This window comes from Lonchura striata, chromosome 3 (assembly GCF_050655825.1).
Source record: "Lonchura striata isolate lonStrDom1 chromosome 3, ASM5065582v1, whole genome shotgun sequence".
NCBI classification, from domain to species: domain Eukaryota; kingdom Metazoa; phylum Chordata; class Aves; order Passeriformes; family Estrildidae; genus Lonchura; species Lonchura striata.
Genome location: NC_140705.1, coordinates 87,124,032 through 87,365,653, shown reverse-complemented (window position 1 = coordinate 87,365,653; position 241,622 = coordinate 87,124,032). Strand labels below are relative to the sequence as shown.

The window sequence follows — 241,622 nt, the reverse complement described above, 5'->3', positions numbered from 1 at the left end:
ATTCCTGACATCTTATAAATCTACAGTAAATTGCTTTATCCAAAGAGATCCCCCCCAGTAAATACAGCAAAATATTCAGAATACATTTCTATAGGATAAAATGCACCTGTGGTAGTGTGAGCAAACTTGTGCTGGTTGAGTTTTTGGTGAGGGAAGAATTGTTAGTCGCTTCTCCTGAAAATGCAGGAACAATTTTTTACCACCAAATCTTCACCAAATTACTACAACTCCATTACTGGATTTATTCCCTAACTTTCCCCAGGCAGTACCCACATCCTGGTATCTGAACTTAAATCACTGATGTCTTATACTGTCTCTTCTCTGAAGCTGTCAAGATAAACCAACTGCAGTACCTCAGTCTGGAGAGAGAGAGAGATTTCTAGCATGAGAAGAGAGAATTTTTCCTCTCGGAACAGGAAAGGAGATGGAAAAATATCTTGAGCATAGTTTGATAGCCTTGACATCCTTAGTGACCACCTGTCAGACTGCACAGATAATCTCTGACCATCATGGGGAAGCACCAAAGAAAGGCAAAGACATAATGCAGAATTTGGGAGTTTTGGGAGGTATTTTGACTTGCTGAGATTGGGGGTTTCTTGTTGGATTTTTTTGGGGGTTTGGTTTTTAAGCACTCAAGATGCCAGTGATATACTGCTCAGTGATTCCTGCTAGACCATTAAGTGGTGTGATCTCCCATATTTCCATTATCAGATTGGTATATTTGATGTTTATTTTGATATATAAGGAAATTATCAAGTAGGCAAATTAGACTTTTAACCTGTGCTTTTGGGTGGTACCACAGTCTCAGCACTGGTGAATTGCGTTGGTAACAAGTTCATTAATGAATGGCTTTGGGTTTCAATTAAAGAGGCAAAGAGATGAAGTTCCTTATTTCTGGTATATTATGACTGTATTCCTGTTATGTCCAGGTATGTTTCTTGCTCCCTTCTTTCCCAGGCTGCTGGGACTGCTGTTGTGTTGGGTACACTGGATGTGATGATGTCTCCTGTCAGTTTTTCACAGTTAGGCATCCCCAGCATCCCACACCCTGCTCAGTGTCACACTTCTTCCACAGCTTCAGGCTTCCTGGAATCCTGCAGCAGAGTCTCCAGCTCCCTTTTCCTCAGGGCTGTGGAAAACACAATAATCTGGTAAAATACAAAGGGGAAAATAAACCCCTGTGGCAGTAAAAGGGTTTGCTGGCCACTGTCCTGGGAAGATTTTAACTCTAGCCCTGCTGTGAATTATCAGCTGATGTGTTTTGCATCCTCATAGCATCCTGCAGTACCTGAAAGGCAATTTCTGGGGATTTCTAATAAAAGGAGGGGGATTTAACTTCAGCCTGCTCTAGACTTCCTGGGTGCCAGCAGGCAGAGGAATCCCTACTCCAAGGAAGGGGTTCCAGGTGGTTAATCCAAGACAAGGTCATCAGGGCATTGGTGCAGTGGTAGTTACAGCCTCGTTTAATGTCAAAGACAAACTCTGTGGGAGATGTAGAATATTGCTGAGCAGATTTTGCTGCTGCAGATGGAGCTGGACACACACTTCCTTTGGGGAATATGAGATGCCTTAATTTCTGATTGGCTGCTTAGGAAAGCCAGCAATAAACCAAATAAATCTGTTCTAGCAATAAGTGAAGTCATATTACAATAAATCCAGGTAAAAGCCCAGCTGAGTTCACCCTGAAAGTATTCTGTTAAAAGCTTTTTCACTGCTACTCTTATTTATTCTCTCTTGGCTTTTATTTCTAACTTTTTCTTTCTGGGCTAATTTCCCCTTTTATTATTCCAGCTGCTTTCCCCTAGAACTCTTTTGTTAAAATCATAAGATACAAATCTTTGGCTGAGATGAGGACAGATTTCAGCAATTAAATTTCCAGCAAATATCTGCAGAAGAACGCTTGTCAAAAATGCCTCAGGAACATTGTTTCTCCTTATGCAGTAGGAACTCCAAGGTTGAACAATGAGAAGCTTGATCTAGAGAGCACTGGATTTTTAAGTGCTTTTTAAGTAATTTAAGGAATTAAAGTTTAAGGAAAGGCTTGAGCACTGCAAAGAGTAAAAATATACCTTGTACAAGGTGAGTTTTGCTCTTGTGATTCCTACTTTGTAAAACACACTTTCTTCCACTACTTTTCTCCCCCACCCAAACTTTGGTAATTCTTCTAAAAGCTAAAAAGAAGTCCTTTTTAAAAGGACTTGCGAGACACTTTGCTGTGCCACAGGGGCTGGGCAGGGCTTTGTGCTCCTATTGAGATCCTTTTTGCTTCAGCTCATTCCCTTGCTCCCTAAGAAAAATCCCTTCTCATTTTCTGTTGGAATGTTTAAGGCTTGCAGGCTTGAACCAGCTACAATTTCCCCTCCGTTTCAAGCCACAGTTAATAACTGTAGAGGGGTAGAGCAACCAAACCCTACTCTTGCATTAAGGTAGCATTTTGTCACTCTTGTTTAATGCCATGATGAAGCATCCTCTAATGTTTATAAATAAGAAAATTCAAGGAGGGAGATCCAGTTTGTCGATGAAAAAGCAACTCTTATTCATGAGGGCCAAGATTCACCCACAGATTTCAAATTAACTATGACTGGCAAAAATACAAGTAAGGGAAAATAAAGAGAGCCAAGCTGAGAGAGGACATAATTTGAAGCCACAGAAAACCACGTTTTGGTTTTTGAACATTTCTCCTCCTGTACACAACCAGTTTAAAGACCAAATCAAGCCAAAATGTACCTGCTCAAGTTGCAAGGTACTGCTGCAGCCAGCTGCTGGCATTTCCCCCAAGAACAAATCCACCCCCATTACCACTGGGAGTGTGTTTAGCAAGGCAAGGCTCACAGTCCAGGCTGCCATCACAAGCCTGAGAGTTACAAAAACATTGCTCTGGGGTTTAGAAAGGAATTTGTTGAAAAAGAAACAGGCAGGTGGCACTGGGAAGCTTTCAGGTATCAAATTTGCACACTTGTGGCTGTCTGGATGGTTCTACAAAGCACCTTGGGTAAGGTAGTCTATTAGAACAATAGGTTAATGTATATATAATGATTTTAAGACAAGTGTATGCATAAGTCAGAAATACTGGCTCTGCTGTATTTCCATAATGCTTTTGTGCCTTGCCTGGCTGAATTTAGGTCTCTTCCACCTGGATTTCCAGTGTCATGGAGGCCCTTCAGCTGTGTCTGCCTCAGAGAACATGCACTGAGCGTTTCCTCGCCCTCATGTCTCTGTAAGTACTTCAAAACCACCCCTTTAATGCTCAGCTATCCAACACTCTCCATCACTACTGTATCTGTGATAGCAGTTGGCAGTTAACAGATAAAGAAGTGATGCTGATTGTTTTCCCTCCCCATGGGAGCACAAGGTGCTTTTTCTTTGCTTCTGAGCAAATACAAAGGGCACCCTGGGCCCACTGAGCTGGCTTAGGAAAGGGATGCAGAAGGGCAAGCAGGGCAGGAGCAGCACACAGAACTTCAATGTTGATGCTGAACATCCAAGTTGAGGCAGGTGTTTTGCTGGTGCACAGTCAGCACAGGTCCTCTGCTTTGGGTGGACCCTACCTGGAACACTGCATCCAGCTCTGGGTCCCTGGTACAGGAAGGAGCTGTTGGGAGTCCACAGGAGGCACCAAGTTGATCAGAGGGATGAACAGCTCTGCTGCGAGGAAAGGTTGGTGTATTGGGATTGTTCAGCCTGGAAAAGAGAGGTTCCAGGCTGACCTAATTGCAGCTTTCCAGTACCTGAAGGAAACTTACCGGAAAGACAAGACAACACTATTTACAAGGCCATGTGACAGAATAAGGGAGAATGGGTTCAAATTGAAAAACAGCAGGTTCATACGGGATATTAGGAAAAAATTATTCTCTGTGAGGTTGCTGAAACCTGGCACAGATTGTTCAGGGACGCTGTGGCTGCCCCATCCCTGGTAGTGTCCACAGCCAGGCTGGCCAGGGCTTGGAGAAACCTGGGCTAGTGAAAGATGTCCCTGTCCACGGCAGGGAGAAGAACGAGCTGGTCTTGCAGTCCCCTTTCTACCCGAACCGTTCCGTGATTCTCTAGACTACACTCTGCGCTGCTCCACCCGCTCGCATCACCGCTGCTCCCTGAGCCGGAGCGGCGGCGATGCAGCGCCAGCGCGGCTGTCGGGAGCCGGCTCGGTGCCGCCTCCCGGGCCCGCCTGCTCCCGGCGGAGCGGGAGGCTGCGGCACTGCCCCAGCCGCCCGCCCTGGCTCGGCCCCGCCGCGGCGGAGGGAGCGGGGCGGGGAGGGGCCGGGCCGGGCGCCATGGCGGGGCGGGCAGCGCCGAGGCGGCGGTGAGCGAGCGGGAGGGGGCCGGGCGGGAGCCCCGCGGCGGCGATGAGCGGGCGGTGAAGGGGCCGGGCGGCGATGAACGGGTCGGGGCGGCTGCCGGCCGGGCCCGCGGAACAGCTGGGCGCGAACGGCAGCGGCCCCGCGGAGCTGCGGGAGGGCACCCACGCCGCCACGCTGGCCGCCTGCGCCTCCCTGCTGGCCCTCGTCTTCTGCCTCGGCTCCTACGGCAACCTCATCGTGCTGCTCTCCTTCTTCGACCCGGCCCTCCGGAAATTCCGCACCGACTTCGACTTCATGATCCTCAACCTTTCCTTCTGCGACCTCTTCATCTGCGGCGTGGCCGCCCCCATGTTCGCCTTCGTCCTGTTCTTCGGCCCGGCCCGCGGCGTGCCCGGCACGTTCTGCTTCACCTTTCACCTCACCAGCTCCGGCTTCATCATCATGTCGCTCAAGACGGTGGCGGTGATCGCGCTGCGCCGGCTGCGCATGGTGCTGGGCAAGCACCCGCACCGCGCCGCCTCCACGCCCTGCTCGCTGCTGCTCACGCTGCTGCTCTGGGCCACCAGCTTCACCCTGGCCACGCTGGCCACGCTGCGCACCCGCGGCTCCCGCCTCTGCCTGCCCGTGGCCAGCCTGCCCAGCGGACAGGGCAAGCTCATCCTCTACCTCTACGTCACCGACTTCATCTGCTGCGTGGCCGTCGTGTCCGTGTCCTACGCGATGATCGCCCAGGCCCTGTGCAGAAACGCGCGGGCGAGGACGTGCCCTCCCGCCGTGGTCCTGAGCACTCCCCGGCCCCAGCCCTTCGCGGGGCCCGGGGCCGTGCCCGCTCTCTACAGGACTCAGAGCTGCACCAAGCCACCCCACGGCCACGCCGAGCTCGCCGGCCGGCTCCCGCTGGCCTCGGCCGTCAACCTGGCCACGGCCAAGGACTCCAAGGCGGTGGTGACGTGCGTGGTCATCGTGCTCTCCGTCTTGGTGTGCTGCCTGCCCCTGGCCATCTCCTTGGTGCAGGACATGCTGTCTGGCAGTGCCGGCTTTGTGCTCTACCAGTTCGAGTTGTGTGGGTTTACCCTCATTTTTTTCAAATCGGGATTAAATCCCTTTATCTATTCCCGCAACAGCGCCGGGCTGCGGAGACGCACGCTCTGGTGCCTGCAGTACGCGGCCCTGGTCTTTTTCTGCTGCAAGCACAAGACAAGGCTTCGAGCCATGGGCAAAGGCAGCCTGGAGGTCAACAGGAACAAGTCGTCCCACCACGAGACCAACTCAGCCTACGTGTTGTCTCCGAAGCCTCAGAAGAAGGGTTTGGAGCAGGCTTGCGGTGCCAGCCACTCCAAGGACAGCGTGCTGAGTCCCAAGGCGTCCGCGGGGCAGCAGCAGCACTGCGGGCAGAGCAGCTCCACCCCGATGAACACGCGGATCGAGCCCTATTACAGCGTGTACAACAGCAGCCCCTCGGCGGAGGTGAGCACCCCGCACAGCCGGCAGCCCGCGGGCTCCGCCTTCGCCAGGCCCTGCGCCCCCGCGCTCCATCCCCCCGGCGGCGCTGCGCCCGCCAGGCGCATTCCGCTGCCCTCCGTGTAGCCCTTCCAGAGGGAGGAATCGCTCCAAATCCGTGATGCTGCTGCCAAGGATAGAAACGCCGACACCGTTTGCGTGTGAAGCAAACGCGGAGCTGTCGCCTCCTTGACGCGCTCTGAAGTTCCCGTGGAGAGCCGGCAAGGGGGATAGTTTAGATTTGGAATTGTTGCACGAGGGCGGTTTTGTTACCAAGTTTTACTGCTGGGCAAGTGAAAAAAAACCTGGATGCCATGATTGTGTGGTTCCTTACATCATAAGGCCAGGTTGGACAAGGTTCAAAGTAACCTGGGACAGGGGAAGGTGTCTCTGCCTGTGGCAGGGGATGGAACTTGATCATCTTTAAGGTCCCTTCCAACCCAAACCATCCTATGATAATGCCAAGTATTATAAATACCTTGTATTTTCAGGAAGGAAGAATTGGGGAGATGCTTGGTAGTAATCGAGTTTAAACTCTTCCCGTTGCAGAAGGTTGGAAGAATCAATGTTTTTCAGTATTAACAAAAATCCTTTATCCTCACGGGGTGAAACCCTGCTTCTGTTGAGGGAAATGGCAAAATTTCTATGAACTCAGCTGAAGTTCGGGATTTCAGTTTTGGCTTCTTTAAGACGGACAAGCCTTTGTTTGGTCAGTGTTATATTTCCAATGGGGAGGGACATTTGGGAAGTGTGGCACTGGGATAAACCTCTGCAGTATATATATTAATACCTGCTTGGCATTGATTTTAGTGATGGTGGCATTCTGTATCCCAAAACAAATTGGAGAAGTATTTTACATCTGATAGAAATAACCATGCACTACTTATTTACATTACTTGAGGATAAAGATGAATTTTGCAGTATTATGTGACTGATACACCAGGAGGAGCACAGTCAACTCTGGAACTCCCTAACTGGTCAGCTGTCAGGCAGAGTTGTGTTGCTGGTTGCTCTTTTGCCCATGATTTTGTATAAATTGGGATTTGACTATTCCTGACAGTCAGAACTGACAGCTGTTAACATTTCTAGATGTTAACAAACCCGAATGACAAGTTTTTGAGGTTTCGTTAAGTCTAACATCAGTTTGAGTTCATCTGTCTGCTTAGAAATTTTTTGTCTGTTGGTCTACACAGTGAGCAAATAACAGAAGTGAAGTATTTTTTTAGAAATTCATCCCTTTTTGTTGTATCTTATTGTGGGAGTTCCCTGGGAGACAGAATAATTCAGGAGCATTTAAATTCCTGCCACTTCTTGCTGTAAGTGGCCAGATCTATTCCAAACAACACCTTTCAGCTTCTGTGGACTTAAGCAGAGCCTCAGTGTCTCCAAAATAATTGTGCCACAGGCTTTTGATGCCTTGCTATAGGCAAGATGCCACATCTTCACAAAAATGACAGTGATGGGAACGTGATTTGTTACTTTAGAAACAAAAAATGTCCACATCATTCCTGTCTGTGAGTTATTGGTTCAGGCTTTTTGTTAATTAAACTGTTCTCAAGATTCTCCTGGAGCACTGTTCTTTGTTTAACACTGAATATTAATTAATTCTGAATAATTCAAACCAGCTTTCTTGCAATAAAATCAGTGTGAACAACTTTCTAATATAAATGTAAAATGGAAATTATTTCCGTAAGTATTTTCTCTCTGCCCAGATTTTTTTTTTTCATTAAATGAATAATGTGTTTCTTTCTAAACTAGGCATAAAATAAAATGAAAATATCTTGTTTGACCGTTTTATATTTTAATTTCTCTTCAGTACAAATCATACTGGATGGAAAAATACACATAATACACATGAGGCAGATTTGGGGGTTTGCTGTATGTTCAACTTCTTTTGTGCCTTAGATCACATGAACGTCATCACATGTTTGAAAATTAAACCACTCACACCTCATAAAACATTTGCATTGAGTATTCATGTGGGAGTAAAGCACGAAGGGGCCAAGCAGGAGGCTTTATTGCCTTTGTGTGACAAAAGAACTGAAATCCCATCAAAGCTCTTTGTAGTTTGCTCTCTGTTAGCTCCTGGTGCCAGCTGTGCCCTTAACACCACCTGTGTAATTAATATTGGTGTTAATCTGTACAGTATCACAGTGCCAGATAGGAAAGCACAACACTTTTTAATCTGGAGGAAGAAGGAAACCTCATTTAAGTTGCTTTTACAGTTGCATTTACAGTTGCAGCAGTACTAAATAGCTATTTTTTGGGAAGTTCATGGGTGTAGTAAATCCAGATTGGATTTTGAAAGCAGGTACAACTTTGCAGTGAATCATTGACTGAAATAATCAAATTTTTGATAAAGTAATTGGTTTAGACTCTTCAGGAGTATAATTTATCCATTTTTTCCCTTTAGTTTCTTCTATCAGAAACCTGCTGAGCACAGAACAGTAAAGCTCCAGTAAGAGTCACTGCAAGGTAACAAGCAGTAGTGGAACTGAGAGGGAAGCAGCAGAATGTGGAGGTGGGAAATGTGTGGGAAGAGAGGAAGTGAGAAATGTGACCACTGAGTGCTTTAGAAAGAGTAAAGCATAAAGGTTATTAGAAAAACAACTGATTGATTACTTGTGGCTCATTAATCTCATTAACAAGTGACTTCTGTTGCTTAAATGAACAGAAATATTTGTAATATTTGTATAATTCACAGTCTTTTTAAGCCCTAGATATCTGTGGTGAAGAGTTGGCTTTTTCATCTGCTGGCCTGCAGGATTTTGGGTTTTATCCTAATATATAGAACCTCAAAGCTGATTATGCCAAATAATTTTGCTGAGGCAAGGTGGGTTTGCACTGAGTTCCAAGGGATCTCTGTCAGTGGAGATGTCTGTTGCATGTTCCCCCTTTTGGCAGCAAATAGATTGGTATTGTTGTTGTTTTGTCACAGTAGAGCCAATTCCTTTTCAGAGTCTGTGTTCCGAACAGGCTGCATTCCTGGATTTGGGATTTTCTACTGGGAAGCTGTTTGTGTTTGCTCATCATAGGAGCAAGTCCAAGTCATGCTAAACCAAATAATTTGTCCACACCTGCTGTTTATTTCCTGTCACAGTCTGTTGATTTCCCTTCAATGTGAAAGCTGTATCAGCTGAATTTCTTCTGTTTTTTTCCCAAGCACAATAAATAAAATTATCAAGTGGCACTATGTGAGGGCAAGGACCATGCAGAGGTAGTACTGAATCTATTGGAAATGGGTCAGGGTGACTGTGTAAGTTGAAACTTCCCTAAATCTAAACAATAATGTACAGAACTTGCATATTTTCCAGAGATTTGTGATTAAATAAAGCTCACCTCAGTTATTTTAACAGCAGAGACCACCACACAGCTGATCCTTTTTGTATGGTCTGATTGTATATTTTATTCTGAATTTACAAAAGATTTTCAAGTCTCATCTCTTCCAGTAGTTACTGAACCCAAAGTGTATAGCAGAGTGAGTTTGGCCTCTCTCAGAGGGCTAAATTAAGTCAGTCTTTACTCTTCCCTTGCCAAAGCAAAGAAAGGAGCTGCTCCCTGTGTAATAGCATGGTTTGTGGCTCTCTTACCTGCACACAGGGTGTGTTCCTACCTTAAGCTGTCCCCAAACTGGGAATCTGCAATCCAGTCCTAGGACACCGCTTCTCACTGCCACCACCTGAGGAAGGCAGCAAGGACATGCAGTGTGACTTGAGCAGTTCTTCCTTTCAGGTGACATTCACAGCACTTAAAGAAATGCTGGGAACAGCTGGACAAATTCAAGCATCCAGGAGGAAAAGGGTTTTTATCAGTGCTTCTCATCCCTTCAGGATTCTTTATCACAGGGAATAACAAGTGTGCTGCAGAACCCCTAGGAGCTTCTCTGGGGGCTGATCCAGACAAACCTCTGGGCATCACAGCAGCCCTTGCAGGAGGTAAATGCTTTTATCTGACCACAGGCTTTCCAGGCACAGCCCTCAGAGTTCCCTGGGTCTCATTCCAGCTCCTGCATTTCCAGAGCAGATCTGTTCTCCACTCTCACGAGCGGCTCGTTGGTTGTTTTTAGGACAGCTTTTAGCTGATGCCAGAACATTTTCTGCTTGTGTTCTTCAAGACTCCACTTCAAGTAAGTTTTCCTTCTCAGCAGTTTCCTGAGTTTGCTGAATTTCTGCGGGACGCTGTGAGATGGGAGATCTTCCAGCACGATCATGATGAGGGAATCCAGGTTTTCATTCAGGACCCGGTGTTCAGCAAAATACAGCTCGTACTGGCACCAGCAGCTGTTCACAAAGCTGGGAGAGAGAACAAAAAGCACTTTATGGCTGTTCTCTATGCAGTAAAAAATGTTCCCAAGCACAGGATGCCCTGGCTTGAAATCCCTCTCATGGTAACATATCCTGAACCCGTCATTTTCCAGTGTTTTCAGCAGGTTCTCTTTGGTCCAGTCGGCGTCATGCTCGCTGTATGAGATAAAGGCGTCGAAGAGTTTGTTTTCTGGCCGCTTCTCGTACTGCTTCCTCTTGGCCATGCACCAGTACCAGCCCATCCGGATGTACCAGGGCCCGTCCAGCCGCCAGCAGAGCGCGGTGAGGGCCAGCATGGCCAGACTGGCAGCGCCAGCGGTCACGGCCAGCTGGACACCCAGCGAGCAGCGCAGCAGCGTCAGGCGGCTGCTGCCCACCGCGGAGCCCCGGCGCTCCGAGGGGAAGCTGCACCTCATGGCCTCCCTGCCCCTGATCTCCAGCTGGGGCTCGTGGAGGTAGACGTTCACGAACCAGTACAGGTCACAGGTACAGAAAAAATGATCGCCTTGGACAGTCAGAAGCCTGAGGCTCGTCAGATGGCCGAACGTGGCCTCCACAATGGTCGTGATGGCATTGTCACTGATGTCCAGCTCGACCAGAGAGGCTGGAAGGGACCCACGCTGCAGAAAGGAGATCTTATTCCCTGACAAGTTAAAATACTTCAGGCCTGGGAGGGATGCCCCGAAGCCATCGGGCAGTTCTGGGATCAGGTTGTGGCTGCTGTCCAGGCTGGTCAGTGCAGGAAGATGGCCAGCAGGCTCCAGACGTGTGATCAAGTTCCCGGAAATATTGAGATGTTCCAGCTTCTCCAGGGCAGAAGTTAAGGACAACACCTTCACCTTGTTTTTACTAAAATCACATTTTTTTAAGGTTAACGGAAAAAACTCCGTGTGTATACCCATAATTTTGTTATTTTGAATCCTAAATACTTTTAAGTTGGAGAGGGATTTCAGACTGGAGGAGATGACTTTGATGTCATTGCTGCTGATGTCAAGATGCTGCAGGGAGGGGGGGAAATTGGGAAGTACAGAAATGTGGTTGCTGCTGAGGTCCAGAAATAACAGTTCTTCCACTGTGTCAGCAAACCACTCTGGCAGTTCCACAATGGAGCAGTTGGACATTCCCAGGTGTTTCACTTTCTCGGGAAGGCTTTCAATGGGTGTCCCAGCTTTGTTCCTGACCAAGGAGAGGGCGTTGAGGCGTACAGTTCCAGGAGGAGGGACACACGTTGGAAGTGTATTCCCACTTTCTGAGAACGCTGTGTAGATGAAGTGGTTTCCTTGAACATGCATTTTTTCCAAGTTAAACAATTTTTTAGCAAAATCCAGGGGTATTTGGCTGATGTTGGTGAAGGACAAATCAATTTCCTTGATGCTGGAAGGGAGGCATAGCCTGTCTAGGCTGTTGATAGGGTTGTTGCTGATGTTTAGGAACAAAAGCTGGTGGGATGGGAAGTTACAGAAGGATTCTGGATTCAGGACGTTAATGGTTAACTTGTTGGAGCTGGCATCGATGGAGAGTGTGTTTTCCATTGGGAAGAACAGGGAAAACAGTGACAGAAGATCCATTTCCACGTTGTTGTGACTGATGTCAAGTTCCAAAATCCTGCGCAGCTGGGCTTGGCAGAGATCCTCATCCAGTTTTAACACCAGCTCATCCTGGGTGAGGTTGCTGTGGGACAAATTGAGTGTCCCGTTGATGGGAGTTCCACAGAGGGTGGGCTCAGGTGTGGCCGTGGGAAGGGCTGTGGTGTTCCTCTCTCCCCTTCGAAGAAGATTCCCTGTGCTTCTCCTGAGCCTGGGGCTAAGGATTTGCAGGAGAGACAGAACTTCAGAATGTGATGGCTCCTCTGCAGGAGCTGAAGGCTGAAGAGCAGCCCCTGAGGATCTGCCAGAATTCCTGGAAAGCTGCAAAGACCTTGGTGCTTTGCCAGCAGGTGAGAGCTTCAGGTGGGGTGGGAGATCTGACAAAAGCAGCTTCTCATCATTAAATGATAAATCCACAGAAACCAGGCTGAGCAGACTCTGGAACACTCCAGGCTCAACAGCCCTGATCTGATTGTAGGAAAAGTCCAGAACTTCCAGCCAGTCAAATCCTTCCAAGTCTCCCTTGGTGATTTTTTCAATGACATTGTGTGAGAAATTGAGAGCTCTTGCTGTTTTTGGAGCTTGTGCTTCTGAGACAGAGGAGAGATTTGAATAGGAGTAGTTATAAACCAGGAAGGCTGGAGGTGTTTTCCACATTAGGAATCCATGTGCCCCACTGAGTAAGAAAGGAATGAAGCAGAAGTGAAGGCAGGCAGGAAGGATCCTCATCCTGGAGAAAATAAATGTTAAATCCATCATTGTAATATGTTAATGAATACCCTTAAAAATAATTCACATGTACTTGAAGTCCAGAAATTGTTTCATTAGTTGTATCCATGAATCCCTTTTTATCCAGAAAAATAAATGACATTTTACTTCAGAGTAAAAGAGAGAGTGTCAGAGAATGATTTGAAGGAGAGCACTGTTCACTGGAGGTTATGGTAGGTAGAATCTGAATTTTTCTTTCTTTTCTTGCCCAGGCAGCCCCTGCAATACCATCTTCTTCCTGCAAAATTTGTGTTTTAGGTTGGAAATGCAAGGGCCAGGGTGTGTGTTCTATTGCTGTCTGTTAGAGATGGGGCAGTTATCTTCTGTTAATTGGGCCACCTGTTAAAACCAGGTGGGACAATTTTCTTTATCTCTTCCACAACCAATCCTCCCTCTGGAAAATATATTCTGTTACTGGGCCATTGAGTGTCACTGCATGACTGATGAAATTAAATGATCCCATTGTGAGATGCTCCCAGGAGGAGGAGTTAAGCATTCCTAACTGGATATAACCTGAGATTTGGAATACCATGAGATTCCCAGAGGAGCAGCTTTCTTCTCCACTGGATTCCCAGGGGAAGACCAGGCCCATCTACACCACCATGGGATCTTCAGAGGAAAACTCCGCCCTTCTATAGGATCACTGCTTCAATGGAACCACATTTGTCACTCCAGGTCTGCAGCCACCACCCTGACCTGCACGCTATCCGGTTATATTCTGAATCTGTCCGTGTTGTTTTGTATTACTGCATTTTTATTTTTATTTTTTCCAGTAAAGAACTGTTATTCCTGCTCCCATATTTTCACCTTACTTTCAAAATTATAATAATTTGGAGGAAGCAGGTTTACATTTTCCATTTTAAGAGAGGCTCCAGCCTTCCTCAGCAGACGCCTGTCTTTCAAACCAAGGCAATTTGATATGCCCTTCATGGCTCTGTGGGACTCAGATTTTATGTCTCCCATCCCAATGCACAGCAACTAGGTAAGTCTGACCCCCTCCAAAACCCGTTCAGCCACTTCAGTGACACCCCAGGGAGCGCCAGGTAATTATGTAACCACGGATCTTCCCCTGAGCCCAGCCGCCGGAGCTTCGCTGTGCCGAGGGTTTACGGGTGACCATTTGTTCGGCCTTACCTGTCAGAGAAAGGTTTCCTGGAAGCAGGACATGGGGGGCAGCCAGGAGAGGTCCTGCCCCAGAGCCCCCGGCATTCCCAGGGCCGGGAGCGCCGCTGCCCGGCTCCAGTCGCTGCCACGAGCCCCTGACCCCGCTGCTGCAAGCAGGTGCAGAGCTCCGTGCGAGTAACCTGCGTCACCTCAGTCCCCTTTGCTGCCCACAGGCTGAAGGGACGTCAGAGACTCCCCAGCTCCGTCCCCCGCTGCCAGCAGGACCTCCAGCCCGCCCCACATCCCGCAGGAATCGCCAATTTATCGCGCAGCTCTCTCCTCGCTTCCAGCCACCCTCCCCGTCCCTCTGCCCCCGGTACCTGCTCTCCTGGGCGCTCCTGCCTCGCTTTCTGCTGCTTCGGGCGCCTTTTGTGGAGCTGGGAGCGGAGCGGGGCGGGCTGGGGCTCCCCGGACCGCCCAGCCTCGCCCCCTCCCCGGCGGAGAAGGAGGAGGAGGAGGAGGAGGTGCAGGAGGTGATGCTCGCCGCTGAAACCCGCCAAGTTCTGCCTTCGCGCTGCTCTCAGGCGTTGCCCAGCCCGTGGCCGAGGGGGAAATAAAATGTGGAAGTTGCTCGTTTAATGCATCACAGCGTCGTCCTGAGGGTTTGCCTCGGCCTCAGCATCACAGCTGGGGGGAAAAAAACTGAGAAACCGAGTTCAGTGAGGAGGGCATGGGCTGGCCTGGATTCAGCAGGGACAGACTGTAGGAATGCTGAGGGAGCTTGGAGCGCTGCTCCCAGGAGAACACAGAGCAAAGAATGGAGCAACACCCTGGAGCAACACCCAGGGTCATGCTCTGTCAAAAACAACACTGCTAAGGGGAATAGAGCCAAAGGAATGACCCAGACAAAGCTGACTCTGGCTTCATAAACACAGAAATTCAGGTTACTTGTGCTATTAGCCCATGCTGATGACCAAAGTCACTCAAACTCCTTAAAACCATGAAATGACATAAAATCTAACTTCACCTTTGCCTCTCCCTCAAAGAAAATAATGTAAAAACAGCTTGAGTGGGGAGAGACATCAGAAGAGAGGCCATCACACATCCTGGGGTCAGTTGATGCCGCACAGGGACACCTGGGTAAGAATCTTACTCTAAATTATTACCTGGACCTTTCACTGGGGTCAGAGCTTGCCTTTATATTGCTTCAAATTGGGTTTTTCCCACTCTTTTGCAACCACCAGTAACTGGAAACTCTCACAGCAGTGCAGAGGCCCCACTGTCCAGCCCTGGGGGCCGGAAAACCCAAGGTGGTTGGTGCTGTCTGTCTGTCTGGTCTGACTGGGCACTTCTGTGCTGTGGCAGGTTCTGGGGATTGCCCCACGGTCATCTGTTTTTTAGGCAGATCCCAACCTGCTTTGATAAAAGGGACAGGAAATTGCTAAGCTGGAAATGCCAGGGAAATTTTTCACTCCTGCTTTCAGCGTGGTGTGATGCCCTGTAGCTGGACAATTCTCCAGCTGAATAGAGTGGTGCTGCTCATGAACCTTGGGCTGTGCTTTGCTTTGGGAAGATGGGACAGCTGCAGCCTAGCACAGGGGCCAGCAAAATCCCAAAGACAGTCAAGCCTGGTTGGAAGGGACACAGTTAAAAAGGCAGCTTTTTGGTACAAGCACAGTTATTCCACCAACTCCCTGTGCTGGAATTATATTGTCATTTGTTTCATCCAACATCCTCTCTGTGTATTTTTTTTTTTAAGCAACCCGTTATTTGGGGAATTGAGGGAAGGGCAGGACAAGGTCTGAGTGAGTAAGGAAGGTCCACACCATGTGGCCAAGAGCAGGACCAGTGCATTAATTCCCAAAACAGGTCATGTGCCACTTGTTCTGTCTCTCTCTGCAGGGAAAAGTTTTCTGTGCACCAGAAATATTGTTTAATGGAGGAGAGCTGAACCTGCACAGGAGCTGCTCAAATCCTAAGAGAATTAACACCAGCTTTGAGGAGGTCAGACCTCACAGGAGCTTTTCTTATTAAGTTGGGTTTGAATTTAGGTGCTGGATAAAAATATATGGTACTTATGACCTGGAAATGCACTTGTCTGTGTGAAACAACTCTACCTCCTGAAGGTATAGGAGCAAATCTAAGTCAGCTGTTGGTCAGGAGGGGTGGGAGAGGAGGGGGAGAGAAGCATGTTTCTTTTGGAGGTGGATGTGGGTGCTGGGGCAGCCTGGATTCTGGGCAGGAATAGCTGTGAGCGTGGAGCTTCCTGTGCAAGGGGAAGTTGAGGCTGAGCAACATGGCTTTGGCAAGAGCCTGTTTGCTCACATCATGGCAAAAGCTGTTGTTGGGGGTCACCAGGTGCTGTCACTTCTGAGTCAGGGATGTGCTTCCCCCTCCTGCCAGGGAGTTCCCCCCCATGTCGGAAATTCTGACATTCCACAAAATAACTATTCTTGGCTTGCCCTCTGATCTAATCACCACAAGGAGGGATGTGCAGGAAGAGTGACTGTGTTGTGTTCCCTTCCCGGGCACAGCCTGAGGGATACTGAGGCTGCCCAGAGCTGGGTTGCTCCAGCCTTTCATCAGGGCAGCCTTGATCCAAAATAAAACCATCCTGAGGGATTGTGCAGCTCAGAGCCATAACAAGGGGATCCAGCCAGCCCCTTGCACAGGCAGCAGAAGGTGAAATGCTTTCATCTTTTCCTGCTCTGTGTTGGCTGCTGATGTCTGGGTACAAGACTGTTCCATGGGAAACAATCCATGTAAAGGACTGTTCCCCCTTTCCAGCTCCCTCTGCCACCTTGCTGAGCCTCAGAAATTGGGCTATGAGCAAGGACAATGAGAGTCAATTTAATGCCAAATCAGGCTGCTGCTGCTGTTTGGGTTTTCTGCTTGATGAAACACTAGAACTGGCTCTGTTGCAACAGTCCAGCAGCCCAAGGGAGTATTTTGGGCATTATTTGCCCACTCATCTGCCACGTGGCTGGCAGGTTCCTGCCCCACAGCCGTCAGAAATTCCTGTGCCTGGCACAAGGGCTGCGGAAAGGAGGAAGTGTGGTGGACACGGAAGTGACCAACACGCACCAACTGGACACTGTTGAGACAGCCCCAAACCTTCAAGGCTCTACTGGGTGTTGGCCATTAAAACTTTCTCAAAAATATAATGTAAACCTACTTCAGATCCTCCTGCCAGCAGTATTCCAACTTATCTGATCCCTCCCAATTCACTTCTAGGAATGTCTAATGCCAACAGATTAATAAAACTTCCCAAATGTTCTTTGCAAGGTAGATACACTCCAGGGAACTGGACCTGGTGGCAGGAAGGATGTTCAGCAAAATAATTGTATGAAGATGAATCTACAGTGTTAAATATAAATAAATAAGCTGAATGTCCTGGGAAGCAGCCCAGAAATAGCAGCTGAAGAGGGATGAGGTACAGTGACAAGAGAATACAATTCCCAGCAGTTAGAGTGAGGCAACATTGGTGTTGGGAGAAAGCAGGAAAACCATGAGTGGCGCTGTGGTTCCTGAGCAGGAAGTGTTGGCTTCTCCTTCTGTTGGCAGCTGAACTCTCCCTTGAAGCTTCATTTGTTTTTGTGCCTTTTCTGAGTTGAGCTTACACCTTAACAGTGGCATCAACAAAGGAGGAACGTGCCACATACGAGCCAGGCAGGAAGTGCAAGACAAGGTTTTAATCATTAAAAGTTTATCAATAAGCTCTTATATACACATAGTTATACACAAAGTGGTTCACGAGTCCCTCAGCTTGGAGAGCTGTGCTGGTGAGGCCTTTGTCAGCTCACAGACTAACAGTGAACAGTCCCAGGGGAATACCAGGATTTGGCCCTGGGGGCTTTGCTGTCCTCAGCTGGGCACCGAGAGGAGCCCATATTCATCTGCTGTATCCAGGATTTTACAGATGACTGGAGACTCCACCTGGAACAGAGAGACCAAACCATGAACTCAGCCCTGCAGGAATCTTGGGAACAGCCACTGGGAGAAAGGGGCCACGTTAAACATAGACCTGGAGACAGGGTGTGTCTGTACATACCCCAAGGATGTACTGGCAAGAATGAGGCTCCAACATGTAAATGGTCACAGCGTGAGGGGAGTCCGATTCTTTACATCTGAAAATAGAGGAGAAATTGGGGGGTTAGTAGGCAATAAGCACAAAGTAACACACATTCCACTGCTGCCTGCAGCATTTTATTGGGTTAACAGATACTGCCTTCTGAGCTTTGTGACAACAGCAGCAGCTTTCCCCTCTGACCCAGGAAACAGACACAAAACACCACTTTGTAAAAGTCAACTTACTTCAATTTCACAGTCACCTGCCTTGGCTTGTCTGTCAAGTCACAAACATCTCCATTTCCATAGAAATGAGACACCATCCTGCCACAAAAGATCAGAATGGAAGAGTTTGGAAGTATCAAACACAATTTTTAAGCAGTCAGTTCAGTGGCGCAATACAGCACCTCGTCATTGGTCAAGTATTTAATAACCTAACAAATAGCAACAAGTAGACTATCATACTGTACTATATATTACTATACTATATATTATACTACTGTTCTATATAGCTATTATATTATTATATAGCAATAGGCTGTATTGCAGTGTTGAACGATTTTTCTCTGTGTCACAAGTGAAGTGCAGAATTCCTTATTTGTGATGTTGACTGGGGGGTAAATCTGAACACGCTGCTCTTGGCAGTTTATTTTATCTGTTCATAGCCCAGATTTCACAAGGTGCCAGGTGTGAGAGCAGGGCAGAGCCTGGTTGGTACCTGACGGTCTGGGTGCCATCCTCGCGCAGGTAGAAGGTCCTGGCCGCATTTTTCTTTGACCACTCGATGTGCTCCTCCTTGCTCCACGTACCCACCACCACGGAGGTCTTGCCACTTTCCTTATCCTAAAACAGGAAAAGCTGATCACTACACCCTGTCCAGAGGATTGTATTTTATTCACAGGAACTTAAAGGAATTAACAGAACTCTTTGAACACACCTCGTGGTACTGGTGGACATATTTGCCATAGCAGAATTCATATTTCCACCAGCCAACGCCCTGGGGAGAAGAACAACCTCAGTGTTAAAAGAACCAAACAGAACCCCTAAAACAAACAGAATACTCCAAAACAAACCCATCCCTTTTCCCCCAGACCTTAAATCAACTGTTTCAGCTGTAAAACTCTGTATCTGTTAGTTAATGAAAACCCTTCATGGCTAATTCTGTTACCTACTTTCATTTCACTGTTTGCTCAAATAAACTGAATTTCAACAGGAAAGTTAAAGATAAAAACAAAACAAGTACATAAATTATGATGTACTCCACATAGCTTTATTCCACGTGACTTTTCTGCTCACCCCATGGAAGCAGTAGGACCCACTGAGGAATTCCTTGATGAGCTGCTCATCGGTCAGTTTGGAAATGTGGGTTGTCCCCACTGTTACCAGCTGGTGGCTCCCAACAGCCACGGGCTTGTGGATGGAAGAGAATTTCTCTTCCTTTGTTGAAGGCATTTCTTCCTGCAATTACAGGATACAATTAAAGTCCCCTACAAATTCTTACAAGTTATATGAAGTTACTGAACACTGAATCAGGTTGGCTGTTTTGGGCAATTTTAGCCCAAAGAATATTCCAGCCAAAATCTTCACACATTTGTGAACTGTAGACTACAAAGGCTACAAAAATTTAAATCAGTAGCCCACACTTGCTTTGTTTTCCTTACAAATTGGGTGAGTTACAGACGGTTTCAACAAGCTTAAAGACCAATGAAAGACTGACATCATCTTACAAAATGTCTTAAAGATGGAAAGTAAATGAAACAAATCCAACCTCCTTAACCCTCCTAAAAGGCATCTTCAGCATTTCCTGCTGTTTCTCCAGCTGTTCCAGGTTGTGGGGTTTAAGTGGGGATCCTGGCAGGGACTGGCAGAAGATGTCATTCACAGGGGAAGCCCTGAACCTGCCCAGCAAGGTAAGAACATGTCACTGTTACACCTTCAAGTACAGAAATCAGTTCAGTGCTCTGAGCTTCTGGATCTGCTGCTCCTCAGGTGGTACAGGTGCATCCCTGGATGAGTTGCCAGGTGTACAGGAAAAGCCCCAGAGGCTGAGGCACTGCTCAGGGCTGTTTTGGGAACACACAACAGGAAAAAGGGCACTGAACTTGGAATTGGGGTTGTGATCCCTGTGATCACTGGGCAGCATTCCCAGGCTGCCACCTCCACCTTTGCTTTTTTACCAAGGTGACATTAGTGGGGGGAATGATGATCCTGTGTGTTTATTTTCAGTGTTTCCTCCTGGTGGCCAGGAACCCTTTGGAAGGAGAAAGCAGCTCCAGATTTTATCCTTATCAAGCAACAGAACAATTTCCCTCTACACTTTCTATGCTTTTTTTCTACTGCTACAGAGGTTTAAAAGACTCATGCATTAAACAGGTAACAGTGCCATAGGTAAGGGCAGCAGATAACAAAGTATGACCAAACCCATCACATGAGAAAACTTACAGTGGATACCAAACATTAAAAATGCTTTTAGCACTTAGTAACTCCAACTGCCAAGTGTTTACAAAATGCAGGATTTTGCTTTCAGACCTTGTGGGCCTGTTTCAGATCCCTGATTAAATCCCCACTTGTTCCAATATCTGTGTATATCCCCCCTTGTCTGTATAGCACATTCCCTTTACATCCCTTGGAAGGTCCCTCAGATACCTGGTAGAGCTCAGGGAAGGGGAGGAAACAAGAAGCCTACACTTCATTTTTGGAAAATAACACTGAAATTGTGAATTCTGCATATGGAAATGGCTTCTGGAGAGCTCCTCATGTTGGGAGGAGCTAAAGTCAAGGTTAAGGTTATGGCTGAAAAAGATACTTTTTGGTTTTATAGACTTTTTAAAGTATACACACATGGTATCTGCAGTCTTCAAATACCATGAAGATGATCTCTCAAGAAATCACAAACGAAGAGGAGACAGAAGTGCTCTGGACACCATACCTGTATTTGGGGTGGTTGCACAGCAGCGGGGTCAGGATCACCACCTCGTACTCACAGGTGGTGACTTCTGCTACAGAGAGGATCTCATGCTTGGCCTCAGGGTGGCAGATGTACATCACTGTGCTGGACCTGGGCAGGTTCTGCCTCAGGCTGCAGGGAGTGCCATTGCCCAGCTCCACAGGGTAGTAGGGCGTCATCTGCCCTTCGATGTTTTTTGTGGGGATCTAGGTGAGGGAAAGGAACAGGTCATACCCACAGCTCCCAAGACTCCTCTGAAACAAAAAATGTTATTCCTGTGTGCAGAGCCAACATTACCAGGTTTAAATCAGACCCTGTGTGGCTCAGGGTTTCTGCAACATCCAGACCTGTCCTGGTGTTCACCCAGACTGGGTCTGCCAGGCTCGTCACCTGCAGCACCAGGTCCTAAAGAATCCAAAAAAACCCTGCAAAGTCACCCTGGCACCTGCACTACACCTTTCAGTATTCCCAACCCAGGCTGCTCCTTAACCAAAGGATCCCCACATCACCCTTGACTGTGGCTAAAAAAGTTACTGGTATATACAATGTAAATCCCATTTTGTCACACTTTCCAGTCTGCTTCCTTCAGGCTTGTTCCTTTGTGTTTCATCCAGCTCCCTCTTTAAGATATTAATTCCCTAAAATGGTGAACTCTCTATCCTGGAAGCAGCCAGAGCTCCTGGCTTCCCAAAGTGCCCAAACCCACAAACTGACTCTTTTTTTACCCATGTTGCTTGAGCTGCTGAAGGTTTTCAGTGCTGAACAGAGAGGAGTCTGTGCTAAAAGACAGAGGTGTTTTCTGGGGTCAGGACACTCCAGGGATCCAGGACCTTTCTGCCCCTCACCTGCTTTGGCTTTCAAGTCACATCACCCTGTCCCAAGCCACTGACTCCTCCCAGAAACCTCTCCACCACGAGTGAAGACATTAATGAGATAAAAAAATCAACACGCCCTTTCCTGATAAGAGATTCCAGGAAATCCTGACATGGCAAGTGCATCATAAACACTGCCCAAGAAAAACACAATAAAAGACTTAATTTCCTCTGAAGTTAAAGGAAATGAAGCTGCACTCCAAAGCACTTTGTTTTCTTGCCTTTCCAAGAGGCACAGCTGCCACTGCCACCAGAACAGACCATGTTCTGCCCCGACATGACTTTCAAAATGCTCCTCAGGCCTGGGTACTGCTGAGAACACTACACAACCACCACCCTGGGCCATTCCAAAGGTCACAAAGACTTCAACACGAAAATTAAGGGGAACTGGCAACAAGGTCAACCTGCTCTCACTAATTCCAGCGTGCTTCAGGTACTGCCATTGCTCTGCTATAGAATCAGCAACTCAAGAGTTGAGTTTTGGGGCCTAAACAAGTGGAGAAGTCCTCTAAGGGGAAAGGGAAGCACAGAGTATCATGGGATGGGTCAGCAAGTCAGCTCCATATCTTAGGGATTTTGTGCTGCAAGGCTTTGATAACAGTAAGTAAGTAATTTGAGCAGCAAGACTAAATAAATTTTCTGAGCTAGGACTGATAATTAAAAGCAAGAGAAGTGCGTTTCAGGAACAGTTCCATTTATTGATATTCATTTTGGGAGTGGACTAATTACATCATCTTATCATTAGATTGGATATTAGGAAGAAATTCCTCCCTGTGAGGGTGGGGAGGCCCTGGCACAGGATGCCCAGAGAAGCTGTGGCTGCCCCTGGATCCCTGGAAGTGTCCAAGGCCAGGCTGAATGAGGCTTAGAGCAACCTGAGATAGTGGAAGGTATCCTTGCCCATGGCAGGTGGCATTTGATATCTTTGAGGTCCCCTTCAACACAAACCATTCTCAGATTCTATGATCATTTATAAATTGCCTCCACTATTGATGGCAGAAATTAAAATAGATATTTTTCACTTGCCTCTTTTGCACCGTCTTTGGAATTTTCCTTCTCTTCTTGATCTAGGGAATAATTAAGAACGAGGTAAGTTTGTGCACTTGAAAAAAAAAAGGAATTTCACAGAAAAGCTTTTCTTGTTTGTGTATTTGCTGGTGCTTTATACACTGCCAAGAGCCACTTGCAGGTACAAAATAGGAAAGAAAGGAAACAACCAGTGATCTGAGGCCCACAGCAAACAGAGCAAAATACACGTCAGTTCATCACAAAACCACCTGGAGTTGGTAGGACAGGCCAAATCCAGCCCCGACACCAAGGCAGGGCTGGAGAACACGTCACTGCAGCTGTTTGGGAAGGGTGGGAATTGGACAGGAAACAGGCAGGTGCTTTGGAAGGAGAAGGAGCTGCCAGACAGAAGCAGGGAAAGGACACAGGACACAATCTGCCACCTGAGCAGGAAGGGCAGAGGGACAACAGCCTGACAGCCTCGGCTATGGTGATCTGAGGTCCCATCACGCTTCAACATCCAGCCCCACAAAATGGGTGACTCGAATCAAGCATTCTGCGCTCTATGCAGCAGCAGAACGAGGCACCTCTGCACTGGCACTGCACCCACACACCCAGAAAGGCCAAACAAGGCATGTTCTGAAGCCCTGGATCTTTCCAGGACTAAGATCCCTAACTCAGCACTGCAGACAGAGATCCAGAAGTGGGATGAACAGCACTAAATCCCCCCAAAAAACTGCAGCATTCCAGTTCACCACTTCTAGGAAAACAATGGTGTCTGCCTTTTGCACACTAGCCCAGAATGAAACAAACACCCCATCCTAGGGGATGTTTTTCTATTCTATTTCTATTCTTTCCACCAACCCTGAATGAATACTTAGTCTGTAGGTTTGGAAGACTTCTTTGAACTAATTTGCAGGCAAAAAATGCTCCAAAAGTCAGTTATACTAAACGGCTCCTTGAGTTTGGGGCTCAGCGCCCTCATTTCCACCCAAGTCCCACTCTAGACACTTGAATATTTCTGATGATCTGTGGCAGGTTCCCTAACAAAAGGCTCTCAAACTAGACAGACAGGAATAATTAAAACCCAAAAAATTCATTATCAGCAGAATGAAATAATCTAAAACACACCTGGTTCTAACAACGGGTTCTTCATTATCATATTCCCCAGGTAGTACTCTTGGATGTTTATTTTCTACAATCAAAACAAACATCAGTTACCACTTCCCAAGCTTTTTCAGGGAATTCAATGTTGCAAATAGATAAAAAAAGTTATAAAATAAAGGTCTTATGAAATCAGGCCTTGCTCTGCTGAAGTGCCAAAGCTAGTCTGTCACTTCTAAGTGCAGATAGCTTGCAGTTCCCATATGAAAACATTTTGGGAATGAGAGTTCATTAACACAACAATCTGTTCTTAGGGTGAAGAACAAGTGGAATCTGAAATAACAAGAGCTCTGTCTCATAAGAATCAGTAAAAAAGTATGTAAACTAACTAAAAATGCAGAAGTTTAATAGACATGCAAAATACCATGTATCAAACAATGAACTAAGTGTAAGTGTATTGTCAACCAGTAAGATATGACACAGTGCCTTGTGATAATGCTATAAAATATGTCCTGTGCAATAAAGATGCAGCTTTTCTGCATGAAGAAAACAGTCATGGCTAAATTATTACAACAATTCAAGTCTGCTGGAGGAGTTCAGCAGGAACGTGCCAGTGGGGAAAGGGTTTGTGAGCAGCCTACCTGCCCTGTTTCTTTCTCCTCATGGTACTGACGGATGTGCTTCCCGTGGCAGACCTCGTAAGTCCAGTAAGATTCAATCTTAGAAATAAAATAAATTTTAAAAATTATCTTTAGATGTATTTACACACCACAAAACCCACCCAAATGCTGGCTTTTGCAGCAAAATGTTGGAGTACCCTCAAAAACAAGAGCACAGTGAGTGGTCTCAGTGTTGCTCAAAAACCAGAGCAAACTTTCTTGACTTTCACACAAATAAAACAAAGGAAGTAAATTTTTTAAAAATCCATTTTTAACTGCTACCATAGCAACCCATTTATCTGAATTCTGACAACTTTAATCACACAGAATTTTGTCAGCAATACTAAGGCATATAAGTTGTAAAGACCTTGTTTCAGACTGTATCGGTATCTCCTTTACTACCCTAAAACTTGACATGGACTGGCCTGTAACCTTGAAATCAGCATTTAATGAACAAGACAGAAGTAACATACTCTATAGGAACAGCTGCTTTGCTTAAAGAGAGGCTCCAGCAGCTCCCCTGGAGTAGGACCTTTATAGTCTTTTTCTTCTTCCTGCAACAAAAGGATATTTCATGATATTAAAGCTGCTAATGTAAAGACTCAGCTACAGTTTATATTTACAGAATAACTCGACTGAACTCACCTCATTGCCACTGGCTATCAATGGCAGGAGACACTTGTACTTCTCTTTATCCACAGTGGTCATGATGATATAATTGTCCTCCTTGTACAAGACACCAGTGGTCGGCTGAGAAAACAACCAACCCATGGATCAGCCAGGCAGGGCCTTTTTAATGCTACTCATTAGAAATACCCCTGAATTCCTGCGTGGTGCTCCAGAGTATTTCCTGGGATTTAATTATACCACAAGATTGCGGGTTGGTGGTTCGCTTTGGACCTTCTGCTTCCAGCCATATCCCCAATCCTCTCCATACTCCCTGACTCCCGCTCACCCATGTCACCCCTTATTACAGCCCCAGCCACCCTCCCTCCCAGCTCTCTCCAGGCCACTTTGGGCACAGGCTCCCCGGGATTCCCTGCAGCTGCCGGCTCCCTCCGGCGGCGGGCCAGCCCGCCCAGGCCCCCAGTGCGGCCAGGGGCTCAGAGCCACCCTCCGCTCTGACCGGCGGTACCGACCAGGCTGAGCTCGGTGCCAGGCCAGTTCACCCTGAACGGGATGTCGTCGCTGAGCTGCGGCAGCGCTCGGCCGCCCTCGGCCGCGGCGGCCACGGCCGCCAGGAGCCCGCAGAGCAGCGCCGGGGCCGGGCAGGGCGGCCGCAGCCCGCAGCCCCTCATGCCGGCCGGCGGCTCCGCCGAGGCCGCGCCGCGCCGCCGCCACGTCGGCTTCCGGCAGCCGCGATCAACAACCGGGGCAGCGCCGCCGCGGCCGCGGCATCCGGGACAGCGCCGCGCCGCAGGTGAGGGCCGGGCGCGCACCCAGCGGGCGAAGGACCGCGGGGAGCGGTGGGAGCGAGTGAGGGGTCTGAACGAGGAGTGGGAGGGAGAAGTGGGAGTTGGAAGTGTGAGCGAGGGAATGAGTGAGGGAGGGGTAAAATGGGGGCGACTAAGAGGAGGGAATCAACTTTGGTCATCAGTGTGAGCACTAAGGGTTAAGCATAACCGACAGGTATGAGATTGAGTGTACAAGAGCGCTTCGAGGGCTCTCTCTATACACCTGAGTGTGTACATCTATACACATGAGAATCCAAGGGGGCCAGCAGTCTTCACATCAGAGCAGGTTAGGCCAGTCCCATCTGATCCATGGGAAACATGGAGCAGATCATTTAAGGAAAGACAGGAAATTAATTGGCCACGCTACAGAGAATCCCCTTATTACCGAGCCTTGGAGTTATTCTGGTTGGAAAATACCTTGGAGATAATGGACTCCAACCCTTGTGTTTGGATTTCCCTCTCCCTCCTCTCTGCACTATTTTCTGAAAATAGTCATGGATGTGCCCGTGTTTCCCTAAACACTGAGAACAGGTTTAGCAGTGGCTTTGTGTGCATGGTTCTGTAGTGAAGCCTACAGATCTAAAATCTGTATTTTCATCAACAGAGATTGAGTTTAACCAGTCAGAAAAAAAATGAAGCCTAAGTGGCCTAAAATTTTTGAGGCAACAGATCTGGGAGGCTTTTGGTAGAGACCAAAGCTGGGGGCAGAGCAGTGGCTTTAATCCCACACAGCAAGAACAAATGTATCTACTTATATTTTTCATGCTTTAATTAATTCCTAATGTGCCACAGTTTATAGTACCCCTATGTGTGGTTTGTCATTGTCAGCCCCAGCAGCGATTTTACAGCGCGACACAACGGACACACACCTTGATGTCCATCCTCACACAGACACACTTTAAATGTAATATTCCGAGAAATTTCCAACCCCATTAGTCACTGTAATGCATTTTTATTGCACTGAAGTCGTACACAGGGATGTGTACTATTGCAATGGTTTATGCATTTGGGAAGTAAATGAACCAACAAAGCCTTGGAGACAAAGAGAGTGTGGAGCTACACAGAATCACAGTACTTAAATAATTAGCATTTTAAGGGGGGAATCGGCCCTGATGGTATTGGATCCTTACTGAGCACAAGCATCCCCTGCCCTGTTTTAAGGAACAAGGATAAGTGAGGAAAGAATTTTAAATCTAGAAAGAATTTTCAAGAGAGTGCCATTGCACACTTTTACCTTTACAAATATAAACCAGGAAGATGTAAAGAAGAGAAAGGGTCAACATTTTCAGCGGAAAACCACACTTTTTTTGCAATTACTGATGCAAAATCCAGGCTTCCAGGCTGCTACTAAACACACATTCCCTGGATGGGAAAACAGGATGTTGCGTGGTGTTTGAAACAGGACTTTTTATATTAAGATATAAAAATACACTCAGTTTAAAATTAATAAAAATAAAGAGTTTTGAGGAGCAAGACAAGTCCATGTTGAGACGGATTGCATCAGGAAGCCGACCAGCCTAAAGTGGGGGCCTCCCAACTCTTTGGGACGTCTATATGCACCCCTAAGGTTACCAGAGAGAGGGTTCCTTCCTTCATTACCTTTTGTTGGTGAATCCCTGAAACTAAAATCTATCCTTGCAGCTGGGAGTTTCAAAGAGATGGGGGCCACAACAGCAGCTGAAGTAACAAAGATGAGAGTTTCTCTTCTTGCTGTGTTGTGACTTAAAGTCATGCTCTTAGTTAACTGTAATATTTTGGGGTTAATTTTTTATATTAGGATTAAAAATTAAAATGAGGCACTGATAGGTTATGGCTTGTTTGAGTCAAGAGTGCACAGAGCTTTGGTTTTCAGGGCTTGACAATCAGCAGCCAAGGGAAGGAATTACTTCCTTTACAATAAAATGTTTTATCCTCTGGATTTAAGGATAAATTGACATATAAAGGATGAGATTACTAATTTAGTGGTGTAACTTTATTTCAGAGGAGTTGAATGTTGATTTAAATGTTCTACTACAAAATTTAGGCCAACCACTTAAAATTCCTGCACTGTGGTCTGGGATCAGAACAAACGATTACTTAATTCTAGGGAACTTGTCTCTGCATGCTGATTTTGACCTCAAAAATATTCTAAAGATTTATTTTAAACCTGAAATAATAATAGAACATAAAGAGAAGTTTAGGTGGTTGTCTTGAGGTGTCATCTTCGGGTGAAAAGCGGAGATACCAAATTCAAACTTAGAACACTTTCGTTGCTCGCCTTTCTCTGGACTTCTAAAGAATGATTTTGGCAGTTTTGTTTTAAGTAACCAACTCCTATTCTGAATGCAGCATTAATTAAGATACGCAGTATTAGTTAGGATAGCACAATACAGAGAAACATTCCTCCCTGCCACACACCCACACCTGACAAAACCCCTCCTCTGAAGACAGAACCAGGCTGTTAAGAGGTTACTTTATAGACAGTTGAGATTCTGGTGCTTGTTCAAGAGCTCCTTGACCAGTGTCTCTAAGGAGAAGAGGTGCTCATCCACATCCTCTGGCACGAGGTTCCTGATGGAGTTGGCCAGCTCAAACAGGTATTCCGTGTTCCTGCCGCTAGGCCCAGCGGCGCCCAGGATCTGGCGCGCGATGTCCTCGAGCGGCGCGGGGCCCAGGTAGTTGGGGTTGTCGTGGGTGCCGATGTACAGCAGCACGTCGAAGGGCTGCACCGACGTGTCCTTCGGGTAGAAGATGACCGTGGTGGTCCTGTAGCCGCCCTTCTCCCGGAAATCCAGGTAGGCCTTCACTTCTCCTTCCTTCCCAGCTGGTAATCTGTAGGCAACGCCCCACACACACCCCTGGCCGAGGAGAGTTGGTCAGAGGATACTCAGAAAGCACTGCATTTAGGCAAACCTTTCAGTAAACTGACTTTCTGCCTTTCTGCCGCTTTTTGCGGTCTTTGTAAGAATCCCAAAGTAAAAGGGCTGCTTTATTCAGGCAATTATCAGTGAAAACACTGATCACACAGATTGATCATCCTTTTTCTGTTAATGCTGAGGTTTTCCTAACAGAGCAATTCCTTGTTTTGTTAATATTTGGAGTAGTAAATAGCCTTGGTACAGGCCACTAAGGAGCTGGCAAAAAGGACACAGAGTTTTCTCCCTGACCTCATAAAATTTATGCCTGAAAATTACAAATTATGCTGAATTTGATCAGGTCCCTTCTGTTTAGCAACAGTTTGGGCAAGGACCTGAGGGTCACCTACACCTGTTACACATCTGAACTGGTGTGGTGTGCTGAGATAGTTTCACAATCTGGTCAAACCTCGTGAAGCTAAAATGAAAACAATTACATTTATCATTCAATGTTGATATCAAATCATGTATGTTTTATATATCTTTCTGTCAAATTCTACATCTCACAACTGGATAGCCAAAGTGACTATTCCAGAATATACTTTAAAATATCCCTGTGGTAATAACAGACCCAAACTACTTCCAGTTTAAATTGATTATTTGAAACAATCAAGAGCCATTGGTGTAACTCTGGGAAACACTGAGAGAACTTTTCCCTAAAGATAAGACAGTTATCTGCTTGTAAAAAAGCAAAAATTAGTGAGTGGAAATGCAACAGGACATTCTGTACAACAGTACTGTACCTCAGCATCTTCAACCAGGGTCACAACTCTTCCAGGCTAAAATTTAAAAGACAAAATTATCATTCGGTCAAAGGCTTTTGCCCTAAATCATGAGCAAAACCAAATCAAAACGAGAGAAAAAACAAGGAGCAGGAATGAAATGCTCAGAGAACTAATCCAGCACAATTCCAGTAATGTCCAGATCCAGTGTAAGTATTTTCAGAGAGTAGCTTTTGATGTGTATTAGATAAAATAAACAACATGTTAAATTCTGGGTGGACAGTGCCTGTGACACAAAAATTAAAGAAGTCAGAAATTGGAAGGGTTTGAATGTTCTTGCATTACTTGTGCTGTCCAGACTCAATTCTAATGCAATTTAAACAGTGACAATTAATTAACAGCACAATAACAGTTATAATTAAGAGTTTCATTAATGTAAAACTATCCTCAAGGAGCCCTTGGAGCCTCACTGGATGGAGAGAGGATACCTTATACCTTCCAAATGGCTTGTTTTCCCCAGTAAGTTAATTATTGTAGGAAAAAGTAAGAAGCCAGTTTGTAAATACTGAAAATAATATAGTTGAATTTTGTTGTATAAAACTTAAAAACATAAAACCCTATGTTGAACTACATCTGCATTTTAAAACTGCTGCTTTTGGCATTAAATTAGTTCTCTCCCAGCATGAGCAATTTATTCCTGATCTGACTGATAAAATAAGGTAATAAAGCTAAATGAACACTAAATGACTCCTATTTCCTGAGGAGAAATGAGTCTGTTCCCATGATACACCAAAGATAACTTTGATACTCAAAGATAACTTTGGTGTTCCTTTTGGAATGTTTTTTTCCATAATCATTGATAGTTCTGTGACTTGTGCACTTGTAATGGGTCACAAAGATTATTGTGAATTATGGATTAAAGAGACATTTGTGGTGGATGGAAATCAGCTTTCTTGTTCTTGCTAGGAATGTCTGTAACTGTAGCCTAAATTCATTATCTTTCATTTAAATCTAATTCAATTTAATATGAAGGGCAGTACTGAGGAAAACTTCAGGTGGGTTGTGTGATAGAAGAAGGATCTGTTTGCCTAAGGAAGGGCAAGACACTTAGTTAATTGCTTGCAGAGTCCTTGTCTTGCCTGGAACTATCCAAAACAAACATTAAGAAACAAATTACTAAATACTTATTGATCAGAGGCATTAATTACTGTTTGTACTGGTAATAATCCCCTGAAAATATTTTTTAAATGCAGCTAACAAGTAATTTGCTGTATATTTGTAAGAAATGATTTTTCCTCCTTGCTGTTCTTTTATGTATGTCAGTGGTGGCTCAAGCTGTGTTCTTTGAGCTCTGTGCAAGTTATTTTATGGTGTTTGAGGTTCTAGCAAGTGTTGTTTACATCTGGATGGAACTTTCCACGAAGCAAGATGTGTTCTTTAAAATAATCCTGATGCTTTTTCTCTCTCAAAGCCACTTCAGGTTTACAGTGGAGTTATCTGGGTCCAGGTTATAATACCGTGTCCTCACCCCCATGGCTTAAAAACACATGACACTGGGAAGGCTCACTTGAAATTTTAAGTTTCTTTTTCTCGCTGTTTTTTTTTCCCTCCTTTTCCAAACGGCGAAGAATTTTAGAACTTCAACTATTTCCTAATCCATGAATTTTCACCTGAAATTTAAGTAAGTTAAAATACATCCGGGAGTTACTTGGATCAATAATTCTGGCTTTTCCTATTCCCTGTGCACAGCCTGACACCCGCCCCTCAGCGAGGGTATTTAACGCCCTAAATGGCCAGTGTGGGCATTTCTGAGCGCTGCTGTGTCGCTCGTGGGTTTCTCGGCAGCCCCTGCGGGCGGCTCCGGCCGCGGGGCAGGGCCGAGCCCAGCGCGGCGGCCGCGCTCCCCCCGGCCCCGGCTCACCTTGCCCGGCACCCCGCGGTGGTCGGTGCTGCCCTGCCAGAAGCGCCGGCTGTAGCCGCGGACGCGCCCCACCAGCTTCTCCTGGTAGGGGAAATCCACCTTCCAGATGAGGGAGCCGTAGCCGAACACCCACATGGCGGCCCGGCCCGGCGGGGCCTGCGCAGAGCCGCGGGGCGGCCCCGGGCGAAGGCGGCGGCCGCGCCCCGGTCCGGCCAGGGAGCCCGGCAGGGTCCGGCTCCGGGGCGGCTCGCAGGGAGCCGTTCATCGGCCCGCACAGCCTCCCCCAGCCCCGCAATCGACTGCCTCCCCCGAAACCCACCGGCGAACACATCCCAAACCCACAATCTCCCCCAAGCACCTGCCTTGCCCCCCAGTCCTGCAGCCAGCCACACCCTTCCAATCAACTCGCCCCAAAACCCCCAACCACCTCTGCCCTCGAAACCCCCAGAGAACCGCCCCTTAACCCCATAAACAACCATCTCTCCTCCAACTCAACCTCCCCTTAAATCCCCAAACACCTTCCAAACACTACCACCTCATCTCAAACCCCACAACCATCTCCCCTCAAAAGCCACAAACAACCTTCCCCAACCCACCACAACAACTACCTCCCCCCAAGCCACCGTCTCCCTACAAACTAAACCAAATCTTCTGCAAAACAAACAAATCACCCTCATACCTATAATGTACCAAGACATATCTTCTTTTTTTCTCCTCCTCTATCCTTTCCTCCTCCTGCAGAGTTCCACGCCAGGGATGGATTTCACGGAAGCCTATTCCGACCGGTGCTCGGCCGTGGGCCTTGCGGCCAGAGAAGGAAATGTTGAGATACTGAGGGAATTGATTAATCGGGGATACAGCATCGATGTCCCGGATAACAGGAGGTGGTTGCCCATCCACGAAGCGGCAGCACACAATTCCAGTGAGTGCCTGAAGCTGCTCATTGATACAGGTAATGAAAACCTAATGGGAAATAATGTGGTTTTCTGCTAAATTACCCTGTCATAGAAAATACAAGTTACATAGATTTATCCTATTCTTTGGGGATTTTCTGTGTGGCTTCCCATTTACAATAAGGAGAAGTTGACACATTGCAATTCATGGGGTGATAACAGCATGTTCATGGGTGTTCCATTGGCCACATATCTCAAATAACTCCGTTATTTTCTTAAAATTATTATATTTTGTAATTCACTGCCGAATATCCTTTTTTTCCCCCTCATTATCCTCCTCTGCAGCTCCAGCCGAAGACTACATCCACTCGAGGACGTTTGAAGGGATGTGTGCTCTGCACCTCTCGGCCTGTCATGGCTCTGTGGAATGTCTCCGGGTTCTCCTGGAAGCTGGGGCTGACCTCAATGATGTCAACACCGAATCTGCCACCACTCCACTCTTCCTGGGTGACGCGAGCTTTCCTCAAATCCCAGAGTTTGAACTCACCAATTAAAACTCAAGTTTCTCCGACTTTAAACTCACCGGAGTTTCTTACTTGCCTGCCGTGTTGCATCTTTTTGTAGCCCTAAATACCAGGCTTTAGACTGAGAGATGGAGGGGGGTCTGGAAATAACCTTTTGTTTATGGGTAAATCTGCTTCAGAGAGTGTTTTAAAACAAAATTATAAAAGCAAACTGATCAAGCACAGAAAAACTTCAGGAGGTTCAGGATTACATCTGTTTCAAAGCCTTTTTGGTTTTTGTAATACCTCTCTAATTCTTATGTAAAAAGACTTATTTTGGTCATTCCTAGTTTGATAGTTAAGGTCCATTGTTTTAGCATTTTTTCTATGACTTATGTTTGACTAATTCAAGGCTTAAAACTTCTGTTATGGTGAATCCTGAGGGTCTAAATAATCTGATTAAATATGCTTATTGGTTTACTTGCCTCTCTACCCAGACATCATGCGTTGCCATATTAGCTTTGTTACCAAGTCTTTCCAAGTTTGGGGGAATTTTAGCATTATTTCCATTCTCCAACACTGTTTTGGGAATCTAAATATAAAAGGCAAGCAAGTATATAATGGGCAAATCTAAAGGGATTGTGATTATGGTTTCAAGAAGTTGGCAGTGAGACCTTTTGAGCTTTTAAATCCTAATACTTAAATTATTTATTTTTAATATTAATACTAATATGATTTTTTTATTACTGTTCTATGGAAGCTGTTGAAAATAAACATGCAGAGGTTGTCAAGTTCCTGCTCCAACACGGAGCAAATATTGAAGGTTCTCATTCTTGGTCTGGATGGAATTCTTTGCACCAAGCTTCCTTTCAGGTAACCTGTGAACACATAATGTAATTTTGGTGTAGCAGTTGTATTCTGGGGGATAATTATTTATTTAATAATTATTGCATTTTTGTCAGGTAATTTTTCCTAACCTGCTCTAGCAGTCAAAACTTTGTACTTAAAAATATATTGGCTTAATGGTTTTAACACATACAAATGACTTTTTCATGTAAATGAGCAAAAGTGATCAATTTGACCTTGCCTAATTTCTTTTACCATTAATTTTTAAGTGCATCTTCAGAATATTGAATATATTGTGGGTTTTATTATTTCTATCTGGAGCATGTGGGGAAAAACCAGTTGTGTAATTTCCTCATTTTCATGCTGGTTGAGAATAAGAACATTTATTTCAGAGTTCCACTGAGATAATGCAAATGCTCCTGGAGAAAGGGGCCAGCAAGGACTGTCGTGATGACTTTGGAATTACCCCTCTGTTTGTGGCTGCTCAGTATGGCCAGCTGGAGAGTCTGCGGCTGCTTCTGTCCCACGGTAACCACGATCCTTCATTTCCCTGGCCACGCTTCCAACAACTCCCACTTAATGCAGTTGTAGCTCTGCTCTTTCACATTGTCATTTCAAATGTTATTTGTTTTATTTCCTCATTGCTGAGGAAAACTTGCTGAATTTGAAGCTACCCTGATGGATGTGACTTTGGTTTTGTTTTGTGTCAGGTGCAGATGTCAACTGCCAGGCCAAGGACAGGGCTACTCCCCTGCTGATTGCTGCACAGGAGGGACACCTGGATTGTGTGAAGCTGCTGCTGACTGCAGGGGCAGACCCAAACCTCTACTGCAACGAGGATAACTGGCAGTTACCCATTCATGCAGCAGCTGAGATGGGCCATGCAAAGTAGGTGGTTGCAGAGGCATTCAGACAGAAGACCCTGGTCACACAAATCTGATCCCCAGAGGAGGAAGTTCAACCCTAAAAGGGAGGAAAATGGAGTGTTCAAACTGATCTGTAGTTTAGAAGTTCTGATTATTTTTGTATTTTAAATGTCCCTTAGTGGTTTCTTCCACACTGACAAGGAATAGGTTTAGATGAAATATTAAGAAAAAATGCTTCCCTGTGAGGGTGGTGAGGCCCTGGCACAGGTTGCCCAGAGCAGCTGTGGCTGTGCCATCCCTGGAAGTGTTCCAGGCCAGGTTGCATGGAGCTTGGAGGAACCTGAGATAGTGCAAGTGTCCCTGCCCATTGCAGGGGGTAGAACTGCATCACCTTGAAGGTCCCTTCCAACCCCAACCATTCTATGATTATATGATTTTTAATTCAGCATCTGACCTGGATTTGAGCCATAGCCTAAGGAATTCAGAGGGTTTTCCATGGTGCTAAACCAGATAGCAGCTCACTCCATGGCTATTTTACTTCTCCATTTAAAAAAGCAAATAACCATGTTGTACATTATACATTACTTGAACAGCTGCTAATTAGAATCCTGTATTAAGAAGCAGAAGTAATTATATGCAAATATTGAATTGGCTGGACATGCCAGAAAAACCAAAGCCACAAAGACAGTTTCTTTAATCTTTCCAAAGATGCATTTGTAGCTTTGCCCAATTTCAGATATACAAGTCAGTTCCACAGCAGCGAGCCAAGAGTGGAAGGAAGTTTTGGGAGTAGATCACTGGGGAGAAGGATCTCTCAGGAACTCCATGATTCACATGGACAGCACTTAAATATATAAATAATGATACATCACTGGCAACTCATGCAGCACCAGTAAGTTCCAGCAGCAAAGGAACTGGTTTGTCACTAATGTGATGTGGCCTGGCATGTGAGCTGTAAACAGAATGATCTTTCTGTTTCACAGAACTAAGAATTCATTTCATTTGCAACTCACATTTACAGTTTGCTTCCAAACTTCCTTGGAGTTGGGATTTAATGTGCACTGGTGTTCTGTTGCTGTAAAAAGAGTTTCTGCGTAATAGGAAGTAGCTGTCCCTGGTTTGGTTTAAAATATTTCTTTTCAGCCCAAATCCATCCTAAAGCACAACATTTGCCAAGGGTCTGTGTATGGAATTATAAAGCTGCAAATTCAAGAGTGAAAAAACACTATTTTTTTCCAAAGCTGTAATGACCCTGTGAAAAAATGGCTGTGTGTTTAAGGTTAATCATTGCAATAAGATCAGAAAACAGTGATTTTAAACATCTCCAGGATACTGGAGCTGCTGATTCCAGTCACTGACCGGATTTGTGACAAGGGCGAGGGCAAAGTGAGCCCTGTGTATTCCGCGCTCTATGGCGGGGACAGGGAGTGCCTGGAAATGCTGCTCAAGCAGGGCTTCAGCCCAGATGCTCAGGAGTGCCTGGACTTCGGCTGCAGGTCCCCCATGTGCATGATCTTCCAAAAGCAGTAAGGAAACTTCTTCTATTTTGAAATTATTCATAATCGTATTTGCTTTTTAATTAACTTACTTTGAATATGTAGTTTCCCACCTTCTTCCTTCAACTGCTGTCTGTCATCTAATATTTTTCCAGAATTCTAGTGTGTTCCACCTTTGCAGACACTCCTCATTATTCCCGTTTCCTTGGGAATATTAATGTGAAGCCCTGGAATGTGACTCACATGCTACACTAAGGAAAAAATCTTCAAAAATGGCTTTTGAATTTTCTCAGATTTTAACAGATTATTTCTTTGTACATGGGTTGAAATTTATTTATAGCATATTTATAATTTATTTATGGCTGCCATTTAAATTAATGAGGTTTGTTAGTAGTGAATTTAGTTTATAGCCTGCTCCTAGGAAGCTGCCTTTAAAAATCCTTGGACACCATTTTTTCCTTTCTCTCCTGATGTTGCTTTATAATAAATAATGTGCAGAGCAGGCAATTGCTCTGTGACCGAGGCAGGTGACACATGTTGCCACTTCTGTGGAGTAATTTCCCTCTAATCACTGAAAGGCAGCACCAGTCATAGTCTCAGTCCTTACCCTATGACCTTGTTGCAGTGGGTAATGATAAAAGGATTTTAATGAAAACATTTTGGAATGTTTTGTTGATAACCGATGCACAAAGTGGTAGGTGCTTTCTGAGGGAAAGCTCATGGGATGCCCTGTTCCTTCTCCCTCTCACAGGTATTATCAGTTCATTGATGTCCTTCTGAAATATGGCATCACCTTGCGTGGGATCAACTTGGCACACTGCCTGTGCCATAAGAAGTTTGCTCTCTTCCGGCGCTTCCTGAGGTTCGGCTGTTCCCTGCCCTCAGAGGAGGAATTAACAGACTTCATCCTCTACAGCAGCACGGTGCAGAAGGAATACAAGGAATGGCTGCCCTACCTGCTCCTGGCTGGCTTCAACCCCGTGAATTTCATGCGCAGGTTCTGGTAAAGCAGGGAGCCTTGTCTGTATTTACTTAAACATCTCATGCTAATGTGCAAAGCTGCTACAGGATGGCCCTTGATAATCAGTTGCCACCATCAGGAACGGGAGGGGTTGTGGAAAGTCTGAAATAAATCATTCGCACGTCATGTCTGGAGGCAGTGAAACAGTTTTATTTAGGAAGAAAGCCAGACTGGAAATTGCCTTTTTCTAGGGTAGCAATAAAGCATTGCTTCCCAAATTTATATCAAACATCTCTACTTAACTTCCAAATTTAGCCGCAAATTGTGTGTGCAATACTTTAATACAGCCATGGTAAGAAGAAATTTCAATGGGAGAAATAGGTGAGGAGGGATGGGAAACAAATGGGAAGTGAAGTGGGGCCAAGGCTGGGAGGAGAGGAAACGGATGCAGTTTGAGACTGTTTTGTTTAACACAATGTGGCAAAAGTTCCAGTCAAATTTTTTTAGTTGTTATTGTTATTATTGAAGTTTTTCCACATATAAACAGCTTGGTGATGTTTTATATTTAATGGGGCACTACAGGTTTAGAGTTATGAAATGTTTGTATTTTCTGCAGGCTGTAGTAAACACACTACAAGTTCGCAACTCAGTGACTTAATGAATCTCACTATTCTTGTGTATCACATGTGATGCTTTCTGGTCTTTTATTCTGTAATCTACAAATACTTTTAAAAGGTATTTTAGAGGAGTTTTTGTTACGCAGGATTTTCTCCATGAGTGAGGATGTCCTTAATTTCGTCCTGGAGTTCATGAATTGGAGCAGACTTCCTCCAATTGTGGAGCAACACCTTTCCCAATACAAAGAGAAGTTCAGTTGGACTTCCAAGAGCCATTTTGGTAAGGAATACAGGCAGGAAAATTATGTCTGTATGTGCTCAGCTTCCAAGCTGCAGATGGGAAGATTTTTGAGAAGATGATAGTTATATTTTTCTAATGTGATTTGTATTTCCAGTGAAGCATCTGTCCTGTTTTGTAAGCATTGGACAATAATTAAATATAAACCATAAAAATCAAACATAATCAAAATTTGACCAGCCAAAAAAATTCAATTTGTTATGCAGGAATTTTTTATAGTTCAGCCTTCAGAAAAGCAGGTCATGTGTTATGTGACTGAAAAACTGCACTTACGTGTCTTTGTTAATGATTCCTTTCAAAGAAAATTCTTCTCTAAAAGGGTCTGTAATAATTTTTAAGTTGTCCAAGTGATAATGTCTTTTAATAATATTTCCTTTAGAATATTTGAAGCTAATGAGGATGTTTTTGGCGTTTAAAAAGATGGGAGTTATTTGGGGAAATTGAGATTAAGTTCTCTCTTTATTTCTTTTTTTATTAGTAAATATATTGGTGTAGTAAGAGCTGCTGTGTGTTTGACTTAGGATTTCATTTTCCAGCCTTTCTTCCTTCCCTGTCCCATCTGTGCCGCCTGGAGATCCGGTCCCTGTTGGGGAGCGAGCGCCTGCGCTTGGAGCGTGTGATCCGGGAATTGCCATTGCCAGCCTGCCTCCAGGACTACCTGCTCTACGTGGATGTGCTGCGAGCCAACAGTATCCCAGACCTGCAGGATTGCCTGGAGCAGGGAGATGCAATCAGTCATTCCGAGGCTGAGGATATGGAAGAGGGACAGCAGTAACACCAGTGCTCCATGAGAGTGGTGCCAGTGCCTGGACTCCTCAGCTGCAGGTTTTGTAGTGAGAATCAGGAGACACAGGAGGAGAACTGCTGTAAATGTCTGTTCTCCTCCCGTGTAATCATTCTTTTCATGCTGTAGTTTTGTACTGCATCTAGAAATTTCCTATGGGTTCTATGATTTGCTTGTTTAAAATCTGTTGTAGCTTTCCAAATGAACATTTGCTGTTTCTTTTCATACTCTTGGGAAGTAAAATGAGCTTTTTCAGTGAACACAGAGTAGTCAAAATCCATCCATTGACACTTTATTCCAAATACATCATTTACCAAATGAAACCATCTGAAAGTCAAGGAACATTGCATCATTGTTATGAACTTGTGTTGGGGAGGGATGGAGCTGAACTAGAGAAAGGTAAATAACATAAGAAAGGAGATTGTTTGCTGAAGGAACAGTGATTTTTTTGTTTTCCTCTTCCCATGGTTGTCAATATTGGCAGAATGTGGATATTGGAGGCTTGGGGCCTGCGCCCAGTCCCTCCCCTTGCAAGTCCCTCCCCCAGGCAAGGCAGGAAATGTCCCACAGGCAAACCAACGTGTGCCAACAAAGTCCCTCCTGTGATGAAGTGCAAAAGGACTTGCTGTTCCTGAGGCCTGCTGACAGAGCTGAGGCAGACACCTTGGGGCTTGCACACTGGGAAAGCCCTCATCCAGAAAAGGTGAATCTGGTGCTGCCAGGATCACTGGTAGTAGATGCTGAAGGCATGGAGGATGTACAGGAAGGTCGTGAGGAAGGCAAAGAACTGCATGAGAGAAAGAAGAGGAAGGGTCAGCTGGCAGAGTCAAACCCCATCTCCTCCCAGTGCTCTCAGCATGGGGAAGCCTCCCAGCATAGAGCTCCTTTCACCTCAAAGGAGAGGCAAAGCCTAAGTTTTCCCAGCATCCAGCCATGTCAGGCTGTCCGTGAACTGGTGGACCCTGAGAAACCAACGCTAACTGCACCATCCACAGAGCTGTGGAGCTGAAACTCTGCTCAGTTGGCACTGTGGGGCTTGGGGTGACTCTGCTGTGGCTTTAACACATGCTGTTGCCCTTCCAAGGGTAAGTGTGTGTCCTGCAGCCCGGCAGGGTGAACTCACCGATGCAGCGCTGTTGAGTTGGTAGTTGAGTGGTGCATTGTCGCCGAACTCAGAGTTGATGGTCGCATTGGCCTGCAGGACAGCGGCACTCATGTACAGAATGGCTGTGGTGCCATGGTACAAACTGTCCTGCAAAACAAGGCACCTGTGAGTGCCCCAAAGGAGGACAGGTGCCTGGATAGGCCTGGGACTGGACCCTCCCAGGCAGTGGTTTCACAGCAGAGCTCCCCTGGACTTTCCAGTCAAGGTAAAAGGAAGAAAGGGTCAGTGGGTCACCAGCCATGGGGGTCATGCACCCACGTTGCTGCTGCCATCTGCGTGTTCCATCCCCTCCTTACCAGCACTTTCCAGTTCTCGCTGTTCCTGTGGAAGCCGAGGAGGTAGCTTAAGAGGAGCAGCAGGGAGATGAGGCAGGAGGTGAGGGACACGTACATCACCCATCCCTGCAGCAATGGCAAGGAGACTGAGGTAGCAGCGATGAGGATCCACACCCAGGTCCCACAGAGCTGCCAGGGACAATCAAGTGCCTCTGATGAGTGTGGAATGAGGAAAAGCCCTTTTCCTCCCCAGTTCCCTCCTCGCCTCCCTCCTGGGCCAGCTGCAGCAGCCAGCAGAACCCCTGCATCTTTCCCAGAGCATCCCAGTGCTCTGGGAAACAAGCAAGCAAGTTGGCACCGGTTTCCCTGAAAACTCATGGGAAATGAGTGTTCACACAAAAGGGAAGGGTTTGCTGTCGCCTTCCACACAAGGAAATGTCTCACCCCGAGAGATTTGGTGGAGAAGCCAGAAAATGTGCTTTTATCTGGGAAAAGTGAGCAAGTTGCCTCAACCCAGCCCTGCCCGCTCATTAATCTCTGGGGCTTGGAATTGCAGCACAAGGAAGTCTCCTCTTAGCTCCATGCGCCAGCCTGGAGCGATCCACCCAAAATATTTACTCACTACAAAAAGCCTATGGAGTTATCGGGATGAGCCTGTGCCATCCCAACTGTGGTGGGTGAAAGCCCTGGAATTGCAGCAGGGAGCTGAGCCAGCCACCACGGGGAAGGATTGTGCCTGTGGAGCACAGGGTGTGTGGATTGCCAGCACCATGACAAAGTACACCAGCTAAAATCTTGGCTGGTCCCCTGGATGCCCTCTGTACCCAGAAGCAATTGAAAGAATCATGGAATGTCATCACACATTAGCAGACGCCCAATTGCCTTCAACCCCTAGACCGATTTGATACAGAGAGCAAAATTCCCTTGATTTTCAAGCCATTTCTACAAGCTAACAAGAGCTGCTTCATGATAACAAGAGCTGCTAGTCTGCTCTGGATGAACCATCAGCTCTTCAGCCTCTCCCAGCCCCACGGCAGCCAGTGACCCTCACACAGGCTGTGATGGAGCTGAGTGTACCTTGTCCTCAAGCTGTTCCTAAAAACCTCGTCAGGAATACTTTGTGCATTCAGCATAAGCTCCAAGACAAGATGTCACTTTCCAGTAACGATGCCTTCAGGATGGTTTCAGGGGATTTTTAGCCAGGAGTGGGTTCCATGAGGCAGCGGAGCGAGGCATACTCACGATCTCCGGCAGGATGAAGGCGTAGGGGATGGTTTTGAAGACGGCGGGTCCGGAGGGCAGAGCGGGCTGCGTGGGGGCTGCGGAGGGACCCACCGAGGCCATCTCTCCTCCGCTGACACCGCTCCGCTCGGCTCCGCTGGCGCTTGCCTGTCCCGTGCCGCTCCCATGCGGGATTTAAGGGACACGCCCGCGGGACGTAAGCACAGGAACCGGCCGGGGCTGGCACCGCGCCGCTGCCCCAGCCCGACGAGCCCCTGGCACCCCTGCGACTGCGGCGGCTTTGGGCATCCCGCTGCCAACCGGGATGGGACAGAGCGGGACCCCGGCCCCACCACGCACCAATGCGAGGTCATTAACTGGAGGGGGAAGGAAAAAAACTTCCTACACCTTGACGGAACATAAATGTTTCCTGCAAACGATTCTCTTGGCACGCTTCCAATCCTGAAATATTTTTGCTTCCACTGTTGTTGCCTCCTCCCCTTTCTGTTCAGGTTTCTGCTCCGCGGTCACGCCAGACCCCTCCACACCCTCCAGGCACATCCAACCTTCAGAAACTAGCAGGTAAATTTTTACAAACACACCAGAAGGGTTTGGCAATGTGCTCCCGATAGCCCAGTGAGGTTTGAAGGGGAGCGGCAGGAATTTCTGCCTCCTGGCAAATGCAGTTTGGATTCGGGAAGCACTTGCTGTCTCATCCAGTGAACTCTGCCTGGCCCCAGAACTCCCAGAAAAGGGGTGGGATGAAGGGCTGGGGGTGGCACTTCTGCCTGGTGGCCCAGAGAGGACAGAATGAACCCATTAACCCGGGCAACGGGCTACAGCAGGAGGAAGACACTGTCACAGTGAGTTATTCCAGCTCTGCTAGGCAAGACAGGTGATGCCCCAGGAACTCGGCTTCTATGCCAAGCTCTTGCACAACACAGAGCAAAGATCAAATCCATGTCTCTGAGCATTTCCTAGGCTGGGGGAAGTGTTCTGTGGTATTCCTGGAGGCTCCTGTTTACAAATACTCCAGTGGGAGCTGGCTTTGGCTCCACGCAGTGGAGGTTTTCAAAAATCTTGTTTCAAATCTCGCCAGACAAAACTGAGCCTGGCCTGGGCTTAAATCCAGATGTGATTCAGTGGTAAGGTCCCCATCACCCTGCAGGAAGCATCCAGATGCTCCAGCACTAAAGAGAAAGTGGATTGATCACTTCCCCCTGGGAATGGGCAGCACACAGAGCCTGTGGTCACAAGGTGCTCAGGGGTCAGCAGAGGAAATAATCCTGGGGAACACAGCATTCCCAGGATTCCCACCAGCTGCTATTTGTGTTGGGTCAGGTACATTCCTGGGAGTAACCCAGCCTTCTGAGTGGGGGAGAAGAACAGGCAAACAATCTAAAAATGGAGCAACCTACTGGTCACTGGTTGGACAAGAGAGGATTCTTCCCTTAAGCTGGCTGCCCTTCTTGTTCAGCAGCATTCTTAAAGACGATGCTCCTTCCCTTCCCTGCTCTCAGGCTGCTGGGGGACTGGGACAAAAAGCCTTTTGTTCACACTCATTAAAATAACACTGGAAATTAATTGGAAGCTGCAGGAGAGGAGAAAAGGGCTGCCTCAACTTTGGCAGAATATAATACCTGACATGGCTACAACAGGTAGTAACAGGCAACCAGAGCCTTGTTTAATACTGCAAAGTTAAAAAATATAATTTCCAGTAGATAAACAGATAAAATTTAATCTCTCTCAAAATCTTAATTGTGCTAAAATATCCATTACAATTCAGCTCCTACACAATCTCTTTGGTAAGAATTTAATTTTATTGTTATTATGTCCTTAGAAAGCCTGAATTGTTCATTCTCCAGGATTGTTTTCCCTCACCTCTCCTAAGAAATCATAGGCCAGCTCTGAGATGTCAAAAGCTCTGTGGGTGTTTTCTGATGACAGCAGGTACTCCAGCGCGCCATCCTTCTCCCGGCTCCTTTTCAGGAAGTCATGGATCACCTTCCAGCGAGATAATTCCACCTCTTCCTCAGCCCATCTGTAGCTGGGAAGGAACGTGGAGCAGAGCAGAGGGAACACAGAGTTGTGGTACACCAGGACAAACTCAGACTTCAGGAATTCTTGATCTCTCTGCAGAGAAGAGTGTTTGAAAATACCTCAGTGCAAACATGTGGCGTTGCCAAGCACTTTTCCAAAGTGCCCCCAGCATATCCACAAACCTGCACCCTGAACTCTGCCAGCCTTCCCACAAACTACAGGCACTGAGAGCCCTTTGCTGTGAGGTATTTATATTTCTTAAAAGCAGTGCCACATCCTCCCTGCCCTGGAAGCCCAAACTGCTCTCGTTTCCCTGCTGTCCTAGGTGAAGCATGGCTCCAATCCCACTCCTTGGAGCCAGAGATGATGCTGCCTTTGGGCACTGTTGTCCCACTCTTTGTGCATGGTGTGACCTGTGTGCTCCCCTGTAAAGATCAGTCTGGAAAACCCAGAGATAAAGGATCAGCCCGGTCAATTATCAAACACACAGGAAAGATCCAAGTCCAGTGTCCCAGCCCCAGGAGTGCTGTGCCTGGCAGGGAGCGTTTCAAAGCTCAGCCTCATGGAACCATGCGAGGGGTGAGCATTCAGCAGGCAGCAATCCTCCCGTGGGAGTGGCACATGCCACTCAGGTAGAACTGGGTGGTTCTGGGATGCTGGGGAGTTGCCTGTTCCGTGAGCAGATCTGCTCTCCTTTTGGATGAATGGCCCTGAAAAAGCTGCTCTGACTCAGAAGGTGTTCTGCATAAACAGGGAGCTATCCTTGTGCATCAATTCAGGAGCATGCTTCCAGGAAATCCTGGATGGCTTTCTCATTCAGTTCCTGCTGCTGCTCTCTGTCCAGGGGACAGGACGTAAGACAAAGAATGGGTGAGCCTGGGGACAACCGGGTCAATTCTCCAGCTCTCTATGTGCCAAAACGTGGGATTACAACTCTCTGGGGTAGGGAGATATGAGGAATTTAGGGGGCCTTTCCCCAAGCAGATTGTGGAAGGACTGAAGCTCAGAGTTTGGAGGAGGGAAGACGATTTTGTGGGCATACACAGCCCCTTTTTGTATCCATGGAAAGCTTTTACCAGCTGATTCTTGGAAGCACATCTTGACAGGGAGCCACTCTGGGTACCAACCTCTAACAGGTTCCCCCCTAACAACACTGAAATAAAAAGTTACAAATTTTCCTCCTGCTCCTGGATTACTGTTATAAATCTGGGTGAGAAATGTTGAGAACGTCATTTACAGTGAAAGGAAAAGCTAAACACCAATTGCAGTGGCAGGGAGCAGCTAGTTGGAATTACCCTGAATATATGAAAAGAAAAACCTGTAGTTTGTTACCTTCTCAATTCTCTTCAATGTTCTTTCTTTGTCTGCCCAGGCACTCTAAAATGAAATGTACAATCAGAGCAAGGCTGAAGAACATTGTCTTCTCCCAGGACTAAAAAAAACTCCTTAAATTTTGCCTGGAAATCCTGACAAGGTAACATACCCGAAGTGCATCCATCAGGTCTGGCTGATCCAGGAGTTGAGGGAAAGTTGCTAGAACAGGATTACAGATTAAGTCTGAAACAAAACAAACACATTCAAGGCTAAGGAAGAATCAGTTTTCAAAGTATTGGCACATTCAGTTATTCAGCAAGCACAGTACATCCTCTCCTGTCAGATTATTCCAAAGGGAAAATGAGCTGTGACAGTTCTCCAGAGCAGTTAAAGAGAACTCCCTAAAAACTGTTCTGACTGCAGCCAATTCTCAGTGGCTGAGAGACAGTTAAACCAGGAGTGGAGACACAAAAACCCCAGTTCTGTTTATTGGGAATGCCAGCAAACAACGAGCCCTTCCCGATTTACCTGTCACAGATGTTTTCCCTCATTTCTGCGTTTCTCTTTTTTTATACACACCTGCAATTGTGCTGCTTAGTTTGGATGTTATGGATAAACACACTTGGGTTCTACCTCACCCTGGCACGTCTCGTGTGGCATTTTAGGAGAACCAGGAGCCAAGTGCACAGTGAATTTTCCCAATGGAGCACAGGTGTCCTGATGCTTTTTGGGTCACTTCCATGAGAAATCACTCTGCTTCTGTGATTATTTTAATTAATGAGACTGTGGGTAAGATTCTAAGTGATAGAGAGCAGGATTTTGTCTGAAGTGTTTTCTTTGCTGTGTGATTTCAAATATTGAATGTAAACTTGTTCCTTCACCTTAAAGCTGATGGCAAGTTTGGTAAACATAAACCATTTACTAATGCTCAAACATTTCGGGGAAGAGAGCCAGGACTGATGACTTCTGGGAAGTAGAACAGACATTTTCAATTGTCTATTCCTAAAGCTATGGTGGATTTTGAAATAATAGAAATCTTCTTTAGTTGCACAGCTACCAGAACAACTCTTGGCATAAAGCCTTTCAATGACTTCAAATGAAGTCTGAATCCAAAGGGATGCAATTTAACTCCAGGAGAGGTTGTCAGCCTGATGTACTGTCCTAAATTAAGAAGATCAAATCAGGTAAGTGTAGCAGTTCTCACCTATATAAATTCATACATAGTACAGTTAAGAAATCTATTTTTTTTTAATTTCAAGTTGGTTTTTAAATGGAGAAGGCTATAAACTATCATTAGTTCTGTTGAATAATCAGGGCAAGACACTGAGTTCTAAATCCAGAATTCTCCAACTTCTGTCTCTCCCTACTGTCAGTAAGTAAATAATAATTAAAATCTAAAAATAAAGAGGATAACTCAGCCTGAGTGCCAAAAACATCTCTTACCAAAGGGAGACCTGGCAAGAGTCATTCCCTGGACGAACCTGATCTTCCTCCAGTGCTCACCTGTGCTTTGAATGCTTGTCCTGTCCTTTAGGAGGGCATCTCCAAGGATTTGTCGATAAAACACCAGGAGATGGATGTAGCACATGCCCCCAACTAATGTTTCAGGGAGAAAACTGTTGGGAAAATAAGGGACAGCAGTTGAGGTTTTCATCACAAACACTGCAGATTTCTCTAGGCTATGTGGAATACTTATTCATTTTATGGAACCACAAGGACTCACTTCAGGATCTCTTTTGAGTGCACACTTGGTGACTTCACTTTCACCAGAAGCACAGGTTGCTTCCTGAGGCTCATAAACTGCTGAAAAACCCCAGAGCCTGCTGCAGGAAGAGACAGCCCAGATTCAAAAAGTCAGTTTGAAACAACAGTAGTAATTATATTACAAAAATTAGCATTTCAGTGGGTTGAGAACTCTTTCGAGTTTAGTTAGCCTGGTAGCACCCAGCTCCCCACAGCCAAGGCAAAAGCAGATAAATAATGAAATACGTGCAAAAACATGAAATACACAAAAACCCAAACCAGGCTGTGGGGACTATTGTGAAGGAGATGCAGCATTAATCACATTATTATGTTTATATTATATTGAGAAGAAACCACACCTCTCCTTGATATTGATGGGTCAACCTCTATGCCTCTCTCATAGGGAGTTCCACCACTCAGGACCAGCTCATACATCCTGTCAATAAAGATAAATCTGAAGCCCATATGATATTGGGAATTCAACTAGTTTTGGAATTTCATTGTACAAGGAGGTCAATTATTTTAAAAGCTATTAACAACATTCTTTCTTTTCCACAGCCCAAATATTTTTCTTGTATGGATTTAGCAATTGTTTCACTAAAATGGTTTTGAGGAATCACTACTTCAACAATTAAAATCTTCCATATTTAAAATTTGTTAAAGAATAATGTAGCCCCAGTTCTGCCAAGAGTAAGTCACTGCTGAAACAAGCATGAAATTTAATCTGTAATACCATGTTTACTTAATGAAATAGTAGAACAATATTTTTAAAATGAGACTTAGAAGAGATTTAGAGAATTCTAGAACAATAGAGTAGAGGTGTCCTGTGGGTATTTGTTTTTGAGCTGTAACCCAGATAAATTCAGAATACATATACACAATATATATATGTCTACCAATAGTTGAAAAAAAAAACAAGTCTTGAAAGTCTGAGCTACAATGAATTATTTCTGTCAATAAACAGAAAGTTTTCCTACATTTAATAAAATAAAAATATAAACACTTTGTTATTCTTTCAGATGACTGGACCCACTAACCATAAATCAGCTACAAAATATCATTCACATTCCAAGAGCAATTAATTCACAACTCCTACCTGACTCTAGGTCCTGGGAGCCAGTCTCCCAGTTTTCACATGGGAAAGGGAATATGTGGCAAAGAAGAGCCAGAATCATAAAGGACTGGTCTGGATGCCCCCTGCCCCAGAGGTGTCTAAGTATGAAAGATGAGCTTAACTCTCAGTCTAAAACAGATGTATATACATCTATGTGTAAATACAGGGGGAGCAGGAAAAGGTAATGAACTCACTTGGAAGGAACAGGAACCCCACTGGAAGTGAAAAGCTTCAGAAAGGCCCAGCCACAACTCAGCTCTCCTCTTTCACCTGTTGACTAGAAAAAAAGAGAAATGTACATTATTTGAGCAGCTGACCTAGAATGAGTGACTGAACCACAATTAGTAACAGTAACCACTGAGAATTGTTGTAGTTATCCCATTTTCTTCTTTCACCCTTGTGTGTTTAAAAATCACAATCTGCCTTCTCTGAGGGTAGTTTTTCTGGCTTTACCATCTATTGTCTTACTACCTGTTGTGCTTTCCAGCAGCATATCCCAGATGGATAGGTTCTATCTGTATAAACTGGAGCTGGAACCATTGTCCATGCTGCTGAAACAGTTAAAACTTTAGTTTTCCAACTGTACAGGACATTATTCTGAAATAAATCACAGAGATGGAAAACTGCAGGAGTGAAGAGAGAGCTAGTCCATTGTGATCCCATGGCATGGGATCTTTGGCGCAAGTTATTTCAGTGTTGGTACAGGGACACTCATGTCCATGAGTCAGAGGGATTTTTACTCTCTAATTAGGGATATTCACCCATCAGAGAATCCCAGAATGGTTTGGGTTGGAAGGGATTTTTAGGATCATCTCATTCCACCCCCTGCCATGGACAGAGATATCTTCCACTATCCCAGGTTGCTCCAAGCCCATCCAGCCTGGCTTTGGACACTTTCAGGGATCCAGAGGCAGCCACAGCTTCTCTCAGCAATCTGTGCCAGGGCCTCACCAACCTCACAGAGAAGAATTCCTTCCCAATACCCCATCTATCTCTGCCCTCTGATAGTGGGAAGTCATTCCCCCTTGTCCTATCACTACAGGAGCTTGTGAAAAGTCTCTGTCCATCTTTCCTGTAGGCTCCTTCCAGGTAATCCTGTTCTCTAATGAGGGATATTCTCTAGTCCTATTCTCTTAACTAAGAACAGCTGATTCCCTTTATAAATCTGCCCTTGGAGTCATTTCCATTGCACCTCCCCACACTCACATTGCACTTGTACGTGATGCCAAGCTCAAACAATATCCCAATGTCTGAAGACAGAGAGTTGGACCTGACAAAAGAGTCACCATCAAGCAAGCTGGGTAAGATGCCCATCACCTGATACAGAGAGAGGGAGGAAAAAAAAAAGTTAATGTACCTATAAAAACCAAAAAATCTTGATTTTTAAAGGCCATCAAGCACATCCCCCACTCAACACAAGATCTCAGACCCAATCCCACTGCATATAAAAATGAAGAGAGAACAAATTCCAGTCAAAATCTTGCTCCCCTTTTTGTCTTTCCATGGAGCACAGCTGTGCCACCAAGGAAGACTTTAGTGACACTGAAGGAAGAAGCTGTAAACAGCCAGGGGCTGTGACACCTACCCTTGGAGAAAAAGTCCAAGTCTGAGGATTTTTAGGCAGCCACGTGGCTCTCACTGTGTGAATGTTACTCAGCACCTAAAGTGGGGAAAAATGCTAAGGCAAGTTTTTCTAGAATGCCCTGCTGCTTTCAGAAAATCCAGGGTTATCCCAGATGGATCCAACACTGCATACAACAAAGACAACTGGAAGAAAACTGCTGGATAATCAGGGTTATGTTTTTACAAAAAGCTGCTCTGCACACACACAAAGGAACAGAGGATCAAGGGCACATGGAGGAATCTGACTCTGACCCAGCTGCTCCCAGGCCTATCCCAGGAGACAGATCAGCCCAGGAAACACTCATTGCAAAGAACACAAAGGAGCCAGGAGACACAATGGCAGGTGGGGGACCCAAAATTAGGACTCAGATAAATGGAACTCCCGCCCCAGCCCCTCCCAGGGCCACCCAGTACAGCCCTGAGCCCCAGGGGCTGGGTATGACTGTCACCCTGAGTCAGGAGCAGCTCCCTGGCTCACCTCACACTGCTCAGGGACATTTTGGGGCTGCATCTGATTTACCATGAGAAGAAAGCAGAGAGGGAGAAACCAAAGGCAGATAAAGGGAGGGGTCAAGTGCCTTATGGAGTACCAAGGGTGGGAAGCAGGGCTGCATATGCTTGCCTGGCCATGCCCAATGCCCATCAATGCAGTCTGGCCTGTTTCATCATTAAAGTTCCATTATTCTGGGTGAGTGGGCTCAAACCAGACTTATATAAGCATAAATTAAGCAGCCTGAGAGGCAGGTTGTGTGTGTATCTCTAAGTGAGACAGAGAGAACCAGAACCTGAAGAATCCTGGAAGTTCCAAACCTCCTGCAGTCCTTTTTTGGGAAGCAGACACATTCCTTACCCAGCTGCCATCAAAGAGGCAGAGACGGACGTGCCGGCTGAGGACCTGCACGCCAGTCCCAGGGAGAGGGATCATCTTGCAGCTGCATAAAGTGACAATCAGGGACACTCTGGTGGGTCTAGGATGGATCTGAAATACAGCAGAAGGAGGATTAAACCTACAGGGCCCTCTCCACATGGTCTCATTTTGTGTTTATGGACTGAGGTTATTCTCCCAACCACAAACCCAGTGCAATGCAGTGGTAGCAGCAGGATTTCTTCACAAGCCTTTAGCTCTGGCCCAGGGATGTTTTAGTGAGACAGACAGAAGGCCCCAGCAGAAGAAATATTTGCACCAGAAATGGTGCAAATTAAGACATAATCATTAGCCAAAAGGAAAGAAGGCAAATAAAGTTTGTGTCCCACTTAGCAGCAATACTCACAGTATTTCTCTCAGAGTTCCACACCAAGTCTTTGAAAGCCAGCTGGGATGGAGTAAGCTTAGGTTGCAAATAGTAACTTGCTCGAAACTCTTCACCTACAACAACAGTAAATTTAAAAACTCTTCATTTTTCAAATGGTCTTTATTGTGCCAGAAAGAACACCCAAAATGCATGTCCAGTTGACTGTTTGACTAAACAAAACGATGGAATTGCCTGCTATGAGCACTGTCTACTATTTGTGAGCATTCTGAAGTGTTTCATCTCAAAAGCACAATAACTTAATTTAAAAAAAGAGATTAAAGAGCTTTAAACAGAAAGACTAACAGAACATGAAATATCAATATATTTGGTGAAGAGACTAGAAAAGACCTTTGAGAAAAAGGGAAGATTAAAATAAAACAAAACAAAACAAAAAAAATCATCATTTCCTGCAAAGTCAACAGGAATGAAGAAACTCTTTGAAACCATGAGGAAATTTGTCAGGATTTCACATTGATAAATTAAAATTTAAGGGAAAAAATATTTTATACACAAATTGATGAGTCAAGTATAGCCAGTTAGCCAATTAATTAAAATTAAGCAGTATGGATAGGGGTCCAACAGGCTGGTGACCAGTGTGAGAAAGCCACCACAGACACTTGAGAATCTTGCCAGGCAAAATTCCTACCTTCTTCCAAGAGCTGGAAAAGCATGGATGGGCGGAACCCTGCAGGAACTGCTCCTGTGGTGGTCAGTACCTCCAAAATGTCATTCTAGTAAAAACAAAGAATACTGTTCCTGTTGTTTAACAGCAAATTTAATCCTAATTTACAGCTCTGTTTAGAACCAGAAACTTGAGACACCAGTCACCTCTTCTGAAACATTTTTGTGGCATTTCTTGCTACCAAAAACTCCCAAAACACAGATGTTCATTAAGAACAATGGTTTTTGATATGAGACAGTGTTAGGGAAAAGGCACAGCTTGTTTACAAAATAATGAAGACTATGGCAGGCGAAGCTGCGCTCTAAGGGGCGCCTACCTCCATGATGGCTCGGACAGCACTCCAGTAGGAATTGTTTCTGGAAGAAAATAGAGGGATTTATAGTAAATCCTCACAAGAACAAAAATTTAACCACCAAATATTGCTCAGTTTCCAAATAGCAGCAGCTTCACAACCATATCTGAGACAATCCATTTACCTTTTTTGAATTTCAGTTACATCTGCTGTTTCATCCACCACTTCTGTGTGTTCTTGTGACTCCTCCTGGCTTTCTTCCTCTTCCTTAGGAACCTGGAATTCATATTTAAAATGGCAAAAGGCTTGATTTCTTTCTAGTTTTGTTCTTAAAAATGCCTTCTCCAACCACAGCCCATATTAATATAAGTTTAAAATAAATTAAGTAAGTTTATAAGAGGAGATTTTCTCTCTGTGATGCAGAAAATTGTCACACATTTACACAGACTCCCATTTCAGATAAATTATTAAAACCCCAAATCAATCCACAGCACCTTGGAATCTTTGGAGTTGACCTTTAAGTGACAAAGATTCTGACTTTGATATTCAAGAAACTTCTCTGCCACAACTTCACAAGGTATAGAAATGCTGCTTTTGATGGATATCTCCAGTACCATGGACAAAAACACAGAGTTATTTCCAAATAACTGGTTTTATTTCCAAACACAACACTGCACTGCAACCCATTTTGTGCAGATATATGATCATTAGTCTATATAAAAGAGCAGAGGTAAGATTAGGACAGAGATTGCAGCACACCAACCGCAAGGTATGTCCTGGGAACGAGGCCTCTCTCTCCCTTGGAATTTTCAGCTACCCACCAGCCATCTGCCTTCTTGTCGTGTATAAGCAGGATTTCACCTTTCTTTGCCATTGGAGGATGAGACAGAGACAAAAAAAAAAGCAAATATTTAAATTGAAAAAGACATAACTCAAATTTCTCCCCAAATCCCACAGCTGGCTGAATCCCAAAAGTATAGGATTTCATTATAGTTACTGCTTACCTCAGAGTGACCTGCAGTAAAAACCCTTTACAGGGAGATATTTACCACAAATGTGAGATCCCCTTCCTGCTGGGCATCAAAGTTCCCGACAGCAACACATTCTCTAACATTTGGATCATCCAACAACTTCTCCTCATCTTCTTCTTCTTCAGTGTCTTCTTCCTCACTTTCTTCATCTTCACTCACCTCCTCTTCTTCATTTCCCTCTTCTGCATGAGGGCCTTTCTGGTGTTCCTCACCCCTACCCAAAACAAATCAAACTTTTTTAGTATGATTCCCACCAAACTCTTTGAAATGCTGTCAAGCCTCTGCAAGGACATTATTCAGATACAGCATTTCCATTCCTCTGTTTTGCTCTCTGTCCTGAAGAAACTCCTGCAAACCTTATATTGCAGCCATTATCCAGCACCCTGAGAAAATCCTAGCAAGTCATAAATTACTTGTCTCCTGAGCACTTCTTTTTTTACCCTTCTGTTATTTTTCAGCTAATTAAGGGGGTGAGATAATGGTTTTTCAAGGTCTATTCCAGCCATCCTTTAAAAAACCAGTTGCATTTGTATCTTTAAGCTACTCACCCTGGATAATTCTTTGTCACACTATTCTGATCCAAGGCAAGAAGGAGTTTCTGCAGCTGCTGGGAGAGTCTTAGCAACAGCTTTTCTTCCTCTTCCTTCCTCTGGCTGTAATTCCCCACTGGCGCAGGCTCATCAGCCTGACAGAGAACCCAACAAATGCCCCAAAGAATCAAAGTTCCCCAATAAATTGCTCAAATAATCAAAGTTCCTCTATAAAATAAGTTTTCCAGGCATGCCTTACAAGTTTTTCTCTTCCTGGGCTACTGTCACTCCCGCTTTAGTGACAATTTTCCTACCCTTTCACTCTGCCAAGATGCAGTTCTCTATTAAGTTTTCACCTGGGACTCGGACGAAATAAAGCATTAAAATGAGTTTTAAATTATATAAATGGATATAAAAAATATAATTTGGAGAGATGACAAGCAGAGATTGTGCAGTGCTGGGCACTGCTCTTTTCCTGAGGCATCTAAAATGGAACATTGATTTTCTTTAAACACTTTCCATGGTGAATTTTGGAGAAAATCACAGATTAATCTCCATACTTACTTTTTTCAAACCACGGAGAGTGTTTGTATTCTCCTCCACAAATTCCTTGAGCTGTGTACATCTGCATTGAAAGCAAGACAAGCAGATGGTATTTTCTTAAAATTCTGACCCAAACCACACCTGCTGACTGAAAGGTATCCTTTTAGGCACTGTGTGTCCCTTCAGGGTGAGAATTCCAAGCTCAAACAGCAGCATTTGACATAATCCCAGAATAGCTGGGATTGGAATGGACCTCTGGAGCTCATCCACTCCAACCCCACTGCTCAGGCAGGATCACCCTGAGTAGAAGGTCACCAGGATCCTGAGTAGGTGACACAGGAATGCATCCAGGTGGGTTTGGGATGTCTCCAGAGAGGGAGACTGCACACCCTCCCTGGGCAGCTCTTCCAGTTCTCTGCCACCCTCATGCTGAAGTGGATCTTGTGTTTTAATTTATGGCCATTGTTCCTCCATCCTGTTGCTGGGCACCACTAGAAAGAGCCTGGCACCATCCCCTTGGCACCTGCCTTGGAGATATTGATATGGCTTGGTGAGAGCCCCCCTCAGTCTTCCCTTTTCCAGAGGGCTGGGAAAGAGCCAGCCTGGAAAACAGGAGAGGGAAGGGGCAGGGAGAAAGCTGTACAATTAAGAGAGAAAAGGCATAGAGGGAACGAACACTGCTGAGGCGACATGAGGAGAGGGTGAGGGCAGCGCCCGGGCGGCGGGATCGAGGGATGGGGTTCGGGATGGGGGTCGGGATCCCCCTCACCTCAGCCGAAGGGCCTCGCGCTGCCCGGGGGCTGCAGCCGCGCTCTGCGCCCGCAGCGCCTCCACCTGCAAAAGGGGACGGGGCGGTCAGGGCCGGGGTGCGCCGAGACACCGGGACCGGCCCCGGTACATCCCCGGTGCGGCCCCGGTACATCCCCGGTGCGGCCCCGGTGCATCCCCGGGGCGGCGCCGGTATATCCCCGGTACATCCCCGGTGCATCCCCGGGGCGGCGCCGGTACATCCCCGGGGCGGCGCCGGTACATCCCCGGTGCGGCCCCGGTACATCCCCGGAGCGGCCCCGGTACATCCGCGGTGCAGCCCTGGTGCGGCCCCGGTACATCCCCGGGGCGGCGCCGGTACATCCCCGGGGCGGCGCCGGTACATCCCCAGTACATCCCCGGGGTGGCCCCGGTACATCCCCGGTACATCCCCGGGGTGGCCCCGGTACATCCCCGGTACATCCCCGGGGTGGCCCCGGTACCTGCGCCCGCAGCTCCCGGCTCCGGCGCTGCACCCGCTGCAGCGGCCCCCTCGCCCGCCGCTCCGACATCGTCACCGGGCAACGGGACAGCCGCGGCGCCGCCGGATGACGGGCCCGGGGCGGGGCCGGCAGCGCCCCGTGCCCCGCGCCCGGCCCCGGCGGCGCGGAGCTCTGAAACCTCCCTCGCATCCCCAGCAGCCCCAGCGGCGCTTATGTGGGGACAAATGATGTGGTGTTTTGTGATCCCAGCCATGGAATCACAGAATAGGTAGGGTTGGAAGGCACCTCTGGAGACCACCCAGTCTGATGGCAGGATCGCTACGTTTGGGAAAGAGCTCCAAGATCCAAGACCAAGCCTTAAGGGGCTCTCGGCAGTGCTTTTTCTCCCCCACAGATTTGAAAACCGGCAGCCTGCAATGAATCCCCCAGCGCTCCTTCTCCTGGCATTCTCTAACAATGGAAGGCAGGAATTTGCTACAGCTACCTCCACAATTCCTTATCCAAAGCGCCAGGAGGAATTCTTAATCCTTTCTTTCACTTGTTCATTCACCCAGGCAACGCATGAGCTCTTTCACCACTTAACTGTCCCCATGCACACCCATAATGGGACTTGCTACATGTGCCCATAAGGCACATTTTCACATTTATTCCAGAAATAAACACCTAGGAGCACCATGTGATGACTTTTGCTAGTTTATTGTGTTGGCAGCGCTTCCTGGCAAGGTCAGAGCAGCAGGCTTAGAGCTGGACAAGTGCAGACAACCCTCTGGAATATGGAAATCCGAGAATCATGGAATCGCTGAGGTTGGAAAAGATCTCCGAGGTCATCGAGTGCAGCCCATGACCGATCCCCACCTTGTCACCTAGCCCAGAGCACTGAGTGCCACGTCCAGTTGTTCCTTGAACACCTCCAGGGACAGGGACTCCAAACCTTCCTGAGCAGTCCATTCCAAGTTTGGGATCGCTGCTTGCATATCCTCAACTCTTTGTTAGATTAGTCTCACACAGTTTGGGATCTTGCTTTGCGAAGGGCAGAGGTCCTGCCATTCCATGGATGCTGTCCTCTCTGGCAGCACTGCTATTCCACGGATGCTGTCCTTTCCCAGGAGCCCTGCTATTCCACGGATTCTGTCCAGCCGGCAGCCCTGCTGTCCCAGGGACGCTGTCCTTCCCCAGCAGCGCTTCACCCGTTTCCAGCAGCTCAGGCAGCGCCCACCGGAGGTCCGGAGGAGCCCGCTGGCGGGGCAGCCCGGCCGCGGTGCCGGCGCTCAGGCCGCTTCCAGCTTCTCCTGCGCGGCGGCGAGGCGGCGCTGGAGGTACCGCTGCCGCCAGCGCAGGAAGCGGCGGCGCGCCCGGCCCGCCTGCCAGCCCACCACCACCCCGGCGGTGAAGGCGGCCAGCAGCGCCCAGCGCACCACCCGCGGCCGCAGCGCCTCCAGCACCATCCCGGCCCCGCTCCCGAGCCCGGCCCCGCCTCCCGCTTCCGCCGCCGCGGGGGCGGGACCGGCCCCGTTAAAGGCGGCGGGGCCGGGGAGGTGCCGCGTCCGCCCGCGCCATGGCCGAGGCGGCGGCGCAGGTAGCGCCGGGGCGCCGCGTCCCCTTCTCCTTCCCCCTCAGTCACTCCGCGGAGCTTCCCCGAAGCTCCTGACGCGCTGTCTTGTGTTTTCCCCAGGATCTCCTGCTGGCAGCAGCGTTTGTCTCCGATGCACAGTACAACAGGAATATTCCTTTTAAGACCTCTCCGGAGGCTGTCAGGTAAGGAGGCGTGCGCCCCAACCACACCTGTGGAGAGCCAACCACAGCTGTGGTCAAACACCAACAGCCAGAAAAAGTCGGGAATGCTAAGAGGGGTGGATGGGTGGGGTGCCAAAAATTTGGCTTAAGCTGAAATGCTTAAAACGGGGCTCAGTGCATCTGTTTGTTGAGGATGGGAAATGGCATTAAAAAGTTGCGGCTTGCTGGAGGGTAGAAAATAAAACTAACATGAAGTCTTCTAAGCCTCTGTGGGAATGAAGAGTGTGGGAGGCTTGGTCAGCCTTCAGCTATGTGGAAGGTGCTGGAGTGGAAGAACCAAGTTAAATATTTTTTGTTTACTATAATAAATATTCTGTTATTTAATCCTACTCTGAAAGACAGTATAGTATCTATCAGCTCTGAGACTGATTTGGAAACAAATTACCAAATTCCTTGCTGGCAGAAATGTTTGTTTGGGACAGCAAGTGCTGTTCTTCCAGGGCACATTTGGTGGTGCTCTGGGGATGTGCCCTGTAGCCTTTATTTATGGTGCCTGTGCCTTCTTCCTCCAGGCTTTATCACCTCTATAACCACTGGATGATGCGAACAGCCACCTACTTCTTCATCTTCCTCAACCTCTCCCTTGCCCTTTTTGAGGAACCTGCTGTGTATCCGCTCCCCTTTCTGGTGAGTTTGTGGTGTAGGAGCAGCAAATGCAGCTGCTGGAGCCAGCAAGGACCTCTTGCTTCAAAGTGGCTGTCAGAGATGCCAAGAGACAGTGGATGGTGATGTTTTTGCGGGTATCTTTGATCCTCTGCTCTGGTGAGACCCTACCTGGAATCCTGCATCCAGCTCTAGGTCAGGACCAGCACAGGAAGAGCATGGAAAGTTCGAGTGAGTCTAGAAGAGATGACCAAGTTGATCAGAGGGATAGAACAGGTCTGCTGTGAGGAAAAGCTGAAGGAATTGGGGTTGTTCAGCCTGGAGAACCTTCAGAGTGACCTAATTGGCTCTTCCAGTACTTGAAATGGCCAACAAGAAAGATGGAGAAAGGCTATTTCCAAGGGCCTGGAGTGCCAGGACAAGGGGGAATGGCTTCCCACTGCAAGAGGGCAAGATTAGATGGGATATTGGAAAGACATTGTCCCTTGTGAGGGTGGTGAATCCCTGGCACAGGTTTGCCAGAGAGCCTGTGGCTGCCCCTGGATCCTTGGAAGTGTTCCAGACCAGGCTGGACAGGGCTTGGAGCAACTGGGGTTATGGGAAAGTGTCCCTGCCCGTGGCATGGGGTCATCTTTATGGTACCCTTCAACCCAAATGATTCTGTGATCTTATAATTCTGTGATCTGTTTGAAATGGGTACAAAAAAGGCACAGGAGCTGGCAGGGACTGTAGAAGCCATTGTGGCCCCCAGCGATGGCCCATGTGACTGTGGTCAAAGTCATGTTGCTGTTCTCCATCTCAGAGACCAGTTCCAGCCTTCTTTAGGACTCAAGTCCAGTCCTCATGTGTGAAATTAGAAGCCTAGTTTTACTTCAGCCCAACTTTTCTGCAACCTTTTTATTTGTCCTGCACCAGTGTGATTGTGGAAGATGTACTCCCTGAATCCTAGAGCAAACACAGACTTGCTGGCTTTAACCTGCCTGTGGCAGGGAATTCTGTAAAAGAAAGCCTGAAAATATTGCTCTGCCTGTTTTTTATTATGCAAAAAGGAATATTGCTGCTCCTGGTTGTGCTGGCTGAGCCCTGCTCTCTCTGCAGGCCACATCAGTGCTGGAGGTGTTGTGCCTTCTGGTGTTCCTCGGTCGACTGACACACTTTGCCAAAGTCACCCTGCACAACGTGTTCTGGAAGGACACCAAGAACATCTGCATCATGGTGGCAATCCTGGTGAGTTGGGCCCAGGGGAGGTGTTTTTTTTCCCCCCCTCATGTTATTTTCCTGGGATCCCAGACCTGGCATACATGAGCCAAGGCCAAACCAACCAACTTTCACAAACCTGTCGTGTGTGCACCTCTCCTGTATCAACAAACACGTCACTATCTAGGCACATTCCAGCGTTTCTTCTGGGAGCTTTCCTTCTTTCTCCTACAGTTATCCCTGACAGACTTGGCCATATATGGGATCCTCAGGCTGTATGATGTGAGGAGCATCCGATGGTCAAGGATTGTGAGGCCCATCTTCCTCATCAACTTCGCAGAGAGTCGCCAGGTACAGAAAAGGTCCAGTGGGATGTCCAGGGTCCTGTTTTTTCAGACAGCCTGCTGCTTTCCACAATTCCAGGGATGTAGCAGGAAGGTTTTATGGCAGAATTTAGGGTCCTGTGAGAAAGGGTTTGTTTCAGAAGTGGCCTGAAGCAATAATTTGAGGTGAGCAAAAGGGTGGATTCACACAGTACCAGAGAAAAAAACCCCGTGTTTCTCCCTGAGTCAGGGACCAGGTTACTGATTTCTGGAAGTCTCCTGGGTAAACAAGTGTCACGGTGTTCTCAAACCTGTAGTCCAGATTTGGACTCTGATTCCTCTCAGCATGGAGAGATCTTTGTCCTGCTGCCCAAGACTGGTCTGGTCCTGACTTACAAATTAATAAACTGTGATGTGGAGGCCTGGGGGAGGGAGCAGCTCAACATCTGGGCTCAGAGCATGTGCTTTGTGGCCTGGAGTGATGGATTTCTGTCCCTGACTGGTTCCCTGCAGCAAAGAACACCTCAGCAGTGCCCTGGGACCCTCTGTCCCTTGGCTCCTGAGTTCACTGTGATGTGTAGGTAGGGCCTTTCCTTCTAGGATCCCCCTGAAGAACAAGGAGGAGAGGCCTGGGACTCTCGCACCCCAGTTGTAGGGGTTTGATCCAGGTGGGATGGTGAGGGGAAAAAAGGGGTGCCACATTGCCTCTGAACACTTCCCTTGTCCCTGGCAGATCCGGAGGGCTTTCCGCAGCATCCGCAACACGCTGCCAGAGATCACCTACGTCTTCCTGCTCTTCATGTTCAGCCTCCTCATGTTCTCCCTCATGGCCTTGAAGCTGTTTGGAGAGAGGTGTGGATACTTCCTTTGCTCCTGGATACTCTGGGCAGACTCCAAACAATTCCTAGGGAATGCAAGCACTGCTCCTGTTGCAGGAGCTGTGATCCCAGTGCTTAACTTCAGGCTCTCCTCTTCCTCCTAGGAATCTCCAGACAGCAGAAGGCTTGCCCTACTTCAGAAACTACCTGGAGATTGTGTTTGACCTCTACGTGCTGGTGACAACTGCAAACAGCCCAGATGTCATGTATGGCTGTCATGTGTAGATGATCAGATCTCTTCCTCTCACAATGTTCTCAGGGCTCTCTGCGCAGCCTCTAATTTGCACAGCAAAGTTAAAATTCTGTGGATGTTGGGCTTTTCATCCCTATGTCTTCTGGGTTTCCATTGTAGTTTGTGCTGGGAAGGTGCTGTCAGGAGTAGGACAGGGAGGAAAGGCTCGGTCATCTATGTGATGGAAATATCTTGAGTACAACTGTGGTGGTACAGCGACCCTGGGAATTTAAACTGAGAAATAAAATGCAGCTTGTCCTAGAGCAAGTGGAAAAGCAGATTTGAGTGCAGCAAGGCTCTGAGGCCAAAAAATAGCATATGACTGAGGCATTGCCTCATGTCTGCTCTTAAATTTGGCTGCACTGGCAGAGATTTCATCTCTGTGCTGTTTTCTGCACACCCTCAGTCAGGGCCTGACAAGCCAGGATGGAAACCCAGCAGAGGAGAAGTGTTTGCTAACTGAACTAATGCAGTTTTTAGCTTTTATTTGACAAGTTTGATCTGGCAGTCCAAAACAGCGCTTGGAAATCCTTGTGGCAGTCTGTTTTCTCATGGACTCACTTTTGTCAGTCTGGCAGGCAGCAATCCCTCTCCCCTTCTCTAGGATGCCAGCGTTTGACTTCAGCTCCTGGTATGCCCTGTTCTTCATTGCCTTTGTCATTGTCAACACTTACATCTTCATGTCTCTCTTCCTGGCTGTGGTCTACAACAACTACAAGAAACACCTGAAGGTAATGCCTGGAGGGGCTTGTGACCAGTGGCTTCCTGCTGTTCTCTGTCAGGAACCTCTGTCTTTCCCTTGGAAAGCTTTGAGAAGGGGAAACAGCTTCTTGCCTTTGGTGTTCTGCAAACATCAAGCACAGATCCACTTTTCATATCATGGGGTTGTTGGGAGCTCTGCTCTTGGCATTGAATTAAATGTTCTATGGTTCTTATCTTCATGTTCAATGTTCTTATCTTCAGATAAGGAACACATTCTGCATTATCTTGGAGGCTTAGTTGTAGCTCAGGAATGCTGTCTCCATGCAGAGAATTGTTTTTGCACAGCATCTTTGCATGTGCTCTTAGAGCGAGGGAACTCGAAATGGGATGTCTGAGTAAATGAGAATTTTTGTTCTACCCAAACTGGGTAGGGGCAGTTTGGGACTTGTGACCAAAGGAGGAGAGCTGAGAATTCCTGGGTGATCCCATGAGGGGGTAGGATCTTTCTCAGAAAGCAGAGTGCGGATGTCCCTCTACTCACAGTCATGTGCAGAAGAGGATCCCCACCCCTGATCTCAGCAGGATTCACTTGTGGATGGGGAAGCATGTGTGGACACATCCTCTTTGCTTCTGTGGCCATGCAGATCCCATGATCTTTGTCACCTCCTTCCTGTCTGACACTACCCTTTGTCTTTCCTTCCGGTTTTTCAGTGTTGTCCCAGCATCCAGCAATCTGTTGATCCTTCCAGAGCTCGGTGTGGAGAACCCACAGCTGTCTGTTAAACACCATTTCTCACCCCACCCCCCCACTAACTATGCTGTGCTTTGTGCCCAGTGTCATTCCCCTGGGTCTCTTCGTGCATCTGTGTGCTGTGAAAATGAGTTTATTTGTTAAAGAAGGGTAGAAGGGCACCTGGAGCTGCCTGACTCCCAGCGCTCTCTCTAGAACGAGATCCGCAAACTCGCCTACATGAAGCGCCGCAAGATGATCGAGGCCTTCAACCTCCTGAAGGAAGAGGAGGGAGAGCAGTTTGTGGTTCGGGAAGCCCGGTGGAAGCAGCTGGTCAAGCTGGTGGCTCCTGACACCAGCAATTCCCACCGGGAGCTGCTGCTCCGCATCTCAGATGATGAGCAGAAAGGGTTCATAGGTGAGCAGTGGGGACTGGGGAGGGGCCGGGGCCAGGACCCTGATCCTTCAAGGGGCTTGGCATTGGGATTTTTAATCTGTAATGGACCCAGAGGGACTCAGAATCACAGTCATTGAGGTTGGAAAAGACTTCCAAGATAGAGTCCAACCTATGCCTGTTCCCCACCTTTGTCACCCAGCTCAGAGCACCGAGTACCATTACAGTCATTCCTTGAGCACCTTCAGGAATGGGGTCTCTGGGTCCCTCTCCCTGTTTCTCTCCAGATTCCTGAGGTCCCAAAAGGTTGTTCTTGCTGCCTGTGCTATAGCCCATGTCGCACACGCTGTGAGTGGCCCTTCATGGCCATTTGACATCAGGCCAAACTCTCCATGGCACGTGGGACCTTCTGTTGTCAGTAGAGGATGAATTATCAGTCCTTGTTATCAGATGCAATGTGGCTCCCCACACAGTCCTCTGGAGTGGGAGTATTGGGAGAGATAAGTCAGTTTCTGTGTTCTGAATCCTTCTGTGGTGGTTGTTGGCCCCTGGCTTGAGCCAATTCCCCAGGACTGGGGCAGAGAAGCTGCTTGAATTCCAAGTTCAGCCTGTTGTGTTGGATACCACTCTGGGATTGACTTTGCTGGGAGCAGAGACCGAGTCCAGATGGCTGCCACTCCTGTGGGCTTGGATTTGCGTTTAGCAGACACTGTTAGTTTGCCATGAGCTTAAGCTGACACTGACCCTCTGCTGCAGACAAGAAGTCCTTCGTGCAGCTGGCGGACCTGCTCAACATTCAGGTGGTGACGCTGAAGATCCGCCAGCACCCCCTGGCGCGCTGGGCGCCGGCCATGTACGGATCTGCACCCAGCTGGCTCCTGCGCCGCGTTGTGAGGCACAGGTGAGCTCTGCCAGGGCCCAGGGCTCACCTGGATGTGCTGCTGGGGAGGACAGACGGAGCCCTCAGGGGCTCTGCTACTGCTCCTGGCATGCCTTGGTCAGTGTGGAGGAACCAGCTGTGGCTGTGGGTAAGCCCCCGCTGTCTGAGCCGGGTTTTGCTGACATCAGGCTGTGCTTTGTGTCTTGCCATGCAGGACCAAAGTGCTGCACTTAGATCTGCTCCTACCTCAGCAGTCTGTGCTGCAGAGCTGTGTCCTGCTGCCTCATCAGCCCTGGGAGTTCTGGAGTTCCCTAGAGCTCTCTTTCACCTCTGGGCTTTCCCAGAATCCCAAAATAGGTTGCAAGGAACATCTAGGTATGGGCTAGTGGAATCCCCTGCTCCAAGCAAGGTCAGCCACAGTAGGGTACTCAGGGCTATCCTAACTGGTCTAGAGTATCCCCAGAGCATGGAGGCTCCATAACCTCTCTGCAACCCCTCCCAATGCTTGATCACCCCTGGTTAAAAAAACCCAAGCAACTTCTTTAAGTGGAAGTTCCTGTACTTCAACTTGTGCCCCTTGCCTCTTGTGTTTCCACTGCATGTCACTGAGAAGAGTCTGGCTCCATCTTCCCTGCACCTTCCCATCAGGTATTTATGCACAGGTGCTGGTCCTGACCCTTCTCCCTGTCAGGCTGGACTATCCTAGCTCTCCAACGCATCACATTGCACTGTCTGTCATTCTGTCAGTTCTGTGACCCTTTAATGCACCAGCTCTGTGTGTTCAGGCCTCTCTTGTACCAGGAAGCCCAGCTGACCCTGGTTCCTCCCCCAGCACCTCCAAGCGTGGCCTCACCAGTACTGAACAGGTGGGGAAAAATCACTTCCCTGGACCTGTTAACCAAATTCTGTGTTGGACTTCAACAGCAAAACTAAACTCTTCAGTGACTCCCCCAAATTCTCAGGTTTGAAGAGAACTGATGGGTAAAGAATTTTTGAGAGAGGAGGCAAAGAGCTTCCAAAGTAACTGTGTGACTTTGACCTTCTTGGGAGCTGCAGACTGATCTCTCTTGGTTCTTGCAGGGCTTTTGTTTGGACTTACGATGCCATCATCCTGGTAAATGCTGTCTTCATTGCTCTGGATGAAGAAAGCCCCTACATTTCCTATGCAGAGTGGGTGTTCCTTGCTCTGTACATGATCGAGATCCTCCTGAAGGTCTACACTTACGAACCCAGGGAGTTCTTTGGCAAAACCCAGTTCTGGAACTGGTGAGTGGGAGTTCTGGAAGTTTGTGTGGAATGTGGTGAGTGCTGTGCTCGGCTCCTCAAGGACTGAAAGGCTCCAAACTCCTGTGCCAGCCAGGTGTGTTTAAGATGGATCAGGAGTTGTGACAAAGCTCTCCCATGTGCCCATAGTCTGAGCTGACCCAGGGCTGCCTGGGCCTGATGTGAGAGGAGCAGGGGTCACTCCTTGTTTAAACCCCACTCCTGTCCCTGTCCCCCAAAATCTAACAGCAGTGCCTTCCCTCATGCCAGGTTTGATACTCTTATCATCTTTGCTGCCCTGACTGCAACGATTCTCAATGCCACCCTCAAGTCCAGTAAGTGCAGCTTGAGCAGCCTGCATGCCTTGGGAATTTTGGTGTCCTCCCCACCTTCTGCCAGCACCTCAGGCTTGAGAGGCTTTGTGACCAGACAAGGAGTTTCTGGAGGGTTTCTAAGAACTAACCCAGTCATCCTCTTTTTTCCCTTTTAGCTCCCTGTTATAGTGTTTAACAAGAACACAATAATAACAAATGAAAGAATTTTATCTACACACTTCCCTTTATTTTCATAATAAAAATATGTTTGTTCTTTTTTCAGCCATGAAGTACAACAGCCAGCAGATCCTGGACATTGTGTTCATCCTAAGAGTCCTCAGGCTGATCCGGATTGTTGACAGCATTCAGAGGTGAGGAAGAAAATGGGATGGGAGATGGTTTTTGGGCAGGGGTAGTTCTGTGCCAGAGGAGGTGCTCTGTGTGCCCAGCACTGACCATGGCCACCCCACAAAGCATCCCAAGGCCTTGTCCCAGCCTGCCTGGGATGAGCCCAGTGGCTGCCTCTCTGGAGGCTTTCTTTGGGGATGTGGGGAGCATGGGTGGCCAGGGTGTGACAATAACCAGTGTGGGCTCTCTGTAGGTTCCAGGTCATCATGAACACCCTGATAAACATTGTCCCGACCATGCTGACTTTTGGTGGGCTCACTCTGGTAAGAAATCCTGGTGTCTTGGCTCAAAGCACTCCAGTTTCACGGAAGTGTGTCTTAAATCTCATACTCATGCTGTTTCCAAGGGAATAAATGCAATTCCCTGGATGGCAGGCCCTTGGAACTGTAAGTATCCATTTGAATCATGGCTATTCTGCAAGTGAAGGGCTGCATTCCTGCTTTTTCCTGGATCAGGATGTCCTCCTTGGATCCATGGAGTGTTCTGGCAGCCTGGGCTTTGCATCATAAGGAATTAAATCATGGTTTGGGGAAGAGGCTGAATGAGAAACCTGGATTTCAGATGATTTCCTAAAATGAGCTTCTGTTGTGATTTGGGAATATTTCCTATACATGTATTTGTAGTTCTTGGCTAATTATTCCTGCTTGGTGATTGCTGTTGGGTGACTTAGGGCTCTTGGAGTCTGTGCTGCCCTCCAGCCCCTTGCTGTGCCTGTGGAAACTGGAAAACCTGCTGGGATGCTGAGCTTGCCCTGGGGCTTGCAGCTTGCTGGAGAAGCAGGTGATGGGGTTTCTCTTCCCAGGTTGTGTATTGTGTGTTTGCTATCATTGGCATGGAGATATTCCACGGGAAGATCCAGTCCTTCCCAGCCAATTCAAATGCTCCTTACGCCCTGGAATGTGGGAATCCAGCTCTCAAGGATTCCTTGTTTGCCCGTGGGAAGTACTGCAAGAACAACTTCAATGACTTCGCCTCATCCTTCATCGTCCTCATGGAGCTCACTGTGGTCAACCAGTGGCACGATATCCTTTGTGGTGCACATTCCCAGCTGGATTCTTGGGAAATGTTTTGGGTTTCTGGTTCTTTCCTCAGCTCCTCCTTTCCTCTTTTCCCTTAACTCCCACTCTACTCTTTGCCAATGGATTTGCCAGCGTCACAGCTCAGCCTGCCAAGCTCTACTTCATCACCTTCCACATTGTGATGGTGATCATCATTGTCAAGTATGTTTTTTGGGATTATTTCCTCTGCTTTAGATGAAAAGGGGATCTGTCCCTGTCAGGGTACTGTTGGTGGGTCCTGGGGTCACCCACTGGAGACAGGTGGGATGTGGGATCTGCTGCATTCTTGTCCCCACCGGGTGCTGCTCTGACCTGGAGGGGATGGAGCACTGGGAAATAAGCCTGGGCATGCTGATACAGGCAGTGCCAGTGAGGAAATTCTGTCTCAGTTCTGCTTGTTGTTTCTTTCAGTATCTTTGTGTCATTCATCTTGGAAGCTTTCTTTGTGGAGTACTCCCTGGAGAAGAGTGATGTGGAAACTGCCATCGAGCAGAAAATCCAGGAGCTGGGAGTGGGAGTTCAAGAGTAAGATCCCAAATGTACCCAAGCTGGATGTGGCAAATTTGGCACCACTGATGAGGGAAAACCACCCTCTGTGTCGAGGGAAAACCACCCTCTGTGTCGAGGGAAAACCACCCTCTGTGTCGAGGGAAAACCACCCTCTGTGTCGAGGTGTGAGCTGACATTCCCCTTCCTTGTCACAAAGTTCTGGCTCATCTTCCTGAAAAATGGAAATTCCTCTTCCCTGTCTTGAAGTTCTGGCTCCTCTGCTGGCTTAGGTGCCAGTAGAAGCCACTGGTGTTGGCTTTGCTGCCTCCTGTGGCTCTTCCAGTTGGGCATTCCAGCCCAGAGGACAGGAAAGATGCTGGAAAATAACCCTTTGGCTGGTGCTTGTCCTGCCCCACTGAGAACCCATCACTGCCGGGTTCCCAGGGTGGGATGTGACCCCTTCCCAGGGTAATTCCTGGCCCTTGCTGTGCAGGGATGAGCTCCAGCATGAACAGCTCCTTGACAACTTGGAGAGTGCAGAGCATGAGTTTGCTGGGGAAGGTGGAACAAAGCCACAGAGCAAAGGGCTGGTGTTCAAAATTGCCTCCAAACGTAAGTGTGATCCTCCAGGGTGTCCAGGCCCAAGGTTCCTAGATGTTCCTGGGGAAGCTCCAAATCCCTGCTGCTCCCTTGGGGCTATAAAAGCAGCTAAACCCCACCTGGAAAATTTGAGACAGCTGTGGACATTTGATGTTTGTTTTTACTTCTGTGGTATCTTCTCTCCCACCTTAGCTCTTCTGTGTTCGTTGTCTTCAGTAACCTCCCTCTGGAGACACTGCCTTGGTGGCCGAGGTCCTGCTGTGCCAAGACACCTGTTTTCCTTTCTCCTTCCTCTGTGGGCTTTGCATTCCTGCTGCCTTGGATCACGGGATGACTGTATCCTTCTTTCCTCTGGCTCGGTGACTGTTTCCATCCTTCTCCTGGCTTTCTTGCAGTACCTCAGATTTCCATTGTGTGTGAATAGAAGGATTTAAAATCCCAAATAATGGCCTTATCTTCAAGAAGGGGTCAGAGTACTTAAAGTAGATGGGATGGAAAAGCAGGGAGTGCAATTTGGGCGATTTTCTTTCCCATTTTAAACCATGGGCCTTTAAGGTATCCAGAGGAGCACATCTGGTGCTTATAGGGCATTTTTTTGTCCCTTCAGGATACAGGACAGTGGATGCTCTGCTCCAGCGCATGTTCGAGGCAGAGATACCCCTGGAGGATGACGGTCCTTCCTTTGAAGAGATCCTAAACTTGTCCCCCACCTCGGCTGTTCCCAGGAGCCCGAGTTCCGAGAGTGCGGCGTGACGGGCGGATCAGGGAATGGAGCCGATTCCCGGCTGTCCAGGTGCTCCCTGGCTGCTCCCAAGCGTGTGGCCCGGGTTACGTGGTGGGAACAAACAGCTTTGCCCTCTAAAGGAGCTTTATCTCATGTAAAGTCTCATATAAACGTCTAGAATGCAGGGAGGAGTCAGAGGATCCGGCTGTGCCCGGATAGGGACCGTGCCGTGGGCAGTATGTTATGGAATAACTACTTCTTGTAACTGGAATTGTATCGCAGTACTTTTATATGCAGCTATGGACCGCTGTACGCTGAATGAAGCAGCTCTTCAGTACAATAAAATCAGCAGTTTGTAAAAACGATGGATTATCTCCAAGTTAACGATGGGAGAGGGTTGCGGCTGCTCCACGATAACGTGCAGGGCTCGGAGGTGGGACGCGAGGAGGCGGGTGAGGAGTGGGGGCCGCTCTCATCTCCGGGGCCGCGCGCTGCCTTTCCTTTCCAGCCTTTCCCCAATTCCTGCTTTTATCCCGCTTTTGGCCCCGGCCGTGTCCCGGGGCGCCGCCCAGCGCCCGCGGCGGGAACTGCTTCTTGCGTGATTGATGGGGCTAAAGGCCAATGGGGAATGCAGTGCGGGCCGAGGGCTGGCCAATGAGAATGCAGTGCGGGCCGAGGGCTGGCCAATGGGGAGCGGCGTGGGGCCGCGCGCGGCCAGTTTGAAGCGGCGGGAGCGGTTGGGGCGGGCGGCATGGCCGAGTCCCGGTGGTGAGCGGGGAGCGGGACAGCCGGGGCCCGGGCGGCGGGAGCTCGGGACAGCCGGGGCTCGGGCGGCGGGAGCTCGGGACAGCCGGGGCCCGGGCGGCGGGAGCTCGGGCTGCTCCGGCCCCCGGAGAGGCGCGGGTGCCGTGGCCACGCGGGGCCGTGGGGGTGGCAGAGCCTCCACCCCATACCGCGGGCGCTTCCCACTCTGCCGGTCTTTTCCCTGCAGGAATTACGAGGCTCAGATCCGGAATTACCGAGGGCCCGACCCGCTGGAGCCGTGGGACAGGTGAGCGTTGGCCCTGGCCCGGGATGCCCCATCCCCGGTTTGGGTGTCGCCCCTTCCCTGGCGCATCCCTGTCCGGGAGCTGTCCCTTCCGTGGGTGGGAGCTGACTCCGGAACGCCTCCAGGTACCTGCAGTGGGCAGAGGGATGTCTCCCTCTCCAAGAGAAGCAGACCTGCTGGCCTGGGCTCCTGGAGAAGCTGGTGCAGGTGTTCGTGAGCGACAAGAGGTACCATCAGGACCTGCGATTTGTGAGCTACTGTGTTAAGCTGGTGGGTACGGCTACCGTTTTCTGGGAATTAAATTATCCTAATTTATTCTGGAACTGCAAAGAGCTCTGGGAGGTGCGGGAGGCCTCAGGAATTCTGATCCTCTGCAGGACAGGAGGATCAGAAAAAAGCAGAAGTGTGTTTTTTAACCTGTGTAGCTTGGAGAAATTTGCCTTAACCTCTCTTATCCTCAGAAAACTATAATTTTCTATTGTGATGACTAAGAAATTCTAATGTTTTTTGTCTGCAACTCCCTTTGATGTTCTTGGAAGTGCTGATGGCTTTGTGCATTTGTGTTGTGCAGGCAGAGTTCATATCTTCCCCGTGCCAGTACTTTGAGTACCTGCACGGGCAGGGAATTGGAGCCAAGACTTCGGATTTCTACCTGGCCTGGGCTCAGCTGCTGCTGAAGGAGGGCAACGTGCAGGGAGCAGCAGCTGTGCTCCAAAAAGGGCTTCTCAACCAGGCACAGCCCCAGGAGAGCCTGCAACAGCTCCACTGGTAATGCTGAGGCCTCTTCTACTCATTTACTCAGTGCTCATAATTAACCATGGGTAGCATCCGGCAGTTTATTTTTTCAGTGTGCTTATTTTGTTTAAAGGGAGGTTTAAACTTAATAATGTTTCTTTGCTGTTGAATATTTATTAGGTGTTTTGGGATGTATATTAAAAAAAAATATCCCAGAGTGAAGCTGATGATCCTTGAGCTGAATCTTAGAGTTTAACTATTTAAGTCTGGGAAGCTAAATGCAAAAAACCAAAGTAAATTGTAATATAAAACAAATACCCTGTAATATAAAACAAATACCCAGTTCTGTTCTCCTGCTGCCTCTTGAAGGCTTTTTGTTTTGCAGCTGTGGAGATGTCCATATGCAGTAAAAATCATGCTTTCATGGAATGATTGTACAAGGAAATCCAAGACTACTGGGAAGTGGGGAAGGGTGAGGGACAGGTGATTTTGTGGTAATAATAGAGTTTTTTTGCAATTTAGCTCCCTGCAGAGGTATGATCCTTGGAATCCTCCTTCGCAAGGTGAGGATGAAGAGTCGTGTTTGATCTGTAGCTCCTCTAAATGAATTTTTTACCTCAATGAGTGAGTTTCGTCAGTGAAAGAAACAAATTCCCTGTAGAAGTCTCTTTATTTTCCCTCTTTACGTGAAAAATTCTTAAGGATAACGTATTCAAAACAAGTTATTAATTTTTCAGTGCTTCAAGTTAATCAAAATTCACAAAGGAGCAAACAATTTTTACTCAATAAGTAGAAAATACTTACATTATATTTTCTGTCCCAGACACTGCTGTTGTAAAACCACTTCAGACTTCTCATGCTGCAAATCAAATGGCTCCTCCAAAAGGTGGCTTAAGTCCTAATCTCTGCAAAACTCAGGTAAATGACGAATTATTTGGGAAAGATGTTTCATGTAGAGTTTAGGTTGGTAAGCTTGGCTGAATAGGGTAGACTGACTGTATCTGGTGTATCTCAAAACTGATACTGAGGTGATATTGCTCTTGTTTTCCTGCTGCAAGCATCACATCTCCATAGGAATGTCTCATCTGGGAAGCACTGGGTCACACTCAGTGGCCTGACACATTCCCAGAATCACAGGAATAATATTAGCAGTGGACTCTGTGCCAGTTGTACTGCTTGAACTTAATTTAATTTTTTTTTTTTGGTGTTTTATTTCCCTGCTTTAGGGTCTAGATGCTGCTGACTCTCAATCCTGTGCTGCTGGAAAAGAAGTGTAAGTGGTTGGGTGGTCCTTTCCAAGTGCCACTGAGACAACGAGCTCTCTCCTGGGATAAATCCCCCAACCCTGGCCCTTCCCTCTCTTTCCCTCACAGGAACTACGTCACCTACATCTCCAAGTCCGAGGTTGCGCCCAAGCCGTCATCGGGGGCTGCTGGGTGGGAGCAGGTCCCGATGTACGACAAGAACCTGCTCCTGTGCGAGGGCTCCGAGCTCTCCTTTGAGGAGCTGAGGGCCAAGAGATACTTCAGGAAATACGAGCTCCTCAGGAAGCAGCAGGCACTGGGTATCCTCCTTTTTCCAGCTCTCCAGATGGCTGCTTCCTGGTTGAGCTCATCCCCTGGGCTCCTCTTTGCAATGCCACATTAGTGGTATCTCTCCTGACGGTACAGGAGGCACAGCACGTCATAAGACCATGTGTATTCATTTAATCTCATTGTTTTCTCCTTAGAGGAGGAGCAGAAAGACTCCATGAGGAAAAAGGAATCGGCAGTCCTGGAACTCCAAGCCCTGCAGCAGAAACTGGACCAGCTCACCCAGCTCTCCAGAAGCCTGGAGGGAACGAGACTGGAACCAACAGTTGAGCCGTACCAGAGGGTGGTGAGTGGGTTCTGGGATGGACAGAAACACTCTGCATGGGCTTATCCCACAAAATCCAACTGTGCTGTAGGAGGGCAATACCAGTGTGGAAACCTGGCACAACTGGCAACACCCAGATTTTAAAGGTTTTACCCTGAACTGTGGCTTTGCTTCTCCACAGTTTAGTTTGAGATGCAGCTAGAAGTTCTCTTGAGTTCTGGGCGCGTGGAGCTAATGGGAAAAATGGGAATGGTTGTACTTGGGGGAACCTAAAGATTCTGTTGCATTCTGGTCATGTGGAGCTAGTTGAGAAAATGGGAATGGCTGCATCTGGGAGGGAATTTGGGTGTCACAGAACATTCCTCATCCCTAAAGGTGACCCCACCTGTGAGGCCCAGCACATCTGACATCCCAGCGAACTGGATGGCACCTGCTCCAGGGCTGGATGTGCCAAAGGGCCAAGCTCTGGTGCCTGAGCAGCCCCAGTTCCAGGCACCACCAGCAACTGCTCCCACCCTGCAGCCAGCAAAGCCCCTTGGCAACCACATCCCAGCCACCTCCCCCTGGGAAACACCGGAGGAGAAGGACCCGGCTGGAGCTCGGGCAGAGCCTGGGGAGCTCCAGAACAGTTTGCTGCACCCTGCCTTCAGTGCTGCTCCAGCTCAGGAACGGGCTCGTCCTGACCCAGCTCTGCCTCAGAGTGCAGGACAACTGTGAGTGTGCAGGCTCCTCCTCTGCTGTTGTGTCCTCGGGGTCCACACTGAGAATTAGCTAAAAATAAGCCTTTCTTCCCCTTCTGGAAGAAAATACCTGACCTGAAGCCACTGTTTATTAAACTTAGATCAAACTTGGTCCTTATGGCCATGTTTAATTCCGTTTACCCTGTAGTTTAGTTGCAGTAAGAGGAAATTTGGTGTAATGCCTGGAATCAAACCCAGGAAGTGCTTTGCTCCTGTAGATCCCACTCCAGGGTCTCCAGAGAAAGATAAAAAGTGCTGGTATTTTCTCCTCCACTTTTGCTGTGGGACTTGGCCACAAAATCAGGGGTGGGGGTGGAGAGGGAGAAAGCAAGGGTGGCTCATTGGACTTGGCCAAGGTGGGAACAATTATTCACTCATATTCCGGAATTCCTTAGAGGCAAACTGTGTCCAAGGAGAGCTTTCTGAAGGACTCTGCTGCCTCTGCCTCTGCCCAGGTTATTGGCAGCTGTAGCAGAAACTTTCCAGAGTGATCTGTATTAAAGGACCTCTCACTTCATTAAAATAGAAATTAAAATGGTATTTAAATAGCTTTTATTCCAAGGTAATGTTGTGACTCTTTCTTCTGAAGGTCCCCTAACAAGGGATCCACTGGATTAACTCCTGCTGTGAATGTGAAGGAAGGTAAGGAACCTTTGGATGGGGACTGATGCAATTGGTGTGGCTGTTCCCAGCTGGGAATCATTAACTGCGTGTGGACACCAGTTCCAACCCTGGCAAAGCTTCTTGACTTCCCAACCTCCATCCCTGCATGTCTGTGCAGGGTCTCTCTATCCCTTCCATGGAACATGGATCCAGTCCCTGTTCCAATGTTCTGAGCAATTCCTTTTGGAGCATGGTTGGGAATCACTGTTTGTCCTTGCTGGCTTCCTGCTTCACTTTCTTCGTCAGGATAGAGCATTCCTGGGAATTGCAGATAGATTCCTTGGAAGCCACCCAGCTGTCCCAGGTCCCTCTTGCTCTCCAGGGCAGCCTCCCTTGGGAATCTGCCACACAAATCTCTGAACAAGACAAAATCTTTCCCCAAATTCTGCGTCGCTGCTGCTCCTTTCGTTTACTTCCCTCACTAATATTTTGCTGGAATGCTCATAAACAATCCCAGGCTCCTTCAGGAGTGGTCTTGCTGTTGTGTTTTCCAGCCTCCAGAGTTGGGAATTCCTCCTTTGCCTATGCAAATGCTTCCCAAGCCACCCCCAACACCTCACTGGGAGGAGCAATGGGAACAACAACGCCCTTCAAGGTGCAGCCATCACCCACAGTCCACACGAAGGAAGCCTTGGGTAAGGTCTAGAATAAAATTTTCCTTCCCCTGGAGACCATGGGATCTTTCCTGGAAATAGTGAAGCCTTTTCTATCCAAGGGAGCAGTTTGGGGATGGGCACGTGCACCATTCAAAGAGGAAAATAACATTAAATCATTAATTGTCTGTTGGCATTATCTGGGTGACCCAAAACTTCTGACCAGTTATTGATGTTTTAACAACATCCCAGCAGCCACATCCCATCAATTCCTGGATAAATCACTGCCAGGCTTCTTGGGAGTGTGTTGTCTGAGCTGCTTTTTCAGGGAGTCCTGTTTGGAATTTGAAGACCTAAACCACACTAATTTGGAAGTTCACAATCAGTTCTGCTTGATGCTGAGCTGAATAAAAATGAAAAAAAAACAACAACAAAAACCAAACAAACAAACAAAAACCCAAACAAACAAAAACACACACACAAAAAAAAAAAAAAAAAAAAAAAAAAAAAAAAAAAAAAAAGAAAAAGCCTGTGGCATTCATCAGTCCTACAAATATCTAAGTTTTCCAAAAATCTGAGAAATTAAAGGAGAATTTGCTCCCTTACAAAACTTGGAATCTTCCTTGGATAGGGAATAAAAAGATAAAAAGGACCATGACCAAGTGTGTGTTGGCCAAATTGGCCCTTCATGTGTCTGATTGGTTGTTTGAGGTGTTTAAATGTAAGAGGGAGGAATAATTGGTTATTGGCTGCTGATAAATTACAAGAATATTAATTGGCATTTGATTTGGCTGCTACACAATGGAAGAACCTCTGAAAATTTCTTTTCTTGGGAGATTTATTCCTTTATTATTTTTTTCTTTTTTAGGTGTTCTCATGGACATGTTCCAAACACCTTTCTTGCCTGAGCCATCTCCCCTGGAAGACAGTCAAGAACAATTTGAAGCCTTTTGCAGAAAAAGTGGTGTGTGCTCTTTATTTTCCCTGTCCCTGGAATTCCATCCTTTATTTCCCATTGACGCCTCCCACCAGCCCTTGCTGTAAGAGTTGAGCTGGACTGAAACTCAGGATCTTTACAAGAGTGAGCTGAGAGAGATTTTACATCTGGGGTTGGGCTGGAAAAATCTTCTTTCCAAGAGTTGATTGGAGTGGGAATTCTGCAGGTGCAGCTGGATGGAAACCTGAGCATCACGTGCCTTGAGACGGGGGAGAATGTGGCTGTGTAAATAGTCTTTGGGTGAAGATAACAGGGGTTATCTTTTATTTTCAGAGCCTGGTGAATGTTTGAAAACTAGCATTGTTGCCCCCGCCACTCCTGCATTTGCCATTTTTGAGGATGAGGAGGAGAAGGAGAATGGCAGGTAAGGAGGGGAAGAGGAGCAGCTGAGCTCAGCTCCATAAAAATCATGGAAAAAATCAATCCCATTCTATGGGACCTTGCTGTGGCTGTGCCAGGACTGGCTCGGATACAACTGGTGGCAGCTGCCTGGAGTGCCATGAGAAGAGCAGGAGTTGCTGCTCTGGGATTACACAACTTCCTTGTTTGGACAGTGCTTGGGAGGCTTCATTCCCTGCAGAATCTGAGCTGCTGCTGCTTGTCCAGGTTGCTGCAAATGAGGCTCTTAAAATTAAAAATTAAAGTTAAAACAAACCAATCTTTGTTGTGACCAGCGTGCCTGGAAAGCTCCTAAACTGGAAAGTTGTTCTAAACTTTTTGGATCATTTTTCAGGATCCCACAGCACAAGAACAAACCAGAGGAGCCCAGAACTTTTGGAGAACATCCCTTGACTGACTGTGCAGCAAAAGTGAGTGGTGATGCTGCAGGGATTAGCCTTGGAAGTGGGTTATGTACTTAGGAGGGTTACCAGAGTGGGTGGATTCAGCTCTGCTCTATCCCAATCCCATAATATTCATAGGAATGATGCCTGCTGAAGGCTGGATACCTTTTCCCATTCCTTGCCAACAGAATGAGCTTTATTGATTGTTGAGTGACATAAAATTAATGGAGAACTCCACCTCTCAAATGTGTGGAGTTGGCATCAGTTTGAGGGAAGAAGAGGCATTTCATCTTCCTGCAGCCACTTTGCAGCTTCCGTAGCCAAGGAGACGGACAGAACTGGGATAGAAGAGATCCCTTTCCATGGGATTGGCTTTTCCAGGCTCTAACAGCAGTTTCTGGTGGTCTGCATTTTGCTGTGGCTTTGACTATTACCAAAATTCAGACCCAGTCTAAAGCTGTGGAAACATGGGGGTTTGTTTATATTTCGGGGTAATTTTTATGGTTTCATTTTAAATCTTGAAATTTTTTTCCTGCCTAGGAAGAAACAGGGACCATAGAATTCCTGTGGGATGATTACACGGTGTGGAATGGCCCCTGCAGCAACAAAGCCCTGGCTCCTAGTCCAGACAACACCAGGGATTTTGCCCGAGCTGCCCAGCTCATGTCCACACCCTTTAATTACCTGGCAGCTCCTTCCCAGCCCCCTTTGGAGGACAGAGGTAAAATAAGGAATATTTTGTGTGGAAAAAAATTGAATTTGATGCCTCATTACTCCATTTCTGCCCAAATCCAAATCCCACCTATGTGTGGCTCTCACTGCTGCCACTCTATGAAACAGCAGCTCATAAGCTCTCCAAAAATTTTTAACTGGGATAAGAGGAGGTGGTGAGAGACAAGAGAGGCTTTGTGTGTCCAACTGCTGTTGTGAACCATTCCATGGGGTTGGGAATATCCAAACATCGCCTGAATCCCATCTGGAGCACCTTTATGCTGCTCTGCCCCTTTTAAATCTCGGAATATTCTTCCTGGAGAAACCCAGCTGTTATTTAACTTAGATATTTGAAATGAGGCTTTGAGTTCTGGTTTTTGTGGCAGCAGCTTTCAGAGCTGTTGTGTGAGAATACTCCAAATTTTCCTGCTTTTGGTGAAATGAACCTTGATTTGCTCTTGTTCCCTTTGTTCAGCCTGTAAGGAAAATTTGCCCCAAATGAATTTGGAATTCTCTGGAGAACTGCACAGGCAGCCAAAGCCCAAGAAGTCAAGGTATGCTTCTCCAATGTAAGTTTCCCAAGGTTTTCCACTGCATCAGCCTGGCTCTGCCCAGCACTCATCCCAGCACTCTGGGGGTAAACAAACCTGGGTTTGGTGACCATGCCTCAAAAATTTCCCCAATATTTAAGTTCTGCCCCATGGAAATTAAAAATTAACTGGCTGAAAATCCACTGTTTTCTTCTCTTGGTGGATTTGAGAATTACTAGGGAATGGGTAAAATTACTTGACCAAATCTAATTTTCTTAAGAAAATTCAATTTTATTACCTCCATGTTGGCCGTGGTGCCATTTGACACATTTTTGTTCCCTAAAGGTCCCAGACCCCCAGTGCAGAAGGTTAATAATCAAGTACTATTATAACATTATTAACAATTAATAATATTTTGTTTAAATCTGTAGCCCAGTTCTTGAACACATCCCAGAACAGAGAGGGCTTCATGGTAATGTCTTGAAACAAGGGACTGGAATCCAAGGAATTGCTGCAGCTGCTTCCCAACCACTGCACGAGCAGACAGCTCAAAGCAGAACTGGACATTCCTCCTGCCTTGGGGTGGATAGATGTTCCCAGGAGATGCTCTGTGGAGCCGAGCACGACAGGACAGCCAGGAGCGGGAGACCTGCCGGTACACAGCACTCCCTGTTTTTTCTCTCTGGATTCCAAGGGCTGTGCTTTGTGCACTGGAGGGAGCAATTCCATAATTCCTGTGAGGGATGTGAGGAGGGATGAGTATGGGTCGTACCTGGATTGCACATTGCCATGGATACTCCAGAGTGCACTTTGGGAAGCTCTGGATTTCTGGGCAGATGCAAAAGCTGGAGTATCAAAATCAAGGAATACTTCACACATCCTTATCCCTCCTGGAGGTTTTGGTTTATTATTTTCTTTCAATTAGTGATGCTTTCTCAAGCCCAAGTTTGTGTTACCTCCTTGGAATGACACCCAGAGCTTAAACACTTCCCTTTTTTCCATGAAGTCCTTGTTGAGAACCCCTGGGACAAGGAATTGATTGGCAAATTCTTGTCAGAACTTCCAAAGCCACTCCACACCTACACCAACTACTTCGAGTGGAAATCTCCCCTTCCATTCATCAAAGTGAAGACTGAACTCTCACTGGGTAAGAGCTCCTTCAAACTTATCACTGCCAAGCATTTCTTGAAGCTTTTTCTAGGAGAACTTTTCGGAAGTATGTGGGAATTCAGCTTCCTTGTGTGTGTATATCTCCAGATTATCTCAGCCTCAGGCTGGAAATTGGGCCTGGGGTTGGCTTGTTTGCCTTTTTTAGCATGAGCCTTTTGGATGTGGCATTTTTCCCAGTTCTCCCTGTAAACTGGGCCACAGCTCTCCAGCTTTGTGTGGAACAGCAGCGGGCCCATGTCAACAAAAGCTGTAGGACAGGGATTGCAACATCCCTGTGGGACTTAAACATTAGTATTTACTTTTCAGGCCATGCCCTTTGGAATTTGACTGCTTCCAGGGGGTCAGGCAAAAATAGAAACACTGGGGTTGAGTGTGTGGCACGTCCAGCACTCCTGCTCTCTCCTGTTCCTAGCAGGAAGAGATTTGTAGGGAAAGACTTGATCTAAGATTAAATAATTCATATGGGCTGGTGATTTTCTCTTTTTTTTCCTGGTTTTCCTCTGTGGAGTTGGGAAGCAGGATTTAATGTTAATCTTTTAAAGGTTCCACCTCATTCCATGTGGACTGCTTGGTTGGAGAAGGAGCTTTTGCCCAAGTCTATCAAGCTTCCATCCTGGATGCCAGTAACCCTCAGAATAATCAGAAAGTGATATTCAAGGTCAGTGGTGTTGGGCCACAGCAGGTCTCCTGGAATAATTCTGGAGTCTGACCCACCCCCTGGGTGGATTCACACACATCTTTGGCCTTTCCATGTCATATCTACCTCAGGACCTTTTTGTGGATCTTTGATTTCTCTCCATCATTTAGTCCTTCAGGAAAAAATAAAGCCCCTCTTTAACCCCTGAAGTGAAACTTTTTCAGGAGAAAAAGGTGATTTATGCTTTCTTTGGAGCATCAGCGATTCACAAGGAGTGTGTGGAATTGTGGCATGGGATTGAAGTCTTGATTTGAGAGGATTCATCATGGAATTTATCAACTGAGGTTAATTGCTATGAGGGTGGTGAGGCCCTGGCACAGGTTGCCCAGAGAAGGTGTGGCTGCCCCTGGATCCCTGGAAGTGTCCACAACCAGGATGGACAGGGCTTGGAGCAACCTGGGATAGTGGAAAGTGTCCTGTGGCAGGGGATGGAAGATGGGTCTGGATCATTTTTTCAGTTCCCTCCCAAACCAAACCATTCTGGAATAAGTTCAAGAGGGAAGATGCCTGATCTGTCATGAAAAACCAACAACAAAGCCCAACCTGAGAGGAACTCCAGCTTTTACTGCTCCCAGATTTTCCCAGGAAATCCCCTTCTTTCTTCCAGGTCCAGAAACCTGCCAACCCCTGGGAGTTCTACATTGCAACCCAGCTGGTGGAGAGGCTGAGCCCCAGCATGCACCACCTCTACATCCACTTTTATTCCGCCCATTTCTTCTCCAACGGCAGCGTTTTGGTGGGGGAGCTCCACAACTACGGAACGCTGCTCGTGAGTGCCACTAGCTTCTGTTCTGGAGCATCTCTGCTCTTAGGGAAGCGTTTCCTCCGCTTGATTTACCTTCTGTGTTCTTCCTTAAGCCATGCTGTGTGTCTCTGGCTTCCAGAATGCCGTCAACATTTACAAGAAGCTCCCAGAGAAGGTGATGCCCCAAGCCCTTGTCATCTACTTTGCTGTCAAAATCCTTCACATGGTGGAGGAACTGCACAGCTGCAAAATCATCCATGGGGACATCAAACCTGACAATTTCATCCTGGGAGAAAGGCAAGTGTCTCCTGTTGTCACCAGATGTCGCCATATGGGAGCCAGGAGACACTGAGGTGTGGGGTGTTTCTTGTCCTGTTTGAAGGTTCCTGGAAAACAACACGTGTGATATCGATGGGCTCTGCCACGGCCTGACCCTCATTGACCTGGGCCAAAGCATCGACATGAAGCTCTTCCCCGAGGGAACAGCCTTCACTGCCAGGTGTGAAACATCTGGGTTCCAGTGTGTGGAAATGCTGACCAACAAACCATGGAACTACCAGGTAAGGGACGGCCTGGAATCTCAGAGCTTATGGCACACTGAACAACTGGACTCTACCAGAGTTGAAGCCTCTTGCAGAGCCTCTCCCCCTCCATGGGGTGTTTTCAGCTCATTTTTAGTGCTCTGGGTGACAGCTCTTTTTGACACAAAATTGGTGTGGTTTTGGTTTAGACAGACTACTTTGGGATTGCAGCTACCGTGTACTGCCTGCTCTTTGGGACCTACATGCGCCTCAAGAATGACAATGGCGTCTGGAAGCCTGAGGGAACCTTCAAGAGGTGGGTGTCCAGAATATTCCCCAAATCTGTGCCTAGATTTCCTAGAAATCCATGTTGGTACCACATTGCTCAGGTCAGGTTCTGTCGCAGTTTTCCTAACTGGGAGCAGAGTAAAAACAAGTATTTTAACAGCTGAATTTAGTGCTTTTTTTGATGCTTTTTTGTCCCTTTTTGCAGGCTTGCCAATGCTGAGCTGTGGAAAGAGTTCTTTGAGAGCTTGCTGAACATTCCCAGCTGCCACAACCTGCCTTCCCTCAGAATCCTGTGCCAGAAGCTCAAGGATTTATTTTGCAGGTCCTACGCTAAGGAAATAAAGTTCCTTCGTAACAGACTTGTTGTGTTGCTCATCGAGCACAAACGCTCACGGAAATAAGGGATGAGTCTGCACAATTTCCAAGGACTTGGGGTTTTATGGATGTGGAATATTTTTTTAATAATTTGGTTTCAAATAATAAATTGGTTTGAGGTTGACTTCAGCAATGATGGCTTACATCTTTCTGTGCTTTTTGGGGGTAAAAATACGCTAAACTGAGTTGTTAATTGGTTGGGGAGGCAATGGGTGTAAGTTGTTCAGCTAGGAAACCATGGTGAGCCTAGGCACCTGGTACAGCCTGGGATGGTCAGGAAGGGCTAGAATGTGTTGGTTCTCCTAGGGGGCTGCTGTTCTCCCTACAGCTGGGGCTCCTCTCCCTGCCCTGATGGCAGAACCTCTGGGATTCCTCCAGCCTGCTTCCTGTGGCACATGGAAAAGCCTTGGGCTTTGATCTGAAGCAGCTGGTTCCTGACTTGGAGTGAGTCGCACCAGGAGGCAGATCAGCTGGAGCAACCTTGGAGCTGGTGGAAACATAAACATTGGATGCTGGGGTGGCTTTTTTTGTTCCCTTTCTCCCCTTAGTTGTATTTTTTTAATGAGCTGAGCCAGAGCCAGCTGTTCTCTGGCCAGGCCAAAATCTCTGCCAGGCTTAAGTTTTTAGATCTATATTGTAAATTATATATTTTTAGTTCCTCATATAATGCAGAGGGATATATGAAGGACCACTTTTCAGAGCATTATGAGCACGATGGAGCTTTTAGCTGCAGCTTTGCCCTTAAAAATGGTGTTATTTTCCATTAAACATCCTTAAAAACAGCCCCCTGTCCAAGCCACCTGCTCCTGTCCCCATCCCACCATCATCCCATGAGAAGCAGGGAGGAGAAAGGTTAAAACCATCCCACGAGGGGTAAAAATGGATCAGGGGACTGATGAGGTGGGGTGGAGGTTCTGCTGTTGCACTTGATTTAAACCAAGCCGTTAAAAAACCCAAGAGTGAAGCCCAGGGCCCACCTGGCAGGGTGGTATTTCCTCACTGGCACGTGCTGGCTCCATGCCCATAAAGATCTCGAGGCATCCCCAGAGTTGCCCTTTAGAGATAACTCATCTTGGGGCCTCCACCACCCACACGGGAGAGGAGAGATTTCCTGGTGTGTGGGTGGGTGGCTCTGCCTTTTCTTCTACAGAAAACCCAGGTTTACTCATCTTTCACCCTCTCCCATCAAGCTGGGCCCCCCTGCTGGGGTCTGAGGCTCTCTTCCCAGCTCCTCCATCCCTTGTTGGTGGTGGCTCATCACCACTCAGCCCCGGTCAAACCCTTTCTGCTGCCACCTCCCTGCAATTCCTGGCCACAATTCTTAATTTTGGCTTTGAAGGCATTAACAAGGATAAAGTGTGAGGCTGTTGAAAGCTGCAGCCACCTCAGTAATTAGTCAGGCACACACCAATGAAGCAGCAGTCCTGGTCCCCCTCCTTGGGGTCACCTGTGGTGATGTCACTTCCCTTATTAGGAACAATAAATAACTTTAAATATACATTAGCAGGTCCCAAATTCACTGGTGGCAGCAGGGAATCCAAGTGCCACCTCCTGCCCAGCCCAGGGACTACTCTGGTCACAATGGGACCGTTCTTGTTGCTTGATTCACCACCACGTCACTGTCACCACTGTGAATCTGTGGAGATCCCCCAGAGAGGGTTTAGGGGTTTTTTAAACTAAAATATACATTTATCTAACAAAACCCACCTGTTCTTATCTCTATCCAACCTTTGCTGTTCAAGCACCCCCATGCTGATGACAAAGGATTTGATTTTGGGTTGATGTTTGAAATTGGGAGCATTGTAAAGGTCAGGCTCCAAGCCTAGCTGGCTCAGACAGTCTCGTGCTTGAGGCTCAAACTCGTTTTTAATTGGCAGCACGAGTGAAGTAACATTTATCATGATGGTTGGAGGAAAAGGAGAGCAAGGTGTCATTTTTTTCCGTTGGTGCTTTGTTCAGATCAGAAGGGGTTTGATGAGCACCCGCTGGGCGGGGAGGAGGGCTTGGGGGTGGTTTTCCCTGGGGGTTTTCATGGCACTGTGAAGAGTCTGTTCCTGCCAGCCAGGCCCCATCTTCTTTGCCCTAACCTCCTCCCTGCCCACTTCTCAGTGGCAGGGACAACCTGCTGGGGTTGGACTGGGCTCCATGATCTGGGAGGGCATTTCCAACCTAAGTGATTCTGTGATGGCACAGAGGGAAGGCTGGGTGGGAGATGCCACAACTGGAGTGCTGCAACAGCATAGGATCCCCTCCATCCTCCTCTAACCCTCTCCTTTCTCCCTCCTCATTTCCATGTGGGACATGGGAAAGCTCCCTGCAAATGGATGCTGGTGGGTGTATAGGAGGGCTGGGATGAGGCATTCCTAAACAGCATTCCTGGGGAGCTGGGGATGGATGCTGCAGGGCCTGAGGCAGTGTTGAGGGGCAGGTTTCAACTCTCCCTCCTTCAATCTGTTCCCACAGTGCCAAAAATGAAGGACCTTTGGGATCGGCTTTGGTGCAAATTCCTCTGAGACGGCTCATGACAAGAGGAACAAGGATAATGACGAAACAGATTTCTTCCATGAGGCTGGAGCCATGATTCACGGTGGGAAAATGCACTTGGTGCCTTCATGGCTCTCCAGAATCCTGAGGACAGGAGGAGAAGGGCCAGCTCAAGGCTGAGTGTTGGAAAGGCCAGCCTGTTCCCCATCCCCTTTCTGCTCACGTGAGCCACCCACACAAAAACCAAAACGACCCAGGAGGAGAAAATAGACTCAACATCTGCTGGCTGGCCCAATGTCCCGGCAGCCCAGCTGCCCCCGAGTGTCCCCCTCACTCTGCCCCACCACCACAGGATGCTCTGCAGGCCCCAGCGAAGGGGAAAAGCCTCGGATGGCTCCGGGATCCAAGGGAAGTGTGCAGGAAGCGGGGTTTTGTGGAGCCCCACCAGTGCTGTGCTGTGGGTACCGCTGTTGGAGGGCTGGAAAAAGAGGAACAAGCCTGATTTTCAGCGCTGCTTCTCCCTCACTTTTCTGTTGGGGAAAGGCCAGACCTTTTGAGCCCTTCCTTTCTGCTGCTGGTCCCTGTCTTCAAATTTTTCCCTAATGTGTCTTCCTAACAAATTTCCCTAATTATTTTTGCCCACTCGAACACATGCAGAGACTTTTCCTTCCCCTCCCATTGGAGTGAGAACAGAGCTGGAGCAGCCAGGGATGCTCCGGCAGTGTGTGGGACCTGGCTGAGGTGAGGGACACTGGGGTGGTATGGGAGACCTGTGACCACCCCAGAATCTGCTCCAGCAGCAGCACTCAGCCCCTGTGGCAGATGGGCCAAGTCCTTCCTCTCCATAAGGCTTCTTCCACTCCATGGTCCTTCCTACCTCTCCATTGTCCTTCTTCCTCTCCACGGTCTTCCTTCCCTTCCATGGCCCTTCCTCTCCATAGCTGTGTTACTCCACAGGCTGGAGATGCTGCTGCTGCTCCAGGGATGCACCAGGGCTGGGTGTGCGTGCACACACGTGTGCAAGGGGTGCAGCAGGATGGGCTGTGGGGTGCAGGAGATGCCCTGAAGCAGGTGTGTGTGAAGAGCAAGCACCTGGGTGTGAGGTGTGTGCGCACTCGGGGGTGCAACAAGGCATGCCTGGGGTGTGTAAGGGGTGTGCAGGTAAGGGGAGCACCCACAGTACGTGGGGTGTGTGCAGGGGTGAACCCCGTGGGGCGTGTATCGCGTGTGCAAGGTGTGAGTGCGTGGCGCAGGGTGGGAAGGGTAAAGGTATCGGAGCACGGCGCGTTTGTGCGGGCGGTGTGTGTGCGTGTGAGGCTGGCAGCGCACGTGTGCGTGCGCAAGGCGGTGCCATGCCCCGGGCCGCGCTCGCCAGCCCGGGCCGGCTCCCTGCGTGCGCCCGAGCCGGGCGCTCCCCGCGGGCGGGGAGGGGGCCGGGGCCGGGGCGGGCGCGGGGCGGCGCCGAGGCCGGGGCGGCGCCGGGCCGGGAGAGGCCGGGGCGGTGCTCGGGCTGTAAACACGGGCGGAGCGGGGCTGGGGCCGCTCCCGCGCACAGCCGAGCGCAGCCGCGGCCGGGGCCGCTCCAGCGGCGGCAGTACCGTGAGCGGGGTCGGGGACGCGGGGCGGGGGCCCGGGCTGGGGCTGGGGCGCGCTCGGCAGAACAATGGGGCGGGGGGCGGGGGCCGGGCCGGCCTCGGCGCGCTCGGCCGCTCACCGCGCTCCGCTCCCCGCAGGCAGCCCCGATGGCCAAGCAGCCCCCCGAGGTGAAGGCGCGACGCGACGGCGAGGGCGGGCGGCTGCCGGCGGCGGAGGGGCCGGGCCCGGGCGCGCAGCTGCGTCCCGGCGCTCCCGCCGCCCTGCCTGGGGCCGGCCCGGTGTCCGCGGGCGCCGCGGCGCGGGGCCCGCCCGCCAGCCCCGGCCCCTTCGCCACCCGCTCGCCGCTCTTCATCTTCGTGCGGAGGTCGCCGCTTCTGCCGCGCTCCTCCAGCGGGTACTTCTCCTTCGACGCCGAGCGCAGCCCCACGCCCCTGGGCTGCGACAAGGCCACGCAGACCCCCAGCCCGCCCTGCCAGGCGCTCAGCCACTGCCTCAGCGCCATGGGTAAGCTCTGCGGCTCCCCATCCTCCTCCTCGCCTCCCCTCCCCGCCAGGCTCGGCTGCCCTCGCTTCCCCCTCCTCACCTGGCGTGGCTGCCCTCGCTTCCCCCTCCTCACCTGGCGTGGCTTTCCTCAGAAGCGAGTTCCTGTGGGGGTGTGTGAAGGTGTGAAAGTGAGGCGCCGGGGGAGATGTGCAGAGGGTGAACGAACGTGCAGTTGAAGGGCAGGGTGAACGTGCAGGAGTGGTTTTCAGACCATTCACCTGGCTTGGATTTCCTCACCTTCCCCTGCTCACCTGGCTTGGCTTTCCTCAGAACGGTGGAAAACACGGATTCTCGTGGGGGCGTGTAAAGTGCCGGGGTTTGTGTACAGGTGCGAATGTAGAGGAGGGCTGTGTAAAGCTGTGAGCGCACAGTGCCCAGGGGTTTGTTGGTGCATGAGGGGTCCTGCTCTTTGCCTCGGCTCCCGTTGGAATGGTGGAAAACGCAGGTAGCCATGCGAGGCACCTGCATCAGCACCCCCGCATCCCACCCACGGATTTTGGGAGCATCCGAGCCGCGGGCTGGAGACTCCCGGAGCTCTGGGATTTGTGGAAGCTGGCCGGGCCCGCCGAGCAAGCACAGCGCCGGGGAACTCCCGCGCGTCCAGCGCCAGCCTCTTTATTACTATGATGTTTATTCTTTTCCGGGCTCGGTCAGTTGCTGCCAGGGGAGGAGGGGACAGAGTTGTTGAGTCCAGCTTCCTACTCAGGGCTCGCTTGTCCAAGGCTGTTCTGCCAAGCTCAAGTGGCTGCTGGCTCGTGTGTCGCTGCCGGCTCTCTCATCGATCGGTGGCGGAGGTGCTGGGGTCATGCATCCTGAAATCCCGCTGGGAAGCGGCCTGGAGGCGGGCGGGCGCATGTTCATGAATGGCTGTGCCAGGTGAAGCCTCTCCAGCAGGGAAAACCTGCCCTCGGGAGCTGCCTGCGTGTCCAGCATTCCCCTCTCCTGATGAATTTCCTTTAATTGGAGGAAACCTTTAAACTTCCACCTTTTAGCTTCCACCAGGGCACGGTAGGAGCGAGGCATGGGGATAACAAACACCAGCTCCAAGCTTTCTGGGATCTAAACACCATCTTTTTTGGTTGGTAGTGTTTTTGCTCCCTCCTGGTTTTGGGCTGTGGCTCTGGCTGTGGAAGCCCGGCTGTAACATGCCCTTAGGAAAGATTTTGTGACATTATTGCAGTAATTACAGCTTAATTCATGTTTCACAACCTTGCCCTGGCACAGCCAGGCAGGGATGCTCCTGGAATTCCTCGCTGGGAGAGTCGAGGTGTGGGTTTCTTTTATCTGGGAAGAAATTGAAGTTTCTCCGATATATTTTTTTTTTTCCCCTAAATTTTTGTGCTCTCATCAGCTGTTTTATTGGAGCCTTTGCTCTGTTAGTGTTGCTAGGGGCATCATCCTAAACAACTATAAGCAAATGGAAAATCCTCAGTACTGTTTAACTGGGACTCCTGGATACTCCTGAATGGATTAAGTTTGGAACATGGAGCTACACAGCTGTTTTATCCCCATCCAGGCCTGCAGCTCCCAGGCTGTGACTTCCCATGCTGCTCTCCTTGGGAAATATCCATGACTTTGCCCTGCACACCTCCGCCTCTATCCCTGTGCCTTGGCAGTGTTCAGCTGGATGTGTGCCATGAAGTTTTCCACATGGAAGTGGGTCAGTCCCTTGGGAAGGAAGCAAAGGAGATATTTTTGTTGTGCTTTTACCCACTTGATTTTATCTATTGTGAGCAGAAGATGCAAGGTGGAGAGTTTCTCTCGGAAGCATAAGCAATAATAATAATAATTATTTTTATTAAAATAAACTGGCGTTTCCTGCGAGGAGGAGCAACGGATGCTCCCAGCCTCTCCCATGGGCAGTGGGGAACTGCTCCAAGGCTGCTCCAGCATGGCAAACTCATGCTCTGCCTCAAAAGTCCCTCTCTTAAATCTCACAAAACCTTCCCCAAAGGTTTTAATGAGGGCAAATAAAGGTGGTGGCAGCCCTTGGGAATGCCTGGGGTCATGGAAGAAAGAGTGTTGGTGTGGAGGTTTTGGGAAGTGATGGTTAGGGCTGTGCCGCCTTTCTGACAGTTCAGGGGGACACATCCAGCTGCTTCCAAAGCTGTTTCTTTTGGGAAATGAGACAAAAGCAGTGAGGGGGCATTCTGGGATGGAAGGGAACAAGGGTTGCAGTGCCAGCCTGGCATATCCAGGATGATGCTTTTGGGGATGGAAAGCAGAGGAGCAAGGGTGAATTGATTTGGTTGTGCCAGAGGAAGAGGCTTGATCCTGCTTTTGGGGAAAGAGGTTGGCAGGGATGGGGAATTCCCAGCTGGGTGTGTAAGTCACCCGAAACAAACTCAGTCTTTCTGGAGAGGTTGGGTGACTGTGCATGGTATTTTGTGTCTCTCCTTCCTTTCCTTCCATTGGATTTTCGGTCTGAAGGCAACATGTTTGTTTGCATGCGGATTTTGGGAATGTGGCTAGAGCAGGTGCCCTGAAAATGGGTATTCCCCCAGTGGTGGTTTGATCCCGGTTTGTATTCCCATGAGCAGAGAAGCAGTTTAAACCTGTTGCTCTCAAAGAAGATTCTCCACGTGCAAATAGTTGGATTTAAAGGGAAAACCTTGAGCTGGGAATCTGCTGGTGATGTCCTCACGCTCTCGGCTCTCGTTTTGGAATACTTGCTGTTTCCTCCCGGCTCTCCCAGGTTTCCCAATGGGGGGGTTGGATACCTCACCCAGGAGCTGACGTTGCCATTTGGGGTTGGTTTCTTTGCCCTTCCGAGCCGGAACAGCATCAGTTCCATCCTGGAGCATCCCTGGAGCCAGACGTGGCTTCTCGGCGGTGCCGGTGCCCGCGGATTGTCGCCGTGCCCGGGCCAGACGTGTCGCCCTCGGTGGCGGGCGCTGGCTCGCGCTATGACTGTGTCCCCCCGCCCCGAAAGAGCCTGTGACTGGTTTGGGGACCAGTTATGACTGGCCCCTTTCGCCGCCGCCGCTCGGCAGCGCCGCAGAAAGTCCTTTCTGAAAACCTCAGCCCGATTTCGCTCTCAGCCACCGAGCCCAGCCCGAGTCTCTCGGGCGGGGAGCCCCGCGGGCGCGATGCCGGGGCGGGAGGAAGGATGGCACAGGGGGAAAAGGATGGAGCAGGAGCAGCGCTGCTCTCTCGCGTGGTTTTCCTCACGTCCCTGGCGCTCCTCGCCTCTTCCTGCCCCGGCCCGCCGCGTGTTTTTGTTTCCCTGGCTGGTCCGGCCCTGCTGACGGCGGCCGTGGGATTTGGGAAGGTCGCTCCGCCCCGGCCGAATCCCGTCTGGCTCCGGAGGAGCCGGGGCGGAGGGAGGACCGCGAGCGCCGCGCGTGGTTCGTTCTGCGGCGGGAGAAGCGCTGCTCCTGCGCTACTACAGCGTGAAAACAAAACACGTCCTCCGGCCAAGCAGCGCTGCCTTGGCTCGGAAATGCATTTTCCAATCAGCTTGGAGCCAGGCTTTTATTTAATTTCTTTTTTTTTTTTTTTTCTAACTGCTCTACTAATCCTTTGAATCTTTGGAAGATTGGAAGCTATTCCTGTTCCCTTGTGATTCTGTCGAAGCTGTCGTGCCAAAACACTGCTTTGTTTTGTGCAGTTTTTTGATTTTTTTTTTTTTTTGGTTGTTGTTGTATGGAGTTGTTTTATTTAAATTAGTTTGGGGTTTTTTTGGTTTTTTTTTTAATATTCATTAAGCAGTTCCTGCTTGGATCCTGAATTTTAAGGAAGGGGTATGAGGTGGTGCTGGTACCATACATGGTCCTGTTTCTTTTTTTTTTCCTGGCTATTTGGAGCATTTATCACATGTTTAATAACTTTTTAAGGTGGAGACTTAAATAATAAACACATTAACTCTTTCTTTTCTCTTTCAAACCAGCAATTGGATTTGCTGGAAATGTGGTTTCTCCACACATAAATCCAATTGTGGCTTTCTCCTCTCTATGCCAAACCCATATTGGTTTTCCTTTTTGGGCACTTGAGGATGATTTGGGGAAGAAATGTGAAGATTGAATGAAAACATCCAGGCAGAGGATTTTTAAGGTTAGGGAAGGAATTACTGCTGAAGGCAAAAAAGGGGGAAGAGGAGGTTTGGCGAGGGAGGGAAATTGGAGTGTGGCATCTTGACTCTTATCCCTGTTTAAGAGGGACCAAAGCTTGGAGATGCTCCCATGGACAGCCTACAATAAATAAATAAAAGCTTAACAGCAGTAATAGTAATACAGAAATAACAAGGAATACAAGCCTGTTCATTGTATGCAGCGAGTCCCTACATGCACCTCTGGGATTTAAAAGAGATAAAATATAATAGCAATAAAAAGTAGGAATAAGATGGCAAGAGTTGATGGGTTACTACAGAGTTTTATGTAATAAATTCTATACAATTTGTTCTTCTTCCTGTTTTTCCAACTCTCCTGTTTCATCCCACACAGCTTCCCGATGGCAGTCCCACTCTCCGGCTGAAGAGGTGCAGCCGGAAATCTGGATTGCGCAAGAGCTGCGGCGCATTGGGGACGAGTTCAATGCCTCCTATTGTCCACGCAGGGTAACTTTCCCCTCTTCACCTTCCATTTCTCTCAAAGGGAAAGGCTGAATCATTTCTGGAAGCTCTGTGGTGAGCATTTCGTTCACTCAGACGAGAAAAGACTGCGCGGGTGGGGGGTGGCCTGGACCAGGCAAATCAGCGGCTGTGGCCTCAAAGCAATGAAAAATAACCTTTAAATCAATTAAAAATAACCTTGAAATTGGGACTGGAAGCTTTAGGGCACCAGGTTTGCGCAAGGGTTTAGGGGCAGAGGTGTTGGATTGGGCCTGAATCTGCTGGTGATGAGGAAACTTTTTAAAAGGAAGAGGCAGAAAAAGTGTGAGGGTTTTGGGGGATGCACTGCCCGGCACCATTGGTTTTAGGGAAACATTCAGTGGGATTCCCAGCCCAGCTCTCAAATCCTGGCTGCTGCAAAGACACTTGGTCCTAGAACTTACTTCTTTTGCAAAGACTGTTTTGAAAGAGGTTTTTATAAGCCCATGAACTCGCTCACCTTGGTGTGTTGCAACCCAAGTCGATGCAGTAATGCCACAGAGAAGCCCAAACCCAAGGCAGCCCAGCCCAGGGGGTGAAGCAAGATGAGCTTGCCGGTGTCCCGGCTGCTGAGTGTTCCCAACGGCTGCATGTCCCTGCTTGTGGATTCTGCTCCATCCACTCGGCTCGGCTGTGGGAAGAGGGGCCAGGAGCAGTGCTGGGGATGGAATGCTTGCTGCTGGATCTTTATCCATCCTCTTCAGCTCCCAAATAGCTCCTGCAGTGCTTCCTCACTGCTCCTAGGGTTGGCTTTTCCACAAAACGGGTCAAGTTGCTATGATCCTGATTTTTCCATATCATCTCCACCTGCTTCACTTTTCCCAAATGCCCTGGCATTCCTGACCTGCAGCAAAATGGTGATAAGCTGATATCCCAAATCCAGAATCCAAAATGCGCATCTTCAGACCTCCCCCATCCAGGCTGATCCCTTGTGTTGCAAAGTGGCTGTTTTTTGGGATGAAGGGAGAATGAAAGGGAGGAATCAGACTGTCCAGGAAGCTGGAGGCACCTGGTAGCAGCAGGCAGATCCAGAGGAGCTGGAAGAAATGCAGAGTGCCATGGAATCTCCTGAGCTGGAAGGGACCCATAAGGATAATCCAGATCCAAACTCCTTGCCCTGCATAGCCCCAGCAATCCCACCCTGTGCCTGAGAGCATTGTCCACATATTTCTTGAATTCTGGCAGCCTTGAGGCTGTGACCATTCCCTGGGGAGCCCGTTCAGTGCTGGATCACCCTCATCCCATCTCCCATCTCCTCCCTGCCTCCCAGAGCAGTGCCTTAAATTTGGAGTAATTTGTGAGGAGCAGGAATGACCTTCTAGTGTTATCCTGGCTCCTTTGGTGCTGGAAATCTCTGGGCACATGATGCTGCTCCCTATAACCCTGTGGTGGATCAAGGGGTGAATTTAATGGGAATGGGGTGTTTCCCTGGCAGCAGCAGGGTGAGGTGCAGGGAGCATCCCCCAGGTTTGCACGAGGCTGTTCCCAGTGCCACGGCTGCAGTTCCAACCCAAGGCTGGCCTGGGGTGAGGAGTGGAACGCACAGGACACGTCGTGCCTGCTCAGGTGACACGAGCAAGGGATGTCATGCGTGACCCTAAAAACACTTTGTACCTGGTGCAGTCAGCATGTGACAAATTCTCACTCCCTGCACCCAAAACTGGGGAGGTTTCAGAGCATTTAAGCCAGTGTTTAATTAACATCCCCGAGGCACTTCGCGGAAAGATCCCTTTTCCTTCTGGAAGCATTCTGGCTGTCTGGGCTCCGGAGGGCAGAGTGGAAGGGCTCGTGTGCCAGCCCCACCTGGCTCCGGGGTTTGCCCTTTCATCCCGAGGTTAGAAATGGGGAACTGCAGCAGTGCCAGAGCCGCACTCGCCAGGCAGGTCGGGGCTGTTGGATGGGTCCCGCGGCGCGGTCCTGGTGCGTTCCCTGTCACGTTCCCCAGGGGTGTGGCCTCCCCCCAGGACCGTTTCTCGGACAAGACATCAGGAAGTCTGGCAATTCATCATCCAGCCACTCCTTGTCCCAGCACAGCTTGTGGGTGCCAGGCTTTTCCTGGAAGAGGGGACATGCCTTGACTGCTGTCATGAGCCCCAAGCTCTGCTGGCTGCAAATTGTTAAACACTTCACTTGGTGTCTCTGGAATTCCAGGTGTTTATATAGCATAGGGGGATTCATGCTGGGAATTAAACTCACCGCTTTGTTTGGTTTTTCTCTTTTTTTTCCCTCCCTCTCTTTCAGGGCTTCTTGGATCACCAGGTGGGAAATCCCCAGGTCGTGATCTTACGCCTGCTGCGCCTGCTGCATTCCATCATTCGCCTCATCTGGAGGCTCCACTGAGCGCCAGATGCATCCCGAGGCACCAGGACTGAATTCCTCGCTGGGAAAGCCTGGGAAGGATGGACTCATGGATGGATGTGGGGCTCCCACCCTGCCTCTCCCCCAGGACATGTGGCAGGATGAGGGTGGACATCCCATTCCACGTGGCGTTTTATGGCAGAGTGGTGTTTACTCAGTGTTTCTCTCCACTCTTTTTATTCATTTTTTTGCCTTTTTCCCAAAAGCGTCTCAGCGAAAATGTAGAATCATGTTTTGTCATCGTTGCTGGAATTCTGTGGCATGAGCCCTATGGCAGGAACCAGGGAAACCTGAGTCAGCTGATGGGCAGAGCCCTTGGAGTTTGCCTTGCAGAGGCTCGGATTCCTCCCCTCTCCCTTTGCCTCTGGGGCATTTGTCCCCAGAAAGGCTGGAAAAGGGGCAGAGGGATTTAATCAGCACTTCTTTTACCTGTAAATACTTAATGCTACCCCAAATCCAACTTCATTTGCATAATGCAAATCAGCCTATTTCCTGCTGACTTTTTTTTTTTGGGTTTTGATATCTCTATTTTTTTGATCCACTCTGAATTTCAAGACTTCGCTGTTGAGCTCCAGGATCCAAACCATCACAACCAACCAACCAAACCCCAAGCCACCAGGTTGCCTTTTTTTAAAGAAATTCTTTCTATAAAATGTATGAAAACGCTTCTGTAGTGTCTGCTATCAGATGTGGGGGACTGAGTAATCCAGCAATAAACCATTCCGGAGGCAGGGAGCAGCTCTCGGAACACGGCAGCCAGAGGCGATGGCAGCAGGACCTGTTGTGAGTCGTGGCTGTCCAAAAAGGTTTCCAAGATTGTGTTTTCCTGGGATCCTCTCCGTGTTTGGATGGGGATGAGCACCCAGATGCAGATGGAAGGATGCCAGCCCAAAATGGATTTATCCAGGACATTCCAAGGGGATCTGACTGCTCTGTGTCCTCCCAGAGAAGTTCCCAGGTGCTCCGTGTCCCAGGGCCTTTCCCCTTCCCCCCTGGAGCCATGGATCGGCAGGTGTTCCTGTTGTTTCCCAGCAGATGTTTTTGGGGGATTGGCTGCTCCGGCTATCCCATATCTATGCACAAACATCCCCCTTCCCTCAGGCTGGTGCAGGTGCTTCCCAAAAGCTACGGGGTTGTTTCTAGTCTCACCAGCATCATAGGAAGAGAAAAGAAAGAAAACCCCATCCCAAGCCCCCCCTTGGAGCGGTTCTTCCCACTGGGAGAAGCTGCTGAGTGCCATGGATGATGATTAGTGTTAACTAATGATAGACAGATAGCAGTGGGAGCTCTCTGCATGGTGTGCCTGGCAGGTCGGAGCAGGGCCTCCCCTCCTACTCCTGGAGGATCACAGAAGCAGTTTTAACCTCAGTTGCCAATTTTATTCCCTTTTTTTCCTTGGAAGTGCAAGGTGAGCAGCAGTTGCAGGAGCAGGGAGTGTTTTGAGAAGGGCATTTCAGAGCCCTTTGGGGGGGAACCTTTGCACTGGTGGAGAGTGAGCAGTTCAAATAACGAGGGAGCTTGGTCAGGGCAGATCCTGCTCCTCATCCCCTTGGGATTTGCCTCTGGCTTTGGCTCACCATGGCTGTTCTGCCCCAGCCAGCCCTACTGTAGGCTGCCACCAGGGATTTCCCATGGAATTCCACTGGTAAAATAAAATTAAATGGATAACACTTGGCAGTGGAGGGAGGGAGACCCAGTGAGATTTTTTTTTTTCTCCCAGTTGAGCTCCATCGTTGCTGGTGGATGAAATGGTGCTTTGGGATCTCCCAACCTTTGGCGTCCCAGAATGTGTCCTTTGGAGTACACCAAAGAATCAGCAAAGAGCACTTTACCCTGTCCTCCCATGGAGACAAAAAATAGATTTGTTTTAAGGAAAAAAAAAAAAATGCAAGATATTGGCAAAGTCTCCCAGGGCCTTCTCCACAGCAGGAGTTCCCAGCCAAAAATCATAGGAAAAGGAACCCTCAAAAAGTAGGATTCTTGTGGCATTATGAGGTTTAGTGAGAAAAAGCCCCCAAAAAAGGCTCAAAACAGAAAAATGATATTAAATAGGGATTTATGCTCCTTTCAGCCATGTTGGCTGCCTGCTCTGGGTCATGTTTAAGCATAGCTTGTGCTCTGTGTTGCACCAAAAGGATGAAGAGTTTTCCTTGGAAACCAGATTGATCCTGTGCTTGCTTCTCCTCTTTTGCACCAAACTGTAAATACTCAAATATTTATTAGAGTAGAGTACCATATTATTTTCATCATCTGAGCCAAATATCTGTGTGCAATGTACTCCCTCTCCTTTCTCTCCTGTAAGTTTTGTACAGCTTAGAAATACTTTAAAAAAAACCCTAAAAAATATTTTTAAAAAAAGTTCCTGTTTTTTTCCTACACTTTTTTAGAGTGGAATTGGTAAATACTGTAGGTCCTTTTTTTTTTCTTTTTGTTTTTTTTTTTTTTCCCTGTGTAATTAATGCACTCTACTGCTCTACTGTTTAATGCTGTAACTTGTAGAAATGTTGTATATTTATTTCCTGCTTATTTAAGTTCCTGTGAAGATTCGGTTTCCTCCCTGCCAGAAGTGTTGGATCCCCTTCCAAAGCCATCGTGGTGAGGATAACAAGATTTTAATCTTATTTTTCTCCAAGTGCCTAAGTCTCCACTTCCCAGGAGTGATTTAGGCACATCAAAGACTTCAGCATTAGTGAAATTCAGTGGGAATTTGGAATTCAGTTCCTCCACCCCCCGGGATTGCTCCAGCCAGGTTTTCCTGGAGCAGCAATCCCATGGGATTGCGTGAATCACTAAATCGTGTCGCAGGACCCAGCTAATGTAGCATTTTTGACTGCAATTTCCCTGCCTTCCTTGTGTTTTGCACTGATGAATTTTGGACAGGGTAATTGCCACTTTACTTGTGCAATACTGCTGTAAATAATTGCAAGAGGCTTGTTTTTTGGGGGTTGTTTTTTGGTTTTGTTTTTAAGAATCTTTTATGTTCTTAATATGAGTTTTATATGAATAAAAACTTTGAACTATTTGTCCCGAATGATGGTTCTTTGTGGGAACTGAGGTTCTCCTGAGAAGAGGATATTTGTTGCTTTATCACCAGTTTTCCACATTTTTCACCTATTTTCCCTCTAGACCTGGTGTTGCCCTCTCCATTTTGGTGTCCTGGAGCTCCAAGATGCTTCAGGCCACCCAAAATGCTGCTCTTAAATGAATTTGCTTTGTCAGGTGCTGCCTTGAATGTTCCCAACCCCAAAAGCTGCTCCAGCTGGGAGTTATTTGGGGATTCCTTGGAATTTTTTGTTTTTCCTCACATTTCTGTGGTCATGTGCCCAAGCCCAGCTGATGGGCATCTTCCATACACTTCTTTGTCCCCTGCTGGTTTTCACTGGCATTGAAGAAGTTTTGAGGGTTATTTTATTATGCTTTGTGTCTTGTTTTATTTTTATTTTATTGTTTAATGCATTTGTTAACATTGTTTTTTGTTATGGAGCATCACTGTTTTTTCCCTTTTATTATTTCACATGGCAGTTTTTTATTTTACACTTTAAAATCTGTTCCTGAGAATTCCCATTCCACCTTCTGCCTGGACCTTCCATCTCATTTGTCCCTCCAGCCCTTCCTATCCCTCCACTTCCTCAGCAGTCACTATGTGAAAGGGATTTTAAAAAAACCCCACCAAGTCCTACTTGATAAACAACCTAAAAAAAATTCTGGATTGTTTTGTTTTGTTCTTGAGTGTGTTTCAAATTACAGAAGTTCCTGAAAGGGAAGTTTATTGGTTTCAGGTGCTATTTTGGGGGCTTCTTTAACTCACAAAAAAAAAGGTTTAATTGCCCAGCCAAGCCTGTGGAGCTGCTGGCTCTGCTCTCCTGGTGGCTCTGTGGTCCTGTTGGAATTTGGGAGCTCATGGATGTGTCCGGGTGAGTTGTCACACCTGGGACGTGACCCTGCTGTGATTCAGGTTGGGAGGAGCTCGTGCCCTGCCTGAACCCAGTGACCTTGGTGGCACAACGGGAGGGGAAGTGCTGCCCTTCTCTTGGGATTTGCCCTTGGCATGTGCCAGGGCCAGGTTGGCAATGGCCAACTCCAAGGAGCTCATGGCCACTTCGAAGGTGTTCCTGGCCCAGTTAGGCCATGGCCAGGCTCAGGCTGGCCACAGCCCACACACTGGCTGTGGCCAAATCCAAGGTGGTCACAGTTTAGGTTGGGCAAGGCCAAGTCCGAGGTGTTCCTGGCCAGGACAAAGGCGGTCATGGTCTGTTGGTTGTGGCTAAGCCCAAAGTGGTCACGGATCCACCAAACTCAGGTTGGCCTCAGCCCACGTTGGCCATGGGCCAGGCCCACCACAGCCACATCACCAGCCAGGCCCTTTCCATGCTCTTAAATTCTAGGAGCTCATAAAAACCCCCATGCAATTCTGTTTTAAGGATGACAAGTGGCCTTTATTCCTTGAAAAGGAGCAAACTCCCAGATTTTATTAATGGAAAAAGCCACAGCTCCCTGTGTATGTCAGAGCTGGACACTCACGGCTGCCATGTGCTCATGCTGTTGGGGACACACAAAACTGGAACATTCCTGCGCTCCCACACCTCTACCAGCCTCAGGAATGCCAAGCAACCCAAGCTGAGGATGCGATTCCAGTCATCCAGAGCCACGGGACCGACACCAGGTTCTCCCCACACACAGAAATAAATAGATATTTTTTTCCAATGACTCGCCACTGACCTTTCAAACACCTGTGCAGCCTAAACCAGCTAAAAATACCCACCGAGCTTTGCATTTGATTTTCATATTGCAACAAAGCTCACTCTTTCCAGCGGCTTTTCTGCCTTTCTAGTAGCTCCTTGGATGCTCAACCTCTCCTGGGGTCACACTCGGCACAGACAGAGATGGGAAGTGTTGGATATCAGGGAGGTCCTTAAAAGCAGTAAAGGGATGCTAAAGGTGCTCTAGAGGGGTTTTTATAGGGTGGAAGACAAGCTCAGGGATGGCTGGACCAAGGGGACCTTCCTGCTGCCCTTCCTGAGCATCCCAAACCTCTTCTCTGCAGAATTTTGAAAAATTAAATCCTACAACACAAGGAAAAGCAGACAATGAGGTTACCCCCTGATGGAGACACTGCTGTTCCAATAAAAGCTGGTCCTGTGGAGCTCAGGGGACCTCACACAGTCCTTGTGGGGATACAGGGCCTGCTCTTCCCGGATTTGATGGATTTCTCCTCGCTGGGTTTGTGACAGGCTCCTCCATCCCTTTTCCCAGGAGGACACACAGGTAGTTGGTGCTTCCTGGCCTTGCGGGCCATTCATTAATCCACGCCTCATCCCGCTGCAATTATGGGCAAAGTGGGCCGAGCCAACTGTTTTTTGACAATCCCACAGTTCTCCTGGCTGGTAATTAATGAAAATAAAGTTGGAAGATGGCACAGTGACCATTCCCTAAGGATGGAAAGGATGGTGATTGCTGCGGCTCTGCCTGTCCACATCCTCACACCACATGCGACCCCACACTAAAAAAGTCAGGATTTTCAGAAATCCTGGTGATTTTAACACAAATAATCCCCCTGAGGTTTGAGGGAAGAGCCATGGGACGCCCTGGGATGCCCTGAGCCCACATTCCAATGCCTATCCCTCCCAGAGCCACTGGCATCCCCCCCACCATCAGCCAGGTGCAGAGGGCAAAGTCACACGCGCCTGCTATTACAATTCAAATTACTTATTGGCAGAAATGGGTTTAAAAATAGGGGTTTTATGATAAACAAAGTAACCTCATACAGGAAGTGAGCTGCAAATACTAAAACATGGTGTACAAAAGTGGTAGAGAGCAGAGCTGCCCCACAGAACTGAAAAAACAAAACCCAAGCAAGGGGGGAGTTCAACATTTTCTTGGTTTTTTTTTTTAATTTTTTTTGAAGGAGGGAAAAGGGGTGAACTGAGGGGAAAAAAGGGCTGGGAGGTGAGAGAATTTCTCCTCTCCCCATGGCCCTGAAATAAAGGTGATGCCAACGCAGCTCCGCGATGTGAACCCCGAGTCTGAGTGTGCCAGGACTTCAAAAAGTGTCAGGTGCTGCTGCTGCAAAGGTTAAGAAGTTTTCCTCCTGAAACCCCAAGTGTGGGCTGTGAAAGAACATGGTAATGAAGAAAAATTTCCCCAGGGCTGCTCTTTGATTATCACCAAAGCCATCGAGTTTCAGTTTTAGTGATTTGTATTTATTTATAAAAACAAAGACGAAATAAGTAGAACGAAAACAAAAACCTCATCCTAATTTCTGAGCTGGAGCCTGATTTATTCAAGCAGAGATGTTCAGGTAGAGCAGGCTGGGTTGAGAAAATGAGCTGAGTTACTCATGTGCTGCAGGGCACATTTTTTAAGGTTAAAAAAATACCATAAAAACCCCTCAAAAACACATCCAACCACCGTCATCAGTGCCAAAATGCTGATTTACGAGTTGCTGGGCTGGGCAGCAACTCCAGCCATGGGATTCAACCCTGGTTTGGTGCTGGAGCATCTTAATTCGAGCAGGAGAACAAAAGGCATTTCTCTTTTCATGTGTTTTCACTTCCATCGTGAGAGAGCTGGTTAAAAAAACACACAAAAAAGTCCTTCAGTGGTCTCTCAGCCTCTACCGTGTTGTTTTTCTACCTATTTTCTGTTGTTGGCTTTTCTTATCAGTCTCATCTGCAATTTGTGGCCGATTCTGACATGTCTCAGGCAGACGTGTTCCCAAAAACGGCTTGCAACCTTTCAAGAGGGTACAGTGGTGAGGACAGGCACGGCAGAACCACAGCACAACGAGAAAAAGGGCAGATTTAACCCCAAAATCAGCGTTTGCCCAAATCTGTGTCCCCAAGGCAGAGACGAGCCCCAGGGCAGTGCTGGGTGGCACCAAACCAGCCCCTGCCCACCCCCTCAGTTTAACAGGAATTAATTCCATCTCCCCCTCGCAGGAGAAGCCAAACTCAGCCCTGCATGACCCACTGGATTTTTCCTGATCCCAAACAGCATTTCCCAGCATTTTCCCACCACTGGGCACAGCCCTATCCCAAATACCCCCAGATACTCCCAAATACCCCGGGTAAACCCTGCTTTTGGCAGCAGAGAATGGATTAAATCAGTGGGGCCGTGAATTACCACCGAAAGCCAACGCCGCCGACCTCGCAGCCCATCAACATTAATAGTGAAACCAAAAAGCGAATTGCTCCACGGGAGCGAGCGGGAATCGGGCAATTCGGCTGGAATTCCAGCAGCATCCCCGCTGCGCTCGCCACGCTCGGCGCGGGAGGCAGCGCTGGCCAGCGGCGGCGGCGGCTCGGGAGGAGCAGCGGGGCTGAAACGAAGGATGCTCGGGGCTTGGGGCTGCACAGGAGGGCTCGGAGCCGCCACCCCGCCGGGCTGAGCTCGGCGCCACCGGGGCAGCCGAGGCTGTCCCGGAGCACCGGCGAGCGAAGCGTCGCGCCGAGCGGCCCCGGTGCCCCGCGCCGCGGAGACAACCAATTTTGGGGTTTTTCAGGGCAAGAGGCGGCTCGGCTCGGGCTGCCCGGCCGGGGGAGGACTGAGCCATTGTGAAACCCGGGTCCTTTTCCTGAGGCTGCCGCTGCCGGCGGCGCCCGCGCCCGGGGCCGCCCGGGAAGCCGCTCCAACGGTTTCCCGGAGCGGGGGCGGCCCGGGAAGGGCACCCCGCGCCCCCCGGATACCACAATTTCAGGCTCCCCCGGGCTGGGAGCAGCCGCCAGCAGCTCCCTCAGGAAGGGCTGCCTTCACCCCTCAGCCCCCTTCAGCCCCGCGCCTCCTCCCTCAGGGTCGTCAGGGAACGGGGGGGTCCCACTGCCCTGCTCCTCCCATCCCGATCCCCCTCGCGTTCCACCAGGCACCGATCCACGCCATCGGCTTGGCCAGGAGAACACTAAAATACGGAATTGCGAGTCAATGTCTCAGGGCTCTCCCAAAGTTCTCTCCACTTCCTGTGACAAAACAAAATACGCTTCGTTTGAAACTTATTCTTCCTCTATTTAGTGCCGAGAAACGATGACCAAAAGCACCCTCCAAACTCTCCCGGGATGCTGCTCCCTTTCCTGAGCCATCCACAGCCCAAACAGAAGACGCAGCAGGGCTGGAACAGCCTCAGCAAGGCATGAAATCTTTAATTTCAAACGATTTCATTTCAAATCTCGAGCTGGGCTGAATTTCCATGTCGCTATTTTCGTCTCGAGTCAAACGCTCCCCTCCCGCCCCCCCATCCTTCCCCACGGCACCCATGTCAAACCTGAGCCAAAGGTGGCAAAAGGAGGGGTCAGGGATAAAGTTGGGGTTTGGCTCATCCACTTCCCCGTGCTGGAGTCAGATAGACTGGGAATATTTGAACAGAAATAAAACTGAGACAAATCCGTTTGCTTTGACTCATGTGGGGAGAGCGGAACACTGAGAGTCCTCAGAATCCTCGGGCTTTTCTCACTACATTCACCATAGGTGAAGAAACCAGAATTTCGGGAAGTTCGGCACCAGGAACCGGACTTTGATAATGTCCGTTTCAACTCAGGATATCAGTCAAATTTCCAGCAATTCTGGGCTGCCCTCCTGCCAGGACTGCTCTCTGAGCATCCCTTGGGCAGCTGAACAGAAAAATATGGGGGAAAAGGGAATTTGTGGCTGATTGGATTTTGCTCCATCATAATTTTTCAGTGGATGCCTGAGGGGGATCACTCTGACCTGAGGGGGAATGGGTTTTATCCCAGGAAAACAATAACAGTTGGCTTTAAAATGTCCCACCTGGAAAATCAGGATTTCTCCAGGGGTTGGGAATTTGCCTCTGAGATTTAAGCTGAAAAATTCAATATCAAGAAACCCAGCTGGAACATCAGACAGGCCTTTCCCAGAGACTGGGATTTGCCTCTAGGAATTAATCTGGAAAATTCAATACCAAGAAAGCCATCTACCATGAATCTCTCAGCAGTAGCCATTAAATCTGTGGGTGCTTCCATTTATTCCCAATCCTTGCATTTACTCCCAATGCTTCCAATTATTCCCAATCCTTCCCCATTGTAAATATAATCCTTTTTATCACCTTTTTTTTTTTTAAATTAACCCCCACTTGACTTAATTTATACTATTAAGGACATAATCCTATTATATGAATTATATAGTTTTCATTATATGTATCACATTACATTAATTCTATCTATTCTATCACACTCTGTTATTAAACTTAATTTAATAAATATATATTTATATTATTCAACTTTATTAAATAAGCTAATATTTTGATGTATTAATCACCATATTATTCAATAAACATAAAACCAGTTTACATAGGAGAATATATTTAACAATTTTATTTAAACAGAGATAAATGTCTTTGTATACATTATATAAATACATTTACATATAAATAGAAATATATTTACATAAATTACATTTTCATATGAATATAAAAATATAGGATTTATTTAAATATAAAAAGTAGGGAATGTTGGGAGCTGCTGGATATTAATTAATTGCCCTGCTGGATTTTAATTGCCTTTCCTGACTTAAATTCCCCTCCCTGCTTTTAATGCCATGGAAAAATGTAGAAGAGCTCAGAGAGCACGGGAAGGGGCTCTTTCATGCCAGGATTTGGTCCCAAATATTTGGCAAATATTTTCAAAAGAAAATAAATCCCAAACATCTGGAGAGCCCCAAATCCCTAAAACATAGCCTGGGTGCTCTTGGAATCACAACACCATGGGAATGGGCTCCAGAGGGACCTGGGTGCTGGGATGGACATGGCAAAATCCCTGTATGGGATTCCTGGCAGGGGAAAAGAGCAGCTGCTGAAAGGTCCTGGGAATGGGCATGGAGAGAGGGAGAGGAGCAGCTGGGAGACAGCCCCACAAGGCAGCACCAGTAATCCCAGTACCAACACCAGCACCACCAGTACCAGCAGCACAACCAGAACCAGCAGCACCAGCACCACCAGTACCAGCACCAGCACCACCAGAACCAGCAGCACCAGCACCACCAGTACAGCCAGCACCAGTACCAGCACCAGCACCACCAGTACAACCAGCACCAGTACCACCAGTACCAGCACCACCAGTACCAGCACCAGCACCACCAGTACAAGCACCACCAGTACCACCAGCACCAGCACCACCAGTACCAGCACCAGCACCACCAGTACAACCAGAACCAGCAGCACGCACAGAACCAGCAGCAGCCTCAGTAACCTCAGCAGCACCAGTAAAACCAGCCCCAGCAGCCACCCAGTCACTGCTGACTCATTTTTGGCCAGAGTCTCCAGGCACTGCTCTGTGGGGTTTTCCCTTCCTCCTCTGTCACCAAATTACCCAGCCCCCCATGACGTGGGGCTGCAGTTCCAGGAACCGCTCAGCTCCCCAAACCCCAGTTTCCAGCTGAGGAGTCACACTGGTGCTGTTGGAAGCGCTGGTGGCACCCGCAGCCTCGCTCCGGCAGCGGGACACGGATCAGGCACCCAGCTGGTGCCCTCAGCTCAGCACTTTGCACCCCCAGCAACTCATCCTGAAGCCATTCCCTGCCCTTCCCACGAAGATATTTATCCATCCCATGGAGGCACTCACCGGATCCACAGCTCCTTCCCCACATCCTCCAGAGCGTCTGAGACTGGGAGAGGGAACATCCAGGACTGGGTATGTTTTCATGGGAATGGGTGGAAAAATCCCAAAGTGCCGACTGCACTTGTTTCCCACCATAAAGCGGGGACTAAAATAAGTGGGAAGGGGACAAGATCCCCCTTTCCGGTCCTAATCCCAACAGGAAAGCCGTGCTTCTGCTGATTCTCTGGGGAAAAATAAGGAAAAAAGGCTTTTTTTAGTTTATGCTGCTTCAAAAACCGCTTCTGCTTCTTCTGCTCCAGAAACAGGGAATCACCTATGGAGGAAGCAGCACCGGGAATGCTGGAAGCAGAAGAGTGGGATTTCTGCCCCTTTGCTCCCAAGTTTATGCCAGTGGGATTTGGACTGCAGGGTGGGATCCATGGCTTTGTGTCCTTCAGCTCACAGGTAGGATGCTCCACCACAAGAATTCATGCCTGTGCTTCCCACACTTCTTCCAGTCATTTGATGGCAAGGGGTCAGGATCAGCTTCCCCAGCCCCATCCAGCACAGTTTCTGTGGGAATGTCATGAACTCTTTGATACTGAGGATTAATGAGAATGACAGGGGAATGTAGGATGACAGCAGAAACCTTGGCTCCAGCATCTTTTCCTGGGCTGCAGGAATTGTCCAGGCAGAGCAAGGAACAGATAAAAATCCATGAGCCAGGGAAAACTTAGGATTTCCCCTAATTTCAGTCTCACTTTCCCTCTGCTCAGAGTCCCCTACTTCCCAGGCACAGGAGCATCCCCCTGGAGCAAATTCCCCACACACCAATTCCCAAAGCCACCCATGGATCCCCTGCTATGGGATCCCTCCATGGACCCCAGAGCAGACCAAATCCATCCCACATCCTACCTGGCCTCTCGTCACTGCAGCTCCCAGCCCAGGATATGCCGAGGGTTTATATGGCTCCATCCCTCCCGCCAGGATGTGGGGAAGGAGATTTTCCCATGGCCAGGGGCTCTCCCACTTCCCCCATTGGGAAAGGATCAGAGAATTTTTTCTCATCAGAAAGAGCTTTTGCTGGGAAAGGTCTTGTTTCCCAGGACCTGGAGCCAAATCCATGGAGACTGTTGGCTGAGGAGCTTGGGAAGGGGATGAGATATCCCAGAATGGGAGGCTCTTTCATCCAGGGAATGCATCCCTAAGCTCTCAGGCACATGGATATTCTTCCAGCCTGGAAAGCCCCATTTTATCCCCATTCCCATCTAAAAGAAGCCGTGACCTCCCAGCAAATCCCCTAGGAAAGGCTCTGGCTTCATGAGAGGGATGGAAATCATCTCCACTCCCCAGGGAACAGCTCCAGAGATGCTCATCCACCCCAAGTCCTTTTTCTCCCAGCTAAGGGACCTTTTCCCTCTCTCCTGCAGCACAGGGGTGGCTGTCACCCTGCTGGTGTCCCCACTTTGGGTTTTTCCCGCTACATTTCTGTTCCGTGTGCTTTGGAGCTGCTGTATTTTGGGGAAACAATGCACCTCATGGTCAGCTTAGTGCAGGGCCGTGCTCCTGGATCCAGCTGAGCTTGGAGGTGACTCAGGGGCACGAACAGCCCTGGGAGTGGTGACACAGCAGGGAGGGGGAGCCCCGAGAGGGATGACATGGAAGGAAGGGGGAGCTCTGGGAACTTTTAATCGGCCTTTTCCAAATGCACACTAATCAAACTTGGATCTATGACACCAGAGAGGCAGCTTGGATACAGAGAGGTTTGGCACTGAGTCCTCCATGGCCATGCCATGGTCCAGCTAAGCATTCCAACCTCAATCCCTGTCTTCAGAACCTGCTAGTGGCTTTAATCCTTCCAGCACCATCACTGCAGCACAAAGAAAAACCCAGCAGTGCCTGAGGGAGCTGACATGGGATGAGAGATGGCTTGGCTCAGCTGAAGGAGGAAGACCACCTAAAACGATCCCCTTTTGGTTCTCATCTGCAGTTTTCACCCATTTCCCATCCAGCTCCCCTGGCTGAGACTCCAGGGATCACAAACCCTCTAAATGAAACCAGGAATTGTGGAATTCTGGAGGCACTGGAGCATCATACCGGCTACAGTGGCACCAAATGCTTGGCTATTCCCCCAAAAAACTGGAAAGTGGATGCTCCTCTTTGTTGCTTCCCACCCCTGGATCTTCTCCCAGCATAGCACAAGCTGGTGGGAAATGTCCTTCCTGGAAGAAACCACACCATGAGCATCCTATGGGAAGGAGGAACATGAGGATTGGGAGTATTTTCCATTGTGGTGGGAAAACACTCAGCCTGCTCCCCTCCCACCTTCCCCGCCCCCCCCCAATATTGCCACAGAACAGGAAAATGTGCTGGCGGTCATTAGCATCTCTTTGGAAAATGCCAGGTTGTTAGCCCAGCTTCCTGATCCAACTCTCCAGAAACCCCTGGAGTGGCTGTGAGCTTCAGGGAAAGCCAGAATCATTGTCAAAAATTCCATTTTCCTTCTAAAAAGAAAGGGGTGGAAACTGCTCCTGCTGGATATACCCAGTGGGATGGAGCTGCTGCAGGATGCAGATCCTAAAGAATCATGTCACACCACTGCCTGCATCACCTGTGGGGTTCAGCCACATCCACTTGGGCAACGCAACACCCAAAGGGATCCCTTGGGATAGCTGGAATCCCAGGGGATCCAGCTGCTCTGCCGGGCAGGCCAGCACCTGCCTTCCCACAGCGTGAAAAACAAGTTGCTAAGTCACAGCAAAACCATGAAAGCAAAACCACAGAGCCCCAAAGCGCCTCTGAGTCACTCCCTGGCCGTCACCACGGCCCCAGAGCCCTCCCAAAATTTGCCGCCACCTGCAGCTGCTGATCCATGCTCCAAAGGGCTGCTCCAGAGGTGCTGGGAAGCATTTTCTTGCAGAGAAAGCCTCTCTGAGCGCACACGGCCATGGATGGAGGAGCTGAGGTGACGACCAAGCCAACCTGGCAGCCCCCACTCATCCTTTCTTTCCGTAACTTCACCTGGATTTTTATTGTTACTGAGCGATACCAAACACTTATAAGGATGGGGATGGATCCGAAGCCCGGGCAGACAGCGCTCCCGGGATTAGTCAGCGGTGGCAGCAGCATTGCTGACATGAGTCACGGAGGTTTGGCCGCCCAGTAAACCCGGGATTTTCAGGTTCCCGGCTCTGGGGTTGTCCTGGGGACACCTTTCTGTAACTGCTGCCGGGTTCTTTCAGCCGCCTCCCGGCACTGCTGCTTTGCCGTGGGATTCCGCAGCAGCCGGAATGGCGGAATCGGTCCCATGCTTGTGTCCCGTTTGTGCCTGAGGTGGGAATTGCGTTGGAGGCGTGGGATGCAGCCGGGTGACAGCGGGGCCACGCCGGTGGCCCCGGGGACGATGCCGACAGAGGTCACTGTTGCCGAAAAGTTGCCAGCCCCAGCCAAAAAAACAAAGGGAACTCGGTGGGGAAGGCGGCGATGGGGTCAGGCTGGAACAGGCACCGCGTCCCAGCTGCGGGACCTTCCCGGGAATGATGCACCGGGGAAGCGCAGCCAGCACCGCGATCCATGCGATGGGATGAGCTGCCACCGCGGGACGTCCCAGGAGCCGCCCAGCTGGGACTGAAGACGGATCATGAGGATAATTCCCCCTTGGAGAGGGGATTGGCTGCCGCCGGATGATGCCGAGGGGGAAAGCTGAGCCAGAGGAGGAAACGGAGGGAGCCCGGGGCTGCTCAGTCCCTGGCCGAGCCACTCAGCTCCAGGACAGCCCACGGGACACACGAGCAGTCCCCAGGGAACCGCAGTTCGGGATGTATTGGGTGGCAGGCGGTGGGAGGGCGGGAGAAGCAAGAAGGGAACTCGCTACTACCTTCCCCAGCCCAAATCCCAAAGGAAAGTATAGAATGAGCGGGAGAGGGCGGCACAAAACACCCCAAAAAGGTGACTAAGCACTGTGCGGGTAGGCATGACGCCAGCGGAGCCCGGCCTCCGTTCCCAGCTGTGCCATTACCACGGTATCGGGGAATGACTGGGGTGGGAATGTACCATAAGTCCATCCCGTTCCACCCCTTGTCATGGGCAGGGTCACCTTTCCCTCACCGAGGCTGCTCCAAGACCCGTCCAACTGGCCTGGGACACTTCCAGGGCTGGGGAATGGAGTTACCTCGGTGCAGGATCAGGGAGAACCTCCACATCCACCCTCCCCCTTCTCCGTGCCTGAGCAGCGCTGCTTCCCGGAGCATCCCTGAATTCCTCCCAGTTCCATACCGCCTCCAGGGCTCCTCCAGCAGATCCCTCCGGGACGAGGCAAGCGCGAACCCCGAGCAGCAGCCCGCGCGAAATCCCAAACGCTCCCGCTGGTTCTACTGGGGCTTTCCCCCCGCAATTCCTGGCAGCAGCCGAAGGGAGCAGCGCCTTACCGTGGGTGGCGGGGCCGGGCCGCCCCGGGCCGGGGTTCCCGGCGCTCCCACGCGGAGCCGGGACGCGCAGCCCCGGGCGCCCGTAACGGGCGCGGGCGGCCCGGGCGCGCTGTGCTCCGATCATTGGCCCAGCCCAGGGAGCCGCTGCTTTCAAATTCTGCTCGAGCCGCGGAAGGAAACAGGAAGCCCCAGAGCTCCTCGCCTGAGCCTCCCGCGCCCACCGCCGCCCGCGAACTCGCCCCCCTCGCCAAGCGCTGGGAATGGTGCTTTTCCCGCATCCGGCGGAAACGGGGAGCGTGCCGACGCCGAGGTACTGGCAGGGAGTTGCTAGACATGCTTGGTTTCACGTCACTTGTCATTTTTCATCTTATTCGTGCTGAAATGAATCCTCACCTTCCAGCTTGCCCAGCCACAAGGCAGCATCGCCCTCAGAATGCGGCATAGACCCCATGGATCTATCGGGACAGAAAGAGGATTTAGGACACCTCCAGGTTTCTCAGCCCCAAATCCAGCATTTGGATTTTTGGCTCTTTGTCCAACTGAGGCTCATTCTGGGGCTGGGGTAGAGGCTTGAGGAGGCAAAAAAAGTATTTGTCCTTGGAAAAGTCGTGGGGAATTTCATTCCCCATCGCTGGAAGTGTTTGAGGCCAGTGTTGGATGGGGCTTTAAGGAAGGTGTCTCTGGCCATGGTCTTTAAGGTCCTTTCCAATCCAAACCGTTCCAGGATGCCATGAAATCCCAGTGTCATTCCCTCTGGAAAATTAGCACTTCATTCTTCCCATTTCACAGTTTAGAAGGAACTTCCCTGAGCTGCACCCACCTCCTAGGGGAAGGAACATCCAGGATTAACCCATGAGGAGCCCCATCCTAGCTCCTCTGATTTCCCATCTGTTCATGGGTTCATTGAATTCACATAAGGAAGGTGCTTGTGGAATAGGTGTGACAAATTAAACTCATTAAATTGTTTTATTAAATTAGAGAAGTTTCTGAACAGCTTAAAAAGAAAGGGATGAAGGTTGGAATTCGGCACAGGCTCGGCCTCCTTCAGGATACCTCAAGCAATTGGAAAGCCTCAGTTAATACACAATAAACTTGTTTCTTATAAGAATCAGGTTTGTATAATTTTCCTGCTTTTGCTCTCTTTTTCATCACTCCTTGTTGTCCTCCTCCCTCCATTTGACCCTTCGCAAAGTCCTTGAGGATTTGGGAAAAAAACAGGGAGAAATTGGCATAAATCCCACAGAACAGGATTAAATTTGGAACCACAGTAATCAGAATCCAAGCCTTTGGCTCTGGCTGCTTTTTATGGAGTAATTCTATGTGTTTGGTGACAAATTAAGGATCTGCTCTGCCCAGAACCAACAAGGAATGAGCCCTGCTTCACATTCATCCAGGGGGATACACAAGGAGGAACAGAACACAAAGTGTTTGAACCAGGAATTATTTCCATTGTCTGGAAATAAGATCCACCAACAAGCAAAGGAGTTACAAAGCCAAGGAAAGACCCTATTCCCAGCCAAGGGAATATTTCCCAAATTCCCCACAAAAACCACACATTTGCAAACAAACCTTCGTTACAAAAGTAAATTTATTGTGACCTCACTTTTTAATTCCTCATAACAATTTATAAATAACTCCTGGTCGTGGTTGCCACAGCTAGGAGTGAATCTGGTGTTTGGGAAGGTACAAAAAGAAGGAGATTTTGGGAAGTTTGGTGGGACTACAGCACCATGGCCTGGGAATTCCCGAGGAGCAGTGGAGCCAGGCGCAGGAGCGCCCGCACAGGCACATGCAGCCTCCGCAGCTTCAGCAGCAGCTCTGAGAAGTTCCTGCTCCCTAAAAACATCCAAAGCAAAGGAAAAGGGTGTAAAAATGAGCAAAAATTCGCCCAAAATTGGGAGAACCTCCAGAGAGCTCTGGAGGTGTCATCCCATGGATCCGTTTGTTGTATGATGGCTGGAAAGTAAAGTTCTATAAGAGATCTCAAATATCTTTTAAAAGAGATCGCAAATCCAGGAAGAAGGAAAACACAGAGGAAAAGAACACCCAGAAAAGAGTTGTAACAGGTAACTGGAATCTTCCATGCCCAGACATAGGAATTTGTGGCTGGCACAGGATTCCTCGGATAAGCCCCCGACCCCTCATGGATGTGGTGACATTTCTGCCCCAGCCCTAAGCAAGGAACAGAGCTCCCAAAATTAAGGCCCAGCTGCCTTTCTTTTCCCTTAGTAACCTCAGGACTAATGTATTCCCAGGCTGCTGGAGGGCAAGGAAAAGCTGCCCAGATTTCTCTAATCCCAGTTCCAGACTCACCTTCCAAGCCTCCAGCTGCCAGCTGTCCCGGTGTGGGCACAGAATGGTAAATCAGGAAGCATGCCAGCATGCTCAGCTGGGATTCCTCTGGAGCCTGCCCGCTCAGGTAGGAATGCAGGGACACATCCCCTCCAGCTGCAAGGCACAAGGAATAACTTTGTTGACATTTGGGAAGCAGAATTTCAACAGATAAATCCCACTGAAGTGTCCACTCTCCACAGAAGGTGGGCTGGGAGGTTGTTTTCCGACCTCCTTCCTTCTGCCATGGCCACCCTGCTGTGGTCATCGTCTGCTTTTGTCCCGGGAAAATTCTCCCTGTGCAAGATGAGGAAGGAATTTTCTCTGGGAAATATCACCTTCCCTGCTAAAACCTCCCACCACTCCAGGCAAACACAACTCTCCAGGGAATGTTCCACATCAAACTGAAAACACCCTCCCTTCCCTCAGCAATTTTCCATACTTTTAAGGCAAAAATCAACCTGGATCAGCAAGACAAGAATCAGGTGAGCAACAAGGGATGGAAAGAGATGGTCTTTAAGGTCCCTTCCAACCCAAACCATTTCAGGATTCTAAATGGAATTGAAATTCCTCTTTACCTTGAAGCCACTGATCCAAGGTGTTATCTATGGTGCACTTCATCACTGGCAGGAATTCAGAGTTCATGAAGAGCCTTCGGGTTGGATTTCTGCTCATCCTCTCCTGGTGGCTCCGGGAGCTGAAGAATTCCAGCACCAGCTTCATCTGCCACAGCTCAAAGGTCTCAGACATTTCCTGCCTTTCCAGCCTCCTCACAGCCTGAGAGTGGGAATTGGAGCAGGAATGAAACAGGAAGTAAATGACTCCTCAACCCCTGCCCTCCCTCCTCTGTAAAAGCACATGGAATGGCCACTATTTGCCCCCAAAAAGAGGGAAAAAGTGTTGTTTCCAACAGGAAGAGGAGTTTCCTACTTGGTCAATGGCGATGTATGTGGGCAGCATCTCCGGATTCTCCTGGGTCACACACTCATAAAGGATGGAGGAGAAAAGATCCAGGATTTCCTGTTTCTGAGGAAAGTCAGGTGTCAGGCACAATTTATTTCAGGTTCCTACCTCCATTGAAGTTAATCCATGCAGTGGCATCACAGGAATTTGGGATAATTAATGATACCACTTGACTTCTTCCTTGGGATAATTAAACTGGGTTTTGTGCCCTCCCTTTTAAAGAAATTCCATGTAAAACACCTTATGTGACTTCTCCTAAGAGCTTCAGGGCTCTCTGGATTTGTTAAATACATTCCTCAAGGAATGGGACAAAAAATCCCAATATCAAACCAAGAGGAATCAGAGTTGTATTACACAACATCCAGGTCCTGCTGATTGCAGGGCTAAATTCTGCTCTAGAGTTTAAGGCAGGTTTTCCCTACTTTTTGTCCAGGGAATAAGTGTCGGTCCACACCAATGCTTCCTACCTGGCCCATGTTCACAGTTGGTTTGCAAAAATAATCAGCGAAGGAAAAGAGAGCGGGATTGGAAGTGAAAGCGGAAATTGCTTCTGGCTGGAAAAAAAAGGGATTAAAACACATCCTTAAAAGGAACTTTTTGAATTTGTGCACAAAGATAAAACAACTTATTTCCAAAGTGTCCAGATTGCAAGGGACAAAACTGGAACCCACACCAAAGGTTGGAATCCATGTCAAAAGGTTGGACTCAAGGACCTAAAAGTTGGACTCAATTTAAAGGCTAGACTAGATGATCTAAAGGTTGGACTCAGTGATCTAAAATTTGGATTCAATGATTTAAAGGTTGGACTCCATGATCTGAAGGCTGGATTTAATCTAAAAGTTGGATTCCATGATCTCAAGTTTGGACTCCATAACCTAAAGGCTGGACTCCATAACCTAAAGGTCAGACTCCAAGATCTAAAGGTTGGATTCAATGATGTAAAGGTTGGACTCCATGACCCTGGAGGACTTTTCCACTCTAAATGATTGCATGATCAAGCACTTCATGGTCAGGACAAGTCAAACACTCATGAACACCCATGGCAGATGCACCTACACGTGGCTGTCCAGTGAAAACCACCAGAATTCCCTCCCTCAGCAGCATTCCTGGCAGGAACTACCCTAGGAGCAGCACCTTGAATGCCCGCACTTCGGAATTGCGGTGCGTGACGGTCTGTGCCAGGAGGCTGCGCCAGCCCATAGGATCCTCCTTGTAGGAGAGCTGCCCAGCTCGGAGCTTCACGTACAGGATGCCACCCTTGGAAAGGATTGACCTGGAACAGCACAACAGGGCCAATTTACGGAATCAGTTCAAAGAGAGGAAATTCAGGCTGGATATTGGGAAGGAATTCTTCCCTGGAAGGGTGGGGAGGCCCTGGCACAGGACACCCAGAGCAGCTGTGGATGCCCCATCCCTGGCAGTGTCCAAGGACAGGTTGGACAGGGCTTGGAGCAACCTGGGGTAGTGGAAGGTGCCCCTGACATGGCAGAGGTGGCACTGGGTGATCCTTAAATCCCTTCAAACCCAAAGCATACTGTACTAATGGACTGAGCTTAATTTAATCCTTCCAGTTGACAAGAGGACAATCAATGATTTGATTCATTATCTTGGAGGTCTTTTTCAACCTAAATGATTCTGGGATTGATTAATGGCAAGTAAATGACCTAAAAGCAACACATTACTGAGCAAAGACTGAGCTTCTTTCTCCCACCCCTCATGTGGGAGTGCAAAGATGAGAATGATTTCCCCCCCCCCCCCACCCCCAGATCCTGTGTTCCGGTAAAATCTCTGGTTCCCACAGCTGCCCCATGTTTTGCGTGTGTCATGAAGGCGGGTGGTACATTGTGACATGGGGTGACACAAGAAAAAGCATTTCACAGGGCAGTAACAGTCCCCAGCAGTCTGGGAAACATGGTATCACCACCACTCAAAACCAAACCAAAACCATGAGTTGTAGCTGCTCTCTGGTGCCTCCATCCCACTGCCAGTCTCTGTGGGTTTTACTATCAGGTTTTTCCCAACCCTAGTTTTTTGCATGAATTATTCACCTCAATGAGTGAAACCCAACTCTTCAGTTTCTTTCTTTCCCCCTAAAGTGCAGTCAGATGCATAACAATGACTTGATGAAACCCAGGTTTCAACCCAGAGATGTGGGAGGGTTTAAAAAAAACATGCAATACAATTACTACGAGGTCATGATTCAGTTGAGCATTAAAAAACACTTACTGGAGATGAGTTGTTCCCTTGCTTAAATCTATTAATAATTCCCAGTACCGGGGGCCCTTCACTCTGATCTGTCAATAGAAACATTTTATTACTAAATATAGCCAGAATCATTGAATTAAGAGGTTTCTACTGTTTTTTTTTCTGGGCTGTTTCATAGTGTTGCCCAAACAGAAAATTCAGGTTTGTGTCTTCTACAGGGAATTCCCTGCTGCATCAGATCTTGGAAGATCTTGATCAAGACAGAATACAAGAATCATAAGGGGACAATGTCGTCCAGAGTCAGACTAAGGAATCAAAATCCATCAGATCTCAGCTCTTGAGATTTGTGACACATAATCCAGGTGGTTTTCCATTAAACAGAGATTTCCTCTACCTGCTTCAGTAAGTGGAGCTCTGGGAGAAGCGTGGGTGCCATCAGCTCCTCAGTGGCCTCCCCATACCACTGTGTGCCCTGCAAAACATCATGGGAGCCACAGGTTAGAAAAGCTCATTTCCATGGGAAAAGGAAGGAAAAGGGTATCTTGTGGGGAACAACTGCTCTGGCACCAGGCAGGGGGTTCTGTTCCTAAGTAAACACAGGATTCATATCAGGATACATGGACTTCTCGAGCAAATTTTCCATGGATGGATGCATGAACACCTAACTCTGGGCAAGGCTGAAACATGAAGATTTGGGAAGCAAGCTGTAATGGGAACATAGAGAACTCTTTGCCAGAACCACAGAGATGCACCTCTTCCCCCTAAAAATCCCAATAAATAAATTCTGAGCATCTCCCTTCTCCCATATAAAATAAATCCCACAGAAAGCACTTCCCTGAAGGACACCTGATGGAAGCACCAAGGAGAAACACCAAGTTACTAATCTCAGAATTAGGAGAAGGCCTCGAAAACCACAAATGCTTCCAGCCACCTCTGAGCTTTTGGAAATCCCTCTGAAGAGGGAGAAGAACCTGGGTCAGTCAGGACACCCATCCTTGGCTGTCTGAAGACAGGTGACTCTCCCTGTCCTCCCTTCTGCTCTCCAGGTGCCACCAAAGCACACCTGGGGTGTGAGTGGGTTGAGCCCAACCCTTCACTTATTTGTGCAGAATTCACCTTGTCTCCACCACAGCTTGAAACCAAACCCAAGACTGGAGGCCACTCTAATGAAAACTGGCATAAATCCGAGTGTTTGGCTATCCCACAGCTCCTCAGGCCCTTCCCAGCCACATTACCTTGTAGGTGACCTCTATGAGGGCGTAGCAGGGAGTGTTGGTATCCACATCCACGGGCGTGAGGAGCCTGGGCTCGGCTGCCAGCACATACAGGTGACGCAGAGCCTGCAGGTGGTACCTGGGGTGGGAACTGGGAGCTCAGCATGGGCTAGGAAAGATCCCAGACACCCAATTTCAGCCCCATACCCAAATACAGCTCGTGTAGCCATGGTATTGGTTAATTAACAGAACAGGGCTTAATGGAGCAGAACCAAAAGTAATTAAGGGTCATAAATGGACAGATCTTCCACAAAAATCTTTCCAGCTGAGCAAACTGGAGCAGCCACACAGGAGTACAGCAGAGCTGATGTTTCTTCACTGACTAAAGATCCCTACCACTGTCACTTACTTCTCCCATTTCCCACTTTTTTTTTTTTTTGAATGGAGAACTTCCAAAAATTGATTTTTGGTAAAAATCCATCATTTGTCTTTTGTAAGAAGATGGTTCAGCTGAAGAAAATGGAATCCCCACGAAAGCCTTACCGATTGTCCGTGCTGTGAACAGGGAAGTGAGGGTACAGAGCACAGAGAAGAGCAGCAATGGAGGAGTTGGAAGTGCTCAGGGAATATCTGTAGGAAAAAAACAACATTGTCCTTTAGTTTTCTGTCTAAAAAAACACAGGAGGCCAAAATATTTTGGAGGGATGAGGAAAGGAATTTCCAAAAGTGCACAAAGACAACAAGACTTTCTCTTCCAACAGAAGACACCTTTATGCATTGATATATTAAAAAAAGGGAAATGGAGGAAATGGAAATAAGGGCTGAGATCTGCCTTTGGAAAAGGCCCATTACCTTCCTCCTCCCAGGAAGAGGAGTCCCAAAGCCATGTGATGAGCCAGGTGGAAGCCATAGTTCATCTCTCCCCCCGTCTTCTTGTGCATGAAACGGCAAAGCTGGAGCACTTTGAGATTCCCAGAGCCAGCCATCACCATGGCCAGGGCCAGGAGAAGGACACTCAGGCACGTTTCCAGGTTATAGTGACCTGTCTTCAAGCACAACAGAGACGTTTCATCACAATTCCATGACCAACAGCACATTCCAGGTGGGATGATCCACCACTTTCTACCCTGGAGGTTGAAAACCACATTCCCCAGAAGGAGGGAGAGCCAGCAAAGTCCTTAAATGATTTGCAGCTCTGCCATATCCTATATATCATGTGCAATCCAGGAATTAAAAGGGCTGGGTTTGTTCCCATTGAGGTTTGCTAAGGGTCACAAAAAGCCATCTTCTTGCTTGGAAAAACTTACTATGGATGCTGTTGGAGCCGACAAGCACTTCAGGAAATCCGTGGCATATTTGTACTAGAAAGAAAAGGAATGCCCAGTGAATATGGATCCAAAAGATGAGTGACAGCTTCCAGGGAAGTGAATGCAATCAAATAACCCTCCTCTTACCAGGCACTGAAATGCTGCCAGATTTTCCGACCCGGCGAAACGAAATCCCAGGGATAAACATGCTCCAGCGATGATATAGACATGAGCTTGCCTAAGGAACAACATAAACAGGAAATAACTAAATGTTCCTCTTCTCCCTCTTCCCTCCATCTGAATATACAGCACAAACTCCTTCATCCCTTAAAAATAAAAGGGAAGACTCATCCTTTATAGGATATCCCATATAAAAAAACTGTCCTTTACAGGACAGTAAAATTCCCTAGGAGGAGATTTTTGGGATGTTACTCACGCCAGCGTTTCCAAGCTCAGGTCTTCAGATGAAGGCAGCTCTGTTGCATGAAGAGAGATAATGTTCTCTCTTATGATCTGTAAAAAGCCGGAAAGGAAAATAAATCCAAGGGAAAACTGATGGACTAATTGAAACTCTGGCCATCAAGAGTTCATAAGCAATAACAAACAGATCTAAGGGAAGGAAAAGCTGTTTTTTCCCCAACAGAGACCATCAGCATCCTGTAGTTCTCATAGGTATTGAGCTCATTTGGTCTTAAAAATTCCATATAATATCTTGGAATACCACTGATTCCACTGTTGGGAAGTTATTCCTAATGCTCAACTCCATGCAGCAGTTTTGGACCTGACAATGCAGGGAAAAGTTTAATCCTTTCCTTTCCTTGACATCATTTTGTGTCTGAAACAATCCTGTCTCTCCTCAATCATCTCCCTTCCAGTCTCTAGTGCTCCTAAAATCCAGGGACCCCAGGGGACAGTCACCTTGGCCATGTTAATGCTCATTTTCTTGTGCTCCTAACGTGACTATGGAAATACCCGCATGGAAAACAATCCAGGGAGGTGTAAAATTGAGAAGCAAACACACCATACATAAACAAACACCTACCTGAGGCACGTTGCTGTTGACCCACTTGGAATTGGGCAGGATGTCATCCCACAAAATCAGGCATCGAGCCAGGGTCTGGCAAAAAGGAGAAAACAAAATCGCGAGGGAGAAAATTTATCTATGGGATTGGTAAAAGGTATAAAAATACACCTAAAAATTCAATGTAACATTCCCCCTAAACTGTGTCTTTCATCTATTTCTTGCTAAATTCTGCTTCCATGACAATGAAGCTGCCACACTACAAGGAGGAATTATTGGAAGGAGTGAGTTTGGCTGGGAAGCAAAGGATTCTGGATGATGGGCATGTTGGGCTGGAATTCCTAAACATCATTTAAATAGACTGAGGAATGAACCCAAGAAAAATCTTACCCTCAACATAAGGAATTCTGGTTTGACAAAGTCCAGGAGATACATGGTATCTGGTGCTTTGAGCCAGTCAGCAATGGATCTGCAGGGCATGGCAAAAAAAAGGATTTCCAGGTCACTATCCAGCAATTCTAAACCTCAGCAGAGCAATTCCAAACCTCAGCAAAACCAACACTAGGGCAGATTGACCCTGCAGGAATTCTCAAGGAATTCAATACCTGTTGTTGGTCTTCAGGTAGATCATGGCAAGTGCGAGAGTGGCACCTGGACACGTCACATCCACGTTGATGGTGTCTCCTTCCTGGGAAAACACAGGGAACACTTTCCACAGGTTCAGTTGGAAAGGAATGATGTTCCCAAAGTCATGGAGACACCTCCCAGTCTTCCAACTTAAATAAGCCAGCACTGGCGCCACATACCTTGATTTGGTAACTGGGAGATTTGTGCTTCTCTCTGTGCATTCCCGCCTGGAATCTCCTGTGTCCCCCCACCATGTACTGGTATAGCTGCTCGGGAACGTTGAGGTCTGACATCCCAATCAGATTACTGCCATGCTAAGGAATGGAAAGAAGGAAAACATGGAAGTGCCTTCCTCTAGGAGAAAAACCCACAGGCAGCTGGGAGCCGAGGATGGAACAGCTCTTGGAATGCCATACCAATGGATAATGAGTCTCCTAATTGCAGCTGACTTACCCCAAGGCACACCATTCCCAAGGCCAGCCCAGCTGCCAGGGAATAGGACTCTCTGTCCATGCAATACTCCATTTCTGGGCCGGGGGGACGCCCTGGAGAAACCAAACCAGCAAAATTCACTTTTGAAAATTCCAGCTTATTGCTTAATTCCTACTGAAAGGAGAAAAAAAATATCTGCCCTCCTTAGGGAAGTCCTCAGTGGAATGACAAGAAGCTGGCAGTTCATTCATCCACTCCCAAACAGCAACTCCCTCCTAAATGTTATGGTTGAAGTTTAGAGCCACGGTGAAAATCCCAAGTTTAACTGAGGATACTTTAAGATCCTGAACCAATCCAAATGCTGTTGCTAAAAAAGGATTGCACATATCCAATTTCCAGAAACACAACAATTTTACCATTAAAATTTATCCCATTCCCTGTTTAATAAACCACACAGTCTCCAAGTATAGTCCTACGTAAACATGGAGAAAAGCTGTTACAAATTAATTCAGAATGAGAGCACAAGTGAGATCATAAATCTGCTTTCACATCAGCTCTTAGGGCCCAGTGGTTAAAAACTTTAAAATTCCAAACAGGGGAATTTAGGACACCAAATTTCCAGGTGGAAGAAGTAGGAACAGTAATGATGCTGCCACGTTTCTTTTCCTAAATCCAGTGACTTTCCTTTTTATGCTGCATAAGCTCCCAGGAGGGACAATGAGGTTTTAGAAAAATGGGAAGAAAACATTGTGGTAGGATGGTGCCAATGTTACAACTCCCAACTCCCTGGTGCACACTGCAACTATCCCAGCCCTCATCCTGTTTTTCCAGTGTCAACACCCACCTATCTCAGCCAGCAGCACCTCAGCAGTGTGCCTGTGGGCAGTGCCCTGGTAGACCAGGCCTATCCCGACCACGGCAGCCACCTGGACGTTGTGGGGGACATCCAGCTCTGTGGAGGTGGGTGGCAGCAGGGCGGGAACATGGATACTCAGCAGGCGGGTGATGGCCATGTCCATAGTGCCCAGCTTGGCAGCGGAGACGCCAAGCAGGAGCCCGATACTCGTCATCTCGTGGCCCTGGGTAAGGGGACAAAGAGCAGTGAGGCACATCAAGGAATGGGAAAACCCCTGTCCCAGTGTTCCAGTGGCGTATCTCAATGAGCTGTGAGCAGGGTGAAAAGATCTGGTGGTAAAACTGCTGAAAATCTTTGAATGTAAATGGAGGTTCCTGATTCTGTGGCACCCCAGAATATTTAGGATTAGAAGGGACCTCTGGAGATCATATCCCCCTAGACACTCAGAGCAGGTAACACAGGAATGCATCTAGGTGGGTTTGGAACAGAGTTTATTCAGAGGCTCCATGCCCTCCCTGGACAGCCAGTTCTCTACCACTTCCTTGGAAAGAATCCCTTCCTCACACTGATAAAGAATCCTTCCAGCCCAAACCATGCACCACAACCATAATGAAGCAACTCAGACACTCTCCCACACCAGGAAACTTCCAATGCAGCAGTTCAAAGAAACCTTCCTTCCCTGTTTAGCCTAAAGAACCCAATCCCACTGGGATCTGGCTCTTGGATGTGCCAGAAGGCCTCACCTTTGTTAGGTAGTCATGGATGTTGAGGGTGGCCAGCTTGGTGAGGTGCCCGTTGAGGCCCAGGGCCATGAGGAACCCCGCATACTCATTGGCCAGCTCAGCGATTTTGGGCTTGTTGTAGACGATCCAGGCGGAGTCGATCTGGGAAGCAGGAGCAATCTTCAGGCCAGCGGCCACCCCGTTGTGGAAACTGGCCCAGCAGGCCATGTTGGGGGGCACATCGATGTTCCCGCTGTTCAGATCCACAGTGGTGTTCCTCGGAGGAGCACGACCTGCCATGGGAGAGAGGATAACAGTAGTCAGGAAAAGCCAAACTCTTCATCCAGTGCCAATTGAGGGAAAAGTTCCAGTCCAAGAATGTTCAGGAATGTCAGGACAGCCCTTTGCAGGATCTCCATCCTCTATGACCTCAGCACTGTTCAGAACAATTTTTCCACTTTTCTCTCCTTCTGTACCTAATAAAAGGTTTCAGTGTTTGGTAACACTGGCCCTGACCATTCCAGAAGTATCTTCCACCATTCTAGGTAGCAGATTCTAAGTCCAGAGGAGCTGCTTCCTTACAAAACCCATAATTGAGCTGTAATCGGATAACAGCTGAAAGAAAGCCCATCCAGCTCTGGGATGGACTGGGAAGGAACCCCTGACCAGCATACCGGTAAGGTTCAGCTTAGGGATGGGCAGCTGCTCCGTTGGCACAGGATGATAGGAGAATAGGGTGAACATTCCTCGTCCAACTGGGAGCGCCATGGTTCGCTGGCACAGCTGCAGCAACCTGGTGGAGAATTGAATCCAAAACCATATAGAAAATTTTCCGACATATAAACAACCTACAAACAACAGGCACTGGACAGAACCATTTTTCCCTCATTGTGACTCCTTCCTTCCCCTTTTGAACAAAATCTTTGGTCCTCACAAAGTTCATCTCCAAGATACCTTTTAGCTGTTGGAACCTGGCACTATTTTTCCCTTAAACCTGGTTCAATAAATCCATTCCACAGACATGCTGGAAGTGAGGTGAAAGGAGAAAGTCATGGTTGCCCTGTGGGATCCTGCCATGAGTGGTGACAACACTGAGTAATAACCCACATACAGAGGTGAAAAGGTTCTTCCAAGAATGCTGACCACAATTCTCTATGATTTAGTCTGGAAACACTTTCTAAACTCGTTAGATTACTCAGTTCCCTAGGTCAGACTCAGAACATATTGCATGCTAATGGTGTTCTCAGGTTTGCTTTTTAATTTAGTTTTTAAAGAAGAGGTTTTTAACCCGCCCCAGTAGTGAATAAAGCAGGAAAGGGATAGTCGAGGACACTGAACACAGGCTTCAAAGGAATGGGATGGCACAGTGAATGTGCTTTCCGTGGAATTCCAAGGTCCCCTGTCTCAAGACCAGCCTATCACAAAGGGTTCTTCAGCTTTAGGCAGGGCACGGATGGTTTGGTCTCTACAGAGTAGGTCCTGCTTATATTTCACTTTTTTTGGGCAGAAGAAAGTGCTACAAAATCCATTCAACCCCAACTGACTTCAATGTGCTGTTTGTCCTTCCAAAGAACCCCCTACTCCAACACAGCAGAGCTTTGACCCACAGAACTCCAAAGACTTGGATTATGTTGTTTTGTTTTTTTTTTTAATTTGATTCTGAGCTTCCAAAAATTTCCCCACAATCTTTCAGCTGAGCAAATACTGGGAAATAGAAACAGCTGTAAATGGAGAAATTTCCAAGGCCACACTGGATGGGGCTTCGAGCAACCTGGGATAGTGGAATGGCCATGGCAGCAGTTGGAATGAGATGAGCTTAAAGGTCCTTCCAAAACCAACCCAACCCAAGCTATTCCATGCTTCCAGGATTCCTTACCTGTTTTCCTTCTCTTCGATGTACTCGTGGTCACTGGCTTCAGGCATCTGCACCACATTGACTCGGACGGGCCGGGCGCTCTGGAGGAGCCTCCGCACCTCCTGCACCCTCAGGTCCTCGCTCCAGATCAGGGACATCACCTCCTCATTCATGTCATTCATGCCATCCTCATCCTCCTCCGAATTGGCTGCCGACGGAATATCTGAGGACAGCACTGAGCCCACAGACTGCAAGGGAAAGGGAAAAGACAATTCCAGGGGGGAAACTGTCAGGAAGGCACCATAACCTGAACTCACCCAGCACAGTGATGGGTCTGTATACAGAAGGGATGGACATCTGTCTGTACATCGAAGGGACCCTCCCTTCAATGGAGCATTCCTATGCTCCTTACAGGAATTTAAAGGCCTGGAGGATTTCTAAAGATGGAAATCAAGTACTTTTGCACAACCAAATGGGATAAATAACTAAAGACAAGAGGATATGACACCTCAAATGCAGTGAGGAGGTGATGTGTGATGAAGTTCTTGGCCTTTCAAAATACTTACTTGTTTTGGAGTAGTTGTAGGAAAGGGTTTTTCTTTCCCTGCCTACTCCATCAGCCCAGCTCACGATTATCCCAGTTTGTGATCAGCCTGACCAGAACTGCTGTTTTGCAGATTCTGCTCCAACCTCTGTGTTATTTTTCAAAGCATCGATGTTTTCACACATCAATTTGGATTCCTTCCACAACCACCGTGGAAAAGCAAATTACCCATTAAAACAAACAGCCTGCACAGCAGAAAATCCCAAAATTCTTCACTATCAGAAAACTTGGGATTTAGCACAGCACCAGAATGATTTTGGAACTTCCACACATGAACAGAAAAGCACCAAAGCTTAGGAGCACTCCTGGAAAACCCTTTTTCCATGCAAGATTTAAGAAATGCTTTTCTAGAACTCTGCTCTCCTGTTTGCTCACATCACACAAGTGATGAGGGGACCCAAAGGGAACAGATCTTCCTGTGGTTCTCCAGAAACATGTGGCCCCAGGAGGGTGAGTAAATGAAGACCTGATGAATGAAACCAAATTTCTTCTCTTAAATCCACACTCAATCTCAACACACAACTGCACCACCCAGAGCAGCAGCGTCCGTTCTGAAACAGGAAACTCCACCCTGCCCTCTTGAGAAATGACAAACACTTTGGGGTTTGAAGCTCACTTTGGCCTTTTAAGGTCACATCAATTTGAGGCATTGTTATAAAGTCAGTGATAAAATCAAATTTATCATCATTTTTGATGATTCGTGAGGGTTTCGGTTGGGCACAGCTTCCACCAGCAGCAAACAAAAAGGATTTTTTGTGTGATGGCAGGTGGGGTTTGACCTGTAATTAATCAACCTTTGTGTCTAATTAATTACAGTTTTGATAAGCAATTAGTCATAAAGCCTTTGTTGCAGAAAACTGGAATAACTTTAATATCCCTTCCAAAGCTGAGTAAACAAAAAAGGATCTTGACTAAGATGGACTTGAGATTTCAATTCCAATTCCTGACTTTGGAAAAGGCTCCAATCTTCTGCCATGATGGGGTTTTATGTCAGCCTTAAGATGATTTTTGGCTTTCAACAAAGGACATTTCAGTGAGATACAATTCCTGGGAATGCTATCACCAGATAGCCACCATCAGAAGAAAATGTTGAAGAGGAAAACACCACACTGGTTTTTTAATCCTTTTACCTTAGGATACAAATAACTAAAACCTTTTGTGGGGAAAAAAGAGAAATATGGCAAGTCTATTTCCAAATCTAGCTCTTCTAGTGGAAAGAAGTATGTCGGGCATGCCAACACAATGAGCCTCTGACAAATACACACTTCCTTCTCCTTCTGTCATGGTTTGATGGCAGAGCCTCTGGAGAAAGCACCAAAGATTGGGAAGAGGAGAAATCCAACACCTCTGGAGGCAAAACTTTTGTCTAAGTTTTAAAATGTGATTTATTTAATGAGTTAAATGTGAGTTTTCCCAGCTATCCATGATTATCCATCCCTGCTGGATGCTGGTTCTCACACCAAAACCCTTGTACATGTAAAGCCTCCATTTTGTTGTCCTCCATTTGGGAATTAAGCTGGAAATTCCTGGGCCACGTTCTCTGCCCAAACCCTGGGATTGGGAAAGCCCTTTGTGGCCATACTCACAGATTTTCCCTTCTGCAGGCTCCCCTCCCAGGCCTGTTTGGACAAATCCTGGCGGCCGATGAGGAGGCAAATGGCTTCCGGCCAGTCGGAGGCCGGCTGCTCGCGGCACTGGTAAATGGCATCTCGGATGGGAAGGGCCACACCAAAGGGAAGAGATTCCAGATCCCTCAAGGTGAAACCTTAAAATTCAGGGGGGAAAAAACCCCAAATAAGTGATATGAATCCTACACAGAGTGTTTTCTGTTATCCAAGCACATGGTTATTCAGGAATGTTGTTGTTCCTCTCTTACCAACACTGGTCATCCAAAGGACCAATTTTTCAGCCAGGCTGGAAACAGAAGTGCTGGATTTGAAACTGCACCTGGAAAATTAAGAAGCCAATAAAAGCTCATCCAGAAGTCAGCAGGAAGTCACAAACTCAACAAAACAACTCCAAAAAAGTTTCCATACCAATTGTCATCCTGCTCCATCTGCTGCTTCCGTTGGCCTAGGAAAAACAAGGCCATGTTAATTCCATGTTTTCCAAGCTTGAGACACTCCCAAGATGGAGGCAAAGTATCCTTACCTGATGTGATCTTGTACAAATAATGGGAGGTTTCATTCAGCACAGCGCTCTCGTCCCCAAGGATATACAGAGCCACGCTCTGGGGAGGAGAGACATCAAAAAAAGTAATTCTGGGGCTGATATTCCTTTCCTTCCCATAAACACAGGTAGGAAGTAACTGGAATACAACTTCAGAAGTGGGGCAGGTGTTCTGTGGGGAAAAGGAGACTGAAACAACTGAACAACACCAAACTTTTAAGCTTTAAATTTTGCGGGAAAAAATCCAACCTGAAACAATGTACTGAATCTTCCCTCACTGCCCCAGAGATAAAAAATAAATATCTTCCCAACAGAAACACATGTTCCCAGTTATCCTTCTTGTGTTTCTCACATTCCATTTCTCCTTCAGGACACACACATTGTTTTCTACTTGGTCTCCTCCACATCTTGGATATTTTGTGAAGGTTCCAAGTGAAAAACAGTTGGGTCCAGCCAGCAAAATCAGGGATCAGTCACTGTATTTTGACAATTCTGGGAAAAATCACAACCAGGTAAACTAATTTCATGGGCTTTATGAAGATCTTTTAACTCTGAGTTGTGCAAGGGCAGATCAGGCAAAGAGAGGAGGAAAATAGATCCTGGCTTTTTCTCCCTGCTTTTCTCCTTAGACACCTCAGGCTTGACACCTCTGCTCCCAGCTGGAAGGGTTTTCCCATCAATGAGTAAGGAAGTGATGCTGACCAGGAGATAGCATCAGCACTCACAGGATTAATATTGATGCTGGGGCATGCCCAAGGAGAAAACTGGGGAATTCTCATTCCCAAAGTACAGATAATTCCAAGTTCCATCATTACTTTGCACAAACCACAGAAAAACACAGAAGTGGTGAAGGTCCTCAGCTCCAATACATCAGTAAATAAATCCCTCTGTTATTTCACCCTCCTTTAGGGATGTTTCCCTCCCAGGAAATTCAGCAGCAGGGAGCAAACCCTGCCCACAGGGCAGTGCTGACAGAACAAGGCACAATCCCTGTATTCCCCGTCCCCCCCAAGTACTCACCAGTATCACCAGTTTGCTCCTTTCACAGATCCCTGGTAAGTAGGGATAAGGCTGCACTCCTTCTCCCTTCAGGCAGGAACTCATCCACTGGAAGATACTTGGAGGCTCAGCAGAAAAAAAGGAGGGATGAAGCATGAAACCTGTTTGGACTTAAGATGAACAGCAAAGACCATGAGCTCAGGGAAAAGGCACAAGAATTCCTCACCATTCCCAATTCCTCCAGTATTTCCTTCAACAACAGTAATCCAGCATTTCCCCACAAAATGTTACAGATCCGTCCTGTCAGATGGGATTTTATGACAGGAATGAAAAATCAAGGAATCTAGTTAAGGAAGAAAAATTATTTCAAAGGAATAAGCAGGGGATAATCATCCAGAATGAGGGGAATGTTAAAAACAAAGGCAATATCCAAATATCATGGAATAACCAAAGGCTTAAACCCACCCTGGTCAATTATGCAGGTCTGCCTGGAGGTTTTGACAAGGGCTGGGTAGTCCCTGTAGTAATAATCCACGTAAGCTTCCAGTTTCAAATCCCTGGAATAAGAGACAGAGGAGTCACAGACTGGGAAAAAAACATTCCAACCTCCTGGATGCCACCTTTGGCAGTTGCTGCTAGTGGGGAAGTATCTGGAGCCATGGAACAAATAGGAAAGGTTTAAAATATTCCTTTCCTTCAAATACAGGGCAAGTTTGCTCCAACTGGGGCAATCCCATCAAGAGAAACAATTTTCCAGTGGGAATACCTGGCCAGCTGAACCAGGAGAACCACGAGGGAGCGGAGACCTTCTCCCACCAGACTGTTCAGTTTGAGCTCCTCATAGATGAGGTGAAGAACAAAGAAAATGGCAGGAATATGGGAGAAAAGGAGGGTGGAGGAATCCAAACTGAGACTCTGGGAAAAGTCATCCTTGGAAGCCGAAACTTCCAGAGGGTCCAGGCGCAGAGCTTTGGCAATGGGATGAGACTCGAAATTTCTGTGGTAGTCAGAGCTCAGGAGATATTCCCAGTCCTAGAGCAAAGAAACGGGAAAGAAAGACAGAGGATCCATGGTGAACATAATTTCCAGAAAGGTAATTCCAAAGCACTGTTACAGAGGAATTTTTTTTCCCCTAAAACCCAATCCAAATATAACTGAGGGAATCACTTCTTACCTCATCTGACCCAGTTTCTGATGGCCTTGCCTTCTTTGGAGCAATGACTGGAGAGAGTGAGCCTTCAAAATCGAGCTGCAACAAATTAAAGAAAAATAAATAGAAATAAAAGAAATAAATAGAAAAAGGAAAATTAAATAAAAGTAGCTGAGGACTGAAATTCCCAAGGTTTCCTAGGTGAATCACAACATCTGAACTCAAGCCAAGTAGGACATGATGCCGCTTGAGGTACTTCTGGATTTGCTGAACAAACCCCAGAAATGTAAAATCCTCTTTAGGGAACAACAATCTGACTTGTGACCTGTGTTTAAACTCAGAATCAATTTAATATGGATGAGATTAACCAAATTTAATACAGTAGTGTTAGGTGTTGAGCTGGAATCAAATCTTCATCATTTATAACAAGCACCTTGTAAATATATCTCATGATAAAGACAGAGTAAAACAGGCCTGAAACTTTGAAGTGAAGAATGAATTTGCTCACATTCCGTGTCCAGCAGAGTCTCTCAGTGTTGTAACCCATCATGTTCATGAGACAGGTGACAAATAAATTCCACTCCGAGTGGTAGCTGGGCCCTCCTGGGGCGTTGTAGGCGTTGTACCACTTCACCAACATCTGCACAGCTGTTTCCTTGGGCAGGATGGCTTTCACCCCCTGCAGGCATCTTTTCACTATAAGAAAAGAAGGAAATCATCCATCAGCTCTGGTTTCCTGGGATCTCCTTCATCAGTGGTAGAAATCTCCACAGGTTCCTCTTCTTGGACCTGCTTTTAACTGCAAATAAAGCCACAAAACTCCCACGGCTCTTCCTTCAGCTGAGCACAAATCCTCCAATTTGGAACAAAAATAAGGAAAAATATTCCTCTGTTTGCTCATTACTGAAACCAGCAATGTCTGAAGTGGCATCTCAGCCCTTCCCCAAGCAAAGCAAAGGCCACCTAAAGCTTTGGAATCCTACCTAATTCCGAGGTGGCGATTTCAGGAATACTGATCCGAACCATGGTATTATTGCTGAGTTCCTGGAAAATCCAGCAAAAGTAGAAGCAAATCAGGAAATGCATCAAGTGTAGGCAGAGTCATTTTCTATCAACTCAGAACTCCTTAGTGGGCGAAGATATTCCCAAATCCTGACTTTTGCTACATTAAGATGTGGAATTCAGGCACCAGCTCTGTGAAACACTGGAAATCTTGGAATTATCTTGAAATAATCTGTTACCAAAAGTGTTGCCCCAAATGACAGGGAAATACCTACTAGAGTTACTCTGTTGTGCACAGGATCCCTCAGAGCTTGGATGAAAGTCCCAAGCTGCTGGAAAGTGCAGTCCTCAACGTAGGGGGAGTCATGGAGCTTGGAAGAATCCCTCAGTTCTGGAACTGGTGACAAAAGCACGCTCTGGAAAGTGGGAAAAATGAGCCTATTTTAGAGCTCAAATTGAAGTGGAATTCAGAATTAAAGTGGATCTGAGCAAAGAACAGCTATAATTGTTGGGTTTGAAGTGAAGAACTTCAAACCCAACAATCTTAGAAACAAGAATCTTAGAAACTACTATAAATCTTTCCAATCCCTGCCTTGGAAGTTTTCTGGCAAACTGAAATAAATAAACAGGGCAGCACCACAGAAATCTTCTTTAAGCACAGTTTATTCAGAGGATTTACAAAATAAAAAGATTCCACTCCAAAATACACCTTGAAAGATAAAAAACCACCGATCATTACAAGAAAAGGAATTATTTCCTTATTTGTTACCTCTTCCAGGGGCCCCAGATGCTTGTTCAAAGGCTTGGATGGAGTACTGACACTATCCAAGGGAGTGCTTGGCCGAGGCATTGGGTTGGACATTGTCAGGGATGGAGCAGGAAGTCCAGGAATAAAAACCTTTCCCACCTTTTTGGTGGAAAAAGGAAACACAAAGTTAAGTTTTTCTCTAAAAATAACCCCCACAAAAAATATTTAATTGTTCCATTAATGCCATGGATACTTCAGGACTCCCTTTTCAGCACCACACATATATTAGGGATGGAAAAGGTGTTGCTTACCCGAACCACTCCAGAATAAAGCACCAGATTCCCACTGCCTTCCAGAACCAATAGTGTGTCAATTCCCTGGAATAATCAAGCATCACATTCAGCTCCTTGTGTTTAATGAGGCACCAGCTGCATGACAAGGACATTCCACAGGTAACAATACCTCCACTGGAGCCGCATCCTTTGCTGGAATATTGGTGATAGATCCAAAGATCAGCTGAGATTTATCATTGCTCTCTTGGAATTTTACACACCTAGGGATTGGGGAGAACAGGAAACGTAAAAGGTTTGTCCTGGGTATTGTTACAGAAAGAAAACACAGACTTCCAACAGTGCAGTGAATTTTTTGTGGGTTTTGTGGTTCCTTCCTCCATTTCCTTACTTTGCTCAAAATAAATCAACTTTTTTTAAAATTTTCTAATTAATTGAAACCCCTGATGTACTTCCAGCTATGAATTTCTGGAGTGCTTCTCCTGGTTCACATGTCCTCAAGGAATGCTCACCTCAGCTGGAGCTGGGATTCCACTAAAAAGCAGAGGAATTTCTGTCCACAAAGGTCGGTGGAAATGAACACTTTGGATGCCTGGGAATTCTTCTCTCTGGAAAAGAGCCACAAGGACCAGGTTAGAACCTGCTTTGTTTGGAGACTCCATGAAACCATTCAGAAAACCTGGAATAACACACCAGGGAAAACTGGTCCAAGTGTTCAGTTCTCTGCAAGGGAGCCAGGCACTTAGGCAGCATCAGTTCCCAAAAAAATCAGGGAGTGAAAGTCCATGTAAACGCCAAGATGGCTCTGATTGCAGAAAAAACACTCAAATAAGCTGTGATTTCACTTTAATTCCTGCTTCCCAACTCTCATCCCAAGAAAACCACCTGACCTCATGCTTGGGACTGTTTCTGTCCACAGGTGGTCGATGCAGAGCTCAGGAACGATCGGCTCCGTCTCCGGCATGAGGAAGGAGTCAACGGAAATGGAATTTGGGGAATGGGTAATGCTGGGTCTCCTTGGGGACTGGGCACTGCTGGAAAAGTTGAACCGCTGCACTCCAGAGAAGGAATGGACTCCCAGGGCTGGGGAATGGGAGCGGCTGCAGGCAGAGACAGAATATGGATGAGAAGAGGATCTTCAAAATCATGGAAAAAGCAGATACTGATGCAGCCAAAAAGTGGATATTCAAAACTGGGATAGAATTAGAGACATTTGATATTGCTGAAAAGTGGATCCTCAAAATCAGGGAGAATCCCAGGGAGCTCATCCACTGACTTTAGAACCCAACCAAACCCTAAACCAGGAACTAGCTCACTGTTGATTTCCTTTAGGCTTCTAGCACAGGAAAACAATTCTCTATTTTCCTGGCATCTCTGTCCAAATCCAATAGATGAGATTTCAAAAGGATTTCAGATGGTCCATTCCATCAAAAATCCCTCCCAACCTCTTCCCTCTGATTTATTTAGAGAAGTCAGCCCAAAACACTCATGGAACTCAAACATCCTGCAGACATGCCTTGATTCATGACAGAGCAGCCTCCTTGGCTCTGGCACAGGCACTACCCTCCTGTACTATTGGGATAATGGCACAGGAAGGGTATTCCAAGGGAAATTTCAGATGCTGCAACACAAGAGGCACCTGAGCCTTGGATGGAAAGATAGAGAGCAAAATGTGTCCATGCTATTCCATAGCCCCCATCCTTTGGGATTTGCTGGGGATGCCCACCTCAAAGCGGCCATGTTGGAGATGGTGGGAGAGCGGGATTGCAGGTTGGGAGAGGAGCCAGATCTGCTCTGGCTGTGGATGGACGAGTAGTTCTGGAAAGGGGAGCCCCCAGGGGAATCTCCTTTGGAGAGGCTCCGGAGATGAGCAGTCAGGGAGCTGCTGGTGGCCATGTGCTGGGGGGTGCCGCCCTGCTCTGAGAATTTCAGCACCAGGCTCTGCTCCTGGGAGGAAAACCAATGGCATGTGGGCAAAGACAGCCAGGGAGTGGCTTTTCCAACATCTTTTCCCATTAGATATGTGTTACAAATCCATGTTCAGCCTACAGAGTTAATCCCATCAACCCTACTCTTCCACTCCCATAGAAACTGCTCCAACGGTTTTCACAAAATCACAGGATTTAGTTGGAAAAGACCTTAATGCCCAGCCAGTTCCACCCTCTGCCATGGGAACACCCTCCTCTAGCCCAGGCTGGTCCAAGCACTGTCCAATCTGGAACATTTCCAGGAATGCAGCAGCCACTGGGTTTCTGGGAAACTCTGCCAGGGCCTCACAACCCTCACTGCCAAAGTTTTCATGGCACTAAGTTACTTTCCACTTTTCTTAAGACTTCTGGTCCAATGTACAGAGTAATATGTTAATAACATAATCCATGACCATCACCACCCCATGATCCCCCTGCTCCAGGCAAATCCATGGAAAAAACTTCCAAAAAACCAAAAGAACCAGCCCCACCAAACATCTTACTCTTATAAATGAAACAAACCCAAATCCCAGGCATCCCTAACAAACATAAGGGCACGGAAATGCACACAGCTATTTTCCAGAGATCTTTACTCCCCAGGGAATGTTTACCTCTGGCTTAACTCTCCTGAGGGCCCAAACGGTGTGTAAGCTCTGCACAGTGTCGTAGGTCATCACAATGGAAGGGTCAGCGCTGAGGAACACGATCCTCAGCGTGTGGTCAGCCACATACTGCACCCGGGACGATCCAAGCACTCCTGGAAAACAGGGATTCATTCCAAAGGATCAGCTCCACAACAATACTACGAGCATTTCCCACACTCTCTTCCTTCCACAATCTGGGCTTCTCCCCTGAGCAGCTTCTCTGTTCATGCAGCCACTCTAACTGAATCCTTGGAAGTGACTCTTCCCGAATTTTTTGATATCCAGGGACACACTGGGATTTGCTAGAGACCCTGAGGGACTCCAGTGACATCCAATGTACCTCCAGACTTCCAGACGAGAGGGGTGATCTCATCCAAGGGGTGCAGCATGCTGAACATCGTCGGCAAAGGTTCCCTAGGGAAAAGCCAGACAAATCAGAGCCTGGAATGTGACAGCAGGGACACAGATTCCATCTCCAAAAGCTTGTTGGATTGACTGAGTAGGCTCAACTTTCAGGACCTCTATTCATAATCCCAGCTCTTCTGAGGACTAGAGAATCCCAGGGAAAAACCCAAGAGTGGATTAAAGCTGCTCATCAGCACATTGTCCAACTGCTTCCTTTGGGATGCAGAGAGGGCTTCCACAAGAGTTGGAAGCTTCAGCCAACAGGGAATGGGATCCCCACTCTGCAGGGAATGGGATCCTCACCAAAGAGGAAATGGGATCCTGCAGCTGAGAGATAATGTCTCGATGCTAATCCCTCAGTGACTCTCCCAGCTGACCATGACAGCCTGAAATCAATTCCTAGGACAAATTTAATGGAATCAGGCTGGTGCTTCCCAGATCCTATTCCTGGGACCAGCACACCCAAATAGTTTTTAACACTCAGCTTTGAGTGTGCTCACTCAGTCACTGGGATGATATAAAAAGACTGGAAGAAATGCATCAATAAAATCCCAGAATGGTTTGGGTAGGAAGGAATCTTAAAATTATCCTATTCCATCCACTGCCACGGGCAGGGGCACTTCCACCATCCCAGGTTGCTCCAAGCCCCATCCAAGCTTTCCTTGAACACTTCCAGGGAGGGTCAAACATAACTTCCTCCTTTTCCACCCAATTCCACCTTTTTCTATCAGAAACACACGGATATTTCACTACTGCCCTTCAACTTTCCATTCCTTATTAGATTATCCAACAGGAAACCACCCAAATTCCTCAGCTCATACCTGGGTGGACTTGGAGGCACCTCATGGGAAAAACTGCTGCGCTCAAATAACAACCCATATTTGGTTGGCCAGACATTTGCAACCTATAAAAAAAATATGGATTTATGGTGGGATAAAAACATCAACCATGTGCTGTGTTGATGATGTTTGAGGGTCTTATAGGAAAATACGATGTTCAGGCTTTTTGCGCAGAGCAGGGAAACATAAATGTGGACAAAAAGCATGGCAGAAGTTACCTGGAAAGGCAGAGCAGCGATGTAATCCTTCCCCTCCATGCTGTGCACATTTATGCAGGAATTCTGCAAAATGCAGATACATTTCTCCACTATTTCGTCATTGCCTGACACTGGAAAGGAAGGAACAAAACAATTACACAGTGAAGTTTCACTCTGTTTCCGACATCCCTTATACACAAAAAGTAAATTCTGACATTTCAAGTCGTGGTGAATGAGCTCCTAGAGTGTGTCCAGAAAGGGGAATGGAGCTGGGAAGGGGCTGGAAAACAAAGACTGGCAGAGAAAGCTCAGTCTGGTGTAAAGACGGCTCAGGGGAGACCTTCCGGGTCTGCACAACTCTGTGACAAGAGGGTGCAGCCAGGTTGGGGTCAGGCTCTGCTTTCAGGGAACAAGGGACAGGATGAGAGGAAATAGACCCAAGTTGCACCAGGGAGATTCAGGGTGGATATTGGGAAAATTCCTTCCCCAAAAGAGTATCCAGCCCTGACACAGGCACAGGGCTATAAAAGCCACGTGGATGCAGCACTTGGGGATGTGGTTTTGTGGTGGCGTTGGCAACAGCTGGACTTGGTGGCCTCTCAGGGCTTTCCCAAACTAAACAATTCCATGACTCAAAGCCAAGAAAGCTGAACTCAGAGCATTTGCCCAGCAGCACAAGAAGCAGGACACTCACCATCAGCTTTTTCTGATTTTTCCTGGAACACAGTGAAGTCACACCACAAGGCCTGAAACCCAACAGAGCATCATTAATTCTCCAGAACGAGCTGCTCCCACACAATGTCACCTTCCCCTGTTCCCTGCCTAGAAAGGGTCTGTGGATTCCCTCAGTGCCCCTTTCCCACATTTCTGTACCTGCAGGACGGGGCTGTCAACGGTGAATGCCTTGTACACAGTGGACGCTTGGCTTCTGCTGCCCTTGCTCCAGATGACCACATTGCTGGCCACGTACAGCTCCTCGTCATAGTCCACCTCCTCCCCGACATCACTGATGCCTTTCCTCAGCTGCCAGCTTTCCTGGAAAACAGAGGTTTGTCAAAAGAAAAGCCACAAGACCCACGGGTGTGATGAGTTAGGCCAGTTACAAGGTGCTGGCACAGAAAAGTTGTGTCTGCCCCATCCCTGGAAGTGTCCCAGGCCAGGCTGGATGGGGCTTGGAGCACCATGGGATAGTGGAAGGTGTCCCTGATCATGACAGGAGGTGAAATGAGATGATCCGTAAGATCCCTTCCAACCCCAAAAAACCCTGGCATTCCATGGTAAGGACAATCAGGATCCATTTAGATTTATTTTGATGGAAGCCAGGGAGGAATGGGCAAGGGAGACCCTTTGTAGAGTTCTGAGATTTAGAGTGAACCCCCTTCCTCCCTGAACTCCTTCTCAGAGAGGAGCTGGGATATGGATGGATCCAATCTTAGGCTCGAACTCCAGCAGAGCTGGGGCTGTTCACCTGGCGAAGAGAAGCCTCCAAGGAGACCTTAAAACCCCTTCCAGTGCCTAAAGGGGCTCCAAGAGAGCTGGAGCGGCACTTGGACACGAGTCTGGATTGACAGGACAAGGGGAAATGGCTTCCTACTGCCAGAGAGCAGGGTTAGGTGGGATATCGGGAAGGAATTCTTCCCCGGGAGGGTGGTGAGGCCCTGGCGCAGGCTGCCCCATCCCTGGAAGTCAAGGGCAGGCTGGAGGAGGCTTGGAGCAGCCCGGTCTGGTGGAAGGTGTCCCAGCCCACGGCGGCGGGCGGGAGCCGGATGGGCTTCAAGCTCCCTTCCCTCCCGACGCCCAGCTCAGGAAGGCTCGTACCCGTTGCCGGTCGTGGATGGTGACCTCTCGGAGGGAGCCCACGAGTCCTGCGGCGCCGTCGGAGGAGCAGAGCTCCGGCGCGGGCTGCAGACGCCGCAGCTGCAGGCTCAGGGCGCTGGGGTGCCGCCGGCTCTGCTCGCGGCCCCGCGGCGCGAACTCCTGCAGGTCGCCGGCCGCAATCATCGTCGCCCTCTCGTCACAGTGGTCCGACATGGGGCCCCGATATCCTCATTATTTCCGGGACGCGCCGGCGGGTCCCGCGGGCACCTGGACGCGCGGGGAGCGGCACCGGCGGCCCCTCACGCGGGCGCGGCCATCTTGGCGCTCCCGGGCTGCCCCGCGCGCGCCCGCCCCGCCATGGCCGCGCCTGTTCCCGCCGTGTCCTGCGGCATTCCAGTGCCTCCCGGCGTATCCTCGGGGGAGACTTCCCCCAAAATGCCCTTTCGGTGCCACAGTCCCGCCGAGCGCTGGCACGGCGCTGCCGGGCGGCGGTGGTTGGGGACTGCTGTCCTCCCGTGGCGACTTCCGTCATGGATCGCCCAGCTCACGGCCTGGGGTCGTGCTGGACTGTCTTTGAAATGACGGAGGATACGTTTAGACGGATATTGGGAAGTAATTCTTCCCTGTGAGCGTGGTGAAGCACTGGAAGAGTTGTCCAGAGAAGCTGTGGCTGCCCCATCTCTGGAAGTGTTCAGGCCAGGTGGGAGCAACTTGTGATAGTGGAAGGTTTCCCAGCCCATGGCAAGGAATTGGATCATGTTTAAGGTTCCTTCCCACCCAAATCATCCCAGCATCCCAGGATAAAGAATAATCAGAGTCCATGTAGAGTGATTTTGATGGAAGCCAGTGATGTAAAAAGGAAGAAAGGGTAAAGGAGATACAGAATAAACCCTCTTGTTTCCTAAACTGCTTTTCAAAGAGGAGGTGGGATGAAGATGTATCCAATCTTAGGCTCAATCTCCATCAGAATTGGGAGTGTTCACCTGGAAAAGAGAAGCCTCCAGGGAGCTCTTAGAGCCCCTTTCAGCGCCTGAAGGGGCTCCGACATAAAGGAAGAAAGAATTCTGTGCTGATGCTCTTTTTGTTGTTGTTATTGTGTCTCTTGAACTGGAACAAGGATGTTTGTTCCAGAAAAGCCCTGCCCTACTTCTGCATGGCCCCTTCTCCAGTTACATCTTGTTCATTTACCTGGCATTTAGTACCAACAATCCTTGTCCGTTATTCCCAACAATTCAGCTCCATGGCCATCTGTGTTCGAGACATGGACATTGGCCCAGAGAAGCTGCCCCATGCTGAGAGTGTTCCAGACCAAGTTGACAGGGCTTGGAGCACCCTGGGATAGTGAAAGGTGTCCCTGCCCATGCAATGGGTGAGACTGGATCATCTTTGAGATCCCTTACAACACAAAACATTCTGGGATTCTGGAATTCTCTGATACGGTGCTTAAGAAGCTACTTTGTGGGACCAATGAGGCTTCTGCAGCCACCCCGGGCATGGGTACAACTCTCTTGCCACCATTCCATGTGCTTGTGACATGGATTAGCATAAATCTGTGTAAGTCTGGGCTCTGCTGACTTATCCCGGCTAAAATCCTCGCTTCTGTCACATAGGAGGGGCTGTTCTGTCTGGAATGGAGGGAGATTGTGCCATCCCCTCTCCCTCCTGGATAGGAGCAAAGGTTGGGAAAGACCGTTCAGATCATCAAGTCCAACCATCAGCCATCACCACGACCATGTTCACCACTAAACTATGTCTTCAATTGCCACGTCCACATGTTTTGTTTTTTTTTTTAACAGTTCCAGGGATGACGACTGTACCACTCCCTGGGCAGCCTCTTGCAGTGCTTTACAACCCTTTCTGTTCTCATAGGATTTGTACCCCATCCAACCTGGCCTTGGACACTTTCAGCAATGAGACAGCCACAGAATCTCTGGACAACCTGTGCCAGGGCCTCCTCAGCCTCCCAGGAAAAGATTTCTTCCCAATATCCCATCTAACCCTCCTCTAAAACATGTATGGAGTAGCTTGATGGGAACTGAAAGGGCAAATTATTTATTTTCAAGACATGAGTTTCACAATAAGCAAAGAAGGGAGAAGCTGTGGATGAATTGAAAACATACTTGAAACTGGAGTCTGGGTTTCTTTGGTTTAAGCTGAGACAGAAGTGCTTCTCAGAAAGGAGAAGCAGGGTAGGAAAAGCCAATGTCCAACCTTTGCTTTCGCAAAGTGATTTGCAGAGCAGGAGAAATTGTTCTGGGAAGAGCCAGCTAAGCCAAGGGACAGGATGTGCCCGGTAAGAGCTGCAGGGTGTCCCAGTGCCCAGAACAGGCACAGCAAGAAAAAGGCATTTTAGTGGCATCACAAAAAGTTCCGGTTTTCCCTTCAAATTGTTTGGGAGCCGCATCCTGTGTCTGGGGTTTAGCACTGAGCACAAACGGGCCAGCTGCCCTCAGCTAAGGACGTGTTGCCAAAGGAGTTTGGCATTTGAAAGAACAGGAGCCCCTGAAAATCAAAATAAAAATAGGCCCAAAGAGGAAGCAGGAATAAAGGAATGATTTAGCAAAATGAAAATAAAAACACATAAATAGCTGGGAAGAAAATACCCTCAGCAGACAAAAGCCCACACGTCTGATTGCCAAGTGCCATTTCTGCTAAACAATCCGATTTCCCAAAGGAAAAATTGGATCCAAGGTCTCCCAAAAGTCTGGTGAGGAAACAGAGTCAATGCACTGAAGTGAAACTGCAAAGTATGGGTCAGACTCAGACACCTGCATCACTGGGATCCCGCCAAGGAAGAGCTGAGGATCCCTGCAGAGAGGGATCTTTTGGGACCTTCTCACCCAGGCTGTGAAGATAAGGATCTCTCCCTCTGGTGCAGGACACAGCAGGAAAACATGGACTCCTCCTTGCTGGTGATGGATCAGATAACCTTGGGTAGTGACTGGTTTAGCTGATTCAGGGCTGATCCTGCTGCTCAGGAAAGGTTGTCCCTCCTTCTTTTGACACCAGTTGCCTTTTTGCCTCTCCCACTGCCCCAGGAATTATTCTTAGGGCCAAATGCCACCTGATTCCCAACCCAGGCAGTGGGAACAGGGGATGCTGCTTGGCATGATCTGGTGAGTCAGGGCCAAAAACCATGAGTGGTTTGTGGGGATACTCCCCAGCAACTGTTGAGTTTGGGCTCTGAGGATGGAAATCCATCACCTGCTTCAAAAAAGACCATTCCAGTATTCCATATGCTGTGAGGAGCAGGAGGATGGCACTGAGGTATCCTAGAGCCAAAGGGGCCAGATTGGCTCCTGCCAACTGCTTCCAGGCTTTTCCTATCACCTGAGAGTTTCTCCTCTGATTTCTCCTCTCCGATTTTTTCCTCCCTTTCAACCTGTTCCTCACGTCAGGCTGTGCAACAAACCCTCTGGAGCTGGAGCAGAACCCAACCTGCTGCAAAGAAATGACCCAAATCAGGGGATTTTTGGGAGCTGTTGAAATCCTCTTTATGGTCCTGCATGTTCTTGTTTATTTTTTAAATTCCTCTTTTGCACAATCTGCTTCTCTTCCTCACCCTGTGTTAGTGGGGTGACTGTATCCTGATGCAAGGGCCATTCCCAGCCTGCAGCCCACAAAGTCCAAAGGCTTTTCCATTGCTTTGTTTCCAAAAATTGCAAAGCCAGCAGGAGCAGCAAGGAATGCAGCCAGATCAAAGTGCACTCATGTAGCAAAGGCTGACCACAAATGACAGGCATGGGACAAATGTCTGTCCCTGGTCTTGTCCTGCTCCCTGAGGGATGCTGGATCCACAGGGAATATGCCCAACATCTGAAGGAAAAGCAGTGCTGCTGGATCTTCATGGAAGATGCTCCAACTTCTTGCAGCAGTTTTAGTGAGTTTTCCTTCTTCCCTTTCCTCGGGGCCTCCAAGTCCATGAGCCCTTCCTTGGCTGCTGATGGCTTCAAGATATGGGAAGCTGGGATGAAAATTCAATCCCTGTCACCAAAGCCTGGGAATGTGCAGTGAATAAGCAACTTTGCAAGTCAAAGAAGACTGGGAGTGATCTGTTGCAGTTTTTTAGCTGAGCTTAAGGAGGTTTTTCTTCCCAGATGGAAAAGGCTTCAAAGTGGTGTGTTTCTATTCTTTGGGAAGAGTACAGCAGGCAGTGACTTGTGTCACAGGTTCAGGGAGCAGAAAGGTTGGTGCAGAGAAATACCAGTGCCCTTCAGCCACATCATCAGGATGCTGGTTCCCCAAATCCCAGTCCCTTCCCATGAGGCAGCAGGCGAGGGGAACACGCATGACCCCGATACACCTTGGTCCCAAATGTCCCCATGCAAGGCCAGTGTTGGGGCAGGGTCTGAATATCCAGAAACTCCCTTGTTTCCTTCCCATGCCACAAGAGATCTGTTCAGTTTGCCTTGGGTTAATGGCTTATGTTGGTTTCCCCTGGGTCTTCCTCCTTTCCTTGTTTTTGTCCCTGTTCCCTATTATCCTGCTGGTATGGGCCAGGTGAGAAGGAGCAGTGCCTTCAGCACAGCATTCCCATGCTGGGCAGGCCAGAGGGCAATGGGGTGAGTGAGATTCCATAGGGTGAAGTGACCAGTCCTGCGCTTGGGTCACAAAAACCCCATGGAGCGCTGCAGGCTGGGGCTGAGGGGCTGGGAAAGGTCCGAGGTGTGCAGTGGCTGATCACAAGCCCAGGTGTGCCCGGGTGCCCAAGAAGGCCAATGGCAGTGGTGTGGCCACAGGATCATGGCAGTGACCGTCCCCCTGTGTGACCACTGGTGAGGCCTCACCTCAAATCCTGGGGGCAATTTTGGGCCCTGCATGAAAAGAAAGACTTAGAGGTGCTGGAGTGTGTCCAGAGATGGGAATGGAGGTGGGGAAGGGTCTGGAGCACCAGGAGTAGCTGGGGGAGCTAGGGGTGGAGGCTCAACCCGGAGACAAGGAGGTTCAGGGGGGACCTTGTCACTCTCTACAAGTGTTTGGGGGGACCTTGTCACTCTACAAGTGTCTGAATCATGGAATGCTTTGGGTTGGAAGGACTTTAAAACTCATCCCATTCCCTGCCGCGGGCCAGGGGCACCTTCCAATAGCTCAAGCTGCTCCAAGCCACATCCACCTTGGACACTGCCAGGGATGGCACAGAGGAAGTTGTAGCCAGATGAGAGACGGTCTCTGCTCCCAGGTAATGAGTGACAGGACAAGAGGAGTCTGCCTCAAGCTGCGGCACGAGAGGTTTAGGCTGGACATTGGGAAAATTCCTTCACAGAAAGGACTGTCCAGCCCTGGCACAACTGCCCAGGGAAATGGTGAATCCCCACGGCGGAGGGGTGTAAAAGCCATGTGACCCTTGGGCCAGGGCTCAGCGGTGCCCCACAGTCCTGGGGGAGCGCTCTCGGTACGGTAGCGCCGCAGCTGCCCGCTGCCTCCTCCGCCGGGAGGCGGGCCGGGGCGGGGCGGCGGCGCTGGCGGCCCCCGAGCGCGGCGGGGCGGTGGAGCGGAGCGCGTCCCGTTCTGGGGGCCGCTGCCAGTCCTGCGCCTGGTGCCGGCGGCGGAGCGCTGCCGCTGCCAGCCTTCTTCCCGGTGGTGCCAGTGCCGGCGGCGGAGCGCTGCCGCTGCCAGCCTTCTTCCCGGTGGTGCCAGTGCCGGCCTTCTTCCCGGTGGCGGAGCGGTGCTAGCGCCGGTGGTGGAGCGAGGCGGCGGCGCTGGCGGTGCCGACGGGCGATGGGCGGCGGGCGCTGGGCGCTGCTCTGGGCGCTGCTGGCGGCCCTGCGCCCGCCCCGCGGAGGGGCCGGTGAGTCCGCAGGGGGCACGGAGGGAGCTGGGGACCCGGGACCGGGGGCGGCGAGCGGAGCTTGTCCGGAGAGCGCTTTCCCCGCGGGCGCTTCTCCGGGCCGGGCTGTGCCGTGGGCGCGACGGGCACTGAGCGCCCGGTGGGTCCCGAGGAAAAGCTGCGCAGGGATCTCCCGAGGGGTTTCTGGCCGCAGCGGGTCTGGCTGCTCTGGTACACAGGGTTTGGCTGTCCCGGGACGCACAATCTGGCTCTCCTGCGACACAGGGTTTGGCTGTACTGGGACACGCGGTTTGGTTGTGCCGGGACACAGGATCTGGCTGTGCCAGGACACATGGTTTGTCTGTCCTCGGACACGCGATCTGGCTGTCCTGCGACACAGGATTTTCTTGTCCAGCAGCACAGGGTCTGAGTCTTCTGGGACGTGATTTGGATATCCTGGGACACAGTCTGGCTGTCCCAAGACAAAGCTCTGCCTCCGCAGCGTGGTCCTGCCCCAGTACTTCGCTGCCTGATGTACCTCTGCTTGCCTGGGACACCAGGACAGGCAGGAACCACACATTCTGGCAGATCAATCTGGGATTTATCCCGTTAGTCATGAGCCAGCTATGTAGTGATGCTGAGAAAAATCCTCGGGAATCACCATAGTTTGTGGTGCTTTGCAATGCAGGCAGTTTGGTGGCTTTTCAACTCAATTTGTGGAAAGAAATGAGGAGATAAAGTAATTTTTATACTTTCAAAAATCCTGTGATCAGGGCTGTCCGACCTTTGGGAGCTACTGGGAGACCTCAGGAGTGCTGGGGGGGCCTCGGAGTCGCTGTGCAGATGGAATTTAGCAGGGAAGGCAGGAATGTCAGTGTTTGCTTTGAGCAGGGAGGAGTTAAAGTCCTGTCACAGCAGGAGCCTGAAGTGAGCGGAACTCTGTGGATGTAACCAGGAATCCTGTGCTGATTTGTACAAAAGGTGTTTGAATAAGGAAGATTCTTTTGGATTCAGGTGTGGCGCTAAGGAAAATTAATTTCTTACAATCGTGGAATTGTTAGGCTTGGAAAAGATCATTGAGTCCAAAGTTAACCCAACACTTCCAGGTCTACCACAGCTCCCAGGGGATGGGAGGCTGGAAACCCCACAGGCAGGGGCTCCTCATTCCTCCTGCTCAACAGTGCCTGAGGAGAAGCTGTTTTCAGCAGGTGAATTACTCCCAGCAGTGGGAATTCCAGGGCTTGGGATGCAGCCAGTGTTTTGGCAGACCTGGATGCATCATTACTGCAGTAAAGACCTTGTTGTTTCAGTTGTGGGATGTGCTTATTGTTCTTCATTCCTAATGAAGTATTCTGCCGAATTTTCCTGCTAAAATTCCTCTTTCCAAGGAGAAAGGCATACAGGACCTGTGCAGCAAGATCTGCCTCTGTTTTCCCTGGAGTTTTGCTGCAGTTCCAGGTGTTTCAGGAGAGCAGCAGTGCCCTTGCAAGTGGTTTGATTTCAATGCCAGATTTTGCCTCAGGCTTAGGACGGGAGCTGCTCCAGCACTCAGAGAGGCACGCCAGGCTTGCAGCTCCCTGGTTTTAGCCTGGGATTTTAGAGCCAGCCTAGCTGCTCTGGACTCAAGCAAGAGCTGTCCTGCCACAACGGTTGAGTCCCTTCCAAAGTGCCGTGAGGATATCCCCATCCCAAACTTCTGGGGTACCTAAAGGCAGTGTTAGAGATGAGGAATTCCTGTACTCACATGAGTCAGAGAGGAAAGCATTTCATTCCCAGGCCAGCAAACACCTCTTCCGACTTAATTAGTGTGAAAACAAGGTTGAGATCCTCCTTGCTCTTAGCCTTTAAGCTTGAAGCAGCCCAAGGAAGCAGAAATCATCCCAGGACACAGCACAAATCCATGTCCACCGCAGCCAGCGGTCCATGGTGCGGGAGCTGCTCCGGCCAGAACCAGAACCAGAACCCTTCAAACAGAGCAAGAAAACAGCAGCTGGAGCCTGGATTGTGCCAGGCAGGGAGAGGCTCCAGCCTGAATGACCTCCGGGAGGAGCAGGGGAGGGAAGGGAATGTGGGGTCGCTGCTTGTTTGTATTTGGCAGATCCTTTGGGAGCTATGGAGAGGCGACTGCACATCCATGGCTTGTCCCTACAGCTTTGCAGCAGTCACATGGGCTCTGTTTGTGTTGGTTTGGGAGGCTCAGGGACGCAGGTTGGAAAAGCTGCAGCTCGTTTTGTTTTTTTCTGAAAGGGAAATCCGTTGTGCTGTGGAGAGGCAGGGAGAGCCTTCCCCTTCCCTCTGGACTGAAAAACCCTGCTGGCATTTTGTCCTCAAGCAGCATTTCTTGAGGGTTAAAAATAGGAAGAGATTTAGCAAAGGGATATATCCAACCTCAAAATTGGGCTGTGTTTCTTGGCTCTGGGAAAAACACACCAGGCTCATGCCCCATTACTCACAACAGTGATGACGTAGCTTTAAAAACTTGTTGTTTGATGTTTGAGAGCTAAAACCTGCCCCAAAACAAACTCAGCTGAGCTCAGGTTCAATAAAAACTGTGCTTTCTTTATCTTTTAAACAGTGAGTGGTTGTTTGGCTTTTCTTTCTTGGAAAAGGGTAATTTCATTGAAATTCCTGTCTGGCACAATGCCTTTCCTTGCTGAAAGGGAGATTTACCACTCGGCTTAGGATTGCTGGTGGCTGGGAAAGCCTCAGGAAGCTCAGAAATAGTCCAGGAAAACCAGCCTCCACATCATGGATCCCCTAGATCTGGTCTCAAAAATACACATATTTTTGGAAGAGAATTGCTTTAAGTCGACCTGCTCTTCATCTGAGCTCTGGCTGGGTGGGAAGTGCTGGGAGGGAGAGGGAAAATGACATTTGGTAATTTGGAGGTGGGGGTATGAAGTCCTCAAAAACAGATTTCCCTTGGGAAAAAAATGTGAGAGAAGACCCTGAGAGAGCAACATTGAACAGCAGCTGGCTCCTACACACTGTCCAAAGGCACTTCTTCATCTGTCTGCAGCTCTTTTCTGGGAGAGTCAGTGAGTGGAGGCACTTAGCAAAAGTTGACTCAGAGCATGTCCCTCTCTCCCCGTCCTGGGAAGGGACAGGCTCCTGGCAGAGCCTAAAATCAGCAAAATTCCAGCCGGGAGCACTTCCTCTGCCACAGCTGAAAATGCTTCAGATGAGGCCCCGCAAAGGGTTTGCTGGAGTAAAGTCCCAAATTCCTGCTGCCCAGGGATTCTTTTATATTCCAGTCCCGGGGGTGTAATGCAGCAGGAATAGCTCCTGACTCTCCTCTTCCCAAGAAACGTGGCTGAATGTTTTCTTTAGCTTGGGCTGCTCCTGTTTGTTTTAAAAAGGACTTTTTTAGAGGTGCTGCCTGTACAGATTCCTGGGACAACATTTTGGGAAATGGAAATGAGCTGCCTTTAATTTTTCTTGGAAGCAGTGGAGTTGTTTTGCTGAGAGGTCTCCAAGACTTGCTGGTGGTGGTGACAAACCACAGGTGTTCCCTTGCAGAGGATGCTGATGGAGAAGGAGGTGTGAGGGTGTCCCTTTTGGTACATTCCCGGCGTTCCCAGCGGAGCCTGCTCGGCCACTGGCCCCACCAGAGGACCATGGAGGAGCCCCCAGGCAGCTCTGTTGGACAGCTCAGATTCAACCCCACGGTGCGACACGTGGTCATCAACGAGCACAAGGATGTCACCTTCAACTGCTCCATCCAAGTGCCTCGGGAGCTGCTCCGGCCCGATGCTCCAGGAATTTCCCTCTGGAAGGATGGGAGGGAGCTGCACATGCTGGATCGCATTGCCAGCAGCCACTTTGAGATCCTTGATGAGGAGGAGGTGGCCATGACCTCCACCTTCAGGTGAGCGCTGCTGGCCTTCTAGTCTTCTGGAGCAGCTGGGAATGAGGGATGCCCTGAGGGCTGGCTCCCAGGGAAGATGGGAAGCCACAAGCCCTGAGGTGGTGTCCGTTCTGTCCGGCAGCATCCTCGGCGCCCAGCGCTCGGATAATGGCTCCTACGTTTGCAAACTCAACATCTCTGGCGTGGAGGTAGCGTCTGATCCCATCCTGGTGCGGCTGGAAGGTGAGCTGGAGCAGCTGTGGAGTTGTGTCCTGGCTGAGTGACCAGGGAGCCAGAAATGGGGAATCCTTTGCTTCCCTGTGCCCATCCAGGTCTCCCACACTTCATCCGTCAGCCTGAGCAGCTGAATGTCACCAGGAACAGTCCCTTCAACCTGACCTGCCAGGCTGTGGGACCTCCAGAGCCTGTGGAGATCTACTGGTTCCAGAACAACATCCAAGTCAACCAGAAACCCCACATCTCCCTGTCGGTCCTGACTGTGCCAGGTGAGCTGGGAGTGTTCCTGCCGTGGGACACCACATCTGGGAATGTGCCCTTGTGCCATCCCAGAGCTGGTCCCTGCCAGGAGGTGCTGTTCCCATGCCATGCACAGTCCTGGGGCCCCTCTGGGGCAGGAAGCCCCATCCTCCTCCCTCTGGCTGCTGCCAAAAATCCCTTCCCTGGAAGAGGCAGGATACTCAACCAACTCTTTCCTGTGCAAGCAGCAGATTTTTCCACCAGCCTCTGGCTGTGCCAACAGGGGCCTGGCTGCTCTCCTGGCCTGCTGAAATGTTAGTCCTGCATCTGCAAGAGTTTGAGATGCCCCCTGTGCTGTGTATCCATGACAGCTGGTGGGACACAAGGAGAAAAATCCTTGGTATCCCATAAACCCCACTCTGGTTTTGCTGCAGAGGCAAAGGATGGGGTATTTCTTGCTTTGCTTGTGAAGAGGAGGCTGGTGGTTAATTAAGAGATGGGCTATAATTGCCCGGTCTTGGCATGTAATGGCAGGTGGCCTTAAAAAGACAGTGAAAGCCGGAAGAAGTGACTCATTCCTCCTGGATGTCCTTGCATCCGCCTGGCACCCGCTAGGTTGGGTCATTGGAGCAGAGCTTCTCCTGGCCCAGGAGCCCTGGCACCCTGAGGCACTGCTGGGATGATCCAACACTCCCTACATCCATATTGGCATGGGACAGGCATCCCAAACCCGGGGTCACCTCACCCAGGCCAGGAGTATCCGCCCTTGGGTATTTCCAGTGGTCCTTCTTTGCCATTAGCTGGGGGGTTTGAGCAATCGTTGATCAGCACTAAATCATCTGACCAGGCCGTGGCAGGGGCTCTTCTGCTTTCTGCCTTTCCCCTTTTGGAGGGAAAACAACTTCTTCCTTAGGAGTTTGTGCAAGGGCTCCTTAGGGACATCCTGTTCCTGCCATGCCGGGTCCAGCAGGGGTGGTACATGTGTGACCCCAGTGTGGGAGAGGGGCAGCTGGAGCCTGGAGTCACCCCCAGGCACTGGCAGCAGAAGTGTCACAGAGGGAAGTGAAAACGGGCTAAGAAAGGAAACCCTGAGTGTTTGATGGTGGGAAGCTGGTGGGATTGGGATGCTTCTGGCATATCCAGGGAACGGGGCTGTGTTTTCCCGACAGGACTCAACAAGCCGGCGCTGTTCAGCTGCGAGGCCCACAACAGCAAAGGCCTGACTGCATCCAGCCCGGGCCAGGTCAACATCAAAGGTCAGCTCCTATTCCCTGTTAAACCCCTGTGTCCAGCACATCCCAGCACTCGTCCTTCACAAGCTGAGGGAGATCCTGGCTTCAATTCTATAATTAAAATACAGCGGGATCTGGTTATAACGTGGTCATACCATGTTGGTCATCCCAGCATCAGAATGGGAGAGGGAGCACCAAAATCTAAATTTGAAAGCAAAACTGTCAGCTTCAAAGTAGGATTCGGAAGGGCTGCATCGCTCCTTTCCTTCCTTCATAACCAGGGCGGTGCTCCATAGGAATTTTCCATAGGAAACAGTGGAAATTGCTGACATTCCTGATGGGAGCTGCTCCAGCAACGTTAAGGAAGGTGTTTCCCAAAATAAGTCATGGTCTTTAAGCTGCCCAGAATAGTCACAAATATAGAAATGGCCAAAATAGTCCTGAAAGTGACATTTTTGTTCTTCCCTATCCGGAAGGTGGTCTGGCACATCCACAGAATTCAGATGTGGGGTCACACACTGAGTCCTGGGAACTTCAGGGAAAAGCCACCGAGCCAGGTTTGCCTTCCAGCTGATTGCCCTTGGCTTCTCCCTGCAGGAATTCCATTTGCACCCATCAGTGTGCAGGTCCTCAACAGGACAGCCCATGGAATCAGGATATCCTGGGTGCCGGGCTTTGATGCCTTCTCTGCCTTGAACAGCTGCAGTGTCCAGGTAAGCATCCAGAATTCCCATATCCCTGCCATCTCCCTCACATGGATGCTCCGAGGCAGGTGGAAGTTGGTGGTGTTTGGCACAAGGTGCACAGATTTCATGGAATCCTGGAATAGTTTGGGTTGGAAGGACCTTAAAGATAAGCAGTTACACCTCCCTTCCAACACCTTCCACTACCCCAGGTTGCTCCAATCTGGCCTTGGGCACTTCCAGGGATGGGGCAGCCACATCCTCTCTGGGCAGCTTGTGGCATGGCCTCACATGGAACATTTTCTTCCCAATATCCCATCTATCCCTGCCCTCTGGCAGTGGGAAGTCATTCTCCCTTGTCCTGTCACTCCATGCCCTTGTCCCCAGTTCCTCTCCAGCTCTCTTGGAACTCCTTTCCATAGGGCAGCACAGTCAGGTTGTCGTGTTTTATGGACCTGGTCATACCCTTCCCAACCAAGCAGCATTCCCAAAGTCAGGATTTGGAGGGGCAGGTTTCCCTCAGCTCCCCACTCCTGGGAAGGAGCTGAGGGATTGCCTGCGTCCTGGAGAACTCAGGGAACTCCACCTCCATGGGTAGAGCCTGCAGGCATTTTCCACCTGCTGCACATGGCTGGCTTTGCCAGTCCAAGCCCATCTTGCTGTCTCATGGATATGATTTTTAAATCTGGAAAATCTCCACTCCAGCTGGGATAACACGTGGAGGGAGGAGACCTTTGAATCCAGGTAAAAGTGAAAGGAATTTCAGGGAACAAAGGTACCAGGGCTAATATTAGCACCATGTCCTGCTGCTGCCTTCCAGCCAGAGCTTGGGAAGTGGGGTGGAGAGCCAAGGAATTTCCTATGACTTAACATTCATGGTCTGTCTGTAGGAAATAGCCTTTGAAAGTGGAAAACAGGAGAGGGTTTCTGGCAAAAACACAGCTATGACTCAGCCCTTTTGCTGCTGTCCCCTTGGATAATCCCTGGGTCCACCAAGCCAGTGACTCATTCCTGAGGGCTGCAGCTGGCCCACCTGCCAATTCCAACTGTTGCAGTTTGCAAACATCCTGACTTTGTTCCAAAATCCATGGATTTGGTGGGTTATTCTCAGAAGACAATTGAGGATCAGGCTGGATGCTCAAGATGTCTGGTCCCAGAAGCATTGTGTGTGTTTCTCTGGTCACTTCTCACCTCCCTGACAGCATCTTGTGACAACTTGGGGATGGAGATGGCATTCCCTGACTTTTTCAGGAGACAGGCAACCCCTCAGCTCCTTCCCATTATTTGTAAGGAATGGGGAGCTGAGGGAAACCTGCCCCTCCAAATCCTGACTTTGGGAATGCTGCTTGGCTGGGAAGTGTGTGACCAGGACAAGTGTGTGGCTGCACCAACCCCAGGCTTGTAGAGTCTTCCAGAGAACTACTTGGAGCATTTCTGGGAATTTCTTCATGGAAACTTGAGGATGAAGGCTGTTCCTTTGTATTTTGGTTAAACAGATACTGAGACAATCCTGGGATACTGTGGGGGCTCTTTTGATTGAGCACAAGGATAGATGTCCTGCCATCCCAAAATCACAGATGGAGCCTTTTAAGAGGAGTGCACAGCCCTGGGCACATGGGTTGGGTTGTCCTTGTTCTTGCTCTTTCCTCTTTCCCCACTCTGTCCCAATCCAGTAGTGCTTCCCACAAAATGAGATGTTTCCTGGAAAGCTGCAGTGGCTCTGTGGGCAGCTCCATGGGTACTCCACATCCATAAACTTGTTTTTCTGTGAAAGCAGGTCTTGTTTTTGGGATGTTGAATTCATCCATACTGCTAAATGTGACAAGGATTGGAATTAGTCCCATTACATCTCATGGAGATAAATTCTGTTTTCCAAAAAAACAGAATTTCTGCTGCACAAAAAAAGGAGCTTTATTTTGGTTTTTTTGGGATGTGCTGCCTGGTTATTTTATTCGGGGCTCCTTTTGCTCCAAGAAACAGCAAATCATCCCTCCCTCCTTCCCAACATCCCCGGAATGTTCCCAGCTCCACACGTGTTGGAGCCCTCTCCCTGTACCCTGTGAGTGTCCTGCCATGAGCTTTCCCTGCAGGAGCTTTTCTCTGCAGAGTTTAAATGGGAGGCAGGACTCTGGATCCTGTTTTCAAACATCTCTGTCTGCAGGTTGTTCCTGACTAATCCCTGTTTGTGGACTAATTTTCCAATTAAAGGTCAAGGAAGTGGTTCCAAGAGGCAACGTCTCCCTTCAGACCTTCCACACCTTGGTGCCTCCCCATGTGTATCACATCCAGCAGCTGGAGCCCATGGAAGAGTACAACATCCGTGTTTCCTGCGGGAATGAGGTCGGCTGGTCGGCATTCAGCCCCTGGATAACGGCCAGCACCACAGAGGGAGGTAGGAAATGGAGAGTAAGGACTGAGAAGGGTTTCCCTGCCTCAATCCCTCTGGAAGAGAGACAACTCTGGAGTCCTCTTTGCTCCCAGGGTGGGAAAGGAAACTTCCCCCTTTTTTCATGGGCTTTCTGGTTGAGCTCCAGCTCGTTTTCCATCAGATCCCCATATCTCTGCATCCATTCTCCCAGCTTCCCTCAACTCCCTTCCCATCGATTCCCATAGCTCCAACCACACCACCGCTGAACATCACGGTGTCCTTCAATGAACCCAGCTCCTCGTTGGAGATCCACTGGGTGAAGCCATCACTGGAGAGGATCCATGGGGAGCTCCAGGGCTACCACATCTGGTACAGGTGGCACAACTCCGAGGGCATGGTGAGTCACCAGGAAATGGGGAAGAATGGCTAAAATCCTGGAAAAATTCCCAGCAGGGATGTCCAGATGGGTTTTGGTGCTTCCACAAATTCTTTTGGAGCTAATTTCTTTGCTATCTTGGGCTTTCATGTGGGCTTAAAACTACTCCTGGCCTTGCATTCCCTGGATTTTGAGCAGTTCCTTACTCAGATGAGATTTATCCCTTCCTTAACCCATAGCACAGAATTTCAGAGCTCAAGGAACTCTTTGGCCCAAAGGCCTCGCTGTGAGTGCGTGAAATCACCTGGCACATCCTGCTTGCCTTTTCTAGGATTTGGGAAGCAGCTGCAGGAATTTGCTAGCGCAAGGTTGGTCCAGGCTCTGGGCAAAAGATCCCATCCAGAGCCTGTGGATAGCAGCAGGAATGGATCCAGCTGTGGTTTGGGTTCCTCTGTGCCAGGCTGGAGGAGTGACCGCGGCTGGAAACAGTGACTCATCCCCATTTTTTTGTTGGATGCTGCACTTTCTGTTCTCCTTTTGCTTCCCCATATAGATCCAGTCTGAATGAAGCCAGGGAAACAAAATCATGGTCTTGTGACTTGGAGAAAAAGTGCTGACAGGAGCTGTCTCTCTCCAGCAAAAGGCCAAATCTAGGCCTTACCCTTTAAGCCCTGATTTATTGTTGATGTTGTTTGTTAATTTTTGTCAATTTTTCCAGCTTATGGAGTGAAATTTTTTCCAGTTCTCAATTTTTCCATGAGTCTGAAACATAAGACTGGAGTTCTGACTCCTCAAAAATCTCCTTCTAAGGTTGGACTCAATATCTCAGAGGTCTTTTCCAACCTAAACGATTCTGTGCAAATGATTCAATGAAGTAAAGCCCCTGAGTTGTGGCCCTGTACAGGCTAAATTTGGACTGCCCCAAAATAGCACAAGGTTTTGCAGGATAGTCAGGGAGAAGCTGATTTCAGTGTCACAGGGCCACCTGCAGGCCTCTCAACAACCAGGAAATTCCCAAAAGTTGGTTTATTTTCCTCCTTAACCAGCAGTCCTTGTTGGAGCCAAGGCTGTCTGAGTTGGGTTGGGAAGAAATTCCTCAACTACCACAAAACAAAAAATCCCATGAAATTTGGCAGCTCAGCCTTGCTTTGTGCTCATGGTCTGCATCTGTCCCCAGATGATACAGCAGAGCCCTTTAGGACAGGGAAGGATCCCAATTTTAGGCTGGCGGTAGGGAAAGGATCCCGTGTGGATACAAAGAGGAGGAAGGCAGGAGTGTGGGAGCAGAGCTGACAACAGGTCCCAGCTCCTGTTGCTGCCAGTAGGTGCCCACACATTCCCTGGGCCTGGGTGTTTCACATCTGTTTCTGTGGCTTTTTTGGGACAGGGAGCAGAAACTGATTCCCTCTGAGAAGCTCTGATTCCCTCTCCTCATCTCCTTGCCCATTGATCCCCCTCAGCTCCATTCCCTCTCCTCACCCACTGATCCCCCTCAGCTCCATTCCCTCTCCTCACCCACTGATCCCCCTTAGCTCCTCCTTTTTTTTGTGGGATGTTCAGGAAGGAGCCAGGCGCTTCTGGGCACAGCAGCCTGCCAGATGTTTTGGCAGCTGGACAGCTGTTTTGCAGTTGGAAATCGGCAGGGAGCAGCAGCAGCAGCACTTTCTCAGCTGGAAACGACCAGGAAATGATGGAATTTGCAGGGAAAGGCTCCTATGTTTTTACCAGGCCATGCTGCCTCCTGCCATGGTACCAGCCAAGGAAATACGTAAAAAGTGGGACTATAATTAGCTGGACACAAAAGCCACAGAAGGAGTGTTTTTTGAGCTTAGGATCTACTTCCAGAGCACTTGAACAGTCCTACCAGGAGCACATGGATTCATGGATGCTGAGGCTCACAGGGCTCCAGTGGCCAAACGGGCCACAATGAAGGCTGAGGGTCAGAATCTACGTCACCAGAGCCTTTCCCTTCCTTGCCAGATCCTTCTCTGCCTCTTTTCTGGCACTGGCTGCTGCTGTTGTGAAGCAGAGAGGGCCAGGAATGCTTGGATTGAATGGGAAGCACTGCTCAGCTCCGTTCCTGATCCCATCCGGCCCTTGCACACAGGGCCATTCTTCTCTGTAAATAGCTGGGAGCTGCACTTCCTGTGAGCTGGGAAAGCAAAGCGGCTCCAAAGGTTGCCAAGGGGACAATTCTCAGTAAATCCCCAGGTTTCCCTGCCTTCCCCAGCCCAGGAGTTTCTTCCCTTCCTCTCTCCTGCAGATCATCTCTGATGAGGTCCGGCTGAATGGCAGCATGGCCGTGCTGCCCGTGGTGGCCACCAATGCCACCTGCTCCATCCGTGTGGCTGCTGTCACCAACGGGGGAGTGGGACCTTTCAGCATTCCCGTGGAGATCTTCATCCCTGCCAGTGGTAAGGAGGTGCAGGGCTGGTTGCTGGGAATAGCGCAGGGTGTGTTTTCCATGAGGCCATTTGGCATCACTCCATCCTCCTTCGGATGCTTTCCCTGTCAGCCAAGGATCCTGATCTGGGAGCAGGAAAGCCTCACTCCACATTCCCTTTTTTCCTCATTCCCATGTAACCCTTTGGGCTCTGCTGAAAACGCCTGGGAATTCCTGCCCCAAGCCCCAGGTGCTGCAGGCTGACTCTTTCACCAGCTCCATTAACAGGATATTTTCTTAGGATTAATAACCTCAGCCCCCTCTTCGAATCCAGCCTCCGGGAATACCGACTCCTTTGTCATAGCCCTGGGATTTATCTGTGGGACAATTGCCATCGGAGTCATCCTCTGCTTGTCCATAGTCATCCAGAAACGATGCGTGGAGACAAAATACGGGTAAGGGGATGGAAAACAGGGCAGCTTCCAAGGAGTGGGGGGCCAGCAGCCCATACTGGATTTGGGGATTAGACTTGTTATGCCTGTGGTGAGGGACTAAGTGGGTTTTTCCTTCCCCTCCCTTCCTTAGCTCAGCAGTTCACCTTTTGCTCACTATTCCTATTTTTAAAGGGAAGTGAACTTGTGCAACTTGGTGGGGGAGGTGTTTTGGCATGGAAATGAGAGAGCAGAGGGTATCACTGGTCACTAGAGGGTGACCTGAACCCAAAGGAAGAGCTGGAGCTGTATCAGGGAGGTTAGGCTGGAATTTAGGAAAAGATCCTTTCCCCAGAGGGAACTGAATAGGTTCCCCAGAAAAGGGTCACGGCTTCAAGGCTGCCAGAGCTCCAGGAGCATTTGGACAATGCTCTCAGGGATGTGCTGGCTGGGATTGTAGGGGTCTCTGTGCAGGGCTAGGAGCTGGACTGGATGATCCTTGTGGGTTCCTTTCAGCTCCATGATTCTGTGATTCCATAATATCCCATGTCCTGGAGAAACCCTCCTGCCTCATCCCACGCCCGGGTTCAATGGCCCAGCATTGTTTAAAAACATGGACAAAGGGCTGTTTTCTCCTGCAATAACCCAACACTCCTCACTCATCCTCGTGACTTCCCAAGTGGTGTTTAACTGCCCCGTGCTCCCAGTCTGGAAACTGGTACCGAGTAAGGATCTCTTTCCCTGCTTTCCCAGTTCTGGAGCATCCTGCCCTGTTTTTGTTTCCCAAAGCTGGACTCTGCAGGGCTCCAGCAGCATTCCTGCTCCTTGAGTAGGAAATGAGTATCCTATTTCCTCCCCAAAAGCTCCAAGCTCTGTGACTCACTCCTTGATGGTTCAGTGGTGTTTGTGGAGCTGTTGTTTTGCTCAGATGTTGCAGGCAATGGTGCTGATCCAGGAAAAAGGAAATTGATGTGCATTTCCCCTTTTCCTATGCATCCCCTGGGCTTCTGCCCCTGCCGTGCTGATTCCTTCATCCAGCTGAAGCTGCCACAGCAAATGTGTTTGTGTTCCCTTAGGAGTGCTTTCAGTGGGAATGACTCGGAGCTGGCAGTGAGCTACACAGCCAAGAAGTCCTACTGCCAGAGAGCTGTGCAACTGACCTGTAAGGATATGTTTTTATCCCTCTGGAAGGATCTGGAGGGGGAAATGGCAGCAGGTGGGAGGTGCCTATGCTCTTGTCCTTTCCCCTTGCAGTGGGAAGCCTGGGTGTCAGCAGGGAGCTCCAGCAGAAGCTGCAGGATGTTGTCGTGGACAGAAATGCCCTGAGCCTGGGAAAGGTCCTGGGAGAGGGTGAGTAAAACTCATCTCATTCCAACCTCCTGCCATGGGCAGGGAACCTTCCATGAGTCCAGCTTGTCCTCCTTTTGTCACTGATGAGGAACAAGCCTTTTGGTTCCATCTTGGAGCATTCCAGATCTTAGGGATCAGGTGATGTCCTGAAAGGTGGTGCTTTGGGTAAAGGGATTCCTTCTTTCCTGTGGCGCAGGGGAGTTTGGATCTGTGATGGAGGGACGGCTCAGCCGGCCTGAAGAGCCCCCACAGAAGGTGGCTGTGAAGACCATGAAGTGTAAGTTGTCTCTCTGCCCCACTGGATACCAACATTTCCAGTACCTCTCTCAGGAATGGCATCCTGGTACCATTTTGGGGTTCTAAAGCTCTTTCTTTCTCTCTGCTTCCCAGTGGATAACTTTTCCCAAAGGGAGATCGAAGAGTTCCTCAGCGAAGCAGCATGCATGAAGGACTTTGACCACCCCAATGTCATCAAGCTCCTCGGTAGGGGCTGTCCTTTCCTACCCTCCAGCTGGGATTTGGGTGGACCTGTATCCCTTTTCCCAGGGCACTGTGTGAGTTGTTCATGTTTTCCAGGGGTGTGTATCGAGCTGAGCTCCCTGCAGGTGCCCAAGCCCATGGTGATCCTGCCATTCATGAAATATGGAGACCTGCACAGCTTCTTGCTCCGCTCCCGGCTGGAAATGGCCCCCCAGGTAGGGAGCACCAGGAGCAGAGGAGTGGGGTGGGATAGAGGTGGGAAGGGAATCCACCTCTGCAGCTCCTGCAGGCTCATGGGTCAGTGAATGGCAGGGTCTAAGGGATAAGAGCTTGTCTGCTGCCGTGGGCTCATCCATTGGGATGGCAGCCCTGTGTAAGGAAGCCTTTTGGATCAACACCGTGTAACCCCTACCTTCCCTCCCCAGTTTGTGCCCCTACAGACCCTGGTGAAGTTCATGGTGGACATTGCCCTGGGCATGGAATACCTGAGCAATCGGAACTTCCTCCACAGGGACTTGGCAGCTCGAAACTGCATGTGAGTGTTTTCCTCTGCTCCATCCCACGGGATGAACTCTGTGGATTTACAGCACAACTCTGCTCCTTTCAATTAAAGTTCCCTTGGTTTTGAGACACAGAACTCAGCCTGGGGTTTGTGGCCTGCGGCTGTCCTGATCCCTGTTTGCCCCCAGGCTGCGGGATGACATGACAGTGTGCGTGGCAGACTTCGGGCTCTCCAAGAAGATCTACAGTGGGGATTACTATCGGCAAGGCCGCATCGCCAAGATGCCGGTCAAGTGGATTGCCCTTGAGTCCCTGGCTGACCGTGTCTACACCACCAAGAGTGATGTGGTAGGTCCCCTTGCCTGGAGGGACAGTCCCCTGGGCTGAGCCACACCATGCTCCTGTTGGTGTCATTCCCTGGAAGCACAGGAGGCTGTTAGAGCCCTTCTGCTGCCGGTGCAGTTGGTTCCTTGAGTGGGCCTCTCGCCTCCATCCTGGTCATTTCCCATTTTTGGAGAACCACAGCTCTGCCTGTTGTCCCTTGGATGCCAGGCAGTGACCTTTCCCCATTAAAAGGTTAATTCCATTCATTCCTTCTGGAAGTGTTCCTTCAGCCTTGGCCTTTTCCTTTTGTGCTGGCAGTGGGCATTTGGCGTCACCATGTGGGAGATTGCCACGCGTGGGATGACGCCGTACCCAGGGGTGCAGAACCACGAAATCTATGAGTACCTCTTCCATGGGCAGCGCCTGAAGAAGCCTGAGGATTGCCCGGATGAGCTGTGAGTCCTGGGATCCCAGATGGGAAAATGGATTTTCCTAGGAGCAAACTCCTTAATGTTTGCATAACATGCCTAAGGAAAAGCTGGATCCTGGAGCAGAGCATGTGTCAGCATCTGCTGAACTCCAGGCAAAAATGCCAACAAATATCCTCAGAGGAAGCAATGGGTTTGTAGGGCTGGCAAGGTCACCAGGAACAGTCAGCGATGGAACTTTTTAGTACTTTATTTCTTTTTTTTTTAGATTTGTTTTGGCCAAAAAGGTCCTGGCTGATGATGCTCATCTTTGTTCCACAAAATTCCCTCTAGGTCCCTTCCTTGCCTCAAATCTATAAATCAGTGTCCCCATGGAAAGGGAAATGTGGAATACACAAACCTTTGGATTTCTGAGCACCTCAACAAAGGCCTTTCTCCCAAGCTACTTTCCTGAGTTATTCTCCAGTGCCACTAGAGCTGAAAATGTTTAACCCCCTATGGCTGAGAGCTTTGAATCCCAACTGGATAAACAGACTTGTACATTTCCTAAAAGGCTCCTCTCCAGTGCCTATTCCTGAAGGAAGCAGTGCTGGAACCTCTAAGAATCCAGCCTGCTGGAGGGCAGAGAGGCTGGCAGGGACATGCTAGGGGCTTCCAGGGCTCCCTAACATCCAGCCTGGGAACAGGCACCTGCCAAGGGAGGGACTGGGCATCCCACACACAGAGCTGGGATGTTCCAGGGAACAGATCCCAGGGCTGCACTGGAAGAGACTTCTCACACTTCTAACAGCAGTTTGGGCTGATAAATCCATGCCCTTGGGAAACAGCCTGAGCAGAGGGAGTTGTTTTCACTTTGATTTAATGGGAATTTCAAGGCTTGCCTAACTTGGGGGGAAACAGGGTGCCCATACCTTCCCTAAACCAGAGGAGTGCAGGCTGCCCAGAGAAGCTGTGGCTGCTAAATCCCTGGAAGTGTTCAAGGACAGCTTGGAGCAACCTGAGATGGTGGAAGGAGCCCCTGCCCGTGCCAGCAGGGTTGGACTGGATGAGCTTTAAGGTCCCTTCCAAACCATTCTGTGATGCTGGGATCCTCTGTTAACCACACTCCTCTCCCAATTTCTAGGTATGAAATAATGTCTGAGTGCTGGAGAGCCAACCCTGCCACTCGCCCTACCTTCTCCCAGCTCAAAGTCCAGCTGGAGAAGCTGCTGGAAAACCTGCCCAGCACCAAGGCACGTGGGGACATCATCTACATCAACACCGGCCTTCCCGAGCAGAGCCCGGACTCCACGCAGGATTCTGGCTTCCCACAAGTGGATTCGGATTTGGACGCTGGGGAGGCATCAGAGCCTGGCTCCCCCAGCGCGGAGGCGGCGCTGGTGGCTGTGGATGTGCATCCCAGCGAGCTGTGGGACACCAGGTACATTATGGAGGAGCAGCTCAGTGGCCCCGTGAAGGAGCCCTATGTGCCACTGCTTCCCTACCAGGGCTTGGAGCCGGGAAGCCGATGGAGCCAGGCCAGCACTTTGCCGGCATCGGAGCGGCCGTGTGCCGGGAGCTGTGGGGAGGACTCGGAAGTGCCGCTGGGAATGGTGTGAGTGGCACCACAGCAAGGATACAGAGGGAATATTTTAATAAACAGTCGTCTCTTTTATTTATTATCTCCTGCACAGTTTTCCTGGTGGAGGCTGGCTCTCCCCAGGAGCTCTTTCCTGGGCAGAAGTCCCAGGGGTTTGGAATTAACAGTGGAATTATTTTGTTGTAATTATTCATCTTCTCCAGAAGGTGCAGAGCAGAGTAGAGTGGATGGTGCTGAGGGGGCAGCTGGCCTTGCAGGGCCCGATATTTTCCCCCTTTTCCATCACTTGTTAAGGTTTGCAGGATGGGCATCCCCCTGGATGATGGGTGCTCCAGCTCTACAGCCTGCTGGGGGATTTCACACTGCAAGAGATCCCCATGGAAAACAGCAACGGGAGCCCCAATGGGAGCAGTGGGTGCTCTCACACTCCCTTCGCCCTGATGGGTTTCCATCCATCCGATCCGCGTGCTGAGGAACCATCACTCCTGCTACAACACCAGGGAAACAGGAGCCTGAGGGGGTCCTGGGAGGGCTGGAGCCCCCCAGCCATGGCCTGGCCCTTCCCTGCTGCTGCTTCTCCTTTTGGGGGGAATTCTGTTGCTTCCATAGCTAGGGCTACTTGGCAGCAACCAGAACTGGACTCAGCACCTCTTGCCTCTCCCTGGGGGAGACTGGGCTGGAAAGGGGACTGGGCTGGGGAGGGTATGCAGGAGTTGGAGAAGGGGGTATTGAACTGGGGGCGGAGGGTTGCAGGAGCTGGATGAGGCATTTTGGGATTCGGGAAATAGATGCAGTGACTGAGATGGGGTGCAGGAGCTGGAAAACGGGGTACCGAGCTGGGGAGAGAGTGCAGGGCTGGGAAAGGGTTTCCCTGCCCGGCGCTGGTGGTCCCGGCCCCGCCGGAGCGCGGGGCTTGACGGGCTCCTGCACGGTGTCCGCTCGCGGCTGCACCAGAAACAGCTTTGCTGGGGGAAAAACTACGCTCCCGCACCTCAACCGCTGGGGGTGGATGCCCAGAGAGCCCGGCCGGTGTCCCGGGCTATGGATGCCCACGGAGTCCGGCCGGTGTCCCGGGGGATGCGCGGGGCCGGCTCGGCGCCGGGGCGGGGAAGCGCCGCGTCCCCTGCACGGGGCAGCGCGGGGGCGGTGCGGGCGGGGCGGGGAGAGCGCGGGGCAGCCGGTCTCGGAGAGCGGCGGCGCCGCACCGCACCATGGCGGGGCCGCGGGGGGCGCGGGGCCGCCTCCCGCCGCTGCTGCTGCTGCTGCCGCTGCTGCTGCCGCTCCCGGCCGCGCCGGCCGCCCAGGTGAGGGGGACGGGGACCCCGAGAGGGGCTTCGGGGGGGGGCAAGGGGCTCCTCTCCGCTTCCCGCTCGCTGCCCGCTGCCGTGCACCCCGACAGCCCCGCAGCGCTGCCCGCGCTCCTGCCCCGGCAAACAGGTGGGCAAAGCCGCAGCCCGCGCTGAAACGGCACATGAGCCGCGCTCAAAGCGCGCGCGGCTTCTTTCGGGCTCTTTCCACCCTTCTTACCCCACACCTGGAGCTGCCCCCGAGCACACCGGGAGCAAAGAATCTCCTTTTGGGGGGGCCGGGGGTGGGGCATTTTCCATCTTTGCGATGGCTCAGCATCCCGCTGGAGCTCGCGCTGGCTCACGGAGTTAAACCCAGCGCTAACAAAGAGCTGTTTATTAAAGCCAGCGACGCGCCAGCATCTATTTGCTTTTGCCTCCCTTCCTCTGGGCTCGGGGTATTCCAGAGCTGCCAGCACAGCCCGGGCTCATCCCCCCCGGCAGCCAGGGACCCCCGAACCTGCTCCCGGGGAAGCAGAGGCCATCGAGCGCATTGCTTGGGCTGCTGTGTTTGTCCTCTCTCAACCCTCAGCAGCTTTTTGGAAACGGGAATCATTCCACAGTGCAGTTATGGAAAGGGAGAAAGAAACCACTTCGACCAGGTGGGACAGAGCCCACCACCTCCACTCACTTTCCCGGAATTCCATAGCCCCCAGCCCGGTCCCTGTGCACTCTCTCCTCACTGCACTCCCCAGATTTCTGAGCTCTGGGAACGTCTTTGCTCTTTTTCCTCGGTTTCAAGTCAATTCCGCAGGAATCCCATAATAACGGTGCCCGTCTCCGGCATGAGTCAGTCCCGTGGGAGCGATCAGTTTGCAGGCAGGAGTCCCACCAGTGTTCCTGGCCCCGGCAGAGCTCACAAGACAGCTGTTTTCCTCTTCTTTTGTCATGTGGAAGTGGGACAGTGCTGGAGCTCCTGCAAGATGAAACATGAGTTATAGCATCTCTCCCACAAAGCGATCCCAGCCCTGCCTGGAGCGCAGGTCTAGGTGGAAAAAACGATCTGGGTAAATGCAGGGGAAAATACAAAGTCAGGGTGCTCAGGAAACATCAGATGCTGCGTCGCTCCCGTGCCAGCCTCCTCCCATGGGCAGCAGGTTGGCTCCTGGGAGGAGTGGCAGCACAGGGAGGTTCCCATCCCTGTCCCTGTTCCTGTTCCCGCAGAGCTGCCTCAGCAGGCAGCAGCTCCTGGCTGCCATCCGGCAGATGCAGCAGCTGCTGAAGGGGCAGGAGACGCGGTTCTCTGAAGGGCTGCGCACTGTGAGGAACCGCCTCAGCACCATCCATGCCTCCCTGGCCAAGGCCACCCCGGAGCCGCCTGTTGGTGAGTCCTTGGGACAGTATTCCAGGGAAATAGCCCTATTGGAAGGATAGGGCCTGCTTCAAACTCACCCCTTTTCCATGGTCTCGCAGCTGCGTGTCCTGCCCTCCAAGCCCCTGTGGATGGGAGGAAGTTTGGCACCAAATATTTGGTGGATCACGAGATTCACTTTGCCTGTGATCCAGGATTCCAGCTCCTGGGCTCCAGCACACGGATATGCCAGGCCAATGGCAGCTGGACAGGCCAGGAGGCCCGCTGTGCAGGTACTGCTCATTGCCTGCCCTGGAATGTCCTTCGGAAAAGTGTATTTATATAAACAGAGGGGGATATTGGTGTGCTCAAAGTGGGGAGGGATCTCAGCAACCCCTCAGAGTTCCAGGGATGCTGCAGCCCCCATGGTTTTGGGATTTCTCTGTTTTAAGGAAAACTGTAAATTACAGATGGAGCACCTCAGCGGGAGAGATGAGGGGAAACGGTACCCTGGCTATGACATGCTGTAGGGTACCAAAGCATCCCGGTGTGTGCAGCATTCCTGAGCCTTGCTTCCTAAAAGGAGATAACATGGAACGTGACTACTTTTCCCGCAGAGATCAGTGAATGCTCAAGCAGCCCCTGCCAGAATGGCGGGACGTGCCTGGAGGGTCTCAACCACTTCAAATGCCTCTGCCCACCGCAGTGGACCGGAATCACCTGCCAGTACCAGGTTCAGACTGGTGAGTGACCCTTGCTGGGGGATAATCGGGAGTGTTTCATCCCCCACCTCATCCTAACTGCCCATCCTGCCGTTTTCCCTCAGCTCCTCCCACCTGGAGCGTGACAGATGACCCGGCCTTCAGCCGGCAGCCCCACTGTGCCCAGATCGCCCAGACCCAGCAGTGCAGCTGCGATCCCGGCTTCCACATGAGCGGCACGGCTTCCAATGGGATCTGCCGGGGTGAGCCGCCGTAAGGGAGGGCTGTGGGGCTGCTTCTGTGCCTGATCCCCTCACAGAGTCATGGAGTCACGTCCGAGGGGACCACAGTGGCTCAGCCCCACCATCCCAGAGCACACAGCACGGGATTGTGTCCAGCTGGTTCTGGAATATCTTCAGGGAAAGAGTGGGGGATCGGCCGCTGCTCCAAGCTCCTTCAGGAGGCTTCAACTCCTTAATCCAAGCCATGGGTGGCTGAGTTCAATCTGGGCCCAGTGTTGCCCTGTGCAGGACACCGCTGGCCACAGCCCTCAGCTGTGCTGCTGCTGCCATTCCCTGGAATCTGCCATCAGCCCACCCCCAGCCCACCTCATGCCCTCTCCTCCAGCCCGTGCTTGCTCCTTGGGTTTTCCCAGGAATCTGGAGCGAGATCTTGGTGAATCCCTGTCTCCGTAGACCTCAATGAGTGCGAGGTGTACCAGCAGCAAGGGGGACCCCGGCTCTGCGCCCACACCTGTGTCAACATTCCCGGCTCCTTCCACTGCTCCTGCCCCGCCGGATACATCCTGCTGGGCGACGGCAAGAGCTGTGAAGGTGAGGAGGCTGGAATCCACTTGGTCCCAAGTGCTCTGCCATTTTCCCCCACATCCAAGGGAAAAGCTGGTGTAAAGGGGAGGCAGATGATGGAGTGATGCTTTGCAGGATGGCAGTGGATGGAGGCTATTTGGATTGGCAGGAGCTCCAGCTGGATGTGGAGCTGGGTGGGGAAATGAATCCCAGCATTGTGCTGGGGAAGGGAAAACTCCACCAGAGTGCTTTAAAAGAATTTCTAAAAATGAAAATAAAATGCTTTTCTGGAAGCATGGCTGCACCTCTCCCTCTCCTCCTCTTCCTTTCCTTCTCTGCTCTCCTTTACCTCTCTGGATGATGGAGTGACACTTTGGGTCTGCACATCCTTGAAGATGACCACACTGTGGCTGTGGGGATGTTCCTGGAGCAGGGAATTCCTGGGAAGAACCAAAAGTAATGTTAAACCTCTAGAATTCCATGATCAGGTCAGAAAGTGGCAGCATCTCCCCCAGTCCAAGCGAATTGGGGTGCAGGAGGTAGGAATGGTGGGAGGCCAAAACTGCTGAAAGCCTTCTGGAAAACAGGGAATTTTTTGTGCCCTGAAAGTGTTGATTTGTTGTAGTTCAGGGTGAGAAAATCCCTGTTTCCCCATTCCTCCCTGATATCCCTGTGTTCCATGGCATCTCACCAATGCTCCCAGCAAATCCTCTGCATTCCAGCTCCTGCCAGGCATCCCACGGGTGTTCAGTAAATAAAAAGGGTCAGTGTTTCCAAACAATCAAGCAGAAAGTTTGGAAAAGCAGCTGCCTTCCTGCTGGCAGAGGGCTGCTCTTAACCTATACCGGCTTGGGGCAGAGCTTGGGGAGACAAGATGGAATTCTGAGATGCTCTTATATTTTTTGGATTGTGTTTAACCGGTTTCAAGGTGGTTTTGCCTATTTTCTGATGGAAAGATGAGCTCAGTCGGAGGCTTCTAGGCCCTGACCCCACTTCCCACCCTTGTTTTCCAGATATTGATGAGTGCTCCCTATCCCAGGATAACTGCACAAGCGGGAGCACCTGCATCAACACCGGGGGAGGATTCCAGTGTGTCACCCCACAGTGTCCCTCGGCTGCTGGCAACATCTCCTACGTCAAAACCTCCCCCTTGTAAGTGCCGGGCACAAAATCCATGGCACGTCATCCCTACGGATCCAATGCCAGCGAGGCGGGGGGCATGGATACCTCATTCCCAAAAAACCTTCCATTGCTTTTCTTTTTGCAGCCAGTGCGAGCGCAACCCATGCCCCATGGAGAGTCGCTCGTGCCACCAGGCCCCCAAAACCATCTCCTTCCACTACCTCCCTCTTCCCTCCAAGCTCCAGACCCCAGCGCCGCTGTTCCGCATGGCCACGGCGGTGGCTCCTGGGCGGCCGGGCCCCGACAGCCTCCGCTTTGGCATCGTGGGCGGGAACAACCGCGGGCACTTCGTGGTGCAGCGCTCGGACCGGCACACCGGGGAGCTGCTGCTGGTGCAGAGCCTGCAGGGGCCCCGCACCATCCACGTGGACGTGGACATGGCTGAGTACCTGGATCGGGTGTTCCAGGCCAAGCACCTGTCCAAAATCACTCTCTTTGTCTCGGCTTATGAGTTTTAGGGGTGGCTCCTGCTCCCTGCTCAGCATCCCACCGCTCCCAGGGGAAGACTGGGCTGGGGCTGCTCTGCAGCCATTCAGCCTACCCTCTGTCCCAAAGTTCTTCTTCCCATGTGGATTTACACCTGTCTAGGTGGATTTACACCACCAGATGACGTGGACAAGCAGTGGGAAGCCCAGAGAGATGATGTCCTACAACAGCAGATGGAAACCACGGCCCTGATTTCCTTTGAATTCCCGTTTTTCCCTTTAGGAAGCAGTGAAGCCAAGTGTGTGGGGAGAGGGAGGCTCATGGCCTTTCCTGCTCGCCTCCCTTGTTGCACTCAGTTCTGCTCCCTAAAAACACATTCCTACTTCCCTTTGGATGCTGAGAATCCCCCTGGCAGCCTGTAGGGATTGAGGTCTGGTGCCTCAATCCCGTGGGATTGATCAGGGCTGGAACACTCCATGAACATCCAGCTGGGTGCCCTCCTTGGCAAGAGGGGCAAAGGAGGAATTCCAGGACTATCCCTGCTCCTTAAACCTCTCAAATTGGGATCCCCCATGGATCCTCCTCATAGCAGAGCTTCAGCTGCATGTGGAGGTGGGAATATTCCCTGCTCCATCAGTCAGAGCCTCCAGCCTGGCATAGGAATGCTGGGAAGAGCTGGGATTCAGCTTTTCCCAGGGGAATTCACCCTCCTGCTTGTGCATGTTCTGCATGTCCCCTTATCCCATTGGATCTAGTACAATTAAAGGATGATGTAAAGGATGTCACTGGAGTGAAGCACCTGAGGGATGTGTGGATGGGGGGGAATGCTCACCCAGAGCAGTCCAAGGGAAATTGGGGTCTGGGAGGGCAAGAACCTATTGTCCATGGTTTTATTTTCCTGCTTTGTTTTGTTTGGAAGTGACTGGCTGATAGCAGGGGGCTCCTTCCCACCGGAGCATCCTCATCCCTGAGCATTTTCAGCCTGGAGCATCCTTCCCCCCAAGGAATCCTCACCCTGGGACTCCCCATCCCTCAGCATCCTTTTCCCTGGGAATATTTACTCCCTTACATCCTGCTGAGCTGCACCCACTAAAACCACTCTCACTCCTTGTCACGGGAAAAAGAGGCTTCCCAAGATGGATCTGTCTCCTCTGGAGGATCGAGCTCCTGGATTTTTGGGGGGGTGTAGGAGCCTGGGAAGGGGTTGGATCTCTCCAGTAGAACAAGAAGAGACATTCAGGGCTGTTGTTGGTGGATGGAGGATGTTTGGATTGGCAGGAGCTCTGGCTGGACATGGAGATGGGCAGGGAAATGTATCCCAGGATTGTGCTGGGGGAGGGAAGGGAAAACTTCAGAAAAGTGCTTAAAAAAATACCCCAAAAATTAGGAGAAAATGCTTTTCTAGAAGCATGACTGCTCCTCTCCATGCCACTTCCCCAGCCTGGCTGGACATGCTCCTCCTACAGGCTATGACCCTATTTTGGGATGATAACACAATCTGGGAGCCAAAACCCAGTAATCTGGGAGAGGACAAGCTCCTGACAGGACAGAATAGTTTCCATTTGCTGCTTTCTCCGGATAACACAGCTGGAGACGGGTGCCTGGACAACACTCTGGAGGCTTTTCCTTGCAGCACGATCCCAAACTGACATTTTCCTAATTCCCGAGGCCAGGGTGAGCTGCTTTCTCCCTTCCAGCCCATGCTAATGTTTAAATACGGCTCTTTGCCTATCTCAACCTCTGGCTGCCATACCAATTGACTAAAGGAGATTTTTTTTCCCTTCCCAGAGCAGCCGCTCCAGCATCTTTCAGATTTCCTGAGGCTGGAATTTGCAGAGAGAGGCTCTTCCGGTCTTGAAATACAACTTTTATTTGGGATAATAATATTTGGGAGCTGAAAAAACAGCAGGAATGTGTCTGCTTCCCTTCGGTGAGCACAGCTGACCCCGGATGTGCTGTCCCAAACCCACCATTTCTCACCCCAGAATATTTAACCAAAAATGTAGGATTCTTCTTTCGAGTCCAGATTTAGAATACCTTTTTTCCTTGCCTATGGCCTGGGGAGATGATGCCGAGTCCTGTGGGCATCAGCACCAGGGTTCCACCTGTGCTGATGGGGCTAATTAGTCCTAAGCAGCCATAATGACGTTCCCCAGCCAGCACCACGTCGTCCCTGCAGGAATGCTGTTTTCCATCCTTTTCCTTGGATTTACCTGATTTCCCTGATGATCCCTGGACCCTTGGTCCTGTTTACCTTGCTCAGGTATGTGAGGCCCAAGGGAGATGATTCTTCCCCTAAGGATCCGAGGCTCCCCGCACTCGGAATACCATGGGAATCCCTGTGAGTGTTCTGCCTTGTTTTTGTAAAGTTTATTCGGTTGCTGACACTGGAAAAAGCCGAGTCCCGTGTCCTGAAAAGCCCCGAGGCAGGGAGACAGCCTGGAACAGGATACAAATGTAACTGTTCCCGGGAACGTTTGATTAAACGTCCTTGAAGTGACTGACAAAGGCGTCTTCCCTTCGCTCACTACATTTTTATTAAATGACTCTCTTTGAACCACTTTATCCCGGATTTTGTCACGCCCTGGGCCCGACAGCGACTCCAAGGACTGCTTCTGTCCCGCCCTGGGGACACATACTCTTGGTTTAATTATGACTGTCACTAATTAATGACGCACGAGCCGGCTCCCCTCACCCACACCGGCCGCCAGGGGGCGCTGCCCACAGTGCGTGAGGAGGAAGGGGCGGCGGCCGTGACGCAGCGGCGGGAGGGCAGGCCCGTTCCCGGTGCCGGTGCCGGTTGTCGCCAGGCGGAAGCCGCCGCCCTTTTCCCCTTTTCCCTCCCTTTCCCCCCACCATTCCCGGGGGGACGCCGCCATCACGTGACGGACGCAGGGCACGTGACACCACGCGCGGCGAGGCCCCGCCCCCTTCGCGCGCGCACGGCGGCGGCGGCCGAGGGGAAGCGGAGGAGGGCGGGGCCAGCGCGTGACGTAACCGCAAGGTTGACGGGCGTGGCTGAAATCCAATTAGCGCGCGATACGCGGCGGCTGCGGCCAATGGCGACGCGCGTAGGGGCGGGCCTAGGGCCGCGGCGGAGGAGGAGGAAGAGCGCGGCGGGCGGCGGCGGCGGCAGCGTGAGGGGACGCGACGACATCGCGGCCCCGGCGGGCGCGGAAGACGCTGTGCCGGCGGCGGCGTGTGCGGGCCGCGGGCGCTGAGCGAGCGTGTGCGGGCAAAGCGCCGGGGGCCGCTGCCGCCGCTGCTGGTGCCGCCGTTCTCCTCCTTCTCTTCCCTCAGCCGCCGCCGCCGCCATTTTGTGCGAGTGCCTCGCGCGGGCGCCATGTTTGTAAGGAAGAATTAGGGCCGCCATCTCCGGCCAGCAGCACCTCCCTCCCCCCGTGTGTGTGTGTCCTCCCGCTCTCCTGTGCCCCGGGGCTGCCGCTCGAGCCGCCGCCGCCGCCACCGCCTCCCCGCAGCGCCCGCGCGGGGCGGCCGGGCCCGGGCGCTGAGTGCCCGTTAGTGTCTCACTAAGTAACCGTGAGTGCAAACCTTCATCATCTCTCCTCACTGAGGGGCCCGGCCCTCCTCCTCCTCCTCACCGAGCCGCCCCCAGCGCGGCCGTGCGCGCCGCCGCCGCCGCCGCCTCCTCCCGCCGCTCCGCACCGCGGGCAGCGGCGGGGCCCTGCCTTCCTCCACCTCCCTCCTCCTCTTCCTCACCACACCACAGCCAGGCACAATGGCCTTTGAAAGCCTGTTCTCCAAACCCCCAAACCCAGTTCTTGACCCAAACATGCCCGACTCTGACAGGCAACATGCAGGGGACGAAAGGTCGAGTAACATTCTTCTCTCTCTCCGCTTCTCATAATGGTGGTACTTAGTGGGGTGATGCTGGTAATGATGATGATGCTGATGATGATGATGCTCTGTTAATGTGCCTGAGGGGGTTAATGATGTTTTTGGGGGGCAGGTCACCTTCAGGCTGGAGCGGGGTGGTGGTGGTGGGGAATGCAAATTGGGGAGGGGGATGTCACTGCATTAAAAGTGCATTTTTTTTTAGCAAGGTTTTAATTTTTCCTTTTGGAATGCATGCGTTTTTACATCTTCATTGATTTATTCTGGCTGGGAAGGGGGGCTGTTTGCCATTCTTTCCATAAATTGCACTTTCCAGGGGGTGTCTGTTGAATGTCACCATTGTTCTCATCTCAGGCAGGAAAGGGTGCTCCGAGTTGGGCGGGTTTTTAATTTTTGGCTGTTTTTGTTGATACCACAATCTCTCACTAGAGCCATATTTAACGTCATTTTCTTGCCAGATTCCACCTTACACATTTAACTGGATCTTTTTTATGCAGATTAAGGGTTGACTGACGTTATCTTTGCCACCTCTCAATCCCCATGCGCAGAAACCAGAGTCCTGTTCCTCGTGAAAGGACCTCTGTTGCTCCCTCCCTCCCTCCTTTCCTCCCTCCTTTTCTCTCCTGCAGCTGCTGGAAATTCAAATCCTTCCTCCAGGCAGCTATGGCCTTCCTAACTAGTTCCAAAAATACTGTGCCAGGGTGGCAGTTACCAATGCTTGAGCCTGCATCTACCCTGAGCATTCCTGACAAAGCTGCAGGAGTTAAAAATGCTGGGGTTTTGGGATTCCCGGAGCTTGGCCTCCCCCCACACAGCTCAACAGCCATTTGTGGTACTTCAGAGGACTGGAAAACACTGTGATAAAAACCAAACAAACAGACCAAAAAAAAAAAAAAGGCTTGTGGGCAAATGCAAAACTGTTTCCTTGCTGGAGAAAAGAGCAACGAGTTCTGTGTTATAAATTGGGAATGGTCCCAAAATGCTCCTCGGGTTTAGTGCAAGGGTCAGGGCAGAGCCCAGAGCTGCTGGTTCTTGTTTTCCCCTTTCTTGTCCTTGAGAAATGCTCCTGGGATTTAGTGCAAGGGTCAGGGCTTGTTGGTGCTTGTTTTCCACTTCCTGGTTGTCCTCAGGAAGTGATCCCTAAAATGGCGTGAGGTTTAGTGCAAGTTCAAGGCAGAGTCCAGAGCTCCTGGTTCTTGTTTTCCCCTTCCTGCTTGTCCTTGGGCAAGGGTAGAAGTTGTGTCATGCTCTGTTTTCCAAGCCAAGTGCACACCAGGAACCTGCTGAGATCTCTTAGAGCTGTGCTGTGGAGTTTCTGCAATCAGGCTGTGACTTTTCACTGTTTCAGGGATTTAAACTATCTGGAGTTCTCAAATCCTTGAGGACAAGCCCAAGTGACTCTGGGTAGTGCTGGAAGCAGTGTTTTTCCAGCTTGGAGTTCTCATCTTCTCACCAGTTGTTCCCACCAGTACAACCAGTTGTGACACTGGTAATTGTGAAATAGAGCCAATAAGTGCCACCTAACAACCTAATTAATTTTAATTTACAAGTGTTGCTTTATAATGTTTTAATTTATAAGGTGAAGAGCAACAATACACACGACCTGGGAGATCATGCTGCTTCTAAAAGTTCAGCTCTTTAGTAAAATAAGTTCATTCACTTCAAAATAGGCCCAACTCCGAAGTTTTTGCATTATATCAGGTGTGCAAATGTAGGACCAGTAAGACCAGTTCACTTCATGGAACACCCACACTGGCAACCTCACAATTCCCAATCAATTTATTCAGTAGGAGTTCTGTTAATATTTTGATTTGAGCTGATCTGTTGAAAGATAAAGAAATTACTTAGTAAAAAAAAAAAACAAAACTCTGTCTGTCCAAACTTTGAATATATCAATTTGGAAAGTTGTTTTAATGCAGTTTTCTCAAGACAGGAATGTTCTTTAATTAGTTTTAGTTAATTCCTGTTGTTGACAGTATTTTGGTGATGAAGGGTCTGAGCCTTCCAGCACAGGGGTCCTGGAAAGATTTTTCTTGCAAGGATTTTGTGAGGATTTCTTGAGTCTGTTGGGTAAATCCACGGCAGGGTAAGGAGTGAGTTTATTTACACACAAATCAATGCGAGATTTCCCAGAAAATAGCTTGAAATTAATTTTCACTTTTTACTGCTCCCAGCCACCCTCTGCTTTTATTTTATTTTCTCAGTGAAAATTCTCTGTTATTTGGAGTTATTTTCCTTATTAATTCCTAATTTCTTAAGCAGTACCTTAGCATCAAAATTTGGGGCATTTTAGCCATCAGGGAATTTTAACCCTAAGTAAAATTATTTTTAAATTAAATTATGTGGAATGAAAATTTAAATACCTCAGTAATATTTGAGGGTGAAGATTCACAGAATATTTCAGAAAATGCATCCTGGGTTTGGATCTTGGACTTAAGGATGTTCTTGAGTAAATCTGCTTTGGGCATAAGGAATTCTATTTTTAAGGATGACATGAAATAAGGTCAAGGAAGGGGAGCTAAAATCCAGGTTTGAAGGTTAGAAATTAAATTAAAATACCAAAATTGGGGCTTTTAAATTCTCCTTTTCCAAATATTTGTGGAACTGCCCAGGGATTTCAGCTTGTTGCTTTTCCTTGGAAGATCATTTGTCTTCTGTGCCGTTCTGATCCATTTGAGAGATGTTCTAGGAATCCACTCAGACAGTGGGAATGTTTTCTGGGATTGTTTTCACATATCCATCTAGCTCCAAGTATCTGGAGGTTGTGGGAGAGAGGGAGAACTCATGAAAAGGAGGTTCTGCTCTCCGTTCCTGGTGAACAGCTCCAGTTTGGGATTTAAATGGGAATAAAAGCAGTTAAACCAGAAGAGAATTCCTGCCTTGGCACTTCCTTGAAAAATAACTTACTTTCCAAGAAATGGTACATTTGACCATTATCTTTTCAGTCCCTATTTATCTAGTTGTTGGGGTTTTCTTTCCTCTTTCTTCCTTCCTCTTCCTTCCTCTTTTTTCCTGTTCCTTCCTGTTCCTTCCTGTTCCTTCCTGTTCCTTCCTCTGCCTTCCTCTGCCTTCCTCTGCCTTGCTCTGCCTTCCTCTGCCTTGCTCTTCCTTTTTTTCCTTCCCCCCACCCCCTCCTTTTTTACATTCTTGAAGTGCAGTCCTTGGAAAATGCTCTGATGTTGTGAAAAGAACTTAGAGATTAGAGGAGTTTTGTAATTTTCCATCTGCCATGCAATCCAAGGGATTGTATTACTGAGACTGGTTTACCTGGAAAGTTATTCCAGTCCTGGATGCATCCCAAAAGTGAAAATCCATGAGTGTAATTCCCATAGGAACTGGGATATGGGAACAACTTTGTTCCCAAGGAGCATTTTCTGTAGGTATTTTATGGAAGAGGATATTTTAATTGATCCTTGAGGGAATGAGTTTAACTGATATTGTCAAAGCATAATTGGATTTTTGGGATAGTGTTTCAGGGAAATTAATGTTCCAATTTTATTTCATTAATGTAATTCCAAGAAAGTCCAGGTCATACAGCAGTTGTGCCCTCTCCCTGGCATATCCATTTGTCCCAAAAATCAAAGCCTGGGGTTGCTTCAACTGTGCTTTAACTGTTTTTTTTTCCAGTAATAGGTGAGCTGGATGATAACATGGAATTTTATTGTCTTCCTGGTGTCCCTTTTCCAGGGAAGATGGAGAGCTGGAAGATGGGGAAATAGATGATGCAGCCTATGAGGATTTGAAGGAACATGGTGCAAAAGGGGAGGATAAACAGAAAAATGAGAAAGGCCACCGCAAATCCCGGAAAAAACGCAAAAAGGAGAAGGAAAAGAAAAAATCCAAAAGGAGAAGACGGGACAAGCATAAGGTTAGGAAAAAAATTCAACATTTTGGAAGTGCTGATTTGATTAGTCCAGGACAGGGATCTAAGAAACTGGCAAAGGAATTAAAATGGTTTTATTACCATTAAAACTTAAACTAGTCTTAAATGTTCAAAGTTAAGCCCAGGTCTTGGAAGTTGAACCAGACGGATTTGAGAGTTTTTAGGATAAGATGCACAATGTAAATTTATCATTTTTTGCTCATTGTATTTATGAAAAGAAGATGATTTCCTCAAAATTCCCAGCTTTTTTGTTTTGCTTTCTAGCATAACTCCCCTTCCAGTGATGACAGTTCTGACTACAGCCACGACTCCGACATGGAGCGCACTGAAAGGCCCCACAAAAAAAGCAGCAGCTCTTCCTACAGGGATTATGATTCCTCCTTCAGTCAGGTAGGAAGTTTTAAATTAATTTCTCATGTCTTTATTGAGGTGAAATTCCAAAAATACAAATATAAACAGTGTGGGTTTGGAAGTTTTGCTTCATCCCCATGCTTGTTCTCCTGGGTTTCTGGAAGCACATCCACTTCTCATCTCCCTGAGGAGATTCCCAGATATAAAGCAGGATCTGTGGTCAAAAAAAAGCCTGATGCCAGTTTTATCTCCATCAGCTAACAGGAATTAAGGAATCTTTATTATTAAGGAATTTTTTTATTGCCTGCACTGGATTTAGGCTAGACTCAGGAAAAAAACTCTTGAAAAGCCACTTTTCAATATCTAAGGTTGATTCTGCTTTTTGGGAACTGAATTTTCATGGCTTTTCTCTGCTGGTGAAGTAAAATTATTTTTTCCTGAAAAACTCATTTTCCCTGTATTATTGATTTTTTTTTAGGCAAATCTGGGGTAAAATCTGATAAAACAGCCCCATAAATAGATTTTTAGAGAAGTTTGGAGGGGTGGGGTTTAGAAATATGGAATTCCTTCCTAATGCAATTCCTTTCCTTACAGCATGGACACGTGTCTGGGAATTACATGAGTTCCCAGAAAATGCAGCATAAAAAAAATATCAAAAGTAAGGAATATGACAACTACAGTCATTACAGTGATGAAAACTTCGGCAATTACAACGAGGAGGAAAAGGATGAGGATTTTGCTGACCAGCTCAAACAGTACAGACAAGCTAAAGAGACTTCCAGTGGGGATTTGGGACCTCCATTCCCAAAGGAACCAGTGAAGAAACAGGGCATGAAAGGGATCCAGAAAGGTAAGGGGGGGGGGTTTGGTGGCATTTTTGGGGTGGAGACCTGCATGAGGGAAGATGCCAGGGATGGTTTTCCTGGGATATTCTGGTTGTTCAAAAATAACATTTCCAACCATAGAAAGAGAGGAAATTACTTTATTCCATTTGTCTCTCTTTGATGCCATGAGAGAATAATTTTCCCTTAATTTCTGTGATCCTTTTAAGAGGTTATTCCTGTTTTCCAGGCATTTCCCAACGAGGGAACAACTACAATGTTGGAAGAGGGCGTGGAATGCAAAAGAAACTGAAGCGCAAAGATCGTGGGAGGGGCAGGGGCGGCAATAAAGGATCTGATGGCTTCCATGAGGTACTTGTAATTCCAATCCTTTTTCCTGCAATTTTTCCTGCAATTTTACCTGCAATTCCAATCCAATCCATTTGCACTGGTGATGCAGATATTGCATCACCAGTGCCCTAAAGAGGAGTGGATAAAATGTGGAATTTTTTTTTCCAGGATGGCAAACCAGTGAAAAAATGGGTAAATATGAGCCAGGAGTTCATCAACCAACACACGGTGGAGCACAAGGGCAAACAGATCTGTAAATACTTCCTCGAAGGGAGGTGCATTAAGGTAAATTTTTAGCAAATTTGGGTGTTGAAATTCAATGCTTTGATTTCTGATGTGCTGAGGATTTCTAGATGGAATTATTTGTGGAAAAACATTCCCTTCTGTTACACATTTTGATTTAAATTCTAATAAAAATTGATACTTTTATTAATAAAAACATCCTAAACTTACCCTGAGAATTATAATTTATTAATGACATCATTTCTCACAAGTCTGGAATCTAAATAGGCAATGATTCCTGAATATGTTAAATTATTTCCTGCTGATTTGGGAACTTTGAAGGAATTACTTTGTGGTGCTAAACTTTAGAAAGTGGGATTGATAGAAAACACAACCACTGAATGCTTCTCCCTTTTATTTGATTATTTGGTATTTTGCAGTGGAATTTTCTGTTTCTTACCCAAATGGTAGAAATAAAAGTGAAATGTTGTGTTTCTTGCTGCCTTTTAATACCTTTGGCTCAGATGGCTATTTGCTGCCACCTTCAGTTTTAGAAGGGACTGAAAGATCACTTGGTGTCCTTTTCAGGAAAATAAATCCTAAAAAAATACCCGAACCCCCATCCAGCAAAATAATCTTAAAGAATAACAGAACATATTAAATTAATTCAGTAAAATATTATTTCAATGCCTTTGTAATGCAAATTCCTGGGTGAAGGCAGAGAAGAGGGATTGTTTTCTGTCACGATTCCATCTATTCCTTTGAATTCCAATCCAGGAATTTTCTCTAAGTCCAGATCCCTTCGATTTACAGTTTTTATTGCTTATAATGGAATTTAATGTTGGTAAAAATGAAAAATTTAAATTTAGCTGAGGAGGATGTTCTTTTTACTATGGAGTTAAATTACTCAGCATTTCAGATGGATAATGGTTTTTTCTTGTTTGTTTGTTTTTTTAATTTATTTATATATAGGGAGAACAGTGTAAATTTGATCATGATGCAGAGATTGAAAAGAAAAAGGAAATCTGTAAGTTTTACATACAGGGTTATTGCACCAAAGGAGACAACTGCATTTATTTGCACAATATCCTTTAAAAGTACTTCTAAATGTGCCTGAAATGTTAATTTCTATTATTTTATGTCTATTTATTTTTATATAAATGATTTATTAAGATTTTAAGAGACTCTTAAAATCTCAAAAGAGACTTTTAAGAGACTCCACCAACTACTGTGTAGTTTAATTACAAGATTCTTTTTCTCAAATACTTCAGGGGAAAAAAACAAATATAAAATTACTGATTTGTAACATTTTTGAAAATAAAATCCCTGGAATTTTAGATACATTTATCCACACTTTTAAACTCCTGATCTGTTCCTTTTTGTCATTATTTTGGTGTTTTCATCTAGAATTGAGACCTTTTCCTTTTTAACCATAATTGGAAAATTAAATCTGAAGGCCACAGAAATGTAATTTTTAGGAGAATTTTAAATGGAAGTAAGAGGTATGTCTGTTGTTAACTTCCAAAATTCCTACCATAATGATGAATTCCTGATGAATTGAGGGCGAGCTATCAGATGGATTTTACAACCTTCCCAAACTGTTAGGAATCCTTAATTCCTTCCTCACATGAATTCCCCTGCAAGTTCTACCACACAGGAGCAAAGTGTTATCAAGGAGATAAATGCAAATTTTCTCACGCACCCCTGACTGCAGAAACCAAGGAGCTGTTGGATAAGGTGAGTGATCCAGATACTGGGAATATCGGGATGCTGCACTCGGAGTGGGAAAGGGATGGCAGAGCCTTTTCCATGTGCTCTGGGAAATCCTGAGCTCTGGTTTGTTGGGATAGTTCCTCTCCAGTCATTGCCCACCAGGCCTTAAAAGAAAAGGGGTGTGAATCCAACACTAAAAACTTGAGGAATCCTGGAATAACTCCTTCCACTCCTGTTTGAAGGAAGTGGACTTGTGGGAAATTACTCCTTCCTCAAATAGAGAAATATTTTCTTGGCTGGGATTTGGTGTTCTGAAAAGAACTCCCAAAAATGGATTTAGAATTCCTTTGAGTTGGATGTCAATATCCAGCAGTATTGTAGCAAATAACATGAATGTTGTTATTTAAATTTGGAAATAATATTTCAGTAAAAGGCACAAGATGAAATTGAACTGGAATACTGGAAAACTGATTAAATGTTTGACACATGGCTTTGTTCCAGGTTTTGAATAATGAGGAGGAACCCCAAAATGAAGATGAGAAGGAGCTGGAGGAACTCCGGAAACGGGGCATTGTTCCACTTCCCAAACCCCCGCCAGGGGTCGGACTTCTGCCAACCCCTCCCGAGCAATATCCCTTCTCTGAGTCCGACATGGAAAATTACCAAGATCCTTCAGGAGATTATAAGAAAATCCCATCTCTTTTTGAAATCGTTGTGAAGCCCACTGTGGATTTGGCACACAAAATTGGGAAGAAGTAGGTGTTGGAACTCTGGGGAGAACTCTCCTGGATATTTATAATTTAATCTTTAATCATTGTTCCTGTCAGGATTCTGGGCTAAGTTGAGGATCTGCCAGATAGTTGATACCAGGATTATTTAATGTTTTCCATAGAAAGGAACTTAGGCCTGACCTTCCAGAAGTTGACTCTTGGTTTGGTGTCTCCATCTGCAGCTGGAGCAGTTTGTTCCCTGCTCCAGTCCTTTTGTAGCTGGATTTTTCTTGGGCAAAACTGATGTAGATGAGCAAATATTGGAAAAAATGTGGGTTTGGCCAATTTAAGGAATGTGAATTGTTGGAAAATAATGCTCCTTTGGGAATTTTATCCAATGTCAGGTCAAATAAGAATGGGAGGGGGCAAAGAGAGGCAACTGTTGGTGTTTGTAGGTCCAAAATTTGATTCCTTGATTTTCTTCTGCTTCCAGGCCACCAACCTTCTACAACAGTGCGTCTCCCCCGCGGCCGCCGTTCCAGGGCAATGACCCACATTCCCAGCACATGTACAATCCAGGCTCGAGTCCAGGGCCAGGTCCTGGCATGTCCCAAGGACACAACGGGCCCCCGATGCACCCCGGTTCTCCTGGGCACCATCCCTGTGGAGGCCCCCAAGGGCCAGGAATGCCACAGAGCCCCCCCATGCAGGGCGTTCCCCCAGGATACATGGGCCCACAGAACCAGACTGGAATGCCCATGCAGGGGCAGCAGGGTGGGCCACCCCTCACCCCGCCGGGGATGGGAGGATCCTACAATTCCCCTGGAGTGCAGGGACACATGGTGAACATGCCAAGGGACAATCACTGCCCCCCGGGGCCACAGTACCAGCAGATGCCCGGGGAGTATGAGCCCATGCAGAACCCGGCTGACTTCTATGACAACTATTATTCCCACCAAGCTGTACACAACTTCCAGCCAGCCAATAATTCTGGAGGTAAGGACATCTGCTGGATGAATTTTGGATAGAAACTTCCTGGAATGTCTTCAGTGTTCTGGCTTTCTCAGCTGATGCTTTTCAGTTGTGTTGTTAAGTCAGATTATGCTTTAGGTTGAAATGGGATATTGGGAAGAAATCCTTCTCTGTGGGGCTGTGGAGGTCCTGGAAGAGTTTTCCCAGAGAAGCTGTGGATGCCTCATCCTTGTAGTGTTCCAGGCCAGGCTGGATGTGGCTTGGATTAGCCTGGGATAGGAGAAGGTGTCCTTGGCATGGCATGGAACTGGATGTCCTTTAAGTTCCTTTCCAACCCAGTCCATTTCATTGTTCCATGTTTGTAGCTGTCAACATTTCTCTAGGATAACTGCTAACTGGAGTTTTGTCCTGCAGATGGAGCGTGGCACGGAGAATTTACAGATCACCAGGCTCACCTCATGGCTCCGGAGTCACATCCGGGCGGGAGTGAGTCAGACTGCATGGGGGGCCACATGGGCCACAACCAGGGCATCAATGTGCCCGATTTCCTGCCGGCCATGCAGAAGGCCCTGTATGTGAGGCTCAGCCAGAAGCACCAACGGGATGGAGACTCTGCCAGCAGCCAGGGCCAGAGGGCCATGAGCAAAGATGAAGGTGAGCAGGATTTGGTTGGAATTCTCATCATACTTAATGGCCATGGTCAGCAAATCGGTTGACGTTGACTTACGTCATGTTACTTTTCACAGTTATTTGGGATAGTTACTGAAAGCAGCAGCAGCAGCTCAGTATTTTCAGCTCTTCTTCCCAGCCTGTTCTAGGATCTTAATGTAGGTTCAGTCCATCCTGGGTCCAATGAATAATTTGTGGATCTAGTTGCACTTTTAAAAAGGTTCTTTGGTTGATAATTACTTCGGAAAATCCCTTGTTGGACCAGAGGGGTTTCTTGCTGCCAGGACTGGAAGTGTATCCTCGATCCTCTTGCACGTCTTGATCCGTTTCCTCTAGAGCAGCATTCTTCCTTCTCTGATATCCTTTAAAATAAAATACTGTAATTTCTTCCTTTCCTGAATCTCAACTTCTCCTGCAAACTTTGGGATTTGGATTAAGTAAGGCAGCAAATTTGTAATTTACCTGGATTAAAGACCAGTGCAAGGGGCCATTTTACTTTTCCTTCCCCTATCAAGACTGAGATTTTAGATACAGTTATTTTACTAGTACTGATAAAAGATTGTTTGAAAGCAGGTTACTTTCCCAAATTAATATTGATGGATATGGAGACATTCCTGGGCTGTGTTGCATTGTCTCTCCACTACGTCTTTTTTTTTTTTTTTTTTTTTTTGTTATGGCATTTCTTTGATTAAATGGATTTTGGTCATTTGAGGTTGTGATTTTTATGACACTGGTAGTGATTTAATATTAGATCTTTTCCGTTTGACTTTACTGAGGAGTTTCCCCTTAGGGAGTGTTGGATTCTCTAAGAAATATTTGCTGGAATAATCTAAATTTTGTGGCATTTCTTTGATTTTTAGATGACAATGTCAACTGGTATTCCAGTAGTGAGGAGGAAGAGGGGAGCAGTGTTAAATCAATCCTCAAAACCTTAAAGAAACAAAGCGAAAACTTTAGGAATCGGCAACAACATTCCACAGAGCAACACATGCTTGGGATGCCTACAGATCCAAGGCTGGCAAAAGACAAAGGTGTGGGGCCTCAGGCTGCTGACCCAAGACTCCGGGCCTCTCCAAGGCCTAATCCCAGGAAGCTTTCCGAGTCGGTGTCCCTGGATCCCCGGCTGGCCCGCGATCCACGGATGCACAAGGTCAGCGAGGGTGGCCATCCTGGCCCCTCCCTGGCTGGGGCCAAGATGGATTTGCACCACAGCCACACTGGAGTGAAGGTCAAGCAGAAAGGGCTGGATGATGACGAGGAGGACTCGGAGAGAGAGCTGAGGGAACGAGCTTTCCTCATTCCCTTGGAACCTCTGCCAGGCGTCACCTTACGGGATCCCCGCTCCCAGCTGCGTCAGTTCAGCCACATCAAGATGGATGTGACCTTGATGAAACCCAACTTTGCCAAGCACATTGTGTGGGCCCCTGAGGACTTACTCCCAATCCCTCTGCCTAAACCTGACCCCGTCTCTTCCATCAATTTACCTCTCCCTCCACTCATTGCTGACCAGAGACTGAATAAACTGCGAAATTTGAAGAATGATCCACACCCCAACGCGATGCCAGCTGATCCCCGGCTCGCTGCCAAGGCCAAAAACAGCCTTGTGGGCCGGGGTGGCTACTTGGATCCATCCACAGATTCCCATGCCAGTAGCTCCAGCAAACTGGGGGATCCTCGCTTGCAAAAGAACGTTGATCCCAGACTCCACAGACTGTCAAGTGCAGATGCTCACCATGGAGTCGGGAAGGATTCTCACCCTTCCAAGTTTGACCCCCGGCTTGCCAGAGCTGCTGCCAGCTCATCCCAGTCCTCGGAAGCCACAGCTCCAAAATCTGACCCTGATGCTCTGCCACCATACGCACCCAAATTATCATCTAGTGGTGTTAGGCTGGGAACTCCTGGCTCCATCCTGAGTGGGATCAGTTTGTATGATCCCAGGGATCACAGCTCATCCTCTGACATGGCTCCAGCCAGTTCGGGAGAGAATGGAGAGAACCAGAAAAAAAGTATTTTGAAAAATTCCAGTAAAAATGAGCCGAGTCTTGCGGAAGATGTGTCTCAGCAGAAGGCTGCCTCCAACATGGAAAAGCCCACAGAAGGATCGGCAGAAGCTGCTTCAGACAAGGCAAACAGCACCAGTAAATCTCAGGCTAAACACTCCAGCGCTGCCCCTGCCGTCCATAATCTCCCAATCCAGGCTCTGTCGGGATTAATCCGGCCACAGTACAGCGACCCCAGGCAGGTGAGGCAGCCCGGACAGGTAACGCAGGCCCCGGAGAGCGATCCCAACGGGGAGTCGGATGATAAATCCTTAAAAGATGTTTTCAAGACTTTTGATCCAACTGCTTCCCCATTTTGTTAGCAGATGGCTTTGGAGTCTTTTTACCGTTGTGGGTATTGCAGTTCTCTGCTGTTTTGTACCTGGGTTACCTCTTTTGGCTTTATTTATTTTTAAATTATAATTCCCACCACTTTTCAGCTGCTAATCTCCGAACCACATGCAGTTCTCCAGTACGCTCGAGTGTTTGCAAAGCTGTGGTATTTTCTAGAGAATCCTTTTTCTTTCCAATTTCAGGGAGACTAATAATTGACCTGTAGAAATGAAACCAATCCCCCCGGATCATGTTAGAGCTGAGAAAAGCACTTTCATTGTAAATAAGTCATGGAAAATTCCCAGAGCTGTATATGTGTGAGCTGCCTCTTTCCCAACCACCACTTAGATCCGATTGCCACATTTGTATAGATCCAAGCAATATTATGTACATTAATTCCCGGGAGAGATGCTGTTCAAGGACTGCCAAACCCCTGAACTGATGGAAAACCTCACGGAAATTAATTCAAAGGAAAGTGTCGCTCCTCCTTTTCCAATGAATTGATGTAAGACATGGACAGTTTTTATTCCTGCAGTCAATATTAGTGTAAAAGAGACTATATCACATATTGAGGATGAAAAATGTCTTATCTTTTAAAAGTATTTTATTCTATGCTGTACATAGAAGAAATTGTGAAGTACATAACTAGCAAAAGTAACTGTTCGAAGTGGAGAAAACTACATTGTCTAATACGAAAACAAAAAAAGGTTTTTATTTAATTTTTTTCCACGCCTACACGATTGGGATTTAGTGCTCCAAGTTCCATTGTGGTGTTCATGTATTTCAACGTATTTTTGTATTCAGCTGCTTACTTTGTATTGCTTTTTTTGTATGGCTGTAACTGCAGTACTTGTATTCATGGTGTCTCGACAACATTTTTAACAAAACAATTAAAAAGGGTACAGTTAATTCCTGGTGACGACTCCATGTGCATACGGTGGCAGCTGGGAGGAGGGGAACTAAAGCTGGGCTTTTTGGGATGGTTTGTTGGGATTTAACATAACCTTGTGCCTGATCCCAAGGTCTAATGGAGAGAGTTGCCATTTTTCATCATGGAACGTCCTGCATGTCTTGAAATTCCCCAGGTTTTGCGTGGGAAAGCACAACTGTTCTCCAGACCTTCTGTCCTGCCTTTGGGGCTGCTTTTTCTCCAGAGGAAATGCAATCATTCTTAGCCAGCTGCTTTTCCAATAAAAATGTGCTGGCTGCTCAATCAGTCATCTGCTTCCCACCCCTTTGGAAGGTTTCTCTGCTTTAAGCTTCTTCCTTGGTGGACCTTTTCTTCTTTTTTTTCCCTTGGCCATGTGATGGTCATGAACCTTTTCTTCTTGTTTGTTGATCAAGTGGTGTTTCCACTGGGACAGCAGAGTGTTTTTCCCAAGTTCTGAGGTTTTGCCTTGCATGGATGAGCCAAGGGAAGTCTGTGACTCCTGCACGGCAGAGGAGGCATCTCTGAAGGCAATCACGGTTTCAGTTTGCCTTCCTGATTTGCCAGAGCATGAATTCCATTAATTTTGTGATTTTTTTTTTTTTTTTTTGCATAGGAAAAGTAGAGAATAGACATGGAACTGGTTGTTATCTTGGAGTAATCCATTAGTCCTTTATTACTAGTCTGTTATTTCTTCATCTACTCACTGGTATGGCTAGTCAAGGTTTTCCTCAAAAAACCGAGCCAGCAGGGAATAATAGTGTGGAAATAGGACATGGATACAAAGGCCTGTGAGGCCTCACAGCCTGTTCTCTCCATGTATATTTCCTTCCTGCCTTACTTCCTGCCTTCTTCCCTCCTTCCCTCCCCTGCTTTATCCATTGCAGATAGCTTCCCAGAGTCTGCAGTGTGCCTGCTGCTGCTTTTTCTCAGAATATGGAGGAGATTCCTTGCTACCACGCACATAATGGAATTCCTGGTCTGGGGAAGATGGTTGGGATGCAGGTTGGACACCAAAGTGGGCTGGAATGGGCTGCAGCTACCATAGAGCCAGTTGTGATCTGCTGTGGTGTTGGATTGTGTATTCCACAGAGGAGGCTCTCCACCTCTCCTGCAGAATTCCAGCACGGAGCAGTGTTACTGTTAGACAACTTGTGATCCTGAGGCTGAGAAGGATGGATGTGGAGAGCCAGGATACAGGAGAAGCAGTGTCACCAGTCTAGGATACTCTGGAAGCTGTGAGGTGGGTGATCTTGGGGACTGAATGTTTACTCTGGATAGGAGAGAATCCTGGGGCTGAGTGGGATTTTGGGAAGAAATCTGCAAGCTCAGGGGCAACAGGTGATACAAAATGCTCCCCCACTGCTGTATCCCTGGATATGTGAAGGAGGAAAGGCTGAAAGTCGGCAGAAAGCCTGAGCATCTCTGGATCACAGAATCCTGGAATAGTTTGGGTGGGAAGGAACCTAAAACTCATCCCATTTCACGCCCTGCCATGGGCAGGAATACCTCCAACACCTCCCATTGGATAAGAATTCTCCAAAGTCTTATCCATCCCATCTCACCACCTGGGGGTAAAACACTCACCAGAAGATTCCTGGCCTCCCCATGGAGCCTGTTCCTGCCACAATGAAAAACTCGAGCGTGAATCCTTCATACTGCAAAGTATTCCTCCTTTGCTTCCAACAGCACTGGGACAAGGAGCCCCTTTCTGGATTTACAGATGCCTCTCCATAACCGTATGTCCTTTCCTAGGATTGGGATGCTTTGGGATAGTCTCACTCCGAGGAGGTTGCTCTTGCCCCAGAGACATCAGGGTGGGTTCAGCCTTTGCCCCTCGAGTTTTCCGGAGCCCTAATTCATCCCGATCAGAATTTAAAGCCGCCTTGGCTCTGTGCTGTGTCAGGTTTTTCCTCCACTGCTGGCAGAAAGCAGCAACTTCTTCTTCTTCAGGGTCTGCTGGGGGTTGTCCCAAACCCTGTTGGACAAAGGAATTGGTTTAATATATCCCTGTGCATCCTAAATTATGGAAAAGTCTAGATTTGCCAATGTGTGTGTGTGATCCACACGACATTGCTACGTCTTAATGCTTCAAAATGAATGCTTCAAAAGCTTCTTATAGGGAGAGGAAAGGAGGGTTGTTTGTTTGATAAGCAAAGAATTTTCCAAAGGGAAATTTCCAGGTCATAAAGGACTTGGACTTTGGGATCTAGATAGTCAAAATTAATTCAGCATCCTCAAAGTGAAAAATGGACAAATAGAGGAAGTGATAAGTTTAATTAAGCACAGGAGGAGCTTTGTCACCTTTAGGACTGATTGTTTAGCAAATGGGATTCTAAAAGATACGCTGATCCCAGGAAAAGCAGTAGGATTATAGAGGAGAATGGGATTCAGGTGGAAATGCTGCCTTAGGGAGAGGCTGGTGGTGTTTGCACTTGTTTTGCAGTTGTTTTCAGGAAAAATCTGTTCCCATGGACTTTACAGTCAGATCAGGTGGCTGTTGATGGCAACTGCATGGGAAACTTGGGAATTTTGGCTTTTGAGAATAAAGAGGATAGCATGGTCTAATTCCAAATAAAGGTCCTCTACGATCCAAAAATTAAGTGGGGAATGGACCAGGTAAAAGTGACTTCAAGGACAATCAATGCTTTGGACACAAGACAGGCACAAAATAAAAGTATTCCTGGAGGAATATTTGCTCCAGCTGGAGTCCCACAGCAGCCAGATCCCAGTTCCCATAGAAAGAGCTGGATGAGAAACTCCCATATCATGGAATTGCTGCCATCAGACTTCACTGTTAGGGAGAAATCCTTTCCTGTGAGGTTGGGAGGCCCTGGTACAGAGAAGCTGTGGCTGCCCTGTCGCTGGAACTGCTGAAAGCCAGGTTGGATGGGGCTTGGAGCAACCCTTCCCACCTAAATAATTCCGGGATCGATTCCATGATGGACTCACTTTGACACTCGCCGCCTCGGCCGCCCTCAGGACATGCTGGACTGCTTGAATGAGGTTCTGCACATTGCTCAGCAGCAGCTCAAAGGAGGCCTTGCTCTCCCCAGTCACTGCTTTCACCCTTCAAAGACATTCCAAAGGATTTTATTGGAACAACAGTGGACATCCTGATGGTGTTGTTATTCCAAGCCCAGCTTGTCCCCTGCACCATTGGAGCAGGGAAACCCATGGAGGGAAGGAAGGCCTCCAAATTGTTCCTCAACTCTTGGACACCTCCCCTAGGACCTCTGGGGACCACCACCCACATTCCTTGGAGAAGGGATTCCTCTTGGATGACCCTGGGAGAAGTGATCCCAGCTGCTGGCAGCTCACCTGGCCACGATGCTGAGCTGGCTGCTGATGGATTGAGTGTGCTCAGTGCTATGGAGCAGCTCCATGGAGCATCTCTGGTCCAGGCAGTGCTTGGCGAGGATGTTCCCAAACTTAACAACCACTTGCCCATCGGCAACCATTTGCCTGGCACAGGCAACAAACTGCTCCTTGCTCTGGAATGGGATAAAAATCAATGGGACTGGGGAGAGAAGGAAAAAAAGCTTTTCCTGCAGGACAGGGAAGGTCCAGGAGGCTCAGCTAAATCCTGAGGAAAGGACAGGATGCCAAGTTCACATCCAACCAGAAGGAAGGAATTTGGAGTATTTTGCCTAAATAGAGTTGGTGCCACTCTCCCAAGAGTTGGGTGACACAGGGATTTAGGATGGAGTTTCCATGATCCTAAGGGAAAACTAGAGGGATGAAACACTGCCTACCGCAATGGGGCCCTTCCTCCGCAGGAACTGAGCCATGTGGAACATCCTCGTGGCCATGTCTTGGGTCACTTGGGACACACTGCTGGAGCCACCTTGCCACTTGTCAGAGTTTCCTCTCTCCTGCTTTGCAGGGGAGATGTTAGAAGGGCCATCCTGGTGCTGTTGAGGCAGTAATGGAGCAGATTCCAAACCTGGAATGTGTGGACACAGCGATGCAGAGTGGTCTCCTCCACCTGGGTGTTTCTGAAGGAGATTTGGGTGAGTAAAATTGGTGAGAGAGCTGCCCACCCCCTTCTGCGTCCACTCCACCTTCCCACCAGCCCTTCTCCCTAAATCCAAAGTCCTTGGAGCCATCTCCAAATGGGAGTGGGGTGTCCTGCAAGCTGACAGTTTGCAATTAATTTCCAGCACAATTAGAGCTCTAAAGCACTTTGCTGAGGGACCTGGGTCTGTGCCAAAGCCTTTCCCAGCTCCTGGCATCCATGGGAATGGAGTTGCTGGTATTCCCAGAGGGAATGTGTGGAGGTGAGAGAGAGTGCTGCAGCCCCTCTGCCTCTGAAATGGTGGATTGAAACAGATGTGGGAGAGCCTGGCTGATCAGATATCCAGGAATCCAGGGCTGCCAGCAACCTGAGCTGCCTGAGTGGCCCAGGTCAGCCTGCTGACCTCCAGAGGCCCTGCCAGCATCCTTTACATTCCTGTTCCATGCTGGGAGCACCAGGAATGAAGGACAGCCCTGACCAACACACTGCCAGGGAAAAGAGCTCCTGTACCAGTTCACCCATTTCCCACACAGCTCCACTCACTCCTCTGCTCCTGCATGGATGAATTCCTGCTGCCTCAGTGGGCTCTGGGGCTGGGCAGGGTCCAGCTGTGCTGTTGGGTGATCCTGGGAAGCGCTCCCGCTGCAGACATTCTGTGAGGCACTGCAGGATGTCCCTGTCGATTCCATGGATAACCCAGAGCTGTGTGGCAAGGTAGTGCGCCTTGGCTGACCAGTACCACACCATGACATCCAGGTGGGGATCCCCAGTGTCCTGGTGGCTTCGGAAGTGCCGCCAGGCGCTTCCCACCACGTCAGCCGTGAGGAGCAGGAGGTGGTCAGCCATGGATAGCAGGTCAGGCTGTGACGTAAGTTGAGCACCAGCCTCCAGAGCACCCCAGAGGGTGTTTCTGACCCTCTGGACATCAGCCATAAGCTGATTTGCTTTCTTCTCAAAACCTTCTTTGCTCCTCTCCCTTTCCTCTTGGGTGAGGTTGGACAGAGCTGCTCCAACCACATCTTGGATGAGCTGCAGCTGTTCCATGTTGACCCTTTCCATGTGGAGCAACAACACCTTGGCCCTGAGGGCCACGTCCCTATGCAGGAGCTCAAAGCGAATGACCAAGCTGGCAGTAGGCAATGGGGAGAGCAGAAGGGTGTTGGACACATCCAGCAGTGCTTCCATGAGCACTTGTATCTCTTCCCGGAGCACCAGGATTTCTCTGGCACCGTGGGCTCCAGGGCAGGATAAGTAGGAGAGCCGGGCAGCCTCCTGCAACCTGAGGGAATTCTCAGCCACGGCAGCCAGGCAGCTCTGTGGGCCAACCTTGTTCCTCACAGCTCTGCTCAGCTCCCTCAGGAACAGGACATCCCTGCCCATGAACTGATCCATGGTATCCAGCAGGACACACATGCCAATGGCCCACCGGACACCATGCAGCTCCAGGATGGCCTTTTCCATCCCACAGGATTCCCTGAAGGACACTGCCTTCTCCAGGAATCCTTTGGTATTCAGCTGAGCACAGGAAAACTTGGCTTGGAGCTGCAGAAAACTCTCCTGGACATGAGAAGGACTGGGATTTTCCCTACTGCTGACTGTGTTTGCGATGTCTCCTGCCACCTGCACTGCTCTTGCTAAACCCAGCAGGGTCTCATCCAAAGCCTGCTTCCCTCTTGGAAAGTCGCCTGACAGGATAAATCCAAGCACTTGCTGGGCCAGACCATTCCAAGAACCTGCCACAGCTGCCAGGCACTCCTGAGTCTCCTGGATATGTCCTGAGAGCCTGAGTGCCATTAGGAGAAGCCTTCCTGGAGCAGGGAGCTGCCCGTGGGCTGTTTCCATGGCCAGGCTGACAATCCTTGGGGTAAGTGCCTTGATATCCCAGTGCTGCTCCAGCACCTGGAGCTGGGGGGCTTCAGCCACAGGCAGCGCTTCCTGTGCAGTTTCTACATAGCCATTGGAGAGCTCCAGCAGGATGGAGCAAGCAGCACGGACAGTGTCTGTGTCACCAGCTCGGGATGCTCCCAGGAGAGCTGTGATGACAGGGTGTGTATCCCCTTTCCATGGATCCAGGTGGAAGTTAGCTGGTGGTGAAGATGGATGATTTTGGATATCTTCTTGGAATGCTGCCTCATCCATACTGGTTTGTGTCCCAGTGTGGGATGGGCTGAACTCCAGCCCCTTTTTCACCTTGGTGCTCCGCACTTGCTCTCGGAGCGGGCTGAGGATGTCCGGGTGGTTGGACCCATCCAGCCCAGCTTGGACAGAGAGAGCAGAGTCCATCAGGGAGCTTGCTGCCTGAGAAAAAGCATCCTGGCTTTGGAGGCAGGAAAACCTTCCTGGAATGAGGGCCGTGACTGCTCCCAGCTCCAGGATGGATTTGGCCAATTGCTCCACCCACACCAGCAAACCATTTCTAAAGATGGGATCCGTGATCCTGTCCACGTGCCGGGTGGAGGCTCCGACCACCCAGCGCGCCCAGCCCATGAGGTGAGCAGTGTGCCAGGAGAATCCCTCAGGATCCCAGCATTCCAGTGCCACTTCACACCATTCCTTTTGCTTGGCCAGCTCCAGGATGGATAACTCAAGGAATTCCCTCATGCCGATGGTCTCCTCAAAGCAGCACAGGAGGCTGTTGGTGGCTCTGGCCCAGGCACAGCACAGGACCTGGAGCTGCTCCGTGGTATTCCCACTTGTTTCCATAAGCAGGGAAGGGAGGCTGGCCAGGAGGCTCCGCAGGTGCTCCACACCCTCCCGGATTTCCCTGGCAGTTTGGGCCTTGGCACACCTGGCCAGGAGCAGATCAGCCGCTCGTAGTATCCGCTGGGCCTGAGCGAAGAAGGCAGCAATGAGGGGCTGGAGCTTCCTTAAAATTCCTCCTGGTCCTGCTGGACAACAACCTGAACGGGCAAAGCTAAGGGCACCTTCAACCAGCTGACTCAGGGGCTCCTTCTCTTCAAAGAATCCATCCAGGATTTGGCAGAGCGTGGCCCTGAGCACTGCCCGGTCCAGGTTTTCCAGCTCCTCCCTCAAGAGGTGACATTCCCGTTCCAGTCCGTGTTCTTCCTGGCCCTCCCTCTGGCTTATGTGGCTGCAGATGCTCCTCCGCAGCTGTAGCAGGACCCAGCAACGTTCCACCAGCTCCAGCTGCAGATCCAGCCTGGATGACTCTGCCAGCAGCATTCCATGGAGAATGACCGCTTCCAAGTCGGAGCTGAACCCACCCTCGGAGAGGCGCAGGGGGTCAGGGTGGGAGAGAAGAGCCTGGAGCCTGCTCACCTGCTGGGAGAAGATCCCACTCCTGTCCTGTGGCTCCATGAGCAGGGAGAGGAGCTCCCTGATGGTCCTCTCCGTCAGATGGAAAACAGAATCTTGGGAGAGGTCAACTTGGCTATCCCTGGAATATGTTAGGGTGTCCTGCTTGGCTGTGTGGATGAGTGAGACACATTTGTGGAGCAGCTGCAGGGTCTGGGCCAAGCTCTTCCCTCCAGGACAGTCTCCGAGTTCCTGGAGGCGCTTGGCTGTTAGGCGGCTCAGCAGGAGCACAGCCCCAGAAAAGGCCTGGAATGCAGCCAGCAGCCCTGGAGTGTCCTGGGCATCCCGAAGCAAACTCAGGCATTCCAGGAGCCAGCTGGCAGCGCCAGTAATCCTCCTCATCCCTGCAGCCTCTTCCAGCTGAAGAATCTAACCAGGAAACAAAGCAGAAAAGCCACTCAGGTCAGGAACTCCCATTTCTGTTCCATCCCTGGAGGGGGGAGGAGGTGTGGTTTGCTCCATGGATCTGCTGGAGCTTTCCTCCAGCTCGTGTCTCTTCCCAGGGTCCCCCTCACCTTTGCTGTCTCCATCAGAGTCCTCTTGGTGGCTGCTGCCAGGTGCTCTCGGTGCCAAGGGCTGTCCGGGTGCTCCTGGAGCTGGAATGCTGCCAGCACCATGTCCCTCCCAGCCTGGAGCAGGGATTCACCCATGGGACACATCTCCATTCTCCCTTCCTTGCTGGAATCTTCGGACAGTCTGAAATGGAAGGACTGGGCTCAGCGCTCTTGTCTATTCCCCACTCCCAACCCCACCTCTCCAGAGGATGCAGGCTCCCTGCCACCTTTCCCCCAGATATACCCCAGAGACTTCCATCCACCTCACCTCCTTGCCACAGCAGCGAGTTCTTCCGTAGCTTTGGCTAATTTTCCTGCCTTTTCCCCCAAAGTGGGAAAGGCCGTACAAATCCCATCTTCCCGTTCCAGGGCAAGGAGGAGGTGGCACAGCTGCACACCCATGGGGCAGAGAATTCCCTGGATAGCTTTGTTTTCTGTTGGGAGCCCAAGCTCAGAGAGAGAAAAACGCTCCATGTTGTCCTGCCTGGAAAAGGGAAAAACCCCTGGGGGTTAACTGGGATCCAGTTTTCGGTTTTCACAGCGAGCTTGGATGGGGGCGGCAGTTCCTGGCTTGGGAAACGTTCCCGGCTTTAATTTCACCCAACCCTGAAACCAGGTCACTCACCTGGAATTCCTGGGACACTGGAGCCGGGATTTCCTTTCCCGGGGGATCATCAGAGGCCGTTCCGGCACTGCAGAGCCGGCATTCCCTCAGAGGGTGGGATTCGGGACAGCGAGCCGGGGGGAGCGCTAGATCTTTCCTCCCCAGTTTCCGCGGTTCCCGGGACGCCATGCGGGACGTTCCCATGGGAGCGACGCCGGGATGCGCTAGTGTCGCCATGGAGATAACGGGCACGGGGAGATTGCGTCACGCCGCGCGCCGGCCGCGGGGCACGCCGGGAGTTGTAGTTCGCCTGGTCGTTCAGGGTTCCGGGATTCCCTCGGCGTAGGGGAGGGATCAGGCAGGAATACCCCCGTTTTCCCCGTACAGTCCTCATTCCTTTCAGGGGCGTTTTTGAACAACTCAAAGGTGCGCCCATGTAATGGGGGCAGGACACAGGTGACCCTTCTCTTGATGATCCTTAGTGTGGAATTCTCAGGAAAGTGTAGCCTACCTCCCGGGAATCTGAGCTTCAGCTCTCCTGCGTTACAGGTGAGGTAATTCCTGGAAACTCGGAGAGTGACATAAATAACCTTCAGGATAAGGACTTGATCTGCCACAGATCCCACTGCCAGCTGGGATCCCGCTCCCATTCCCACAGCTATCTTTTGACTTAGCTCCTGAATGAATCCCGCTTTGGGAATAGCCAGAGGGCCGCGGCTGCGCGGTTCCCACCCGCCGGGAGGAGTCGCTCATCCCCGATCCCCGGCGGATCCCGCATCCCGCATCCTGCGCGCGCCCCGCCCCGCGCACGCGCCCGGCGCGCTCCCGGTGCCGCGGCGGAGGAGGAAGGCGAGCCGGAAAAGCGGGAGCGATGGACAGCGCCGGCAAGGAGCGGGAGGCCGTGCAGCTCATGGCGGAGGCCGAGAAGCGTGTCAAGGGCTCGCACTCCTTCCTGCGGGGGCTCTTCGGGTGAGCGGCCCCCGCATCCCCCTGCCCGGATCCCGCGTCCCTCTTCCCATCTCCTGCGTGTTCCCCCCCACTTCCCCGGCTCCTGGATCCCCCTTTCAGCTCTTGCCCCCCTTCCAGTTCCTTCACACCCCAATCCCCAGCTCCTGCTCCCCTTCAGCTCCTGAATCACCCCCCTGAGCCCCTGGTCCCCATCCCTTCCCCGTCTCCTCCATCCTCCCATTCCCGACCTCTTCCCCCTTTTTCCTAGCTCCTGCCCCCCAGTGTGGGTGAGAATCTTCCTTGTCCCTGCCAGAGCAGGGGCGGGGGCTGCACGCGGAGCCCTCCCGTCCCGATCCAAACCCGGATGCCCCTGGAGCAGCCCCTCCTGGCCATCCGCGGCCACAGGGATGTGACGGGCGCGCTCGGCCTCTGCGGCTCCTGTCCCCTCCCCGCGTCCGGCCCCGCCGCTCGTCCCGGCCTTATCCTGGGGGGAATCATCTCCCGGCATCCCCGGGATTCCTGGCAGGGACGAGCTCTCCCGAAATCCCAGGAAACCCCGGCACTCCGGGGCTGCGGCCGGCGTTATCCCAGAAAATGGCAGAGCCTCCTTTTCCCTGGGCCTGGCTGCTCCAGCCTCGCTGTTCCTGGGGGTGTGCCTGAAAACGGGGTGCTTTGACCAACATCGGTCCTGCTTTCCTTAAGTTTTTTAAGGAAACAGTATTCCCAGAGCAGTGCTCTGTGAAGGCCGGGAGGTTTTTATCCATCAGCCCAGAAAAATCATCTGCAGCCGCCGTAAAATCCACAAGTTTTAAATAGAAATTCCTCTCTGGCCTCTAGCAGATTAATCAGTCAGGGCCTGCTCCAGGAGCATAATCCGGGTGGCAAATTCCTGAAAATCCTTGGAGAGAACAGGCAGAGATTTCGAGAGGGGAATTTTTAATTTTCAGGTCTAAAAGAGGGAGGGAAAAAAAGAGGAAGGAAAGTTGGGGGGTGGGGGTGACTTGGCTCTTGGCATCTTCCCTGTAAATGTCCAGGTTCCCCAATGCCGGCCAAATGCCTTCTTCCCACTTGGGCTCTTCCTGGAATTGCTCCATCACCTTGCACAAAAACTGTTATTCCTTTATTTCTAATATTGTGGAATTAAAGGGCTGGGACCTGCCCTGTTCCAGAGGCCTCTTCGAGTGTAGCATTCCTCGGTGTCAACCTCCATTGGCTTTGGCTCATGCCAGAGGTGCCTTCCAAGGGCAAGGAGGGATCCAAAAAATCCCACCTGTGCTTCCAAACTGACTGTGTTCAGCTGCCAGAGGGAGAGAGCAAGGGGAGAAAAGTGCCAGAATTTCCAGGGGATGGAAAAGAAAATGGAATAATCCCTGTTGTGAGGTCGATTTAAGAGCAGTGTGGATGTGGCACTTGGGGACATGGATTTTGGGGGAATGTTGGATTCATGGGCTTGAGGGATTTTCCAACCTTAAGGATTCTGGGATTCCTTTTTTTTCTGTGAGAGCAGAGCTTGATCCCACCTGGCTCGTGTCAGGTAGTTATGGGAGGGCAGGGAGAATCCCCCCAGAGCCTCTTTTTTTCCCAGGGTTTCCATGAAAAATCTGCATTTCCTTACCAAAATGTGACTTTTGCCGTCTCAGAATTCCAGAAGAGCCCCCAAATCCAGCATTCCCCTTTCAGTGATCTCACATGGGGAATGGGATCAGCCTCATAGAGCCTGGAAAGGCCAAGATTCCCAATCCCAATTTTGGCTCCGGAGTTGTGTTCCCTCCTGGCCCAGCCTCAGGAGCATTCCTGCTGCATTCCAGGGGCAACACCCGGGTGGAGGAGGCCTGTGAGATGTACACCAGGGCTGCCAACATGTTCAAGATCGCCAAAAACTGGAGTGGTGAGTCCAAATCCTGGGATCTGGGGGGGTGTGGGTGATCCCAGAGCACCCAAATGCCTTCATGTGAATTATTCCATGGGGAATGGTCTCTGTGTTCATGCAGTTCATATTTAAATACTGGGAGAGTGGACAAAGGGAATGAGCTGAAGGATCTTGGAGGAATTTTAAAATGCCAGCTTGTGATCCTGCTTGGGAAGCCCTCATCCCTAAGTCTCCCAGGGTCCCAGAAGCAGCGCATTCCCGTTCATTCATGGGATCGGTATTCCCTCTTTTCCAGCGGCAGGAAATGCCTTTTGCCAGGCGGCCAAGCTGCACATGCAGCTCCAGAGCAAGCACGACTCAGCCACCAGCTTTGTGGATGCTGGGAATGCCTACAAAAAAGCAGATCCGCAAGGTAAGGCAGTGGAATGTGGGATTGTTCCCAGCCAAATGCTCAGCGGTGGCAGAGGGGCATTCCTGCTTTTCCAGAAGGTGCTTTGGGATGACACAGGAGGTCAGCGCTGTCTTGGCATCTCCTCTTGGCGTTTTTTGGGATTTGGGATGCTGCAGGGTGTCGGGACTTTTGGCAGCTTCCATTCTGGTTTGGCTTGGCTTTAGAGAATGGCTTCCTGAGGAATGGCTTCAGGTAGTCACTGGGCTGGATCACAGTAGGAGCCCTGCTGTGTCCCCGAGGCTTTCCTCAGTCCGGGCCTTTGTTGGGATGAGAATGAAGGATCTGGGATTCTTTCAGCTGGGTTGTGATTTTTGGGAAGGTTTCCAATCCACTTTTCCCTAGCTAGGTCTTGAAGCAAATCCCCCACTTCCCACCAGCATTATCCCAGGAGACATGGGAACAAACTCAGGGTGGATAACACCCTTTTGAAGTGGTGAAACTCCCAGATTCCCTGGAAAACAGCAGCATCTGGGAGTTGATCCCTTGACGTTTGCTCCATTGGGGGGTGCAGACAGCAAACTCAGGGTTAGGTCATCCTAGGGGTTAGGTGTTTGTTCCCTTTGGGAATTGCTGGGGGTGCTGGGGCTAAGGTCATTCCAGAGGCCATTCTGTAGGCAGATATTCCCTGCAGCAGCTGCCGGGTGGGATTTAGGAATGGGACGTGGCTGACGCTGTTGTCTCTCACACACGCTGCAGAGGCCATCAACTGCTTAAACGCAGCCATCGATATCTACACAGACATGGTAAGGTCCCGCTCCCGGGAATGCCACGCGGCTTCCCAGGAATGCCACACCTCATCCCGCTTCCCTCCTGTCCCCAGGGCCGCTTCACCATCGCTGCCAAGCACCACATCACCATTGCTGAGATCTATGAGGCCGAGCTGGTGGACATTGAGAAGGTAAGGGGATGCTGGTGACATCATTTTTTTCCTAGAAAATCTGTGGTTGCCACATCCCTGAAAGTGTCCAAGGCCAAGCTGGAGCAGCCTAGGATAGTGGGAGTTGTTTCCTCAGTGGAAGGGGATCACCGTTGAGTCCCTTGTGGGATTTCCTTGCCCTGAGCTCGAGAATTCCCATCTCCTACCCAGCATTGGAATTCCTGGTGTAGGTGCAATCCAGCCCTGAGCTGGAGTTAATGGTTTTCCCAGCCTGGAGGCTTTCATGGAGCAATCCCAAGTCTCTGGAGTGTCCCTGTGCCAGCAGGACTGGCCGAACACTCTGGTGAGAATCCACCTCGGTGTTTCCAATTGGAAAAGCTCTTTGGGAGTGTCATGGAGCCATTTTCTGTGACTTTTAGTTCCCACGTCAGCACTGATTCCCTTGTTCCCACTTCCAAATTCCCTGAGCAGGAATCCTGCTGTGGCTCTCTGCTGCAATTTTGCAGGATAAAACTGGATGGGATGTAGGGGTTATTTTCCAGGCAAAGGTTTCTTTCCTTGGCTCTGCTCCATTGGATCCCATCTCTCTCCCTGAATGTTGGTGATGTCCCCGGGTGTGCTTTATCCCGGGATGACTGATCCCACATTTCTGTCCCCAGGCCATCGCGCACTACGAGCAGGCCGCGGATTACTACAAGGGAGAGGAATCCAACAGGCAAGTCCTTGGGATCAGCGGGAAGGGCTGGAACAGGGATCCATCACAGCCACTCCCACAGCCAGCACACTTCTAATTTGGGCTATTCCAAGAGAATTCCTCTAAATTCCAGCTGTGGGCTTCCACTTTTCTCTCTGGGAAGGGGTGCTGGGGTGCGGGCTGGTGAATTCCTGGGATTCAGGGCCTAATTTTCAGGATGTGGTTGCAGCTCAGCTAACAAGTGTCTGCTGAAGGTGGCGGCCTACGCGGCACAGCTGGAGCAGTACCAGAAAGCCATCGAGATCTACGAGCAGGTCAGGAGCCAAATCCCATGGGAATTGCACCTCTTCCCAAGGAAAAGGGCTCAGGGGTTGGCAAAACTGCCAGAATCAGGGAATTGTTTAGGCTGGAAAAGCTCTCTGAGGTCAGAGTCCCACTGTTACCCCCACATGGCCAAGCATCCCCAAGTGCCATATCCATGATTTTCAGTGTTTCCAGGAAAAGCTTGGGAGAAATCTGTAAAAATTCCCCTTTGAACATATTTACAACTCCCTTTGGCAGAAAATTCCCTCCTGGATTTATCAGCTCTGCCTTTTATTGGATATTTACCTGTGAATACCAACAGTGCTACTTGGTGCTTCCAGAGGCTTAATCCTGGAGCAGCTTTTCCCCAGATGGATTTGTTTTTCCATTTCTTCAACAACCAAGGATCAGCCTGGTGGGATCTGACTTCCCTTGGGATAAGTTCAAAACCTCCCTGCTTCCCAACAGCTTTTTGGCATTTTTTCCATGCCTTTTATTCCCAGCCCTGTGGCTCAGGGTGGAATACGAATTGGTTTAATCCAGGCTTTCCTTTCCTGCCCCTTTTTTCCATGTTTTTTTGTCCAGGTGGGAACAAACACGATGGATAATCCTTTGCTCAAGTACAGCGCCAAAGAATATTTCTTCAAAGCTGCCCTGTGCCACTTCATCGTGGATGAGCTGAATGCCAAGGTCAGTTATCCCAGAATTCCCAGTTCCTCCTCATTAGCCTTGGCCAGCTGGGAGAGGCCAGCGGTGGGTTCACAGCTATTACCCCAAAATCCCTGATCCCTCCTCAGCAGTGGCTGGAATTCTCGATGTGCCATTGTCATGTTGGATTCTTGGTGGATGCTTTCCCAAGTTTGAGGATGGGAAGGCAAATTCTGGGAAAAAAAAAAAAATAGGAATGGTGTGCAAAGGGATCTCATCTCTCTTCCAGCTTGCGCTGGAGAAATATGAAGAAATGTTCCCAGCTTTCACAGATTCCCGAGAATGCAAGCTATTGAAAGTGAGTAACCAGGGGGCTTTCCCACTTTTCCAGGGATTTTCTCCTTTATCCCAGCATTTTAGAGGACATCAGCCTCACTTTTCCCTGGGTTTGGCCCAGACCCCCAGTTGTGGTGGGTGCTTTTCATGGGTCTCTGTTCCCTGGGATGAAATGCTGGAGCGGGAACATGCAGGAATAGAGTGTTGCCTAATTTTTCCTGGTGTTTTCCCAGAAACTGCTGGAAGCTCACGAGGAGCAGAACAGCGAGGCCTACACCGAAGCTGTGAGTACTCATGGGTTCACTTGGGAATGCTGCTTCCTCCTTCTCTTTTTTGGGATGCCTTTGCCCTGTTCAGTATTTGGAAACCTGCAGAGAGGGGCCAGGGACAGCGGCTCCAGCAAGGTCCCAGCTTCCTCCTTCAACATTCCTGGAGTTTCATGGAGAATTCAGATCCTGCCTGGGTTTGCTCCAGCTCCTTTGGTGTTTGACAAGAGCTTAAAGTGCTCGGGTTGGGTTTGGAGAGACTTCTCTCTGGACTTTTCCCTTGCCTTTGTGTCCCTGTGCCTTTTCCCCTTTTTTTTTTCTCCATTCCTTCTTTTTTCCCCTCTGCTTTCCCTTGTTTACCCCCGACCTCCCCTTTTTGTTGCCCTTCTTCCTTTTCACCTCCTTCCCTTTTTCCCTCTGCCCCCTTTCTTCCTTTCTAGCCCCCTTTCCCCCTTTTTTCCCTCCCCTTTTTTCTTTTCCCTTGTTTTCCCATTTTCCCCTTGCATTTTTCCCTCTTTCTCCTTGTTTTTTTTCCTCCTTGTTTCCCCCTTGGTTCTTTCCCTTTCTCCACTTCTTCTTTTCCTCTCCTTCCCCTTTATCTTCTTTTCCCCTTTTCCACCCTTCCCTTTTTCCCCCCTTCCCCTTGTTTTACCTTTCTCCTTGCTTCCCCTTTGCCTTTGTTTCCCCTTTTTTCCCTTTTCCCCACCCTTTCCCCTTGCTTTTTTTCCCTTTCCCCTTGTTTCCCCCCTCCCTTTCCCTTTATTGTCCTTCTTTGCATTCCCCCCTCCCTTTCTCTCCTTTTTTCCTCCCCTGTATTCCCAGGAGGAGCTCATGTCTGCCACTCCCCCCTCATTCCCTTTCCCCGCCCGCTCCCTGATCCACGTTTTTCCCGGTGCCAGGTGAAGGAATTCGACTCCATCTCGCGGCTGGATCAGTGGCTCACCACGATGCTGCTGCGCATCAAGAAAACCATCCAGGGCGAGGGTGACGGCGACCTCAAGTGACGCCCTCGGGCCCTTCCTGCCTCCAGCGGGCCCTTCCTGCCTCCAGCCGAGGACTTTTGGGGAATTCCCGACCCCATCCTGCGCTTTCTTTCGCTTCCACTCCCATGGCTCACTGTGTTTCTTTAGCCCCTGCTCTGTGGTGACGCTCCGGGCAGATGCCAGGCAAGAGGAGCCCTTGGAGCGGAAATGCTCCTACTTCTCCTCGTGTTTGGTCCCGCTCATCCTGGTGCCTGCACTCGCAGCTCCCAGTTTTCCTGCTTTTCCGTTGATTGCAGCATGTAAATATTCCATCCAGGCCAGCACAGTACCAATAAGTGCTCCAAGCCTGTTGTGTTCCCATTTTCCTGCTCTCAAGTGTTGGATACACTTGGATTTGGGGGTTTGGAAGTGGTGCTAGGCAGAGGCTTTGGGAATTGGGAATATCCCGCACACCCCCACCACGCCATAGGCACTCCAGGAGCCTAGAGCCGGTGACGGCCCTAGGCCCTAGTTGATTTCCATCTTTCTTGGATTGATTTTCTACTTTAGATCCCTCCACTTCCCAAATAATTCCACCTGAGGAAGGATCTATTTTTTACCTTACCCTCTGTGTGTGCTGGGCACAATCCCTAAATTCTGACCCCTTAGCTGCACGTGGGTGTTAATCCCACAGGAGCCTTGTTGGAATTCAGGTGGCAGGGGGGCACAGTTTGCTTGGGAAGAGTTGAAAAATTCCTGCAGGAATTGATGGGTACGTTGTTAGGGAGAGAGTATTGAGCTGCCTGGTTTTTCAAGGATGCATCAGAGGTGTCGGGAGCTTGTGCAATTTGTCACTCTTTGGGACGAGTGAAGTCATTAATTAAGGGCTGTTCTGGAGGCTCCAGGCAGCCCCAGCCCTTCTTTCCTCTGAAAAAAGTCAGGTTGGAATGTTGGGCTTTGGATAAAGCTTAGCTCGTTGGGCTCTAAAGTTCTGAAAACCAAAAATCCCGATCCATGCCAAATTCTCCATGCCATTGGTTTGGTGTTTGCCCACCCTTCCTGATCTCGTTTCCCACAGGTCCTTGTGTTCATCCCAAACATCCCAACCAGATGGAAAAGCCTTGGCTTGGGCGGCAGTGGGGTGGGGTGGGGGAATCGCCCAGCTCCAGGCTTGGAGGCACACGGGGTTCATCCATTCCCACCCTTAGGAATGGCTTTATCTAGTGTCCAGCACTGTGGGAGCCAGGATGAAGGGAAGCACAGCTTGGGAGACTCCACTTTTCCTGGTGTTTTTTCGGTTCCCTGTGTCAGTGTTGTAGGACAGGGGGAGCAGAAGGGCTGTTACTCCATCCCTATACCTGGTAGTTGTGTGAGTAGCTCCAGCATGTCCTCTGCTGTATCCATGGTGAATTGTAATGGTTCCCAGGTGACAATTCCGCCACTCCCGCTGTATTGCCGCCCCACTTCCATCACTCTCTACTCGGAAAACTTATTTAAAGAAATGGCCTTAGCAAGTAATCATGTTTGGTGTGACTCTGTACATGAATAAAGTGAAAATCATGGATGGAAGAAGGGAGAAGTGGTTCTTCTGGAAAACTCAAAAGGCTGGGATGATGGAGGCTGGAAGGGGGTGTGATTCCTTCAATTCCAGTTTGGAGTCATGGAATGGTTTGGGTGGGAAGGGACCTTAAAGCTCATCCTGTTCCAGGGACACCTTCCACTATCTCAGCTTGCTCCAAACCCCTTGAATACTTCCAGGGATGGGGGAGCCACAGAATCTCTGGGAAAACTTCCAGGACCTCCTCAACCTCACAGGGAAGAATTCTTTCCCAATAACCCACCTGAATTCCCCCTCCGTCACTGGGAAGCCATTCCCTCCCTCTTGTCCTGTCACTATAATTCCTGATGAAGAATCCCTCCCACTTTTCCTTGTAGGCTCATTCTGAGGTTTCCAGGAAACTGAACCTTCTCCAAGCAAACTTTCCAAGCCTGTCAATATCCCAAAGTGTCCCACTGGATATGACTGAGTCACTGGGAGGTCTCCATATTCCGTATTTTAATAGGAACAGCTCAAACAAGTAATTTATTTCCATATGTTCTCAAGAGTACAAAATATTCCCTGGCTCCAGATCCAACTGCTCAGCCCTTAAATATATCTACACCCCTTTCCTTCCATTGGGAATAACTGAGCTCCAGCAGGAATAAGTATCTCAAATATAACCTCTTGGAAATGTCCTCTGATACAAAAAATCCCTTTTTTCTAGTGTATAATTCCATGAGAACACCTCTGCCATCCCTTTATCCCAAAAAATAGCTCTGTGCCACAGGCTGGGGGGGGCGGGGGTCTTTATTGCTGGATTTCACCAGGCTGGATTGTGCTTACCTTTCCCAAAGTTCTGCTCACAGCTTCAGCTGAGGAATTGCTGTGGGAATACTACAGGAACAGGCAAAGAAATAGAAAAAAAAAATGGGAAAAGCTGTGGGTTTTTACACTGGGAAGCCCATCCCAAGGTTTGAACCATTAAACAGTGAGCTGCTGTTGCAAAAAACCAGGAGTCAGCCCAGCTAGACAAGGCTTCCCTGCTCAAGGGAAACCCCCCAAAATCCTATTGCATTAAAATGGAGCAGGAAAAGCCTCTGAACTGAGCCCCTTCCAGCACAGCTCCTTTTCACACACTTTATTCTAGGAGATGTTTTGGTCTCCTAAGTGCCCAATTCCATGGGAGCTGGAGCAGCTGGAAGGTGAGAAGTGACAGGATCCAAGTGCCAGACTGCTCCAGTTTCCATGCAATCATAAAACCAAGGAAGCAGCACTTGGCTGCCACCTGCCCCTATTTGCTGCTCAGAGACTCCAAACTCCTGGAATGAAACTCCATGAATGAAACTCCTGGAATGAAAGCTGCTCCCACTTGCTGGGATCTTTGGCAAAAGCAGAGAGAAACCAACATTTCCTGAAAAGCAAATTTAGCCAGACTTCTCCTGGATGAAAGTCCACTGGGGAAAACACAGCAAATGTCATAGAGAAACATTGGTTCTCCTGATTGTCCATGTGGCATTGAATTCCCTGGAAAACAAACCTGCACCACCAAGGTACCTAATCCACCCCCTGAATATTCAAGGGATCAACTCCTACAAATTCCCTAGTGTGGTGTCACCCTGCCTGACCATCAGGAGATGGAGCTGGGGAAGGAATTTCCAGAGTAAACCTGGAAATCCACCCTCTCCCAGCTTCCCACCACCAGCCTCCCTCAGGCCAAGGACTGTACAAAGGCTGCAGCCTAAGGAGCAGGAGGCAATCCCAAATCATTCTATGTTCACCAGGGCGTGGAGCTGGGGCTGCCCAGAGTCCGTCTGCGTGTGGAGCACAGTGAGTTCTCCCAGCAGGGACTCCTGTGCTCCAGAGGCCTTACAGTCAGTGCTAGAATTCCCGCTTCCCGGGACTGCTGCCAGACTCTGGTAGGGGCTGTTCTCTGGGAAGGACAGCAGCTTTTCTGGGATTTTGGGGGACACCTCGTATTCCTCATCAGGAAGCTCCGTTTTGTGCCCCTCGTCAGTCTTTGTGGGTCCTTCCACGATGACAAGGAAGGACTTCCAGGGGGTGTTTTTATCATGGATCTGCAAAGGAATAACCAGGAGAGAGAAAGTTGGATACAGAATGACAAGCGAAAGTTTGGATCAAGCTTGTATTTGATATTGGTAGAAAAGGTTTTTGTTATGGAGTCATGGAATGGTTTGGGTTGGAAGACTGGACTGTAAAGATGATCCGGTCCCAACCCCTGCCATGGACGGGGACACCTTCCCCTGTCTCAGGCTGCTCCAAACCCTGTCCAACCTGGTTTGAACAAATCCAGGAATGCACCACCCACAGGTTTTCTGGGAAAACTGTGCCAGGGCCTTCCCAACCTCCCACGGAAGAATTCCTTCCCAACAGCCCACCTAACCCCAACTTTGAACTGGAAGTCTGCTCTGGGCTTGCCCCGTCATTCCAGGGAAGGTGGCTCTGAGGAGGGGTGGGGGCGCTGAGCTGCCCAGCAGCGGAATGTGCCATGGGGACCGTGGGATCGTACCGAGGTGTGCCGGCGCAGCGTGGACTTGTCGGTGAAGGTCCTGCCGCAGGCGTTGCACATGAAGGGCTTCTCACCGGTGTGGATGCGGTGGTGCCGCTGCAGCGCGTTCAGCTGCGTGAACTGCTTCCCACACTGGTCACAGCAGTATGGCCGCTCCCCTGGGAATGCGGCATGGGAGACAGGCTGGGAATGCGGGCAGAGCAGAGCTGCTGCCTCGGGAATGCCCAGCAACCCCTGGCTGACAGGGAATGGTCAGGGAAAACGTCCTGGTGGCACAAGTGTCACACTGAGACCCATGTGGAGGCAGCAAGTTCCTCCCAGCCCCATAAAGGTGTGCAGCTACTCTGTTTTTCCATGGATTTTCCATTGGAGACTCAAGTCTTGCTCAGAATCCAAGTATTCCTCCTCCTTATTCACTCTTCTCTGAGCAAGAACCCCCTGAGCCACCCCCAGCCCTGGGACCACTCTGAAGACACCACAAATGCCCTGTTTGGAAAGAGATCCCATTTGTGGCAGCAGCTCTCTGGCCACAGAGAGAGCAGGCACAGACCTTCCCAGGCATTTTCCCAGGGAATGCTGTGAGAAGATCAGAGAAAAGAGTGAGAAACCATTCTTATCTCACCTTGTTTCACCTGCTGTTGTGCACATGTGGAATGTGTCATGGAGATTTGTTTACCAAAGGGTGATTTCTTAATTGGACACTGGATGGTGTTTGGATGGATTGACCAGTTAGGTCAAAGCTGTATCAGACTGGCTGTAAGGGTTACTGAGTTCCTTAATAAGTATAGTATAATATAGGGTAAGATGATACAATAAAGGAATTAATCAGCCTTCTGCAATCATGGAGTCAATGCTAATTATTACCCAGCTGGAGGCCTGCAGAAACACCCATTCTCCTCCTCCCCACGATAAACCTTCGGAGCTATACCAGAGCTCTCCATCACCAATGATCCTGGCAGCTTATTAAGGTATCTCCACAGCCTGTGGAAGCATTCCAGGGAATTGCTGTCATTCAGGACTAGTGGGAGAAGGGGAGAACATGACACATCCAGCAGTGCACATGGGGAAAATCCTGGCTGAGAATTCCTTGCTGGAATATTGCAGTGGTGAGGAATGTATCCAAGAAAAGGAGAACATCCTACCTGTGTATCAAAAAAAGGGGGACATCTTACCTGTGTGGACTTTGATGTGCTGGTACAGGGAATTCCTCTGGGCAAAGGTCCGGAAGCAAACCTCACATTTGAAGGGCTTGGATCCTGTGTGGATCCGGTTGTGGTGTTTCAAGTATTCCTTGGAGGCAAAGCTCTTCCCACAGGTTTCACACATGAAAGGCCTTTCCCCTAAAAAAGGGGAAAAGCAGGATATAACAAGCATTAAGAGCATTTGGGAAATTCTGGAGCATGTCCTTGCTGTGGGGATACTTAAAAGGTCACCCAGTTCCAAACCATTCCATGGGCAGGGACACCTTCCTCTATCCCAGGTTGCTCCAAGCCACTCCCAACCTGGCCTGGAATTCCAGAGATGGGGACTACACAGCTTCTTTAGGAAAAGTCTTCCAGGGCCTCACCACTCTTACAGGGAGGAATTTCTTCCCAAAATTCAATTTAAATCAACCCTCCCTCAGCTTCATATCACGGGATATCATCGGGAACTTTTCTCAGACAAATCCCAGCTAAGAGACAACAATATCTCATTTTATCTATAAAAATGTGAACAAAAAGCATTTTCTGAAGGCAACATTTTCACTGGAATGTTTGGGATTGGACTTTCCCAGTTTTCCAGCCTCACCTGTGTGGCAGCGCCTGTGGTAAATGAGCATGTGGTTCTGGGTGAAGCGGGCCCCACACTCGTCACACACAAAGGGCTTCTCCCCTGTGTGGATCCTGCAAGGAAGAAGGAATGGTCAAACTCCAGGATGGGCCTTTCCCTCATTGCCACTGAACCTTACTGCTGGATAAACACCCATATCCAAAAATGTTATGGCAAAAGCAAATTTTTCAAGGTGAAATGCAGCCCAATTCCAAACATTCTCTCCAGGTCTTGGCGCCAAATCCTCTGGGATGTGAGGGGAAGCTTCCCAGGGTGTTGGGATGGCTGCTTTTCCTGGAGAGACACATCCACAAGGCGAAATATATCCCCAAGGAGGAGAAATCCCCACCACCAGATGACACCACACCCAAATTAAGGCAGCATTGAGTTCCCAGTGTCCAAAATTCCTGAAAAGGCTATGAGAATGGACAAAAATCAGGTTTTAACCCTCAGAGAGGATTTTTTCCCCTCATAAAAATGTCTCTGGCAGAAGACAGATAAAATAAGTGATAACATCAGGTTAAACCCCTCAGAGATTTTTACTCTGATAAAATGGTCTCTATCACGAGACAAGGTAAAATGACTGATAGAATCAGGTTCAAGCCCCTCAGAGTTAATTTCTGCCCTGATAAAAACACCTTCAGAAAACTAAAACTGACAAAATCATGCTCAACCCCTCAGAGAGGATTTTTTGCCCTGATCAAAATGTCTGCTCTGAGACACATGAAATAACTGATAAAATCACGTTTAAGTCCCTCAGAAATTACTTTTACCCTGATAAAAACACCGTGGGACAGATAAAATAACTATAAAATCACGTTAACCCCCTCAGAGATGATTTTTGCCCTCATGAAAAGGGCTCTGCCCAGAGACAGGTTAAAAAAAAGGGATAAAATTAGGTTAAACCCCTCAGTCTACTTCTGACCCTAATAAAAATGCCCTCAGAAAGATAAAATTTATAAAATCAGGCTAAAATCCCTCAGGATTGATTTTTCCCTTATCAAAATGCTCTGAAGTAGATAAAATACTGACAAAATCAGGTTAAAACCCCTCAGAGATGATTTTTTTCCCTGATAAAAACAGCCTGGGACAGATAAAACCCAGTGGGTGCTGGATCAGCTCCATATGGGTAATATCAGTGACGTGCCACCTCCTCCTATTCCCAGATCCATTGTTTTCCCTACTTCGCCCCCAAATCCATCATTTTCCCATTGAAAATCCTGCCAAATCCTTCCCAAATATTTCCGCACTTATCTTTGTATTGAGTCTAAGGATGTGCTGGAGGAATCCCACCTGGATTTCCCTGCAGCACAGGCCTGGCCCATGCAGGATATGAGGAGAAAACAGGGATTTGGGAGGCTCTGAGGGCTGCACCCCATATGAAAACAGGGATTTGGGAGACCCTGAGGGCTGCACCCCATATGAAAACAGGGATTTGGGAGACCCTGAGGGCTGCACCCCATATGAAAACAGGGATTTGGGAGGCTCTGAGGGCTGCACCCCATATGAAAACAGGGATTTGGGCAGCTCTGAAGGCTGCACCCCGTATGAAGAGAAGCCAAGGATTTAGCAGGCCCTGAGGGCCGCACCTCGAGTCCAGGGAAAGCCGCTCCTACCTCATGTGGGTTTTCAGCGCCGAAGGCTGGGAGAACTTGGCCTCGCACTCGGGGCAGCCGTAGGGCTTGTGTCCCGTGTGCGTTCTCTCGTGGAGCCGCAGGGCTGTCCTGGAGCTGAGCCCCTTGCCACACTGGTGGCACTGGTGGCGCTCCCCGCCGCCCTCGTGCACCTGCAGGATGTGCCTCTTGACGTCCTTCTTCCTCTTGAAGCGCTTGGTGCAGAGCTCGCAGGGGAAGCGGCGCTCGCTGCTGTGCACGTGCCGCTGGTGGCTGCGCAGGTTGCAGCGGTTGGCGAAGGTCTGCGCGCACGTCTCGCAGCGGAACTCCAGCGCCGACGCCACCCCGTGGCTCTGCTGGATGTGCTTCAGGAAGCTCTTCTCGTACAGGAACTCCTTCCTGCACGTGCTGCACTTGAAGGTGCCGCTGCGCTTCTTTTTGTCCGCTTCGCCTTTGGGGAGGTTTTCCGGGGAGGTCCCCTCAGGTTTGCCAGAGTTCTCCTCCTGCTCCCGCTCTCCCTCCTCACCCTTGGGCTCCTTTTCCTCCTCGGCGTTCCGCTGCTGCTCCCGCAGCCTCCGGGTGTATTTTTTCTTTGGGATCTCCACGAACACCTTCCTGCCAGCCAGCCGCCCGCTCGCCCTGCGGATCTTGGCGTAAGGAGCCTTCAGCACTTCCTTCTTTTTGTCCATCTTCTCCTTGGACTTGGCAGCCGGCCCCTCAGGAGATGCTCCATGGCCAGGCATGGCTCCGGAACAATCCGGAGAGTCCCACTCGGCCTTTGCCGTGGGCACAGTGCTCGGGCGGGTGGCACTTTCCTCCTCGGAATTCTGCGACTCCGAGAAGTTCTGCAGCTCCAGCAGCACGGATTCCAGCATCTGCTTCTTCAGCTGGAAGCAAGTCTCGGAGAGATCCAGGCACTTGAGCTTCTCGGCGATCTCAAGCATGCGCTGCACCCTGTCCTCCTCCACCTCCACACGTGCTGTGTACACAAACTCCAGAAAGGAGGCGAAATCTGCCACCTGCACCTCGTTGAGGAACACATTGCTGTGGGGGCCATCCACGGGCTTCTCGTTGAGGAAAACCTCCTTGAAGAACTTGCTGGTGGCGGCCAGCACGGCCTTGTGTGCCGGGAACTCGGCGCGGACGCCCTGGTACTCCACGCTGACCGTGACATCGCACAGGTGGCCCAGCAGCCGCAGCTGCTGCATCTCGTTCAGCAGGTTGATGGGGGATGATTTGGATTCCAGCAGAACGGGGTTGCTTTCCATCTTCCTTCTCCGTGCTAACGAGATCCCACATCAGACAGCAGAATTCCACAGGTTTGCAGTAGCTGGGGCTGGGAGGAGATCCGAAATCGTTCAATCCAACCTTGGACCAATCTCCAGAACCTCAAGAAAACCACAAAGTGAATCTGAGCTTAAATCCCAACCCTAATTTTCCATGAAACCCTTCAGGCTGTCAGAAGCTGGGATAGGGATGGAGCCAACAGAGCTAGATCGAAGTTAAGGCACCTGGAATTAAGGAATGATTCCTAGCCTCGCCAGGCAACAATAAAAGGAAGGCAAGATTAAGCAAAAGCTAACTGTTGTCCTAAAATACACCTGAAAATGCTGTCCACATAAAATTCCAAACGCTTATGTGATGGATAATCATATTCACACAACTGAAAATCCCACAAATGATGGGAGTTCCTCAAAACGGACTCACAGCCTGCACATTCTGAAGGCCCATTTCCAACTTTCCATCGGCCTCTATTTCTTGGGAATGCTTGAAGCTGCTCCAAAGCTTGTAAAAGAGTGGAAGTTTTGGGGTGTTTTTCCAAACATCTGACCACAGAACAAACCAGATTTCTATGGATTTAAAGGTGCCCTGAGGAATCTGTTGAGTCTAACCCTGTTACTACTGGAATCTGAGGAATTCCTTTCCATGGCTTGGGAATTAAATGATGTCTCACCCAATGCTTTATAAACAATCAGTGATACCAAAATCCCACTTTTTTACCACAATAAAGTGATTTTTAACTACTTCTCGTGTTATTTGACAACTACCCCTCTAATTCCATTTGAGCACTGTCCATTTCTCAGGAATGTCCATTTCTTATTTCCCCTTCCAGAGGCAAAACTGGCTGGAAAGAGGCAAAAAGCTCCAGCCCAAAGGGGAATGGGAGAGGATTCCCAGGCGGCTGCTGCTGAAGCCATGGAGAACCCCACAGTGCCCACTTCCAATCCCATTCGCAAAGGTCTCTAGATCACATGGGAATGATGAGGTGGGGGAAAGGATCGGGGAAAAAAGGGGAGAGGAAATGGGGGAAGGGTGGGAGAAGAAAAGGGAGGGGGAAAGAACTGGGGGAAAGAGGAGAGGGGGAGAATGAGGGGTGAAGAGGGGAGAAAAGGAAGGGGGCGGGGCCAGCCCCGCACTCACGGCTCCCGGCCCGCTGCCGGTCTGTTCCCGGTCCTGTCCCGGTGCGTGCGGCCCCGGGCGCGGCCGGAAGCGCTGACGCGCCACGGCCCCGGCGGAGGCGCGCCGGACGTGACGTCACGGAGAAGAGCCGGGTGTTGCTAGGCAACGCAGCCTAGCCCCCGGATTTGGCATTCCCAAATCCCGGCGTTTTCCCCTGGGCGAATGAAGGAGGGACGGGCTGGGCGGAACTGGCAGCTTTATTAAAGGAGGAATGGGTGATAGCGGCCGCACTGCGCCGTGTTTGTATAAACACACACCCTACCCTGCCCATTCCGAATGGGATGCTCCCGCAGCTTTGGGAAAAAGAAACCTCTGGACAGATGCAAACATTTCAGTGGAATAAACACCCTCATGAGGAATTACACCTTTACCTCCTGCAATGCAGCTCCCGAGGCAGTGACCATCGAGAATGATTCCCTGCATTCCAAAGGATAATACCCACCATTCTGCCTCCAACAGTCCATTCTGGGTCTAAAAGTGACTTTATAAGTACAAAAGGGAGGGGTGAGTGTTCCCGGTGTCCCCAAGCCCAGGTGTCATGTGAGCTGCTGCTGCTTTAGCACTTCCTCGTTTATAAAGTTTCCCGTGGTCAACTGATCAAATTTCCGGCATTGGATCTCCTCCTGGATGCACTTCTGCTAAAGTCTCTATTTTGGACCAATTGTTGTCTTTTTTTTGTGTGAGGTCAATCAAGAAGTTTCTCCAGTGAGCATTCCGGTCATGGATCTGGGAAAAAAGAAGGAAGTGGGACAGGAAAACAATTAGATCTGATTTTTAACTGCCAAACATTTAACTTCATCCAGAGCTAAATCAAACAATTTTGGGATAACTCCATGATGAAGTTTTAACTCAAACACAAACAAGACTCTTGCCAAATCTGTGCTGAATTTTTGGCTTTGCTGCCATGGAACTCTTCCAAAATCAGCTGGAATTTCAGCACACAGGCAAAATATTGACTTGGAGCTGGAAGGGAGCCTCCTGTTCTGTGTGTGCTGTCACTTCCAGGACCTGGAGGTCTCTGGGAAGAGCAGAGCTCAGCATTTTCCAGTGGAATGCCGGGAATGTGTTACGAGGCTGGAATAAGGGTTAAAGCATCGAAGACTGCAGTTAATCCATAAAAAAATCTAAAATCTCAAGTCCTTTCTCAAATGTTTTCGTGGAATCTTTCAATGGAAAAGATCTCAGAGATGATGATCATTAGGAAGTGCTGTATCCAGTCACTTCCAGGGATGGTGACTCTTCACCTAGGGCTGGGAGATGAGTGGACTGGTAGCCAGCAGTGGGAGCTGCTGTGCCATTGGAGCAAAATCCCACAAATTTCAGGAAGAGATTTTAAGATGGTGGTTCACCATGCTGCCCTGAAACTAGTCCCTAGCACAGCCCCTTCCGAGGGCTGGAAATTCCCGCTGCCTGGGGGAGGTGGCACTGAGAATGGGGAAGATCCTGTGGATGTCCTACCGCTACGTGTCGGCGCAGGGTGGACACATCAGTGAAGGTCCTCTCGCAGGCCCGGCACTTGTAGGGCTTCTCTCCAGTGTGGATGCGCTGGTGCCGCCGCAGAGCTCCCTGCTGTGTGAAGGCCTTCCCACACTGCTCGCAGAAATAGGGACGGGTCTCTGGGAATAACAATCCCAGCAAACACAGGGTTAGGATCACATAGGAGAGAGCAGCTGGCTCTTCAGCCCCTTCCCTGGAAGTGTCCAAGGCTGGATGGGGTTTGGAATAACCTGGGAGAGTGGAAGGTGTCCATGGCAGGGGGTGGAATGAGATGACCCCTAAGGTCCTTCCAATCCCAGCCATCCCATGATAAATATTTCCCAATACCTGCCAAGGCTACAGCCATGCATTACTCCAAATTTCTTCAGCTGCACAATCCAGGCCTCAGTTTTCTAGCATAACACACAATGCTCCCATTAGCCAGGGTCAGGATGACGCCTACTTCCCAACGGAATTTCCATCCTTGGAGCTGTCCAATGAATGCTTGGACGTGGCACTCAGTACTCTGGGCTGCTGACAAAGTGGGGAGTGGGCATAGCTTGGACTCTATGACCTCGGAGCTCTTTCCTAACCTCAGTGATTCTGGGATCCCCTAATTCAGCAATGGGATGGAATGTCCACATCCACTGTGGGAAGTACCACAAAGCCACCATTCCTTTTCCCAGCCTTGGAATTACCTGCATGGACGTTGCTGTGCTGGGCCAGGGAGGCTCTGAGACCGAAGGCTTTCCCACAAACTTCACACCTGTAGGGTTTGGCTCCCAGGTGACAGCGCCTGTGGCACTTCAGGTACTCGTTGGTGGCAAAGTCCTTCCCGCACACGTCACATCTGAAGAGCCGCTCTCCTGAGGGAAGAGAAACTGAACATTGGGAATTCTCACAGGGGAATTTTGTCCTTCAGAGTCAGCCTACAAATCACAGAACCCAGGCTGGAAAGACCTCCAAGGTCATCGAGTCCAACCTCTGCCCAATCCCCACCTCGGCAACCAGTGCCACATCCAGCTGTCCCCTGAGCACGTCCAGGCATCCACCCATTCCAGTGCCTGATAACCCTCTCCATGAAGGAATTCTTCCTCATATTCAACCTGAGTCTCCCCTGGCACCACTTGAGGACATTCCTCTCACCCTATCACTTGTTCCTTGGGAACAGAGCCCAAATTCCCCCTGGCTCCTGTCAGGGAATTGTGGAAAGCAACAAAGTCCTTCCAGAGTCTCCTTTTCTCCAGGCTAAAAGTCCTTCTACCCCTATGAATTCCTTCGTGGTACTTGGATACGCTTTCATGAGTTACAAAAAAAAAAGGAGGGGTTTTTATTTCATATCTCAGCAATAAAACAGGAAAGAGATGGAAAAACCACCTGGAATATTTAATTCCCACCTGTGTGTGTCCTTTTGTGGCCAGTGAGTTTTCCTCTGTCGGCAAAGGAAGCACCGCAGTCCTCACAAATGTAGGGCTTCTCCCCAGTGTGGGATCTAATGGAGAGAAAGCATCAAAGATTAGTAATTAACTAGGTCTTGATCCCTAAAATAATGGATTTGAAACCATGTTTGGATTTTAAATGTAGTGGGAAAAGGAAATTCTGCTCCCTCAGAAAACTGAGTGTCTACAGGTACAGGTGCTACACTCCAGGAGTAAAATTCCCATTTAAAATTGACCTTTTAAAATTCAAAATTCCCATTTAAAATTTACCTTTTCCTCACTTTCAGGCCCTAAAAAATCCACCTTTTTCTCCCAGACAGCTCAGAGCATGGGAAAGGAGAAAGAAGGGAAAATGACAGAAAATCAGACAGAATCAGAAAAATCTGAGCCTAATGTTTGGTCTTAACCTATTGCAACCTAAAGAAGATGCTGTCCAAAATAATTCCTGATTTTGAGCTGTCAGAACTAAGGATTATCATCAATCTTCTCTGGAGAAAGATGGGAAATTCCATGGGATGATTCACTCTCTCCTGGGAGAGGGCACATCTACACAGACATCACCAGGGAATAACTCATCATGTGAACCTCCAGCCGAGTAGTGTGGATTTGGAGTTGCACATGAGGATGAAATCCCATGGGAATTCCTTGCTCCAAGAGCGAGCACAGCTCAGAATCCATTTTCCAGGAACCCTGACTCACTCTTCATCACTGAGGATCATAGTGGGATTTTAGAGCCTGTCCGAAATGACAGATATTCCTTGCAAGTTTGGACAGGGTATCCATGTCGTAATCCTGACCATGGGAAATGCAACATGGGGCCAAAGCCTTTGCATAAGGGAATTAATCACAGATCCCACTGATCCAAATATCCTGATGTTCCTGCTCTAAGGGGCAAGGAATGGGCATGGCTGGAATCTGACCTGGTATGGATCTTGAGCTGGGAAGGCTGAGCAAACCTGGAGTGACACACGCCACACTCGTAGGGCTTCTCGCCAGTGTGCGTCCGCATGTGGAACACCAGCGCCGTGTGGGAGCTCAGGATCTTGCCGCACACGGAGCACAGCGGCCGCTTGGCCCTGCCCTCATGCTTTCGCATGGAGTGAGTCCTCACATCCCGCTTCCTCTTGAAGGTGGCCTGGCAGAGGCTGCAGGAGAACCTCCTCTCCTCATTGTGCACATAGGCACGGTGCTCCTTCCAGCTGGTATAGCTGGCGAAGGCCTTGCTGCACACCTCACAGCGGTACACGTTGCCAGGCAGGCTCCGGTGCACATCCCGGCAGTGATCCACATATTTTTTCCGGGAAACAAACTGCTCCTGGCACTTGTCGCAATGGATCACGTAGATGGATTTCTTGTTGGCCACACTTTCACTGGCCTTCTTTAGTTTAAACCCTGGTTCAGGTTCTTGGCTGTCCTTCTCTGTTGAGGCTTCATCCTCCTCCTCCTCAGAACATACCTCGTTGTCCCTGCTTCCTTCAACTTCCGAGTATCCTGTGTCATAGTCTCCCTGCTCCTCGCCCTTCACACTCATTCCACCTCCATCTTCATTTGCTCTTTTAGCTTCCTGGGATTCCTCTTGCTCCTTGCTCCTTTCTGCTTCAGCAATGGATGAATTCCTGGCATCTTCCTCACACTCTGAGGTTTCTGGTGTCCCATCCCAAGTCTCTCCGTTGGGATCTTTGTCACGGCATGTGGGGTTTAGGCCATGTGTGGGTGGAACCACCATCCAATAAACAGGCAGGAGTTTCCTCTCTTCCCCAGACTCATGGATTTTCCTGTTAAAAACGGAGGACAACTTCCATTAAGTTTAATTGAAACTTATTAATTGTTCCAATTCAGGCCTTGGGGGAAGAGTCCTTTCCCTTGAATTGTTCCTTGCACATTTAAGAAATTCCCAGCATGTTTGGAAAGCCTGAAAATAGGGAGATTTTGGGAAGAGTTGGACCAGATAATTAAAGAAAATTAAAATGCCTCAGTTCATTAAGATCTGTATTTTTCACCTGACTAGGAATGTAGGATGGACTTTTCCTCCCAGGCCATGAAATCATGGATTTAAACTAAAGGAAATAGAGATTAAATGCCTAGATAGAGACACAAAATTCCTATTTAAAACCCCAAATCTCAGGATTCCAAAGAAATCTGGTTGCACAAGTCCCCCTTAATCCAGTGGGAAATTCCCTAAATTGCCCATCTAGGAGACCTCAATCCAGTCATCGTCACTGCAAGGTCAAATGAAAAATCCCTATTTTAGCATGCTTCGAGTCAGATCCAAGGAATTCTGGAACTGAGACAGGGAGAACTCCAGGAATGATTTATCACAGAATCCCAAGGAAGTGCATTCCCAGAAATGCCATACCTGAGATGGGAGGTGTAGGCAGCCCTGTGGGTGAAGCTGGCGGGGCAGTGCTGGCACCTATAGCACCCATCCCCCGTGTGTGTCCGGATGTGCGCGGCCAGGCTGCACTTGGAGCTGATGGCCTTGTCACAGTAGGGACACACCTGGGATTCCTGCTTCTGCTCCTTCTCCCTGCAGAGAGAATGACCATCCTTGTTTTCCAGGCTGGTGATATCCACACACAGTCTGGTTGGGGAATGTGTCTTGTTGCATTTGGGCAGCTTTGCTGGCCTGGATTTTGGGGCTGGAAAAGCTGTGGCCTCCTGCTCCAGGCCTCCTGCTTGGCCACCAATGAGCTCATAGCCCGGCAGAAGCTCCTTATGTTTCTGCCTATCCCAAAGTTTTCTCTGCATGGGAATTGCCATGACCTGGGAAGAGTTCCTGGGGTTTTCCTCTTGCTGGATACAAGGCCACTGTGATCCCCTCTTTTCACCCCTCTGCCCTTTCATGTGGAGGCTCAAATCCAAGCCCTTCCTGCCTTCTGCTTTCACTTCCTCACAGATATCAAGCAAATCCTTGCATTCCAGCCTTTCCGCTATTTCCTTCATCCTCTGGAGTTTTCCCGCCTCTATCTCCACTTCTGCTGTGTACACAAACTCCAGGAAGGAGGTGAACTCCTCGGTGTAGATGTCCTGCAGAGTCACCGTGCACTTCTGGGTGTCCAGTATCTCCTGGTGCAGGAAGAGCCCCTTGAAGTAGTTGCTGGAAGCTGCCAGGACGGCTTTATGAGCCAGGATTTCCTCCTGAATTCCCAGGTGTTGGGTGAGGACTGTCACGTCACAAAGGTGCCCAAGCTGGTAGAGGGAATACAGAGCCCTCAGGAGGTTGGGAGCAGCAACCTTGGACTTCATCAGGATTTTCTTCTTCTCCATCCTGCCAGAAGAAACAGAAAAACGTTGGAATATTTTTTCTTGTCTTTCCATTCAAGTATGGCAGGGAAAGCTCAGTGGAATTCCATGCCATAATTCCTTGTTCACCCTTCACCTTGTTCACCAGCTTCATGTCCCTGATGTGGGGACACAACCCTAATTGCAGAACCACTGATATTGGAAAAGACCTTCAACCTTTGATGGGTCACCACCACCTGAACTAAACCATCTCCCAGGAGCAGGAAATTGAGGGAATATAGGCAAAAGAGTGTTTCCTAAATTCTATTGGAAAAGGATTGCTCACATCCAGATTCCTACTGGGTAATTCCAACAGCCAGCAGGGATCTCTGCAATGCTCTCAACCCAACACCTGCCAACTATTCCCATGTGGAGACACAACCCCACCACACTGGAAACAGTGCAGATCCCAAGGTTCAGCTCCAAAATCCACAGGAGCTTCCAGCCCATCTGCTGCCTCCGTATTTTCCAGCAGGAAATCCTGATTTCTGTGCAGTGCTTAGAGAAATCAATGAGAGCAGCACGTGCTAATTTCCTGCTGCTCCTTTGCAAGATTCCCATCTGTGATAAGATCCTGATCTGTGTTCCCACTGGAGCTCCTCTAACACCAGGATCTGACACGGAGCCCAATGGAAGAGATAAATTCCAAGATCATCTCCAAGTTCAGCTTCTTCTGAATTAAAGCCCCCCAGCAACTGAAGCATCTTTCCACAAATCCACCAATTCCCACCATTCTTTCCTTCAGAAAAAAACCCTGAGATTTGTAGTTTTTGTTCCCATTTGGAAACTGATCTTTAGTTTTCCAAAGTGCTGCTGAATACTTACGTCTCCAGAACACTCACTCCAATGATTTAAACAAAAACCCCATTCCCTCCTCATTTTATGTGTTTGTTTGTAACTTCTTTCCAGTTTTTTTCCTTGGCAGTTTGGGAAAAAATAGTTTAAAAATGTGCACACAAGCGCAAGATTTGCAGAAAGCATAATTAATCCATGAGATTACTTGCAAAGACAATTTAATTGCATCAGAACTGATGCAAAACTCAAACTGTATTTCAATTCAATTACAGGGTTCCTGAAGGGAAACTGGAATCAGTGCAACTGGAATTGGTACAATTCCTTTAAAAAATAAAGCCCAACAGTGGCCTGAATCTCCGAAAAAATATTAATAGTTGTGTTATTTTATAATCTCCATTTACCTGTTGGAAAATTTCTGTTTTATCCACCTGAAAATCTCCATTTATGCTCCAAAGCATCCCTATTTATCGTTCAGGATCAATCTCCATTTACCCCTCCAATCTCCATTTATTTTCCAGGAAAATCCCCATTTATGCTCCAGGGGAAATAAAAAAAAAAAAAAAAAAAAAAAAAAAAAAAAAAAAAAAAAAAAATCTCCGTTTATGCTCCAGAGAATTTCCTTTCTCCCTCCAGCAAACTGCTGACCAAATTTCTCTAAAAGCCCTAAAGTTTGGTTTTTTTTTTTTTTTGAAACACAGAGCACTTGGATTTCTCCCTAACCACGTTACCTTCGGGATACCCCTGGAAAGGCTCCTCCCCCGAGGAACACAAGGCTGGCCCGGCACCGACGCTCACCATCCTCCGGGAATGCTGCCGCGCCGTGTTGCTCCTCGTGCCACTGGCACAGCCGGGATCATCTTCTGGATTTTGAATGCAGCCACAAGATTTGTATCCGTGCGCAGATATCCGGGAAGAGCTGCGAGGGAAGCAGAGATAGGCAATGTTTATCCCAGCGCTTGGCATAAGCGGGAGGCTCGGCGCTCCGGGACGTGAGGGGTCACCTGTGCGCTGCCGGAGGCGGCAGCCGCCGGGAATCATCTCCCGCCCGGCAGGAGCACCGGGAATCCCCTTCCGCCCAGCAGGAGCAGCCGAGATCGCTCCCGCCGCTCCCGGGGGTGATTCCCGGCGCTCCGGGGCTCCATCCCGAGGGTTTTTCCCAGCCCCGGCCCGCCCTCACCTCGCCGCCGCCTGCCGCCCCAGAGCGCCGCCGCCATTTTGAGTGCGGGCAGGGCGTTCCCGCAGACCGGGGGAAAATCCCTTTGGACCCCAACCCGCAAAACACCCCCGAAAACAACAACAACAACAGCAACACTCCCCAAACGACTCATTTCGGAAACAGTTTGTTTTCTTTCACGCTTTCAAAAAGCCACGTTTTATGAGGTTAAATGATGCGTGTCCCCAGTTTGCTGTGGCAGCTCCTCAGCCTCTCCCAGTGTGGATACTGGGATATCCAGGAGGATACCGGCATATCTGTGAGGATACTGGGATAGCCACCGTGGATACTGGGAGATCAGTGCCAGAGTTAAGAGAGGGGTTTATATAAACCAGTATAAAGCGCTGAACTTTAGTGGGGTAAATCTGGCATTAGGAGAAACATGGGGTCTCCCTGTTTCTTCCCACTAGTGATCCCCTATTCCTGTCTTTTATCACATAAAATAATATCAAAGTGGGCTACAAAGCACTTCCAATCTTTTTTTCCAAGATAAATTCCTCTTTTGTAGCATTTTTTCCCCCACTTAAGGTTTTAAAATCTTCACATTTTAACAGCTTATAAAAATGCTGGGTGACTGTAATTCCCTGAGGAAATGTAAAGTAAATTCCTTCATAAAAAATAAATCAGGAAAGGCAGACATCTGTGCTACCCACGTTTTCAATCCTGATTATTTTGTTTGTAGTCAGGGGATGTTTCTATTGTCCAGACACAGCTTTTGAAGTGGGAAGAACGAGCAGCAATATGAGTGATCCATGTTGAAAATGTCAGGATAATATTCCTGTATCTTCACATGAGGGAATGGTGTTTGCTTTTCCTTTACCGGAAAAAACAGTGTGCTCGGCAGCTCTCACCCAGAGGAGTTGGGAAGCTCCCAGCCAATTTAGTCTGAATTCCACAAGGATGGAGGGAATTTCTGGATATGCTGGGCTGTATCCGTGTGTCCATCCCAGGAGGGATTTTCCCAAGGCTGGATTTTGCTCTGCTCTTTGCCACCCGTTTTGTTTCTCAGGAGATTCACTTGATTCTTCAAATCTTCCGGGCACTTGGATGCATTTCAGGGATTCTCTAGAACCCGTGGAATTCTCCATGTCTCTCATGTGGGGAGAGACAAGGAAGAGCATCATAGCTGCTCTTTCCCAATCCCTAATTTTGGAATTTCAACAGGAGGGATGAAACGTGTAGGAGGCAGCTGTGGGAGATGCCAATCTTGGATGTCTTTGGTGGGTGAAGAATTCCAGGTGCCAGGATGGGGAAATAAAACAACCTGTTAAGTCAAAACAACAAAATCCAGGGAAGACTTGAAGCCTGGGAAGTCAGAATTTATTTGAGCACTTCCCTTGGCTGGGAGTGGAGAGATGGCTTGGGCTTTGATTGTGGTGATGAAAACCGGGAAAAGGGGAAAATGGGGTTGGCTCTACCAGTCAGGTTCTGCTCTTGATCCATCCTACTCCTTGAGTTTGTGGCTCAAGGTCAGCCAGGACATCTCCATCAAAGCAAAGGATGGAAGTGTCCCCAAATCCCAGGTTCCTTCCCCCTGGAGCACAGCAGGAAGTGGCACCGGGGTTTTGGCAATTTTGGCTCTTCCCAGCAAAGCTGGGCGGACATTTTGGAACTCTCCAATGAAACATCCTCGTGTGTTTTCCCTGGATCGATATGCCTTCCTTACAGCTCCACCAGAGGATGCTGCAGGCTTTGGAAAGAGCTGCCCGGACTGTAGCCCTGCTCATCCCTTTAATCCAGAGGAATCTGACCATGGATATCAACCATGGCACTGCAAAGAGAGCTTCCAAAAGCCTTTTCTCAGGAGCCAAGCAAGCCTCCAGATCATCCGTGAAACAGAGACAGATCTTTCAGCATGGGCTAAAAATGAAAATTCCAGAGAGAAAATCCTGATGGAGAGCAGCGAGCAGTCCTTGCTACCTGTGTCAGCACTGAGCACTGCTTAGCCTATTGTTCTGCTCTCCATAAGAAATTTTGGCATGGGATTGTGCTACAAATCAAACATCCCATGGATTCTCCCTCTCATGTTCAGTCTCAAGGAGCCAGAGCTCTGTATATCCTAGCAGAACGCTTCCAAGATCCTGGTGTCACTTGAAAAACACAGGAATTGAGGGAAGTCTGTGTGTGTTTTGTCTGAAAAAGAAGATTTTAAAATCCTAAAAACCATCAGAGTTTAATTCCCACCAAGGTTCTGGTGGGAAAAACCTGAACCAAGGAGGAATAGGAGAAGACCTTTAAGATCACCAAGTCCAACCACCAAATTCCAAGATTTGTGTTGGAGGGGACCTTAAAGATTATCCAGTCCAACCCCCTGCCATGGGACACTTACCACTATCCCAGGGTGTTCCAACCTGGCCTTGGACGTTTCCAGGGATGGAGCATCCACAGCTTCTCTGGGAAACCTGTGCCAGGGCCTCCCCACCCTCACAGAGAAGGATTTCTTGCCAACATCCCATCTATCCCTGCAGTCTGGCAGTGGGAAACCATTTCCGCTTGTCCCATCATTCCAGGCCCATGGAAATACTCTCTCTCCATGTTTCTTGTAGCTCATTCAGGTCCTGGAATGCCACATTTGTGTCACCCCAAAGCTTCTCCTCTCCAGGTTGAACACTTGGAGCTCTGGAAAACCAACGACTTTTAACGGATCAAGGTGATAAATAAATTAAATAAAACATAATTAAATAAAAATAAATAACAAACCAACTAAAAGCCCTTTTCACCCCTCTGTGTTCCCTGGGGTTGTGGAGCCAACACTTTGGATGCCAACTTCATGTCCCTGATGTGGGGACACATCCAGGAGTCACTGGAAGGGCTCCCAACAAGGTCAAGACCCCAGCTGGGGAGGGTTTCTCCAGAATGAGCTTGGAGCTAGCTCAGCAGAATCCTGGGCACAAAGGAACACAGGTTTTTGGCTCTGGACTGTGAATTCCAAATGTTCCCTCTCATTTTTTTTCGGGAGCTCATTCCTGTGTAGCAGTGATTGTGATAGTATGTATTCCCACAGCTTCAGGGGAAGAGGGAGTGGGACTGCTTTGGAATTAATTCCCTGCAATCCACAGTCCTGACAAGTGACATGTTAGGGTGATGGAAATCCAAATTCTGGGAGTATATCTATGATGCTTTCCTTCTGACACAAAATAAATCCTCAGTACAGCTCATTTACTTGTTTATCACACGTTTTTAAGCTCTTGGCACTTTGAAAACTTCTTTTCCTCCTTCTCCCAAATATTTTAACCCCTGCTAAACCATGTGCATCAAACCCAGAAGTTGCCTCTGGAAGTAAAGGATTTTCCACCACATTCCATGGATATTCTTGGCCTGATCCACGTATTTTTATCTCCTTAACACTCCCAGTCAAGCCCAAACTGAAAATGTCTTAATTGATTTTGAAATAATTGAACTTTGAAATAGTTGAGTCGGGGGGTTATGGAATATCCTAAAGATACCATTTATTCGTCTGGGATCTGGAAAACAGGTGGATAATGTTTAGTCTCCAGCTAATGGACAGGATGTTAATGCTTTTCCCGGTTGGAAAGGAGCAGCCTCCTGTTTAATTACAGTTCAGTATAAAAGAAATATTCCATTAGCAAAAGGAGATGGGGGGGAAAAAAATCTCTTTTTTTCCCCCTCTCTTCTCCACAGGGTTCCTTCTAACTCAAAATACGCAATAAAGCTGTACAGAATGCAGAGGATCCCAGGGAGTAAATTCAGATTAGCGCCTTGCTGCAAGCCAGAACAAATCCAGCAAAACAACCCCCAAAGTTATTCTTAATGGCAAGGAAAGAGGGAACTCCTGCCAGATTTACACTCCTGTTGTTTCAAGACTTCGATTAAAAGATTTCATGGAGATCATTCCGGACAAATTCCAGCTGATCCCAGCTGTTCACCAGGGAAAATTATAAGTAAAATAAATCTAAATACATCAGATTAAGTGATATTTTTCCAACAGCTGTCTGTGTTTTTCCCTTGTTCCCCAGAAAGCAGCATTCCCTCACAAGATCCCAACTTCTCATCCTCCTACAGATGCCTCTATGCCTCTTGACTTTTACCAGAATTATCCCAATATTTTTTAATGCAAATGTATGTCTTCCCAGCAATAATATTTTTCCCTCAGTGTTTGTTTTTCCTTAGTGCTGAGCACTCACTGTGGTTTGTGAATCCAAATTATTTGGGGAAAAAACAAGAATTTCAGTTTATATCTGCGTCCTGAACCTGAGTGTTTTCAGGGAGAGTATTCCTTCCTCCAGGTGCTCCTGCAGGGATGAGAAAATGCCCTTTTTTAGTCCTAGTTTGGGTGTGGAATCTTGGCATAGGAATGACTAAACATGGAAGGAGCAGCTGCCTGGAGAAACAAACACCTGGCAAAATATTTTGGGGAATTTCAGGATGAGTCATCCCAGGCCTCGCTGGGGAAGCTCAGCCCCAGCTGCAGCTACGGTGATTGCCTTCAGTCCACAGAATCCCATGGAATTACTTGAGGTTGGACAAGACCTCTGGATTTGCTGAGTCCAACCTGTCACCCAGCCCAGGAGTGGCATGTCCATGTATTCCTTGGACTCCTCCAGGGGTGGGAATTCCAAACCTTTCTGTGTTGTTACAATCCTTAACAACCCATTCCGTGAAGAAATTCCCATCTGCCTTCATCTCTTATTTAATCCAGGCCTGTTCCAGGGATGGGAATCTCTAATGTCCCTGGGCAATTCCAATGCTAACATCCAATTCCATAAAGAAATTCCCATCTCCTTAATCTCTAATTCAAGGACACTTCCAGGAGTGAGCCTCCAAACCTTCCTGGACAATTCCCAAGCCTGACAACCCATTCCATCCATCTGCTTTTATCCCATTCCAGAACTGCTCCAGGGATAGAAACTCCAAACTTCCCTGAGCAATTCCAATGCTAACACCTCATTCCATTAAGAATTTTCCATCTGCCTTCATCTTATTCCATCTTTTCTCCTTTCAGCTTCTCCTGCTTGGAGAAGATCTATGCCAAGATTCATCCCGCAAAGCTGATGGAACACCAGGAACTCATCCCAAGCCAAATGTCCAAGATCATTAAAATCCTAATTAATCCCTTTTGATCCATCGCCATTCGCTCCCAGCATGGTCATTAAGCTTAAAACTGCAGAATGAGGCTTGAATGCCCACGTGGAGCTCAGGGTCATGCCAGCCTTCGGGAAGTGCAGATTAGGGATTTCTGGAGGAGGAGAAGGAGAAGGATTTGCTGAGTTTCCCCACTGCTAATTTTCCAGCTTTGTGTTTATCCCTAATAACGATCCAAATAATTATCCCAGTTAATCTCAGGAATGCTTTTGGAACCATGTCCACCTTCAAATATACAAAAATCCATTTCCAGAAGTGTTCCCAGACCAACCACTCATCTTTAAAAGGAATATTTTCCCAACTGGGTTTTAAAAATTCATATTCCGAGGCAGCAGTGGGGTTGGGAATGGCCAGATACCCTTTGGAAAAGCAGTGAGACTGACTTTGGGTTGGGCCACGAACTCTTTGTTAAAGCATCTGCTTTTACTCCAGGATATTTAATGGTTGCCAGGAATTCCAGGGATGGAGGAATGCCAAGGTGGATAAAGGAAAAGTATCCCTTTGGATGAAGCTGGAGTTCCAAACCCCAGAACGTCCCCCTCCAATTTTTCCCATTTGGATTCATTATCCCCTATAAACCGTGATTGCAGAGAAATAGAAAAATGTTGCTGCAAGCATGGAGAAGGCTCCAAGTGCAAAGGAATTTTCTGGGATATCACAGGCAAGGCAAACTCCAGCACCGAAAGGGATGGATCCAACCTCTGGGACCTTCTCATCAGGGAAAACACATTCCATAGAGAATTATAACAAAAACAAAACAAAACAAAACAAAACTGGGGGCTGGACATAATGTGGCACCTAATTCCATTTAAAATTCCTTTAGTTTTCCATACAGGAATCACAACAGCAGATACTGGGTACCCACCAGCATTCCAAAGGCCAGTGATTTTATGGATCCGTTTTTATGGCTCAGAGGGATCCATGGAGTCAGGAGGTTTTCCAGCAGCTGGAGAGTTGGCTCCAGGTTATCCCAAAAATCGGTTGGGAACCACCGGGATGGTTGCAGTGGGGTTGCCAAGCCCAGGCTTCCATTGGAAGCTGGAAGAACATCCCAAAATATAATGGATCTGTGTTTTTAATGTCTACCTACTCCCAGGCATGTGAGAACATGGAACCCCATCCTTAGAAAAAATAAAAATAGGAAAACAAGTTGGAGCCTGAATGTGTCAGGGAAAAATGTGAGAGAGACAAGGGAAGGAAGCCAAAAGGAAGGGAAAAGCGATCCAAAATTCCTTAATCAGCATTTTTAGGTTCATGGATCTGGTTCCAAAGATCCATGCTCATCCAGGAGATGCTGTGGATGCACATTTCCAACTTCCCAAGAGAACAGGCTGTGGAAAAGTTCAGAAGTAGATCCATGTGACTCCACAAACCCTTCCCTCTCTGGAGCAAAATCTGGGGATTCAGGACACGCACCTGGAGCTGGGATAGGAGCAGGGAGCCATTTATAGGCCCAGAATTCCCATCTGCAATGCCAGCATCTGAGCTTTCCCGCCTTTTTCCAGAGCTGGGACAAGGTCACTGCAAGCTGAGCCACAAGGATCAGGTGGGAATTTTGTTCCTCTGGAAAATGGGAGTGCATGGGAAGGAAGTAGAAGCTCAGAATTCCAGAATTCCAAGGACAAGGTGCAGGAGCTGCCCCTGGCATGGAGCAGTTAGGAATGGAGCACAGGAGGGTGCCTTGCCACCTTTCCCTTCTTCTTAACATTCCCAATAAAGGCAGAAAAGGCACTTTGGTTATTTTGCTGGGAAGAGAATTCCAAGAGGATTTCCACACCTTGCTCCTTCTACAGGGCCTGCTCATTCTGAACCCAGCAGGTCCACCTGATCCAGGATAACCCCTCCTTGTACAGACTTTGAAAAACTGAAGTTCATCCCAACTGGTTTGCACTGCTTGGGAATTCTTGCGCTGACACGCAGGGTTTTGCCTCTGGGACAATCATGGATTCATCATCTCACCCCTGAGTAATCCCAAATTCACATCCAGGCGGGAATGACGCTGGATCAGGCACACTGTGACTGAGGAGGCAAATCTCTTCTGTGGATCTGTGTTCCCTGGGGTTTTTCCAATCCTTTCAAGCTGTTCCCAGTGAAATGTTGGCAGGAGCCAGAGTTTGCTCTGATGGAAAGACATTATTCCCTCCAATCCCCTTTTCCCAAGATACTGCTCAAGCCATCCCAGGGCATTCCAAGCCAGAGAATGACTGCCAGATCCCACTGTGTCCAGAAGCCGAAGCTGGAACAGTTCCCTTTGGAAAAGCAGGACGAGGATGTGGAGATCATGGTAAGGAGTCCTGCTCTTTCTAGGATCCCGATTGGAGCAAGCAGAAAACCAGGAATGACCCCACCCCACTGTGCTCATAGAATCCAAGAGCTCCTTACCATGGCAACAGAGCTGGGACCACAACTTGGGATTTTTCCAGCAGCTCTGGGTACATTCCGGGCTTTTCCCACAGGGGGTTTGGGCTTCCCAATTTGGCACCTCCAGAGGAGGAGAGAATGAAGCGGGAAGTACAATCCCTAAAATCCATGGAACTGGGAAGAAAGAACAAGTAGCTGCTATTCCCAGGAAACAGATGGAATACCTGGAGAGCAATTCCAGGGGGAGAAATGGATCCCGCCAAAAGAAACTACTCACTCCTCATCCCTGGAGCTGTGGCTGTTTGATCCTGATTGGATCACCCCGGGATAGGGTGGATTCTCCACCTTTAGGGAATGGCTTTTGAAATCCAAGTGGGAGTGTTTCAACATCAGCATTCCCACTCAGAGCCAGAACTGACAGGGAAATTTATAGTCTGGATTCCATAGGAGATCAGTCTGGAATGCTATGGATTTGGAAATAAAGATTGGGAAATCAGGCAGTGAAAAGATCCAAGGAAAGGCGGTGCCAGAACTGCACATTCCTAAAATCATTGGCTGAGTCAGGGGATGCCACTTTTCCATCTCTTCCTGTTAAAAATCCTGGAGATGGTGCCTGGTTCCAATTCTGCCAAGGCATAGTTCAAAGGGAACAATTCTGGTTATCTGCTGGGAATTCCCATATCCAGGGTAACACAGTGGGAATAGGAGCCATGGATGCTGTGGCAATGCTGGCAATGAACCAACCAATCCCATTTAATTGGAATCAAATACATCCCATCTCTTTTCCCTCTGTTTCTCTGCAGGATGAGAATGACAATCCTGTTATTTTCCAAGTTGCCCCACTTCCAGTTCCTGGTTCCCACTTCCCTAGGGATAAAATTGGCTCTATCCAGCTCTGGCTGCCCTGTCGGGGTATCCCAATAGCTGCCTGATAAGGCTTTTCCAGCTTTTCCAGGGAATTTTGGGTAAATCACACCACACCTGGGGTGTTCAATCAGGAAATTAATCAGCTCCAGCAGGATTAATTAATGGGAAGCATGGCCTTGGCACAGCACATTCCTTGGGAAAAAGAGGAATTGGACACTCCAGAGCTGAAGGTATCCAGCTTGGATTTCAGTTGGATCCCTCAAAAAATCCCAGGAGGATTTGGGAATGAGTTCAGCCTTTAGGAATAGGCTCCTGGGTTTTTGCTATGGATTTTTCCTTCAATTTTGCACATCCAGTGTCTCATTCCCTGCAAAACCAGGGACAAGGGAATGTTTGCCCAGTGAGGTCAGTGAAAATCTGCCTCCAGCTGGGATCAGACCTGCAGGTGGCCAGGAGGGACAAGAATCCAAGGATTTTATCCCTCTGGAAATATCAGCTCTGTTGGGAGCATCCCTGGTTCCTCCCCACCTTTCTCCTGCCGCTCCTTTCAGGATAACAATGGCAGGATCCAGATGCTTATCCGCAGGTCTCTTCCCATTTCCACCCTGGCCTTCACCAAATTCCACAGGGAGGTCCGGAAAAAGCCACAGATAACCCGGCAAGCTGGGCTGGCTCCCAGGAAAGGTGAAACCCTTGGAATTACAGCAGGGCAGGGAGCACCAGGAACACGATCCCTGATTCCTTTCCAACATGAGAATGTGGCCATAATTAACCAATGAAATCCCTTCTCAGGAGCTGGAGAATGTTTTTTTGTGGCTGTTTCCATTTTCCCAGCACTGCACCAAAGCCCCAGTATTCCCTCTGGTCCATCCATTCCTTTTCTATAGGCAAATCCAGCACTATATGCTCACAGCCATGGCATGGAGGAGGATTCTACAGAAATAAATAGTGGCAGAAAAGAGGGGAAATTCGTTTTAAACCTCTAAGGAAGCATTTTCTTCCATGTTTTCAGGGTGAAAAAAAACCCTTGGGACTGGGTGTGGAATCAAGGGAAGATTTTTCCTCCAGCTGTAACTCCCTGCCCAGCAGCCCAGGGTTATTTCACTTTGTATTCCCTTTTTTTCCTTGCTGAGGCAGGGAAATTCTAGTTTAAGTAGTCCCAGCTCTGGCATATCCCTTGGCAGTACCACCCGCCTCCTATGGAACTGCGATAAGGAGGGAAAAGAGCAGCCTTGGGACACGTTCTTCAGCCAGAAAACTCTGCCCAGACTTCCCAGCCCTTATCTTTATTGCCCACATTCCTAACAATCCCAAGTTTTATTTACGGAGCTCTCATCCCCAAGGTTATGAGAAGCTCTGGTGGATCCATGGGCTGGATCCAAGGTGAGGATTGACAGCGGTGCAATTCCAGCAAAACTCATAAGATTGATCCTCCCTGCTATGAAGGCAGACAGGGAAGCTGAGCTTGGAGCCTTTGGAAAAGTGCTGATGTTTTCCTGCCTTGCTGGGACCCTCCCAGCAGGAAATTGGGCATTGTACTGGGAGTGCAGAGTTTTCCGGAGAAATCCTGCCAGGATCCGTGCCCTGATCCGCTGTGGGCTGAGAGCTCTTACCTTGACCATGGAGTGACACCATGGCTTCCCAAAAAAGCTCCAAGAAAACCTTGGGATGGGGTTTAGAACCCAGTTTATGGCAGGAATTTGATCCCTAAATTCTGTTAATCGAGCCTCTGTTATAATGGAGTGAATCCAAAGGGAGCTGCAGGTCCTGCCCCCAGTGGTGGTGACTCTGGCCAGAATCCAGTCTGGGATTCTGGGATTCTGAGATTCTGGGAAGTTCTGGGGACATTTCTCTGGGCCACTAAGCCCCATCCCAACACCAGAGGGATTTGGAACACATTTGGGATTGAATCCCAGCCACTTCCCAACTTCCCAGCTCACTCTCAGCTTGGTGACTCTAAATATCCTGGGGTCAGGAGCAGGGATTGATTCCCACATAAATCACAAGCACGGAGCAAAGGCCATCCCATTCTAGGAAAACCTGAGATCCTGGCAATGCTGCAAAAAGAGCAGGATTTGCTTCTTCCCAGAGCCCAAGCAAGGAATTAAAACCTTGCTTGACTTTTCCCAGGAATTGTAGAGCTTGTTTTGTTTTCTCCCTTTCTAAAACTTCCTAATTCCCTAACAGTTGGTTTGCCCTGGCTCCAGCGTTTGGGATCCCATTTTTCCAAGCCCTCCATCAGTTCTCCAGTGGACTTGGTAGGAGATTGTTCCTCAATCCCAGTAAAATGCTCCGGATCCCCTCAACAGCCCCCGGATGCAGAGCCAGCAGCTGCTGCCTTCCTCCCATTGAATTCCCAAGCAGCCCCATTTCCTTGGATAAATAGGAGGGGGAAGAGGGAAAAGAGTTAAACTGGACAAAACCAAAGGGAAGAAAACTTGGAGCAACAAGGAAAAGGAAAAGCAGCTTGGAATTGCTCTGGAAATCCCACCAGGCTTTGCTCAGGACTGGGAATCTTTTCCATGAAAAAATGGAATTTTGGTGTTTTTCCCAATCCAAACCATGGAATTGGTGCACCAACAGCTGGGAATAGCAGAGGGCTTTTCTTGTCTCCTGTTTGCAATGGATTTTCAATCCCTCTGTTCCACACAAACTGTGGGAACTGAGGTCAAACCTGCCTGGGTTTGAACAGGGTAAAATGGGAATTCTTTGGGAATTCTGTCATTCCAGCAACTCCCAGAAGGAGGTGGGATACTTCTGATCCTGCCACAGGGATTCTGCCATGGGAATTCCAAGCTCACACATCACAGTGGGCTCTGAGGCTCAGCTTTGGATATGGAACAGAGATCCCAGCTTGGGATTTAGGAAAGCACCTTGTAGGATTTGGGTTAAAACCACTCAAATTCCTTGTTTCTGGATTCTCCCAAGGATCTGGAAGGGAAGGAGCCAGCCTGGGATAGCTGTCCCAGGAGCCACCTGAGTCCCATACCAGTTTTTCGTCCAAAATTCCAACTTTGGAATGTGCCAACAGCATTTTTTAGCTTTAGTTGCTTGGGGCTCCGAGGGCAGGGATGGGGCAGTTTTCCAAGGATTTAGCCACATCCAAAGAGGTTGTGGAAACTTGGGATCTTCAAGGCAAAACTCAAAGTATTAGCAATTCTAGGGGAATATTTCCTTCTTTTGGCCCAGGTGGGAACAGGAATTTTATTCCCACTTAAATCCCATTAAACTGAACACACAGGGAGATGGAAAAGAAAGATCCTGGGATTTTTAGGGATTTGGGAAGTGGATCAAAGCTGGACCTGGCTCTGCAGGGCAGGGAATGCCCAGGAATTCCTGGCACTGGGATCTGCATCATCCCACATCCCAAGTGGGAAAACAGCAGCGTCCAAGGCCTTACTCACATGGGATGGGAGCTAAAAACAGAGAATGGTTATTCCAATCCATGTTCTGAACTTGGAATGCAAATTTTGAAGTGGAAACAGATCTTTCCTGGATCCAGGATGTTGGGAATGAAGCCTGACCCAGTTTTTCCTACTGTAAGTGGGACTTCCAGCAGAACCCTGGGCCTTGGATAACAAATCCATGAAAAAGTGGGAATGGTCTCCCACTTCTCTTTGTCTCCTTTTGGCTTTGTGTTTATACTTGGATGTGGGATGAGGTTTCTATGGAATAATTTTCCCTAAGGGTAGTTCCCTGGTGATCCTGGGTTCAGCTGGATTTGATGGGAATAAAGTTCCAGCAGCACTTCCCAGCTGGCACCCCACACATCCTGAGCTCCCTGGCAAAACCTGGAGCAGCTCCTTGAAAAAAGATGGATACATGAGCAAGTCCCACTTCCCTGCCTGTGCAATTGCTCCCAATCTGAAGCATCTCATTCCCTGTGGAAGCACATCCCAAAAGTAATGGAATCCCAGAAATTCCTTCTATGTTTTCAGAGGAATGGGGGAAAGGGGGGAATATATGGAACTGAGAATCCCATACTATTCCTGGTTAGAAAAGATACCCAGAGTCAGCATCCAATGGGGAAACAAAGTGAGCTGGGATAATCTTTCAATCCAAAAATAAAATTCCAGTGGGAATATCTCATTTTTCTCACCTCCCAGCCACAAACTCTATCAGCAGAAAGGTAAACAGATGATTTTTCCCTCAGGATTCCCCTCCTATCCCTGGAATCATGAGTGCTACCCCACTTCCAGGGCAAATCCGAGACCCCCCCGGAGTCTCTTCCTCTTCCTGCTCCTCTCCAAGGAGGAAGATTTGCAGGATAGAAGGAAAAACCTGGAAAAGAGCCCAGTGTAGGAAGCAGGAATGGTGACGCTGCTGGCGGGAGCAATCTGGGCTTTGCTGGGGTGAGCTCCTGCCAGGAATGACCTTGAAGTTTTCATGTGCTTCAAGCCATTTTCCTGCCAAATTTTTTTTTTTTTTTTTTTTTTTTTTTAAGGACTGTTTGAACTTTTGCTTCCTCTCCCTTCTGAATATTCAAAATCTCTGCTTGGATGGGAAGAGGGGCTGGAGTGGCCACATCCCGACACGGGGGGCTCTGGATTTCCCAGTGGATGTCAATTTTTATAATTCCCTGGTTTTTATGGAATTTGTTCTGCGACATGATCCAGCAAAGGGATCCCACATTCCGAATGAGATTATCTGGGGGGGAGAAGATTCTGGAAAGATCAGGATCAAGAGAACAATAATCCCAGGCTGGACTAGGTTGGGAATGATTTCAAAACCCATCTCGTTCCAATCCCTTTGGAAGACAAGGAATTAACTATCCTGATTCCATTGCAGGTTGAATTTCCCCCTTTGTGGAGCCACATCCCTGTTTTTTGGGGATGTCTTCACTTTTATTCCCCTCTCCGAGCCCATCCCACGCCATTGCCATGATCCCGGGAAAGCTGGGCAGGGTCTGGAGGAGCCGCTCATCCGTTTGGAGAATCCCACCCTGCTTTTCCTTCCAGTTGTTGCCGCCCTGCCGGGGCAACACCCGGCGCTTCCTGAGCCTCGGATGTGTTTCCAACCCTGCCTTTTCCTTCACATTCCACAGCCACCTCCTTCCCGGGATTTGGCACATCAGCGGGAGAAGCGATTCGGTGCGGCTGGGCTGGGGCAGCGTTAAAAAAGCGGGAGGAAAATGGGAAAACAGGGAACAATCCAGCTGGGGGTGTTGGAAACTATGGGATTGTGCCAGGGCTGAGTCATTCCCGGCCCTCCCAGCCCCTCCGGCCGGGAACGACATTTAGGAATTGTAGCAAATCTCGATTAGCTCAGCGCAAGGTGGAGCTGGAGCAGCCAGAGCGAGCCCAGATCCCGCTTTAACCCCATCCTTGGTTTTGGCCGCTTGCGGGAATTTGGGAAGGACTGGAAATCTGGATTGTGCCACAAATGTGGGAATTCCAACAGGAGGGGGGAGGAAAACAGGCAGGGAATTCTGTGGGATGAGCAAACAAGCCTCCGAAGTGGGAAATAAGAGAGCACTTATCTTTAATAAGAGAGCCCAGAGCTTCCCTGACTCTGCTCTAGTGGGAAAAAAAAAAAAAAAAAAAAAAAATCTATGGATACACCTTCTTTGACCAATGCATGTGATGTCCTAAATATCACAAAGAAAAATGGGATTACCCAAATCCTCCATCCCAGATCCCAGCATCTTTTCCAGACCTGCCCGTCCCCATTTCTGGGATCACAAGGCTGGGTCTTAAATTGCTTCCTTTGTGATTCTGCCTCTGACACCACATGGGGAATAAATACGGGGATCACTTTGAATGCCCTGATCCTGATTTTAGGTGGAAATAGGGAATTCTATTCCCCACAGCTCTTGTGGGCGGGGAAAACTTGTTTTCAATGAGAAAAAAAAGTGTGAGACTGAGAGGAAAAAAGAAGGAATCAACTCCTCGTGGATCCCCTGGAATACTTCCTTCCCGTGGTAATTCCATGTTTATTCAGGCATCTGCCTCTGGATACACTCCCATTTAGTTTTAGTTTTAGTTTTATTTATTCCTTAATTATTCCACCTGGAAAACTGATCCTGCCACAAAACAGGATGAGCTAAAAGTGTGAATGCCCAGCAGAAAATCCCAATTTATGCAAAAAAAACCTCCCAAGTATCCTAGAGATGTTCCCTCTTGCCTCCAGCTTCCCCCAGGGAACAGATACACAAATCCCATTAAGAACCACACAGGAATTCCCCATCCTTCGTGAATTCTCCACTTTCTTTGTATTTTGGGGCAGAAATTTTCTCAATTTTCATTTCCTTAGGCAATCCCTGATTGGGGAGGCGAGTTGGAATTCCCTCAGGAACAGAAGGAACTACCATATTCCCTGATGGCTCATCTTGGATGACCAGGAAGTTTGGGAATAAGAGGGAATTTTGCAGACCTGAAGCATCTCCCCCATTCCGTCTGCTCTGGACCCCAAATCCCAGTGCAGCCCCTCTGGATGGGTTGGATTGTTTGGAGAAATCCCAGAGTTTATTTGTGTGTGTGCCCTCCAGGTATTCTGGTGACATTCCAACATTAATATCCCCAAATCTCCTGCTGGAATGAAAAGCAGAGAATTTGGGTTGGGAATTGATCTCCATCTTCCCCTTCACCTTCCCCCCTTCTATTCCAGAGCTCCTTCAAAAATATTCCTTGGAGAATATCCCGGTGGGAGGAGAGATCCATCCCCATGGAAGCCTTGGACTGAATTCCTGTTTTTTTCCTAAACTGGCTCCATCTGGAGGAGAGGTTGTTCACGCCCCACATTCCCACCCTGGGCCACCCAGGACAGTCCAGTCAGCAATTCTAGAGCTCTGAACATATGGAAAATTCAAGAATGATAAAAAATTCATCAGATAACAAAGGAAGAGGGAAAACATCCCTTGGAGTGAGGATTTTCCCCAGGGTGATTGTCCTGTTCCCACTGGGATCTGAGGAGCTTTTCCTTCTTGGATGGAAGGCTTTCAGAGGCATGGGTCCCATTTTTCCAGCTGCTCTCCAGCATAATATTCTAGTTGTGCTCCAGTCATTCCACTTCCAGGAGGAAAGAGTTTGGGAACAGTGGCTCACTTCTATCCCAAAGACATTTCGAAGCATGGATCTGCTGGGGACCAGTGGGATTTCTTCTCCCTGAAATCACATGACGACTTCCAAATGGAAACAGAAATAGAATTGCTGGTTTTAAATACAAAGTGGGCTGGAAAAATGGGACAAAACTCAGGGATCATTTCCTGACTTGGCATCCAGCAAATTCCTTGGAGCTGCTCAAAACACCTGGCAGACCCCAGAGAGCTCCCGGAATTTTGTCTGGGATTTTATCTGGAGAGATACAGAATTCCTGGATTTGCTCTGGGTTGTTTTGAACATCCCTCCTCCTCCAGCTTTAGCCTGGAAATTGCTCCAAAGTTGGAAAAATATGGACAGGATAAAGGGAGGGAAGGATAAAAAATGCCAGTGTAGAATCTGGACTCAAGGAACCAATTCCGTGCTTCCATGAAAAGGAGGAAGATGCCTGGAAGGAAAGGGATATTTGGGATGGGAGCTGCTCCTTCCTTTCTTCATTTCCATCTAGGTAGGCATTCAGCCACCCCATGAAAAAAATCATGGAATGGTTTCGGTTGGAAGGGATATTAGTTCCTCATCTCATTCCATGGGAAGGGACACCTCCTACTATCCCAGGGTACTCCAAGCTGGCCTTGGAACAGTTCCAGGGATGGAGTAGCCACAGCTTCTCTGGGAATCTGTGCCAGGGCCTTCCCATGCTCCCAGGGAAGGATTTCTTCCCAATATTCCATCTAACCTGCTCTCTGGCAGTGGGAAGCCATTCCCCTTCTCCTGTCACTCCATCCCTTGGGAATAATCTCTTCCTCTTCTCCTCCTTGGCTCCTTCAGCTCCTGGAATGCCAGAATTGGATCATTCTGAAGCTCCTCTTTGCCAGGGTGAGTAATTCCAATTCTCTCAGTTTTTCCTCCTGGCAGAGATGCTCCATCCCTCTGATTATCCTGGTGCCTCCTCTGGATTTGCTCCACATCCTTCCTTTGCTGGGAGCCAAACCTAGATGCAGAATTCTCCCTAGAGCAGAGGAGAAGGGATGTGAAAACCTAAACAAAGCAATTTCTTTTCCTGGCACTTGGAATTCTGTTCCCATTAAATCCCTGCTAATTCCTGCTCCTCTACATTGCCCAAATTCCCAAAATTTCATGTAACAGGAGCTCCCCCATTCCAAGAGCCTTGCAAGAGCTTCCCAACCTCGGCTCTGTGTCCTTGTGATGTCTCCAGAGGGAGCCGAGTTCCTCCAATTCTTTTCCCTGCACAGGTGTCCCCCTCCCTGGCTCCATTGTCCCTCATCCCAGTCCTGGGATTTGTCACCACTGACGTCACACATTCATTCTTTAACCTCTGAGTGACATTTTATAACCAATTCCTTCATTTTCAGCAATTCCTGATTTTTAAATTAGTTTTAATTAATCATATTGGATATTCCCTTCAGTGAGAATTCTGCTCTCCAGGAGATCATTGGGGTTGGATTCTTATGGAAAATGGGGCGTTATGGATGTGTTCAGCCAAAGGAGATTAGGAAAGAGAATTCTTTTAAAGTTTAGAGCCAGGACTTGGATTTTCAATGGGAACATCCAAGAAAAATTAAGGATTGTGGAAAATTCAATAAAAATCAAAGCAGCACCTAAAATTCTCCAAAATATTCCCACATAAGCTTGAAACATGGAGATCTTCCTAAAAGAGATGGGAAGGAACTTTCCTATCCATTAAACTCTTGGAATGAAGGATAAACCTTTTTTTTTTTTTTTTTTTTTAAGCCACTGGAAAGGGTAATTAGCTTTATTTTTGCAAATATTCAATGAATATTCTATGGTTTTGAACAAGAAGTTCTTCCCTGGGACAGGATTTGTGATTTGACATCCTACACATCCTAAGAAAGAACATTCTCCCCAATTCCTTGATTATCCTGGAATGACATTTCATATTTAAATTATATATAAATATTTTGAGATTTTCCCCAGTTTGGGAATATCAGGAGCTCTAGTTAAAAATTCCCAGATTTTGTCCAGGAAAACTTGACTGCATGGAAATCAAGTTTTGCATGAAAAAGGCCAGGTTGGGATGTGGGAAGAAATTATTGGTTGGAAAATTGTGGGATCAGCTGGGCAGACAAACCGTGATCTGTTTTTTTCCAACAGCAGAGCCATGTCCCGGTCTGGCAGCAGGGAACTGCTTCTGAGCTGAGCTCTCTCATTCCAAGTCGAAAAAAATTTTCCCTATTCCTGGAATCCTGGATAAATCCAGTTAGAAACAGCATGCAGGTGGGGTTTCTCCCTCCCAGTTTTTTGGGAAGTTGTTTTCCCACAATGCTCCGGTTTGGGAGCGTTGGCTGTGGTTCCCTGAACCTTTGCTCGGACAGGAGATTCCGGAAGATATCACAGCAGCCAGGGCTTTCCCAGGAATGCTGTGCATGAGCAGGTCTGGGAATAATCCACAGTTTTAATGGGGATTTTTGGCAACTTTTTTTATTTAGGAGGGAAGTGAAGGAGCAGATTCCTGGTTTTAATTTCTCTGTTGGATCACAGCCATTCCCTCAGGAATTCCAAACCCACCTAACCCAAGAAATCCTGGAATGGGCAGTGGATCCATGGCTGTTCCAAGCAGGAAAAGACTCCCCAGACTACCAGAGTTAAATCCTGAATCTGCTGCTGCCAGAGTGACACTTCAGGAGAAATCCTAGGAATGCGAGGAGGGAACTGGGATTCAGCCCAGTTGTTACCACGGAGCATCTTGGTATCAAAGTTTGGAACAGCCTGTTCCAGTGGAATTGTCCCTGCTGTGCTCATGAATGAGTTTTTCCAGCCCAAACCTAGAATTCAGTGAGGAATCCTCATCCGTGGAATGCCAGGACAGTGCTGCTTGGGATGGCACCAGAGCCTGGCCAAGCTTGGCTCCATCCCGGTATTCCTAGGACCTTCCCACGACCCAGCTCCTATTTCAGGGCTCGTCTATTTAAAGAAAGGGAAAAATGTGCTGGAATCTTTGCGCGTGCGCAGGAGAGGCCACACCAAATATTCCCTCTTTTTTAGAGGCTTAGAGGCTGTTATCCACAGATCCCGTGGTTTTTTAGCCAGGATGTTTTTCTTCCCCTTTTAGCAACATGTGCCTGAAAAAAATCCCGGCCCCTATTAGGGCTTGGAAAACTCAGCTGCTGCCGGAGGGAATAAATCAAATTCTTGGAGAGGACAAAAAAAAAGCAGAAACATTAAAAAAAAAAAAAAAAAAAAAAAGGCAGGAACGCAGCATGTTTTACCCAAAAACTTTGGGACGGGAGCAAGGAGCCGGTGGGAAAGCTGCTATAAACACATATTATATTGTTGGCTTTTTGCAAATATTAGGATGAATGCTGTATGTATAATGTTAAAATAACTTTGCTTTTATTTCCGCTATTAACAAAACCATAGACATAGCAGTAGTGGCAGCAGATGTAGTTATGAGCGAACTGTCTGTTTGGTCGGGATAACATCCAGCGAGCGTGCGATGAGGATCCTGCTACTGATACGCCAACTATCAGCATCTGATATCTGAAGACAGTGTGGACCAAGGCCCAAAGTGAAAGTGATAAAGAGGAACCAAAGCCACACCCAAGCGACATACATGCTCCAAAAAGGCAGACCCAAGGAGGCGCCGTGTGAAATAGCTCCTGGAATATACAGACTGGTTTATGGATATGCATAAGGGTTTATGAAGATGCAAAGGACTGAGGTAATGGAAAGGGTATTTAAGGGGTATCTCCGAAAGTGAAGGTGTGCTCTTGGCTGAGTGCCGAGACGCACCCGGCCGTAATCTTTGCTTTACTTTGTCTCCTACTGTCCTTTATTAAACTTTTTAAAATTTTACAGAAGAGTGAAGGCGTTTCTCACAAAGGGAAGCCGGGGAACGCAACGAGGTGCACGCTACAGGAAGCCGCGGCCTCCGGTGATAAATAGGAAAGCCGGGAGCACAGGATGTGTTTCGGGAGAGCTCGGCGGGACAGCGGGATGTGACCGCCGGAGGTGACTCCGCTGGTCATTTGTCCGTTTGTCCGGCGGGATGGCCACCCGGGCGCTCCTGCTGCTGTCGCTGCTGGCCTGGAGCTGTGGAGAGGAGGACGTGGAGGTGCTGTGCGCCGACAGCGCCTGCTATACTTTGCACCGGGATGAGAGCAGCTGGAAAAGCGCCCAGGAGCGCTGCAAGGATAACGGGGGCAACCTGGCGCCGGTGGGCAGCGCCGGCGAGGCCGCGCGGCTGCGGGAGCTGCTGGCCAGAGACGACCGGGCCGGCCCGGCCTGGCTCGGGCTTGCCCTGCCCCGGGGTCACTGCGTGCGGCCGCAGGAGCCGCTGCGAGGCTTCTCCTGGGTGGCCGGCGGGGCGCCGGGCAACTTCTCGGAGTGGGCATCTGAGCCGGCGGTCACCTGCGTGAGCGCCCGCTGTGTCGCCCTGCGGCCACCCGGCCCGCACGGCCCCGGCGGCTGGGCGGACCGCGCCTGCCGCAGCACGCTCCCGGCTTTCCTCTGCAAGTTCAGCTTCCAGGGCATGTGCGGGCTCCTGCCGCTGGCCGGCCGCGGCGCGGTCACCTACACCGCCCCGTTCGGTGTGCGCAGCGCCCGCCTGGCCGCCGCTCCCTTCGGGACGCTGGCCGAGGTGGAGTGCGACGGCGGCCGAGCTTCGGCCTTCGCCGTCTGCAAGGGGCCGCTAGACGGGGGTGGCTTCGCCTGGCACCCGCCGGGTCCCCTGTGCCCGGTCAACTGCGGCAGCCACAACGGCGGCTGCCAGCAGCTCTGCCTGGATGTGCCCGGCGAGTCCCCGCGCTGCGCCTGCCGACCCGGCTACGTGCTGGCCGCCGACATGGCCTCCTGCGTTCCCGAGGATTCCTGCCATCCCAATCCCTGCCAGGGATCCTGCCGGGCACTGCCCGGCGGCTTCGAGTGCGGCTGCGAGCCCGGCTACGCCCTGGCAGCCGACGGCCGCGGGTGCTCGGATGTGGACGAGTGCGAGTCGGGGCCGTGCCAGCACCAGTGCCACAACTTTCCCGGCGGCTTCCAGTGCCACTGCCGGCCCGGGTACAGCCCCGCGGGGCCCGCTGGCCACCACTGCCACGACGTGGATGAGTGTGCCCAGCCCCACGCGTGCCCGCAGCTCTGCATCAATATTCCCGGCTCTTTTCGCTGCACCTGCCGGCCCGGCTTCCAGCGGCAGTCGGGAGGAGAGTCCTGCCTGGATGTGGATGAATGCCTGCGGGATCCGTGTCCCGGCGCCTGCCGCAACTTCCCCGGCGGCTACGAGTGCCTGTGCCCGCCTGGCTCCCTCCAGGACGCCGATGGCCACGGCTGCAGCCCCGGAGACGCGATGCCAAACAGTATCCCACAGAGCTCCGGCATCCCGCAGAGCGCCAGCAGCATCCCACAGAGCTCCACCGTCATCCTAGAAAGCTCCAGCATCCCACAGAGCTCCGGCATCCCACGCACCGCGGGCACCCCGTGGACCACGAGCATCCCTCGTACTCTGGGAATGCCCACCGCGGGACTGGGAGTCGGCTCGGACGAGCACAGCGCCGACGGCCCGCGGCTGCTGCTCTATTACATCGTAGGCAGCCTGGTGGCCATCCTGCTCCTGCTGGCGCTCGCCCTGGCGCTCGTGGCTTGCAGGAAAAGGGCGGCCAAAAGGGAGAAGCCACCGGCCAAAAACGCGGCCGATAATTATTGCTGGGTGCCCGAGCAGCCCGAGAGCCGCGGGGAGCGCAGGTAGGAGTGGGTTAAAAATCCCAATAAAAGGGTGGGAGGGAATCCTTTGTGCCCAAAGTGAGCTCCTCTGGCTGTTCCAGTGGGATTTACAGTCCTGCTGCTCCAAGGGTTAACGAGAGGGGAGAGGGAATGGGGTAGAATTTGTCTCCTCAGCTCTGTTCCAAAAGGCAAATTCGGAATTATGGGATCATGTTCCTAAAGGGAAACTTCTCACTTGGAATTCTCCTGCAGCCCCTTGTGCACTGCTCCCTCTGGATTTGCCTCGTTCACCTGGAAAAGGGTTTGAAATTGGGATGTGCCTCAGCAGAGCTCGAGCAGGCCCCTGCAGGCACAACCAGGGTGGGGTTTAAGGGTTACTTTATTAAGGATCTTATTAAAAATCTGTTGCCTGAAACCAGGGAAAACTGCTTATCACAGAGCCAAGGAATTTCATAAAGGTAGGAAAAGCTGTGTTTGGAACAACCACGTCCTCATATCCTGAATGTCCTGCCTAAATCAACTTCTAAACAGAGAAAACAATGCTCTCCTTCCCATCAGCCACATGGGAGGCTGGGCTTTTCCTGTTGTATCTTTTTTTTTTTTGGGGAAGAGTCATTCCTGGCTCTAGGCTGAGTGTGTTTTCCCTCTTTCCCCGTGTAAGGAACATGCTGGAATTGGAATATTTGCTGATTATTCAGTGTAAAACTTGTAACTCCCAAAAAAATCTCTGGGCCAAGTTGCTCCCCAGGTACTTCCCAAAATTCCTTGAGCCTCTTGCAGTCTTTCCAGTGGGAATTCTCCTCAAAATCCTGAGGGGCACATACAGCATCACCTCCTTCATAGTTTATCCATGCTATGAAGGGCTGGAAAAGATCAGCCACAGGATTTGAAGGGTCCAGCAGCTTCTTGAAGTTTCTGTTTGAGTTATTGTGTCCCTGGAGCTGAATTGCTCCAGGAATGAGAATGGAACACAAAGGAGTTTGCAGTGGGTAGGGAGCTGCATCCTGTCATTCCATGTGCTGAGGAAAACCCTTTCCTGCTTTTTTCTTGTCTTGGGTCCCCATTGTGAGCTGCAAACAGGAAAATTGAGCTGATATGAATGTTTTCCATGCGCTGCCTAGGTTGGGAGAACGTGGGGGAATTCAGCAGCAGAATTCTTGGAAATCCTGCCAAAAATTCCCAAATCCCAAGCCAGCATAGCATTGGGAATAGCTGGATCAATGAAGGAAATCCCATGCAATTATGCTGGATTGGGATCTTTGGGAAGTGACAACCTTGGGGTTTTTTATGGGATATAAGGCTATAAAAAAGGGAAAGGAAGGGTGAGGGTGGAATCATAGCTGGGAAGAACCTGAAGTGTGCTGCTTATTCCCAAAAAATCATAATCCTGATTTCTGATGCAACTTCTATGTATTCCATTGGGGAATGATGATGGATCTAGGGGAAGACAGGAATTTGTGCCAAGGGTTTAGGTTGGATTCTTCCTAACGGAATATTTCCTGCTGTAGCATCCTTCCTCCCTGGTGCAATTCCACCTGGATTCAATCTTACGTCTCATTTTTCCTGGCACATCTTGATCTGTGGCCTCCTTAGGGAATTGTCCAGGTACTGGTGAATCCCACAAGTTGGAGCAGGATAATTTGGTGCCCTGTCTTCCAGAGGAGATGGGATGTTCATCCTGCTCCTTGGATTTTTTTGTAATGGATGAGTGTTTTGCTTTGCCAGAATGAAACTCTTGGATTTACAGCATAAAGTTATCCCAACACTGCTCTCCAGATGGAATTCCAAGAAAACTTGAACAAAAATGTGTTTCTAGTGGGTTTTAATAAAGATATTCCTAAAAATCCATGGTCTGGTGCTCCTAATCCTTGTCTTCCCTACAGGTGGTGGGTGGTGATCCCAAATCCTTTCCTAGGGCTTATTCCATGATCTCAGCCTTTCCCAGGATCTGTGGTCCTGGGCAGGGGCCATTCCCTTCATCTCCGCTGAGGCCATGGGGTGGGCTGTGTTGGATCCCAATAGCACAAGGAAAGTCCTAAATCCATGAGGAAGGTCCTAAACCTATAAAAAAAGTCACCAAGCCACAGGCAAAGCGCTAAATCCATGAGCAGGGTCCCAAATCCACAAGCAAGGCCCTAAACACAGGTGGAAGGGTCCAAGTCCATGAGCAAGATCCTAATCCTATGACCAAGTTCCTGAAACCACAAGGAAAGTCCATGAGAAAAGACCTCAACCCACGGGCAAGGTCCTAAGACCATGACCAAATTCCTAAAACCATGAACAAGGCCCCAGTCCTATGACCATGTTCTCAATCACACAGCCAAGGTCCTGATTCCATGGCCAAGGTCCCAGCCCAACAACCAAAGTTCCAATCCCATGACCAAGGCCCTAATCCCATGAGCAACATTCCAAATCCATGAGCAATCCCTTTGATTTCAGTGCTGCTCTGCGTGAGGTTCTTTTCGGGATCGACTGATAGGATAGACTGCTTTTAGATCCTATTATCCCATGATATTTCATATTATTTTACATTCCATTGCTTTCCATTCCCTCATGGACAACTGCCAGCATTCCAACAGAGCAACCTCATCCCAAAACCCTTCAAAGAAGCCAAAAACTCCCCCCTGTTGACACAAACTCCCAGATTTGGGGGTCAGGACAAACACTCCAAGTGCCCGCTTGAGCAGAGTGACAGGGACAGCCCGGATGAGTCAAAGCCAAGGGGAAAGGCAGGAGAAACATGATTAATGGGACTGGGGAAGAGGAAGAGCAGCCTGTCAGCAGGCAGGGCAGTGCTGGCACCCTGACTCAGCCGCTGGAGCAGTGGGATAAAAGGAATTAAGAAACCGTGATTAATCCCATTCCTCCCACCCCATCTCAATTATCTTTTAGGGACAAACGTCAGTCGGGCAAGACCAGTGAGGTGGGATCATTGTTTGGGAAGGCTCTGTTTTTTTCCTGGACAAAACCTTGACAAGGAATTTTTTATCTGGGTTTGCAGTTACTGAAAAAAAAAATAAAACAGCAGGAGCAGAAATGTATTGTTTTGGGTTTTTTTCCATCTCCACTACACTCTCCTTTCCTTCTTTTCCTGTGGTTTGCCGGGATGTTTTTCCCCTTCTCTTGGTAGTTTTCTCCAGAGAACAGAAGCAGAAGTAAAAGGAGAAGTGGAAGAAGAATTGGAAATAGTGAAATGAAAATTGTGGGAACAACAGGTGTTCCTAAAGTCAGTAAAGGTCAGAGTTATCCAGCTCTCCAGGAGATTCCTGGGAATGATCCTGCTTGGATAAATTCTTTGTTTCAAGCTCTCCCATGGACACTTTCTCCTTGAGGTTCATCACTGCTGCTGGAATTAAATTCTATAGACATTTCTTTTCTGTTTTCGTGGCAGATCCAAAATGTCCAATGGGGTTAAATAAGAGTTAATTATTGATTATTCATTATTATTATTATTACTATTATTATTCCAAACTTCTTTTTTTTTCCCCAAAATCCCACAGGGTTTTGTGGGAAGGACTCAGGGTTGTGAGAGGACAAAACAAACACCAAGGGTTTAAGAAAGGACAAAGTTCAATAAAGTTCACTAAAGTTTACTAAAGTTTAATAAAGAAACCTCCTTTCTTTGATCCGAGGAAATTGGGATTTGCTGCTTATCCCAAAGGACAATTGCAGTGCCCGAGGCTGTTGGAATTCCATGAAAAAACGGCATCAAATCCCTTTTTTTTTGTGGAATTGAGAAGCCTGGGACATTTAGGTTGCATTTTTAGGTTGCTCTTGGCTCTGTTCTGGCAGCACAGAGGGATCCCCCAAGGACAAACAGATGGAATGGGATATCCATTCTGAGGTGTCTGTGGGGAATAGGGGAGATGGGGAGAAGGGTCATAATATTGCTTCTAATAACAATAATACCAAATAGTAGAACTGTATAAGTTATATAACTCTAGATGGAAATACATAATTATATGCTAATTTTTTATTAAAGAAGTTTTCCCTAATCAAACGTAAAAAGTTTTCCTTCATCCCATTCCTTATTCCCTGGGAGCAGATCCCAAGCCCACCTGACTCCACCATCCTGTCAGGGATTGCGGAGAGGGAAAAGCTTTCCTCTAGAGCCTCCTTTTCCTCAGGCTGAGACCGTTTCCTAGCTCCTTCCCGGTGCTCCAGCCCCTTCCTGGCTCCATTCCCACCTCTGGACACGGTCCAACTCCTCTTCTTTCCACTCTGGATGCAGAGCTGCACGCAGGATTTGAGCTGTGACCTCCGCAGTGCTGGCCCTGTGGCAGCAGCTGAGTGACATCCCAGTGGCACGAAGACCCCAGCGGGGTGACAATTCCCAGCGGCGCTGCTTCCACGCCGAGGCCCCCTCCTGTGAAATCTCCGCGCCGCTTCCCCCCTTTCCCAGGGCTCAGCCCGTGTTCCCCGGCACTCGCGGGACGCCCCGGCCGCTGCCGGCCGCTCCCCGCGCAGCCGGGCGGGCCCCGCCGGGGCGGAGCCGCCGGGAGGATGCGGGAGGGGACCCAGGGCCACGGGGCGGGGGCGGGGGCAGCGCCCGGCCGGGATTCACCGCCGCGGTCGCTCCCGGCCCCGGGGGCGCTTCCTTCCCCCGCCGGGGCCGCTATAAAGGGGGCGGCCGGGAGGAGCGGCCCATGCTCAGCTCGGGGCGCCGCCGGCCGCCCCCTCCGCGGGCCATGCGGCCTCTGCTGCCGCTGCTGCTGCTCGGGACGGCGGCTCTGGCACAGCCGCCGGACCCGTCCCCCGCGGGCACGCAGTGCCTGGAGCACGAGTGTTTCGCCGTGTTCTGGGCGTCCCGGCCCTTCTCCGACGCCAGCGAGAGCTGCGAGCGGGGCGGGGGACACCTCATGACCGTGCGCTCCACCGTGGCCGAGGAGGCGATCGCGCTGCTGCTTCAGAACCGCAAGGGGCGGCTCTGGCTCGGGCTGTCGCTGTCGCCCTCCTTGTCCTGCACCGAGCCCAGCCGGCTGCTCCGCGGTTTCCGCTGGGTCACCGGCGACCACAGCACCGATTACACCAACTGGGCGCTGCCGGGGCAGCGCTGCGGCGAGCGCTGCGTGACCGTGTCCCGGGAGCTGGGCTGGGAGGAGCGGCGCTGCGAGGAGCCGGCAGACGGCTTCCTCTGCCAGTACACCTACGGAGGCAGCTGTCCTCACCTGGCCTCCCAGCGCGCCGTCCCTGTCACCTACGCCACCCCCTTCGGCGCCCGCGGAGCGGACTTCCAGGCACTGCCTCCGCGCAGCGTGGCGTTCGTCCCTGACCTCGGGCTGGAGCTGCGCTGCGAGGATGGGGACGACGCGGGGCCGCGCTGGGGCCGCGACACCCCGGGAGCGTGGCCCTGCGAGCTGGGCGGCGGTGGCTGCGCGGGGACGTGCGCGGAGGAGAGCGGGCGGCCGCGCTGCTCCTGCCCCGAGGGCACGGTGCTGGGCCCGGACGGGCGCGGGTGCCGCTCGCCCTGTGAGGGGGCGCAGTGCCAGCATCACTGCGTGGTGGCCGGCGGCTCCTTCTTGTGCATGTGCGCCGTCGGGTACCGGCTGGCGGCCGATGGCATCAGCTGCGAGGACGTCGACGACTGCACCAGCGAGCCCGGCCCGTGCGAGCAGAAGTGCCTGAACACCCAGGGTGGCTTCGAGTGCCAGTGTCACAGCGGCTACAGGATGGTGAACGGGCACTGCCAGCGCCTGCCGCCCTGCTGGGAGGCGCCGTGCCAGCAGCGCTGCGAGGAGCTGCCCGACGGCTACCGCTGCGGCTGCTTCCCCGGCTACGCCGTGGACCCGCGGGATGCCACCCTCTGCCGCCTGCACTGCAACGCCACCGAGTGCCCCGCCGTGTGCGACGCCGAAGGGGCCTGCGAGTGTCCCGAGGGCTTCCTGCTGGACGGCGACGATCTGTGCGTGGACATGGATGAGTGCGACAGTGGTCACTGCGAGTTCAACTGCACCAACACCCCCGGCGGCTACCAGTGCCACTGTCCCCCCGGCTACTACCTCCTCGGCCTCGACTGCAAACTGGACGGGGATGGCGAGGAAGCGTCCTCGGGGGATTTGGAGCCCGAACTGCATGACCCCGTCCCCAGCCGGCCCCCGCCGAAAGAGGAGCAGCTGCACCCCGGGGTGCTGGTGGGCATCGCGGTGAGTGCCCTTCTGAGCCTCCTGGCCCTGCTGGCTCTGGGATTCTGCCTGGCCAGGAAGCGCTGTCGTTCCCACGGCTCTATGGATTACAAGTACAGCGGCCCCCACGAGAAGGAGCTGGGGCTTCAGCCCGTCCCCTCGGCACAGAAGCCGTAGGGACATCCGTCGGACGGACATTGGGAGGCCGAACGGGGTGACATTTAACCTCCGCCACCCGCCCCTTCCCAGCTGCCCGGCTGGAATTTTTGAATGATAATTGGGGAAAAGCTGTGATCGCACCACTCCCAGAAATACTCGCTGCTTCCCAGCCGGCTTTTGGAATGCTAGTGCCGGAGAGCGGGGACAGCAGAACACCCAGAACCTGCTCCGCTCATGCTACGTTCCTGCTTCTTTGGCATTCAGCTTTCCTTTTCCCGAGTGGGCGGTCGGGAAAACCGCAAGGAAAAACCCAGGAGGGACGACTCCGTGTGTAAGTGACTCTAAATCCGTGGGATGAGAGCACGGTGTGACCAAGACGGGGACTTTTGAAAGGACACCTCAACCCAAATCCTCCTCCCTCGGGCTGGATGGTTTTCCCGAACTGGGAGGCTCCTGCTTTTCTTTGGGATGGGGTTTGTTTGTTTTAAGATGAGGGAATGAGGAGCAAAGATGTTGTGGGAAGCACTTGTCACCTTAAGCCACTGGTGAGAGCAGGCTCGATGTCACCAAGGGGGGACTCAACTTCCTGATTCCCATTCCGTCTCCTTATTTTTTGCGGGATGTGGAGGTTAAACAGGGACACATAGGCTGTCGGGATGGGTTTGGTAGGAAAGGTTTGCAGTGCTGCAGAGCCACATCCAGTTCCTTCCATGACTTTCCACCGTTGTTGCCTTAAATTGTTGGATTTGGGATATTTTTACGACCCCTCCCACCCAAAGAGATTTTCCCTGTTCCCTCGTGCAGGGCTGACTCTATCCCAAAGTAAAACATTCCCAGGGGGCGGGATCCAGAGTGCCGCTCATTCCCAGCCACGGACTGGGTGGGAGTTCTGAGAGGGATCTAATTTTCCAGCTCCATCCTTCCCTGGGGAGCCAAAGAGGGTCCTGTTCTGGCTGCCGTTGGATCGGGAACGTCAGAGCACGTGCTGGCAGCTTTATGCTGGTGAAGTATTATCCCAGAGTGGTGAAAGTTTTGGAAGCCTGGGATCAGAACTGGGGAGTTCTGTTCCCCAGCACTCCCCCCTCCCACCCTATGAACTTCCCAGCACGCATCTCCCCTGGAATGCTAAACCTCCACTGCAAATTCCCAGGAAAATCAAAATGAGGCATTTGTAGGAATCGTGGTTTTCCTAAAAGGTCGTTATCCTGAAGGCTGGAAAACTGAGGATCCTGTGCATGGATCTCTTGGGGTGGATTAAAGTGAAACCACATGGAGTGAGGGCTGTAAATCTGTGGATGTGCCAGGTTTATTTTAGGACAGTTTGGCTGCAGTGGGAAGGAGGGAGCTGTTGTGATTACCCATAATTATCCGTGATTATCCAGAAAGAGATATCGAAATATAAAGGTGTCACTGTGGAAAATATCCAAGGAAAAGGAAGGGAAAGAAAGGATAAGGTTTGAGTGTGGAAAGACTTTGCTGAGGCATCATTTCACCTGCAGAATCTGCTTCCCATGGATCTTTCCTTGTTATCCAGCTCAAACCTCTGCTAATTCCTGGGTGGATCCGAGGTTTTGCCACCACATCCCCAAAATCTCCTCCTTCCCCTGACCTCAAATTCCCACTGCGGAGTTTTATCTTATCACAAATTCCTTCCTTACTGTGTGTCAGAGAACTGAATTCCTGGCACTCCCTGTCTTAGCCTTTCCCGGCCCCACCTGCTCCTCCCAGGCCCTTTTGTAAATCCTTATTTATTTATTGGAATTTTACCCTGTGTGATGGATTGCCTCATGGAGATCCTGTGTGGACACCAATAAAGTTTTGCCAATCTGGTTTAGACTAACTGCTCAGGGACTGTTCTTTCTCCTCTTCCCAAAAATTCCTCCAGAAATCCAGAAAAACCCAGGAGCATTCAGGGCAGCACAGGGATGAAAACGTTCCTGGCTGGTTACTTCCGTGGTGGGATTAAATGGAAGGAGTGGGCCATAAATAATGGACAACACCAATACTATTCCAAGGACAAAGTTAAACCCCAAATAAGCTGGAAGTGGCTCACTCCATGGGACCTCCATGTGCTGTTCCTCACCCTGGGGTTCCAAGCTCACCAAAATTTGGTTGTCCAGGCTTTTGGTTTTTGTATTTTTTGGTGGAAATTTTGTCCTGGGTGTGCTAAAATCTTGAGATTTTTGGGGAGGGAGGTGTGTATGGTAGGATCTCATTCTGCTGTAGATGCAGTAGAGCTGACGGGCTTTGGGATTTTTTCTGGTGTCTCCTCGTCTCTTGGGAAGAAATGGGAATTTATTATTTATTAATCAGGAGGGCCATGTGCTCCATAACATTTTGGGATCCTCCCAATCCCCAGTGAAGGCTGCTAAATGCTGGAATAATGGCAATTACCACTCCATCCATGGAACTTGCTCCATCCCAGGCCAGTCTTATGGCTTTTTATTTTGGAGAGCAGCACAGCGCAACCAGTAATCCGACCCGGCATCACAGGCCCTCTCCATCTGGCATCCCCTTTCATCCCCAACTTTGGGGTCCCCTAGAAGGGGGTGGTTTTGGGGAGGAGGGCCCCAGGTGCGCAGCAGGGCTGGGGACGCAGGGGGTCCTGCTGGCAGGGCATGGGGGGACACACGCAGCCCTTGGTGTCCCCGCGGGGCGCGGCGCAGTAATCCAGCGGCTCCTCCTCGTCCTCACTGTCCCCTCCGTCCCCATCGGTGGCGTGGCAGCAGCACAGGCCGGCGCTGCGGCAGCGGCGCAGCACGCCGTGGAAGGAGTTGCGGAAGTTCTCGGAGAGCAATCCATAGAGGATGGGGTTGGCGCAGCTGTTGGAGTAGCTGAGCAGCAGCGAAGCGTTGTGTGCGCTGGCATCCAGGTGGCCGGGCAGCAGCAGCTCCAGCAGCTGCACCACGTAGAAGGGCAG

At 49.3% G+C, this 241,622-nt stretch overlaps 23 protein-coding genes and 3 long non-coding RNA genes across 65 annotated transcripts in view; 13 read left to right on the top strand and 13 right to left on the bottom strand.

The window, feature by feature from the left end:
* Positions 1-4,267: 4,267 nt before the first annotated feature.
* Positions 4,268-7,585, top strand: GPR75 (G protein-coupled receptor 75). Its single transcript, XM_021537632.4, has one exon. It carries the CDS (start codon positions 4,374-4,376, stop codon positions 5,883-5,885), a length of 1,512 nt encoding a protein of 503 aa, XP_021393307.3. The 5' UTR covers positions 4,268-4,373; the 3' UTR covers positions 5,886-7,585.
* Positions 7,586-9,175: 1,590 nt separating this feature from the next.
* Positions 9,176-14,132, bottom strand: LOC110474333 (toll-like receptor 2). Its single transcript, XM_021537667.3, has 2 exons — positions 13,941-14,132; positions 9,176-12,418 (listed from the first exon to the last, which is right to left on the bottom strand). The coding sequence occupies exon 2, from the start codon at positions 12,415-12,417 to the stop codon at positions 9,793-9,795; it is 2,625 nt and encodes an 874-aa protein (XP_021393342.3). The 5' UTR covers position 12,418; positions 13,941-14,132; the 3' UTR covers positions 9,176-9,792.
* Positions 14,133-17,237: 3,105 nt separating this feature from the next.
* ERLEC1 (endoplasmic reticulum lectin 1) lies at positions 17,238-25,532 on the bottom strand. 2 transcript variants are annotated; one of them, XM_085575727.1, is made up of 14 exons: positions 25,358-25,532; positions 24,864-25,068; positions 24,692-24,772; positions 24,201-24,278; positions 23,587-23,650; positions 22,474-22,514; positions 20,558-20,781; positions 19,397-19,526; positions 18,925-19,086; positions 18,566-18,625; positions 18,347-18,471; positions 17,875-17,952; positions 17,612-17,687; positions 17,238-17,496 (listed from the first exon to the last, which is right to left on the bottom strand). In XM_085575727.1, exons 2-14 carry the CDS (start codon positions 24,987-24,989, stop codon positions 17,425-17,427), a joined length of 1,317 nt encoding a protein of 438 aa, XP_085431853.1. In that variant the 5' UTR covers positions 24,990-25,068; positions 25,358-25,532; the 3' UTR covers positions 17,238-17,424. The 2 variants fall into 2 exon arrangements, with proteins under 2 accessions (XP_085431853.1, XP_021393343.3); XM_021537668.4 differs by having other exon boundaries at positions 24,864-24,968.
* Positions 25,533-25,609: 77 nt separating this feature from the next.
* Positions 25,610-38,733, top strand: ASB3 (ankyrin repeat and SOCS box containing 3). Of its 5 annotated transcripts, none has more exons than XM_085575725.1 (11): positions 25,610-25,638; positions 28,272-28,446; positions 31,951-32,161; positions 32,448-32,609; positions 33,366-33,478; positions 33,844-33,979; positions 34,168-34,339; positions 35,646-35,843; positions 36,565-36,810; positions 37,538-37,671; positions 38,226-38,733. In XM_085575725.1, exons 3-11 carry the CDS (start codon positions 31,966-31,968, stop codon positions 38,462-38,464), a joined length of 1,596 nt encoding a protein of 531 aa, XP_085431851.1. In that variant the 5' UTR covers positions 25,610-25,638; positions 28,272-28,446; positions 31,951-31,965; the 3' UTR covers positions 38,465-38,733. The 5 variants fall into 5 exon arrangements, with proteins under 5 accessions (XP_085431851.1, XP_021393337.1, XP_021393336.1 ...); XM_021537662.3 differs by having other exon boundaries at positions 36,565-36,816; XM_021537661.3 differs by having other exon boundaries at positions 34,162-34,339.
* On the bottom strand, positions 26,609-31,367 carry CHAC2 (ChaC glutathione specific gamma-glutamylcyclotransferase 2). Of its 2 annotated transcripts, XM_021537663.4 has the most exons (3): positions 31,210-31,367; positions 29,310-29,345; positions 26,609-28,509 (listed from the first exon to the last, which is right to left on the bottom strand). In XM_021537663.4, exons 1-3 carry the CDS (start codon positions 31,342-31,344, stop codon positions 28,126-28,128), a joined length of 555 nt encoding a protein of 184 aa, XP_021393338.3. In that variant the 5' UTR covers positions 31,345-31,367; the 3' UTR covers positions 26,609-28,125. The 2 variants fall into 2 exon arrangements, with proteins under 2 accessions (XP_021393338.3, XP_077638127.1); XM_077782001.2 differs by lacking the exon at positions 29,310-29,345.
* Positions 38,734-38,748: 15 nt separating the features above from the next.
* Positions 38,749-41,512, bottom strand: MALL (mal, T cell differentiation protein like). Its single transcript, XM_021537639.4, has 4 exons — positions 41,156-41,512; positions 39,935-40,102; positions 39,597-39,725; positions 38,749-39,260 (listed from the first exon to the last, which is right to left on the bottom strand). The coding sequence occupies exons 1-4, from the start codon at positions 41,255-41,257 to the stop codon at positions 39,198-39,200; spliced, it is 462 nt and encodes a 153-aa protein (XP_021393314.1). The 5' UTR covers positions 41,258-41,512; the 3' UTR covers positions 38,749-39,197.
* Positions 41,513-42,845: 1,333 nt separating this feature from the next.
* NPHP1 (nephrocystin 1) lies at positions 42,846-54,951 on the bottom strand. 7 transcript variants are annotated; one of them, XM_085575722.1, is made up of 20 exons: positions 54,593-54,951; positions 54,108-54,172; positions 53,360-53,420; positions 52,814-52,950; positions 52,284-52,479; positions 51,998-52,099; positions 51,419-51,510; positions 51,259-51,298; positions 50,907-50,991; positions 50,240-50,334; positions 49,819-49,947; positions 48,931-49,005; positions 48,552-48,662; positions 47,540-47,622; positions 46,591-46,667; positions 46,212-46,311; positions 45,992-46,104; positions 44,658-44,731; positions 44,507-44,551; positions 42,846-43,267 (listed from the first exon to the last, which is right to left on the bottom strand). In XM_085575722.1, the coding sequence occupies exons 1-20, from the start codon at positions 54,839-54,841 to the stop codon at positions 42,989-42,991; spliced, it is 2,208 nt and encodes a 735-aa protein (XP_085431848.1). In that variant the 5' UTR covers positions 54,842-54,951; the 3' UTR covers positions 42,846-42,988. The 7 variants fall into 7 exon arrangements, with proteins under 7 accessions (XP_085431848.1, XP_085431846.1, XP_085431843.1 ...); XM_085575720.1 differs by having other exon boundaries at positions 44,507-44,580; positions 46,591-46,685; positions 54,589-54,671; XM_085575717.1 differs by having other exon boundaries at positions 46,591-46,685; positions 54,589-54,671.
* LOC146767991 (uncharacterized) lies at positions 44,544-47,971 on the top strand. The gene is made up of 3 exons (XR_014953894.1): positions 44,544-44,648; positions 45,534-45,672; positions 47,251-47,971. It is a non-coding gene; the product is annotated as an uncharacterized LOC146767991 (long non-coding RNA).
* A 314-nt stretch (positions 54,952-55,265) lies between the features above and the next one.
* MTLN (mitoregulin) lies at positions 55,266-56,033 on the bottom strand. Its single transcript, XM_077781752.2, has one exon. It carries the CDS (start codon positions 56,031-56,033, stop codon positions 55,857-55,859), a length of 177 nt encoding a protein of 58 aa, XP_077637878.1. The 3' UTR covers positions 55,266-55,856.
* Positions 56,034-56,128: 95 nt separating this feature from the next.
* On the top strand, positions 56,129-67,542 carry LOC146767990 (two pore channel protein 2-like). Of its 8 annotated transcripts, XR_014953892.1 has the most exons (22): positions 56,129-56,164; positions 56,261-56,343; positions 56,895-57,009; positions 58,084-58,212; positions 58,417-58,533; positions 59,239-59,357; positions 59,488-59,589; positions 60,220-60,346; positions 61,264-61,465; positions 62,198-62,342; positions 63,107-63,187; positions 63,402-63,587; positions 63,855-63,919; positions 64,182-64,269; positions 64,500-64,569; positions 64,653-64,692; positions 65,109-65,328; positions 65,436-65,526; positions 65,776-65,889; positions 66,347-66,465; positions 66,646-66,812; positions 67,061-67,542. XR_014953892.1 is itself a non-coding variant. In XM_085575712.1 (21 exons), exons 1-21 carry the CDS (start codon positions 56,144-56,146, stop codon positions 67,148-67,150), a joined length of 2,427 nt encoding a protein of 808 aa, XP_085431838.1. In that variant the 5' UTR covers positions 56,129-56,143; the 3' UTR covers positions 67,151-67,542. The 8 variants fall into 8 exon arrangements, 6 of the variants coding, with proteins under 6 accessions (XP_085431838.1, XP_085431837.1, XP_085431840.1 ...); XR_014953891.1 differs by lacking the exon at positions 66,646-66,812; XM_085575712.1 differs by lacking the exon at positions 64,653-64,692 and having other exon boundaries at positions 66,670-66,812.
* Positions 67,471-79,762, top strand: BUB1 (BUB1 mitotic checkpoint serine/threonine kinase). 7 transcript variants are annotated; one of them, XR_014953890.1, is made up of 25 exons: positions 67,471-67,610; positions 68,169-68,228; positions 68,351-68,495; positions 68,797-68,993; positions 69,483-69,523; positions 69,784-69,878; positions 70,187-70,233; positions 70,334-70,524; positions 70,690-70,835; positions 71,193-71,530; positions 72,147-72,199; positions 72,715-72,855; positions 73,682-73,777; positions 74,084-74,174; positions 74,544-74,619; positions 75,133-75,313; positions 75,779-75,857; positions 76,265-76,488; positions 76,840-76,980; positions 77,546-77,661; positions 78,308-78,469; positions 78,559-78,742; positions 78,828-79,005; positions 79,176-79,282; positions 79,460-79,762. XR_014953890.1 is itself a non-coding variant. In XM_085575701.1 (25 exons), exons 1-25 carry the CDS (start codon positions 67,564-67,566, stop codon positions 79,653-79,655), a joined length of 3,306 nt encoding a protein of 1,101 aa, XP_085431827.1. In that variant the 5' UTR covers positions 67,471-67,563; the 3' UTR covers positions 79,656-79,762. The 7 variants fall into 7 exon arrangements, 5 of the variants coding, with proteins under 5 accessions (XP_085431827.1, XP_085431826.1, XP_085431831.1 ...); XR_014953889.1 differs by having other exon boundaries at positions 70,690-70,838; XM_085575701.1 differs by having other exon boundaries at positions 78,585-78,742.
* Positions 79,763-83,151: 3,389 nt separating this feature from the next.
* On the top strand, positions 83,152-94,220 carry BCL2L11 (BCL2 like 11). Of its 2 annotated transcripts, XM_021537637.3 has the most exons (3): positions 83,608-84,213; positions 88,695-88,807; positions 91,082-94,220. In XM_021537637.3, the coding sequence occupies exons 1-3, from the start codon at positions 83,856-83,858 to the stop codon at positions 91,178-91,180; spliced, it is 570 nt and encodes a 189-aa protein (XP_021393312.1). In that variant the 5' UTR covers positions 83,608-83,855; the 3' UTR covers positions 91,181-94,220. The 2 variants fall into 2 exon arrangements, with proteins under 2 accessions (XP_085431854.1, XP_021393312.1); XM_085575728.1 differs by lacking the exon at positions 91,082-94,220 and having other exon boundaries at positions 83,152-84,213; positions 88,695-88,855.
* Positions 88,981-106,305, bottom strand: LOC146767988 (uncharacterized). Its single transcript, XR_014953893.1, has 3 exons — positions 106,167-106,305; positions 101,764-101,983; positions 88,981-89,877 (listed from the first exon to the last, which is right to left on the bottom strand). It is a non-coding gene; the product is annotated as an uncharacterized LOC146767988 (long non-coding RNA).
* On the top strand, positions 100,798-102,472 carry LOC146767989 (uncharacterized). The gene is made up of 2 exons (XM_085575729.1): positions 100,798-101,832; positions 102,060-102,472. Exons 1-2 carry the CDS (start codon positions 100,942-100,944, stop codon positions 102,327-102,329), a joined length of 1,161 nt encoding a protein of 386 aa, XP_085431855.1. The 5' UTR covers positions 100,798-100,941; the 3' UTR covers positions 102,330-102,472.
* A 1,431-nt stretch (positions 106,306-107,736) lies between the features above and the next one.
* Positions 107,737-132,859, bottom strand: ANAPC1 (anaphase promoting complex subunit 1). Its single transcript, XM_021537651.4, has 47 exons — positions 132,532-132,859; positions 131,587-131,748; positions 131,408-131,459; positions 130,735-130,844; positions 130,499-130,581; positions 129,613-129,686; positions 129,240-129,385; positions 128,388-128,608; positions 127,552-127,761; positions 127,174-127,269; positions 126,834-126,924; positions 126,683-126,748; positions 126,393-126,530; positions 125,899-126,039; positions 125,605-125,665; positions 125,130-125,317; positions 124,646-124,720; positions 124,238-124,503; positions 123,937-124,028; positions 123,493-123,641; positions 122,455-122,533; positions 122,340-122,376; positions 122,180-122,250; positions 121,890-122,068; positions 119,721-119,947; positions 118,519-118,637; positions 117,866-118,137; positions 117,111-117,345; positions 116,288-116,379; positions 116,014-116,148; positions 115,813-115,895; positions 115,598-115,676; positions 115,229-115,303; positions 114,623-114,699; positions 114,334-114,424; positions 114,187-114,240; positions 113,732-113,925; positions 113,423-113,509; positions 112,901-113,018; positions 112,060-112,137; positions 111,687-111,754; positions 110,595-110,733; positions 109,928-110,014; positions 109,428-109,523; positions 109,076-109,274; positions 108,480-108,614; positions 107,737-108,002 (listed from the first exon to the last, which is right to left on the bottom strand). Exons 1-47 carry the CDS (start codon positions 132,742-132,744, stop codon positions 107,887-107,889), a joined length of 5,856 nt encoding a protein of 1,951 aa, XP_021393326.2. The 5' UTR covers positions 132,745-132,859; the 3' UTR covers positions 107,737-107,886.
* A 5,143-nt stretch (positions 132,860-138,002) lies between these two features.
* Positions 138,003-154,832, top strand: MERTK (MER proto-oncogene, tyrosine kinase). 6 transcript variants are annotated; one of them, XM_085575709.1, is made up of 20 exons: positions 138,003-138,098; positions 138,149-138,319; positions 141,818-142,166; positions 142,288-142,388; positions 142,478-142,651; positions 143,792-143,878; positions 144,452-144,567; positions 146,746-146,929; positions 147,151-147,302; positions 149,545-149,695; positions 149,966-150,119; positions 151,172-151,257; positions 151,350-151,445; positions 151,642-151,722; positions 151,836-151,928; positions 152,022-152,140; positions 152,351-152,460; positions 152,615-152,774; positions 153,069-153,205; positions 154,302-154,832. In XM_085575709.1, the coding sequence occupies exons 2-20, from the start codon at positions 138,250-138,252 to the stop codon at positions 154,774-154,776; spliced, it is 2,895 nt and encodes a 964-aa protein (XP_085431835.1). In that variant the 5' UTR covers positions 138,003-138,098; positions 138,149-138,249; the 3' UTR covers positions 154,777-154,832. The 6 variants fall into 6 exon arrangements, with proteins under 6 accessions (XP_085431835.1, XP_085431832.1, XP_031360156.1 ...); XM_085575706.1 differs by having other exon boundaries at positions 138,003-138,117; positions 138,169-138,319; positions 149,999-150,119; XM_031504296.3 differs by having other exon boundaries at positions 138,003-138,117; positions 138,169-138,319.
* A 1,089-nt stretch (positions 154,833-155,921) lies between these two features.
* On the top strand, positions 155,922-161,289 carry FBLN7 (fibulin 7). 2 transcript variants are annotated; one of them, XM_077782004.2, is made up of 8 exons: positions 155,922-156,061; positions 157,268-157,427; positions 157,517-157,687; positions 158,012-158,137; positions 158,221-158,358; positions 158,791-158,928; positions 159,915-160,053; positions 160,169-161,289. In XM_077782004.2, exons 1-8 carry the CDS (start codon positions 155,969-155,971, stop codon positions 160,539-160,541), a joined length of 1,338 nt encoding a protein of 445 aa, XP_077638130.1. In that variant the 5' UTR covers positions 155,922-155,968; the 3' UTR covers positions 160,542-161,289. The 2 variants fall into 2 exon arrangements, with proteins under 2 accessions (XP_077638130.1, XP_031360159.2); XM_031504299.3 differs by lacking the exon at positions 155,922-156,061 and having other exon boundaries at positions 157,000-157,427.
* On the bottom strand, positions 156,884-164,182 carry LOC146767987 (uncharacterized). Its single transcript, XR_014953895.1, has 3 exons — positions 164,062-164,182; positions 159,251-159,341; positions 156,884-157,019 (listed from the first exon to the last, which is right to left on the bottom strand). It is a non-coding gene; the product is annotated as an uncharacterized LOC146767987 (long non-coding RNA).
* On the top strand, positions 163,717-177,342 carry ZC3H6 (zinc finger CCCH-type containing 6). 5 transcript variants are annotated; one of them, XM_085575699.1, is made up of 12 exons: positions 163,717-163,858; positions 168,052-168,232; positions 168,512-168,637; positions 169,193-169,448; positions 169,670-169,791; positions 169,939-170,055; positions 170,965-171,078; positions 171,622-171,729; positions 172,207-172,460; positions 172,909-173,411; positions 173,802-174,041; positions 174,917-177,342. In XM_085575699.1, the coding sequence occupies exons 3-12, from the start codon at positions 168,563-168,565 to the stop codon at positions 176,416-176,418; spliced, it is 3,291 nt and encodes a 1,096-aa protein (XP_085431825.1). In that variant the 5' UTR covers positions 163,717-163,858; positions 168,052-168,232; positions 168,512-168,562; the 3' UTR covers positions 176,419-177,342. The 5 variants fall into 5 exon arrangements, with proteins under 5 accessions (XP_085431825.1, XP_085431824.1, XP_085431822.1 ...); XM_085575698.1 differs by lacking the exon at positions 163,717-163,858 and adding an exon at positions 163,917-164,049 and having other exon boundaries at positions 169,652-169,791; XM_085575696.1 differs by lacking the exon at positions 163,717-163,858 and adding an exon at positions 164,022-164,340.
* A 598-nt stretch (positions 177,343-177,940) lies between these two features.
* LOC146767986 (uncharacterized) lies at positions 177,941-186,062 on the bottom strand. Of its 2 annotated transcripts, XM_085575693.1 has the most exons (8): positions 185,869-186,062; positions 185,512-185,727; positions 185,205-185,385; positions 181,918-185,058; positions 181,112-181,354; positions 180,678-180,850; positions 180,309-180,426; positions 177,941-179,334 (listed from the first exon to the last, which is right to left on the bottom strand). In XM_085575693.1, exons 1-8 carry the CDS (start codon positions 185,916-185,918, stop codon positions 179,074-179,076), a joined length of 4,383 nt encoding a protein of 1,460 aa, XP_085431819.1. In that variant the 5' UTR covers positions 185,919-186,062; the 3' UTR covers positions 177,941-179,073. The 2 variants fall into 2 exon arrangements, with proteins under 2 accessions (XP_085431819.1, XP_085431820.1); XM_085575694.1 differs by lacking the exon at positions 185,512-185,727.
* Positions 186,063-186,663: 601 nt separating this feature from the next.
* Positions 186,664-194,775, top strand: NAPB (NSF attachment protein beta). The gene is made up of 11 exons (XM_021537645.4): positions 186,664-186,816; positions 188,604-188,683; positions 188,961-189,077; positions 189,813-189,859; positions 189,937-190,014; positions 190,653-190,708; positions 190,917-191,001; positions 191,576-191,680; positions 191,928-191,996; positions 192,208-192,258; positions 193,140-194,775. Exons 1-11 carry the CDS (start codon positions 186,719-186,721, stop codon positions 193,242-193,244), a joined length of 891 nt encoding a protein of 296 aa, XP_021393320.1. The 5' UTR covers positions 186,664-186,718; the 3' UTR covers positions 193,245-194,775.
* Positions 194,776-195,241: 466 nt separating this feature from the next.
* On the bottom strand, positions 195,242-203,202 carry LOC110474321 (GDNF-inducible zinc finger protein 1). Of its 2 annotated transcripts, none has more exons than XM_085575723.1 (6): positions 203,113-203,202; positions 200,695-202,079; positions 199,058-199,152; positions 198,442-198,609; positions 197,270-197,427; positions 195,242-196,817 (listed from the first exon to the last, which is right to left on the bottom strand). In XM_085575723.1, exons 2-6 carry the CDS (start codon positions 201,957-201,959, stop codon positions 196,506-196,508), a joined length of 1,998 nt encoding a protein of 665 aa, XP_085431849.1. In that variant the 5' UTR covers positions 201,960-202,079; positions 203,113-203,202; the 3' UTR covers positions 195,242-196,505. The 2 variants fall into 2 exon arrangements, with proteins under 2 accessions (XP_085431849.1, XP_085431850.1); XM_085575724.1 differs by having other exon boundaries at positions 200,695-202,027.
* Positions 203,203-203,330: 128 nt separating this feature from the next.
* LOC110474320 (GDNF-inducible zinc finger protein 1) lies at positions 203,331-211,601 on the bottom strand. Of its 2 annotated transcripts, none has more exons than XM_021537641.4 (8): positions 211,321-211,601; positions 210,939-211,059; positions 208,423-209,334; positions 206,987-207,841; positions 206,025-206,119; positions 205,326-205,493; positions 204,610-204,767; positions 203,331-203,877 (listed from the first exon to the last, which is right to left on the bottom strand). In XM_021537641.4, the coding sequence occupies exons 1-8, from the start codon at positions 211,469-211,471 to the stop codon at positions 203,749-203,751; spliced, it is 2,589 nt and encodes an 862-aa protein (XP_021393316.4). In that variant the 5' UTR covers positions 211,472-211,601; the 3' UTR covers positions 203,331-203,748. The 2 variants fall into 2 exon arrangements, with proteins under 2 accessions (XP_021393316.4, XP_085431836.1); XM_085575710.1 differs by having other exon boundaries at positions 210,872-211,059; positions 211,321-211,432.
* An 18,682-nt stretch (positions 211,602-230,283) lies between these two features.
* CD93 (CD93 molecule) lies at positions 230,284-234,269 on the top strand. Its single transcript, XM_021537631.3, has 2 exons — positions 230,284-230,424; positions 230,562-234,269. Exon 2 carries the CDS (start codon positions 230,752-230,754, stop codon positions 232,444-232,446), a length of 1,695 nt encoding a protein of 564 aa, XP_021393306.3. The 5' UTR covers positions 230,284-230,424; positions 230,562-230,751; the 3' UTR covers positions 232,447-234,269.
* A 2,699-nt stretch (positions 234,270-236,968) lies between these two features.
* THBD (thrombomodulin) lies at positions 236,969-240,538 on the top strand. Its single transcript, XM_021537636.4, has one exon. The coding sequence runs from the start codon at positions 237,068-237,070 to the stop codon at positions 238,718-238,720; it is 1,653 nt and encodes a 550-aa protein (XP_021393311.4). The 5' UTR covers positions 236,969-237,067; the 3' UTR covers positions 238,721-240,538.
* Positions 240,539-241,107: 569 nt separating this feature from the next.
* Positions 241,108-241,622, bottom strand: part of SSTR4 (somatostatin receptor 4) — a 2,022-nt gene continuing 1,507 nt past the window's right edge. The window contains exon 2 of the mRNA XM_021537630.4: positions 241,108-241,622. This exon is cut by the window's right edge and continues 908 nt beyond it. Within this exon, the coding sequence (XP_021393305.2) occupies positions 241,242-241,622 (381 nt within the window). The 3' untranslated portion in view covers positions 241,108-241,241.

Bases quoted from the DNA above. Each gene is read 5' to 3' on its own strand.
- GPR75 (XM_021537632.4), top strand. From the start codon at position 4,374: ATGAACGGGTCGGGGCGGCTGCCGGCCGGGCCCGCGGAACAGCTGGGC.
- LOC110474333 (XM_021537667.3), bottom strand. From the start codon at position 12,417: ATGAGGATCCTTCCTGCCTGCCTTCACTTCTGCTTCATTCCTTTCTTA.
- ERLEC1 (XM_021537668.4), bottom strand. From the start codon at position 25,516: ATGAGGGGCTGCGGGCTGCGGCCGCCCTGCCCGGCCCCGGCGCTGCTC. The intron at 24,969-25,357 runs GTCGGTACCGCC...TTGTTTTCTCAG, and splicing joins CTGGCACCGAGCTCAGCCTG to CCGACCACTGGTGTCTTGTA. The intron at 23,651-24,200 runs GTAGGCTGCTCA...TTTTGATTGTAG, and splicing joins AGGAGAAAGAAACAGGGCAG to AAAATAAACATCCAAGAGTA.
- CHAC2 (XM_021537663.4), bottom strand. From the start codon at position 31,344: ATGTGGGTGTTCGGCTACGGCTCCCTCATCTGGAAGGTGGATTTCCCC. The intron at 29,346-31,209 runs GTGAGCCGGGGC...TTTAAATTTTAG, and splicing joins ACCGCGGGGTGCCGGGCAAG to CCTGGAAGAGTTGTGACCCT. The intron at 28,510-29,309 runs GTACAGTACTGT...CTCCTCGGCCAG, and splicing joins CCCTGGTTGAAGATGCTGAG to GGGTGTGTGTGGGGCGTTGC.
- ASB3 (XM_021537660.3), top strand. From the start codon at position 31,966: ATGGATTTCACGGAAGCCTATTCCGACCGGTGCTCGGCCGTGGGCCTT. The intron at 33,479-33,843 runs GTAACCTGTGAA...CATTTATTTCAG, and splicing joins TGCACCAAGCTTCCTTTCAG to AGTTCCACTGAGATAATGCA. The intron at 35,844-36,564 runs GTAAGGAAACTT...TCCCTCTCACAG, and splicing joins TGCATGATCTTCCAAAAGCA to GTATTATCAGTTCATTGATG.
- MALL (XM_021537639.4), bottom strand. From the start codon at position 41,257: ATGGCCTCGGTGGGTCCCTCCGCAGCCCCCACGCAGCCCGCTCTGCCC. The intron at 40,103-41,155 runs GTGAGTATGCCT...TGTCCCTGGCAG, and splicing joins CCTTCATCCTGCCGGAGATC to CTCTGTGGGACCTGGGTGTG. The intron at 39,261-39,596 runs GTGAGTTCACCC...TCTCTCATGCAG, and splicing joins AACTCAACAGCGCTGCATCG to TTCTTTGCCTTCCTCACGAC.
- NPHP1 (XM_085575722.1), bottom strand. From the start codon at position 54,841: ATGGCTGGGATCACAAAACACCACATCATTTGTCCCCACATAAGCGCC. The intron at 50,335-50,906 runs GTAGGAATTTTG...CTGTTGTTGTAG, and splicing joins TTTCCAGCTCTTGGAAGAAG to GTGAAGAGTTTCGAGCAAGT. The intron at 43,268-44,506 runs GTAACAAACTAC...TCTTCTCTGCAG, and splicing joins CATTGAAGAGAATTGAGAAG to AGAGATCAAGAATTCCTGAA.
- MTLN (XM_077781752.2), bottom strand. From the start codon at position 56,033: ATGGTGCTGGAGGCGCTGCGGCCGCGGGTGGTGCGCTGGGCGCTGCTG.
- LOC146767990 (XM_085575711.1), top strand. From the start codon at position 56,144: ATGGCCGAGGCGGCGGCGCAG. The intron at 60,347-61,263 runs GTAATGCCTGGA...CGCTCTCTCTAG, and splicing joins ACTACAAGAAACACCTGAAG to AACGAGATCCGCAAACTCGC. The intron at 65,527-65,775 runs GTATGTTTTTTG...TGTTTCTTTCAG, and splicing joins ATGGTGATCATCATTGTCAA to TATCTTTGTGTCATTCATCT.
- BUB1 (XM_085575700.1), top strand. From the start codon at position 67,564: ATGGGAGAGGGTTGCGGCTGCTCCACGATAACGTGCAGGGCTCGGAG. The intron at 71,531-72,146 runs GTGAGTGTGCAG...TTTCTTCTGAAG, and splicing joins CCTCAGAGTGCAGGACAACT to GTCCCCTAACAAGGGATCCA. The intron at 73,778-74,083 runs GTGTGTGCTCTT...TTTTATTTTCAG, and splicing joins AGCCTTTTGCAGAAAAAGTG to AGCCTGGTGAATGTTTGAAA.
- BCL2L11 (XM_085575728.1), top strand. From the start codon at position 83,247: ATGCCTGGGGTGTGTAAGGGGTGTGCAGGTAAGGGGAGCACCCACAGT. The intron at 84,214-88,694 runs GTAAGCTCTGCG...CATCCCACACAG, and splicing joins CCACTGCCTCAGCGCCATGG to CTTCCCGATGGCAGTCCCAC.
- LOC146767989 (XM_085575729.1), top strand. From the start codon at position 100,942: ATGGACATGGCAAAATCCCTGTATGGGATTCCTGGCAGGGGAAAAGAG. The intron at 101,833-102,059 runs GTATGTTTTCAT...CTTCTGCTCCAG, and splicing joins GAGGGAACATCCAGGACTGG to AAACAGGGAATCACCTATGG.
- ANAPC1 (XM_021537651.4), bottom strand. From the start codon at position 132,744: ATGTCGGACCACTGTGACGAGAGGGCGACGATGATTGCGGCCGGCGAC. The intron at 129,386-129,612 runs GTACATTGGATG...CCTGTTTTCCAG, and splicing joins TCTCGTCTGGAAGTCTGGAG to GAGTGCTTGGATCGTCCCGG. The intron at 125,318-125,604 runs GTAGGATTCCAA...CTTTTCTTATAG, and splicing joins AATCGCCACCTCGGAATTAG to TGAAAAGATGCCTGCAGGGG.
- MERTK (XM_085575709.1), top strand. From the start codon at position 138,250: ATGGGCGGCGGGCGCTGGGCGCTGCTCTGGGCGCTGCTGGCGGCCCTG. The intron at 138,320-141,817 runs GTGAGTCCGCAG...GTTCCCTTGCAG, and splicing joins CCCGCCCCGCGGAGGGGCCG to AGGATGCTGATGGAGAAGGA. The intron at 143,879-144,451 runs GTCAGCTCCTAT...TTCTCCCTGCAG, and splicing joins GGGCCAGGTCAACATCAAAG to GAATTCCATTTGCACCCATC.
- FBLN7 (XM_031504299.3), top strand. From the start codon at position 157,115: ATGCAGGGGAAAATACAAAGTCAGGGTGCTCAGGAAACATCAGATGCT. The intron at 157,688-158,011 runs GTACTGCTCATT...CTTTTCCCGCAG, and splicing joins CCAGGAGGCCCGCTGTGCAG to AGATCAGTGAATGCTCAAGC. The intron at 160,054-160,168 runs GTAAGTGCCGGG...TTCTTTTTGCAG, and splicing joins TACGTCAAAACCTCCCCCTT to CCAGTGCGAGCGCAACCCAT.
- ZC3H6 (XM_085575695.1), top strand. From the start codon at position 164,249: ATGGCCTTTGAAAGCCTGTTCTCCAAACCCCCAAACCCAGTTCTTGAC. The intron at 171,730-172,206 runs GTGAGTGATCCA...GCTTTGTTCCAG, and splicing joins CCAAGGAGCTGTTGGATAAG to GTTTTGAATAATGAGGAGGA. The intron at 174,042-174,916 runs GTGAGCAGGATT...TTTGATTTTTAG, and splicing joins GGCCATGAGCAAAGATGAAG to ATGACAATGTCAACTGGTAT.
- LOC146767986 (XM_085575693.1), bottom strand. From the start codon at position 185,918: ATGATCCCCCGGGAAAGGAAATCCCGGCTCCAGTGTCCCAGGAATTCC. The intron at 185,728-185,868 runs GTGAGTGACCTG...TCCCTTTTCCAG, and splicing joins CAGTGTCCCAGGAATTCCAG to GCAGGACAACATGGAGCGTT. The intron at 185,386-185,511 runs GTGAGGTGGATG...CTTCCATTTCAG, and splicing joins CTCGCTGCTGTGGCAAGGAG to ACTGTCCGAAGATTCCAGCA.
- NAPB (XM_021537645.4), top strand. From the start codon at position 186,719: ATGGACAGCGCCGGCAAGGAGCGGGAGGCCGTGCAGCTCATGGCGGAG. The intron at 186,817-188,603 runs GTGAGCGGCCCC...GCTGCATTCCAG, and splicing joins TTCCTGCGGGGGCTCTTCGG to GGGCAACACCCGGGTGGAGG. The intron at 192,259-193,139 runs GTGAGTACTCAT...TCCCGGTGCCAG, and splicing joins GCGAGGCCTACACCGAAGCT to GTGAAGGAATTCGACTCCAT.
- LOC110474321 (XM_085575723.1), bottom strand. From the start codon at position 201,959: ATGGAAAGCAACCCCGTTCTGCTGGAATCCAAATCATCCCCCATCAAC. The intron at 199,153-200,694 runs GTAGGAGCGGCT...TCTTCCTTGCAG, and splicing joins GCGCTGAAAACCCACATGAG to GATCCACACAGGGGAGAAGC. The intron at 196,818-197,269 runs GTACGATCCCAC...ATTCCTTTGCAG, and splicing joins CGCTGCGCCGGCACACCTCG to ATCCATGATAAAAACACCCC.
- LOC110474320 (XM_021537641.4), bottom strand. From the start codon at position 211,471: ATGAGTCGTTTGGGGAGTGTTGCTGTTGTTGTTGTTGTTTTCGGGGGT. The intron at 211,060-211,320 runs GTGAGGGCGGGC...CTTCCCTCGCAG, and splicing joins GGGCGGCAGGCGGCGGCGAG to CTCTTCCCGGATATCTGCGC. The intron at 205,494-206,024 runs GTGGGAATTAAA...CTCTTCCCTCAG, and splicing joins CCACAAAAGGACACACACAG to GAGAGCGGCTCTTCAGATGT.
- CD93 (XM_021537631.3), top strand. From the start codon at position 230,752: ATGGCCACCCGGGCGCTCCTGCTGCTGTCGCTGCTGGCCTGGAGCTGT.
- THBD (XM_021537636.4), top strand. From the start codon at position 237,068: ATGCTCAGCTCGGGGCGCCGCCGGCCGCCCCCTCCGCGGGCCATGCGG.